The sequence below is a fragment of the Stegodyphus dumicola genome, chromosome 3, assembly GCF_044657685.1.
Source record: "Stegodyphus dumicola isolate Sdum_Otavi_A_Nest chromosome 3, ASM4465768v1".
Taxonomy (NCBI): Eukaryota; Metazoa; Arthropoda; class Arachnida; order Araneae; family Eresidae; genus Stegodyphus; species Stegodyphus dumicola.
The window spans coordinates 109239534-109483326 of record NC_140770.1 but is presented as its reverse complement, the minus strand read 5'-3'; the positions used below and the strand labels follow the sequence as shown (position 1 = coordinate 109483326).

Sequence of the window (243793 nt, the reverse complement as noted above, 5' to 3'; positions counted from 1 at the left end):
GTGGGTTCCGTATTTCATCAGACTAAAAAATGTATGACTATGAATCGTATTTTTTGCAACGTTATTAGAGAAGAATTACAGCGGTATCGTTCTCTCTGCTGTTAGATGCATTACTCTCACTCTACCTTGACTGGCATCGGGTACTTCCGCTAGTAGAGAATAAATAACAATTTTTAAACAAGGTACAAAGATCGTCAAATATGCCTACAGTTTCGAATGGGAGATGACTGGCATGGTCTATAAGGACTATATCTAAAAGGAGAAATAACTGCCATAGTAGAACACAAATTTGAAACTATGGAAGGCAGAATAGGTTAATTGCTAAGCGTGTAGATTTTGAAATTATCCCCGATACTTTACTTACTCATATTAGAAATTAAAGTACAGGAATTCCATATTCAAGCATGTGATCTAACATCATCCACCTAAACTATCTTTCAAAATTTATTTATTAGCTTACTAAATATAATTATTATATTCCAATATAGGTATATAATTTTTAACACTGATAATGAAATTGCTCAATGTAGCTACAATTAATTTTAAATCTATTTTGTACTCTTATTTAGAAACGGGCGTTAATTTTTTACATTAATCTGAAATCAGCATACGTAAACTTTTAAATGAAAGTATTGTCTGTATCCCCATTTCCTTTGTAATGGCATGTTTAAACATTTCGGCAGATCTGATGGGGCTACCTTCATTTGTTAGGTCAGTTTAAATTGTGCAAAAAACGCACCTGCTATTAATTGTGATTAACGTTTCATTATTTCTGCAACATTAACTATTAGACAACTGTAACTAACCTAGTAAACTCACGCTATGGGAGGAGTTTCTGTTGGGAATACCCAATTGTTATGCAACTATTTTTCTCAACATAGCGCATGCTATGCTTCTGTTACATTTAAATCAACGTTTGCGAGGCACACTTATGGCAACTTACCTGTATTTGAGAATAATACTTTAAAAACAGGTATTATGCAGCTCACATGTAAATATAGGCCACAATTCAATCAGCTTCTGATTTGTATTTTCGTTTTAGTTTCCCTTTCCATATATAAATGTGCGAGGATATAAATAATGTATGCTATAAAAAAGAACTAGATTCAGTTGGGTCGACAAATCGATGTTTAAGCTCATAAATTCTTTCTTACATTTATTTTGGTAACAGAATCAGGCCATTTTTATTCTTGCATAAATCTACAAATAAAAACTGAATTATAATACAATCAATTTCAGGTTTATAAAAATATTATACTTTTAAATAATTTACTATATTAATTCACAAAACGGCATTCGCTTCCTAAGCAGATGAAGAATAATGTTGCTTCGAAAAGGAAAACTTTTTAAATAATTCACTTAATTAAAATCCACTGAGTAAGACTCACATGATCAGTCACATGATCAAATTCAGTCTCACAAGAATTCCCTCCTATTTTATTTCTCATTTACAGGTTGCAGCCCGTATTAAAAAGTTGAGGTAAAAGGTTGAGAATTGTACAGTTTTCAGTGTATTCCTTTTCATTTATATTCTTCGTTTCATTTCAATGATTAAAATTTTATAAAGCTATCTTTTTTAAACTTAAGCACCTTTCGTTTTGTAATTTCTTAGATGAATAAACTGATTTCTTAGCGATAAGCACAAATGGGTTCGAAACATGAAAAAGAATTTGACATTTCAACGCTAAATTTCTTGACTTATGAGTCTTAAATTCCTTATATTCTTAATAAAATCCCTTTTTAACATTTCCTTCAGAATATAAGTATGAAAAAGCAGAAAATGTTTAGTTAAAAGTCTTATTCTGAAGAAAATTACAATTCATGTTCTTGAAACATTAATAAAATTACAATTAATTTTATAAATTTTTAGCTATATGAAAGCTTGTAACTTTCCATTTTGAAAATATGTGAAATTATTACACAAAGTCTTATCTGAACTGATATATCTAAACATTTCACTTAAATATCTTTCGGAAACATTTTTTTTCAAAGAAGCAATGAATACAAGCGAAGCAGATAAATCAATGGTAGCAAAAGTACTAGTTTGTTATTGATTAGATTACTTTAACTTGACAAAGCATAATAGAAAATGGGTCAAATTATTTCAGGAAATTAAAAACTTTCTATGATACAAATATTTTGTATGGAATCCGGGTGTTTAAAATATTTTGTAGTTCTAGGAGAAAGAATCTTTTTTTCGTTCTTCCATAGAAGAATAGAATTTTGTCCTCTGTAGAAAAAACAATGTTTTAGAAACATTTCACTCATCTGATTAAAATTCTTCTGTTCTAATTTTTTACCATCCGTTCCATAATAGATGACACATTTATTTCTCTTGAAGTTTTAGTATGCGGTACGTTGTTGCAAAGAATATAATAGCATTCAGTAGAACAAAAATAAATATATAATATACATTGAGAGTTAAATGATACGTATCCAATTAAGCTGATGATATGTAATAGTATTTCAATTTATCTGCATAATATGGGAGACTGACCATAAATATGAAAACCAGGTACTAAAAAAACTGAGGTCTAGTTAGCTTTTACAATTTAGAAACGTTACTGTTTCGGAATACGATCCTACAATTCTCAGTTCTCTTTCTCTCTTATATGTATATTAAGCTTATATATTAATATTCAGCTTAATACTGTTGAGTGCAGAGCCTTATAAATATCTCCTTGATATCTTTGCAAGATGAACAGAAAGATGCTTAAATTTTAATGAAATAAATAATAGTTCATACAACATAAACAGCTATAAAGCCAAATTAAAAAAAGAGATAACACAAAGTCTCCTTTACGCGTAAGGAATATAGCAGGTCATCAAAATAATTCATGTAACAAAGTCTAAAAGCAGTGACTAGTGAGCAAACGGGTTAATGTAGGGAAAGAATCTGAGCTGAATATATCATGGTTTCAAAGTAGCCAAGCTTGTAGGGCTCCATAGCACTTTTGGAAACTTCGAGAAAAACAGAGACTAAAGAATGTCGCTAAATCGACGAAACATTGACAAGCAAAATGTTGTTTATTTAGTGACTAAATTCCTCCTTAAGACGTGATAGAAGGGTTTCTGCCTACATCTTTAGTAATAACTGAACTTTAAATTCTATTGTACATAGATTCTGAATGAAGAGACATATAATAATGATATACGAAATTAATATTTAAACCAAAACAAGTAGCCAAAAATTTAATAAACAAAATACACTTCTTTCTTCCTTTTCGCCTTCGACGGAACAGCTGGCCCACAGGGTTAGGCGCTTCTCAGCCTGTTGGATCCCTTCGATGGAATTAAAAATAAATACATGAATAAATATAAATAAAGAGCTTAGTACTGTGTCCTCCGAGGATTGGCCACGAAACGAGGAACATTGAAATAAGGAACAGAACATGGAAAGAAGGTGCATGTTGGGGACTGCTGAGACTAAGCGGAACACTTTTCACTATTATGGTACATGTTAGGCATACAGTTATATTAAGGATGTGCTATAATAATCAGGTACAGATATGAAGATGATCAAATACATTACAAATTGTGGAATACATTAAATGAGTTCTGCATTAATCATAATATTAAATATAATTGAAAACAGCAAAAACAAAAAACAACAAAAGAAAAACACAAGACATTAAGTAAATTAATATATATATATACGGAGCGGGCTGCTGACGGCACGGTGTCCAAGGAAGAAGTCACTCCAGGCTGTCAGCAATGCTTTTAGCAATGGTAGTGCAATCTCTAATGCTGCTGAGCGCATATTTATTCTTAATTGCGTTCTTGAACCATGCCGGCATATTAATTGCAGTTGCTCTTTTTAAACGTGAATTCTTTGTGTGCGAGCAGTCAAACAGATAGTGATCTGGGTCACCAGTACTGCCACAAATACATTGGTTACCGTTTCTTTGGCGAAATCTGTGAAGATAGGGCATATATGGGTCATGCCCTGTCAGATACTGTGTGAGGTGCGAAGAGTTGCTATTTAAATTGTGGTTAACGTTTGGTTGGAAATCATACCTGTGATGCTTGTCTCCCAGTAGTTTTGCCACCGCTTCATTAGTCCACATTTGACAGTAGTTTTCAGATATGAGTGTGGAAAGGGCACACCAATGCTACTCACGTGTGGTTCATTGGCTGTGGCTTTCGCAATCATATCCGCTGCTTCATTTCCTTTAATCCCCGTATGGGCTGGAACCCATTGTAGCTGGGGCCTCAGACTTGCAGGAATCGAAATTAATAGTTTTTGTATGTCTCTGACAATGGGATGTCTACTGCGGCTCCCCTGGATGGCCTGCAAGCTTGACATTGGGTCTGTGTAAATTACTTTATACCTGCCATTGTTAGCAGTAAAATCCAGAGCTGCCTTTAGAGCTGTAAGTTCTGCCTGAAACACTGAGTTACTGGGATGAACCTTCTTAGCCCAGAAATGGATTATGTAGTCACCCTTCATTGCACACTAGGTACTGCCAGTCCCGAGTTTTCCTTTGGAGCCATCAGTATACAGATCTCCTTTGGAGCCATCAGTACACAAATCTCCTTTGGAGCCATCAGTACACAAATCTCCTTTGGAGCCATCAGTATACAAATACATCAGCAAACAAAATACACTTATAAAGTTTTGTATAACAAGAATTATCTTAGCAAAGAAAATAAAGCATGACAATGACGTTACAAAAATATGTAAAAATTAAAAAGCGATCAAATCCACATTAATCTTAACTCTCATTTTTAGAACTGAGTTGAATATTTTCGCTTTAATAACTTGAAGTCAGTTTATTAGACGCATTAGAAAGAACGTTGAACTGAATTTTATTTATAGTTAATTTTACTTTAGTATTTTAAAACTATTTGTTAATTTATTATGCCATTAAAGCCCAGGAGGTCACTTCTGAAAGAAAGGAGCCAGACTCTAAATTGATGAACTGAAATAGCTCATTAATATAAATGACTCCCAGCTCTATCGCAGCTGTTATCTATACTTTATTGCAAGAGAGGTAAGTATTTCGGGAGGATCTGAAAAATTCTATCCTGAAGTTTCAAAAATACTTTCTCCGAAAATTTCGGCCCAACAGCGACCAAGCGGTAAAATCACTGAGCACTGGTAGTTCGGTCCGAGGTTCGAATCACGCGAACGGGCTGGCTGTATGGGCGTTTTCGTGGTTTTCTCCATGTATAACGTGTATACGAGTCAGTTTCCCTTAGAAAATCCTCCACGATGGCATCCCTCCCCTTAGGCACATAGCCCTGTGTGCTTTGCCATAATTAAATACACCACACCACCCTTAGAAAGTCCTCCACGAAGGCATCCCTCCCCTTAGGCAGATAGGCCTAGTGTGCTTTGCCCTAATTAAATGCACCACACCACCGAAACTTTCGCGAAAATCGCCAAATGTCGTCAATTTTGCGACAAAAATTTTAAGGCAGAATATCTTATCAGGTTCAATGTTCCTCTAACCTTCTTCGGGAACATGCAAGGACCTGACTCGGAACAGAGAGCTTACTAAAGCTATGTTCAACAATTGTGGGAAGTAGACAGGATACACAAGAAGGGTATACAAAACCCTTTATTTTTCTCTATTTACAATGACTTCCGTACTTCGGAATACACCGACCCGCTACTTGGGGTCAAAACGTAAAAGTATAAAAATAAAACTAAACTCTAATTTAACTTTAGAATAATAAACGTGGAAGATTGGCCTTATATTAACAGGAAGCGTATGTAGTACAGAGAACTGTGAACACTACAATACGTTTAACATTTATCAAGAGGATTAAAACCTCTGGCCTGGAAGGCAACAAGCAACTGCGTAAAACTTCTAAGGTAAGCGGCCTGCTTCGACTCACTGCTTCCTCTCTCTCGCTTGGCAAAAAGCCACAACTTAAATACTTGGCGTTCGCCAGACAAACTTTGCATAAATACCTTCACGCTTATAATTCTGGCCGGAAGTAGAAAATAAGAAGTGATAGTAAAGATTTAAAATAAAATAAACGTTAGTAAAACTTAAGATCCTTACAATCTTTGCTCATATTCCTGATTTTAATTGAGCTATTTTTACACTTCAAACGTCCGTCGACTCCCAATTAAAATATTTGCTTTATAATACATGAAATAAAGGCTCACAAGCACATTATATGGCTACATATTCAGTTAAGCAATAACACACAATAAACATAAAATTAATCGACAAAATGCATTAAATAAATAAATATTATAAAATACATAGCAATAAAAATACCTAAAAATAAAATACAGTCAAATGAACACAAATATTTTCGTAAATATGCAATAATATGTATCTGATAATAATAGGTAACCCCTTTTTTTAAAAAAAATTTTTTACTCCTTTAAAGGACCCAACAGATATTTACATGATTATTTTAAAAGTAGATTAGGATTTAGTACTGCACGAATAAGCAATATTTTTGCAACGTTTTTACTCTTCCTTTGAAAAATGTAATACAGCTACCTAAAGTTTGAAGACAAACGTTTTGAATAAGAGAAAGTACAGAAACGAAGTAATTAAACAACTTACCTGGAACGCAGTTGGAATTAAAATTGGAAATCCTTGTCTACTAAACAGCTGCGTAATTCACACTGTGCCAGGAAGAAAATTAAAATACATCAATCATCGCAGGAGGTGTTGCGGAAATTTTTACTTTTCGAATAAATAAAATTTGCTCTACGATGTTCTCAAGTAAAGCAGCAAGTTGAAGAAAAGACTTATGCCGTGACATGAAATAAGAGAAAGTTCGCCCGAGAAAGTGTCATCAGGGTAAGCTGTCCACAGTGTCACGACAAAAAAGATTTAATCAGATGGTTACCAGTTTTTAAACGTGACTTGTTTTATGGTTAGCTATAAATATGTTGCCTAAGTATTTTAGTGCAGTTAATAACATAGTTAAAGGCAGCAATATAATTTACCAGTAATGTCAGATCGAATTTCACATGATTTTTAAATTTCGTGTCATAATAAAACGTCACGTTCCTACACATAGTTTAGACGTTTTCGTACAAAACACGTCAGACATTAGCAACCTTTTCTCAGTTAACTACTGGCGTTGCTTTTATGACTAGTTTAAGGACGTGTTATTTGAATTCTTTATTATTAGTTTAATCTTTTCATTACTAAAAGGAGATTTTTAAATCGTTTTAACTCTATGATTGCAGACGATAGCTATCCGAGCGATCAAATTTTCCGTGGCAGTCCGTCATAGTATTTGCTAGTTGACAACAGGTTATACCTTATTTTAAAAAGCAATAAACAGATGCTTTTTAAAATAAGGTATGAAGTTATATGAAGTTAACGATTTGTTACAGAAGTGAATCATTCAGATTATCGCAATGTTTTGCCGAATTTGTTTCTCCTTTTCTCTGTGTTTATGCGCAATATTATGTATTAAATATTTTATCAACAGATAAATGAACAATATAATATTGGTCAATAGCAGTGCGAATAACTGCTCAGTATTTCAGGTTTAGTTGCTTTTATTGTTCGAAATAAGTTTAATGTATGTAATTTAGGTAAATGTGTGGGAAGAGAACCGCTTTTAAGCCCTGAAACACGCTAAAATATAGCGTTTAAATTCATTCAACGTTTTATGTGAATAATACAATTCAGCTACCGAAATGGATTATTTTTTTTTCTTATTACGTGCTCCACCCTTAGGCACTATACCGAAAGGGAGGGAGGTCTTTTTAAGAGAAACTGGCTTGTATCCACGTTACACATGGGGGAAACCGCGAAAACCCCCATGCAGCCAGACAGTTCGCCGGGACTCGAACCCCGTACGAACTACCAGTGTTCAGCGGCTTTTACCGCTCGGCAGCTGGTGGGCCACCGAAATGGAATTGAACAATCTAACATAAATTGAAATATAGGAACTTAAGAGCCGGATTGGAAGTAACTTGCCTTCGTACATTGTTCAGAATCTATGTTGAATTGTCAAGAATAATGTTTAGTAATATGTTCCAAAAGATATATAGTGTATTAAGTGTAGCATTGAGTTGTAAATGTGCCTTAAGTACAGTGCATTGATCAACGCAATGCATATTATGAAATGTATAGTGTAGTGAGTATGTGTATGAATGTATTAACATGCGATTTAGCCAGGAAGATGCTTCCGCATGCAGAAAAATCTATATTTTGCCCTTGAATGACCATGTACTTTGCCCTTGTATTGCTTTTGGAGTGTAGCTTCAGATAGTTGCGGGATACGGACGACACCCGATTAGTCTATGTAAGCCGTCCGGGTGACCGGACCTGCTCTCATCTGTCACCTGCGAATATGGCCATGCACAATTACGTAAAATTTTTCAATAAACACCCGAGGTGGCCTCTTGAGGATTCAGGGAGTTGTTGCCACAAGATAAGGGAGGGCGCGGGACATATGCAAGTTTACCTCTGTTAATCACCAGACGTCCCCGTCCTCCGTCACCTGCCACCTGTACAATAATGGAGTAGCGCAGTCAATAAATTTAATTAGATCTATCGCATCTAATTCTACATGTAATGGTTCAGTGGTAATTCTGTTTAATCCTTAGCCTGCCGAGTTTTTCTATAAATACTTTTAAACCTATAACTAATTTTTGACCGAATTTCCCGTGAAATGTCACGAAATTTATCTTAGACCTTTGAAAATGGCCAGCTATTCCTTTTGTTATATATTTTCCTTCTCAGAATTTTATTTTAATGATTCCGACTTAATGAAATGGATTCCTACCATAAACATTAAGAGATGCGAGTTGTCAAGAAAACTGTAAATGAATAGCTATTATTTGATGGACCGTGAGAATGCCAGAGGTTTCAGAAGGTGCAAGTCATTCAACGTCTCATGAACAAAAGGTTTTAGAACTATCTAGCTTAAACGTTTTCCTATCAAAGTCTTATTTTCAAATAAATCGGTTTCAAAATTTACCCGGTTATGTTTTTAATTATTTCGCATATTTCATAAAAGTTACCTTAAGTCTCGAAGTCATTGATTAAGACTTGAATTTCAATGCAGATCGATTAAAATGACATTAATAAAATCTATGTTAAAAATAACTGGCGCAACTTTTATTCCTTCTGTCATACTACTGAAATATTTAAACAGCAATATTTATAGTTCAGTTGCATTTCATATTATTTTCCTATGCTGCTGTTTTAGCACAAATTAAAAATCTCTAAAACTTTCAACCTTTTTCTATAGTCTTCCTTTGCATGTAAGTAATAATTATTTTAAATAGTTTTATAATTTCTTTTTAACTTAATTATTACTAATAATTTTAAGATCTTTAGCATAATAATTGAATAATTATTATAAAAACATTTGTTTCATGATTTCTACCAACTCTAATCAACTTAACTTAACTTGGTATGGCTTTTAAACTTCTTAAAAAAATTTCTTTGTTAAATATTAAGGACAAGAATCTGGTATTTTAGATAGTTTTCGCTCTGTCGCTTTTATATTTATAATTAAATATTTAAATGTAACTAAATTCTAATATATCTACAAAAATTTAGAACTTTTATAATGAGTCAATAATGTTATTTTTAATATTATGGCAATAATCATATTTTAGGACAGGTAATGTTCCACAAAGAGACTCTTCTTTCGTTGAATCAACTCAAAATAGCATAATTCTAATAAGCACTTAAAATTAATAAAACTCTTAACAAAACCTGTAATAAATATATAATCAAGGTGACATGTTTTGTTTCTATTTCTATCGAATTTTAAAACGTAATCAAAAATTCTCTGTAGAGAAACATAGCAGTTGCCACACAAAAAAACCTTTAACATGAAAAATAATTATTGAGAATTAAAGATACAAGTGCATTAATATTTATCAGTTAACGTAAGTCATTAATTTTATTATTAATATCATTTTAATGATCAATATCATTATTTTTATCAATTAAAATTCTTATAATGTCAACTATTTTTACGTTTCATATGTAACGATGCTCTAATAAATTGATTGAATCTCATAATACTTATTTATACGTAAAGAGAATTGATAAATGTAATACTGATTTTTAAGCTGTTTTGGCAACGCATATATTTTTTCAAAACATTGAAAAAAATGGGTTCAAAACTACATTTTAAAACATTATTTTTTGAACTGTCTGGAAGATATATTTGTATGAAATTTGATAATATTTTGTGGAAGAAACGTAAGTAAAATTAGGTTTTAAGATCTTTTTATTTATTTGAAATAACACCAAGGTATTTGTTAAATATTTCAACAGAAAGTTGCTTAGATCTGAGACAATCTATGAGCAGGCTTTTAAGTCCAGTTTTAAGACCTAACTCTTTATCAAAGGCGACGAAATGTGTCCCATTGACTGTTTATTGCAGTTAACTAAAATAACAAAGAATTTTAAAAGAATGCTTTTAAAATATGGGTAAAAGACAGTTTTGATTTATATAGAAGAATTTTTAACGAAGATATCCAGCTTTATTTACTGATACCATAAAGCATTTAAGTTAATCTACAGTCAAGAATTTGAAATTAGCGACATTTGAGGGATATATTTTATATATTTGGAGAGATTTTTAAAGGTTATAACGCATTCATTCCTCCCGCATTGATAACATGCCTTCGTGGTGTAGTGGTCAGCACACTCAGGGTGTATTCGAGAGGTTCGTGGTTTGAGTCCCGGTGAGAGCATTGTTCATTTTTCATGTTGCCTGCTTTGGAAAAAAAAAATACTAGTGTCTACCTTTCATCCAAAATTAAAATATAAAGCTTGTTGTAAATCATCGCCAGATTGCCAGAGCTAATCTTGTATTCCAAGTGATGATTTACACACATTTAAATACTTTGATATACATAAAGGATGCTCAAATGAAAAGGTACGAAAGGACACTATGAGTACAATTGAAATCTTTATTCACAAGTGATCACCACAGGCATGTGCGAAACTCGGACGTCGAAACAGACGGTGAGCACCGAAAACACTACCAATAAGACCACCGACCCTAGGACGTAACGAGTCTCTCGATGTAATTATCAAGTTGGTAGATGCCATCTAATATCTGCTATCCGTGGTTACAGCTAGCAGGCAGGATGGCATTTTTAACAATTCTCCAAAAGATTACAGTGCCACATATACATACAGTTTTACATAGACATTTTTACATATAATACTATACATTTTCGATGCTAGGATGTTAAATACAGCTATTTGTTATTACATAATTAGCAGTTACATTTCCTGTTTCTTGGAAATTGCTAAAGATTCGTTTTACTGAACAGTTTCTAGAGGGTACTTTTCAAAAGCATTAACATTATTAATTAAATGCGAAATTTATAGTTTCACAGGGTTAATAGATCCCGTTATCCTGCAAAAGGGTTAACAGAGCACATTATTAATTAAATACGAAGTTTACAGTTGCACATGGTTAATAGATCCCGTTATGAAAGAAATACCAGATTCACACTTTTATATAAACTAATAGCTACAACAGAATCGATTAAAATCAGCATATTCAAATGATCAAAGTTTAATGCACTTATTATGAAACTATAGCTACATAACATTAGAAGTTACATAATTGTTGAACAAAGAATAATAAATTTACCTATAGGACTTGTAGAGGATAACATCTACTTTCTACTTTCTTTAAAACAAAACAAACAAAAAACGAAAAAATAAAATAAAAAATAAGTAAAATATATTACTATATATTCCTTAAAATACAACAGATATGCTACTGATTACATAGACACAATATGCACAAGGAAGCTATGAACCCAATAATTAAATATAGAACAAAATAATTGCTAGTTATAAATTAGACATAATATTATGATATATATATATATATATATATATATATATACAAGTATATTGGAAGCTAAGGAATCAGACAAAATATAAAATGATTGTATTGATCAATTAAATGTATTAGATTAATAACATTAGATGTGTTTTTAGGGGTACAAAAATTAGGGAGTCAAAAATACAGTGATACTATTCAGTTGAAACAATCACAGTATTATAAACATTTTTAAGAATATATTATACAGATACACTAAAATAATACTCCTTCAGGATTCTACGATAAAATTTCTGATAAAAAATATAGGTAACAGGTTTGACCAAAAGAAAGTTTGTTAAATGCGATTTTATTTTCTAATAAATTTTCAAACCACAAGTGCCGGTTATGTTCACTTGTTTTTTTTTTTTTTTTTTTTTTTAATGTGTTTTAAAAGTATTACTGCAGTGAAAAAGGAAATGATCTAGATCCCCCACTTCACCGTAGCTGCAGTTATCCGAGGTACGGAGATTAAATCTTTTAAGATTACTCGGGAAAAGGCCGTGCCCCATTAGAAATTGAGTTATGTAGCTATTGCAAGTTTTAAGCTTGAAGTTTACTTTCGGATAAAATTTAAATGTTCTGCGTCCTGTTGTGGCCTCAGCCCATCTGTTTTGCCACATTATTTTGAGTTTTGCTGATGCGATATTTTACAGATATGATACTGGTAGTTTTATCGGGTATTCCTCTTGTGACATATTGTTCGCACTTTGTTTCGCTAGTTCGTCTGCTTGCTCATTACCCTGAATGCCAACGTGTGCTGGCATCCAAAAGAGATAGATCTTTAGGGCGGTGGACAATTTGTTAGCAGGCGTTTATGCTGTTCACTAGATCTCTTTCATTATTTTGGCCTTGTGTTGCCGCAAGACTAGAGGCTGAAGCTCTAAATATCACTGCACTGTCGTTTCTCAGATTGGGAGCTAGTTTGATAGCTGCTTTCAGTGCTGTCAGTTTCAGCTTGAAAGAACGTGTTATTAATATTCACTCGTCTAGTCTAAGTATTTAGTACCTGATTGTTTTTTACGGCCCAGTAAGCACTTCCAGTCCCTAATTCCGTGCGTAAGCCGTCCGTATACATTACGGTTTTTTGTGTGAGACAGGTTTATAGGTCATAGAAATATTCTTTGTCAGATCTATGTGTGCGGGATGTCCCAGTGTGACATGGTTATGCGGCTCAAAATCCGCGCTGAAAAACATATCATCCCAAAGCTTTGCGTTATATTTTAGCCTAGTGATTCTTATGATTGTTGCTTCCCTTTCCACTGTAAGATCCAATGGAGGAATTCCCGCTAATACTTGAAGAGCTGAAATTGGTGAAGTTCGATATGTTCTACATATTAAAAGTAGTCGGGTTCTTGGCATCCCTATCAGCTGTTTCCTCATATGTGTTGTAAAATGTTGCCCCCAAACTGAAACTGCGTAAAGTATAACTCTTTCCGTTATGACTTTATTCTACAATTTCAAGTAGTGTGGGGGAATGCCCCACGTGAGAAAAGTTGTTCTTTTCATGGAATTGGTATGTAGATCAACCTTGTGTTTAATAGCACGAAGATGTAGCAACCATGAAAGTTTCTTGTCGAATGTAACTCCAAGGTAGGTTAATTCTGGAACACACTTGGCAGAACATCCCAGAAGTTTCACAACTGGGTTACGCTTTAGGACGCCCTTTCGCCCTATTTGCATAAGCTGAGTTTTACTGTGTAGAGATTTTGAGCTTATGCGCTCTGGCCCAGTTGGCAAATATATCAAGACTTTGCTGTCTGTTTTGCTCAATATCTTTTCTCCCCGTCATAATGACGACAAAGTCATCAGCGAAGGCTACCCTTTTGGTATGTTCTATACCTTATAGTGAGATAAGACGTGTTGGCAGCCATGTTCCACAGGGTCGGTCCTAAGTACGAGCCCTGAGTACATCCTTTTTTCAGTTTCTTGGTAAGTATGCCTTCATCCGAAGTGTATTGAATGTGTCTGTCTTCTAAATAGCTTCAAATTAAGCATATAATATCTCGTGGGTAGTTTGCTTCCTTTAGACAGTTTATAACATCTGTCCACCATAAAGCATAAAAAAGTCCTTGAGACTATGACTGTAAGTTTATCCTGATTCCTATTGTTTATGACCGTTTTTATAAGATAATTAATTGCTTGGTTCGTTGACTTTCCTTTAGAGATCTAGAAATCTTAATCTAGAAAGACTTAACTTCTCTAGTACCTTATTTATGGTGGGGAGTAGGCTCACAGGTCTGCATGAGGAAGGTTCTCTTTGATCTTTGTTTGGCTTCAAGAAAAGTGCTATTTCCGCCTTCGTCATGCTCCTGGGAAAGTGTCATATCCTCCTGCACACTTTAAAGACTAAATACAGTAGTCCAGGAAAAGAATTATTAATTTGTTTGACAATTTCATTGTCCAGTCCATCAGGACTGGTGCCTGTTTTCTGATCAATGCTTCCACAACATTGTTCACTTCAGTTTTGGTTAGGGGGAATCTCTTGTATTAGTTAGAATTCGGCAGTCAGATTCAAATTCAGACGGTGAGCACCGCATGCTGAGTACACAGCTTTGAATTCTATAGGGAAAGTGACGACGCATGCTTCCATTGCGTGATGGCACCATCTCTCTGCACCGGCGACGATCCGCTCCAGGAAAGCGGGGCATGATATCGAAACAAGTGTTGCAGTCCTAGCCCCCTAACGCATTTCCTTTTGCGATTCGCTGCGCTTCTTCGGAACCGACTGCGTGCACACCTTCCGGTAACCAGAACTGTCGTGCACAATTGTTCACACTGTTCCAACCCCGGCCCCCACCACCACTGCTGACATTCGCCTTGTGGCACAACGATCATTTCTCACCAGGTGGTTTCACCTTGTCGATGAGTTCAGCCGTGATTACTGAGTTTACCTGACCTGATCTCTGGTCATCATTCAAACACTTCTGTCCTTTACGAAAACAGCACTCCAATTTCTCACTGAGTTGTTGGACATAAAGTCTCCTATTTATACGGCCACCATCCGGCGATTAATATCAGCTGATTTAACCCCTTTCATAGTCAGAAATCTGATAACATTTCTCGTTGCTTCTCAATCGTCGAATTTTGCAATTTAAAAGCAATTATCTCCTCACACGCACTCCCGCATCAATTTGATGAAACACATAATTGTCTGCTCTCCTGCGTCATGTGCGAGCGCCCCGCTAATGCGCACCACCAATCCGAACACTATATTCGCGTCACTAGATGTTCCACTACGTTATCCCAAAGCGAAATTTCAACTGGTTTGGTTGTTACGAAGTTTTGTATTTTTTCATTTGAACACCCCTTAAATATTGGTTCAACCGTAATTGTCGGCCATTATGTTTGCTCTGTTTGTTGCGCTTGTGTAGAAGGGCTTATATATTTGTGCATACTGATTTTTGGTGTCTAAAAGTGCTGTATTTGGAATCTACAGGTCTTCCGGTTTGTGAAGATGTCTTGCTTTTGAAGACTCGAGGATTTTTGACTGAGTTACAAGCATTTTAGGATTCATGCGTGTTTAGCATATGACTTTGAAGTTTTGGCCTGTATTCTTTTACATTGACTTGGTAAAGTACTTTTGTTTTGATATTTAGTTTCTATACATCTTTTGCTATCTGTATGGCGAATTTGATTCAATTTCATGGCTTATTTTTGAAGTTATTTGTATTTGAAAATTTGATACTACGTTTTGTTTACTTTTGAATCTTTGTGATTTTGCACCGCGGGCATATCAACTTTTAGCCAACTGGAAAATATTGAAAATTTGGATTTTTAAATGTTATGGCAGGAGAGACTTATATATAAGTCATTGATTTTATATGTTTTCAGCCCGTTGGACAATTTTTGGATTTTTCGCATGCAAGATTGATTTTATATTTTACTATGAATGCTTTTGAGAGAGGTGTTTTTAAGTATTTTTGATTATTTTAATTTGTAAATCTCAATATTTTCAGCTTTTAAGGCGTTTTTAGTTTTATTTACTCCTGATATTTATAAAATTGGATTGTTCGGATGCTAAAGCTGGATGGATTTAATTGTGCTGTAAAAACATCTTTGATGCGTTTTGCAATCATCTTAATTTTGTAGAATGTATATGTTTCTGTTTATGTGATACAAACCACGCTGTATTTTACTGAATTTTATTGTACATATGAGAGTTCTTATCATTTTATCAAACTTTAAATTGTAATTATTGTAAATCTTACATTTGTATATATGTTTTTATTCTGAAAATTTTAATACGGCCCCGTCGCAGTTATATTAGTGAATAATAGTGTGAACTTTTCGTGATTTCTGTGATGAGTCAACTGAAGAGTAATAAGGAGAGTAAACTTGTGGAAGCTGAGGGAGAGACTTTGGAGAGTTCGGGTGAAATAAAAGAAATTATGGACTGTGGTAATGATAGACCTAACGTTGAAGGAAAAATTGAGAGTGTACTCGTTGCTGTTAGATCATTATATGATTTTGTAGACAAGTTAAAAGCTAGACGAGTCTCACGGGAAATTACCGATGGTCTAGCTAGAGGTATAGATAGAGTTTTGGATTTGCTTGCCTCACAGAATTTAAAGACTATTGAAAAGGACATGGTGCAATCAAGAACCAATATTTTATTTGATATTAAACAGGATATAGATGAAATTAAGGTTATTTTGCAGAAAGACCGAGACACATATGAAATGAGGGATAGAAAGAATAAAGTATTGGATGTAAATGATTGGAGAGAAAATGAATTAATAGTTAAACCAGCTGCGAATGGCGTTGATGTATTCGAGGAGTTAATTGCTTACGATAGACCAGAGGATGTTGATATAAAAACAATGAGCTCCCATACGAGAAAGAATGATGATTTGGTGATGAGGTTTAAAGATAGCAGAGAAGTAGACACGGTACAGAATGTTATTGAATCCAGGGAAAATTTAAGGGGTAAACTTTATACAAGGAAGAAAAGGTTTATACAACCGAAGATTATTGTATATGGCGTATGCAATTTAATAGATGATAAGGAGATTATGGATAAAATGAAGGAGGAGTGCGTTTGTGATGGAAGTTGTGTTCGTCCTCTTTATAGACAAAAATGTAAAGAGTCCGACAAGATTTCTCATCGCGTTTTCCGATGTCAGGCTGTTGTCCTGGAAGACTGCAGAGTTCGTATAGGTTGGAGGGCATATTCGGCTAAGCTCTATCTTAATCCGAAGAGGTGTCTGCGTTGCTTTCGATTCGGACATACTACCAAAAATTGTAAAAATGAAATTGTATGTTTTAGATGTTCTGAACCACATGAAGTTAAAAAATGTAAATTGGATGTAGAGATTTGTGTAAACTGTAAGAACTCTAACTCGAAATATGGTACTCATTTGGATGTTCATCAGCATGTTTATCACGAGATTTTGAACTATACAAACGTTAGTTAGATTTATTTCAGAACATATACGTTTAGTGGAATGATTTATTTTAGGTTTTAAGGGTTAGAACTGCGATTGGGCTGTTTTATTATATTTTATACTGATCATTATCTTATGGTTTATAATTTTTTTGTTTTTTATTATTGGCTATTGTACTGTTCCCTTGATTATGAAAGTGTTAAATATAAACTTGAATCACTGTGCGGTGGCAGCTTGCCAGTTGGCTGCTGTTGAGGAACAGAAGTTTGACTTGATAACTGTCCAGGAGCCCTATTATGTAAATACAGAAATCCCATATTTAAAAAAGGGTTGGAGAGTGTTGCATGATGTAAGGGGAAGATCTGCCATAATTGTTACCAAAGAAGAGATTGAATTTATTATAGATTATAAAACAAATGAGATAGTAGCCATCTCCTTGAGAATGGAGAACTTTACAATGGGTGTTGTGTCGGTATACTTCTCCCCTGCGGAAAACTTGAATTTACATTTGACAAGACTTGAAGACGTTTTAAACAAGTATACATTTTATTTTATTGCTGGAGATTTTAATTCGAAGCATTTTAATTGGGGTTCTAGGATTGTGGATGATAGGGGTGTTTTAACCATGGATTTTTTAATGCAGAATAATATTATTTTATATAATCAATCAGACTCATTACCAACTTTTGTTTCCGCAGTAGGGGAAGGTTGGACAGACTTGATTCTCAGTTCTGTCTCTCTCTCCCCGTTTCGTATTGAACTCAAGATACATGAAGAGGAGATTCTTAGCGACCATAGATATGTTGCTGTTGATATTGAAGATGTTCAATCTGTGAGAAATGAGAGTACTGTTTTTACAAAAAATCTTGTTGGAATAAATAAATTTTGTAAAAAACTTAAACTGGATATGGAATTAATGACGGATAGACTGAGATCAATAGATGATGAAAATAATTTGGAGAATTTTGTGGATGACTTTGAAAGGTTGATTGTCCAGAGGGCTAAGAGGTACCTGACTATACGTGGAAATAAGGTCAAGAAAAACTATTGCAAAAAATGAAGCAAAAAATGAAGCGACGGACGAGAGCATTGAGAAAGAGTTTTCAGTTCAGAGGTATTGATGAAGAAACAAGAAATAAGAGAAAAGTTTTATATAAATAAGAGATGGCACTTTATAGAAAGCAGATTAAGAAGAGTAAATATGAGAGTAAAATCAAACATTTTTTGGAAAATAAGGTATATCATGACTGTTACTTTCGTTTTGCACAGGGAAAGCGTCGGTTACCACAGATAATAAGCAGAGTCCAGGAGGGTGAACATAAGGAATACACTGAGGTGATTGAGGAATATTTTAATAAGAATTTTGACTGTGGTGAGTTTGAGGATGGGATTATTGATCATGAATTGTTAAAATTTTCAAATTGTTGTGTTGATGATCTGCCTTTTACTTCTAATGAGATCGGATATGTAATTAATAAACTAAGAAATAAAAGTGCTCCTGGACTGGACAATATTTCTGCAGTGGTTGTGAAGTGCCTTTATAAGTATTACGAAAAGTTTTTTGTTTTATTATATAATACATGTTTCCGCTTGTTGGTTTTCCAGAGGGCGTGGAAAATATCAAGAATTATATTTATACCGAAAAATGAACATGTGGTTAGACCAATTTGCTTGTTAAATGTTTTTAGTAAGGTCCTGGATAGACTTCTCACCAATAGATTGTATCATTTTTTCTACAGAGAAAATTTATTTCGGATAGACAGTTTGGCTTTGTCGCAGGCAGATCAACCAATGATGATTTGTATAAATTGATCAATATTATTTCTGAGAAAAAAAGAGATTATCATGTAACTGTTGTTTCATTTGATATTTCAAAGGCCTTTGATTCCATTATATGGTCATCGCTGCTCTCCACCCTCGTGAATTCAAAGATTTCTTGCAATGTATTAAAAATTTTTGTAGCTACTTTCACAATAGGAAGGTTGTTTATTCATATGGTAGGGATTCTGAAGTGGTTAAATCAGTTTATAAAGGTTGCCCACAGGGATCCTCGAGTGCTCCGCTGCTCTGGCGTGCAGTAATTTACAACTTGCTGAATACGAGTCTTCCCGAGGGTGTTGAAATCATCTGTTATGCAGATGACATACTTTGTGTGGTATACGATGTGTCTCTTGAAAAATTAGAAAAAAGATTTACATTGGTGTGTGATGTCCTTGAGAGATGGGCTATAACAGAAAGACTCATCTTCAACTTAAAAAATACATCTTTTTTGTTTTTCCTAAATGGGGGAAAAAAGACTAGACCTCCCAGATTACGATTCCAGGGAACATTATTAAAAAGAGTCGAACAACTCAAATACTTGGGAGTCATAATAGATGATAAACTGAATTTCGAGTCACACTTCAAGGAAATTCAAAGGTGAACAGAGTCAATACTCCTATTTTATAAGAGAAATTTTCTAGCGGGTGTCATCGACTTTAAGAGAGATATTATTAGAACTATTTATAGAGTAGTTGTTGTTACTATTGTGTTATATGGAATTGGTTGTTGGGACTCCAGAGCGGCGGAGTTGTTGAGAATCAGGAATAAGTTATTGACGATTCAGCGGCCCTGGCTGCTGTCACTGGCTAGGTGTTTTAGGACAACTCCAACTGAAACTGCCTGTGCATTGGCTGGCACGCCGCCCCTCTCGATTTTTTATAAGTTCTTTTATGATAAATTTTTGTTATCTACAATGTAAGAGAGATTTTATGTATTATGGTGATTATTTAGCTTATTGTACTGCATTTTATAATGTTAATCCTTACTGCATACACCCAGCCAAGAGAATGAGCATTAATTATGAAATGAATTTTGATTGTTTTGTTGAACTTGATATTTTCACTGATGGTTCTAGGTTTGGGGAAAGTGTTGGCCTATCTTTTGTTGTTTACTATTATGGTATAGAAATTGATTATTCAAAGATAAAATTAGAAAAATTTAATTCTGTGTTTCAGGCTTAACTTGCTGCTATTTATTTTGCTATGAAATGAATTAAGAAAAACCTATCTAAGAGTTATAGTATTGTAGTTTATAGTGATTGTTTACCTGGATTACAGGCTTTGAAAAGCTACGATTGTAATAACTCTTTAGTTATGGATATTAAGTGTTTATATAAAGAAATTGAAGGTTTGCATGATATTAAATTTAGATGGGTTAAGTCCCATGTGAGTATTGAAGGTAACGAGAGGGCCGACGTGTTGGCCAAAGAGGCGACTTTGGATGTTTCTGGAGAGTGTTCCGTTGTCCAGCCTTCAAGAAAAATGGTTATTACTAGAATCAAACAGTATTATATTGATTTGTGGTATGATAATTGGAATAATTCGAATAGAAGAAAAGAATATGCCTATTATTTAAAACCTATGTTTAATAAAAGTATTTCTTGTCATTTGGATTTTAATCAAATTGTTACTGGACATGGGCGCTTCCCGGTGTATCTTAAAAGATTGCATACAAGAGAATGGATATTGTCATAATTGTGGAGTTGTCGAATCGGTAAGACACTATGTAGAAGAATGTACACTTACTTATGACATACGAAAAAAATATAATTTTATTAAGATTTTTACAGGTGCTGAAAAAGAATTTAAATTTTCAAGGGAACTTATGTGTTTTCTAAATAATAATCGCTCTGATGTTGGTATTTTTATTTGACAAAAGTTTGTTTTTAAATTTTGTGTAACAATAATTTTAGATTGAGATATTGGTGTTTATATGGAACTTTAACATAATTTTATTCAGTGCATTATGTGGTGTATTTTATGCTTTTATATAATTATGTATTTTATATGTATTTTATATGTATTTCATTGTTTTTGATATATTTAATATATCTTTTAATATATCTTGTGTAATCAATGTTTTTAATGTATAGTTTATAAGCTTAAGGATTTTCAAAGTGTTGCAGCTCTGATTTTGTAGAAAAAAATGATTTGTCTTCTGGTGTTTCTTATTGTATAATTACACTTCCAACCACACATTTATTTTGAGGATATAACATGTTCAGTTTAAATATATTATAGTTTTGTATGGTTATCACATGGAGTAATTACCAATGTTAATTATTGTTTTGTATAGTATTTGTTACTGAAAGAGAAAACTCTTAGATAACACTTACCTTAATGTACACATTGAAACATTACATACTGCCATTAAGTTTTATGTAATTATTATATATTAATTTATTATGCCGCTGAGAACTAGTGTCTCAGCGGCTTGTTGGTATGATCCTTCCGCTGGTCATATTTAGGCGGATTATTGGCAGTGGTGGTTTCTGGAGTTCTGTGATTTTATTTTTCCGGTTTTGCTGATGGTTTTGTTGGTTGGAGGTTTTTACACTCTACATCGATCGATTTGAAGTGTTCTGATTGGTCTTTTGCTTGTCCTGAGAATGAGTGGTTTGTAATTGTTTTGTCCTTTCCTTATATTTTGTTTTTACTAACCACCATTTTCATTAGTTTTTATTTTTCTTTCTTCTTGCTTTCCTATTGTGATGTTTTCAAGTTTATTTTCTTGGTTTTCTTTACATGATTTTTGTTACCCGGAGCCCCTTAACACCGTTTGGTTTCCAGATTATAGTGTTTTTAAAATTAAAAAGTTTTTAGGTTTGTTTTTAATTTTACTGCGTGTTGCCGGGACATGGCCGGGTTGCTGGATGCCCTCGTTTGCGGTTTTTGCTTGGCGCAGCCCTTGTTTGTCATAAAATCTTGTCGATTAGGTGGATGGGGCTGCGCCCTATTTGTACCCCTTAAATATTAATAAAATGGAAAGATTGAAAGGTTAGTTTCATAATTTTATTTTAGGACAATACGATCATTATTAAAATCTAATTTAAAAGAAAATGCAATTTATTTTAAGTCATAAAAAATCATCTGAAATATCAGAATTTAACATAAACTTTAAACTGAAGTCAGAAACGTTTTTCTACAGAATTAACTATAATTGAATGACTAATAATTGTCTAAATAAATGGAATTATAAATATTTAATAACTATCTTCAAATTTGATAAAATATCTTCAAAATATGAGGCTGGCGCTCAAACTGTAGTGATTAATTTAATAAGGAAGTAATAATAACTAAAAGGAATCTTTATTTGAGCATTATTTTCTAATTGTTTATATAAGCTTTAATATTGTGCTCTTTCATTAATACATATTAAATTTCCTATGAAACGAAAAGCCTATATTTATAAAAAGGAATTTTTAAAACCATCATTCAGATTTTAACACTTCTTTACCATATTTTGCTGTTCACAGTGGCCGAATGGTGAAATAGTTGAAGAGTGGTTGTTCGACCATGTATAAAATCTTGGCGAACGGGTTAGCTGCTCAGGAATTTCCGTAGTTTTTGCATGAGTAACCTGAATATGAGCCCGTTTTCCATATATATTCGTTTCGAAAGTTCACCCTGCTTTTAAACAGATAGCCCACGCGTGATTCCTGTAATCCAAGAAATTCAGTTCTTTTAAATTCTTTATTTTGTTGTAAAACTAAAAATGCACTCATTACTTTCTGTTTAACTATGAAAAGACGGCAGGAAACTCTTCGGTATCTTCGTAAAATAGCAAAATGCTTTCTTTGATATCTCAAGACTATTTCTAAATAATTCTATTTATCAATAATAAAAAGAATCATCTAAAGAAACAAGAAAGGTTTTGAGGGAAAAAAAAACCTGAATTTCCGATATTTCCATTTTTACAGCTGATAAATACTTCAAGATATGGCTTTCAAAATTGTACACAAATACGTACATTGTACGCGAATACGTGGGTAGTCTATTGCTGCGCGCATGATCGAAGCATGTTAAAACGGCACTATTATCGAATGTTAAAGCCAACAGTGATAAAAAATGAGAGAATACTGTATAGTCTTAATAACTATTTTGAGGAAGAAAATTACAAACTTAATCTTTTTCCTCCTCTCTGATTAGAAGGACCTCACCTACCATGAGCATGATGTTTCAAACCTTTGGAGCAATTACAGTTTTTGTTTTGTTGTTACATCCTTCACAAAGACATCTTTGTACAGCCATTCGAATTCAAGAATTTGTAACTTCTAATTTATGGATGCGTCAGATACCTCCGGATGACAAAGATGAAGAAAGTGAGGATGATTACGTTGATGACGACATGACGTTGGACAGACCAATAACAGGAGAGTCTGTAAATAAATTTGGTGCTATGAAAATGTCTGGTTCCACTACTCAAATGAATAAGATATCTGTATCTGAAAGGACTGAATCCACTATCCAAAACATGACTGCGCTTGTCACATCAAAAGCTTCTGTACCCACTGAACGGAAAAATCCAAAATTTTTCCCGCGAATTATGACAGATCTAACAGAGCAGACGAATGCAGCAGCTGCACAAATTTCTTCTCAGAAAGTAGACAACGAACAGACCACAGAGAACCTAGCTGAAGGAACTACGCAAATTATAACTGAAAATATTTCGCAAACTACAATTGAAAGCTCTACGAGGACTGAGACTGAAGAAATCACTCAGACTGCGTCTGAAGGAATTACGTCAACTACAGTTAATAATGTCTCTGCACGCTCTGTTGTATTAACTCCAAGAAACTTGCCAGTTATTATTCGTGATGGATGGAAGGAAATAAATGCTACTGTAGGTAAGTACAAAGTAATAACATTTCCAGTTAATCTTTAGTTGAGAATACGAGATCGGATTTACCGAACTGACGCGACATCTACCCTCAAGAGCTAAAACATTATGACCAGCCCTACATTTTTCTGTGTTGCGCGCCTGACAGGTGGTCATAATGTTTTGGCTCTTGAGTGTAGATATTATTGACGACAGCTCTGTTGTTTTAACATTAACAAAAATTACCATATTTCATAGATTTTCGCCTTTATAATTGATACTAAATAAATATTTTGTCAAATGTATTTGAATATTTTGCCTTAAACGGAAAATTTATAAAGTTTCACGAATAGTAAGAAACTTTATTAATTTTGTTGTAACTGCAGTTACCGTCTGTGCTTAATAAATTTACCAGGAATATATGCTACAATAGCTATTGCTTGAATCTCATTTATAATCTTAAATATTTATTATATTACACATTATTGCAAATAAATTGCATAATTGTGTAATATATTGCAATATATTACACAATTATGCAAATGAATGAATCTAAATTCAATGTACTTTTCAGGACACTAAACTCTTAAAACATAAAATGATAAATTATGAATATTGCTTTGTTTAAAGGAAGTACATTTCTTATAGATATCATAAAACCTAATATTGACATATAGTATTTTAATTGATAAAATTATAAAAGTAAATCCTAACGAATTTTTAAAATATATATTAATTGACGTCTTTTCTTTGCAAAGAAGAGCCCTACCAGATGCCTAGTAATAAGGAGACTAAATGCAGATAGTTCGACCTCGGTCCAAATCACTACTGACTGCATGGCATTTGTCATAGTTTTTCCCATGTGTAACTTGAATACAAGAGACACTTCTTAAATCTTTTCGACGAAAGCAGCTGAATCCCTTTAGACGTATCACCCAGGTGCGCTTAGAAATGATAAAAATAAACTAAAACTTTTCGGGAGAAGGGGGGAAACGAATTGTATACAAATATACACTAATCTGTGCAAAACGTAAGAAACGGATTCATTTTTTAATATGCAGCCATCAAATCATTGCAAAGGGACTTTTGTGGTCTGTGCAATGAAAATCCAACTCAGTAGAAAGGTGATGCACATGCATCACCCTTCTACTGAGGTGAATGTAGGTATCAGCACCATGACGTGAGAGGGCACACAAAACGCAAAGAATCAGCGAGCGTAGTGCAAGGCAACTTAAAAAGAAGAAAGGAAAGTGCATTTCTAGGCATTCATTCTCAAATGAAAATGGGATTGTATGTGTAGTATGGCTACAAGAAAATATCAGCACCCCTTCACACGTGGTAGTTTGAGTGACAACCTTGTGGAGAGGCGTGGTTTGACGTCCGTTTGAAACTTTATTGTTAATATACTTATTAATTCACTTATTGTTTGATGGTAGGATTTTTTATGGTAGGATTTTTGAGAAGTTTGAAACTGTTAAAAGTACCTTTTCTTTAGCTCAAAAGTATTCTAAATGACAGGTGCAGTTGTACGAAAGATCGGGTCAGGTTGTTGGGGGTAGAGCAAGGAAAACAGCGTTGACGGACGACCGCTATATCGCCATGCAGATCGAAAACCAGATGGCGGGCAGTATTGCTCAGCAGTTGCATACGCCACCCGACAAAAGATGTCCCTGTGTCCCTGTGCGCGCTTATCGATAGTCAAGATATCCATAGAATGGATTGGCTAGTATGCTTCTCTGATATGAATCTCAGTGAACATATGTGGGACGTTTCACGCAGACGCCTGGCGGCACGATGGTACTCTCCGAAGAACAGGTACTTCTTGAAGAACAGGAACTCCTACCCCAAGAGCTGTTTGGTAATCTGGTGTTTAGTATCAACAGATGGCGCAACCCAACCATTGCAGTAAGGAGAGATCATGTTCCTTACTAATGTTCATTAGTTTGTTATTCTGCCTCTTGGCCAGACAATTTTTGAACCAAAGCCATTCTGTAAATAAAGCCTTTTTTATTCGTTCCGTACTGTATGCATCCTAATTATTTTTGTTACTATACATTCCGCTTTCTTTAAATGTTACAATATGAACTTAGCGCCAGTTATGGATATGCGTGATGTAACAACACACTCATAATATCTGAGCTTTCGCTTGATGAACTCTTACTGATTCTCAATAATCCACGTTTTGTTTTTATAAACGAAGATATCCATTTATTGTTATCGCAGTATTTTGTCTTGTATTTTAAAAACCATTATTAACCTGCAAGCGCGCGTTCTGGATCCAAGGGACCCGCGCGATCAAACAAATTTTTTCCAAAGCACGCCTATTTATTTAAGTGATACTTAATCAACCTATACCTTTCAAACTATTCCTTAGGATTTTAGAGTTCAAAATATATGTTAAATTGTTTCTAAAACGAGAAGGGAGGTTAATAATTCTGCCACTTCTTGTTATGTTACGTTTTCTTAGATTTGGAAGTGAAAATTCAATATTTTTATTCTTATCTGCTTCATTCTTGAATATACTGTGTACTTCAAGAGAATATATATCTTGGACAGGATGAATTAATTCACATGAAGACGTTTTAAGTTAGATACGTCTCTATAGCTTTAGCCATAGGCCAGAAAATCTTTTGTCTTCACACTCCACGAGAACTACACCTCCGAATTCAATATTTTGAAATACTGTTTTCCCTTTATGTACAACTAATTAATTCAAGTATTCAGATCTGAATTGTTTCATCAATAGCTCGTTTTAAGTCCGTATATATATATATATATACCTTTAATTTATTAGGCCTTTTATTTAGGCCATTCTTATCGAGGTAGTCTAAATCTGATACACTCACCGTCAAATTGTTCTGTATAAACATGTATGGCGTAAGGGAGATCAAGTCATTAGGATGTTCTGAAATATATGTTAAGGGTCTTGAGTTCACTAATTCATTTCTTACATTCAGAATGTTCTTACATTCCATATGTTTTTTTACATTCCTTCGCTAACTGCTGTGCCGCCCGAAACCTCCTCTGGCTTGCATGAAACTTCAGCCGTTGGCCTGGGTCGTGATCAATCGGTCGTTTGCAGTGTAATTCTGGTTTGGTTGACATGACCTATTTTTGTCGTTGTAAACATCGATCATAGTTAGGCTTTACGTACGTTTATTTCCCAACAGTTTTGGAGTCATTATGGTTTTTTCATGCTGGGGACGTGAAAAATGAGCAGTGCCCTAGCCAGGTTTCGAACCCTAGACCTCTCGAAAACGCGTCAAGTGTGCTAGCCGTTACACCACGAAGGCATGCTGAAAGGAGGGAGAAAATACTTTATACACCTCCCCTTTTAAAGGTCGACTGGGGATTAGGGGACCCATTCGCCAAATCCTGGTGGCAAAAAATTGTCGTCCACCAATTTTAATTCGGGCGCCACTGTGGAGTCATTAGGGTTTTCTTATGCTGGAGACGTGAAAAATGAAAAATGAGCAGTGCTTTCGCGGTGACTCAAAACCTGGACCTCTCGAAAACGCACCAAGTGTGCTAGGCCACGAAGGCATGCCGAAAGGAGAGAGAAAATACCTTATGCATTCATTGCTCGGCACTAGCTTGTACACCGTATTTGAGGGATCTTTGTATTTTAAGGAACTTTGACTTTTGAGGGAACTTTGAGGGACCGTATTTGAGGAACTTTTGGATAAATTTCTATCTTTCTCTTTCGCTTCCTCCTATGTAGCTTTACTTTCTGAAGATTCGTCGAACTACTGTTTTTTTTTTCTTCTCTTTCTCACCCTTTACGGCCTCCTTGTGTTTTTCTTTGCAGATCTTGTACTCTTGATGGTGATGCTGCATCCATTGCCTTCTTAGATGGCCCTTTGTTGCTCACACTAGGTGGTTTCCACAAAACATCACTTAGGAGTGGCATATTGGTGGGCTCATAATAGCCGTCGATCTGGTCTACATTAGTTTTAGTACTTCACCATTTTGACCTTTTAGATATACCACTGTTTCCATTATTCGCTCAAATGAAAATGGACCTTTGAACTTGTTACAAAACTTCCCAACACTTCTTTGTAGTGCACAAGAAAGGGAATGTTTAACTTTCAAGATTTTATCTCCTACATTGAAATCAACCTCCTGCCTTTCATATTCATAATAAAACTTTAGTTTCCCCTTGGTCATATCTGAAATTCTAATTACCTCATCCACTAATTTCTATGTATATACCATCTTACATTTCGCGAACTTCTTTTGAAGAAAAAGCATTTATCGAGGTGTACAATTACTTTACTTTTCTCCAAGAAATAATTCAGCCGGTGTCTTCTCTGTAGACTCATATTTAACCTCCTCGTGGAAAATGCGAGTTCCAATCATTCCAAAAATTGTGATAATTTCTACATATCTGAGGATAATTATAACTGTATTTCTATTAGTTCGGTCTGCAGTATTCGACTGTGGTTGATAAGGAGCCATCTTAAAATGTTTCATGCCAAGACCTGTACACAAATCCTCAAAAAGTTGATTAATGAAATGCTCTCCTTTGTCTGATATTAGTTTAAGTTCATAATTTTATATAAATTTATTTAAAAATGAGTCTGCAGAAATTTTAGTGGATTTTCTTTTAAGGGCAATTTTTCTATGTGGGTAAGGACCTAGCAGGTCACTTAATTCTAATTAATTCATCAGGTAAAGTAGCTTCTATGCTATTTAAGTATTCGGTCGGTGTAATTTTTGTCAGTTAGTTAATATCATTAACTAACTGACAAAAATTACAAGACTTGACATACTGAGTCACAATCTTTTGTAGTTGTCGAAAATAAACAGTTTCCCTTACTCTATGGACTGTTTTTCTTATTCCCAGATGTCCTGAAATTGAGGCATCGTGAAATTCCTGTGCAGGGTTTAATCTTAAACTCTCTGAAATAAGCGGCCTGAATTCATTACTACGATTTGTTACTTTGCAGTAGGACAAGAGATTGTCAATGATTTCACAATTTGCAGCTGTGGTTCTAATACCCGTGATACCATAGTGCTCAATGTGACAAGGATCTTTCAGATGAGCATAAATATTTTTAAATTCCATTCTGGTTATTGTTCTGAGTTAATTCTTTCTCTAAAATCTAAAATTTTTGAAGTTAACTTTTCGCATTTCTCTTTTTTCCCCTCATCACATTGTTTAATTTCTAATAGACCATCCGCTATAACATTTTCTTTTCTGGGAGTATGTTTAAATATTAAATAGTATTTTTCCAAGTAGACCATCTTATGTGTCTGGGTGATAAATTCTTCACGGAATGCAAACGAATGATTGTTGCATGTTTTATATTTTATATACACGGTAATCGGAGCATTTCCAAAATGAACTCTAAATTTCTGCATTGCCAAAACGACTGCGAAAGTTTCCCTCTCAGTAGCAGTATAGTGCCTCTGAGTTCGGTTACTTGCCTTGCTAAAATATGCTACCGACTATTCGTCTTGCATAAGCACGACCCCTACGTCAAACTGCGATGCATCTGAGGAACTTTCTAATTTGCCATCCACTTCAGAAAATTTCAAGAGGGGAACTTAGATTAATGCCTCTTTAAGTCTTTCAAACGCAATGTTTCTTTCTGCCGACCAGATGGACTTGCCTTTTTTTCTTTTCAGTTTAATAATGGCTCTGCTGTATGAGCAAATCTTTAAAAAAAACTCTCGTAATAGGTGTATGAGCTTCAAACCAACTTCTTTGCCGTATTAGGCGGTGGTTAATTTTTTATCGCTAGGATTTTAAAATTTTCCTTTTTAGTCCCCCGTTTACATACCTTACAGTCCAGGTAAAGAAGGGTTTTGTACGCGAATTTACATTTGGCCGCACTCACCTATAAACTTGCTTCTTTTAGAAACAAAACCGCATCATGTAAGTCCTGAATATATTCAGCAGTTCTCTCTAGTAATTATTATATAGTGTAAATAAAGACACACAGATGTTTCAATTATTCGTAGCTATTTGAAACGTGGCTCGTGCTCCGCATAAGCCAAACTTCATTCTAAAAACTCTGATGTGTACAACACATGACTTCCTTGTACAGAATATTAAGTTATACGCATTTTTCTTGCATTTCATTTAAACGTACTGGATTGAATTAAATCAACTTCGTCGATAGCGCATAAACCACAATAGAATAAACGCATTCCTTAAAATTCACTATACTTGTTTACCAAAGTGACACTCTGGTGCTAGGTTCACTTAACAGCGTTACATTTCATTCATTTTATAACTCAGAATTCACAAAATTTATATCATCTGAAGAATTATCTAATCGTTGCCACATGTTCTATTCAAATACTATAATATATCTAAAACGATGTATAAAATAAATTAAACAAACAAACAAACAAAAAAAAAAAAAAAAAGAAACAGTTTTTCAGAGACCATTCAATATTTCTCCTTCAATTAATTCAGTTCTCACTTCGTGACAACGCAAATATACATAAAAACTCAAAATATCTATAATTAAAATTACGACGTAAATCTTAAACACTTATTTCCTCGAATAAATTCAAGAATTAGTTAAGCATGATTAATTTCGCAATAATAAATGAAGGCGTTACCTTTGTTGTTGTAAAGCTTAGTTACTCTAGATTGGCAACAAATTCACTATTCTGATAAATTTCAAATGTAAACAAACATGGTCGCCAAGATAAAAATACTTAGGCCTAACCACACTTAAACAGCTTTCAAATTGTTGATATATCTACAAATATTACATGAAGATTTACTAAAGGCATAAAAATCTTAATCCGAAGATAAGAACAACATAACTCAATCATTTTTAAAGCAAACAATGCACAATTTACAGACATATAAAGAAACTGAGCTCACTGAGCCGAGTAACAGAGTTGATATATATATATATATATATATATATATATATATATTTATATACTTTTGGTGCAGGCGATTGCAACAAAAATACGAGATGCACATCTACATGTTATGGCAGACCTACATACAAGATTTCAATGTTCGGAGCGACTCGTTTTTGAGTTATGCAGGATATATACGTACGTATGCACAGACGCTACGAAAACGAAAAATTCTCTTCAGAATTCATTTGAAATGAGTTTTATAATTTTAGGGGAAGAAATAAGTCTTTTATTTTGTCCTTGCGTGCAGATGTCAGGCAAAAACATCGTTAAATTGCATTCGATAGCCTTCAAAATGGATATTTTTCTTGAAATAATGATACTCGAAATTTTTCGCAATTACAATACTTTCTTTTTACTCCGTACAAGGAAGTAAAAAAGCATAAAATCCTGATTTGGTAAGAAATGCGGTTTTGAGCACATTCTTTGGTTTCAACGAGTGTGAAAGTATCCAAAAGTGAGGCTTACGTCGTCATGTATTTTTGTGGATTTCATTTCTCAAATTAACTTTTCAGTAACTGACAGGGGGTAAGCCGGATATTTTCTTGTGCTACTATATTTTCTCTAGTCAATAGCTAAACACCATGCATTAGAATGAGTAGTTGGGAAATTATTTTTCTTTCGGCGCAATACTAGCGTAAGAGTTACTTATGGGGATTACAATTTCATTCTTTAGCATTTCTGCAGCATGTTGTTCGCTTATTAATTGCTTAACCTCATTATGCTCGACGAGGAGGTTGGTTTCCAATTTCTATTATTCCGCCGCCTTTAAGAAATCAAGCTCCAAAACTACATTAGCTTTCAGATTTCTCGCTACTAAAAAAACGTTTGGTGTTCAATTTTACCTGCACATTTAAGGTTACTTTTTATACGCATTCACACTGTTTACTCTGGGCGGTTAATACTCTTGTTCTGGAGACACTAAACACTCTATTTCTGCCAAAAACGAACTTTGCGCCCACGCATCATATAATGCCTCTGGTGATACGCTATTTAATTGAATCACTGGGAGGGGTAAATTTTTATCACCACTGTACTTAATTGAACATAAAAGGGATTTTCTTTTCTCCGGGGTGACTGTACCCTCTGTATTTCAGTACCCCTAACTAGTTTAATATCTTGATATCCTACCCCAGTTTCCTGTTTTGCTATTTATTTTGGCAATCCCTGTTTTACCGTGTTAAAAATTGTTTCCAGTTATCAAAACGTCTACTACCGTCAGAGTTTGAGCTTCTTTCTCCTAGAGATCTGTAAACCTACTTTCAAACATCCCCGCTAACTAAAATATCTGTTCTAACTTATCCGGGTTTCACAATTCAACAAAATCCTGAGCTTGGGGCAACAACTTGCACAATAGTACTTGTATAACCTAAGTATCAGAATTTTTCCGTACAATAAATTCACAATTTGTACTCAATATAAACTCGATTAACTTTTCCCCCTTAGATTTGTATCTACTAAAACGCTTCGCTTCTAATTTCTTCTTTGTACCAGCTCAATATCTTTCCTAAGCGCAACGGTTGTTTTGTGACCCTCTGTAATTCTGTGACAGTGTAAAGTAGAAAGTGTGTCTTTAGTGGTTCCGAAAAGGTCACTACCGAACTTCTAGCATAAAAATACTGACTGGTCTCATTGACGTTTGCATAGCGTCTAATATGAACCTAAAGTCTTCCACTGTACTACCTGCTGCCAGTGGAGCCTGAAATCTAACGTCGCTTATCCTTTCGACATATTCGTATATTGTTCGGGTGTCACTTAAAAGGTTACACTTGATTTAGTAATTCTATTTAACACTAACAAACGTCAAACGAGTTATCGCTATGTCTGAAACTTTGAACAGTACTCAAAGACTACGTAATTAAATAATCAACTAGAAGTTGGTTTAATTGGCAGCGAGATACCGCAGTTGCAATTATTAGAGCTGGCAGGAACTAACCACAATGCGCGCACGAGATGCTAGAAACATTCTCCATTTCAAAAACCAAAAACTTCAATTAAATACTCACAAATTTGTATTTTGTTGAGGAATGCGGAAAGGACATGTTATGGTGAAGACTTAAATTTTCATGACTGGTTAATTAAAATAAGTTACTTTGGCACTCATTATTTCATGAAGTGTAATACTTTAGGGAACAAGACACACATATCGTCCAATGCCAATGATTTGAAAATTACGGAGTTCCTATGGTTCAAAACCATTTACCTCCTCATCAGAATTACTAAAAGCGAGCAGAAATGAGAAACAATTTTGCATAAGTGAATTACTTGATGCACACTAGAGGGAGCCACTGGCTCAAGAAAGTTTAGGGATAGAGATGAGATAAAAAAAAAACTTAAGAATCAAAATATTTTTTTTTATAAGCTTTTAGGTTTTATAAATTTTTTTGTATTTTAAATTTTATACTTTTTTTTGGTTTTTATAAATTTTTATACACAATACAACATTAAAGCAGAAAGCGGAGAGGAAAGATTTTAAGATTAATAGGCTCATTGGCATGTGGCTTGTGTAGGATAGTGCAAATAATAAATATGAACGCGTTGAAAATATTCATAGGCAGATTTTAAAAATCTGCGGGAGATGTGATTCTATGCGAACAGATTGATAACTTTGCTTGAAGATCTTGGTTGCAGGTAGAGATGGTAATAAGCAATTATATGGCAGCTCGCTGAAGAGACTTCCTTCCTTCATGGCGCGGGAGCTGGAACTGATGTTGAGAGGGCGTGTCTTGCCCTTTTAGATGGAGGGTAGATGCCGAACTCTCGGCCAATCACGGCTCTTGGTCTCTTCTGTGAGCTGCGAATAGTAGGATCGTAGGCTGGCATCTGCTGAAGTGCTCGGTTATCAATCTGTTCAATTTTGAGGAATAAATTTTGACTATGTTTTTTGATAAGGTAATCAACAGGTTTAATGTTAAGGTCCGAATGAATCACATCTGTACGGACGTACCAAGCTGCGTTTAGGGCCATACGTAAGGTTTTACTTTGAAAAGATTGAAGTTTTTTCACATGAGTTTTTGCAGCAGTACCCCAGATTGTACATGCATACATAAAGACAGGTCTTATTATGGAAGTATAGAGAAGGATTTTGTTTTTAATTGACAGATTGCTCTTTCGAGCTAAAAATGGGTAAAGTTGGGCTCTGGCACCTTTTGCTTTGTTGAGAACATTTTCAATGTGAAGGCGCCAGGTTAATTTTGAATCAAGTACAACTCCTAGGTACTTGTAAGAGTTTGACCAGGGAACATAGTCGTCAAAGAATTTAATATTAATGGAAGGGTACGGGAGGGGGCTACGTTTGAATATCATAGCAGCACATTTAGCAACATTAATTTTTATTTTCCAAGTGATGAGCCAGTGCTCAAGGCTAGAGAGATAACTCTGAATGTTTTGGACTAAGTTTTCCAGGCGTTTGTGTTGAGCTAGGATGGCCGTATCATCTGCATAAAGTGCAAGAGTGATACTTGGTGATTTTGGTATGTCATTTATGAAAATGTTGAACAAAATTGGGCCTAAAAGTGACCCTTGGGGGACGCCGCTTAGTATAGGACGGGGTGTCGAAATGATAGAATTAACTCGTACAGAAAAAGATCTATTAGTGAGGTACGAATTAATTATATGAATTAAATGGGCCGAAACGTCAAGTCGTATGAGCTTGATAATAATTCCTATATGCCAAGTCCTATCAAATGCTTTGGCTATGTCAAGAAATAAAGCGCCAGTAAGCATTTTGTTATGAAACCCTTCGTGAATGAACTCCACTGTCCTCAGCAGCTGGTGCGTGGTGCAGTGTTTTGCTCGAAATCCAAATTGTTCATCAATCAGAACGTTGTGATTTCGGAGAAAATCATTCAGGCGTTTAGTAACACAAACTCGTATATCTTAGATAACGAGGATAGGAGGCTGATAGGTCTATAATTTTGAGGGTTAGAAAGGCTTTGGCCTGGTTTTGGAATAGGCACAATAAGTGCTTGTTTCCAGCTTTGAGGAAAATAGCAATGCTGTATCATAAAATTTATAAGCATTACTAAGAAAAATAGATAATGGGTGGGTAAATTTTTAATCATACGATTAGAAATAGAGTCCATACCAGGGGCTTTTTTGGGTTTGAGCTTGGTAATGTATTCACTTACCTCGCTCATGGATGTATATTGTATTTCTCTCGCAAAAGGCGAGGAGAGGAAACGTTCAACATCCTGTGGGAAAGAACTTGCGCTGTTCGCAAAAATTCCTTCATTATGTGGTGTAAATTGAGTTTGAAGAGAATCCGCAATTAATTCGGATTTCTCAGCGTCTGTGTGAGCCACCACTGCGTCCGTAGCTAAGGACGGAATGTTAGATTTGTGTTTGCGTAGGCGGGCTGATGCGCGCCAAAGACTGTTATCATTGGTCGTTAGGGACTGAATGTAATTCGTGTATTGTGATTGGAAGAAATGGTCACATGATGCCTTGATCTCATTTTGGAGAGCACGGAGTTGAATTTTTAAACCAGGATTTCTATTTCTTTGCCAAAGTCTCCGTACTTTATTCTTTTCTTTAATTTTGAGTTTAATTTCTTGAGGTAATTTACGAAAATTGGGTCTGAGGGTGGGTTTTGATACTTCCTTATAAGTATCTGTTAAAATGGTCGTTAAGTGATCAACTGCCGAGTCTATATCATGGCTGGATTTAATTTCAAGGGAGGGCAAACTTTTACTTTTAAGTTTGAAACTAAAATTGTCCCAGTTTGTAGAGACGAGTGCCGGAGAATTTTGATTAAAGATAGTACAATTAAGGTCTATGATTACGGGGTTGTGATCTGAGGATAAACAGTTTTCCACAGTCACGTGATATCCAAAAGGGATGTTTCGAAAGAGTGCCAAATCGATGAATGAAGGGGCACCCCGTGAACCATATCTAGTAGGGGAATCCGGTGCAATAACTTTAATTTGGGCGCACTGAGCCCATTTTAGAAGGCCACGACCAGCAGGGTTTGATCTATGGCAACGCCAATGCTGGTGGTGACAATTTAAATCACCAGCTATGATTAGATTGTTGGAAAAGGTGAGCAATTTGTTAAAATCAACCACAGGTAAATTTCCACCTGGTGGAAGATAGGCAGAGATCATTACAAGGGAGGGCGAATTTTGAATGAAAATTTCGATGATTGTTGCCTCGAGTTTACTCATACTCGGAGTGTCAATTCTTTTGTGTGGTATTGAATTTTTAATATAGACACATGTGCCACCATGATAAACATCACGAGTATTAGAAGCTTGTCTGTCATTTTTATATAATGCATAATTTGCAAGCTTAGGAGCTCTCCCTGGCTGGAGTTTGGTCTCTTGGACAAAAATAATGTCAAAATCTTTCTCTTCCACATAGTCTCGAAACTCATGGAATTTGGATAGAATGCCATTTGCATTCCAGGTGCATAGTTTTAAGTCTTTCAATCCTTTCAAAGTATTGAATTTTACTGACTGGGGATATCAGAGAATTGGAGAGTAATATAACTCTCAAAGATATAGTAAGCCGCGTCAGCACCAGATGGAGCCACTCTGAGCTGCGGTAAGGCGTTTTTGAATGCCAAAAGAAGTCTGCTCTGGTCAATACCAGGTTGGTTTGAAATTTGAATAATTGCCAATAGGATTTCGGTGCAATTTAGCGTCGAATTAGCTCCTAAGGGGACCGATAAATTTGGAAGAATTTGGGGTGCAGCTTGTTGTATACCCGTAAGGGCAGCAGAGTATGATACTCCAGGGCGAGTATTATTTGCACTGGGAGTGTGTGCAGCCGGCAGAACTGGAAATGTATTATGTTGTAAGTTAAATTTGTTTGTGTTGTCAACGGTCTGACTGGGTTTGGTGCTTGGCCTTGGAGGTTGTCTGTTTTTGGAGCCTGGGAACTTCGGGCAGGAACGCCAGTTAGCAGCATGGTTTCCCGAACAATTTGAACATTTGTTCGGCTCTTCAAATGGTTTAGTACATTCTTTGGCTTGATGCGGCCCAGCGCATCTGACGCATCGTCTTGGTAAGGTGCAGACTTCAGATGAATGAAAGAATCCCTGACAACGCCAGCATTGGGAGGGACCTTTCTGACCTTTGAAGTGTTCCATGGATACCTCAGTTCCAAGGAGCTCGGTTATGGAATAGATTTCTTCGGCTTTGAGGCTGTTGAAGATTTGTAGATAAAAGAGAGGCATTGGCATTTCTGTCTTCCATTTCTTAAGTTGAGAGATCTTGTGGATTCGGAGTGTCCGTTCGCTGTAGTCGCTGGATGTCGAAAATGAGGTCTGTGTGCCGATTCTTTAGTGAGTAAATCTCGATCGCGCACTTGGATAGCTCTAGCGCTGAAGGAGAGGCAGGTGGAGTAGTTGCAGATATTTCCATTTCAGTTTGTATCATCAAAGGTGGTGGAGAAGAAGGTTGATTGCCCGCTGGCGGCGCCGTATTCAGGATACTATTCGCTTTGACATTACGGAGCTCAGAGCTCGTACGTCCGTCGCTGTTAGCAGCCATCGCTCATCAATCAATGGAATGATGTTGAACCATCCAAAAAACCACATATCGTCAGCCTAAAAGAGTTACTTTGTCCATTGCCCTTGCTATCCGTTTGAGTTTGACATCGCATTTCTTATCGCATTTCTCCCGCGCATTAAGCAACGGTCTTTTATACGAACGGCTCTAAAGGAGCAGCAAAACATCAAGTGTTTGGTATGCATTGATGACTATCTTATAGCTGACATCTGAGCCAAGAAGCTTAATACTTGTAACTAAGTGTTTCAGACTGAACTTGTAATCTTAAAAGCAGCCCTTTATTTCACTTTCATTAATGGTAGGTACAAAGTGACTTTCACAGATTTCGATTGGAAGTTCCCACTCCTTTCAGAGCGGGAGAAGAAGGCACCCATTAGTAAGGGCAATTGAAAAGCAGCTGTTATTGTTTCCGAGCAGTCTGACGTCAAATGTTCAGTGGGTACCGGCTGACGCTGGGATCTTAGGTAATGAAACAGTTAACGAGATTGCGAAGAGCGTAACTAAAGAGTCATTCATAAATTCACTGAATGTATCCCTTCCTGCCTCATATCTTAAAGTTGCACTGAACATTGAACTCTCTAAACAATGGCAGAACTACTGGAATATGGCCATTACAGGCACAACACTGCAAGCATGTTTCCTAATGGGGATCAGAACTTAATCAGCAGATCTCCATAATTTACTCAATACCTAAGCGGTCAGTGTTCTCATATTTCCTGCTTGCATCATTTAGGCCTCAGAAGTAATGTTATCTGCGTTTGTAGCGACGGTGAGACTGATTAAAATTTTTCCGACTGCATGACTTGAAACTGTCATTTTGAAAAGACTATTCATGACACACCGATAAGCGCTGGTCAGGAGCAGCAGCAAAAATAAATATGAGCTCAGTGCGCAGGACATTGTACTGCTATTCTTAAGAGTATAGCTGATAACCTGGAATAATTCGCTGCTACTTCCCTACCTTCCCCCCTCAAAAAAATATAGCAGCTATGTACATTTGCATTTTATTACGTATTTTATTCCCTCTTCGTATGGAGTACCTTGTTTTTTATATCCTTGTATTACTTACTGAACATAATTTTAAGATTTCTATAGTTGTTCAATTATACATATATATTTGTTGCATTGTTGTAAGATTTATTTCTCTAAATGTATTTCTCATATTAATGTTGTACAAATACACTGTTCTGTTTCACAAACATATTAATTTGTAGGTAATTTTATGCCTTGCTTTTGACTGCATTTATATATTAGGAAATGTTTATGTAAATATTATGCTCATATTTCATCATGTAACGATGCTCAGTTCTGCACGATGTATTCCGCTGCGATTTCTCAGTTTGTTCTTTCTAATAGCGCATGCCTTGACTTAACTTTTTACCTTGTTTTTAACTGTATTCATAGTAAAATGTTTAGATAAATATTATCATACCCACATTTCTTCACTGCGTGTTTTGCTACAACTTGTGTATTTTTATTCTATTTGAGTCTTTATATTATTTGTGTCTTAATATTCTATCTTTGTATATGTATAACTATTTTATATCTTTTCGTACATATGCAAATTATGTAATGCACAGAATTGAGTTGTCAGAATATATTGCCTCTTTTTATTTCCTGCTAGACCTATTTACCATTTACCATTAATTGGCCGAGAGTTTCCTTCTTTAGATGCACGTATTTGTTTTGAATCCACAAAACAGACCTGGCGGATACGGAAAAAGCGTAAAATTATTAAACAGTTCTGATAATGGACCTTTTTGTCGAATAGGTAACTAAATAGATGGCTGCCCAATTATCTGTGGAAAAGAAAAAGCCTCTTTGTCCATCTCACAAAACAAGTGGTAGTAAATCCATCCATTTCCTTATAACTGCTTGTATGTTCTAAACATTTTCGGTTTCTAGAAAATGAATGCCTAAAGCAAGTTCAATTTTATTTTCTTTGCTTTAGGTGACGATTAGACGCGAGGGTTTCTTATACATTCAAACGAATTGATGAAATTCTGATAACACACGCACATTTCTAAGTGCAGAGAATAAAGATTGACGGGCAGTTCTTTGATCAAGTGTGGCTTAAGATCCTTGACCCATAACCAGTGCATTTTATTCATATCAGTCATGCTAGAGAAATGATGTTTAGAAGAGTCAATACTATGATCAAAAGACTAATTCACATTTAATAACTTCACTTTCTTCCATCCAGAACGAGATACTTGATCTTCTTATAGACAATTCATATCACTGAAGGAAGCCATCCATCCAGAGCTGCAATGCTATGATTTTTTCTGGAGATATGTTTATACTTAGATTCTTAATTTGCGTTTCCCTCATCCACCTATTGGCTGAGATTATACGACTCTGATAGTCATTTTTGGACCATTGGGACTCAAATTCTCTTGTTTGCAGAACGCTGTAAGATTTTTGCCAATGGAATCATCTATGATGCCTTTCTTGTATTCAACGGAATAGATGCTTTTTTTCCACTCATCTTCTTTGGGGATCAAATTATTTTTACCTTTAAATTTGTTATTAATTCAGTGTTGATTGAGAGCTTACAAGACAGGAACGGCAAAAGGTTATTCAATGCTTCTATTCAAAAGGCATTTTAATACTAAACATTGTAGAAATCTAAAAATAACCTTTTATTTGATTTTAGCTATTTGATGTTAAATATTGTTTTGATAAGCTAAAGAATTTAGCAATTTTTAAATTCATTAAGCTTATTTTTATTGATGCTTCCCAATACTATTTTAGTAGTTTTTTTAAGAATTATATGCTATAAATATGTTTTATATTATATTCAAGTTCAGTGCTTTGTTCATAAATTCATTTGCACTCTAAGGTATGGAAATTTAATTTACTTATTGACATTTAGCTGGTCAGCTCAAACTAATTAAATAGGGACGCTTAGAGTTATCTACAGATCTATGAAAAATGAGTCTATATCAAGAATGACTGTATCTCAAGAACAAAATGACTCTATCTCAAGAATTCCTTTTTTTTTTTTAATTTAGTGCAGCGTAAGTTAAGGAAGATCAAGCGGGACTTTGTTATTAATCTTTTATATCGCAAGCTGTATGATTGCGAGTCGATTATGATATTATATTGTTTTGTATTCCATTCAAATATACATAGCACGGTATCTGTTCCATTTAACCTGTGCAATGATTAATTACTCTCCATTATTTAAATAACATTTACTTACATTTGCTGTCGTACTGAATATAAAAACTGTAAAATATTGTATAAGCGAATGGAGAATGTCGGGATTAAGGTACCGCTCAAGCATTGCTAGGTACCCGCTCCCACTAATTTCTCTAAATTAACAATCTAAAGTACGAAAATAAGTTAGTAGTATCAAATATTTTCTTTCTTTTCCAACATAATTTCCAGTTCACGCGATAAAGTTCCACTTAACGAGAGAAATACTGAATAAGTACCTCATAACTTAACGTGACACGCTATCACGGGACCAAAACTCTCACATCCGTTTCCAAGTAAAAACGAAAAAAAGGAGCATTTTACGTTAGGTAACCTCTACTTCCGCGTTCTCGCTGATTGATGTAGAACCGCACACGCTTCTAAACGAAAAAAAAAAGTATCTCCCTTCTCACTCCAATCTTGCTGCCGCTCCCATGTTTTTCGATTATTAATAATAAAGCTAACGCTAGAATCACGTGACTGCATAGAGCAACTGGGCCGAATTACGAGTAGAACTGAAAACGGGAATTAACCATTTACTAGTAGATGTATCGAATCTGTTGTACTAATAAGTAAAATTACGCTTATTCAACATGTCCCTCTACACGAAATTCCACGATTTAATAGCTTTAGAGCATGGTTGCTATTACTGAGGGAATAATCCTCTGAATCCCATAACTTCCTTCATGATTTTATCCGATATCAGAACAATATATATTTAAGGAAGCGATGATTAGAGGTTACCATCTTTTTTTTTAAATTTTACTGTGAGAGGCGTTAGTATGATTGCCGTAGAATTATTTTCATATCATTTAATTTTGTTATTTTAATGATTAAAAAAAAGGACTATTGAAAGAACGTAGCAACTTTAACAAACCTAAAATTAACTTTCACGACTTCATTTTAAAATTTACGTCAAGAATAATACAATTTTTAAGAATATTGAACAACAAAATTTAAAACAAATGGAAAAGAAAACATTTTACTGCAATTAAAAAACTTCAGAATATAACCATCAACTGTTAACAAATAAAAAACAATTAAAAGTATTGAAAAAAATTATTCGATCTTTTTAATCTTACAGATTCCAACTGATAAAACTAAATCTCGACTGCCGAATAAAATTAATCTTCTTCTCAAAGAAAATTTCAAATTTGAAAATTTGGGAACTTCTAACTCAAGAGAAAATAACAGTTTAGCCTGTAAACGGAATCTCATGGAAATTTAGCCTGTAAAAGTTTACAAAAATTTAGTTTTCTAAAAGAACAGATTTATTTTCTTTGACTAGTCAAAATAAAATGAATGTTTCACTAAACGGAACTATTTTATCTGTGGAGTCGATAAACAATTAGATTTTATATTTATAAAACATTTTTGCTGAAATTGCAAAATTTTCTATTAAATTTTGAGAACATTTTTTTTGGAAATTACATATGCGACACGAGTAAACAATACGTGTTATTGAATACACAGTGTAAAGAAAGAACGAAATTTCAAATTTTTTCCTTTCCTTGAAATATGCTTGTAAGCTCGTCAATATTTTGTTCTTTTATAAGGTATTTCTCCCGCCTCCCTAGTGTGCCTTCGTGGTTTAGTGGTTCTGGTCGCTGGGCCGGTATTCCAGAGGTCCGTGGTTCGATTCCCGGCGAAGGCGGTTGCTAATATTTCGTCTCTCCGCCCTTCAAAATTTCTAATGTCTCTACAGTGGTGCCCGAACTAAAACGGTTGTGGATGATGACTCTCCACACCCAGGATTTGGCGATTGGGTCCCCTAAAAGAAAACTCCAGTCACCCTTTAAAAGGGGAGTATGTAAAGTATTTTTCCCGCCTTCCTAGCGTGCCTTCGTGGTGTAGTGGTCCTGCACGCTGGGCCGGTATTACAGAGGTCCGTGGTTCGATTTCCGGCGAAGACGGTTGCTAATTTTTCATCTCCCCGGCCTCCAAAAAATCCTAATGCCTCTATACTTTAAGAATTTCTCACTGACGCTCTTGAATGTAATTCTGCAGCATACTAAAAAGAATGCATTTAAATTAGAAATAAATTAAGCGTGTCATGCTAAAAACTAATTTCCTAAAATTCGTTTTTAGGGCTTGAAATAACTGTTCTTTCACTTGACGAATATTTCATGGTATTAGTAAATCGATTCATTCAATGAATATTTCACGATATCAGCAAAATTTAAAAACCCACAAAATGCAGCTACATGGGTGTTTACACATTTTTAGCACGCTTTTTATAAATAATTTGAAAACGTAAATGTTTTGGAACAAAACGTTCTGGCAACAGCTACGAATAAGAAATATCGTCTGCTGCTTCTATATGTATTCGTATTCAAACTATCATATATAAACAAGCCGTGGTTTGATGGACATTATTTTTGCATTTTCCGAGGAGAACTATTCCTATTCCATGGCTCAAAAACATTGTGCAATGTATGGTATTAAAAATGTCTTTAGAAGTTTGAACATATTAAGTGCACGATTTGTGCTCCCAAATATATTTTTCCAGTTTGAAGGCTTTCAGATAATATTAAAGATGTTAAAATTTAAAATAATTTAACTCTAGCAATTCACAATCAAGCGTTCAACTCAATTTAATTTGAGCGAGTAATTCGGCTGGCAAATAGCTAACGCTGGATAAATTCTCAGAGTCATCGCAACGGTCATAACCGCTGCCAAAGCTCTTTTGCTAACTTTTAAGGCTCTGCTCTTGTATATACCTATCTCATTTATATTGTGGTCATAGTTGATGAAACGTAAAAGTGAAATAAGACAATAATTTCAATAACCCGATTGTCAAGTAATAAGACAATCGGGTAATTAACTTAAACCTTAAGACTGCCCTCACCAAAATTTTAAGTATTTGAAAACAAATGCTTCAATAACATTGAAAGAACTAGAGATCTTGACATTCTAAATATAAACTTGAGCTAATGATTTAACATAAATTCAAACATTAATTTATCAGGGATCTTATTTTGCTTCCTCTACACCAAGGATGTCAAACTCGCGGCCCACAACAAATATTTTTTGCAGCCCGGCCAATATATCGGCAAATAATAATATATAATAATAAAATAACATATCGACGAAGAAAAAATGAAATGTTTACTGCTAAGTAATTAACGATAATTTATTCAGTGTTCTTAGATTACTCACAGCGAGCTGACACACACACTACTTAAATTAAAAATGCGTGTGAGTAGCTTGCGTTCAGCTACCTTCGGCTTTTGGGGGACACGTGCACTCAGAACTTGTACGCATCCCCCGATAGCCGAATGTGGCCGAACTCATGGTCTCAGTTTTCCAATCATAGTTTTGTACGATATATTGGTGCATGCATGTGCATGCACTTTGCTTTATTATTAATTATTACTTAATTCATATTGTTACGGATTTCATAGTTATTTATTTATTTAGTTTTTTATTTAGAATTGTAATTAGATTTGCTTCATGTTGCCTTAGAAACGCAGACGATTTTTGAAAAGACAGCTGCGTTGGAAGGTTAAAAATAGAACAGCGCATGCATTTAATACCTAATAAATAAATATCTCGTAATTGCTGTTGCCATTTACAAAAATCCAGATATTTATAGATGTTTCCAGTATATTCGAGAAATTAATTATAAAGTTTACAAAAGCCGAGAACAAACTACTCATCTCAGTAGTAGGCTGTAGTTCTAGCGAACTGTTTGTTTACTTAATGCTGTGATTGATTTGTAGCGATTTCGCTGTGAGATAGAATTAGTTTCTCTGTTTTGAATTGATTTTTGCTAAACGTTTGACATTTTGTGATATTGTTAGAATAGTTTTGAAGAAATATTTCAGCATTTTGATTTATCTCTTGTGAAAAGAATAAATTTTTGTTAACTTTTGAAAGTTAACCGTGTTTATTCCAGCCCTTTGTATTCAGTATGTCTATATCAAAACCAAGTGGTAGTAAAATTAAACGAAAAATCGCTGACGAACATAGAATATTCCAAGTAAAATGGGAATTAGAATATTTTTGCTGTGAAATAAAAGTTAAAATAATCTCTTGATATGTAATAATACTATTAATGTATCAAAGTTATATAATATTAAACGTCATTACGAACAACACAAATCGAAATGTAACAATTACGAAGGATTAATGAGAGAAGAAAAGTTGAAAGAGCTCAAGTTAGGAGTGAAAAAGCAACAGTCCATGTTTAGTAAAGTATTGCAAGAAAGTGAAGCGGCGGTACATGCAAGCTACGTCTTGTCCGAGTTGATAGCTAAACATTCGAAGCCTTTTACTGCCGGTGATTTCATCAAGGAATGCCTAATGAAAGCTGGAGAAATTGTTTGTCCTGGAAATGTGAAGGCTTTTCAATCAATTTCATTGTCTCGAAATACAGTTGCGGAAAGAGTTACTGATTTAGCCGCGAATTTAAGTGATCAGATCAAAGCAAAATCATCTAGTTTCGAAAGTTTCTCCATTGCCTGTGACGAGAGTACGGACATTAGTGGCAAAGCTCAATTAGCAGTGTTTCTTCGTTCTTGTGACAAGAATTTTAACATTTTTGAGGAATTACTGGAACTAATACCAATGCCTGGTACTACCACAGGAGAAGATATATTTACTTGTGTTTTTGGACTTCTGCAGAAATACAATCTACCTTTGGCAAAATTAAATTCTGTAGCTACAGATGGCACTCCATCAATGACCGGGAAAAACCAGGGCTTCGTAGCATTACTAAGAAAAAATTCATTCATCATATGCATTGTATTATACATCAAGAAGTTCTATGCACGAAAGTAATAAATATGGAGAATGTTTTGTCATATATAAAAAAAGTCATAAATTTTATAAGATCTCGAGGTTTAAATCAGCGTCAATTTACTGCTTTCTTAAGTGAGTTAGATAGTGAATATTCGGGTTTGTCCTACTATACCGAGGTACGTTGGTTATCTTGCTCCAAGATTCTCAAACAATTCTGGGATTTGAAAGAAGAAATATGTCAGTTTTTAAAAACGAAAAATCAAGACGTAAGTTTGTTTTACGATCCAATATGGATACAAGATTTATCTTTCTTGGTTGATATAACCAAACACTTAACCGATTTAAATTTATCGTTACAAGGAAAAGATTATATCATTACGAACATGTTTGACATAATTAAAGCATTCAAATGTCAACTAGTTCTTTGGGAAAAACAACTTAAAAATGAAGATTTGACGCACTTCCCGACGTGCAAGCATGAACAAATCAAGTTTAGATGATACTTGTTCGTATCAAAAATACGCAGAAAAAATTGCAAATTTAACAACTGAATTTGAAACGAGGTTTAATGATTTAGTTCCCTCGAAGACAATTTTTTTTGTTTTCTTCGATTTTCTCAATAAGTATTGACTCAGTACCCAGCCATATGCAAATGGAGGTGATCGAGATTCAATGCAACTCAAATTTGACAGCAAAATTCATTGAAGTGGGCGTGCCTGAATTTTACAAATATTTACCAGCCAGGTTTGAAAATACTCGAAAATTCGCATATGAAATTATTTCCATGTTTGGTAGCACTTATCGGCGCGAGCAGTTATTTTCAGTCATGAAAGGTAATAAGTCTCCTATTAGAAAACGTATTAATGATGCTCACCTTGGGTCAGCGTTGAAAGTTACCACTGCAAACAAAATTTCTCCCGAAATAGGAAAGATAATAGCAGAGAAGAGATGTCAAGCATCAGGACGTAAACATTAAATTTTTCTTGTTCTTTTCTATATAAATATATATATATATATATATATGTTTATTATTTATTGTATTATTCGAAATAAATCTATGTTTCTATGAATATTGATTTTTTTTTTTTTTTTTTTTTTTTTGCGGCCCGCCTTAAACCTTGTTTGTTTGACCCAAGTGTACCTATGAGTTTGACATCCCTGCTCTACACTGTAAGCACGTACTGACTACGGCGAGGACAACTAATTTAATAGCCCAGCAAGCAAGGCGTCGTCTACCTACTACAACAGCCAGTTCACTTAATAACAAGCGCAACTCTCTAGGAAGCAAGTCAAGTATTTTCACAGTTAGTAGTTTTACCTTAAAAGTCAATTAATTTACAAAAGTAATGGAAGTGAATTCAAGAACAGAGGAAAGCAATGTGCTCAAGTTTGTCCAAATCAACCTCCAAAGAGCGCGCGCGGCTACTGCACAGCTAGTGCAATATGCTATGGAGGAAGAGGCGGACTTCCTTTTAATTCAAGAACCTTTTCTTTATGCAGGGCAAGCAGCAGAATTTCCCCTCCAATGGACCGTCATCCAGGATTCAGGAAGTGAGGGAACAAGAGCGGCAGTAGTTTGTTGCCACAGCAGATGGTTGCCAGTTGTGCTAGCAAAGTCAAGAGACATGGTCACAATTGCAGTCGAGGCTATGGGACTGAGTGTCCTGGTCACGAATGTTTACATTCCACCTACAGTAGACGTTTCTCCCACATTAGATGCCTTGCAGAATATCCTTACGTCCGACCCGCATGCACACCATGTATTGGCAGGAGATTTTAACTCTCATGCGGAGGACTTCGGATATCCGACCACAGACCCAAGAGGTAGAGAAGTTGTGGACTTCATTGCATGCAACGGACTCATTCTTCATAACGTGCCGGACAGTCTGCCGACCTTCGAGACCCAAATGGGAAAAGGATGGCCCGACATCACTCTGTCAACAGCGCGTCTGGCTCAGAAAATACAGCACTGGACCGTAAGTGACACTCCCTCAAACTCGGACCATCGCTATATAACGTTCCAGATAGGTCAGCCACATGCGCAGTTTATGAACAAGCGTTATAGAACCAATGGCAGAAAATTAAAACAACTTGTAAGCAGGCTAGGACCAGTACTAGAGCAGGTGGACGAGGCACTTATGAAATGTCAGAACATAAAGGATGCTGACGACTTAACCACCAGTATGATACGAGATATTCAATCTATCTGTGATGCCACCCTAGGCCTGAAATCACCAAAAGTTTTAAGAGTGGCAAACTGGTGGACGAAAGAGCTCCGTGCACAGCGCAGTCGCACCAGGGCACTTAGGCGTAAGATGAAGAGCGAAAGAGACCCAGACAGGAGGCAAGCCCTGAGTGTTCTTTATAATAAAGAGCAAGCTCAGTACAAAAGGGCAATTGCAGCCGCAAAACTTGCCAGCTGGAGGGAGTTCTGTACTAAGAATGTAGAAGTCTATGGTGCTCTCCACAAGATAGCTTCGAACAAAGTTTACAGACCACCGGAGCTAAGAGCCTTTGCAGGGCAGCAGGCTGGACACATAACAGAAATCACGCTCAGGACAATTCTTGACGCCGTACTTCCGGAAGAGGATATTACAGATCCGTCCGACCACCAGGCTTATACGCTGCACACATCTGTCCCAGATGATATGCCATTTACGGAGAAGGAAGTCTCCGCAACGATCAAAATTCTCCCGAAAAGTAAAGCCCCTGGTCCGGACTCAATAGACTATCCAATCTTGAGAGCAATACATAAAGCAAGATCCGGCTTTCTCACGCGTTATTTTAACAAACTGCTAGCACTGCAAAGCTTTCCGGAACCTTACAAAACGGGCCAGGTTGTGCTCTGTAAGAAAGAAGGGAAGGATCCAAACAGCCCATCCTCGTTTAGGCCGATTTGTCTTCTCCCGGTAATAGGGAAACTCTATGAGAAGCTCCTAGTCCAGCGGCTTAAATTTCATATGACGCAGAGTGGAGCAATCTCTGACGCACAATATGGATTCAGAGAGCTACGCTCAACGATTGCTGCCCTATCCAAGATAAGAGACTATATCAGCCACTTGCATGAAAGGAAACAGCATGCAGCGGTCCTAAGTCTGGACCTGCAAAGCGCATTTGACTCTCTGTGGTGGCCCTCAATTTTAGAGGCACTGCACCAGGCAAGGATCCCTGATAACCTCTTGCAGGTTTTCAAGCAATACCTGTCCAATAGAAAGTTCATAGTAACACACACTGGCGGTGTCATAACCAGAAGCCAGACAAAAGGCTGTCCACAGGGATCGTGCGCGGGTCCAGACTTGTGGAATGCAACTTTCGATTCCATCCTACGATACGAATGGCCGTCCCATACCCAGATAGTAGCCTTTGCGGATGACGCGACCTTTGTGGTGGGCGGCAAGAGTAGAGATGAACTGCAGCAAAACTGCAATGATGTAATTGATACCTTCTCTCGGCTATGTCAGGAGAAAAAGCTAATACTTTCTGAGGCAAAATCGAAATATATAATTTATCATAAGCCAGGCCAAACTTTAATAAGAAACCCAACCATCCAGCTTAATGGGAAGACCATCAAAAGGGTCAGAGAACTAAAACTCCTGGGTATTATATTGGATGAAAAGTTCACCTGGCTGCCTCACCTTAAAGCCCAAAGAGAAAAGGCTCGCCGAATCGCAAACAATCTGCAAAAAATGCAAGGCCCGCACTGGGGCCTTCGGCCCAATATCTACAAGATACTTTACTCCACTGTCGCGGAGAGCGTCCTATCCTATGGAGCAGCCATCTGGGCAGCCCCGATGACAGTCAGAAAGGCAAAATTGCTAAGTAGTGCACAGCGACCATTTGTCCTGGCCATAACGAAGACCTACAGGACAACGTCGACTGCGGCCGCTTCGGTATTAGCAGGGCTTATGCCGCTCCCAATGAAAGCGCAGCAAGAAGCCTCAATTGCAAAGGTGACGCAACTCCAACAGCCATGCACATATGGGGATACATGCTATCTGCCAGAAGTCTACGAAACACGCAGGTCCAAACTAAGCACACATCCGTCGGAATATGGACTGGGCATAAGGACTTTCCACTCACCAGCGTTAACCCCGCGCTTAGACGGACCAGGGGCCGTGCTTTATACAGACGGGTCAAAAATTGATAACGCTGTAGGCAGTGCCTATATAGCCTATATAAATGGAAACATAGCAAAGGAATGGAAGGGCCGTCTGGGAGCACAGAACTCAGTGTTCCAAGCGGAAGTAGTTGCCCTCACAAAGGCAGTGAAATGGGCAATTGACACACGGCAGAGTCGAGCTACGATATTTACTGACAGCCTGTCAAGCATTTATGCTATCAACAACCCTCTCCAGCGCTCCGCACTTATCTCGCACCTGCAAGAAGTCCTCCGTCTACAAGAAAAGTCAATGAGAATCCAAATTTCCTGGGTGAAGGCGCACGCCGGAATCCAGGGAAATGAAGCAGCAGACGCTCTTGCCAAGAAGGCTGCCCAAAATGAGGAAACGGAGCAGATTCAGGTGCCCCTGCCCCGGTCATGCCTAAAGAGGCAAATAGAGGAGTCCGCCATTGGAAACTGGCAGAATGAATGGGACCAAATCCCGCAAGGCCGCAGAGCATATGAGTTCCTGCCCAAGGTAGAGGTGGACCGGCTCATCTCATCGCCCTACCTCACGCGATATATAACAGGCCACGGCCCCTTTCCGACGTACTTTGCAGAAAGGGGTCTAGCAACAACTGATATGTGTGTTTGTGGCAACGTGGGCTCACCAGACCATTATGTCACGGAGTGCCCCTTAACAGCAGAATGGCACATAAAATTCCCAACTACCAATGTTCTGCCTTTCAAACGCCTTCTCATAAAACATCGAGGCACGCGGCAAAATCTTAAATGCATAATGGCCAAACTAGAAAAAATGGGCATAGACCTCTGCAGGCCGGAATAGGGCACCTGCAATAAACATAAAAGCATCTTACAACTGTGAAGACTCAAGATGGTTGCAGGGCCAGGGTAATACCCGAGTAGTCATAGAAAGCCGTCCGGGTGCCCTGTCCTGCTGTCACCTGTCACCTGTCTTGTCCTTTTTAGGGCTTTAAAAATCAATAGCCCTTGTTAGGCTATTGACTTCTTCTGGTCTCGTTGAACGTTTTTTAATTATCGTATTTTCGTTCGAAATTTCTTAGTTTTCTGACGGCTTCCTTCCTTTCCAGGCTGATTTGGCCTTTTCCTCAATTGGTCACAGTATCTGTTAGAAGCGTGCTGCTTCGCTCGCTTTTGACTGCGTCTCCCATTCATCTATAATCTTCTTCTTATGGTTCTTCAGTCCTGGATTTTTTGTCTTTCTTTTCCACCGCCTCCTTCCTTTTTCAAACTCTCGCCTCAGACCTAGTCACACCTTCTGTTTCCACTAACTTTTCCCTGATCTAACATATACGCAAAGGGACTGCACTACTCATTTCAAAGGATTCTTAAAACTTCTCTTATTAGTCCGCCTTTCGTTACTTGCTTATCGTCATTTCATCTTAAATATAATATCGTTGTTCTGACACACTCAAAAAAACGCTTCTGTACTTATTATAAAACTTCCCAAAGCTACCGAGCTTCTTTAACTTGTATGGACAGAAGATAGGGAGAGCTTAATTTTGAATATTTTATCTTCCGCTTCAAAGTTTTCTGTACACATTTTCTTACCACAGTAGAGTTTTTGCCTGGCTTGGGCTTTATTGAAGTTGCTACTTGTTTTATCCACTAACTTCTGCATACCTTTTCATTTTAAACTCTTCGGTCGTTTTTAAATTAAAAAACAGTTTATGGAGGGACGAAAGTAACTTTCTTTCTAGAAATAATTCAACGGCTGGTTTTTCATTGGTATCGTGTTTGACCTAGCTTAGCGCATAAGGTGAGCTCACTGTAGCTATCAATTTCTCTTAAAATCTACGAATCTGTAGATCTGTAGCAATTATATTTTTATTTACCTGCTCTGCATCACTTGACAGTGAATGATAAGGAATTATCTTAAAATGTTTTATGTCAAGGTGCAAGTTTTCTAAACATTTTGACTTGAATTGCGGATCATTGCAGTAGCAAAGAAAATCCTGCAGATCTATTGTCTCGAGGGGAACGAGCTGAGACCATAATATTAACATTTTGATAACATTTTGACTTGAATAATAAATAAATAAATATAAATTATAATAACATTTTGACTTGAATTGCGGATCATTGCAGTAGCAGTGGTACCATTGCAGTAGCAAAGAAAATCCTGCAGATCTATTGTCTCGAGGGGAACGAGCTGAGACCATAATCTCCAGTCCATTGTGGCAAAACGGATCAAGTTGGCTTGAAGAAAATGAGGAAGAGATATCCGTAGAAAAGAGAAATACTCATAATATCCTACAAGCTGTTATTAACAACAAGGACTCTGAGCAAAGTTATAATTCATTGCTCGATTTAAATCAGTTTAGTAAATTAAACAAGGTATATCGAATAACAGCGTGGATATATAGGTTCATCAATAATTCTAACCCTAGATCCGAAAGATTTGTGGACCATTAACCGCTTCTGAAATAATGAATGCAGAAAAATACTGGATTAAAAACACGCAATTTCAATATTTCGAAAGGAAATCCTCGGTTTATCTCAAGGAAAGTCAGTTGACGAAGGTTCCAATATATTTACTCGTTGAATCCTGAGCTCGAGGAAGACGGACTTCTACGGTTAAAAGGCAGAATACAATTTGCAGACTGTCTGGAATCTGCCAAGCATCCATGGATACTTCCATCAAAATGTCGATACGTCGATCTGTTAATTTTCAACGCACATGAGATGGTATTTCATTCCGGAGTAGACTCAACTCTGACGCACGTGCGCGAAACATTTTGGGTTGTCAAAGGCAGACAGCGAATTAAATCCGTGTTAAGCAGATGCGTGATTTGCAAAAGATACAGTGATCGCCCTGGAGTTCAAGACGTAGCTCCACTTCCTTCAGATCGAATTCTTCAGTCGCCACCGTTCGCTGTAACTGGATTGGATTATGCTGGACCATTTTTCACTAAAGAGAGCAACAATAAGCATTACCTTTTAGTATTCACTTGTGCAGTAACGCGTGCTATTCATTTAGAACTGGTACCTTCGATGAGTATGGAAGCATTCTTATTAGCCTTTAGAAGATTTATAGCGCGACGAGGATTGTGCTCAATTATATACAGTGACAATGCAAAATCATTCAAACGCGCAGACACCGAACTAAAAAAACTGTGGACTTTCATTTCTGATCCTTCTGTAAAGAATTTCTTCTCTTCTCACAATATTCATTGGAAATATATAATTGAAAGAGGAGCATGGTGGGGAGGATTTTGGGAAAGAATGATCAGAACGACCAAAACAAGTCTTAGAAAAATTGTTGGCCGTTCATCGCTCTCTCTCAATGAACTGGAAACAGTATTCGTTGAGATTGAAGCCATGATCAATTCCAGGCCCATTACTTACTTATATAGTGAACCCACAGAACCCTGCACTCCTGCACATTTTTTGCACTCACTCCTGCACATTTTTTGATAGGTAGACGTTTGCTATCCCTTCCTCCAACTAGAATAACTAAGGATGATTTATCAGGATCGAGAAAATCTATTGTGAAAAAATTCAAGCATCAGCAGAATATATTAAATAATTTTTGGAAATGCTGGCGAAAGGGTTACTTATTAAATTTAAGATCTGCTAATATGTGCCAGCAAAATTCAAAGGTAACTGAATTCAAACCAAATGACATAGTGTTAATCTCTGAAGAACGCTACCCAAGAAATATGTGGTCTCTAGGTAGAATTATAGAGACTTTTCCTGGAAAGGACGGCAAAGTTCGCTCATGTTCGATCAAAACTGGCAATGGACTAATAAGAAGGCCAGTTCAACTGATTTACAATTTAGAGCTCAATGACTGAGTCTAAAATTTAAAAATTTACAGTATGATATTCATAAGAATGAAACTATTTTTGTTTTTCATTATTGTGTTCTTGTAATTGTTATGTCATAATAGTATATTTATTCCTCTATTCTTTGTATTAATGGTTTATTCAAGAAAGCTTTGTATGGAAAACTTGTTTAGAAGATCACATGTAAAAATATGGTAATTACTTTATTGCAATGTGATTGATGTAAATCCAAATTATGGAAATTGGTAAGTATTGTTATAAACTCTATGTTTAGAGTTTAGGTGGGGAGTATTGAGAAACGCCGATAGAGGGCGCTGTACCCCGCCTGGCTCTTCAGTGTAGAATTGCTTTACTAATGAGTAAGAATGCTTGTAAGGGAGTCGCCGGCCCTAATAATTAACGGCACAATTAATACTACACTTTATTTCAGTAATCATGTAAATAAATTCTTTGTTGTTGTGTTCAAAACTGAGCCTTCCATCCCTTATTACGTACAAACTGAACCACCAAGATAGTTAGTTACAAGTTTGGATTAGTAAAAGTTCTATAAGCCGATTCAGGTAGTTTTTATGCTAGTTAGGTTCTCGATCAGGCTATAATTAATATCATTAAACAATTGAAAGTACTCCAGGACTTGACATATTCTGCTACAAATTTTGCAATTGGTTAAAATTAATTAATTCTTTGAATTTATGCACTATTTTTCTCATTCCAAACGGCCTTACAATGACGCATGATGTAACTCCTTTAAAATGCTTAATGCTCTCTCGGATAACTAATCGTAATTCAGTGCTTTTATTTGCATCATTCGAATGAAATAGAATGTTATCCACATTATCCATGACTTCATAGTTCGCGTTTCTTGTTACGCCGTTGATATCGCAATGTCCTAAATTATCATGATTGTTTAAATATGCGTAAACGTTTTATTAACTGTAGTCCGCTTGTAATTCTGTTACTCTTGCTTCTCACACGTCCAAAACTTGATACGCTTACATGCCACACCTAAATTCTTTTCATTCGTCATCTAACTTAATTCTTGATTCCCTCAACATTTTCGTTACCCGAGGTGTACTAAATTTTTCAAATTATATTCTTGTAATTTGACAGCACATTTTCTCAGTCTTCGCGACAAATTCTTCTCAGAAAACATTGCCTCACGGTCTGTGTATACCGTTGCCGCCTGTTTGCCAAAATAGACTCTAAATTGCTAAACAGCTAACAGGATCTTTATTTTTTTATTTCTCCATAGAGGTGTAATTTCTTTATGTTTGATTAAGGGATTTGTTAAAATATGCTCTTGCATGATCACTGCCCTAACGTAAAAATAGACACAACTGCCACTATCTGTAATTTGCCTTCTGGATCTCAAAATTTCAGTACCGGAACTTGAATCAACGCCGGTTTGAGCATTTCAAATGTTATATTCGCATAAGCTGACTAACTAAATCGTGTCTTTTTCAAGTTTAAGCTCTGCATGTGAGCAAAATCCTTTATGAGTGCTCTATAATATTAGCATAAAAAAGGTGCTAATTTCTTTGTATTTTTCGGCGATGGCTAATTTTAAATACGGATCTTTTCGATTCGTCCGTCTCAGTTCCTCGCTATTATATTTTGTACCTCAAGTAGGCGAATTTGGATTTTGATGCATGCTCTTTCAAACCTGCTTCTTTCAGAAGTGTAAAACCTTCCCTCAGATCCTAAGTAGGCTTATCCATGGTGTTACTGATGATTATTTATTTCCTCTAAATACAGTACGACTCGCTGAGAACAAGCCCTAATTTAACGAGAACTCTGATTTAACAGGAAAATCTTAAATACTTGGTTGGTGCAATGTGAAGCTTATGAGAGCATTACTTGCTTTTAACGAGCAAACCCCAGGTATTGTGAGGAATATTTTTGTGATTCATAAAATTTCTATTGACTTCCACCTCTCCAACTCAACTAATCCTTTCTTGTAAAACGTTTTTCAACATTCCGAAGTCAACCGAAAGTTAATTATGAGTCATAAATTCTGCGAACATATTATGGCGGCCTTTTCCATCTTGTGGAGTGCACGGGCGAGGATACGACTTATCCCCCCCAAGCAAGTCCAAAACCGCTAGGTGTTTTAAGCAAATATAAAAGCTTTCTGTTGATTATGACCACAACAAGAAAGCGTGGATGATTTCGGATGTTTTCACGGAATTAATTTCAAAATGGGAGAGGATACTGAACAAAGAAGAGCGTAATATTCCCCTTTTAATTGATAAAGTGCCTCCCAAAATCGCTTGTCTTACAAACATCAGGCTTGAATTTTTGCCACCGAATTCTACAAGCATTATCCAGTCTACGTACCAAGGGATCATCAGAAGTTTTAAATCAAACTTTCGCAAGCACTTTATTTTGATGTCTCTCGATAGAAGAGTAAAAATAAGAACAAATGCTAATGTAAACGTAGTCGAAGCAGTACGTTTAATGAAAGATGCATGGGAAAAAGTTATATTATCATACCTTACCAATTACTTTCGTAAGGCTGGATTAGACATTTCTCAAGAGAGGTAAATCACTGAGGAAGCAGAAGAAGTTGACGACTTGGAAAATTTTGAAATGAAAACAGAAGAATTCGAAAATTATGTATCTGTTGACGCCAGTTTTATCACTATGATAATGACGAATGTGAAGAATTTCCAGCTGAACCACCACGAAGATACTCAATAGCTTTTGAGTGCGCTAAAAAACTTCAAATTTTCTCGAAGCCAAAGGGGCAAATAACGATGTTTTTCGGAACATTAAATCTTCTCCCAAGAATAATAACACAAAAAAGGGACAATAACACAGTTCCAAGCATATTAACCAACTTCTTTTGTATCGAACAGAAATACAAAGTAAATTAAATATGTAGCTATAATATATTAAATGTGTATTAATCCTTATGATTTTTTTACGAGCACTCGATTATTATGAGCAAATATCGCAATTCCTTCGCTTTCGTTATAATCGAGTTCGATTGTATACAAAACTTGATCAGCCTTGTACGACCTTTACCATTATGCTCATGGCCCTCTGAAATGTAGCGGAAGCACTGTATAAGAAAATTGACAGGCTCAACCGCATACACCTCAATTTAATGATAAATTCAGTTTTCGGCACGGCCTCAGGTTAAATGATTATCTGGAAGGACGCAGATTTTGAGTGCAAAGTTTTCGTATATTTGCTCGAATGTTGTCCTACATAATTTGCTCAGTTACTGGTAAAGTAAGTATTTTGTAATTCTATTTAGTTTTTATTATAATACATAGCAAAATTCCATAACTTAAAGTCTGTGGGAGGAAATGTTTTTTTCCTAACCCAAAAATTTAAGTTACTGCTTATCTACTGAATGTGCCTCTAATAAATTCTTCCTTCATTTTAAGGGCTGTCCATCGAGAATCATCTTTCGTATCTATCTCATGGTAACTACGTGTGTTAACCTCGGTCACATCGAATAAGGCTGAAAGACTGCTTACGAAATTTAATAACTTTTCTCCGGGGGGGGGCAAATCTTTCAGGTCCAGAGGGGGATGGCTCTGCTTTCTTCTTAACAGCCCGCATTTGCAATTGCACTGTCTTCTGCTGAGTGTCAATACGCAAATCGGAAGATCTAAAAAATATACCTGCATTATCACATTTGCCTGGAAATTGCCAAAAAGCTATTCTGCTACCTTGTAGCTAACAACGCTACTGATATTACTGCGTTTACCAAGCCTTGCATGCAAAGCATATCCACATTTTTCAATAACACAGCATTGAATTGAATTTTGAGAAGGACGTTTTTCATATTCTGGGTGGGTTGTTCAGAAAATAACTCAAACTATGTTCTAAGCTTTCATTAACTGACTCAGTGCGAGGGCTTCCTTGTACGAAGTAAAGGAAGTATTGTAGGAAGTAAATTATGGGTATCATATTTCAACGAAAAAAAAAACCACTAACAACCACTAACGAATGAAATTAACGTTAGTGTTTCATTCGTTAGTGTTTGACCACTAACGAATGAAATTTAACGATGTTTTTGCGTGAAATCTGTACATAAGGGCAGAAAGGACTCTTTTTCCCCAAAACGAATTATAAAACTGATTTAAAATGGATTCAAAACAGATTTTTTTTCGTGGCGTACGTACAATTTTGTATATGGAACTGCTATAGCATGTAGTTGAGCACCTCCTATTTTGGTTCCAATCAGCTGGTCCAAAAGTATATAAATATATACATAACCACCGTGTTCGGCTGAGTGAGGAAAGTTTTTTTCATTCTTTTATGTTGGTAAATTGTTTATTTTTTGCTCTAAAAAGGATTGATTTATGTTATGTTTATTTCCCTGTTAAGGTTTTCACATCTTTAATTAATCTGCATGCAATAGTTGTAGAAATATCGACAATTTAAAAATTATTTAACTGCGGCTAAGTTTATTTTTTAAGCATTTACATTTGAAACTTAGCAGAATATTGAATTAAGTCTTTCGGCACCTTCAGTATCTTTTTGCAGAGTGGGACCAAAACGAAACTTTTAGTTTTGTGCACCGAAATATCTGCCATTTTGCCCGCTGGCATAATTGCTTGATTTCGTTGTGATTTTAATTGGAAAAATTGTTTTTTTAAATGTTTTAACTGTATTTTGTGCTTTATGTTTTTCTATATCTTTCAATTTTTACTGAAGATATTTTGAGTTTTTATGCATTTTTGCCTTGCCGCAAAGTGAGAACTGAATTAATTGAAAGAGAAATATATCTCTAATGAAATTAGAGGAAATAAGTTTAAATTAAATGCAGTCTTCAGTCAAACTGTGCTAATTACTAGTGTTCAGTCAAACTTTTGCCGACTTAAAGAACCTCGAATTTGTTTTTGTGGAAGTATACGTTTTATTACTAAAAGTATGTTTTTTATGCAACCCGTAACATGTTTAGATAAATGAACGCTATAAAATATTGAAAATATATCAATGTTGCAGAGAATTTGTGTGAAAAGGAAGATAAAATTATTATTGTATTTACATTTTTAAAAAGGGGGTTGCCTCGTATTTGTTTAGGTAACACTAATAATATGAAACATATTACATAATTAATTATTTTAGATAGCTAATTCTAGATAAGAAGTATACTGAATTAATTATTTTATATGGAGAGTGCGTCCCTCATAGCTTTTAAAAAATGTTTCCAGTTTTGATTTGGCTTGTGGTATTCCTAAAACAGTTGGTCGGAATCCCACCCGTTTCCACGGATTACGGTGCGGTAGAACATTCTATACAAGAAAAAACTATTCTAGATAGGTATAGGTGGAAGTATAGGGAATAACAGTTATTTACTGAACGATGAAGGAGATATTGTTCGCTTACACTATATATCTAGAAACACCATCACCCTACAGAATTCTGTATGAGTCCCCAAAGGATAATTCGCTTGATCCATTCCACACCGCTATTCAGAATAGCCTATATTACAAACAATGCACTTTCGCCATCGCTGATCTAAGTCTTGAATCTTCTTTATAAAATTTCAAAAGTGGAACATTGCATTATTTTCGATATGCTCGATTTTATTTCGTTGTCGGATATTTAGGTAATTTTCTCATTGACTTAAGGAAATTTTGGTCAAAATCGGAAACAGTCAAGTTAAACTATTCCAATTAAGAGTGAATTTTACTATCATAATGATGTCATTTACAAAATGGTATCTCTCTCGAATTCTCTTTCCTTAAATTATCATACCCGTTTTGAGACACACAAATTACATTCATACTGGCAAATTAACATCAACTTGATAGGAGTGGAAGTTACAGGAAAGATACAAGGATAGGCATTGTTATTTTCTTTAGTAATACGGTACCTAATATCAGTAAAGCTAAACTCTTTTGCTGATTGCTGATCAGAATAATTGCTGAGAAGTGGGCATAATACAGTTAATATTTACTGATGTTAAGTAAACGGTGCAATGAATTTTTGGTACTTATTATTAAATATCTTCTTTTGCGTTTTTCCAGATTGTTCGGAAGGAAACTTAAGCTGTGAAAAGTGTAAAGCGCTATCTGCTTATGTAAGTTTTGATTATTATATATTGTAGCTTAAAAATTAATATAAAATTAAAAATGAACATTTATAAGATAGTTTTAATCAAGATTTGAATTGCACAGACACGTTACAAAATTGAAGAAATTTCAATTCCACTGTATTTAAAGAGATTTGAATTACTGCTTTTGGTTTTCGATTTTAGTTGATTATAGTAAAACATACTAGAGCTATCTGACTAATCGAAGGCATGCCTTAGTGGAGAATTTTCTGAGGGAAATTTGTATAGACGTTATACATAGGAAAAACCACGAACATGCTTATGCCGGCTGGAATCGAACCGAGACCGGAACTACCAATGTTCAGAGATTTTAGCGTCGCTGATTGGTTCTCTAATTGCTAAATTAAAACATTAAGGGCGAATATAATAATGTATTACAACTGAATCATTAAGGAAATATTTTATGTATTTCAGTATGATCATTAGCAGTATATTCGAATTGTAAAAAATAATAACAGAAGAATAGTCTAGTAATAATTCTCAAAGATCGTTTTTCAAAGTCTGAAGTTCAATCGTGCTCTTAACAATCTATAATCAATTCGTCTTATAATTTAAGTGTTTGTTCCCAAATCTGTTTTGTTTCATATTTATTTTAGGATATAGTTTTAGACTGAAATGTGATAGTGAAGTTTAATGCTATGTGTTTATGAAATTTAATGTAATGAAATATTCCTCAGTTTCATTAGCATAAACATTTCTTGAAATCGTAAGAATTCATTTTAACTGCACTCCGACGCGAGTCAAAATAAAAATTAGTGACGTCTCATGTTTATAATAACACAAAAAGTGTATGATTTAATCATTTAGCTTGAACTGAATTCTAGTGTTTTTCCAAGCAAGTGAACCAGATTAATATTGCTTCTACCTAAACGGTCTAATTTATGATAAAAGGGCAAATGAAACATATCTGAATTCGTTCTAAGAAATTCGTACAAAAATAGTTTCACAATGTATCAAACTTAAAATGCTATTCTCTGTGAGGATCATAACTTAGTTTTATTATCTTCAGGATCTTCTTTATTGGCTGTCTCGGAATGTGTCTTGGAAATTTTTTCCATAATAATTTTACTCGTTTTTCGCTTTTAATCTATGAGTGAAAAGGAATGTTTCTATTCTTCAGACTTTGCGCCGCTAGTGATCGACAGACTGATTTTTTGGGTAGATGAAAAATATTTTCTTAGCCTCTGCTTTAACTTGATCGGTACAAATCACATATAATTCATTGTTTAGCTTGCCCCAATTTTTGCCACTTTCTTTGTGTATTTCCAGTTTGTGTTTTCTTTACCTTCAACCTCCGTTTCTTGCTTCTATTCACTCTGAGTTTCCGAGTCAATAATATTATCTTCCATAATTTCCATAATCTTAGCTCAGCTTGCATAGAATGCATTTTTGCTATCTTCCGGATTTTCACATCTCTAAGTCTTATACAAGCTACGTATGTAGCGTTATCCTTAATAGTGTCTTATAAATATTCTGATGTAAGCTTAAATGCTAGATCTTTGAGTGTTACTTCAAAAGCTTTCTTATAGTCTTCCACCGTGTTTTTAAAATCTGTTACTGTTCTAGGAGTTAGTGAATCATCGCTTTGACCTTGTTCTGTTGTCCAATTTACTCTGCAGAACTAGTTCGCTTTCCCTTCTTCTTTGCTTTTGTAGTGGTTTCTGTCTTCGGCTGTTTGACAAAATTTTCAGTTTTTCAATTTTTTGATATAACAGAATGCATACAGATCACAGATTCGATACAACACAATTGTCTTCAGAATCTTCGGATATTTTTTCATTATCACTTGGTTATCTAAATGGAGTAATCCTTCAAAAGGGTTAGGAGTTTAACCAGTTAAAACGAAGTCATTTTAATAAGTCTTCGGAGCTTTATATTTTTAAATTGAGAAAACAATTAATTCTTCTGTGGTAAATGTTTTAGTGAATTATTATAAGAACATGAAATCTTTGTTTCTGCAGTATTATAGAATTCAACAAATAAAATGTGTTTAATTAATTTTTAGTACACAATTAACTCTGTATGTTTCAAGATAAGAGTGGGAGGACACCCTGGTTAAGTCAAAATAATGTTTCATCTAAGGACAATTAGAACAAGAAAAAGAAAAACACAGATTATTAATAGAAACAAATTCTTAATGGTTTACCTGTATGCTCAAACAATTTAATCTGGAGATTCTAGTTCGTTTATTTACGTAAATGAAATCAGTAGTCAGAGCGAAAAAAACATACTGAAAATACCGAAAGAATAAACATCGTTACAATTAAAGGAACTGATCTGTAAATGGAATTAAAGAACTGCTTTTACAAAAGAACTCAAAGTTCCAAAAATTCCTTGAATTGAAACGCACGTAAAATGTCAATAGAACTTGTTCTTGAACTGTATCCGGATAATGCTGCTAACACCACTGTTATCTGGTTCATTTTTTCGCTTCCGTTTTGTACCTTCCGCAGACAACTGCATTCACCATTTGTGGTAGTAATCTTTCCATTTTCCTGAGTAAACACACCTAACTTTTTTAATAGAACCCGAATTACAGTCCGAGAATCCAGCGGCAACTAATTGGGAAATGATTGTAAATTTCAATATCAAAATTCCAGATTTATTAAAGATTATTTTTTAAACTATTCATTTGCCTGATAAAATAAGTAACAAAAGAACACTGCTACATCTATATCTTTCTCTTATATGAAAAGTTTTCTTAATTATGTGAGAAAACAATTACTAATATATCTTTACATAAAGCTGTTTTTTTGGGCTGGACGGGATTCAGCCAACGCATGAGATTATCTGCCAAATGTTTCTTTATGCGAAAAATTGATTTTTGTTCCAGTCGGAATTAGTTTGTTTCAGGAATAAAAATAATTCTGTTTGATGTTTCTTAAGTTTCTGTAAATGTTTTCAAGCCTAGATGAAACAAATACAGATAAAATAAATAAGTAATTTTGTTTATTGTTCTCTAAAATATTACCTAAAAAAGTTTAAAGTTTCATTTCAAAGATGTAACAAGAATCACATGATCGGCATAGTAACGGAACAAATGAATTTTTGCAAACTCTTCGTTATTTAAAAAGAATTTGTCTTCAAGAAATATTATGAGTTTGGATGAAGTACGAATTTTAAGACATTTGCAACAAAACGTCTACTGTTACTACAGAATAATAGAAACATAGCATGCCGAACGGCATAATCTAATTTACGTGCTATGGAAACAGATGGAATATTCTTTCATAAAAAACGTTTCAGCAATGTATTTATTCTAAAGAAAATGTATTTTATCAGTTGCAACCGCGCCCCATGCTGTGGAAGTGACGCGTAAGTTCTTCCTACTTTACGATTACCTGTCACCCAGAAAATAGGCTGCGTCAGAATACCCTTTCTTAGTAGCAAATTCAGAATGAATATGGCTCAGACATAAATCAAAAACAATCAAGGTGTCAGACAATGCACATTTTTGGTATCCTCGAAACAATAAATTATAAAAACAACAAAGCTTGTAATATGTCTCTTTTGTCACATCTACGCACGTATATCATGTACTAAAAATGAATTTATGGACGCAAAAAACACGAAATTATTCCGCAGTTTCTATTTTAGTTTTATTGTGACAGACAGTAATATGAAGTTAGATTGATATTTTACATGTTAATGAATTTTCTGTTATTTACTTTCCATGTAATGAACTCCGTTTCCTTAAATTTTTAATTTAGCAAATGGGATATGTAGAGTACATGTTTTTCAAATTAATTCTCGACATTATAACTGCTTTATTTATCCTCCAAGAAAGTTATAAAAAAAACTTCTGATTTAGGAAATTTTTTCTGTGATTATAAATCCTTCATTTTTTACGATAAGTAAGTTTGGAAAATCTTATGAGTTTAAATTAATGATAAGTGTCCATGCCATTAGAATCTCCTGTGCTATCCAAGGATAATATTAGATTGATATTAGTACTTTTCTAAAAATGTGACTTATGAATAAAGGATTAAATTATAAGGTATAACATATTTGAGTACTCACGCACCTGACCTTAACTAAATTTAAAATTGACTTGCTAAATAATATGTAATTTATTTGCTTTGTAAGTAAAATGGATTCAAAGCCAAGTGCAAGATACTAAAAATATTTTCCCTTCATAAAATAAAAAGGCAGACCTGTAACATGATATTAGAAACCTTTTCCATGAATTCATATATCGCTTAAAATAGTCATAAGTATGCCATAAATTACATGTACTTAAAATTATAGATAAATTATAAAAATTAAGTTAAACATAAACGAGCGATCAGAGTCGTTGGTCAGCATTACCTGAAGCACCTTAGTCAAACCATAAATCACTGGAGTGGTGCAGTGTGGTAAATTTAAACAGCCTTAAAATCATACTGAAAGATATCGACGCTCGTTAAAGGCTCGATCATCGGTTAATAGTCAATAGGGCTGATGGTGGCTGGTGATCAACCAGTAGGTCACTCGTGTGGAGCGATGCAGTATTTACTAGATTGATAAAAGATTGAAAAGGCCTCCGTGGCCAATAATCATCAGAACAGTAATCGCTTAGGAGCTTCAAGTTAATGGCCAGTGCCACGAATATCACCTGTGTGCTGCGGTGAAATAAATTTAAATAGGTTTATGAATTAAATCAAATCAAAAAACACCTGTGCTCATTGATGATGTTGGTCATCAATTAGCAGAGTTGTTTTTTTCTTTTGAATTTTCGATAGTGACTTTGGCTCAACGCCTTTGTTACCAGTGTGCAAAGGGTAGTAAACTTTCGAAGAATTTTGAAATAAAATCAAATCGAAAGACATATGTATTCGTCAAGGCTGTTGGTCACCATTGACTTACAGTTATTGATTCTTTGGGCCACCGGTGATGGAAAGTGCAGTAAAGTGAAATACATGTTTCAATTGAAATCAATATGAGTTACCCTGGAGACTATTAGAACTCGTGTTCACAAGTAATCTGCAGTGTGTCGATTACTGGCGGTCAACTTGTAACGTTCTGTTATGTTAACCTAATCAGTTATTTTATATTTTAGATCTTTACTGTCACTTCTTCTTCATTCTGTTTCTTCTCCAGGATGCAAATTAGCTAACGTGTTGCTGAGGTTTTCAGATTGTAAGACAAAGCTTATTCTGCCTCTCGAAGCCACGTTACTAAGCTGCTCATATTAGATTTGTAGTCTTCAGCCTTGCATTTTAAGTGCTGTATCTAAACCGGTTACATTTGTGAGCCAACTTCGCGTTAATTGATCTGTGTAGCCTTTGGCTACTAGCTTATTTAAATTTTACATTTGTTTGTTATTTTAAGTTATTTAATTTGAATTGTAAGCACGAGTCGTGCATCTATATTCCAGTTCTGATTTAATAAAAAGGTTTCTTTTAAAACCTTTTTAAATTTTTGTTGCTAAATTTCAAATTTAGCGATAATTTGCTGTCAGTCTACCTATAGTTTGGTTCCAGTTCATGAGAGATAGGAAGGTAACCAAACTTTATAAACTAATAAATCACCGATAGGAAGTGGTGCAGTAAATTTAGAACTATAGAACTAACTATAGAAAAACTAACAATACAAATGTTTCCTAAATTGCATAAATTTTTTTAGTTATTTCGTTTTTAAGGCAGAAATGCATTCTTTTGTTTTTCATTTAAAGAATTATCTCATTTCCCGAGTATTTTACTAGCAAATGGCCAGTACAGATGGCGCATTGCACTCGCAAATGGCAAATCTATGGCCTGAGACCAGCCGAAGGTACAGTTGACTTTTTATGTTTCCTGCTCCTAAACGCTTTTGCAGTACATAAAGTAGTGTTCAAAATAAAATGTGGAAGATGGTAATTTATCATCAGTTTGGTCATCACTATTTGGTCAATTGGGTATCATTTCTCTGTCTAGTTCCCCTTTAAGTGATGGAGAACGTATCGCTGTGCGTTATTTTTTTGTGGAATATGCTGTTAGTACGTCTAATGTGTTTGACAATAATGTGCATTGATCTTAAAAAATGTTATGCTAAGCACAGTAAGTATGCTAACTGATTAAGATGAAGAAAACAAGCTCTGTCTGCCTAAGGTTAGAGATGTCTTCATAAAACCTTTACGAATTGTATTGTTTACTCATGCCACACATGAGAAAAACCATAACAAAATCCCACGTTACCAGCTCGTTCGCCGGGACTTGAATCTGGATCAAGAAGCCAGTGTTCAATGGTCTCATATACTGAGACACTGTGTGTTGTCAATAAATAGAACTCCAAAATTATGACACGGAGAATGTAGTTTGAAGTCTTACCTATTGCAGAAAAAGGTATATTAAGAAATGACAGCGTAATTTTCTTCTATCAACTAGTTTTGAAAATTTTTAATTGTTTTTTTTTTCTCCATCGTCTAAAATGTATGGAACCAAGCAGCAAGTTAGACGAGCTACCTGATTCTTCTGTTGCTATAAGGTTTTAAATTGCGGCACTTTAATTTGAAATACCCGGGCATGTCTCCTTTCTACTTAATAGTGCACTAGTAAGTTTCCAATATACATTTATTAAACAAAGGCCCTACCAGTAGCCGAGTGGTTAAGACCATTGAGTAAAGCAGTCTGGCTTCGAGCCCAGGTGAATGGGCTGGCTGCCTCCTTTCTGCATGCCTTCGTGGTGTAACGTTTAGCACACTCGGCGAGTATTCGAGTCCCGGCGAGGGCATTGCTGATTTTTCCTGTCTCATTCTTCGAAATAATAATCTAATGACTCTAAGTGGCGCACGAAGAGGGGCAGTGGTGGATGCTTATTCTTCACCACCAGGATTTGACACTTGAGTCCCCTAATCCCAACGCTCTTTAAAAAGGTGAGTATATAAGGTATTTTTTCCCTCATTTCTGCATGCCTTCGTGGTGTAACGGTTAGCACACTCTGCATGTATTCGAGAGGTCCAGGTTCGGGTCAGGCGGCGGGCATTGCTCATTTTTCATGTCTCCTGCTTCGAAATAATAACCTAATGACTCTGCAACACGAAAAAAATCTGAAAGGTTTCATATTTTATATTGCGTCCAAAGGCGAGTTTTTTTAACGTCTTGTCTGTTCCCCTTTCCTTAAATATCATGTTCTATGTACACAAAACCTTAAAATTCAGTTCAACAGCAATATCGCAAAATAATTTTAAAATGAGTGTATTTTTAGAATTTCCGATATAGAGCCTCGCGCGCTGGAGATAAAAATGTGTTGTTACTTCCTTGTACGAAGTAAAAAGGAAGTATTGTAATCGCGAAAAGTTTCAGGCAGCATATTTCAACGAAAATATCCATTTTGACCACTATCGAATGCAATTTAACGATGTTTTTGCGTGCTATCTGTACGTAAGGACAGACTAAAATACTCTTTTCCTTCAAAAAAATTATAAAACTGCTTTAAAATTAATTCTGAAGAGAATTTTTCGTGGCGTCTGTACGAACGTATGTACGTACGTGCGTTCGTACGTACGTATCTCGCATAACTCAAAAACGAGTAGCCTTAGGACGTTGAAATTTTGTATATAGGAATGCTATAACATGTAAATGTTCACCTCGTATTTTGGTTGCAATCGGCCGCACCAAACGTATATAAATATATTTATATATATATCCACTCTATTACCCGGCTCAGTGATCTCAGTTTCTTAACTCTTATATGTTTGTAAATTGTACATTTTTTGCTTTAAAAATGATTTAATTATGTTGTTTTTATCTTCCGGTTAAGGATTTTATGCCTTTTGTAAATCTGTGTGCAATATTTTTAGAATTATCAGCAATTTTAAAGTTGTCTAAATGCCGCCAAGCCTTTTTTTATGCCGGCCATTGACGTTTGCATTTGAAACAGGAGACTAGTGGATTTGTTGCCAATCTAGAGAAACTTAGCTTCACAACAACAAAGATAAAGCATTCATTTATTATTGCCAATTAAATCCTGCTTAATTCTTTCTGGAATTTTTTCTAGGAAATAAGCGTTTGAAATTTACTTCGTAATTTTTAATATAGATATTTTGAGTTTTTATGTATTTTTGCATTCTCGTGAAGTGAGAACTGAATTAATTAAATGAGAAATACTCAATCGTCTGTGAAAAACTGTTTCTTTCTTGTTTTGTTTTCTTAATTTCTTTTATACATAGTTCTAGCTTTATTATAGTGTTTGAATAGAACATGTGGCAACGATTAGATAATTCTTTAAATGATATACATTTTGTGCATTCTGAGTTATAATATGAATGAAATATAATACTGTTAAGTAAACCTGGCGCCAGAGTTTTGCTATGGTAAACAAAGTGAATTTTTAAGAATGCATTTATTCTATTGTGGTTTATGCGCTGTCGGCGAAGTAGGTTTAATTCAATCTAATAAGTTTATATAAAATGGAAGAAAAAATGCGTATAATTTAATATTCCGTACAAGGAAGTCATGTGGTGTACACATCAGATTTTTTGTTCGTGCAGTGTTGCCATTGCTCTCTTTGAAATCGTTTAGTTTTTTAATAAAAAATTTGTTGAAGTTCTACAAAATATCAACTCAAAAATAAAACACGTTAAATTTAAATTAGTGCTTTCACATGTTCATATTCTATGGAAGATTACGTTATTCAAATTTTGAAGGCTCAAAGTACCGTTGTTTTATCTCAATGCAAGAAACATATATACATTCATGCAGATTCTTCGTTATTTAATTTCTTTAAATATATATTACGGGGCGATAATATTTGATGGTAACAATTTGAAAAGTGATTCGGCGTTTATAGTTTTCAACGCAAAATGCCAAAACGAAATTAATAGTCCTTCAGGGCAAATTGCAGCTTTGGATTAATAAAAATATTGCTTTGTGAACTATTAATTTTTCATCACACTTTACAATCCTAATTTAAATAATTTTGAATAATTTGCACGTAAGTCGATCCCGAACTCTACTAAACCACTCCTTGAAATTTCTGGGCAATATATATGAAAATGTATGCAAAATGCAATTATGTAACTTATGATTATTTGAGCTTAGAGTTATATATTATTCAATATTTAATATTGTAATATCCAATGCCTTTGAAGTAAACTATGTACCTTTTAGAAAATGAAAATTTAATAAAATAATAGTCTGAAAAAATAATTAAAAAAACTGAAATGATTCATATTTTAAATAACTTCCAAAGTGGCGTTTTTTAACGTTTTGTGTGTTACCTTTATTTATTAAATATCATGATATTTAATAAACTCTCTTTACACTTTTGATGTTTTTGCACTTAAACCATAAATTTCAGTTCAATAGAAATTTTGCAAAATAACTTTAAAATGAGCCTATCTTTAAAAGTTCCAATACACAGTTCCGCGCGCTAGAGATAAAATAGTTCCCCCCCCCCGTAGATTGTTGCCATTGCTCGCTTTCAAATCGTTGAGTTTGTTACTCAAAAATTCGTTAAAGTTTTACAAAATATGAAATCGATAATAAACAAATTCCAAATTTCAAATTTGGGCTTCCACATGCCCATATTCGCAGTAGGATTACGTCATTCAAAATTCGATGGCTCTAGGTACTGTTGTTTTATCACAATGCGAGAAATATACATACATTTATGCAGATTTTTCATTAATTAATTTCTTCAAATATAATGCAGGACTCTAACATTTGGTAGCAACAGTTTGAAAAGTGAAACGGACATTTATAGTGATTCAACGCAAAATCGCAAAACGAAAACAATAGTCCTTCAGGGACAAAGCCCCTTTTGAACTAAAAATTGCTAATAATATTTAGATTTCTTAGAATACTGCGAATTTATTTTTCTCAAATACCAGTGGAATTTACAATTTGTATTAAATTTAATTATACTCTTATCAGGTTCAATGTTCCGTCTTACCTTCTTCGGGAACATGCAAGGACCTGACTCGGAACAGAGAGCTTACTAAAGCTATGTTCAATAGTTGTGGGAAGTAGACAGGATACACAAGAAGGGTATACAAAACCCTTTATTTTTCTCTATTTACAATAATTTCCGTACTTCGGAATACAATGACCCACTACTCGTGGTCTAAACGTAAGGATATAAAAAATAAAACTAAACTCTAATTTAACTTTAAAATAATAAACGTGGAAGATTGGCCTTATATTAACAGGAAGCCGTATGTAGTACAGAGAACTGTGAACACTACAATACGTTTAAAAAATTATCAAGAGGATTAAAACCTCTGGCCTGGAAGGCAACCAGCGACTGCGTAAAACTTCTAAGGTAAGCGGCCTGCTTCGACTCACTGCTTCCTCTCTCTCTCGCTTGGCAAAAAGCCACAACTTAAATACTTGGCGTTCGCCAGACAAACTTTGCTTAAATACATTAACGCTTATAATTCTGGCCGGAAGTAGAAAATAAGAAGTGATAGTAAAGATTTAAAATAAAATAAACGTTAGTAAAACTTAAGATCCTTACATACTTCCTGCCAGAGTTAATAAGTTTGAAACTGAAGTCTAAAACGACCTTGTTGAAAACTTTTAGCTCTAGAATCTAACGCGAGGCCAATCTTTTACAAACATCTTTCGCTAGAAACTAGAAATTTAAAAGAAAGAAATTTGTTTTTACAATAGCAGCTCCCAGGACACACAATTTTTTTTATCTGTACTGCATCTAAACAGGAGCTTTTATTCAAATCTGGTTCCTTCCAGAGATCTGGAAGGAAAACTAGTTTAATGAAATGTTACACAATGAAATGGCAAGTAACATGTATAATTATATTTCTCTTAACATTCTTATTTCATTCATAACTATTTTAGTTATCTCTCCCCGTGCTCTCTGACATGTGTTGTAAAAGAACACCAAACACGAATGTGTTTATGTCTATGTGTTCAACACTTCCTCCTACAATCAAAACACTAACGTGTTAAAATTCAACATACCAAGACCTCGTAACACACCCTAATTTCAACTCTAAACCCTGAGGTACTATTCTGAAAGTGGCTAACTCTGAAGTGTAGCGTCAGAGAGCCTAACTACATCAACCAAACTTTAACACATATTCACCATGATTTAGTCTTTTTACAGTCACACGAATAAAAAAAAATTTTAACATTACTTTCACTTTTACCATATCACGGTATTTCTTAACATTTAAAATAACAGTTCACATTGTATATAAGAACATATTAACATGCCGTTAATTTTACACATTTGAAAACATACATTAGTAATACATTGTTAACTTCTATTCTTTTCAAAGCAAGTGCCAATTCTTTCTACATTGAAATAATACATTTCAAAAAGTCTTTCAGACTAAAACTTCTTTCTTGCCAGAATGTTTTAAATAATATTTATACAATAACTTTTTACAATATTTAAGTCTTTACACAACGCTATTATACATCAACTTTACTTTTACGCGCGAGTAATTGAAAAACATAATACCAAAATCGGTAACAACTCATTTCTCGCCCTTTTGGCGATAAAGGTACACCTCGCATGAGGTAAAACTTCTTGAAATCTGCCACTTGCAGTAAGAATGAAAGATTAACTTAAGTTTGCAAAGTAACATAAAATTTTACTTATCTTTGTGATATTCGGACATTCTTTTCTCGGCCCAGTCGTGGAAGGTAGTGCAGATTGTTGTTTGATTTATCCTCCTTCTTGTACGGGCTCGCCCTTCAGTGCCTTCCTCTAGATGCTTTCTTTTTCTCTAGTTCGGTCACCCTTGAATACCTTCTTTTTCGCTTCTGCCTGTGGTTTTGTCGCTTGATGGCAGCTGGTCTTGGCGGAACCGGGAAACTTCTTTCTTTCGTGTCCCTGCTTGGACCTCGTTGCTGGCCGTTCAAATTTTCTTTGTAACTTTTCCTCCGTCGCTAGTGGCCCTTCCGCAGTTCGGCGACATTTGCTGCGGAGAGTCCTGTCGGATGAGTAGATCTTCCGTTTTAGAGCCGGGTTATAGTTGCCGTCATTTCTCCTGGTTCTTTTTGCATACGTCGTCCTTCTCCCTTCTTCATTCTGGGGGTCATCGTGAGCTCTCTTTTCTGGACGGTGGAACGGCTTCTTTTTCTTGCTACCTTCAATTTTTCCGCGGGGAAACTTTCTTTTCACTTGCTTCTGTCTCTCATTGGCTTGCCCTTGTACTTGTCGTTTTTCCATCTCTGGAGATTGTGCCTGCGGTGTCTGCCGTGCCGGATCCTGCAAAAGATCTTAGAAAATTTTCATTTTATTACGATCATAGTAGGGTTTGATTTGATCAATGTTTGCGGAGCAGGTTTCACCATTTCTAGCTTATTTTTTCTATGACATATGGTCCTTCAAATCGTGGAAAAAATTTGGCAGTTTTATCTTCTGGTGCTGAAGAAAGTGAATGCTTAATTTTTAAAACTTCATCCCCTACTTTATAAGTTACTCCCCGTCGTTTCAAGTCATAATAGAGTTTCTGTTTTCTCTGTGCTACTTCAGTATTCTTCTTTGCTTCCTTAATTAGTTTTTCTATATCACACATTTTAAATTCTGGGGCTCTTTGTTGCACATACTCGTAAAATAATTTATCTAACGGCGTTATAATCTTTCTGCCTAAAAATAACTCAGCAGGAGTTTTGCCCGTTGTATCATGTTTTGCGGTCCTAAGGGCGAAAGCAAATTCATTGACATAGTTATCCCAGCTTTTATGAAAATTTTCAACATAACTACGGATAATTTTCACTATATTTCTATTGACCCGTTCCGCTATATTTGATTGCGGCCGATACGGGACCATTTTTAAATGACGTATGCCCAGTTTTTGGCACATGTCTTCAAATATATTACTTACAAATTGAGGACCATTATCCGATATAACTTTTAGGGGCGCCCCGTATTTTAAAATATATTTATTTAAAATAGAATCAGTAACTAATTTCGCGGAGGTTCATTTTAAGGGAACAATATCGGTCCACTTACTAAAATGATCAACCATAACAAGGAGATAGCGACTTTTATTTAACTGACTTTTTGGGAAAGGGCCCAATAAATCGATGCCAATTATTTCATTTGGAAATTCGGATTTAATACTATTTAGAAACCCGGCCGTGCGGAAATTAATATAATTAACGGCTTGACATGTTGGGCAGGACTGGACATACGCCCTTGTTAACTTTTGCAGTTCAGGAAAGTAGACTGCCTCGCGTACGCGTTGGATAGTTTTTCGAATACCAGCATGAGAAGCTAAAGGGCTGTCATGGAGCTCTTGCAGGATATTTAATCTCAGACTAGCTGGGATAACAGGTCCAAATTCGTTGTTGGAATTCGTAGTTTTTGTATAAAATAATAGACCATCTATTAGTTCGTAATGGGCCGCCCTATTTCTTATCGCCACAATATCTTGGAGGCTAAAATTTTCAGGATCCTTCAAATACTCATAAATACTTCCAAACTGAGGATCCTTACCCAGTTCGGTTATTACAGTTTCTCGGGAATTTATTGTACAGGCTGTGAGCATTGCCACCTTTATGGTATTACCTTCTTCATCTATTTTAATTCTGGATAGGGCATCTGCTACGATATTTTCCTTTCCGGGGGTATGCTTGATTACCAGATTATATTCTTGTAGCTTGAGTGATCTTATTAACCTTGGGGATAAGTTTTTCCCTGAGTACAATCTAGTTACCGTCGCATGATCAGAGTACACTGTTATTGGCGCCTTTCCAAAATAGACTCGGAACTTTTGCACTGCTAACAGAACTGCAAGTGCCTCTCTCTCGGTCGCGGAATAGTTTCTTTGTGTTTGATTTAAAGTTCGGCTAAAAAATGCCTCGGGCTGTTGATTTTGCGAAAGTACCGCTCCTACCGCATAATCCGAAGCATCCGCTGAAATTTCTAAATTCTCATCCTTTTCAGGAAATTTCAACACAGGGGCTTGCGTTAATGCTTGTTTTAATTTTTCGAAAGCACTATTGGCTTCGGCCGTCCCCGAGAATCTTGCCTTTTCCCTTTTTAATTTTAACAATGGTTCAGCAATAGCTGCAAAATTTTTTATAAAGGCCCTATAATATGAACAAAGTCCTAGAAAAGAAGAGAGCTTCTTCGCCGTGTTTGGAGTCGGATACTTTTGTACAGCAATTATTTTTGATTCGTCTGTCTCTATTCCTTTCTGACATATTTTGTAACCTAAATATTTTAATTCAGGGGCTGCAAATTTGCACTTTTCGACATTAACTTTTAGACCGGCCTCATTTAATAAAGAAAACACCTGTCTTAAATCCTGTACATGTTGGTCGAGATTATCACTAGTAATAATGATATCGTCTAAATAGATAAATGTGGACTTTCCCAGAACAGGTCTTAACACAATGTCCATACATCGCTGAAATGTTGCCTGGGCCCCTGAAAGGCCAAACGGCATACGCAAAAATGCATAAGTGTCAGACTCAGACTTGGTTATAAAAGCAGTCTTAGGCACGTCCTCAGGCCTAATCCCTATTTGAAAATAACCAGTCGTTAAGTCTAAAGTCGTCATATATTTGGTGGTTGTTATGTTCCTTAGATTCTCTTCAATAATAGGTAATGGATATACCGGATATTTAGTTATGGAGTTTAATTTACGGTAATCAATTGCGAATCTCCACCTTTTTGGATGTGTCAAAGGATAGTCATTATTTTTGTTACATAAAACCACCGGGCTAGCATAACTTCTTGAGATGGGCGTTATGATCTTCTTACGTAGCATATCGGTGATATGCCATTCTATAATTTTTTCCTTATTCTTATCATACCGGTATGTTTGTGGCGAACTGGCATTGAATCTCCGGTGTCAATACTATGGTTAGTAACCTGAGTAAATCCTGGAATATCACTAAATAACGAAGCAAATTCACTTACCACTTGTCGGATTCTTCCTTGCTCGTCATTAGGCAGGTGGTCAAGATTTAACATCGGCGGTTCAGCCTTTTCTGCACGAACTGGTTTCATTGTCAGCTTAAGGGACGCTTCATTAAAATCCAGCGTTGCTTGTGCCTCTGAAAGAAAATCCATTCCTAAGATTATATGTGCTTGCAGATTCTTTACTATAAAAAACATCACCTTTACTTGTTCGTCCTTGATACGGACATACAGCGGTACTTTACCTATACACTTACATTTTTCTCCTTGCGCCGCTAACACTGTCGTATTATCCGAATTATATATGCGGTATTTCCGAAAATACTTCCTAAAAAAATCTTCTGCCACACAGGAACACTGCGCGCCTGTATCCAGGAGTGCGGTGGCTGGGATATTATTCACCAACACTTCAATCTTCGGAAGAGTCAAATTTTTCACCATTACTGTATTTAACTTAAAGGAAGAGGGCTTTTCGTGGCCTTCGGATTTCCGCACCCTCCCGTCAGCAGAAATCCGTTTTAGTTTAAATTATTTTTCATTTCCGTGCTTTCCTTCTTTTTCCACTGGCCTTGAGACTTTTTTCCTGGATTGCTATTGAACTGTCGACGTTCGCCGGCTGTTTTTGAATGCTCGGGTTTCCTTGCCCACTGATTCGCTTTGCTTCCGTAGCCGTGTGCTTTAGTTTGCTGTAGTCTTGGCGCACCAAATTTGTTTCGCTGTTGATATTGGCGTCTTCTTTCAACGTTCGCCGTTCTTCTACTTTCAAACTGGATTGCTAGCTCAAATAACTTTTCCAGTGTAGTCGGATTTCTTAATTCAATAAAGTCTTGCACTTGGGGCAGTAACCTCGGCAAAATCACTTGAATTATCTCAGGATCCGGACGGTTTCCATACAAGAGTTTGAAGACGTGAATTTTTCTTAAAATAAAACTTGAGAGGTTTTCGATTCTTTGTTGATATATACTAAAATGTTCCGTTTCTAATTTCTCACGATCCCTTACGACAGAGAAGGCTTTTAGTAGGGCAGTCTTGAAATTCTCGCAAGTATAGGTGGGACTTCCTGCTTGACCCAAGAGACTTCTGCCTATACATTTGAACCAGTTAAGCGCTTGGCCCCTCAAAGCGCTGGTAGCTAAGGTAACTTTTTGAAATTCGTGCACGAAGTAGAGCATGAAGTGGTCATCCAATTTTTCCAAAAAACTGGTTACCGGTGAGTTTCCATTAAATGTTGCTTCTAGTTTCATCGAAGCGCGCATGGTCTGGACGATGTAACCAAATCCTTCCAGGGCGGCAGCTGGCATTTCTGGATTCTGAGCCGCTTCTGCAGGCAGCACAGGTTCTTCTTGAAACTCGGCCATGGTTATTCTTCTTCGTTGGGCGCCACTATCAGGTTCAATGTTCCGTCTTACCTTCTTCGGGAACATGCAAGGACCTGACTCGGAACAGAGAGCTTACGAAAGCTACGTTCAGTAGTTGTGGGAAGTAGACAGGATACACAAGAAAGTATACAAAACCCTTTATTTTTCTCTATTTACAATAATTTCCGTACTTCGGAATACAATGACCCACTACTCGTGGTCTAAACGTAAGGATATAAAAAATAAAACTAAACTCAAATTTAACTTTAAAATAATAAACGTGGAAGATTGGCCTTATTAACAGGAAGGCGTATGTAGTACAGAGAACTGTGAACACTACAATACGTTTAAAAAATTATCAAGAGGATTAAAACCTCTGGCCTGGAAGGCAACCAGCGGCTGCGTAAAACTTCTAAGGTAAGCGGCCTGCTTCGACTCACTGCTTCCTCTCTCTCTCGCTTGGCAAAAAGCCACAACTTAAATACTTGGCGTTCGCCAGACAAACTTTGCATAAAAACCTTAACGCTTATAATTCTGGCCGGAAGTAGAAAATAAGAAGTGATAGTAAAGATTTAAAATAAAATAAACGTTAGTAAATCTTAAGATCCTTACACTCTTATGAAAAGAAACTACTCAGAAGTCTTACTAATGATCAGAGATCTCTATTTAACATTTTAATTTAAAGAACATAAATCTGTTCATCAATATAAGTGAACTCAATGGTTTACTGTGCAAATCGGATAATTATATTAAGAAATGAACGAAACGAAACTCGTCCTCTGAAACATGAAAACAAACATTCCAAATATTGGTCCATTTTTCAAAATAAGTGCTATTAGTAAAATGAATATCGAGAGTACTTATTAAATATCGCGTGAGAAAGCAATTCCTTTTTTGGAATTATAATGGATCTGAGCAATTCCTTATTCCAGATTTCCGTTTAGTGGCATATTCTTGGTCAAATGGAGCAGAAGCATGCTATGTGGAACCTAAAATAACTTAACAACATCATTAAAGAAACCGTTATTCTTCTTAATAACGACAAAATTTGTAAAGACTGTGTTACCTTACTTGTTTGTACGAATGCACCTCCAGTTACCTTTAACTTATCCAAGCACTTTATTTTGCTGCAGATAAAAAAATTTAGTGAATTAAAAAAATTCTAATAACTTGGCTTAGGTTACAGAAATACAAGACAACTATAATTTGCAGACGAATAGTTACTGTTATGTTTTGCTAAGTTAATACGTTTGATGTCACATTAAACAAATACGGTTATTGGGTGCTATACATTTACTAAACATAGTGTTATAAATAGTTCGCAATTATGATTTTAGGATATTTTAATAGTAATAGTACACAAAAATATGTTCCCAGACGGTATAGTGATTAGAGGAGCTTTCTGCGGTACCGAAGGGCCCGTGTTCGAATCCCGGAGAAGGCATGGATTTTTGTAAATGTATAGTGTCTTTGCGGCAGAGTGGTACTATAAATATATGGCGAGCCGAAAGTCATCTGGAGAGGTTGGTGGTAGGGAAAGAGGGGTAGAAGATCTTCGCAGCCGTTCCCTCGGGGTGCTCTCTATCAAAATTGGGGACGGAGCTGAGCGAAGTCGTACCGTCGCCTGTATGGCGCGCTAGGCTCTAGCCAAGGACAGGCGCAGTATTGCTCTCGTTGCCACGAAAAATTTTGTGAGCTTGGTCTGATGTTACTGTCAGACAAGTGAGATAAGTTACAACACAACACACAAAAATATGCGCAAGTTCGTATGAATAATTTATCCCTAAAATATTATATGAAATTGTAGTCGAGGTTTTATGGTATTCTTAGATGCAATTTAAACGAAGTGTAAATTTACAGGACAAATTAATGAAATAATTTTTTATTATTAGCCGAATTGGACTATTAATCTTTAAACGCGATTTCGGGTTGTCGACTGTAAATACCTTGTTTCACTTTTCATTCAGATCTGTGACCGTTCGGATTTTAAGTCTGTGGCCATTCGAATAAACTTAAGATATTATTCTTTCATATTTAATCTGTCCGGTACCAGTAAACAAACTAAAGTGTTTAAAAGCAATCGGCGCAGTTTCTAAAAGTATTATTATTTTTTACTTTTTAACTTAATTGACTTAATACATTTAATCCATGATGTATTTAATTAAAAACATGAAGATTTTATAAGATTAAATATTTTTCACTTTATAAATATACAGAAGATATATAGAGTTCCCATATTAGTCTAAATGTATATTCTTCTAGTATATTATAAAATAATTCACTATTCCACTTTAGTCACCTATATCGATAATCTCTGCTGATAAATCATATGAAAGTAAGAAATCTTTTGGGCGAATGTTTCTTCTTATTCTTATTATTTCTTTCATCTTTCTACTGTCCAGGATAAGATTAACTATTTCATTACACAAAACGTGTTACCATATTCGTCTAATTATTTTTCATTCCGATGTGTGCGATGTCCAACAGATTGCGTTTTTCTCGGAAGCGTATTATCAGCATTACAATACTGAGAAAACAAAGAATCACTACAAGTCCTCTTAATGTTCTATTTTTTTATTTTTTATTTTTTATTAATTTTAAATAGTAATAATTTTTATATTTAAATATCAATAATTTTAAATTTATTAATAATCATATGGGCTTTGCAGCAAAAGTAACAATAGTTGAATGGACGATAACTTACTAACTTGTGTAATGGAGACGGCTTCACAACGGTCCTGTCATAAAGGTACGGCATCTTTGTCCAAGTCAACCAACGTTCTCCAAGACAGAAATATTTATAAGAATGCTCTAGAATAAGGATAAAAGCACTTTTGCGAAGGTTACTTTCTTCAGATTAAAAACTGCTCTTCATACAGCTGGAAAACACGACAGGAATAAACAAACTTGACTTTCCTAATGATGATGAAGAGAATTTCTTAAAGGAGCAAGAGGAAACGAGAAAAACCTACAGTATGAAATTTCGCCAAGTTACCAGAAGAGACGAACCTCCTCCTACGCAAATGGAAGTGGATAACATCATACGTGCTCTGGCCCCCAAAAAACGCTCCAGGTCCGGATGGAATTAATAATATCATCATTAGAGTGATACACCTGGAATTCCCAAAATTATTCCTTAAGGTCATTTCAGCTTGCTGGAAACATCAGTACTTTCCTAAAAATATGAAGTTGGCAAAACTGGCGTTATTCCTAAAATCAGGCAAATCTCCGACAGAACCTTCATCTTACAGGCCAGTCTGTCTATTGCCAGTGCTCGGTAAGGTATTGGAAAGAGTAATTCTTTACAGACTGGACTTCTTCCTGCAAAGGAACAACGCCCTGCATTCCGAATGGGCAGCTCAACTGAGCATGCCCTAAAAGACTTAATGGCCACTATCAAACAGAACAAGGATAACAATTTGCACTCACTGGCAATATCCATTGACATCAAGTGAGCCTTTGACTCCCTTTGGTAGCCAGACGTAATAAATTTGCTGCACAACATGGCCTGCCCAACAGCCATTCTTACCAAGCTTTACTCATAGGACGCAGCAGGCAGCTAAGACGCAACCCAAGCATTAAACTCCATGGGATACCGGTAAAATGTTTCCCCCAATTGAAATATCTTGGGCTATTACTCGACAACAGACTTTCTTGGATGCCACATGTCAGAAATATTAAGACTCGAATTAGCATCCTGAGCAACAACATAGGACGCATGACTTCACATAAATGGGGTATCTCATCTAAGCTACTAAAAATTTGGTATAGAACCATTACAGAAAGAGCAGCAATCTGGGGTGGCGAACTTACCTCTCATATGAAAAGATCCCTGCTCTCTATTCAGAGACAGCAGCTACTTCAAGTATGCAGGGCCTACCGTACCCCGTCAACACTAACTAACTAGCCCTACAACAACTGACAGGAATTCCTCCCCTAGATTTGATAGTAGAAAAGGAGGCAGCTATCGTAAAGGTTACCAGGCTGAGTCAAACTTCAACACTCTGAGGTCAAAGTTATCACCACTCGGACTACGAGGAGAAAAACAACTGCAATAACTTTCATCCAGCAGCTTTTAATCTCTCCGACGGTATCAGCATAAACGACCAACCAATTCAGAGGAACAGTAACAACCTTCTCACAGAATGGCTACAAAACTGAGAACGGCACGGGCAGCGCCTTCTGTAGACCGAAAAATGGAGTTGTAACATTCGAGTGGAAAAGGAAACTAGGCTTGAACAACTCGGTATACCAAGCAGAGCTTCTAGTTATCAGTGCTGCAATTAGATATGCGAACACATGTCAACAGGCGAAATTCTCCATACTCAGTGATTCGGCATCAAGTCTGGCGGCTATCGCAAGTCAAAACAGCCGGAGTCCTTTGGTATACCGAATTGAGAAACAAATTCTGACAATGCCTATTTCGCAAAGACCCACTTTAAAATGGGTTCCCGCTCACACAGGGATTCAAGGCAATGAAGCCGCTGATCTACTGGCCAAGCAGGCAGCCAACTGCACGGATATATTAGAATAACCAACTAAACTTCCTTGATCTCATATTAAGCGAACAACTTTGACAAGTCTGCTACAAAATTAGCAAAGTAGATGGACAGTGGCAGAGGTAGGACAAAAGACATTTCGCTTACTGCCAAAAGTTAACATGGAACTAAAGACCCACTGTGCTAGCGCCTAACACAGTTCTTGACAGGTCATGGACCATTCCCAGTATACGTGAACAGATTCAGACTTAGGGATACTCCTTTCTGCGAATGCGGAGAGGAAGGCGACACGGACCATTATTACTTTCATTGTGTACATACAAGAACCTGGCACTTGAAGAACCAGCGTACTGTGCCTGGGCAATGTGGACGTCTAACATACTCAAAAACAGAATAGCCCTTGATAAAAAAGAGAAAATCTCAAGACACTGCCTAAGCAGAAACAACCGTGAATAATATTATGTTTCAAGTTTCAGAACTATTTTCAGAAATTATATTACTAATTTCAGAAGCAGATAACTAGAATAACGCTTAGTGCCTGCAGTTATCAATATGTAGAAACTGTTATTAGTATGTAATATTCAACCTTGTTACTTTGGAGTCTTCCCCGCCGTGATGGTATATAATTCCGTTTGGTTCATGTCCGTGGTCGGAAGCCATCATAGCGGTGCACTCACTCACTCACTCACCATGTCATGATACAACCACTGTCCTGCGATGTTGATTGCTACTACCAATCCAGTGAAGCATACTGCAGGAGCTCCGTGCTACCTTTCCAAAACATGTTCATGCAGTAATTATTTTGAAGGAAACGTACTAGGGTGGGTCGAAGAAACACTTTTTTTATTTTATTGTCTCTGGGAAAAGGGGCCTATCGGAGAAAAATGAAAAACCAAATTGAATTTAAATTATATCTTGCGTTTATACATCGCACTTAAAGTTCTTAAAAATGGTGAAATTTTGATATTTTTCGTTTAGGATGTTAGTTCAGAAAAAACTTTACTGGGGCTTAGGAAAACATACTAATGAAATTAGGCTGTTGATAATGTTTTGGCGCGCTTCTCTAGTTCAAAATCTAAACCAATACACATTTCACGGAAGGACAAAAGGGTGTTTCTAAATCCATTTGAATATCACGATATCTAACTCAAAATTTACTGCAAGTCACCCATTAATTTAATGGAGCGTTTTCTTTGCTTATCCTGAAAAACTTACCCTTGCAGCAACTGCGAATGAAAGAAGACGTATCAGAGAACTAGAACTACATCGATTGTTGAAAGCTCGATCACTTTCCAACGGAAAGACTATTCAATATTTCATCACTCCAGAACTCAAATTTCAAGAAGTAGACTACGTCATCATTATTTGGTGGTATAGCTGCAATATACCCCTTCTCCACTAATGAGATACCCAAAGCTTCCTTTGTCACACCCAGGCTGTAGAACGTTTTGTCAAATTTGTGACTTATATACGACCCAGTTTCCCTGAGAGAGTCCTCCACGAAGGCATTCCTCTCCTTACGACGACAGCCCTAGCGTTTTTCGCCATAATAAACTAAACCAAATCAAACTTGTGTCCGAAGCATCAAAAAAAGGTCTGTGGGGCTGACGCAGGAAATTTCTTCATTAAGATGACCCTTCAATCAAAATATATATGTATATACAGGACGTTTCCCTAAAAATTAGCTTTAGGGGGCATTCTTTTGAATAAAAAATTTTAAATGATAAATATATTCCCCGTTTGTTTACTAAAAGCAAAATTGTCATTGTGGAGGAGATAATAGCTCCCGAAGCGGTTTCAGCGATTTGTGTGCTTGTACTCCTTCACGACATTCGTCGTTTCTCGCAAAGGTTGGAACAATATTATACGATATCTGATAAAATGGGTAGCCACGAATATATCGATGCTGGAATGAGATTTCGGTAGATCAGAGACAGGCGAATCACAAGCGTGAGTAGCTACAGAGCTCAATGTAACGCCCAGTATCATCTGCAATTTCTGGAAACGGTTTCAGCTCACTAAATTCATATCAAAAAGACCTATACAAGGTCAACCAAGATTCACAACGATGGAATGAGGATCTTTATTTGGCATTTTCAGCGGGATGACATAGGACTGCTACATATTCACAGCTCTCACGTGACCTCTACGCTGCCACCAGAGCGAGAGTTTTATGGTCTACAGTTGCCAGAAGGCTTCTGCTTCTTAAGATTGGGCTGTATGCCAGATGACATCTGTTTGCGTCCCGCTTACTGAAGCACACAAGAGAGCTAGAACATTTAGCTTGTTGCAGCACCATGCGTCTTGGCCCCGACTTCAGTGAAACACCGTGCTTTTTACAAATGAGTCAAGATTCAGCCTGGACACTGATTCTTGGCGTACCTGATATGAAGAGAGCCTGAAACACGATAGTATTCCTCCTTTACCAAGGAAAGTGATCATTACTGTGATGGACTTGTACTGGTCTGGAGGCATTATATCGAACAACACTTCAGGGCAGCAAGCCCCTGCATGGGCTTCACAAAGGCTGTTTGGATGATACAGGTATAGAGAGGTGCTCTTATATTCGACTTCATAGTGTCGCAGTTGGTCCTGGTTCCTGTTAATAGACAACAGCGCTCGTCCACACAGAGCTCACCTAGTCGACGAGATTAGCTAGAAAGTGAGGATACCGGCGCATGGATTGGTCAGCCACGTGTCCTAACCTATATATAAAGCATGTCTAGGATACTCTTGCAGGGCAATTTCATCTCTCCATCCTCTTGCGAGAACCACCGCCGAATTGAAAATATCCCATATTAGGCTTAGTTTCAGTTCGATATTATAATGTGGATTTGGGGCATCCTTGCATTTTGGGCTTTTCTGATAACCATGCCTACATAAAATGAATTTGGAATGGTACACCTTTTCCTTTGCTATAAATGTATATTCATACCAAATTACATTAAAACCTGTGCATTAGTTTTTAAGAAATTCGATATAATGGGCAAAATTTCTTAATTTTGAACATGAGTCTAGTTAGAGTTTAGAAATATTTTGATCTTGTTCCGAAGTTGACAATATTATTGATCTTATGATGAAGTTTAGAAGTATTTATATAATATTTTCGAAATACTAGCTCGTTCGTAGTTGATATAATACTGTGATAAGCATATTGACGTACATGAGAAAAGGCAATGGAAAATGGAAAATAGTTATCTGAGAAACATATATTTCTCTTTAAGTGAGGAGCGGAGTGTGTGCATATATAAATTGATTTAAACGGGGGTTAATGACTGATATTTTCTCGTTTATTACATTAATTAATTCGTGTGTTCTTTCGCGCTGAGCTGGAAATTTCAAATTAGCTGTTCCAAAATTATTTTATATACTTAAATGTTTCTTTCTTTAGATAGGATAGTGACCATTTTGCTTTCCGAACTTGGGAATCAAATGTAATAACCGGCTCTTTAGCAAGACAGTCGATGTCTTCGTTTCTGACATTCCCTACATATACTTTCATATTTCCAATCGAAATTTTAATTTGATTTTTTTCTTGGAAGAGATAAACAGTTTCTTGCACTATAGGAGAAGGTTGTTTCATAAAGGTTCAGGCACGTTTATGCAGAGCATCCTCATGAACAATCTTGGAGAACTGTGACCAACTTGCATAAAGCTTCCGTGGACTTCATGATGGCACACCGTCGTAAATGGCTCCATCTGCTAAAGAAAATGGAAAGATGTGACCCTATGGATGTTTGGTGCTACACAAGATCAATGGCACATTTTTTACACTAGTATAAGGGTCATATTGTGGTATCGCAATGTTTATTAAATCAACAATCCATTTTTTCTTTCAATTAAAAATTTTACATTTAAGAAAGGCAGTTTTGTGCGGCTCTTTCATTATCGATCGTCTTTAAGAAAGAAGTGAAGATAGTAAATCTTCTAGAAGATGTTATGATTCTTACAGTTTCCTTGATCTCTTTAAATTCTCCCGGTGGCATATTTCACAAGTGCACATCTGTGTAGCCACCGAGGGAGTGGCTTCTAGGATGGACCAATGAGCATCTAGTAATATTTCTGTCACGTCACATGACCTTTCGCGTGCTTTAAGACTTAAGCAAGATAGTTGAAAATATTTTGCCACGCAATTTTCTGTACAAAATAATTAAAGCATCGTCGATTGCTTCTGAAACTTTTCATTGCGAAGTTAAATCAATTATAGGAAATAATAAAGATTTCACTACCTGGTTGAAATAAATACAAACACATGTTAGATACTTCGCAAAAATATCGATGTGAAATATTACTTAATATGTGGTAAATAAGATGATGAAAGAAATATGTGATAAACATCTGAGCCCAAATGCATTCTTTATATAAAACTATGCGTATGAAAAAAATATTTACACCAATTATATATGTAAATAGATTGCACTTTTCGTTGCAGTCCATATGAAAAAGATGTTCTATAGTAATAACCAATGCAGAATTTTATTCAAAGTGAACTTTACTAATTTGCATTCGTATACATTTAGTATGTTAAATTTCACATTTAATAACTGCTCACTCTTAAATGTACTGTCTACACAAGAAATACTCATCAAACAGAGTGAATTTATCGTATTCACAACAAGTATATTTAATTTATTTACATTTTTAATGTTAACAATGGATATGATCATATGTATTCTGAATATTACACTTTAAAATCAAAAGAATTCAAGCACTGAAATAAGAAAACACTAGATTCTTTGTAACATTTTCAGTCATTCTCAGCTCAATTAAAAAAATATTATACACTTGAATTACCTTAATCCGCATAATATGCCGTGAACATCAGTCCTAATATTAATGCGTGATAAAAATCGCGAAAGTGAAATGTCAGCGATTAATGAAACTCAGAAAACGAAAGCTCTACGAGATTTTCTATTATTACGCCATATATTTATAACTGCGAAACAAATGCAAATTAAAACGCAAACAACATACGCTCACATGCACGAAGATTTAGCATCACAAGAGCAATAGCAACTCATTGGCCCATTTTCGAAACCCCTCCCTCAGTGGCTACGCTGATGTGCAGTTGCGAAATATACCTCCCGGAGTCGTCAGATAATTTAATTTATTTATTTATTTATTTATTTTTTCTTTTTTTTTGACTGAAAGCTCCTTTTTTACATTTACATCATTCTTCTGCTCCAGATGATAGATAATTTTTCAAAATAAGTGAAAAAGGGTTAGGTTTCTTTAATTAGTTTCTTAGGAAGTTATTGATACAACCTTCTGCCACAAAACTGTTAAACAACTACTAGTTAAATTAATTCTCATCTGAGTATTTCCAAGATGTTTAAGCTGCATGTGAATTCCCCTCTTTCAGCGGAATTAATGAATGAAAAGTATTTATTGAAATATCGAGCAGTTTATTAACATTTGACAATGTACAAACCGAAAATATCCATGTGTGCTGGCAGGAAATATTTAGTTTTAAATTTCAGTGTTCGTTAGAAACAGAAAAATGTTCATGTGCCTTGGTTACATGATCAGTTTTGATGTTTTATTATTACTATCAATTTTTCCAACTCTTAATTAATTTCCGAAAATAAACTGCATGTGAAATAAAGTAGTACTGATCTAGATACATTCAATAAAATATAATGACAAGCAATATTTTCAAATGTATTCAAAATTATAAGTTTAGTCTAATTTATTAATGTTTTAATTAAAGTTAATGCATGGTAAGTATAAATTTACGATTTCTTAACTTTCATTAATTACTAATAACAATTTGTGTTATAGATAGCATTAGCTAGTCAAGTAATATGGGTATTTTTTGGGAAAGTTAGAACGAGGAAAATATTTTCGTTCAAAGATTATGTACCGGTAAATCATTCCAATAATTTGTTTCAAAAATTTCCTGCTTTCTTGCGAATATAACCCCAATATATATGCAAAAAAGTTTGATTAATACATGTTCATAATGAACATGAATGAGAACTCAAATGAATGTAAATTTCACTTCAGTAATCTATATATAGAGAGAAGATTGTCTGTTTTAGCGTTTGTTTGTTCGGTATTAACTCAGTCACTACTATAGCTGTCATCACCGAAGTTTCTGCAATTCTTTTCTGGGTCCTGGGAAAGATCGATGTCCATTCCCTTCTAACCCCCCCCCCAAAAAAAGTAGCTAAAATCATAGATCTTAATTTAAAACTCTGAAATCGCTAATTGTTGCTCTCATTTTTCCGAGTGGCAACAGTCTCGCACGCTTGAGATAAAGATCTGCTTTATTTTGAGAATTCGTATCACTGCTGGCTTTCAAATCGTAGAGTTTGTTAATAAAAAATTTCTGCGTTTTACGATGAAATAAAAATAGCATTGCCAAACATTAAATAAATTAATCCTGATTCAAAAAATTTGTGGGAATTCGTGGTTTCATTTCGAGTACTCTCATCTTCGTACGACTTCAATCAGCCGAAATATGAATTAAGACCTTTGAAAACACTAATTTTCGCTCTCATTTTTCCGAGTGGCAACAGTCTCGCGCGTTGGGGATAAAAATGCTTTATTTCGAAAATTGTTGCTGCTGCTCGCTTTCAAATCATAGAGTTTGTTAATCGTAGAGTTGTCTGTTGTTAGATGCGTTACTCCCGATCTAACTTAACTGGTATCGGGTACTTCCGCTAGTTTAGTAAATTTTACAGAACACAGTTAAACTTCTTTTGAACAAAAGGAGCTATATTTAGTTTAATTTATCATTTTTACTAATACCAACGCAAACTTAGCATATTTAATTCCTATTTATTAATTTTATACTCTTTTTAAATCTCCAGATAGTGTAATTCTGTAAACTTATACACAACTATGCTATTTAACTAATTTCTTTGTGTAATCTTCTAATTGTTGAAGTAGTGAATTTCTCAAATAATAAACTGCTCTATTTGTTTGCATATGCGTGCAATTTTAATAGTTCTGACCATGATGTTAATAAAAATATTTCATATTTTATTCATTTAATATCTAATTAAGTTAGTGAGTTGTTTCTTTATTTAATCATCTAACTGTTAATTTTTCGATTGATTTAATAATTCATGATGCATTTTGTAATTAATAGTTTAATTATTGGACACAAATGTATATAATAACAAGTAAGTAATAACAAAGAAAATAATTTTTTTTTTAGAAGTCTTAGCATTTTCTAGAGTGGTAACCGTCTTGAACCTTAGGCTTTAGAGAAAACGTGATTTATCCTGCACTTGCCCACAATTCTGTGTTTCCTTGCTTAAATACTAAACGCTCATTGGTTAGTTAATTTATAATGTATTTCATATAGCATCCATTCTGAAAGTAACTGTTTAGTTTTAGACATCTTATTTTAAATTTTTACCTTTTACAGTGCCATTACAATTTTAAGAAGAAACAGTGTATATATTCTAATACTACACATGCATCACCTCATTACGAATGCAGTGAGAGATGGTTTCCTGAAAGTAAGACTGCCTTTTTCATCGCTTGCCAATTTCCGATTGCTTTCTTAACAACATCTCGTAAAAATAATTACATACTAAAACTTTATGCATGTGTATATATAGAGATCTAGATATAGATCTATATATATATGCATAATTCGGGTTCTGGAAGTTTTCAAATAGGCAAAGGTTTCTAAATTTTGGTTTTCTAAAAAAGTTTGATTTTCTACTCTTATTACATTGGCAATTTACATTTAATTAATATTTTGATTCTTAGTCAATTTGTTTACTAAATATCTCAAAATTTTAGTTTAAATTTCTTTTTTAAGTAATTCACTACATTTGGTTTTAATATTACTATAATATTAGTATACTCATGCCTATATGGATGACGAAACACGGATTGAGTAATTGAAGAGTTAGGTTTGGAGGCAACTTCCCCTTGATAAGATCTGTGTCCTGCCTGCTCAACAATTATTCACTTATGCAAATTAGTTTAGTCTTAAAAATTCTTAAAAAAATTGTTTGGGGACTAATTTTTTGCAATATTACATATTTTTTATGCTTTTATATACTTGCACTTAATTTACATATGCTCTCAGAATTTAAATGGTATTGTAAATTAGTTCGCAGCAATAATTAATCTTTTATTTGTATGCAATTAAAATTTCAGAATTTATAATTTAAATTAACTTTAAATTAGCTTTATACGAATAGATAATATTTGTTAAATTATATATATATATATATATGAACTTAAAGCATCTAAACTGATTATTAAATTAGAATAAAAGCAAGGCAATTCATTTATAATAATTGCAAGTGTGTACAACAGGCTTAACATAAGATCATATATATATATATATATATATATATATAAAACTCAAGCAGCCAAAAGTGATTTTGCAGCAGTATTAACTATCCAATCAAAATGTGTTGAGAACGAAAACTAACTCAGTTTGAATTACGATTTCACTCTGATCACAAAGCGCTTGCTTTCTACGCTTTGACCTAGCTGGACTACTGTCTGTTTGCTCCTTCTATCTTACTGCAAATTTATCTAAAATGTAAACTTTTCGAAATAGACACATTTAATGTGCCAACTTGCTTGTGGCCGCAACATGTTTGCTGAAATAAAAAATCTGATGTGTACACCACATGACTTCCTTGTACGGAATATTAAATTATACGCATTTTTTCTTGCATTTCATTTAAACTTATTGGATTGAATTAAATCTACTTCGCCGACAGCGCTTGAATCACAATAGAATAAATGCATTCTTTAAAATTCACTCTAGTATTTGTTTACCATAGCGACACTCTGGCGCTTGATTCACTTAACAGTATTCATAATTATATAACAGTTAACTTATATAATAATTATATAACGGAAACTAAGTTAACTGTTATTATAATCCAATAGTTATATAACAGTTATATATTTCGTTCATATTATAACTCATAATGCACAACATTATGTCATTTAAAGAATAGAATTATCTAATCGTTGCCACATGTTTTATTCAAATATTGTAATAAAGCTAGAATGATGTATAAAAAAAATTAAGCAAACAAAAAAAAAAAAAAAACAGTTTTTCACAGACGATTGAGTATTTCTCATTCAATTACTAATTCAGTTCTCACTTCGCGAGAAGGCAAAAATACATAAAAACTCAAAATATCTATATTAAAAATTACGAAGTAAATCTTAAACACTTATTTCCTCGAAAAAATTCCAGAAAGAATTAAGCATGATTTAATTGGCAAGAATAAATGAATGCGTTATCTTTGTTGTTGCGAAGCTAAGTTTCTCTAGATTGGCAACAAATCCACTAGTCTCCTGTTTCAAATGTAAACATCAATGGCCGCCATAAAAAAAGGCTTGGCAGCATTTAGACAACTTTAAAATTGTTGATAATTCTAAAAGTATTGCACACAGATTTACTAAAGGCATAAAAACCTTAACCGGAAGATAAAAACAACATAATACAATCATTTTTAAAGCAAAAAATGTACAATTTACAAACATATAAGAGTAAAGAAACTGAGATCACTGATCCGGGTAACAGAGTGGATATATATATAAATATATTTATATACGTTTGGTGCGGCCGATTGCAACCAAAATACGAGGTGCACATATACATGTTTTAGCAGTCCTCTACACAAAATTTCAACGTTCTGAGGCTACTCGTTTTTGAGTTATGCGAGATACGTACGTACGCACGTACCTACATACGTCCGTACAGACGCCACGAAAAATTCTCTTCAGAATTAATTTTAAAGCAGCTTTATAATTTTTTTGAAGGAAAAGAGTATTTTATTCTGTCCTTACGTACAGATATCACGCAAAAACATCGTTAAATTGTATTCGATAGCGGTCAAAATGGATATTTTCGTTGACATATGCTGCCTGAAACTTTTCGCGATTACAATACTTCCTTTTTACTTAGTACAAGGAAGTAAAAATGAAGATTTAATCTGCCTTCGCCTCCAATTTCCTATTCATTATGGATCAACACATCTACGCCATCAAAATTCCTGCTGGTCATTACTTCTGAGTTTTTTTTGTCACACACATATATATGTCATAATAAAAGCACAAGGAAAAGACGGAACACTGTAGATGCGTGATTAGACCCATACTGAAGAAGAATTTGATTGCGTAGTATGCTAGTAATGCTAACTTGGTAATATCTAAAGAACTTTTAAAAATATTAAAAATATTCTCGCAATTTTGCCGATCCTTAGTGCTTTCAGAGAACTACTTGCCCTAAATTTTAAAATTCATTCGTCCATGCAGTGATAGTTTTCGTCTTACAAAAACAATAAACCACCCTAAACTGCCTGCGAAGATCACGCCAAACTTTTCTTTTCTACCTGTTGAACTTCAAGCCCCCCCCCAGTACATGAACCGGCCCTCCACAGTGAAGCAAACGTGAATTTATATTCAGCCTACGATTTCGCTGAGTCAGTTATACATTCATCGTCTCTAATTATTTATGGATGGTTTCGGGCCTAAGGAGTATCAGAGGTGACACTAAGAACGGACGGCATTTAAGCTACAGGCAAGTATAAATGAAGATATCTTATTAAATATTGTAATGTTAATATTCTATATAGCTTCTAATTGGAATGTAAGTTTCATTTAAAACAAAAATATTGTGATAATTACCTGTAAATTATTTATAACTAATTTTCATTTGTTACGTGCTTACTGTAACCGCGTCTTTCGTAAATTGAATTATTCTCATAAATTTCCCTTCTCCACTTTTGGACGATAAAATTAGCAAACAAAGGTTAGAAAATACTCGAGGAAATGTGGTGTGTGTATGTGAATATATATATACACACGAGAGAGAGGCAATAAAAATTCTTTTGATCTTATATAGAAAACAGCATGATTCAAAAAATCTCTCTTTATACATATATAGCTATGAATGATTCAAAAAATCTATCTTTATACATATATAGCTATGAATGATTCAAAGTTCTTTTGATAAATTTTAAGGATAGTTGGAAAATTTATATTTTAAAGATGACATACAAAAAAGTGGTTTTAAATAGGATGCAGGGTACCAAATGCTAAGAGGAACTGCTAGAAGGAGCTCTTTGTAATTGAGTGCGTTGGCACTTTGTATTGCAGTATCATTCGAGTCGTCGATATAGTCAGTGTAGTATGGAGTGTTTTTAGTCATACAGATATCGCAAAGATGCATTAGTGATTTATGGGGAATCGGAAGGAAATAGGCCTGCAACACGCCATTTACATCAACAACGTTTTCAAATCGGGGAATCCCCCATTATCTGATGTCTAGTCATCTGGGCTAAAACTTATATACAAACGGGACATTCGAAGTAAACGCACGTGCTGGTGGAGACAGAAAAACGTGTTCATCTATCACAGAAGAAGGGATCAACGGTTTTCATAAATGCTTGGGCGGCAATTGTAAATATTGTTTACTAACCTCATACCTTCTCCCAACATATTTCGATGACAGAAGGTGTCGGATATTTTTAGATCTGTTACTAGACTTACTCCATGACATTCTGGCATACATTCGTTATAACATGATTTCAGAACGATGAGGCAGCTATATATTTCAGAAACTAAAAAGAATGTTATTTTCGTCCTTTTGTCATATCTATGTTGTTGTGTTACTGTAAACTTATATTTTCTTAAACCTGCATTGTATAATTTATCTGGTATGCTTCTCTTTTCTTTAATTCACTGACAAAGAATCTCCTTTAGTGGTCGTTCATTGCTTTTGGGACTTCAAAAATGAGTTGTCTCTGTATGCTTGACTTACCATTCAAGTTCGTCTAAAAGCTTTGGTTAGTCACCCTGTATATACACATGCTACTTAAGTTAATTATTAGTTTTTGCATAATAATTTCTAAATGGTTGGTTGTGAGATTAAATATAATGTTTCAGTATATTTAAAATTAAATATTATATAATTGTTATTAATATTTTTCAGGAAGAGAGCCTTTAATCTTTTTATTATGTTAAACTGCATAAAGCCGAATGCACAATGAATACTTTCTTTGAAATGCTTATTTCTTATTTATGAAAGATCTGTGGTTTACATCTTTGTTTTGGAGAAAAATTAGAACTATAGATATATCACATATGCTCACATATTTCTCTCTCTTAGAGTATTTTTTCCTTTTCTGATTTTAGTATATGCTTCAGAACGTACTGATTCACATATGGGCATGTAAGAGGTAGCGATAGATTGTAACATCTTGTCTTCTTAGCGAGCATAAACTAACTAGACATTAACAGACTGTGTCAGGAACTATCCATAAATCGGACGTACAACAAAGTTTAAGAGAAAGATGTAAATTAATTCAATATTATATAATGTAAATTAATTCAATATTCCTTTATTAATTCAATATATTCACAGATGGCACCGACTCGTGCTCACAAAAGGCAGCACTTTTAGCTCAACTCAAAAGGTAACAAGGAACTTAAAATAGAGTTAAGTTAGTCTAACGATTATTTACAGGTTACTTAACGAGCAGGCAGGCTTGTAAAACCGGCATAAACAAACTTAATGGCTAGAAGCGCTCAACGCGACAGAAATCTGATCCATATAAATCAAAGGTAACAACATGGCCTACAAGCAGGCAGAACACGCTCTCTAAATTCACCTTCCAAAATCTTCCCTTTAAATACGAACTTCTTTCTATCTCCTTACAGGAGCGCTACCTCATTTGCGTTCTGGCAAGAAAGCGTGGTTTGAAAGCGAGAGTAATAGGAAATTTGCTTCAAAATAAAATTAAATGTTAAGTAACTTAAATAAATCCCCACAAGATAACAAAACATTTTGTGCAAGTGAAAAGAATAATTTTGAAAGTGGTAACTGTGACTGACTCTACAAAGTATAATCATACTCATTCTTTTATTTGCAGAACTATTTTAACCGGTTATATATCGAGTCCTTCATCAAACCCATCATACAGTGAATAGTTTTCGTAAAAGAAGAAGAAAAATTAGTCAAAAAGGGAAGAAAACGAGCACTGTATAAATATCTTACAAAAAAATCATTCTTGTTTTGGTTGTAATAGGTTCATGTACCCGTACTTCTCGTTATTCTTTGTTGTGTGTTATTTGCAAGAACACAAGTTTGCAAATAGCAGAATGTTGGTGCTTTATACACACTGAATTATTTTCGGAATCAGGAATGGGAAGAATATTTTTCAAAACTAATTCCCAAATTAACTTAGTTTTTAGAATTTGTTCATAACTTCATTAAGACTAGTAAATTACTCACACGAGAATGTAATACATATTAACTATGATATGCATCACTGGCTATATACAGCAAACACTTAGTTTGCGCTCAGTAATTCCTAAGTCCTAAATTAATTTAGATGCTTAAAGTTTAAAATATTTTTGAGTATGGCATCACAAAGTAATTATTTCTTCAAAGGAGAACTATCCAAGAAATAAAATCTAGTAAAGCAAATAATAATTAATCCCAGAAGAAATTATATACTTTGTTATTATATAACTTTCTAAGCATACCTGATCATCGGCGTCTTGCTTAGTTAGTATTTTTAAAGACATACGTTATCTGTTCCGCGTGCCATCATGCAGTGATGTTATATCCAGCTAGCAATAGGAGGAATCTCGATTTGATTCTAGAAGGTGCTGCATATGATTTTGAACGTCTTAAATCTTTTAGTATCTGATAAGCGCATAAATTTGAGATTTGTCTTAACAAGCGCCAGAATATTACTAAAAATTCTTGGTCTTAATACATGCGAGAATACTTCTAAAATCTCTCTATCACATCATGCTTTATAGTGTATTCTTTTCTAATTAACTTGTTTAAGAAACACATTTCCGTAATATTTAGAATCGTAAGCGGGAAAGATAAAGATTTTCTATATTCTTATTAAATTATTACAATAATAAAATATTATATTACCTGTACATCCATAAATCGAAAAATGACAGGGAATCTTGAAGCTGTTAGAAAATCATTTTCTGTGTGCGGGAATATGGGCTTGCGTCAAAAGAGAAACTTAAAGAGTCTCATCATAAATCAAAAACCTTACACTAAAATAAAATAATAAATCCAAACTGGTAATTTTACCTTTTAAACATTTACGAATCAGGCACTTTTTGCACGCGATTAAAATTTCGCGAACATTTTAGAATTTAATATTTAAATATATTATGAAATATTCACATGAAACTAATGATGCAGTAAATAAAATTCCTTTCATAATGAGATAAGAAATTTCAGTGTAGATTGTTTACTTTAATTTCTTGAGTTAGCAAGCAGATTCTGTTTAGTTTAAAATGAAGTAAAGGTATAACTTATTTTCTTGCTTGTTGCATGTTTTATTTATGTATTTATTTTTAAAGGATGAAATGTATAACATTAAATAAGTAGGTAACAGAAGGAAAGACTGAATTATTGGATGCTGTAAAATTCTTAGGCCTCTTATAAAAAAAAATCAACTCTGTTTTCCGAATTAATCATCTTACATGCTTTAATATGGCACATTTCCTTGAGTTATGTATTATTGTAACTATTTCTGATGTTAATCCGAAGAGCTTCATTAAGTGTTCATGATTTTTTAACAATCCACTAGGTGAAAACAGACCGTTCTACGCTACCCTGTCCATTTTGCTATTTTTGTCCATAGCAGTGGTTGTGGTTATAGCTGCAATTATTGGATATCGTAAATTTACTTCTGGTGCTCTACCGAAGGAAGAAGTAAATAGGATAAGAAGAAGATCACTTGGTTTAATCAGAGCAAAACAGCAGATGTAGGTCAGTGCCTTAGTCCTAGTTAAATGTATTTCTCAGTTCTAAAATCAAATTTTGTTTTAGCAGTGAAACGCTTTGTTAATAATTTAAGTTATTAGAAAGTTGCAGTTTCTTTGAACGTAAATTTGAAATATATTACAATAAAAGGGAAAAGCTCAGTCTTATGGTTCTTAATTTCAGATAAGTTTCTGCATTTATACACATATTTTCAAGTTATACAAAAATTTATTTAATCTAAGTTATTAGTTTATTAGATTATTTAATGTTTTACGTTATGGAATCACTGCTTGCGTAAGAATACTTATTTTTACCAAAATCTTGAATATCTGTTTCCTTTCTTTTTTATTGCAGTGCTTATTTGATTTTGATTTTAGAGGGACAAGAAACACCTTGTTCGTAATTATTAACAAAACGCATATACGCCTTTCCTCATAATATGTATTAATTAGTTTTAATTTTGAGCAATTCCTTTTAAGTGTCAGTTCCAAATCACTGTTTTCAATCAGGGAAAAAAACTGTGTCCACTTTCAATTTTTAAAAATGTATCTTGGAAGAAAAATATATAATGAGTACCATTCTGTAACAGAGAAAGTTTCCAAAGTATTCTCACAATTGTAATTAGATTTGAAATTGCTATTTAGAGCGTGTATTGATGAAACCTTTTCGCGTGGAAATATATCAAACAGATAACATTTTAAATCATTTCAGAATATGTTTTTCTAGTTCATTTTCGTAAGATATTGAGAAATTCTGAAAGATATCATATGAAATGGCAATAGACAGATGATAGAAAAGATTAGTTAAGCTCGTTTTTTTTTAAAATATTATGAAAGATTTCACAAGAGAAATGCTTCCAGTTTTAAGCTCTTCAGATTGTTTCCCTCTTGATTAACTCTGTCTCGTACAATGAAAGAAATTACAATCTTCAAATCCACTATCAACAACGAATTTATTTAATCTCTACCACGTCAGTGATGACGCAATTCGAATTTCAAAATTAATAATAACAATGTTTGTAACTAAAATAAGCAAATGCTTTCAAAAAGGATTACAAGATTTCTGTCCATACATCTCTTTTCAAACTTATAATTTTACAAATTTCTTTTGTATCATTTAAAAGAAAGTTTAAACGCTTGTATCTTTAACTGAATAAGGATGAGCGTCTGAAATTAAAGAAGGAATGCACTTAAAAGGAATTCATTGAAGAATTCATTCCGTGAAGGAATTCATTTAGATGCTTTCGAATATATGATAAAGGTCTTTCTTCGAAAATTTTCAGATAGAGTTTAACGATGGAATTTTAAATGCATCAAATATAACTGAGTATAAAAGCATTTTGTTACTTAGAATAGATATTCCTTAATTTGCATATAGTTGTATATATTATTCACATGATAACGAATTTAAAGACTTTTTAAATAGACTCGTGATTGAAAGTAGGAAAATAAATATGCCATTCAAATATTTTTAGGGAAAAGAATAGATTTTAAAGATTTGGGCAACAGCATAACTAACTTTCTTACACATCGAACAATAAGTCATCTGGACAAACTGTAAAATCAATTTGTTTGAAAAAGCATTTGTTTTTGTAAAATAGTACCAGATTGTGTCTCACTAAAAACTGCGTATAAATATGTAGTAATTATAATAGACTTGTTATTCGCAATTTAAATTTTAGAAATATATTTTCATAATGAAATTTGATTGGACATAAAGAATCGAATGATCGTAGATAACGCATTTCCATATAACCAGTTATTTGGATTTTCGTACATTAAACAAACAATAAAATACGATTCTTAGAGATCACTTGATCAGAATATAGTTTAGTAAGAGTAATTAATTCTTTTCAAATAATGAGAAAAAAAAATTTAATAAAGAAATGTACTGCTTAAAGTTTAAGCCGATGGAAACTAAATTTCTAATTTTCTTTAAGGAAGAAACTTCATTTAAAGTTTTCAGGAAAATCGCAAAGTTTTGATAACATATTTATAAGTACACAGTATACTCAAAATAGATAAAAGTATGGAAAGATATGAAGTAAAAACAGCTGGAAATTGAATCGAATAGAGTTAAATAGAACTATTAAATAATGAATTAAATATATGATGAATAATAAACAAATTAAAATGATAAAAACAATTAAGGAAATTAAATTTTAAATGGAACAAACGATAACATAGTTGGCAAGGTTAAACTTAATTAGCTGTTGAGTTACATCTGCTTAATTTTCTTGCACTTTAGATGATTTTTCGCTTTCGTGCTTACTAGAAATTTTCCAAAAATACAGACAAGACGTAAAACTTAGCTAACAAATTTCTTAAATGTTTTGTCTTATGTTTAGTAAAACTAAGATTTAATAGCAGCTAGCTGCCACTACTTTCTACGTGTCAAAAATTCAAAACTGTCAATACCTCACCGACCCATCTGAAACTATGTGGGTTGTAGCTTATGCACTAGCAATTACAAAATGACTCACCAACACCCTGAATTGTACAGCAGATTAATATCTCAAGGATAAACAAATTCTGGCGAGTCACCACATTCGATCTTTTCTAAACTAGAAATTTACTTATTATTTAAACTTAACCTAACATGTGTTCTGGTAATCGTCGAAAGAGTAACTAAAAATATCAGAAAAGAAATAGCGTAAAAATTACGTTAGCTAAGATAAATTTTACAGCTAGATCATTTATTGATAATCATGGTTTAAATTCAGAAATGGTGTTTCAGCGGAAAAGAACTCACACTTCCCCTGCATTGGCCGTTGAAATCAAATTTATTCAAACTGATAACAATGCTACTTTTACTGTTTGTCTAAAAGCTATTTGTTTTCAAATTTCAGGAAGCAAAATCTATTACAAAACATAATGAATATTCGTGTGCATGAAGGTAAGTTATTTTTTCTTATTTTTAAATTCTTATTTCTTGTCATTTAACATAACTTATTTCAACATAATTTAATTCATACTACTTATCATATAACATAATTTAATTCGTATTTCTATAACATAATTTATTTGATTAAGACCCTTTACTTTCTTCTTATATGATTTGATTAAGAGCATATCTTATTCGAAAACAAGTAGTAAAATATACGATATAAATAAAAATCAACATAAGTGACTACATGCAAGGAATCTAAAAAACTTATAAGTATTACTTAATGACATACCTCTAAATAAAAGTTTAAATGCTACCTTAAGATGCCTTTAGCTATAAATTACATCACATCTCTCCACTTTTATAGACCATTTAGATCATCGAGGTCCACTTTTAGACCATTAGGCAGGCACAGTATTTCGGATTAGAAATGCCAAAAATGTACATTGCCGGAACTCGAACGCCGGACCATTCCGAACTCACTGAGACTCGAACTGCGTACCTTCCGATTGGTAGTCGGACGCGCTTTCCAGTTACACTACCAAAACACGCGGTAAGATAGGAGAAAATCTTACAGATTAAATCCAGAAGTCTTGCGTGATCGTAGAATCAAGACTGACGCTATAACTTTCAAATATTAAACTAATGTTCCGAAACCTGGGTGTAAAAGGCAGCAGCATAACCATAATTAATCAAGAAATTTAATTTAGTAGTGTAGCACTTTTTTATTTAAAATTAATGTTTTGTAACATTTTTTATGCTGGAGCTAGTAAATTTATGTCTTATTAGACATTTATTGTTTTCTTTGTGAAAACGAATGTGCATATTGTTAAAAATTCTCTATTTAGGTTATGTATCTCTCCTCTCCATTCAAAATTTTGAGGAATATTAATAATTTCAATTTTGAAGCTTGGGAGCCTTTTAAGAATCGCTGATAATTACCATTTATTAATAATTGTCATTTTGAAAGGCTTATTCATTAAGAACCACTAATAAAAAAGAAATTTTAGTAGTTATACTTGATTATTGATAATTCTCTTACTCTAATTGCTGGATTAGAAATCGGTAATTAGAGTAAATATTTCAGGTATGTCTAAAAGAGATTAAAAATTAATCATTAGAATAGAATATGTAATAGTATTCCGAATCCACTGTTATTATTGAAGAGATATTGGATGCGTTTAGCATATAATAACAGAGCAAATGGAAGATTACATTTATTTAAAATGCTTGGCAATCATACTTGTTAAATGCAGCAGTACTAATGTGGCATTACTATGTTCTATTTTCAGAGGCATCTGAGACGGAATGCTTAATCCAAAACGGATAAAGAAGAATAAATCCGAAGAAATTAAAATAGTTTTTTTCCTTAAACGTTTAGCAAAGAACCAAAATAACTTTTGTCAAGAAGTGAATTTTAGATCTTAGAATGTTTTAATCCACCATTCTTTTATCACTGCATTCTCTGAATTTCGTTTAAATACTTTCTGCATCTTATGTTGATGAAATAAGAAAAGGCACATATAGAACAATAAAAATATGCACTTTATGTGACATGATCTTATGAAATGCATTACAAAATAGACTTATTAAACAGGGAAATAAAACTTCTATTTAATGTAGCATGTGTTTACTTAATAAACAATTGTTTAACTACTAGAACCATTTTGTTCTGTATTATTTTAATGTATTAACTTCATTAAATACAAGTGAAAATGTTCTAAAACAGAGTATTTGAATGACTTTTAATTTAGTTTTAATACTTTTTATTCTATAAGTATTGATGATTTCGCGGGGTTTACAACAACGAATTTTTTAAATGCTATCCAGATGTGATAATTACTTACATCATGAAAGCATTTACTGGGAAGAATGAGATGATTCCTTACAAATTAATAGAGAACCTTTCGAGCAAAACCTTCCCTCGAGAATTTGGTAAGCCAAGACGAGTAGAGAAATTTTCAGTCACTGGTCCTAGATGTTCTGCATTAAAAGTGGGACAAACCTAGGCAGACTCGCAAAGTCAACTAAAAAGATTTGACCAAGATTTCATCAACAGGGTGCAAAAGGATTTGACCAATGACAGGCGTAACCCACTCTTTCCTAAAAACATGAAATCATGTTCCTGAGCTGATTATATTCAGATGAGAACGATTAATAACAACAAAGCAGCAACATAGGTCAAAATTCTTTGGTACATAATTTCCACTTAATAGAAACTTTTACATCATTTGCTAAATATTAGTTTAGCCTTAAAAATATTATTCATGCTATTTTGATGCTTATAGTAAAATAATTATATTTAAACTGCTGATGCTTTTAACTGTAGGCTATCTAAGCAAAGGAATTAAATGGCATTAAAGTCACCAGAATCATTATTTCATTAAATAAAGTAATTTTCAATACCTAAACCATGCTTTTTTATACCTTACTTTTTTTTCCTTAAAAGAGTCATTGTGAATAGACATGAAAGAATTGATTGCTAGAGAAACATAATGCATTTAGATAATTCAAGGATACAGTTTTAATATTAAAATCTAAATTAAAATGAGTTTGTAAATAGAAATCTTAAATAATAATTATAACTGAGAGTACAAAAAAATTTGCTTGTCTAATTTTTTTCGAATGACATATAAATTCACACATGTAATCAAAGGAAAATATTGCATAATTCCTATCATTCTTTCTCTATCCTTATTAAAAATCAGCATTAAGATACTATTTGTATTGTTAAAACATCACGCCTTATGATAAATACAAATTTATAACAAAAAGTAGATATTTGTATTATTCAGCTTGTGATTCAGCTTGTGTAAACTTTAACTACTTCCTAATAATAAAGCCTGTTCCTGTTACAGTAATTTATTTATAATAAGAATATATGAAACCAACATATGGCTGACAAGATACTGAGTTTAGACAGTTGGATAATGATGAATAAGTACTTATTTCTATCTAAAATCTTCTGAAAAAATTTTTCTCCCTCTATATTTGTGTTTTCTATCGCTTATCGCTAGATGGCAGCACTAAATACTATGTTTCGCTTTCTGAGGATTTAAGCATCGATAACTGCGAAAAGGACGGAAAAAAACACATTTTAAATTCTTACTCTAAAACAGGTTTTTGAGTATTTGCCTAACAGTTCAAACTTGGAAAATACTGGAATTTCGTCCAGAAGTCTATTCTAGCTGTAATATGGGTTTCTCACGGACAGGTAGCTTTTATGTGCTTTGACATAGGTCAAAACTCCCACCTATTAGGTGCCTCCATAATAAAGAGACCACCACATCTGGCCTTGTAAAAAAATAGCTTAATGGACTGAGCTACACTGTAACTGTTCACAATCTATCATTGGAAAAACAAAATATATAGTCGAAACTCGCTGTCTTGTTATTATAGTTGTGGTGCTTTCATGCAGATAATCCAAATGCTTCAACTGTGTTCACTTATTTCGTAGCTATAATTTTTTGCAATATTATTAATAGAAGGTGACTTTGAATATATTACTGCTAAGATATGGTTTTATGTTTTACTGCATTTCGCAAGGGACAGCATGCTAATATAGTACTTTTGGCTTATTCTGTTATATTTTGACATCATCTATTCGATTTTTCATTATTTAGTTTTTTGGTTTTGGAAGATTGGATATAAAAAGCTTTTATTTTTTGATGATCGCAAACCATCATATGCAGTGGCATGCAATAAAATTGAATCACATACTGCAGTAAATATTTGGCGTTGAAAACAGTAATTACGCTGCGTATATCCATAATGGACTGCCGCAAATAACAGAAAAAAAGAATTTCTGCATATTTGGAACTACAAACAAAACACATATATTGCATTTCATAAAGTGAAATCCCCAAAACTGCTTTTAAAATAATCTGTGAAATATCGGTACAAATGCACTTCAGTATTTAGAGTTAATGAAACTAGCTGTGACCAGAATAATGCGATTCAACTACCACAAGTGAAAACAGGAACTATAAAAATAACATTTGTTTATAACATTAAAGTGGGGTCACTCCGGACCTCAATGATAGCTTCAAAAGGACTGGGCTTTGACGAAATTCGTTTTCGGTTATGTTCAATTGGTATATCATAGTACCAGACTTAAGTGCTTCCCTTAGCTGCTTGAGTGATTCAGGTTTTTTCAGTGGTTCAAGGAACGAAGAAGGGTGCAATACGGGTAAGGAGAACAATTGCAGTTTCCACATGTTCTGAGCTAAAAATGCATAGATACGAACTTCTTGGAAACGAACACATAGTGATCCGGACATTCTGTCGCCGGTAATGAGCACTGGTCATTTTCACGTTGCCTAAAGTGATGCAAATAAGTGATGAAGGACTTATGCTGTCTTAGAATCTGAGTAAGTTGAAGAGAGTCAGTTCTTAGAAGCTGACTTACTTTTGGAAAATGTCTATAGATTCTTCTACAGTATTCTCTGTTTCTCACGGATATTGCTATTGCTTCAATAAGTCTCTTTCGAGCTCGGTTTTTAAGAACAAGCCAGTGAGAGGCACATCAAACTGGCTCAGTCGCTACTCTCTTGGATGTTGCATGCTGTACGTGGGGCTCATTTTCTACTCTCTTGATTGTTGCATCAGTAATTTCGTTACTCAATATTCCTCTGCGGGCAGATACCCATTGAAGTTTGACGATTGTCTGGTGTATTTAGCAGTTTTTGTATGGCCCTCGCTAGTGGATTTTTCTGGTACGTGCCTTGGATTCCCTATCAGATAGAGTCCGTATAAATATTGGAATAGCTATTAGCCGACATATAGGCAAGTGAAGCTTTTAATGCAACACATTCACCTAAAAAACTGAGTTGTATTCCCTGAGCTTTCATTCCCAGATCATTATCTGGCTTCCATGCTGTAAAAAATATTTATTGCCTGAGCCGCATTCTCCTTTTGTCCCATCAGTGGAGATTGCGGTGGCTTTGAGACATGCCGGCCACTTCCAGTTAATTGAAATATTAAATTCAGCCGGATGAAAAAGTGGCGAGGGAATAGTTTGCTCATAGTCAGTATATCCGTAAGTCCTATCCCACAAACTTCGTTTCTTTGAGTCGGAGCATATGCGCAATTGCACTCTTGCCCTGAGCAAAGATATGCAGAGGTGGCAAGCCTAAAATCACGTTTAGTGCATCCGTAGGCGAGGTTTTGTACCCTCAGCAAAGGAAGAAAAGTCTTTGTGCTGAGCGCAGCATATTCTCCATTTTAATAGTAATAGTTACGCCCCCACATGGAGACCTTATAAAATGTAATTCGTTCTGCCAGCTACTGTGTACCACATCCTGAGTATTCTCTCAGAAATTCCCTACATTTAAAGAAAGTCAAGGGACATCAATTATAACCCCAATGTATCTCACATTTTTAATTATTTTAATATTTTTGCCATAAAGGCTGATACACGACGCTCGTCGATTGCGTTTATCTAGGCAGATAAACATACCTTGTGTTTCTGAGCAGGCAATAATTAGTAATTATGATCGTTGGGCAGAGTCCATTGCTTCTTGCGCCCATATATTATGGCTGTGCCCTTCATCATATTTTTGAGCATGAAATTTCAGCCACTTTCATTTCCAAATTTTGTAACTGGCTATTTTATATAAAAAATACGATTTGCAAGTACTACTTAATAAGCCAGTGAATATTTCTGAAAAGTTAATTTTTATTTTACCTATTTTTGCTTAAAAATAATTTTAAATAATTTAAAATCATACAGGTTACTTATTGAAATCTCATTCTATCACTCAGGTATCTTAAGTAATGAAATCGAATATTAAAAACTATGAGCTACAAAATTCAGTAATAATTCATCAATAATTTTTAAAAATTTAATTATTAACATTTCGAAGTTTTCTTCCTAGCATTCGTAATTGAATGCATAGTTTCATTTCTTTCTCATATGGCTCCCATCACAGGGCGAGTAGCTAAAACCACTGAATGCCGGTAGATTGCCCGGTTTCGAATTCAGGAGACCAGGCTAGCTGCATGGTTGGTTTTTGTGGTTTTTCCTATGTATAACGAACCAGTTTCTTTTAGAAAGTTTTCCATGAAGGAATCCCTTCTCTTAAGTAAATAGCCGTCGTGTTTGTCATATTCCCAACCAAATTTTATATATTTTTTCTTTTCTTATTCTTGCCTTCTGAAAGTGTGTTAAGTTATTTATTATTTGAATAAATTGAAACAGGTAATTACTTAATCCGCTTCGTAACTTAATTCACATAGAATAATCCAGAAGGACTTAAAGACAGGTAAAATTTTCTGCTGAATTAAATTTAATACTATCATATTTTACTCAATTAAAATCCATAGCTGTGGTTATTTGCCGCGTATATTAAGTACGTTTATTCATTCTCCTTCTAGAAAGTTATATCTATAAAACAATTTTATTCATATGGTTATTAGCATTACCATTATTATCAATTTTTTCATACAATATTCCTTTCAAGATTCTGCTGACCTGTTTTGCAGTTTAAGAAACAAAATAAATATGTTATGCCAAGAAACATTTTACTTAGCATGCCATTAACAATATGCGGTAAGCATGACACGCTAAAAGAAATCCAAAAAAATTTGTCTTTGCTTTTTTTGTTAATTTTATTACAAATAGGATTTACTGTCTTCATGCACAGCACAGAATTTATGAGTACATTTTGCAAGGTGTTTTGAAAAGTTGAATATATAAACTTTATTTGTTTTTAATTTTGATTCTAGGACTGTATTAAAGGTTAAAACATTTCTCGAGAGAGGTAGATAATTTTGGGAAAATTTTTTCAAAATAGTGCAAGAAAAAGTTATGTAATTATGAAACGCAAATTTAAATATAGTATATATGCAGAAAAATTCCAAACAGTAAAATATTAATTACGTTTTACGAAGTACAATGCAAAATATTCCATGCATTTGCACACTAAATTGCTGAAATTTGTAAAATTAATATTTTCATTATAGGTTCCATACTGAGGACTGTTTTATGCAATGAGAAACCATTAATTAATAGAATAATATAACATTTATTTTTTCTTTAGCTGAGCGTTTTCCCTTAAACAAAACGTTATAATTTTTAATCATTATAAATCATGAAACGTATAAATCCACGTAAATTTACATTACAAATCTATGTAAGTAAATCTATTCTCAATTATATCCGAGAATTTTGTTTGTAAAGGAAATATTACTTATAAATATGTCTTAATTTCCATTAATACATTTGAAATTAAGGTCATTGTATTAATGGAAATAAATGTTTTATTAATTAAATTATTAATTATTAATATAAATAAATGTGTCTTAAGTTCCTTAATTTTCATAAATTTCCTTAGTGGAAATAAATATGTTTGTACGACTCCCATTGGATCCGTGGAAAGGTATATAAAACTTTATGCAAACTTTTATTAAAAGTATAACTAATATTTTGTAATCAGAATTGTTGGTCATGCAGCTTATACAAAGCTTATATTTTGTTAACCGTATTTTTGGAATTGTTTCTGTTAAATCTTGTGTATTATTTTGGAAGATTTGTAATTGGAAATATATGATTAGGATCAATACATGCAGAAATAAAATCTCTAAAATTCTTCTCGAAAATCTTGCAAAACTTTTCCTTTTTAAAGTTTAAGAGTTTAAGCAACCAAAATCGTTTCTGAAACCGTAATAAAATTCCGTAGAAAGAAACTAGTATTTTGCTTGTCATCGTTTTGAATAATACTCTTTACAATTCATTTCAAACTGTAACAAAGACACACAAACGACGTAGGAAGATTTTATTGAAAGATTGGACATGGAATTGCTTTACATTGCATGAATAGACGGTGCTAAACATTTTGACGTTCTTAAAGAAGACATGTCTAATTGGCTACAGAATTATTAAAAAATGAGCAGCATATGAAAAGGAAAAATATGCAGCAGTCGTTTCTCCTTTATCAGTGGAAATAAATATGTTTGTACGACTGCCATTGCATCCGTGGAATGGTTTTTGAAGTTGGAACATTTTCATCTTTGCTTTTTCACCAGTTGACCGAAAAAGAGTAAAATACTTGAACGTGAAAAACTCTTCATTAAGGTTAAATAAACACTGTTGCTAGGTGACATTTTGATTAAACTAGAACATTTCCTTTCTAAACTTTTTAAAAGACATCGTTAGCGTTGTTCTTTCCTCTTCTGCTGATATTAGTTCCAAAGTGAAATTGAGTTGGCGATATAAAACTATATTTACATTATTGCTATCTCATGTATTATACATCAGTTACAAAGGTATATATAAGTCAATTTAGGTATAGAATTTTATACAAAATTCTCATTCTAAACTCTGGCATAGTTATATCCAAAAGTAAGGTATACTCTTTCCTAGCAAACACGCGTATTCTTCAAAATTTTAAATATCTGGAGAAATTTCAAATCATCCAAAAGTTTCAAATATCATAATAGTCATGATAATAAAAATTTGGAGCCTAGAGTTTAGGAATTTATCTTACAGTTAGGAAGACATAATTGATATATTTACATTTTTATTTATCAAACGCTTAAATTAGATAAAAATTTAAGTTCTAAAATTACTAAAGAATAAAACTATAAAGCTTAAAATTGAATAATTAAATTACTAAATATCATCACACCCAGTAGCATTCTAAATTAATATTGAAATCCTTTTTAATTTCCGCGGAATGTATTCAATAACTTTAAATTATAGAAAATGGCGACATACTGTCTGTTCAACATCGTATTTTGGTAAGATTTCATAAATTGAAGTACACGTCCAAATAATTTGATTTAAATTTGTCTTAACTAATTTTTTTGCGAATATAACATTTAAAGAAGCAAAATCCTATGCATTTTTCTTAAAAATGGTACTTGCCTCTTAAAATGTATAATGATCGCATTTGGGTGTTAAAGGAAATCATTTCTCTCTTCAAATATTCTTTCACATATTAAATGACAGAGCATTTCTACATTATTATTAACCTTTTTCTACAGAACAAGACACAAAATACAAGTAGAATGACAAAAATAATCTGTCGAGCAGGACATACAATAGAAATTAAATCTTTGCAGGGATTTTACCCCTCAAAGATTTAGAACACAATTAAGTTATTCTTAAATCTTTTTATTTATTTGTTTGATAAAACTAATAACAAAACCATATTTAAAGATTAGGCATGCAACTACAAAATTACATTTCATCTATCCAACTAATCAAAATTTGTAATATTAAACAATAAAATATAAAAGATAGTAGTTGAAAATGGGATAATTTATCGAAGACCGCTTTTCTCTTGCGATTTCTCGTATTATTCTTTGCATATTTTAAGAACATCATTGCAGTCATTTCTTCATCAAGCACAATGAAAAAACATATATTTCATTAAATTTCTCACAAGTGATATATCAATGGCATCATCATTGTAATATTTATTGAGTTTTATTTGCCAAATGACAAATTTAGTTGACATTATATCAATAATGATTTATTTCAAAAATAAATGTTTAAAGGAATATTACTTAACTAAGACGTTCTTTTAAATAAATAATTTACAATAAAACATATTGCAAGGTCAACAGGAATTAACAACGAACTGAATATAACATGTAACAACATTCCTAATGCATTAAAACATACAAAAAGGAACAACGTACTTATATAGATCGATAAAAAGAACGAAACGTTACATTTACAATACAATACTGTGCACAACTATGCGTTACGAATGTGAAATTCTAGTAAATTTGATGCCTTTTATTGATGTAGACATATCAGGTACATAAATTGCAAAATAAAAAAGCGTAAAATATTTCTTTAGATTCCAAAAGAGAGTTGTTAAATTAAAGTATGGAATTTAATTAATTTGTAAAGTCTAATAAACAACGCTGAAACTCTGATTCTATTGTCAGAATGATGATACTAATTTGTCTTGTCGAAATTTCTCATAAACTTCCTCAACAAACAGTTTCAACGTTGATCATTTTTATTTTACTTAATGTGTCATTGCTATTATTTTGACATCAGTTTGCTAATGAATAGGAAGTACGTATTAAATCTGATTCTCCTCTCAATAGATAATTAAAGTATAAAAAACAGAGATTTACTTAAGCTCTAAAACGAACACTATAGAGCTTAAGTAAATATTGTAGTCCACTGCTCTAAAATATAAAGTAAAAAACTTCGGTACATTCAGTAAGGCTTTTATCACTTTAAAGACAACAACTAATCCAGAGGATTAGTTCCCTTCACCTTAAAATATTAAATATAAGCTTTAATATTATGGTAATATATGTACATATCGCAAAAGTATGGTTATTTTGCTAAATAATTGGTACAGCTAGTCCTTTTCTCACAAAGATCGAATTATCATTCTAGCATTAATTATAGTTAAGAATTACGGGAAGCAAACAGAATCGAAGAATGAAAAAAGACAAATTTTTGCCTTTGTTTGCAAAAATCCAATTTTGTGAATTATTAAAGCTCCAACTGGAGAAAATCTCTTGCGTCTACTATGAATTAAGCAAACTCTTCATCTCAAAGTTTGGTACAAATACAAACATTGGTACAAATGTAAAACAGGTATTACAAAAGTAAATGTAAGCTGCCATAAATCGCTATGTGTTCAAGGTGATTTCATATGCTGGTATCCGATAAGAATTACTCTATTTTCATCCGTTTACAGGTAATAATGTAATTATATTATTGATAATTACACAGTAATTACACTATTATCAATAATTACACATTTAAATTTAAAGTGTGATTAAAAACAGGCATGGAAATACAATAGGTAATGAAAGTAGTTTGTGAAAGACTCATGTTTTGCTTTTCAGAATTGTTAACATTTAAAAAAGGTCGACGTGTTTGAAATTATGAAAAATTCAAAGTTATTCTTAAGCTGACTTTAATAAGTACTCGATGTAGTTTTAGAGATTAGATAATTTGAATTATGCACAGAATTTTTAAAATTAATTACAATCGTAGGCTGAATGTTACTTTAACAGCTAAAATTAAAATGATCCTCATAAACCTATCATAATTTTTTTAATCAACATAGAAAATGCTTTATACTTTATAAAGAGAACAAACCAAAAAGAATTCAAAACTTTTTGGAAAGCTATTAATTAATTAAGTCAAACTAAAAAGTCAGTTACTGTTTATTAATTAAAGAAACGAGATACTGTAATCACTTTCACAGCTTAGATAAAAGCACTACAATGAGAATGTCATTACTATTTATGGCAGCTTTTTCTCATTTTTGGTCAACTGGAGAACGTATAAAATATTTTATGGAAAAAGGAAGTGTCCGTCAGAGGAGATCACACCAAGTTGCTAATTTGTTGTTTCGTTTATCACATTCGAGGTTCACGTGCAAAGTACTCGGCTGGACGTCTGACCGGCAAGATGTAAGCGGTCTGGTTCAGAACAGCTGTGCCGTCTATGATGAGACACCTGAAAATAGTAATACTAGGCAGATGAGTGCTGTTACAATTTTCATAATTATTAATTTGTTAAAAGAAAAAGTTTTATCCTTTTCTTACCACATAATTAGTTCTTTTTATAATATGAATGAGTGTAACTATTAGTTAAGATGTTATATTTTACAATCCTGGAATAACCAAAGGAATTATCTGAGAGCATCGGAAAATAACTTTCAATACTCAGAAGACAACTCAGAATTTTCAATCGATAATCATATCTTAAAAGAGGTTATATGTGCCATAGACCGCTCTTTTTTTTATGGAACAGTGTACAACACTTTCATAATTTAACTTTAATATCGTGAATACTAACGCAGAACTTTGGGAATCGCTGGAATCGAAGCATCTGTATGTTATGTACTAAATGTTGTTGTTGCTGTGACTAATCCTACTTGTTTCACCTAATCAAAACAAGCCCACGAATTTTATTGTGGCAAAGAGTACAAGCTTGCGTTTGTCGTTGGCAAGAGTCTTGAACGTCATACAGGTGACAGTCCTACATTGCTCAGTTCCGCCCCTAGTTTTGAAGGAGATCACCCCGGAGAACGGGCCCGAGGGTCTTCCTCACCTCTTCCCTTACCACCAGCCTTTCGATAATTCTGTGGCCTGCCGCATATTTTTGTGCCCCCATGCCGAGGGTCTTCCTCACCTCTTCCCTTACCACCAGCCTTTCGATAATTCTGTGGCCTGCCGCATATTTTTGTGCCCCCATGCCGCACAGACACTACATTTATAAACATCCATGCCTTTTCCTGAATTCGAACCCGGGCTCTTCAGTACGGCTGTTAGCGTCACTAGCTACTTACTTGTTTGAGTGGCCATGTGTTAAATAAACTTTCTTACTTAATGCATTTAAAATGCAAAGTATGTAGCAAGAAGATGTTAGATGTAATAACTTAGGTGTCAAAATTGGAGTTCCCTGATTTTAGGAACATTCTGCATTTTTTTATTTAATAATTACTACAAACGGTGAAGAAAATGTTTGCACGTTGCATGAGTGAAAAGGTGAAAGATTTAGACAAAACTTTTATATAATTTTATGTAAAACTCTACATAGAATTTAATGACAAATGTTGTATTTGTAGCTTAACGTTTCCTTTCTAACCAAAATCTGAATCATGTTCGCCCACATTCTAGTGAAATTGAAACACAAGTTGTGATAGTATATTTATATTTGAAGTGTGTACAGATACAGGATATTGATAAAGATCTGTATTATATGTTAACAGATCGTGCCCAAGCTTATTCCATAGTTGCCAAATCGGTTACAGAATTTTTTGTAAAGGTGATACATATTTTGGTCGACTGCCCATGTCATTCAAGGAGGAAATTACTTCCAAAGTGGAAAACCTTTTGATTTTATGTACACGACAAGTGACTATTACACATGTAGCACATACTATTTGTTTCATTTCTTAAAGTAGTATCTGTCTTAAGAAAATATCTCATGTTGAAAAATGACTTATTTCAATAGGTGACTAGAATTTTAACGGAATCCACCGCTTTTAGTGAAATAATTTTTAAATAACTTGCTTCACAAAAAGAAATTATGTATAACCAGTTATTGTAAATGTACATTTTGTCGCAGTTCCAATTTCTTTAAATTTCTTGACTTGGGAGCGAAAGAAAATAAAATTTATTTGTTGGAAAATTCCAAACAATTATTTGGTACTCTGTAGAAGACGTATTAGAAAACAGATTGTTAAAATTTCAGGACAAGGAAAAGGAATATTCTATTTAGTGTGCGTGCTTCTAAATCGGAACATTCCAAAAAACTATACATAATTTTGCTTAACTGTGCTTGCTCCACCACATCGAACGCAGCGGCTGAGTTTTTTATCTTTCTTTATAAAGAACATGTTTTGAAAGAAAGCATTTTTTTCCAAACTTAATGTAAGTCAACATTAAATTTCTTTTTAATTTAAAAGACTGTATTTTGAAGGAGTTCTGATTAAATCATTAAAGGAACATCATTAAAGAAATTAATTATTTGCTCACGTTTTATGTGCTCTTTGCCCAAGATTTTTCAAGAAGCTGTTCTTCTCTTATAGGTTATGAACTTTTGTCTGATTATAAATATTTAGAAACTTTTCAGAAATATATACGCTCTTCTAAAGCTACAGTAATATATACAAAGATAAATACAAATAAACATATAACAGAAGGCTTCAAAATTCTGTAACAATTTTATTATACTTCGTCTGTTTCATTTCCCCCTTCCTTAATTCAAATATTTTGTCTATTATTATGATAAGGTTTTCATTTATTCCTTATAAATACCAGCCTGTTTTGTGATACAGGAAATTCCGTTATTTTAATTAATTATCATCTTCAGTTTTCTTATAGATAAGTAGTAAGGTAAAAGCACTTACGTTTTCTTGTAAAATGTGAACTATTTCTGAGAAAGGTGGGCGTTGCTCGGGTTTACGAGACCAGCATCGTTTAATCAGTGTCTGTAAATCACAACAGGAATCATGAATTATCAAAATAATTAAAAATATATTACGCACACGAATATATAACTAGTATGCACACATATAGTTATTTAGAGAATGCCCATTTGTACATTCGCGACTTAGATTACTGTAAAATAAAAACACATACAAATGATCGAAATTCATTGCATTTGAGAATATATATATATATATACATGAAAGCATCCGGAGCCTCTATAGACACATAGGAGCAAAACTGTTATGTAAATTTGTAGCATTTGTGTATATAGTATTGTTTCAGTACATATAGGTGCTGTTATTGTTTATCTTATAAACATGAGTTTCACCATACATAAATGCCATTTAAATACTTTCTTTTAAAATTTTCACTTGCTTGAAATAATTAAATTATATTTTTCCATTCCCTAATTCACTAAAGTAACCCTCAGTTTAACAAAATTAATGTTTTTTCCTTTTCTTATTTTCTAAACGCTTTTCATTTAAAAATTCTAAAATTGGTTCAGGGACTCAAAATAAGTTAAGCACTTCTGATTATGTGTAACAGTATTTTCTAATAATGAGCCAGCAGTAAATATCAGTATTTGAACCAAGATGTTCATTTGTGCTCCCATCGTATTTTCCTATGATGCTCTAAATTCGTGCACCATCATTAATAAATAAAAAGTTTCTAAGGTATATTTTAATTCTATAACAGTAATTTCAATTTAATTAATCTTTTCTATCGTTCCTCGTCTCAACTTACAACTCCCAATCAGAATGAGTGTTTTTAGAATCGCGGTGAATGCAAATGAGTAAGAAATAATATTAAAGGAAAGTTCAGCTTGCTTCGAGAGAGCTAGGAATCCTGAATAGCGCGTTTGCCTTTGGGCTAAGTCTCTAAGCTGCTGTTACGCACTGTCGTATATTACGTGCCTTTTGATAGTTCGCCGCCTAGTTCAAAATTAAGGGCCAACTACGTTAGAACTGCATTAACTTCATCTAAATCTCCTGGTTAGATATAGGTAGTTGTTATTTCTTAGTTTTGAGTTAAGCCCAAGTGAAGGCTTTGTTTTAAGCCTGAAGAAAGGGGCTGACTGTTCCTCTTACTTTGAGTGAATAAAGGGTAATTAACCCTTCTTGAGTTTACATTTCTGTTCTTTGAACTAAGCGATAATTCGCTTAACAGTTCACTAGGTTCCTCGACATTTAATTTAACAGAATAAAAGTCAGGAACTCTACAAGTTTAACAAATAGGTATGAAGTAGTATGTGTTTCAAAGATATGACTTGTAAATTAAAGTGTCGGACATTTTCAATATATTTCTTCACTTTTAAACATTTTTGTTAGATTAGATTTAAGGAAAAAAATAACGCAAAAATCTCTTCCTGATAAATTTAACATCAAATGGCAAGAAACATTTATTTTGAAAATAGAATTATCCAGTGCACGTTCTGCCAATACATAAATTTTATTTTTATGGTACTTCGTATTAGTAATATTTATATTGGTCAACTATAACTATAAACAATATTCCGTTGTTATAGTGATTATCGAATCGTCAATATAGTTTCTTTAAACCATTACCAAATTTCAGCCAGTTACGAAACCTAATATAAAATAAACAAGAATGTTAAAAGAAAATGTATAAGCAGATAAAAAAAAAAAAAACGAAAATGTATAAGCAGATAATAGAAAAAATAATAAAGCAGACAAAAAAATGAAATGTCTTATAGCTGACAGCAAATAACTGCGAGGTATCTGTTTCCAATTTATACACTCAAAAGGGCATTTCCATTAGTAGAACGGTAGATAATCAATTAATCCCAATAATCTCAATATTTTACTCTTGCTAAGACTCTTGCTAATTCTTTAAGAATCTTAATCTTGCTAAGACAAGAAGTCAATTTCAGGTAAGAAATTCGCTCCTTCCTCGAATTTATAATGTCACTCTAATTTTTAATGCCTTTTATTTAAGTTATTTAACAGTTAATTCCATTCTGAAGCAACTTTCCTATTACTCTCGCTTTCTAACCACGCAGTCTTGTACGGCCCACCAGCGGCCGAGCGGTAAAGTCGCTGAACACTGGTAGTTCGGTCCGAGGTTCGAATCCCGCGAACGGGCTGGCTGCATGGGTGTTTTCGTGGTTTTCCCCATGTGTAACGTGCATACGAGCCAGTTTTCCTTAGAAAATCCTCCACGAAGGCACCCCTTCTCCTTAGGCAGATAGCCCTAGTGAGCTTTCCCATAATTAAATACACACACACACGCAGTCTTGCGAGAATGCAAATGTGTTAGTGCGCTTGTCTTGAAATGAGGTAGGAAGAAGCTAGTATTTAAGGGACGGTTTTGGATGGAGAATTGAGAGAGAGAGAGCATTTTCTACCTGCTTAAAGCGTGTTCTATCTAAAGACCACATTGACATCTTTGATTTACTAGCGGTTAGATTTCTGTGTCATGCGCTTCTAGCCATTAGGCTTGTTTACACGCCGACTTTTAGGAGGCAGAACCTCCCTGCGTATTAAGTGACCTGGGAAATGCCGTTTAACTAACTTAATTCTATTCTACTTTAAGCTACGTATCACCATTGACTTAAGTCAAAAGTGTTGGCTTTTGTACGAATCGGTGTCATCTGTAAATATTTAGTCAACAAAGTGTTGTCTTTTACATCCTTTCTCTGTACTTTGTCATACTTAAGGATAATTCTTTACATAGTGCATTGACGTCTAGTTAGTTTATACTAGCTCATAATACAAGATGTTAAGCACTTAAAACTGCTTTCTTTCTTAGTTTTAAAAATTACACCTTTTTTAATGCATGAACAAGAAATAATCCTTCAAAAATTAGTATAAATCACTCATATCAGTGTGAAAGACTATTAAATTCGTAGGTAACCAGGGCCGGGTTATAGGATATGACATTTTTTTCTGAAGATTCTGAATAGATTGCCGTATATATCTTTAATCACGGAGAATATTAATATCCATATCATCCCAGTAAATTATCGAAAAGGGAAAATTTAAGAAAATCAATTTATTTTACTATTTGGATATACTCTTTATGCATAATGGGAGAAAGCTACTGAATATTCATTTGAATATAGAAATATTCCCAGCTAAAATTAATTCCTATTATTTAACATAACCCCAAAGATGACAAAATATAATGATTGTAATTTTTATTTATTTATTTAGTACCGAAATTGTTAACAACCAAGATTATTAACAACCAAGTAACAACCAAGATTATTGATAGTATTTATTGCATTAAAAAACTACTTCGTATTTGTAGTACGGTTTCCAAAGTTTTCTCTTCCTCTCAGTATGAAAAATTAGTCATGAAGTTCATGATTACTCAACATCTACTGGACGTTATCTTAATATAATTCATTTTCAAAGAAGCGGTGCTATACCATACAGCTCAGTCATGTGCAGACTCAGATGTATGGTATAGCATCGTTTCTTTGAAAATCAAGAAAGATTCTGATATTTGTGTAATTGCTGATAAATATCTGCAAAATCTGTCTGTATTAAAATTTCTGTCTGTAATATTATATATAAAACTTATGTAATTTCTGTCTGTAATATTATATATAAAACTTATGTAATTTCTGTCTGTAATATTATATATAAAAATTTATTTCTCTAAAGCTTGTCTTTTCTTTCAACATTTCCCAGTTTTAAATCTCTAACACATCTGTCTAAAAACTGTTTCATGTGGAATAGGTCCATATGCATATTACTGAAATTGGATATGTAAATTTATTTTATTCTCTTAATACTATTTGAAAAGAAAAATATCTTTACTTTGAGTCCATTAATGAACCGAAAATTGTGCAAGGGAGCTGTTTTCCCAGAGGAAACTTGCCATACGAGAGCATGAGGTGGCTGGTCATGAAAGGCAAAACGTTCTGCCAATAATTCAAACAGCAACGACCTAAAAATATCCGAAATGAAATACTGTTAAATTTAAAGTAATTTTAATGCCAATTAAATCACATTTGTTCTTATATATGTTTTATATGAAGTTTTGGTGCTATAATAACATTTATAATAAAATTTTAGGCATTACTTGAAGTACAATTATTGTTGGAAATATATGACACGTTAATCTTTAACTGGTACTTATAGAATTTACTCTTCAGTTACAGATCCACGCGTTTACTTAGTGTTAATTGTTGTATTTCTTCTGTAGGTGGTACTGAAATTTAGAGTGATTTAAGTACCATCATCAGAAGAGAAAAAAAACTGACTCTAGGAAAATCAAATAAATAAAATAAATCTCTAAAATATATATAACAATTTTTTTTTTTGTTACAGAATTCAATTTACTGACAAAGTGGTACCCATTTAAAGACGTTGTATTTCATCACTTTTGAATCAACACCAGAATCTGATTCTTCCTCGCTGTCAAGTCTATATTTGTTACCTAATCAGTATCAAAGTAGGCTTCATTCAGTACATGCATGTGATTGTTCTATGTGTCGTATGATTGTTCTATGTCTTTAGACTTACTTAACGAAAGACAAAAATTTTTAAAGACAAAGTCGATATTATGAAGTTTCCTTTTCTTTAACTATCATTTCATTTTTCTTTAATTTTATTCCTTATTTATGAATTTCTAAACTACATTATCATATTATACTTGGATTATATTAACAAAATTATTGCAAACGATATTATATGCACCACTGTAAATGGTACCAATTATAAATTTTGTACAAAATTAAAAAATGCCGAATGAACGGATGAAGGGCAGGTCCCCATCGAAGGGGACGGTCCTGGAGACTTGGGTGGCGATCATTCGTTGCTTGTTTGTGCCACTCGAGCCTTTTCGGCCATGAGAAGTTTTTTTTTTCGGGGGGGGGGGCTTTGTACAGTAGTGCGACGGAGCAATACCTGTGTGAGCATATGCAAAGTTCTGGTGCCCCGTCCATTTTTTCCCTGTCCCTATTTTATGTGCATGATTATCATTAGCATATGATTGGTCTATGTATCGTACATATTTCCATAATCTTTTCCTTTACCCAAACCATCAAGAAACTGGATAACGCAATATTTTTACATGAGTTTTGTACCATTCTTCGTGGTATTGGTTTCTAATTTTTTCACAGTAAATCTACCGGTTTTTAAAATAAACAATTACTTTTTACGACCTCTGTGATTTTTTAGAACTAATCATCTATTTTTGAAGTATCCAATTTTAATGGTGTTAAGGCAACATAATACGTGTTAGAATAGAAGATAGGATGTAGATAATAAGATCTTGATTACAAATAACTTTAAAAAGCATGTTTTCAGAAAGATTATTATTTTTAGAACCCTTTAATTTCTCAAGATACAAAGGCACTTATATGTCACTTTACTTGCGCTGAGGGAAATATTAAACATAGCGATGACAGAAATTTTTATGTCTATAATGTCCAAAACATTCTATGATGTTCACTTACATGCTTACTTTGTGCTGTAGTTGAAATTGAAAGCGCCAATTTCAATCTATTCGTAAAAATTCATCGTGTTACAAGTAATCCACATTCATTTCTTTCAGCTTAATTAATTTTCAAATGTGGTTTACTTCGTAATATATAAATAACCAAAATTTACTGTTACCTTTAGAAGAAACGACATAAAATTCTTACAACCGTATATAATTCCCACAGCTAAATTTGCATTTAGCCTTATTGCAAATTTATGCTGCATAATTAATTGTTATGTAACTAAATTTATGTTGTATAATAGCTCAAATTAACTGATTTACATAGCCCATGCAAACAAACAATTTTTTAAATAAATTACTTAAGGCATTCCTTTTGAAGATTGAACATGCTATGAAATAACTGAATTCTTTCACAAAAGAAACTAGCTGCATCTTCCTAGACTACATTGTTTCATAGTCACGCTCTTAATAAATATCTCCAAATTTGGACAAATTGCTCGACTTTGGGACAAATTGCTCTGTCCGAAAGTATTAAATGCTAAAAATTATCCATTAACTGCTACGAAATCAACATAATTATTGTATACTAACTGATTCCATATTTCATTTGTAATTATAAGAATTGAAAAATTCAACTACTACTAAGTCTTTTTTTTTTTCATTTTACCGTAAATTTTAATGTCAAATAGATTAAAGAAAGTTTCCGTATGTTGAAGAAACTAGAAAGCAATTTTCAGTATATTGCTCTCGAAAAGATGTATACAATAATCTTTTCCTTTAAAGCTCCCTTAAAGTTTGATTACACCGGGTTATATAATCTGTTAAAGCACTACAGGGAAACCTACCTTAAGAAGATACTTTGGACACTTCCTGAAGGAAACTGTTACCTATTCAAGTTTAATATTGAAAAAAATCAGAAAATCCGCACGCAGCCTACCCTTCTGAGTAGCTAAGAACTGAGTCTTGGGAGAATTAACTGCATTAAGGTGTTCTAGTCATGCAGCCACTAGTAATTTTCTTTTTGTTTCTGCTTACATAAAAACATGCATAATTTTAAAATAATACATTTGCTAGAAGTTTTGGAAACTGAACATTGCTAAAAGAATATATATGATACCAGCTGGGAAACAATTAGAGCAATTTAAAGAGTAAAATTTCTCTGCTTAGTAATTATTTGATATATTATACTATTATTTAATTTTAATATAAAAAATCAGAAAAAATGGGCTTTACACGAAACAAAAGGGCTTACTGAAAGCACATTTTCCAACAAATGCTCTGTCGTAAACACTGTTTCTGACATGAGTTACATAATCGGAAAAGAAACCAGCAATATTTAATCGTACTGCTAATCAATGTGCAAGAAATAACATGACCTTAAAAGGACAATATGCAAACAGTTATACCCAGAAACATCTATAAATCCTTATTTAACTAGAAAACACAGTAATGACCTTACCCGAAGGCAAATATGTCGGATTCTTGAGTGCATGGTTTCGAGGTATATATGAGGGGAGGATCGATTTGTAAGGAAGACATCAATTCTGGACTAATATAACTCAAATGACCCCTCGGTATGCAGCCGTAATCACTCCTAAAATGAAAAAATGTTTTAGATATTCGATTTTTAAAGCTGATTTTTTAAATATACTCTTCGTATTTATGAAAAACACATAACTCAATATAGCTCAATATACTTATCATTTGGAATATATTTATCATTATCATCATAGTGCGATATTATACTCAATATCATGCACCATAGTGATAGCTCGATATAGTTATCATTTATCATCATAGTGGAAATTATTTAAATATAAAACACCGTGACTTCTTGGACATCCACAGAAAATTAGATACATTCTTTATTACTTCTAAATTATCCTTCTAATTCCATATACTATGCATGATTACAGTTCTTCTTAATTAAATACATACTTCAATTTTTCTTTCTTACTTCATCATAATTGATATAATTTTATTTATTTAGTTGATATAATTTTTTAATTTATCATAATTGATATAATTTTTTAAACTGATCAGAGTACTAAAACTATTTTTGAAATCCATGAAAACTGCTATTTATTTAAAAAAATGATATGTCAGATTTCCTTAGGACTTTAGTCTTCTATTCAATTGCAGCAATAGTTTTCGAACTTTCAAATCTACCGATTCATATGCATTAATCACGATTCATCACGAATCGCATATATAAAGTTGCTCTGAAAAAAAGGCAGAAAACACAGCAAAGTAACTGTAAATAACCATACAGAATTTTTAGCCATTTATTCATAATTATAAATAAATTCGTCAATATAACAGTGTTTTGATCTGCGTGAAATGCATTCCAAAATATACCGTGGTTACGTAAAAACTACTGATAGTGACGAAGTGAATTATCCTGTTTTACCCGTAAAACAGGATAATTTGTTTAATACATTCTCTGCATAATTATAGTTAATTGGTAAATTATGTAAGTAAGACATTATCAGTATTAAATAACGTATTAAATCAAAGTATTATGTACTTATCAGTACATTAAATACTGCCCCCATAACACAAGACATCCTCAGGATATCCTATTTAAGTCGCAATCTCCCGGGAAGCAGTTAGGATATCCTGAGGATGTTGATTCTTAGATATCCTGAGGACCTCTTAAGTCAACATCCTGAGGATATCCTATTCAAGTCTCAATGTCCCGGGATATATGAAGATCTCCTCAGGATGTTGATTTTAAGATATCCTGAGGACTTCGTAAATCATCATTTTAAGGATGTCCTGTTCAAGTCGTAATGTCCTGGGATATATGAAGATCTCCTGAGGATGTTGTTTCTCAGATATCTTCAGTACTTACTTTTTATGGAAGCTCATATCTGAAAATATTAAAGTAACCTTGTACCACACGCAAGTCATGTTATAAGAATCGAAATCTTACTCTATGGATTACCTATTCTGCATATGAAAATTTAATTGTTATGCTTACACTGGATTTCGTCTGGTATATGTTGGCTGTAAATATTAAGTAATAATATTTTCAAATTTTTGTTGTTGTTTCACAGTGCCTATTGATCAGAGAACTTTCTTACAAGTTATAGGCGCGTGTTTTCATCCGTTTTTGAGTTTCATATTGAAAGTGTGTTTACGATTAAATTCTAATTGCTACATAATATATTTTGTAAACATTATTTTAGATACTTTTCTAATATCTTTGAACACAAATATTATGTACGTTACAGGTTAACTCAGAAAATCTTTTACGAAGACATTTATCCTATGAACAGATGGGCATGATGTGCATCCATGCCTTATATGGCATTCGAACTTGAGCCCTTCTGTACGGCAATCGGTCAATATAATCTTTTACCCGTCTCTGAGGCACTAATCAGAAATATCAAGTTATAAAAGTATTCTATTAAATTCATCGATAGTTCTTAGCATAGAAATAACTATACTTTGAAACTGCAAAAGAAAAAAAAAATACTTTTTGATCTGTTACACTATTATATTAGTAATGAATGATGTTTAGTGCTGTGCAGTAATAAGTAACAATATTTTTTTTAAACAAACGAAATTTTAGTTTACAGACGCAGTTAAAAACTAGTCTGTAACTTACAGACGCAGTTACAGACTTACAGACGCAGTTAAAAACTAGTCTGTACGAGGTTTAACTTGCTTTAATTTGAATTTATAAACAGAAGAATAATTTTATTGGGCTAAAAAATTCATTGCAGTTTCTTCGTTCATTTTCTGGTAAGTTCTTTAATAATGAGAATTAGTTTTTCAAAGCGACTGAGGTAAGAAGTAACTTATTTTTTACCTCTCTGTAATAGGAAAATAAGGTTTGAGAATGGGAAGAACTAACATTAAGTTCTTACTCTCCTCAAACCTCACTTTGCTACCTCTTTAACCATACAAATATTCGGTCTTGGCTAAACAAAGCGCGAAAAAAAAATATCCAGCGTTCTGCAGTCTTATACGTTATGCCGACAATGCTACATGACTCCTCATAATTTAACAATAATTGCTGCTTTATTAATTTATTTGTAACATCCAGAAAATGCAGTAAACACGTTTCTTCAAGGTATATAACACAAAGTTAAATGTTGTTTTGAAAACTCAAAATTAGATAACGGATTAAATAGATGTTCAAACTTTAAATTAAAATGATTTAATTTTTAAATTAAACGCGTTCTTTAAACTTAGCAGTTTTATTACTTTATTTTATACTATAAATAACAATTGAAGTTGAAAATCTTAAGGTTTTGATCATCATTATCATTGGTCGTAAAACTGCTTCTCAAATTTTCTTTGCTTTTTGAGAAACCGAGCTCCGCTCAGAATGTAACACCTCTGAGCACTTTTTCTGTAGCCGATGCCCCAAGAAGATTTCTCTTTTGTTAACTTGGCAGATTTATGTGTCAGACCTTCCCTTCTTTTGTATCCCCCTACAAGGGAAACATCCCTTCACAACAAAGTCGCAAAACGCCCCCAACGGTTTTAATTGCTCCGTAATAGTGATATCCTTGAAGAACCCCACAAAGTGGAAAGTACACGTACTTACTTTCTGATTTTCAGAATTCAGCTATTCTGCTAAACGTTAATAGCCGTCGTTCCAAATTCTCTTTCAGTTACGAACTGACTTGCTGACGCTTGCAAGCGTTACATTGACAGAGTGTGAAAAGTAAGTTTCTAAATGTTTCCTTTATTCTACAAAAATGATCAGAACTAAAAAAAAAATTATCTCAGATATCTAAAAGACGGGTTTACAGCAGAATAAATCAACGTATATTATCGGATTCGTCAGAAGATGAAGTAGTATTTAATTATGAAAAAGGACTGTGTCGAATTTTCGCGCTAGCAAATATTCTTTAAGTTCCATTTCAAACTGTGATTCGGAATATGAACTTTTATGTCTCAAGAAGAACTGACTGATGACGATTACCAAAACGATTATCCCATTTTAAGGAATATTCCAAATATAGGACTAATAAATATTCCGTTAGACTTTATGTCCCTTGTGTGCTTAGGAGTAGTACAAAAAGGCGGAGGCACCTTACAAGGCGGAGTCACAAGCACGATTACCACATAAAAATGTTGAACTAATTTTTTTTTTTTTTTTTTTGAATGACCAGTTTTTAAAGCCTTATGTACCAATTGAATTTGCAAGAAAACCAAGGAACCAACTCTAAAAGGATTGAAACACTGGAAAGCTACAGAATACCGTCAATTTTTACTGTACACTAGCCCACTTATTATTATTATTATTATTATTTTATTTATTTTTTTTTTCAATTTAACAAAAAGCTACATGATCATTTTTTACTACTTCATATTTCGATTAGACTCTTATGCAAAATACAGAATCAGACGGCAATTGATGAATACGCACAGTCTCTATTAAAACTCTTCGTAGTAAATTTTGGGCTTTATTATGAAAAACAGTATATTGCTCATAATGTTCACGGCCTACTGCATATTTGCGAAGATGTAAAAATGTTTGGGCCGTTAGATAATTACAGTGCATTTAAATTTGAAAGCTATATATCTTCTATAAAAAAATTTGATTAGAAAATCTTCCGCTCCATTACAGCAAATAGCAAGACGAACTCATGAACTGTTTAATCATATTGTAGCCATGAATAATGATTCAATTAACATAACCGACTTAAGTTCAGAATTTCAAAATTTACACACATCTGGTCCACTACTTAAAGGTTATTAAATGCTTAATTTTATTATTGAATTTTGAATACAAATTAACTGAAGTCAGAACTGAATTTGTAGAATAATTTAATTATGAATATATCGAAGAATTCAGTTTTGGGCTATTGAATGGTTAAAAATGATCGAAAGATTTTTAATACTTTAAAGCAAAATTTTCTCTTATAATATTTTGTATTTATAATTCATTTCAAGTCTCTTGCTCAGTTTCAGATATATTTACAAATTATTAAATAAATTGAAATTCAAATTAGAAAATAAATTGTATAAATATTCTTAACATTTCTTTTTTTTCCATAGTAACCACAGATGAAAGACCTGAGAATGTCTGTGGAAAATAAGCAAGTTTCAGGTTATCACAACACCTTCACACACTTTCACTGGAATATAAAGAAGATTTCTGGGGATATACTGGGATGTAACATTAAGCAGTTGAGAGTATGTATTTAAGAGGTTAAAGGGATATTGTAACTAGTATTTCAAATCCTGATAACATCCCATACGCTGTCGGTGGGACCTAGATAGGATATCCTAAGGATATACTGTGATGTGACATTAAGCACTAGGGAGGATGAGTTTAGGAGGAAACTGGGTTATTACGGGATGTCCTGAGGATGTAGTAAGTAGGACTTTAAATCCTAATAACATCCCATACGCTGTCGATGGGACATAGATAGGATGTTTTTAGGATATAATGGGATGTGTTTAGGAGGTTAGTGGGATATCCTTGGATGTCCTGAGGATGTAGTAAGTAGGAGTTCATATCCTAATAACATCCCGTACGCTGTCAATGGGACTTAGTTAGGATGTCCTGAGGATATCCCGGGATGTGACATTAAGCACTCGGGAGGAGGTGTTTAGGAGGTTCGCGGGATATTCCGGGATGTCCTGAGGATGTGCGCATATCCCGCGAGCAACATCCTCGGGATATCCCAAGGATGTTTTTGTGCTATGTGGGTGTACTACTAAGCAAAATAATGTAAACTATATTGTACATTAGAAATTCTCTTTAGAATTACGAAGGTAAGCAATTCTGATATTGTAATTTAATCTGCAAAAGACAATCAAGATATGAAGAAAAGCAATTACGGCACAGAAGAATGTTATTGTTTAGAAGAATAGGCGAAATAAGAATTATTTAAGTTTTATGTGTGTCTTGGAGCCTTTATTCGTTAACTAGAACTTTAAAGTAACAATAATACGTTACTAATGAACAATTAAACATTATTTTAAAGTCGCGACAACACAATCTATTGAGAATAACGTGAATGCTAGAATTGAGATTGCAATTTTAAGAAAATGTATTGGTATGAAAACTAAGATTACTAAGATTACTGAAACCTAAGATTCCCTGCCAACATAGTTACGACCATTGAGTTGGGAGGGGAGCGTATTCACAGTTGAAATCTCATATAACTGGCAAATGCACAATGGGATTTCCCAGTGATCATTTCCCTTTTCCATATTTAGCTACATCGGCATCAAACAACCGCGCCAATGTAAGGAAGCACAGCACTAAGAGTATTTGAATTGTTAATATTTGGTTTTGAGTATTGATTTGAATATATTGTTTGGAATATTGAGCTTGTTTGAACTAAGATACAATAATACGTCAAGCACTTATTAATTTAGAAGTCAAACAACAAAAATCAGTATTTGCAAATTTTCACAGGAGTTTCCACGGTTTTACCGAACTAGTTTCGATGGTTTTACCGAACCATCATCCTCAGCTGCAAAAGCAGAAATGAACGATATAAGATACAGTGATCAGGTAAAATAAGAAAGACTGGACAGGAGTTAAGCTAAACAGATGGCGCCAGTAGCTTAATTTCTGTCCAGTCTTTCTTATCTAATCACTCTATCTTATCTCATTCGCTTGCGCTTTTGCAGCTGAGGATGATGGTTCAGTAAAACCAGCAAATCTAGTCCTGTGAAATTTTGAAAATATAACGCTGATTTTCGTTGTTTGACTTCTAAATTAATACTTTTTTGAACTGTCATACATTTTACTATGCTAGGAAATGTTACCGTTTTGTTTGCATCTTAAATTTTACAACTTAATAAAACGCAAAGCATAATTTATTTTTACACTGACGACATGAACCTCCGCATGCGGAGGTACGACTGGGTACTTTTATTTCTTAATCAATTGCCAATAATTGTGTTACAGGTAAACTACAAAAGAAGCGATAGGGTACTCTAAAACGTATATGAGAGTTTTCCAAAAGCTGTAGCGAGACTCACACTTTGAAGACCACACTTCGATGTGATTTATAGTATGAACTAATTAAATGTTATATGTACGACGCGTTTTCGTTCTTGACTTTCAACGTAAACGTTCATTTCAACGTAATGAAGGTATAAATGGTGCCTTCTGTTAAATTTTAAGAGTTAATAGAAAGGTTACTTTAACATTCTGAAGACTCTGTCTTTTTAATTCAGAATGGAACAATAACTGGCCTGTCTGCCTAGTAAAGTCTAAGAGGCACTGATTTAAACTTCTAAATAACTTAAAACCTTACAAATAGCCATTCTAAAATAATATTGGAAGGAAATTCTATACTACAAAAATCAATATACTACTCAATATTCATAAAGCTTCTCAAATTCCTCTGCTTATGCACAGATTATTTATCTATGTTATTTTTTAATTTGTATTCGTATATTTCAAAATCACTAGTCAGACTTATAATATGACTTATAGAATGGAAAGTATTAAATAATTAACATATTTATACTGGCTTGGGTATGATACAGTTCAAGAGAAAAGATATGTGCTTTTTCACTATATTATTGAGGTAAACAAAATAATATGCATGTTTATAAATAAAGTTTATAGACTATTAACTCCATTAGAAGAAAAGATTGCATTTGAAACTCATATTTTCAAATAGTTTTGCTTAAACTTAAGGTGCAAGATAAGGAAATATAAGGCGTTATATTTTCGTAATGACTATTCTTAAAATAATTTTGGAGTGTTTGAACTGCTGTACTTTTTACTATGCTAACAATTGTTACCGCTTCAGGCATAAGTACATTATTCAGTATACGCGAGGATTACCAGATTTCTCTGTTTTTATGCACATATTATTTATCTATTCGTTATTTTTAAATATGAGTTCATATATTTGGAAATCACTATTGAGAATATTCTGCATAACATTTCCTTCTTAGATTTGCTAGCTATATATCTGTTCAGTAAAATATATTTTTTCCTCATTTGTTCCAGAAGCAGATGATTCAATTGAAATCATCAGTTTTCAAAAATATTATTTAATTTTTTAAACATCAAAATATGTCAAACTGGATATTCGCAGTTTATATAATCAATTTAATTTTAAACTGCTTAGAAGATAAAGTATTAAATTATAATAGTAATAAATACAGTGCATATAAATTACTAGAAATTTAACACTTAATATCTCGGAGATTTAAATTACCATCCGTAACTTTTTAATTTCATATATTTTATGACTTATGCGTGATTCAAATACATCATTATTTGAAATTTTTGCGCTGTTCATAAACCTACTAATATCTTCTTTTATGCAAAAGTTTTAAATCAGACTCTGGTTTGCAACTCAGAGTAAATATTTGGTGCACGTAGAGTAAATCTTTGGGCAGCATTAAAATTTTACATTCACTTTTGTAGGTGATATAAAAGTTAAATCATTTCTAACTTCTTCCATTTTTTTCTGTTAAAAACAATAAAATTATACTTTACCGGTCCAGCTGTTTATCTGCCATTCCATGATCCATAATACACAACTTTACTCGACATTCGAGAATGATGTTCTTTGAATTTAATTTTCTATGAACTATGTCTTTGGCATGAAGATAGCCCATACCCTAGGGAAAGCAAGAATTCTTCATGTAAATTTGATAGATCTTAAGCTATGTTATTTTTGAAGAAAAAGTATAATGCAGAAAATTATAACACACGTTGCTCTTGTAATACACATGATGTATGCTAATGAAAATAATAGAAACATATTAAAATCTTACGTTTTTAACTCTGCACGAAAGAAATTTTACTTATATTCCTGATGAATAAAGCGATACATGTAAGAACTCAAACGGTACTTTATGTGTATATTACGAAGCAAAATAAATGTTTAAATGAAGCAGTATCTAAAGCGGATTAAACTTTTACAGCAAACTTAGTTTACAGAAAGTTTAGCTTCCTTTTACAGTGACTGTGTCTTATTTTATGTTACACCTGTTTTGTGAAATATCTCCTTATTTTCTGCGCCCAAAATTAATTTTTGACACAATATTTAGCGTAGCGTTCTTAAACTCGTTTAATACTCTTACTTTAACTAACAACGTTTATATGATAAAGAGAAAAATTATTGTCTTGAAAGCTGCAGAAAAATGTTTCGATTTCATCTTTCTTGATAATAAATTTTCAGAAATAATTTGCGATACGTAATCAGGAAGAATAGAAATTATTATCCTAAGCGATAAAACAATGATAATATTTGCTTATGTCGGTCAATTAATGAGAACTTAGATGAATATTTTTTAAATATTTTGCGCATTGCACATACAAAATTTGTAAGTCGATATATATAGTATACGTGCAAATTCTTTTGAGTATTTTTGATAACTAGCTTTTTACATAAAAAATATTGAAATGCTTGAAATATTATAACACTCGATATAAATTCAGAATTAGTATTTTTTTGTCATTAACTTGTAAACAGCAGTGGCAAAATATAGTTAAATATTGAATAGGAAAAAATATTCTTCAGATCAGTCTTGGGATGGAGGGAAGGGAAAAAAAAAAAGTCTCAAAAAAACTCATCGAATGAATCAATAATTTATCATCTCTAAAAGCCTGAAACGTTATCTTATATAAATGAAATTGTAATTGACTTATAAATTCGTGAAAATTGTTTCAAATTATAGTGTAGCCTTTTGAGTGCAACTAGCTGGTGAGGTTAACTAGCAAATATTAGTTTGTTATTCAGGTAAAACCGAAATTGAAAGAGAGAGCACTTTTCAGCAGATAATTTAAATCAAATTTACTGAATGAATTAAGATGAAAAAATGAATTAAAGCAAATTAATTTAATTAATCTTTTTTCACCTTAATTTACTTTTAAATGTGATTTAAGCTATCTTAAAATAAGTCTTGAAATTTCTTCGATAAAATGAAGCAAAATTATTCAGTTCCCTAAAATTTTCAGTAATTTAATATGCTTTAAAAATATTTCATTTTACCCTTGAGAATTGAAATTTGTTCAATACTTAAGGTTGTTTTAAAAAACGAATGTATATTGTTTCAAAGCGTATAAAATAAGTCTGTCCTGTCCTTCTGTCCTGATAATAATTTCTCATAAATCATCTTTAAATAGTTATCGTAAAAATATTAGAAGTTGCTTATCATGTTCTAGTAATTACTAGTATACGAAAACAATCTTCTACTAGTGGTAAAATCATTAGAATTATCATCTCCAGCTCCATTCATCAAACAGATATTTTCCTTTTTGCTTGACAAATGATGATGTCAGAGGAAGATGATGATTGTCACATCATTAGTCAAGAAGAACAAACGCTTTTCTACATTTCTGCCATTCTATTCCTTTATTTATAAAAGAGACATAGTAAAAGCTCTGATATTGAGTCAAACGAATGCTTGTGGCCTCCTCACATTTCATTTCTAAGGTTACAACTTATAAATGCCCCTCATCTTGTAAGGTATATTTTAATTTTATATCAGTTATTTTAATTTTAATGTACTTTCCTATCGATTCTTGTTTCAACTTACAACTCCCTACCAGAATGAGTTTTTACAATCACATCGAACGCAAATGAGTTAGAATTAGCATTTAAAGGAGATTCAACTTACTTCCAGAGAGAGAGAGCTAGGAATCCTGAGTAACGCATGTTTGCCTTTGAGCGAAGTCTCTCTAGAAGCTGTTACGCTCGGCCGTATATTACGTGCCTTGTCTTATTCACTGGCTAGTTTAAATTCAGGGCTAACTATAGGATTTGTGTTAGCTTCGGCTAAGTCTCTTCTACTTAGTTCTAATTTAGTTCTTATTTCTTATTTTGAATTCAAGGCCGAGTGAAGGCTTTATTGTAAGCCCCAAAAAAGGGCCAACTGTTCATCTTTAATCCTTCGTGAGTCTACATTTGTTATTTGAACTCAGCGATAAGTCTCTTAACAGTTCACTAGGTTCCTCGACATCTACTTTAGTGGTATAAGAGTGAAGAACTCTACAATCTGACCGCGTTTAATTTTCCTGCACTTGCCGAGAGTCTGTCTGTTTCTGTTTTCGTCTCATTTGCCAACCCTATTTGCCAATAACATACATTTTGAGGGCACATTAGCAGGTATTTAAAATTTTTAATGATAGGAGAAGTGCAAGCTTTAGCACTAATGAACGGGTACCTGTTATAAAAATTTGTAAAGATTCTTGAGTTCTCCGCAGTATGAAATGTAAAAAACCAACTGAGTCCTCTCTGGAATTCAATCAAAATTTTTCAGCTCACTAGCTAAACATGCTTATCACTTATGTCCCAATAGCACGCACGAAGGCAATTCGTTATAGACTAAAACCAACTTGGACGACGAAGAAGGACATTTTGCAAAAGAACTGCGAAATAAGAATGTTCGCCAAAATATATCCAGATTAAACATTTCGAAGCCCTCTTTGTCTAAATGTTAATCTATGTTGTCTAGAACAAAAAATGTTAAACTCATAGAATATGTTTACCTAGAGTCTGAATATTTACTCTAGATATAGATTTTTAAGATTTACGTAAGTGAAATAGCATCAAATTGAAACGGAGTCATGTATATTCTGTCGACTTTGAATGAGTGTCAATTTTCTGTTATAAGTAAGTATTATAAATTTCTTGTTTTAGTATAGTTTACGAAACGCATTTTTTAACAGTTGTATATTTTTCACTTAGATAAGTAAAAATAATATTTCCATAGAAGTAATGTTCATTTTTCTACCGTTTAACGGTTTTAATTTATCCTGTAGTAAATCTAATAACAGCATTAGTAGCCAATGAGAAAAAAATGCATTAAATAACGCAGGTATAACGCAGGTAGGATAACTATGTATTTTTTCGGTCAGCCTTCATTAAAATTAAAATTAGTTTAAATACGAATAGCTAGTAGATTTGCAGCTTAGAGGGGATATTGTGATAACCATCCATTATAGCATATTAGTTTTGATAAATAAATTTAGTTTTGATAAAATAAAGGTGACGAATCAAGAAAAGGCTATTGATAAATTTTACTATGAGTTACATTTTTGAAACGAACTTACCTGAGCAATCTGACGAGCTATGTTATGCTTGGAGTGAAAGGGTAATTTATGTCGTTTAAGATGCAGATATTCAAACAACGTTGGACCTTTCCTCATACTGAAATAGAAACAGAAATCCGTCATTTGAAGCAAAACAACAAATTTAAACTCTGTCCATAAGTCTTACACTGAAATCGTATGCATCATACTATTTCAAATATAACATGCTAAGATATAAAGTCTCTAAAACATGAAAAAACATTTTAATGTCCTTTCAAAGTACAGTTTTCTTACCATAATCCGTTTCCTTGATTAATATTTGAACAACCTTCCAGTAATTTTTAATCACATTTGATATTTCAACTAAAAGGACTGGAAATTTCAGACAGAATAGTTGACAGACATAATAGGTAATAATCACTCGCACCCACAGAAAAGTTTTGAGGAAAATGCGTAAATTTGAATCTGTCTATAAAACTCACTATAAATCGTTCGTGACGATGTGCTGTTTAATGCAGGCTGAATGCTCACCCGAAAGCCAAAGTTATTTGTTACCCACTTGAAGGAATGTTTGTAGTTGTGTTATCTTCCTTTCCCTCTCTTTGTGCATGTAATATTTGTCCCCTTGTAGTGCATTCTGGGTAACATTCGCAGCGATAAGGTAATTAAATGAGCGATGGCTTTGGCTATAACCGTAACTACTTAATGAGCAAGTGCCAAGACATTTGAAAAGAAGTAGTTAAAGTAAATCACATTTAATTAATTTTACGGATAATTTCTTTCACTCCATTAGATGATATGAATACATTCTAACTTATCTACTACTAAAAAGCTGGAATCTAAGCAGAAATCATTAATATAACTTCCCTTTCTTTTCAAATTATCTTTCATTTGGTTTTCAGTTTATATAGCTCTGGACAAGAAGCCTGAATATCTGTCTCAGATTCTCTAAAATTCTAAAGAACATTTCTTTAAAATTAATTGTCTTAACTAATTTTAAAATAATAACTTTAAGTTTAATTGATTTTTTACTTGAAATTACTTGAAATATTTTCATGTTAACACTTAATTTAGTAGTTACCGGTGAAACTTTCTTGTGTTGATTCAAAGAAGGACAGCTGTTAATTTACAGTACATTGAAATTTCTATTACTTAGCAATATATAAAGTCTCTTTATATATTGCTAAGTAATAAGGTTTATTTTAGCTGATATTTTATTTCTATTAATTCTTTTCTGCACTACGTATTTCTTCCGTCAGCTTTCATTAAAATTTAAATTAGTTTAAATAATAGTAGATTTATTTAATAATATAGAGTGATAAATAGTGAGTAGATTTGCAGTTTAGAGAGGATATTGTGGTAACCATCCATTATAGCATATTAGCCTAAAACAATAATCTTCTTACCCAGCCGACCTATGAATTTGATGAGAGAAATTTAAATTTCTTAATGTACATAGTTAAAGTTCCTGTTAGTTGGAGCCGAGTTATTAATTTATTTAAAGTTACCTTGCGTGTTGTACTTATTTAAATAAATGAGTTTAAATATATGACTTATTTAAATATATGAAATCTGCATGTAAAGATAGCTAGTATTAGTTAAATGTTAATTGATTATATAGGTTTAATAAACAGTTTAGTTTCATTTTAACTCTTATCTGTATAATTGAAACTTAGTTGTACTTCTGTTTCTCTGCAAAGACAATAACAGAGCAAGGAAAGATTAAATAGTTGCGATTACATAGATAACTGGACCTAATTTTATAAAGTGATATAAAGATAAAATAGTATGTGACGGAGTTTGTCTTAAGAATCATGAAGATTAAGTGAAATGAAGGAAACAACCAATTAATAATTTACGATATTCTAATTAATCTAAAAGACTTTGTTTAAATATTATATTTATCTCCGTATAATATATATTCCAAAGTTAAATAATTTTAAATTCTTTTCCAAGCTTTTAATGCAGTATTAGATTACAAAAAGGTGTTTCTAAGTTACTTACCTAGTGATAACGGCCAGCCTTTGGGGTTCGATACATGCTCCCATAAAAAGAACAATATTTTCGTGTCTTATCATTCCCATCTGAGCCACTTCATCCAGGAACTGATTAAGCTCTCTATCACATGACTCTCGAATCGTATAAATTAGCACTTCACCATACCATCGACCTCTGAAAAATGAGAGGTAAAATTTAAGAAAAGTGATTCCCTTAATAAATGAAGTGCACTTATTTTCTCCCTAATATTACATTACGCAACATGTAATAACAAATCACGTCCCTTTACCTTCAGCTTTATCCCCATTCAGTACTAAATTGTCCTAGATAATGAAAAACGTCCAGCTCGGCATTTATGAAAAGCAAAGGGCTTCAAGAAAATCCAATTCATCATTCTTTGAAGCCTAGCACATTCACAAAAATTTACCTTCTTTGACTAATAATATTAATTTCAACCCAGTTCGTTTCAACTCTGTGGAAATTCTCATAGGTTAGCCTTTTCAGGTTTACTGTTCTTCTCAACATATGGCAGCTAAGTTTGTTTATTCCCTTTACCTACAAATATGGTTACTCTCCCTCCCAAATTTTTCCTACGCTCGCAAAATATTAATTGTTATTGAACAAAAGAGAATTATATCAGATCACACTTTCGAAAGAGTTTTATTCAAAATCTGCATTCATCTAAAACAGTTTTTTTTTTTCATAGTTTTAAATTTTTTCCTAGTATTAAGTTTTAAGTTGAAGTGTTTTTGTTACGTACAGAATAAGTAAAACTAGTCTCTCTTTTAATCCTTTTTTTATTCTTATACATATGGTTCGAAAGATTGGAAGCGGAATTCGAGATTTAGGATTCGTCCCGTCTTTAGTGAACATAAAATAAAACGCTTGTAGTTGCTAAGACGATTCCACTATAAAGATACCAAAAAAAATCATAAATTTATTGCAAACCATCTCAGCAAAATTTAATAATAAGCGTTTCAATATTAATTTCATGGTTTTATAATTTACCGCTGAAGAATAATGTAGATGAATAAAAATAAATTACGCATTTTATTTTACTTAGAAGAAAATACTTGTTTTTATTTAATCTTCTAAATAAAAATAAAAACACGACTCTATGCTTCAGTTTAACCTCTACATGAATGAAAATTGAATAATTTATAGACCACTATATTTATGAGTGTTTAGCGCCTATCAACTCAAATAATTTATTCCTAGAAAACCTGTGGTTTCATGGAACAAAATTAAGAATTTCTCAAAAATTTTTATTAAATTTAAGAATTGCTATCTGAATGAAAAATACAGATTTTATATTAAAACTTTGAAGACAACACTTAATTATCATTAAACTCTCCGGGGCTTGCAAAAAAATACTTTTCTAAATTGGCAGTGTTTTTTAAATTTTATCATGACATGAAATCCATGAATTCAAAACAATAAATAGCTCGAAGAGGTTTTCTTCAAGATATTTTAAAACAGTTTCAATGTTTTATTTTGTCAAAAATCTTTTTTTTTCCTTCTGGAATAAAATTGATTTATTATGTTAAGCGATAATTCTTACTAAAATAACACATGATATAGGAAACAATAAAATTCCTTCAGTTGTGTTACAATAAATACGTATTTTGAGTACAGAAAAGGGAAATTAATTATCCGATACAATGTAAATAAAAAACGAAAAGAAATCAGTTATCCAGATGAACTATGGTTTTAGATAATCAAGATATTACGTATTCTGCCGCAGTAAAAGCTGAAGGCAGGTCATTAAACTCATATCTTTGGCTTGACCTCACTAAATAGAATGTTCAGCGTGAACATTTTCTCTTCATATTATAATAATTTCCATGTTCTGTTTATAATGCTGACAAATTTCTGCGCATAAAATTTGCCAGAATATTATGTTCATCTTAACTGTAATTTCTAATTCATATTTGATTTCCTACTTAGCAAAACTGATGGAGTGAAAACTTGACATTGATATTTGAATACACTGTAGTAGAACAGAGTACTTAAGAAAAGAGTATGTCAGAATACTGAGTGTCACTTTCCTGTCTTGCAAAGAGGTATGTAAGGAAGAGGAAAATGTACTTAGTACAGAAGCAAAAGGTACCATGAAAAATAAATTAAAGCATTTTCATTATTATCATCGTGCTTAATTGAAATGAATTCAGACTTACTTGTAAATATCACCTTGCCGACCATGTCGTATCCTTTCTTTGAATTCTATATCACCGAAAGGAATATACCATTCTCGAAGAGATTCCTCGCCGCTTTGAGAGTCACTCCGGAAGTCACTGCCAAAAACAAATTGAAACAAAAATTTTGAGGCATCTGTTATATTTTCTGAAAATTCATTTAAATCTAGTTATAAGACGTTAAGCAAGTATAATCAAATATAGAATAATAAAGAGCAAATAAGCTTGTTCAAGCATTTAAATTATAGTTTTACAAATGTTTATATTGTATTAAATCTTTGGAATAAGTAATTGGTCATAACTTCGATAAGCACTAAATCTATTATTTTTGATAGACTATGCATGGTAATGACTTTTAATTGGAGTAAAGAGTAATACCGTGAAAGCAGATTACTTTTTTTGATAAACCTTGTGTATAATTATGTAGAATTGCTGAATATTTTTAATTTTACAGCTTCTACTTGATACTACTTGATTTCTATTTTTTCTAATAATTATCCAAAAGTCAGCAAGCATTTAAAAATCTTTCTTTGGATTTGCGTTGTACAGTGATGTAATCAATTTAGAGACGCACAAATTCATGTTTTTCTTGGAGAAAGTAGAACAGTTTATTACAATCATTGTTTAATTAAAATTATGTCCATTAGTAGGGGGTTGAACTGAAACATGAGTAGAACAAAATGGAGAACAGAAATGGACAACAAATAAATAAAACAGAGAGCAGATATTTGCTCTCTAGTCTATTTGTTTAGAATATGAACATATTCTATTCTATTTGTTTAGAATATAAACATATTTTATTCTATTTGTTTAAAACAATGAGCGCCATTATCTATTGCTAGATAATAGTGCTCATTATTTGATGATGACCACAATGAGCACCATTATCTAGCAATTGCATAATGAAATAATCAGTTTCATGAAAGATTTTTCCAAAGAATCAGTTTTATCCAATTACTTTCTTCATTCTTGCAGCAGTCATTGGTCGTTTGACTGAAATATGGCAAAGCTGCCATATTTCAGTTGGTCTTTTCTCGTTAAAGTACTGAATGTATTATCAGAACCTACCAAAAAAATAATTATCAGATAAAAACAGTATGTCGAATCTTTAGTTTCTTTTTTTTTCTTCTTAGTATAGTTTATTACAACTCTTTTAATGAAATTTTAAAAAGTAAATTTATTAGTGTTACTTATTTCTACATTGATTGAATTACCCCAATTTGTATACTGACAAAAACATAAGTTTTTTTAAATCTTTACCAACTTCTGGATCATCTTGTACTTTAGTAATTGAAATAAATTTGATGAAATTTGTCAAAATGATTTTTACAATTCTTTACACAATTACTGCAAGTGAAAAATTTGAATTTGTGGCTTTTGAAGCCTTCATATTGATTTGTTAATGACAATAAGGATAATTACATACCTGAGTGTAAAACTTTCATCTGCTTCTTCGATGCAATCGGTTTCAGTTTCATCAACAAGTTCCTCTGCAGAAACAGTTATTCTTATCAGTACGCATTGAAATATTAATGTGAATATGTGAATATTAATGAATTCTTAGTTAACTCTTTAGTGAACTTTTAGCTATCACATCTATTTCTTTATTTTATTCTTACAGATGTAAATTAAATTTTTGGTGCTATGAAAGCATTATTATTTTCTTAAATATTTTTTCATAAATAAGTTTATTATTGACTTGAGAAAGTATGGAGGTATACTGTTACTCTGTTTGACTCTGTTTTCATTTAAATGCATTTAATTGGAATTACATTTTAAGAGAAATAAATTACACTAATATTCGGAATTGACTTTTGCTCTAGCAAAGGCTGAAAACAACAGTTAAGGCTAATTTTTCGTTTGTAGTTGCTTTCAATAACTGACGTAACACTAGAAAAAATGCTATTTGCCCATTTATAACCTTTTAATTGCGCAGTTCAAATAAAAGACTGTGCAGAACATAATTACTTTCAATATTAATCTCTGGCTCTGTGATCTTATCGTCTAAATTTAATTTCTCAGTAACATAGTTCCAGTACAAAAAAAAATGTTTAAAATAAATCTTTTTATTACTTTTTCACTTTACCATTATGTTACTATGTAATAATAGGAATTAGATTCAGCAGTTTATGTAATTGAAACAAAACTTAAAATAAAATTTTCAGAATTAAAATGTGAAATTTATAATACATAACAAACCGACAAGTTTTGACTCAAACCCTGTGTTAAAGCAAGCATTTATAACTAGCAAACCTAAAGCCAGTTCCAAATTATTCAGATACTGTGTGAAATACATTCGCAGAAAAATTAAAGGAATTTTCAAAATTACTTGTGTGAATTCTATAAAGTGAAACCTTCTGAAAGGCAGTGGGTTGGTAGTTCATGATCAAAGTTGTTACATAGTCCAGTGTAAATCGCAAGAGAATGCTTCAAATTATAATTTAAAGAATTGTACGACGAGCAAGGCAAATGTTTCAGATGTCGAAAATGAATTATGAGAAATGGCGTGGAACTGGGAGAACGGAAGCCGGACAGACACTGACAAAGGTCTGTAGAAGCTTAAAAATAGTCAAGTGCAGCATGCAAAAAATACGGAAACGGTTTGAAAACAATGTTGATGTATGCAGATAAGTTAAGGTGAAGGGGGAAAACGTACCGTAATATACTCCAAAGACTGTTATTTGGCAGCAACTTTGATAAACGATACACAACTGATGTCAGCCCTGATTCCGATGGATTTCATTCCAACTATAGTAACTCGAATTTCCAGATATACCGTAAATGACAGGCTGTAGGGAAGAGGGTTGTATGCAATCAATCTCATTTGTATCCCACTAACTCTGGCTGCAAAATGTGCCCGGTTTCTGCAGTACAGAGATCATCGGGATTGCAATACCATAAGCACCACCGAATTTTTGAAGTGTTAATTCAGACGTGACTTCTGCAGGGAGTAAAACACACGCAAAAAGACAGAAATTGTCCTTGGCTGTCATCGAAGCGAAGATGGTTGAAGCAAGATGTGAGCGGGCATTATTTTGAATGTTCTCTTTGATCTACATATTTGTAGCAGTGCTACTATGAATGTTGAAATATGCAGAGATGAGGCTTTCTGAACCTTATGTCAAGTTTTTTAAGTTTCAGTTGATAATAAATTTCAATTAATGGACAATAATGCTCGTCCCCAACGTGCTGATTATTTTCAGGGAGGAAAGAATCCAGTGGACAGAGTGCCCACATATTCTCTGGATTTAAATCTTACAGAAGTTGTGTTGAGCGTACCAGGACGCCGACTTGTATCACTGCAGTTCCTACTCAGCATTATTCATCGTCGTGCTGAGCTTTGAGCCTAAGCAGTTATTCATCGTGAATATGTTTTGGTAATGTAGGAATTCCTAACTGGTAAAATAAACAATGTTGGCAAATCATTGCAAAGCTTGCATTTTGGGCAAGAGAGACCCCATGCCTTAATAAATTTTTCTGTGTACTTCTAAAACATTGTAACAACATCTCTAACCACGTATACGTATTTGTTAATTTAAATTTAGTTTTTATAAAAAAAAGCAATTCTGTATTTTGAAAGTATGTCAGGCATGACAATATAAAGATTTTGTGCAAGTTTCCTTGCTCTTATTTGCAAACTCGTTCAAGTTACATGAGTTTTTATAGCCGTTTCTTTAATTTCTCTCTCCTATGTAGTAGAAAAACTGTCAGTAATAGCTGCCTAGCAATAGAGTCTTTTTCTTAAACACAAAAACTTTGTCCTTAAATTCATTAGTTAATTTGCATCTTAGCGTGAGTCGACGAAAATAAGTGACATTAAAGGGAAAAATAATGCAATAATTTTTAATATGCATAAAATCTTACAAGGTTGCGCCATAATTTTGATTTACAGCCCAGAAAAAGTTGACAGTATATATGTATGTACACACTGAGGGAATTAGAAAGCGTTTAAAAATTAATTCGAATTCTATAATAAAATTTAGGATAAGAAGTGGTTGTAGTCAATACTGAAACACAGAATCTGGCTTTTTGTTATTAATGAAATTGTTTTTATTCTTAAATGGCGTATATGTAGTCTTACACTCTCAATTTAGCTATAATCACATCATAGTAATTTAGACGATATTTTAGTATTAAAAAAATTGTGTTATATTCTAAAGCAATGTTTCTAGAACTTTTTAAACTTGTAATCTATTTACGAATGGCTGCAATTTATCGCTGTCCACAGACATTTATTATATATAAATATAAGAAAAAGAATACTTCAGAATGTTTCGCGACCCAATCACAACTTACACTTTGGGAAGCTTTGCTTTTAAGTCAACAATTTTAGAAAGATATGAGATTTTTTATTTAAATAGTTAAGATACACTAAATTATAATTTAAACGGAAGCGAAATTTTCTTAACAGGTTAAATTTTAAGTTAAATGTGCAGATGGATAAAATTAAGACATTTAGAATATAAGCCTGTCATCTGCGAAAAAATAAATATATTATTATGCATTAAGAATGCAAATCAAAGCGTCACAAAGCGCAGTGGTCGGTTTGGCTATTGGGCTTTATGATAAGATTCTAAAATTTCTTTCACCGTTAATGGTTTAAAGACTTTTTCAATTTAGCAAAAATCGCAGTAATGTTTGCACTTAAGTCTCTTAAAAGTTTTTCAGTGTGTGTTTTAAGAAAAAATAATTTTGGTCGGGATTTATGAATTAACGATAACATGCTTAAAAATAATTTAACTCCTGTTTCCTGATCTTCAAAAGTGTATAATAAATTGTAATATGGTAAGATACGAATAGTTTTATGAATACGTTTATTTGAACGGCAGCTACTTATCTGTAATCGAAATATTTACTTAAGAGTTTATAAGGTATTTTCCCCCTCTTTTCCGCATTCCTTCTTGATGTAACTGGAAGTAAGCTCGACGCGTATTAGGGAAGCACGAATTTCGAATCCCGGCGAGGGTACTGCGGATTTCTTCAATTTCCTAACATCGAAATATTCTAAAAAGACAAGTTTACTAGACCCGACTCTATCAAAAAAGTTAGTGTACAGAAAGTACTTTCGTATTACCTAGGCTATTTTAAACAGTTAGTTCACAGAAAGTATTTTCGTGTTACCTAGATTATTTTTCTAACGTGTAACATGAAATCGTAAAACCTCATACTACACTCATGTCCATAAATTAAGGATAATGCAAAATCAGGCAAAGGAAGAGTTAGAAGCAAAACAAATTTGAATTATTTGTAAAGCTTATTTATTAAACAAAAGGTAAAGAGCAAGAAAAGATGCTATATGTTTGATATTATTAAAAAAATTAGCGATTTTTTCTTCCTGGAGCAAACTGCAAAAAAAAATCTATTTACAAAAAAACAATATTACATGGTTGGTATGATTGTTAATACATTGTATGTCTCCCAGACGATGCAATACAGTCCGTACAACGCTTAGGCACGCTGAGTATCAAATTATTGATCTGATCTTGGGGGATATTATACCACTCAAAAAGCTATGCTCTCCGAAGTTCCGGTAGACATGTAGGAGGAGGTTGACGGGCTGCACCTCGTCGGCCAAGCATATCCCACACGTGCTCTACTGGAATCAAGTCCGGTGAGAATGATGGCCAGTCCATATCGGTGATATCCTCCGATTGAAGGCATTCGCTTACGATGTTTGCACGGTGAGGACGGGCGTTTTCATCCATAAACACAAATTGTGCGCCCATGGCACCCCGAAACAAACGTACATGTTATTCCAGAATGACGTCCCGATAGATTTGGCTTGCCATGGCTCCAATTTGAACATGCTGGTAAGTTCTGGAACCCAGAATAATTCCACCCCAAACGAGCACTCCTGCGCCACCGTAGCTGTGTCGTTCAATGATGATTTCTTGGTGGTAACGGGTACCTGGAGCTCTCCATATGAAAGTCTGGCGAGAATCAGACTGCAGGCTAAACCTGGACTCGTCGGAAAACATCACACAAGCCCACTGTTGCGGTGTCCACATTGCATGCTCTCTACTCCAGGCGAACCGCAGGCGACAGTGAGTTGCAGTAAGTGGAACGCATCTGACAGGTCTACGAGCGTATAGACCAATCTGCCCTAAGCGTCTGTACACGGTCTGCCTTGAAATTGTCGTACCAGTGGCCGAAGAGAGCTGACGAGACAGGTCTGAAGCTGTGCTCCGCCTGTTTCTTTTGGCGGTAACTGCCAAATACCGGTCCTCATTCGGCGTTGTAACTCTGGGGCGACCTGTGCTGTAACGTCTGCTCACATTACCATCATCTTGGAATCGTTACCAAAGCTTGGAGATGACACTCTGGGCAATTCCAAGTTCGTCTGATACTTCCAGTTGGATACGCCCACATTCCAGACGGCCGATAATTCTACCACGTGAAAAATCATCCAAATGGGTGCTTTGTGTCATAACTATTCGGTTATTGCACTGAAATGCTTATAAAGCGCCTGCGAACAATTTTACTTCTTTGCCTGTATTCCTTATATATCACTCTCTTACACTCTCGTCATTGTGACGTACCATCGGTATCATCTGGTTATTTCTTAAAATTCGCTTATGATTTTTGAAGATGTGTGTAGTGATTTTACAGGTGATATATTTATTTTAGAGTTTGATTTCCGCGTGACTCCGAATTATCCTTAATTTATGGACATGAGGGTAGTAAGTAATACTAATAAGTACTCTCATTCTAGTAAGTAATACTAGTACATAACATACTAGTAAGTACTAGTACACTGTTACATACTAGTAAGTAATACTAGTAAGTAGTCTCATACTAGTAATACTAGTAAGTAATCTCATACTAGTAATACTAGTAAGTAATCTCATACTAGTAAGTAATAGTCCAAACTATTACTCAGTTTTTCACGAAGATTAATCTTCGATTAAATTTAATTATATAGTTACAGATAAGTCAGTTCCGAAAGGAAACTCATGTGTTATGAAGTGAGATACTATAGGTGGCGTTGACCCGTCAAAAGAGTTAGTTAGGCCTTTTAACTCATCGTGAGTAGACGCATATCTTGAAGCGTCGAGAAGGCTAAAATCCTGTAGCCCCACTCTTGAATGTATATAGTATTATAGTGTATTGTGTATTATCATCGTAATAAATGTTGTGTGTGAACTTCACTTAATGCTTGAAAAGTCACCGACCACAAACAGCATCTTACAACTACACCTCTGGATACTTGGAGCTTTCATGATCGCTCATCATGACTATTTGGTATATTTTGAAACGTCTCTGATTTTTCAAAAATGAAACTGACCTTTAGTGGGTTTTCCTTTAAATATCATATTACTAACATATTAAGAAAATTTACCTTAAAATATAACATATTACTAGCATTTACTTTACTTACCCAGAATAGTACCAGCTTTACCCGCAGGCGGCCATGTTGCGCACAAACTTTCGTTTTTAGTGTCTCTACTTTCGATGCTCAAAGTTTTAGCTTTTGAAAGGCATGGTGGCCTTGCGAATGTCATCGTTGTAGTCTTTCCATCTAGAACGTTCCTCTGATGGTTAAAGATAGAGCTCCTGTTACCAGATATCCAGCTAGTATCATTTGGTCTCAGTGAAGGCTTAGGGGATACAGCGCATAATCTTGATCTTTCGTTAGATTGTTGTTCTGATTGGTTGCTAGCAGTTGTGGAGTTGTTATTTCCAAAGATGGAATATTTACTGACATCCTTCTCCCTGAAGTAGTTAAAATAAATTATAAATTAAACAAACATGATTACTGAAGCAACTGACTGAAAATACTATTTAGAAACATAAATGATTTATTTTATTCTAAACTTTTATGAAAGCTACACATAAATGCAATTTACATGGCTTTATTTTATCATTTTAATACATTTGATCTTAAATAATGTTTCTGTGTGCTACTTTTATGGAAGTAGGAACACTGCCTTAGAGCTTCGTTTTCTGTTATTAGAAAGTAACTATATAATAGGTTAATATTGTAACTATATAATAGGTACTTTGATTTTACTGCAAAACCTAAAGGCAATTTTACGTTAGTTACTTCAGTAGAAGTGACTTAACACTCTTTTTAAAAGTCTGCCTGACTGACAGTACTTCATGCAAAGCTATTCTTTTGATGCTGGCCAGCTATGGTCCAAACTATTACTCAGTTTTTCACTAAGAAATAGATTAAAACTAAGTAATACATTTTTATCTACTCCTGATATATTAAAACTAACAGTAAAATATAACACAGAAGGTATTCGATAATATCTCGACGATACGTTATTAAATTTAAAGCAATCTGCCCTTATAACAAATTTCCATAAACAAGTGCCTTGCAAATAAGGTACGTGGTTGTTTCATGCCACGTAAACACTTGGTGTCACACCATCTGTCACGAGAACACTTGGTTGAACCAAACAGAAAATATGACAATTTAAACTTAACTGCTTATAAAACTTCAAAATAATTGTCCCCAACATCAGTAAAAAAAGGTCTCACCATTTAATGGAGGCTTGCTTGGCCAATTTATCCCTCCGTAACCGAGTCGTTTTTATTTCTGGGGTACTGTTTGGGGATATGAAGGAACAATCACTGGGAGATGAAAGGCTGCTTCGAGGAGAAGTGAGGTCTGTCCTGGTATGATTTGCAATTGGAGAGCGTTTCGCTGCCAGACGTTGCCGAACCAGCTGGTTGTAGGAATCTCGCTGTGTTTGAGAGTTGAGCATGTATTTTTGTTGAACTTGTTGCTGCTGATATTGCCCACAGTAGTTTGTTGCATACATTTGCCTTGAAGGAAAATTTTTAAGAATATTTTAAGAAAATAACATTGTTTGTATTAAATGCCACCTTAATAAGAAAATACGTCTACAATTTGGAAAATCACCCAAATACTAAATGCAAGAACACAAACGTCTCATGCGATTCGTTACATATCATTATTTCATAAAAACGATATTTCATAAAACCTTAAGTAACTTTTGTTTCACACATATTCGAAGTTTAATATGTAATTTTAAAAAATGTTTTAACTACCTTTGGTAAGTTTTTATGAGGGTTTTTAACTTCTTCTTTGTCTGCTTATCTTCCATATTAAGATTGAGACCGAATTTTCCCTTGATGTGTTTCTCTGAGGTTTTCCCAATGGATTCTCTCGTTCGTTTCCTATGCGACAGCCACTGAACAATTTTTAAAAGTCCAGCCATGGCTGCCCCAGGGCTCGGGTGCTCTGAGCTGTAGGCTTCATCTGCATCGTAAGAAGCAGGTGAATCTGTTTCGTGGCGATGCTGGTTCATCCACCACTCGCGAGGACTCGATGTTGACCTCCATTCATCAGATTCAGCTAAACGATCCAAAATATAACATTTAGGCATTTATATGTTTTACTATGACGCATTTACCTTTTAGGTATCTAAAATGCTTTAAAATTAATACATTTATTAACATTTCTTAGGTACTGAAATTTTTAAAACTAATATATTTGATAGCATCATTTTTGCCTAATGCTTTAGTGCTTAAAATATTTTTAAATGAATATATATTGTAACATTTCCTAGGAACCTAAAATAATAAATTTAAGATTATTAAGTTTGATATTCCCTCTTAGGTAAAAGAAAAAAATTAAAATAAATAATAACATCTCTCGGGTACTTAAAATATTTTAAAATGAATATATTTGGCAATACGTTCTTTCACTTCCTGTCATTTGGCGAGAACTTATAAGCGCCAAACTTCCCTTTCTACGTTTTTTTTTTTTTTTTGGGGGGGGGAGACATCTTGATGTTTTGTTAGCTAAATAATATTTTTAATTACTAACTAATAAATATCATATTATCTGTTTTTTTTCTTTCTTTAAGGCAGCTAAAGAAATTATTATTTCAATTTATATAATTCAACTTCAGACTGATATAAACTTCACATAAAATTCTAAATATTCTGAAGAGCTAAGGTATATGTATCTTCTGTTCTTCAAGAAGCAAAAATATGCTGAAGAAAATATTTTGCCTAATAGAATATTTATTTTTCAACTTTCAAACTAATTGGGAAGTTTTCGTAAAAGTTTTCTCTGGCTTAGAGGATCTAAAACATATGTCAGGCCATTCAATTTCTTAAAAATAAAGATTTTTAATTATTTCAGCATACCATACAAAAATATCGCAATATTCCTTCTTTTCTTCAATAGAATTAAATAATAATCCTTTTGATTATCAATCTAGAATTTTTGGCTAACAATATTCTACGAGTTCTTTACATTAAATAAGGTTCAAGAAATTTTGATCTAATACGCAAACTAAAAAATACCGCTTAGAACTCGGTATGAAGTGGCTGACATTGTTGCTTGATTTTACTCATCCCATCTGGAGGAATATTTAGCCAAATGGTCCCCACGAATAAAAAAATATCTCTAGCATATTAAAAAAGTTCAGATTTAATTTCAGTTTAATATCTGCGAAAACGTAGTGCTCTACGATATGCTACATAGTGTATCCAAATCAATTTTCTTCTTTACGTTTTTAAAAAAATCAGGTTAATGTATTGCATTGTGCTCAAAACAAGTAAAGCTTTATTTTTCATTAAGTTTTCAGCATTACATAATAAAATGCACTGAATGAGAAAATTTTATTCTGAAAGTTTTTCTCATTCTGAACTAAAAGAAGGTACGTAATCAAGCGACATGCAAATGAATATTTTCATATCTTTAAAAGTAATACTTTGTATCTAACTCTTTACACAGAGGTTCATTTATAATGTATTAACTATTTTCGCCAGAACGTTTTCATTAAATTTTCATGACAACCAAACTTCCATCACGTTTCTAAAAATATTGACTTTAGAACAGCGGCGTGGTTAGAGAATTTGGGCCGTAAGGCAAAATTTAAAGTAAGTTGCATCTTCCATGGCTGGCATTTAGTGACTATATTCTATAGACCCCGCTGTCTTATGCCATCGGTAGCACTTAAATAAACCGCAGACTCACAAATTACACACACACATACATATATATACATTAAATGTCATATTAGTATAGATAATTATGAATCGAAAACTCATTTTAATAAAATCAAAGACTTGCATTTAATGTTTTTAAAATATTCAAGACTATTTTAAAAATAAACAAAATTTATTAATACAGAAAGGATCTCAGAAAACATAACTAACTGAAAAGAACAAGAAATACTAATCAAGTTACATTCGCAATAATAAATGCATTTATGAAACACATAATAAGTGATCGTTTGCGCGCTTTTGTTCACGCCAAAGAATCTATTATATTTACAAACACTTACAGAATTATTAATGACGAGGTTTAAGTAATGAGATCGGAGCAGTGTACAAACCCTGCATTTGGCTGAATAGTTTTTATCTTTTGCTGGAGGACATTATAGACATCACTCATAACAGAAGCTCAGTCATATCCTTTCCCATAACACTTTTTAATTGAAATTTCTTTTACTTTCAAGAAATTGAGAATGAATTCTTTCAGTTCTCCACAAAAATGATCCTTTACAACATAAAATCAGATAAATGTTTCTTTAATTATAAAATTTACGACTTCTGAGTAATTTATTATAAAATGTACAGTTTCCCTAATTATAAAATTTACGGTTTTGCATGGTATGGCTCAAATATCTTGTGCTTCCTACTGGCATTTCAAAAACTTGGTTCCTAACATTGTCATATTTACTTAATAATTTAATCTGCAATAAAAATTTCCATTATACGTAGTACATTTTATCTTCACTATGGCAACGAAAATCAAACGCATTCTTTGTCAGCATAAGCGTAATGTTAAATAACCGTTCTAAAACCATTTTTCAAAAATTTGCCTCATGTCGAATTGGTTTTTCTAGTTGTTTATCAAAAGTCAATTTTTTTAAACGCTTGATATACAGCCCTTGCTTCCACATGTGAGTTGGAAAAACCACGGATTTTAATTATTAACGTTAATGTTTTCCAATCTCGATTACCTGAATGCTAACTATGAGTTAGAAAAGAACCAACAATGTTTTCAGTAAGTAGCATTAAATAATACAGTAATAAAGATTTTAGATATAATTCATTTGTAAGTAAATGATTCACTTCCAAATATTTACGTAAAAGTTACATATGTACATATATAAGAGCATATATAAGATTATATACGCCCATATCTAACTTTTCTATAAACATAACATAAATGTACACGTGTAATTTTCCTAAGATTGCCTGCTTTCCTTGTAAATCTCCACGTTTTACGGAGGTATGACTTAAAGACATGCGTAATTTCATCATCTTTTTGCAATGTAACTAGTCAAAAGATGACTCAAATTAGGATTAAATATTAAAATATTACATTTCTAACTATGATAAAATATTACATTAATTTCTAATATTACAATGAATGATCTAATAACATCTAAAAAATCTAAGTATTTAATTTAAGTTTAATAATATCTATTAAAATATTATATTAATCTCTAATTATGTTGAAATATTACACTTCTTACGCTTATTTATTAATAAACTTATTTTGAAATATACTATTAATAAAGACTATTTTACATTGGTATTGAATTGTTTCAAGTTAAAAATTTAGTTAATTTTTTTTAAAAAAATGAAGGAAGTTTAATGCTTTGCAATTTGTTCACGGTTTTTTTTTTCCAACAAAAGAAGAAATTTGTCAAAGCTTTCTGAACTTAAATATTGCTATAAATTTACTAATCTCCATTTCCCTGTTTTGCTTCATTCCTTTTCTTTATTACATGTAAACCAATGCAGCTAATTATATCAACTGCCATACCTAATAACAAGTGTTCAAGTAGGTTTAGATCCAAACGTCATGTGGTAGCAATTTTAAAGCATTTTTTCCCTCGGCTTGCCTATTTTACTTTAAAAATAACTTTGTATACTGAAAATCTCAAATTTTCAACTTTAATTATTAAAATATAAGATAGTAAGTAACCATTTTTCTAGCTGTAAATTTAGCAATATCCAAGCACTGATGTCTGTATATGGTAAAATGTAGAAATGCGTTTGTGAAAGCAAATATACAAATATGGGTTAAAGCAAGCTCATTTTGTAAACAGGTTCATATGAGTTGACATGATACACTTACTTGAGTTTATAACTGGATACACGTTTCCTTCAGTAGCCTCTTGATTGTAAGGCTTGCAGTTCTGATTAGCATGATACGAGCAGTGCTTGTGAGTTAGTTCTCTGAAAAAAACAATAGTAAATTGTTATGCGTTAAACGATTTGAACGCGACTTTTTTCTTCATTGTCTTGATACTAAAGTATTACAATTTCTTTATCAGCCGACAGCTATAAACAGATAATATTAGATCAGTAAAATAAATTATTAGTTTGGGTTTTTGTTTTAGACAAATTTTTGAATGTCAAGGCTAGATATAAAATATTATTTAATCTGTAACTAGAAAGAGATTTTTAAATAAATGATGAATAAAAGTAAACGATATTAACTGAGATATTTATTTAGACCACTTTTATACACGAAGCGTAAATATCGGGTATTATTCAGCAGGTAGCTAGAAATAGAACGGAGCAAAAATAAGTGAATAAATAAATAAAAAAAAAATTTTTAATTCTTAAGTTTTCAGATTTTATATTACACATGAAAGGGCTTTTCTTAACGTTTTGGGTGCTACTTTTATTTATTAAGTAGCATGTTCTTCACACTTAAACCATAAAATTCAATTCAACAGCAATATCACAAAATAATTTTAAAAGAGTATGTCTTTAGAATTCCCGATACACAGTCTCGCGCTCGAGAAAAATATTTTTTTTCAGTACAGTGTTGCCGTGGCAAGCTTTGAAATCGTTGAGTTTCTTAATCAAACACTCATAAAAGTTTACAAAATATTAAATAGATAATAAAACAAATTCCAAATTTGGGCTTTCCATATTCAGGCGGAGACGTACGTTATTCAAAATCGGATTGCTCTAGGTACCATTGTTTTATAAGAATGCGAGAAACATACATATATTTATGCAGATCTTCATTATTTAATTTCTTTAAATATAAAACAGGGCTCTAATATTTGGTGGCAACAATTTAAAAAGGGATCCGCCGTTTATAGTGAATCAACGCAAAATGCCAAAACGAAATTAATAACCCTTCTGGACCCTTTGGGCTAAAAAGGAGAAGAAGAAGAAAAAGAAACTATCAGTAATAACCAGGCCCGGATCGAATAGGTGCGGGGCCGGATTGGATTTTTTTTTGCGGGGCCCTCTCTATATATTAAATATTTAAATAAAATTCAAATTCAGTATATATATATATATAGTATATATCAAATGTCATGGATCATCAGATAGGTAAACTTCTACAGAAATTAAAAAATAAAAATATTCAAAATACAAAAACATTTACTGAATATAAATTTACATCACCGAATATGAATACATGAATTTACATATTTCTAAGTTTTTGTTCTGTAAATTCTTCTAAAATTATTTGAAAATCTAATTTCCTTGCGTCTTCACTTTCAATCGACATAATTGCTGAATTATTTAATCTATCCCGATTCATTGTCGATCTCGAACAGTTTTTTAGTAGTTTTAGCCTGGATAATGATCTCTCTCCAGAAGCAACGCTTACTGGAAATGTTAAGAATATTCGGAGAGCAATAAATAAACAAGTTTGAAAATGCCGTTGCTCTATCATTGTGCGATAAAAATTTGAACATTTTAAACGTACGTAAACTAATATGAATTCAAAAATTTCTGAAGGAAAAATAGATTTCAAAGCTTTCATTTCTTCAACTAACATTTTTCCGTCTATATCAGCTTCTTTCACCTTTGGTACATTATTTTCTGTTAACTTAGAATCTGTTAGAGAAATTTCTAATTCAGCTGCATGTTTTTGAAGTACTTCTTTTTCCATATTTTGAAATTTTCCCAGAAACCCAAATAATTCATTGCGATTTTTTAATTGTTCAAAACGATCTTTTAGTGATTCTGTAGCTTTATATAAAACAACATTAAAAAAATATCTTGTATGTATTTATAGAGTCTTCAATAGGTTCATCATCGCTTTCATAATTGAAATGTTTCTTTTATTTCTGAAGCCTTTTATTCCGAAAGTTTATTGCCTATTAAGTTTATTATTTCATTTTGTATTGTTTTTCTTAAATAACTTTGGTGTATTTGTTTCGGGGCAATTCTTTGTATATGATCCTGCATTACTGGATCAGATTTTCCAAGTAATTCAAGTATACCTAGAAAATTTCCATTTCGTTTTGTTTGTTAATAATTTGTTAATAAACATTATGTAATATAATTAGCACTTATCTTATTCAACAATTAGTAATTGTAGTCACAAAATACGACTCTAATAATTATAACGATTAGAAGAATAGCGAACTACAAATGCAAGAAACAATTGACATTTGATACCAGCTATACATCCGCCATGGACTGGTACGGTTGCCCAACTAGTTGCGCGTGCATATACCTGCATATTAGTTTACGTACGTAAAGTAGTTCACGTAAGTAGTGCAAAATCTCTCTAATATAGGACTATCCCAATTAAATTCAATACATTTGACATGAACTTTTACGGGTATCAGTTTTCTATATTATAAAGTATATATTATATAATAATAAACACATTAATAAATCTCATCCACCAATTCGAACTTAAAATAAATATATTTTTAATTATTTGAATAATTCATAATTTATCCATTATCGTCAAAAGGAATTTGCTTTACATTTCGATTTTTTTTTTTTTTTTTTTTTTTTTTTTTTTTTTTTTTTTGTTCATTTTGATGGTAACGCGTGCCTTTCAAATGCAGGGCCCGATTGGGCCCAATACCTCCAATCGCCCTTTATCCGGCCCTGGAAACAAAATCGTAAGTTTTATGAAATAACATGCCAATTTTTTTTCATATTTCGATTCTACGACCCAAATTACGTCAAGCTACCATGATTTGTAAAAATCGCACGAGTAGTTTTCAAAAAATTAGCTCTCAAAACTTTAGCTCCTCAATGTTAATTGAGTTTGGTATATATTTATTAATTTCTCTTTTTTTTTTTTTTTATTAAACTTACTTGATTCTTCCTTTCACAGTTCCTTCACATTTCGAAATTCAGGTTCATTCCAAATAAAATTCACCCATTTTTTATGATTTATTTTTAAAATTTGTATTTTTAAATAATATTTATAAATTTTTCAAAAAGCTTGTGGAATTGTAATCTATAAAAATTTTACTATCATCTTAAAGTAGACGTATTTCTAAGCATACCTGCAAAAGATTACAGTTTTTTATTCAAAATTTCCGAAGATATACGTGAATTTATATATTGGCGCGTTTTGAAATTTGCCATTGTAAAAACCTTGAACGTTATGATCACGATTCTCTTTTATTCGCGAGTTGGGAGGGCATCAATTTAATCGAGAATATATGAGTATATCAAGAGTCAATATACCATTTTCACGTAAAGAACTCACGAATGACAAGTTCCAATTGAAATACAGTAAGATTTAGTGAAGATATTATTTACAATATATACATTTTTTAAACATGAAATTTACATGTAGTATAAATTTTCTCATCATAGGGCCAAGATTGAATATATCAAGAACAATACTGTAATTGCTTATTACCGCTATGCGGCCAAGAAAGTTCATTTCAAGTATCACTCACAAGCTAAACTAAAAGAGTTATTATACTCTTTTACTGCCGCCGGTCACGTGACCTGTTCGGCGACAGACGATAAAAAATAAAGGAAAAATTGACTTCATCAGAGGGGAAAAAGAAATAACTTCAACAACCCCCCCTCCGCCGATGAACAATAGGTTCATCACAAATTTAACTGAATATTGAGAGTGAAAATGATACTTTTTTATGTCTATCATCAGTTTATCAGTCATTCAGTCTATTTTTGATAAGTCACTGATTATTGCAATTATTGATATCATCAATTTCTAAATTGTACAATAGCTGCACTGAATGTTTGATTACCGAATTACCAGTTTTCACTTAACACGATCTGATCATTCCATCTCTACCAATAAAAGTTTTGGTTATTCTTCCAATTTTCAAAAGCGTTTCTAATTCATTTTGAGTCAAAGATGATTTCCCAATGTTCTTTCTTAAACTAGTTTTTACACTGCGAACTAAATGTTCATAAAACCCGCCCCACCAGGCAGCACGTTTCACAATATATTTCCATGCGATTCTATGCGAAGTATAATTTTTTTTAACTTCAGGGTAAATAATCACTTTCTACATTTGCTTTAATTCACGTTCGGCTGTTTTAAATGCACTGGCATTGTCCGAGTATACAGTGGAACACAAACATCTTCGAGATACGAACCTGTGAAATGCAAGTAAAAATTCTTGAGTGTTCATGCCTTTTACGAGCTCCAAGTGAATAGCTCTTGTAGTGGCGCAAGTAAACAATAAAATGTAGTATTTGTTGTCATTTTCTTTTACATACAACGGACCTGCAAAATCGAGTCCACAAATTGCGAAAGGCGGAGATTCATTAACTCTATCCGCTGGAAAGAGGTGCAGTAACTTGTTGTCCAGGACATACGTTATATTTTTTGCATATTATGCTTTTATTCAGGATTGATTTGACATATTGTTTTCCTCTTAAGAGCCCGAATCTTTCAGGTACATCCACTAGAGTATCAGTTACTTCTGCATGACAAATCTCTTCATGAGCATCTCGTACTACTAATTCACTTAATTTATGTTTTGAAAGAGTTACTATTGGATATTTGTTGTTAAATAGTAGGTTTGACTTTTGTAACCGACCTCGTACCAAAAGTAGACCTTCATCTGATAATATGGGATTTAATTCGAACAATTTTGAATCTTTTGGAATGTGTTTGTTTTCTCTTGGGGACTCTATAACTTCAGGGAAACTATGTTCTTGAGCTTGCTTTAACCAAAAGGTTTCAGATTTACTAATTTCTTCGGCTGAAATTTCCACAAAATTTCTATTTTTCCTTTTTGCTTTTAAATTTGACATAAATCTGAAAATCCAAGTGGTCAAACGATAAAGTTTTTTCAAGGAACTAAATTTTGTCAAATTCATGAGTGGAACTTTTTCAGTTTTGTCGGTTCTAATTACACACGCTAGGATAACTTCTGAATTTCGGGATTCTTCTGATACATCATATAATTTTGGTGTTGATAGTTTAATTTTCGGCCATTGACGTTCAGGTAACGAAAGAAATGCAGGGCCATGCCACCATTTCGGATAATTTATCAGTTCTTTTGCAGAACAACCTTTTGTTATTAGATCTGCGGGGTTGAGTTATCTTCGCAATGCAATGTCTCAATGAACAAGGATCTGAAATTTCATATATTTATGAAATTCTATTAGCAATGAAAGGCTTCCATCTTTTAGCTGTACTTTTAATCCAAAGTAGAACTATTTCCGAATCTGGCCACAAAATGACATTTGAAATATGTAGAATATTTTTCAGGTAGTTGGAACTCCTAGCACCTATCAGTGCTCCCATCAATTCAAGGCTGGGAAGCGTTAACTTCTTTAATGGAGCAATACGTGATTTTGCCAAAACAAATTTAGTTTCAAATTTATCTTCATCAGTCTATATCTCAAGTATGTGACTGAGCCATATGCATTCGGATTAGCGTCACTAAAAATGTGTAACTGAACAGTATCCCTGTCCAAATTTGGTACATAAAAATAACATCTGGAAATTTTCAACATTTTTAAATTCTTTTATTTAGGAGAGCCATATTTTCCAGTCATTTTCAAGGTCTCCAGAAAAGACCTCATCCCAAGCTACCCCTTGAAGCGAAAGCTGTTACAATAAGCATTTAATTCGAATTACAAAGGGTGCGATAAATCCAGACGGGTCAAAAATTGTGGCTGCTATTTTTAATACATTATGTTTGCTACAGTTAGTGTTTATAGAGAACAGTAAGGGCGTTAACTCTAGTGCTAAGACATCTTAATCATTGTTCCATGTTAAACCTAGTACCTTTAAGGATGTACATGAAGTGTCACTACTGAGAGACTGTTCTAATTAACGACCCTAATTCCAATCCATCTTTACCTTCAGTCCTTAAAAAATTATGTTTTAGTACTTTTTTCATCAACAGATGGCGCCAGTAGCTTATCTCCTTACAGGCTTTCTTATATTATCTTTTCTAATCATTATATCTTATCTCGTTCATTTGCGCTTTTGCAGCTGAGGATGATGGTTCGGTAAAACCATCGAAACTAGTCCTGTGAAAATTTGAAAATATAACGCTTATTTATGCTGTTTGACTTCTAAATTAATATTTGTTCGGCGTGTTATTGTATCTTAATTGTAAAAATATATGAGGAAATTTAAGCATTTTGTTTTATTTTTTGTTTATTCACGCAACAATATTCATCCATGACTGCAGTATTAAGACTAATAAGAAAATAAAGAAGTCAAATAATCCATGTATCTGGAAGTACAATGCAAACAGAGAAATAAGATATAATAATAGTGAGGTACGTATTTTCGCGCAGGCCGGCAGAGGTAATGAACTTAAAATGAAATTTCGTGATACCCAATTTTAAAATTATAAGATGTTAGATATTAGGTAATTGAAGATGACGGAAATAAGAAAAGAAAAAAAAGATGCATTAAACTCGCTTTGGATTTTCATTTGGTTTTGAAAAAAAAGTTTATTCTTTAAAAAATATGATCGATCTAAATCCATCTAATGAGAGTAAAAATTTTGAAATTCGATGTACTGTATAATCGTTTTCACTGATATCAACGGGACCTCACATTGTTTCCAGATAATTGAATATATTACTTCTGAAGCTTACTTATTCCTATTTTTTGATGATGAACTTATAGCAGTCCATTTTTTTATCTATCAGCCACGATGAAACAAATAATATCCAAAACATTACAGATTATTTAATCTTAAAACATATATATATATAATTTTGTATTTCAAAAACCCAAGTTGGAGAACATTTTTAAATTATAATAGATATTATTACATATAGCTTACGGATTTGTTAGAGTGATGATATGTATAACTTCAAATGACTGCTTGCATATAGGATTATCGTCAGCGTATTAAAAATTCGCTGTGTATACAATCACATCATACGTTGGTAGAGATGAACATCATTATCTGCATGACCATAGCATACGTGAACATGATCATAGGCGACAATTTATGCCAAAACAAAACTCAGTGGCATAACAGCCCTAATGGGCCAAGGCCTGCAGTGCCCAAAATCTGCTTTCTTGACCGTGGGCCCCAAGGTGCATAAGCATATGCCCTGTACAAGTGGTCAGCCTGGTCGCAGGACCCCCAGTGTTTAGTCCCCAAGCGAACTTGGCACTCATTTTACCGGCCAAGTGATGGAAATCAAGGGATGATAGAGTGAGTCGACCTTGCCCAACCCGGGAATCGAACCCCGGAACTGTGGTGCTGCTGCGCGATGCGCTAGCCACTGGTTTATGTCAATAGTTATGTCAAATAATTTTTCTTACATGTTTACAAGTAAGGAGTAAATCTTTTAATGTCAATTGTTCTGAAAGTGATGCGTACTACTTTCAAAGTTCACGCATCAAAGCATAATAAAGAAATGGAAGTTAATCTTTATATACCAGATAATTACTTGGTCCATTAGTTGGATTGTTGGCTTGTTAATTCGGGTGGCGAAAACGTAACATAAATGTTTATCGCATTTAAACTTGATTATTAGTTCATTATATACTTTTTATCTCATAGGCCTAAATTTCAGACTACATTTAAACTTCCAAAAGTGCAGTTATTTTGATGTTGCCTGTTAATTGGGTGTCGATTATAGATTTTGTTGTATTTTTTTTTTTTTTTCGGAAAATCAGTAAAGAGAAAAAAATTGGAAAATCAAAGGTATAAATACAGGCACTGCAAAATAAATGCATTTATTAGTGTTAAAAACTGAAATTAAATCCAACATAGGATTTTATTCACTCCCCTCCCAAAAAAGAAGATTAAATAGCAAAAATTATGTAGAAAATAGTAATGAAATATTGTACAATGTAAAGAAGATTAAATTTTTTTAAATTTAAAAATTTTAAATTTAAACAAAGTTTTATTAATTTATAACTATGAGGAAAGTAAAAACTTAAATCTCATGGAACTTCTTTTAGAGCGAATAAAATGTAATTGATGTGATGAAGCATACATGTCTAATCAATAAGCTGAAATTAAGACTTTTAGATTTTTTTCGTTCAGTAAATCAGAAAATAAAAAATACCTCAAACTAAATACAAGAATAAATAGTAAAGAAGAACAAAAGATAGAGCTAAGACACACTTTAAGTTACACAACAGAAAATATTTTAAAAAGTTTTAGTTGCACAGTTTTAGTTAAATACGCTATAACGCTGCGCGCCTCTAACTAGCACGCAACCAAGAGGTGACTGTGAAAGCTTGTATAAACCACAGAGTCTTATAAAGGGTTTAAGTCCCTTTTTATTCAACGTACTAATTTACAATTGCGTCCTCTTGACGCTTACAAACTTTGCCAACTAGGCAGTCAAAATAAAATAATAACCTGAAAAGAAAATAAAGACAAGATTCTAACTACGAGGCTCTCTAAAATAACTAACTCACCGCGTTTTACAAATACCGCAGCTAATTCAGCAGACTTGAAGCTCACTGGAACAATTGCAACTACTTCCCGCCAAGCACATAGGCCGCAACGCGGGGTTCTTTAATTCTCGATTTCTACCTCCGCGCTCGCGAAGTAAGAATAACTCTCTCTGAACTTGTTTCCTTCTATTTAAATCATACTACTTCCGCTGATAATTTGAATGCTTGCGCGTTCTACTCAAATTTACATATTCTGGCATTGGCAGTTCCAGGGGAAAGTAAGGATTGACAGGAAAGATAGTTTAAACTTAAAATAAATGTAAGTTAAAGTAAATATAAACCCTACATTTGCCGCTGCCAGAATTTGGAAAACTTGGAAGCAGGTCCTACAAACGACCTGTTGTAAGTTTATCTAATTCTGAACTAACTGGCGAAAGCCTCGTTTACACAAAAAAAAATCTTATGTAACAATTAAAATTCTGTTAGTCGTTACAAAGCTTTCTTCTTACAGCAACTTTTCCTGGACTTCATCAATCAATCTTGGTCTTTCCTTCCAGCATCTGGAAAGAATAAGTATCAGTATCTTTCTACATACATTATAATTTACACTTTCTTGACACAATAAATTTTTGTTTTTAACGTTTCGTTTTTCTTAGTTATTGCTTACTTCACATTCATTCAATTTTTCAAGCATTAATTTAACTTTACCCTGGCTCTCCACCGTGTGCGGTGTCAAACGGGAATATTCGTGTTTTAGTCTTACAACACTTCCCCTAACCACCATGATTTGTTAGAATTCAACAACCAAATAGACACACCTTACTCGACATTCTACAACTCAATGAGCTACTTTAACAGTCTTAAAAATTCAAATGTAGGTGGAGAACACATTCATTCTAACTTCCCCCTCATTCATCTTTAAACATGCAGGCTTTCGCTCTAACGCATGACTTTACAGTTTAATACTTAAATTTTGACTTCATTGCTTTTAAGCATTCACTTTTAGCATCTACAATTTTATGCTTCTAGACTAAATTCTACTTTTACATAACATGCAAGTATTTACATACATTTACAAAAGTTTAATTCATATGCTTTTTACAATTTACCATAAAATGTATAAGAGAAAATAAATTTTTACTTTACTCATTCTTCGCCAAGCTGGCGGCACTGGAACTAAAATTCTTATTAGTACAAGAATACGAAGTTATTTTTATCTCCGGCCAAATTTTGGCTTTAACATAACAGAATTAGTCTTTCGACCAACAGAAAATGCTTGTTTTTAGCTTTTACACTTAAAGAAAATAATACTTTTGCCTTAGCTAAATAAAGTAAAACAAAACTAAGTCTCAACCGAGACATATTGACTTTCGTCAAAACATAGAACTTCGTACTTATGCATAACGTTTCGGAACAAAAGAGAAAAAAAAATTTATAGAAGGTTTTAACTTATCTTTGAGTTTTTGATGCTTGAAACTCCGTCATCCGTTTTTGACAAAATTGATCCCAAGTTAGAGGTGTCATGGATGTCAATCTTCTCCTTGTTGATCTCCGCGTGTCGTCCCCGTTGATCTTTCTTTTGCGTCCTCTACATGCTGGCCTCTTGACGGAGTAATCGTCTGGTTGTTGTCCTTTGCGTTTCTGCCTGGGACGGCTGGTCTTGACGTCCTCCGGTCTGGAGTCCTTGAATTTCTTCTGTTCCTCGTACTTCTGTGCCTCCTGTTGGCGTTTCAGTTTCCGGAACGGCGGCCTTGCTGGCACCTGACTCTGTGGCCGTGTGCGCGTTCTCCTTGATGTGTAATTTCTCCTGCCATCTTTTGTAGGTGGTGTTTTCGTCTTTACCACGGTTTCTTTACCCGGTTCATCTGTATTTTTGTTTTTCTTAAACGCCGGAGTTTGAAACTCATTTTTTCTTTTTGATACCGACGTCCAGGTTGTAGAAGTGCTAGGTCTCTCTTCAGTTCTCCGTTTCTTGGGTGGTGGAATAGTTGTTGCAGTCTCTGGCCCTTCTATTTCGTTTAGACTTGAGTCCTGCAAGAAACTTTTAAGGATTTCAAAATCATTGGGATTATAGTATTTTTTCACCTGGTCGGGACTTGCTTTACAGATTTCCCCTCTCTCGTTTTTAAGATATAAGACTACTCCTTTGATTTCCTGAATTACATAGGGTCCTTCAAATTTTGGAGCTAGCTTTGCCATAAAATTGTCTGGGGCACTTGATAAAGAAAATTTCCGTTTCAATACTTTATCCCCAACTTTAAAATCTGCTTCACGGCGTTTTCTATCGTAATATAACTTTTGTCTATTTCTTGCCGTATCCGAAGTTTTAAGCGCCTGATCAATTAGTTTTTGCACGTCCTTTTGTCTAAATTCCTGCTCTCTTTGTTGCACAAAGAATAATTTATCTAAAGGCGTAATTAACTTTCTGCCTAAAAATAATTCTGCTGGAGTTTTTCCCGTAGTATCATGATGTGCCGTTCTTAAAGCATAAGCTAATTCATTTATGTAGCCATCCCAGCGCTTGTGATGTGTGCTAACGTAACTGCGAATTATTTTTACAATGTTTTTATTAACTCTTTCTGCTATGTTAGCTTGTGGTCTATACGGAACCATTTTGATATGGCGTATATCAAGTCCATTGCATATGTTTTCAAATATTTGACTAATGAATTGTTTTCCGTTATCGCTAATGACTTTTATCGGTGCACCGTATTTTAAAATGTATCTGTGTACGAATGCATCTGCGACTGTTTTGGCTGACGCGCGTTTAAGTGGAACAATTTCTATCCATTTTGAAAAATGATCTACTATTACTAAAAGAAAACGATTTTTATTTAACTCGCTCTGGGGGAAGGGACCAAGGAGATCTATGCCTAAAATTTCATTCGGAAATGTAGCGCGAATGCTATTTAAGTACCCGGCCGGGCTGTAATTAATATCATTTATTAACTGACATTGATTGCAGGATCTGACATACGCCGTTACTATTTTGTATAATTGCGGGAAATATACCGCCTCGCGTACCCTTTTTAAAGTCTTTCTGACCCCGAGGTGGCCCGCTGTTTTTTTTTTTTTTTTCGTGCAACTCCTTCAAAATGCTTAATCGAAGCGAGGCTGGGATGACTGGCTTATACTCAAGATTTTCGTTCGTTGTTTTCGTATAGAATAATAAATTATCTATTATTTCATAGTTTTTTGCTCTATTTCTTATCGCATCGATATCTGTATGCTCAAAGCCTTCGGGGTCTTTCAAATAAGCATAGATATTTCCAAATTCAGGATCAGCTTTCAGTTCAGTAATAACCGTATCTCTAGAATCTAAAATTTTTGAAGTCAACACAGCGCATTTAAGTTCATTACCTTCATCGTCCAGTTTTATACGAGAAAGTGCGTCAGCTACATTGTTTTCCTTACCCGGTTTATATTTTATTGTGATATTATATTCTTGGAGTTTTAAAGCCCATCTTATTAACCTGGGCGTTAGGTTTTTTCCCGAGTAAAGTCTACCAACCGCCGCATGATCCGAAAAGACTGTTACTGGCGATTTGCCGAAATAAACTCGAAATTTGTGTACAGCCATTAATACGGCTAATGTTTCTCTTTCTGTAGCTGTATAATTCCTTTGTGTTTGATTCAATGTTTTACTAAAAAATGCCAGCGGATGGTTATTTTGCATAAGAACCGCACCCACCGCATAGTCTGATGCATCTGCCGCAATTTCCAGGTTTTCGTCCCCCTCTGGGAATTTTAAAACAGGAGCATTAATAAGCGCTTCTTTTAATCTTTCAAAAGCCGTGTTAGCTTCCGCTGTCCACGTAAATTTACTCTTTTTTCTTTTGATTACTAAGAGTGGTTCAACAATATTAGCGAAATCTTTTATGAAAGATCGATAGTAAGAACATAGTCCAAGGAAAGACGAAAGTTTCTTGGCGGTGTTGGGCGGTGGGAAATTCTTAATAGCTTTTATTTTTGAATCTTGCGTTTCTATACCCTTTTGCGAAATTTTATAACCGAGATATTTAAGTTCTTTAGTTGCGAACTTGCATTTTGAGGCGTTAATTGTAAGACCGGCCTCTTTTAATAATTTAAAAACTTGTTCGAGGTCATTAACGTGTTGTTTCAACGTATTACTCGTTATAATTATATCATCTAGATAAATTAAAGTTGATTTTCCTAGGACAGGCTTTAGAACAATGTCCATAGCTCTCTGGAATGTTGATGGGGCCCCACACAACCCAAAAGGCATGCGTAAAAATGCATAAGTGCCCGATTTTGTTATAAACGCGGTTTTATGTATATCTTCGGGTCTCATAGCTATTTGATAGTAGCCAGACGTTAAGTCCAAAGTAGACATATATCTCGTCGATTTGATCTGTCTAATGATCTCGTCTATAACCGGCAAAGGGTAAACTGGGAATTTAGTTATGCTATTTAGTTTTCTATAATCGATAGCAAACCTCCAAGCCCTTTTATCCGAAGAAGGAAACTCGTTCTTTTTCCTACATAGTACGACTGGACTCGCGTATTCACTATTTATGGGCGTTATTATTTTATTCTTTAACATCTCCTGAATATGTTCTTCGATGATTACGTCTTTTTGTTTGTCATAGCGGTAAGGTTTAGTCCTACAAGGTTTTTCGGCATTTAATTGAATCTTGTGAGTCACGATCTGACAGTTTCCCGGTTTTTCTGAAAACAAATGAGAAAAATTACTCACCACTTGCTGTATTGCTTTACTTTCCTGGTCATTCAAATGGCTAAGGTCCAATTCAGGTGTCTCCACCGGTTCCACCACCCTCTGGTCCATCTCCAGCACCACGGAACTATCTTGAAAATTTAATTTGGTCCTCGCGGCCCTTAAAAAGTCCATACCTAAAATAAGAGAGTGTTGGAGGTGTTTCACCACAAAAATTAATACTTTGAGATTTTCCTCTTTTACCTGTATGTTTAATGATACTTTCCCGATGCAGTGACATGTTTTTCCTTGCGCCGCTATAATTTCCGTATTTCTGGTTTTAAAGAGTCGTATCCTATAAAAATTCTTTTTGAAGAACTTTTCACTCATGAAATTTCCTTCTGCTCCTGTATCGATGAGGGCTTCTAGTGGTACATCGCCAACCAGGACTTGTATAATTGGTAGCTGTGAGTTTTTTACGATGACTGTATTTAGATGTCTATTTGAGGGTTTTTCTAAAACTTCCGGGGTCTGGACCCTCCCTTTCACAGGCCCCTCTAGTCGTTTAAAGCTTTCCTTTCAATCTGTGTCTTCTGGGTACGCGGATGCTTATTTTCAAATTTTCTTTTTGGGCCTTGCCCTTCAAGTTTCGATGCGTTAGCTTGATAGTTCTTTCCCCCATATGAGCGATTTCCATTTCTTGTTTCCTCCTTCCTTCTGGTACTTTGAGAATATGTTTCCCCTCTCGCTCTTTCCGCGATTCTGCGATTTTGAAACTTCACCGCCAATTCGAAAAGTTCCTGCAATGTGGTTGGGTTTCTAATTTCAAAGTAGTCTTGGACAGCGGGTAACAATCTTGGTAATATTATTTCAATTATCTCCGCATCGGGTTTTTTCCCATACAACATATCCGTTAGCTTGATTTTTCGTAAAATAAAGTCCGTCAATTGTGCTGTATCCCGTTGATAGAAACTATATAGCTCGGCTTCCAGCCGTGCGCCATCTTTCACTATGGGGAAGGCCTTTACTAACGATTTTTTGAAATTTTCAAATGTATACTTCGGGCTTCCAAATTCACCTAGTAGAAATTTTCCTATATTTTTCCACCATAGCGCGGCCTGTCCTCTTAGTGCTGATGTGGCGATGGCGACTTTTTGTCTTTCAGGCACAGGATAGAGCTGAAAGTGATTTTCTATACCTTCTAAAAATACGGACACCGAATTTTTTCCGTCGAAATAGACGTTTGGCTTGATTGATGCTCTCAAAGTCTGGACCAGGTATCCAAATCCTTCTAACTGCGTTGTCATTTCTTGGTGTTGTCCAGCGGCTTCCATCCAGTTTTCGGCCATTTCAGTTCGATAAGTGTTCGGGCGCCAATATAACGTTGCGCGCCTCTAACTAGCACGCAACCAAGAGGTGACTGTGAAAGCTTGTATAAACCACAGAGTCTTATAAAGGGTTTAAGTCCCTTTTTATTCAACGTACTAATTTACAATTGCGTCCTCTTGACGCTTACAAACTTTGCCAACTAGGCAGTCAAAATAAAATAATAACCTGAAAAGAAAATAAAGACAATATTCTAACTACGAGGCTCTCTAAAATAACTAACTCACCGCGTTTTACAAAAGCCGCAGCTAATTCAGCAGACTTGAAGCTCACTGGAACAATTGCAACTACTTCCCGCCAAGCACATAGGCCGCAACGCGGGGTTCTTTAATTCTCGATTTCTACCTCCGCGCTCGCGAAGTAAGAATAACTCTCTCTGAACTTGTTTCCTTCTATTTAAATCATACTACTTCCGCTGATAATTTGAATGCTTGCGCGTTCTACTCAAATTTACATATTCTGGCATTGGCAGTTCCAGGGAAAGTAAGGATTGACAGGAAAGATAGTTTAAACTTAAAATAAATGTTAATTAAAGTAAATATAAACCCTACAACGCTAAAAAGTAAAAAAATAACTTCAATCACCGTAAAATCTTAGTCACGTTTGACTTAAAAGAAAAAAAATAATTCTGTCATAAATCGCGAATTGTTAATTAAAACTATAAAGAAGAGAAATTTAAACAATTAATTATAGCCATTCTTGTATCTTTAAAAGCGTGAAGCTTTTAGTTTCACATTTGTTCATAACTGAAAAACTGGAATGATAAGTAATATTAAATTATTAAAAAATACTCCGTGTATTTAATAAGTTGGTCTTTTCAATGCTTTCTCAGTTTTAAAATTCATTATCAAAAATCCATAATTTTTATAGTACATTATGTGTATTTATCTCTTTCCATTTCTATAATGTACTCCAAAATATAACCTTTACTATTCAGCTTCAAAATCTATATTTATATGTTTTCATTAATTGTGAAGGTTATAGTTTCACATTTGTCCATAGCTGAAAGCACTTTCATTTGAACACAGTGCATAAACATTTGTATTATGTGGCTTTGTTTAAATTCCTTTTCATAACCTGTACGAATTTTTAACATTTAAATAGTTCATCAGTATATTTATATTAATTAATTCACTTCTTAATTTAAAATAAAAATATTTAGAAGAATATTTAGTAGAGTAGTTCTAGTTTGATAATACATATAAATTTTCGCATGACGTGAATGTGTATGAATAACTTTTAAAATATTATCTTAAGGTAATAAAAGCATCATAACTGAGATATAAAAACCATAGACCAGTTATCTGCTTACCCACACTGCTTACACCGAGACTGCGAGAAGTACACCATTTTTCTGCATCTAACACATCTTCTTGGGCCAGACAGGGTTCGACTCAATCTGAAAAAGAAATTAAAGATTTAAAGCATAATACAAAATAATCTCAAAAACCTATACAGTAAGACCCCGCTTAACGCGGGGGATACGTTCCATCAAAGTAGAGCGTAATGCGAAACAGCGCTAAACGAGGCTATGTTTACATGTAAATATTGGGGTTAGGGTAAGATGGCTAGGAAATTGGTTAGGTATTAAATTTAAAAAGTATGTTTTTTTAATAAAAATAAAACCAAACATTTATTTCTTAAAGCCCAAATTAATACCACATTATTATTTCTTGCAAAAATAAAAACAAAATATAAATAACAAAACGAATATTCTTAAAAAAAAACAAATAAAATTCTCAGTCAGTCATATTTAGTTAGCCTTCCGCGTTTTCAGTGTTCTGCCTTTTTGTGACAAAAGCATTTAATGTTGTTTGCCTTTTTCTTTTGCGTTGTTCTCTTAAAAGTTCTTCATAAACGGATAGAGCATCTCTAACACCACGCCTTACTTTTGAGCTCTTGTCAAAATTCGGATCATTTTCAATGAATTGATCCATTATTTCAGTTATGGTAGACAAACTCCTTTTTACAAACGCCATCGAAAGTTCTTTTTGCTCTTCTTCTGAATCACTGCTTTCAACATTTTTGTTTTCTTCTTGTTCAGTTAATTCCTTGAGCTCATCATTAGAAAGACTAGCCGCTGCTTCTTGAATTATTTCTTCGACATCTTCCACATTTACCCCTTCAAAATATGTCTGTACAATACCGCACCAAACAAGAAATACAAGTACACTCTTTCGGATATGTATTTGAAACCTATCGCTGCATAATATTTCGGGGAATCCCCGTATGCTGCGAGCGATTTCGTGGAATCCCCGGGTTGAAATAAAAGAGCGCTAAACCGAAACAGCGCTAAACGAAACAGCGTTAAGCGGGGTCTTACTGTAATTAACTTATATTAGTTACAACATATAATACATAAACGGTAGTTTATTTCTCTAGTCAGTACAGTTTCTATTAATCACTCTTGTTTTTACTGTCTGTTTTATATGACAATTCTGTTTTGTAAATCAGATTTCAGTTGGTTACTTTTAAGAAAATTTTTAGTGTACTGTGCTTGGTAACAGCGTATTATTTAATCCACCATCCTTAGATATGTCAGAAGTCTCACCATAGCAAGGAGATGCTACTAGGAAGAGAGGGTGAAGTACGCCGGAAGCGTACCCGCCTGAGAATGTCACTCAAGACGCTATTATTCTCAACAGGCAGAAGAAATCAAGAGAATCCTCAGCTTTTAACTAAAGCGAAGTTGCTTCTTACCATTAGTTGTGAACTATTTGCATCTTATTATTTTTACACTGCATTGTCTGCTTATCCTGCACGTCCTTCATGCAAAATGAGTTCTGTTTAGTTTATTCTGTGGATGCGCATAATAAGCAGAAACGCGTTCAACGTTTTAGCTAGATCTCATTCGGCTAGAAAGCTACAGTCTCTTTCTAGAAATGGTAAACTCAGTCTTCATATTCTGCAATGCAACGCAAGAGACGTAAATTTTTTAGACAGCCATGGAAAGACTTAACATATTAAAAAGTTAGTTTTCACAGATGGTGAGAGGTTCTATTCAGCTTGTCCTTGTTAATCTTTTGCATTTCCTGAATATCTTATTGATAACACTAGCGCCTCTAAGTGGCCGCTGCTGGATGAGCGGAAATCATCACTGCGTATCTTTTGCTGAGTGGTCTCTTAGTGTAAACTTGCTTATGCCAAAGGAAGGAACAACACATTGTTGAAAAAATAAAGTAAAATAAAAACGCTGTTAATCATAGTTTTAAAAAAATCTTTCATGACTATGTTTCAGTTACTGGCAGTTATCTCAATCTTTTGCCCATAGTCATGAGGCACTTACATGTTTTGACATTAAAAAGTCTTTAGAGCATACTATATCATAACACTTAACCTTATCATAACACATACGCATAACTTGCCAAGCATTTCCACAGTGCAAGCCATTAATTTACTTTCTACATGACCTGGCATGCATCCATCATGGCTTCTTTACCTTATTTTACATTCTTATATTGACGTAAGGAAATCTTGGTATTCAATTTCCCGAGTGTTACTATTCAGCGTGACAAAAATGTTTAACTTTTCTTTCATACTCTACGGCTCTAAAAAGTCAAATGGGGCAAAAGCAATAACAATGCGTCAAAATCTGCAATATGGCTCAATTTATCAAACTGCAGCTATTGAATTTTACAGAAATATCGAAGACCATGAAAATCCACTGCCAGAATACAAAGACACTATGTACAAGCATCCATATGCTGCCAATATTTTATTAGTGTAAAACTCTCTAATTCAGTATTCTCAAATATATATTTAAGGCTCAGTAAACTGCATTTTGATCTTAAATTATAGATCTCCACCTACAAATGTGACACTCCAAATTTGCTTGTTTCCAGTATGTCCCATATATAATAGTCATTACCACAACATTTTACGGAAGAATTTCATATGTTGTTGCATTAAATAGAAGGGGAACTTGAGTCTCTCAGTGTTCCAGAATGCATAGGTTTTGTGGAAACCAATAAATGCCTTCTCAGTAATTTCAATTTTTATATCCCAATAAAAATATTGAATTAATGTTATGCGACTTCATTTCGAAAACTTAAGTACACTGAAGACTAATTTATCTATTAGTGTCTTATGTTTACGAACACAAAAAAGCCAATTGTCATGCTGAACAATGACTTGGAATGATTGGCCTGATATTTGGATATAATTTCGTGTTTATTAGTCATGTGTATGTACTCATGTATTAATTCAATGTACTCCAAAAGAAAAGGAAATCTCATTGTTTTAGAGCGTCGTCAAATGTTGATTATTTCCTTAATGAAGTGGTATACAAATACGCTTGTAACTTTCCAGAAATTGGGAACTTTCCCTCTGTCGATCATAGCCTAGTCCGATGCTTCTACAATGTTATGTTGGATAAAACTTCAAGGTTTTGCTGTTTTATTTGTCAAATGATGAGATTTGAGAGCGTACCTTACCAAAAGATTTAATAACCATTAACATGCGGCAAAAATGTTCTTTTGGCAAAACAATTTTAATGTAAGTAAGTTACATAAACACGAAATTTAGTACATATATCTCTCTTCAAGAATGGCCAAACATTTGCTCCTTAAGTAATCATTGGAAATGGCTAAATTCTTAGTCATTTGTCATTTAGCAGTTTCATTTCCGAAAATATTATTGAGGATGCAACACAGGGGCGACTTTCTCTCTTTATCACAAACTCGTAGGCATCTGATCTACTGGAATGTTAGCATATTGGCTTAAGCCAAATTTAGCTAAATCTAAACACTTGTTGACTGTTCCTAGACAGCAGACGAATTATAGTTCGGTCTTTCTCTTAAAATCTAGTAATATAAAATAAGTACAGCGAAAGCATTATCAACTAAATGTTTATTCAAACTACAGGCTGATTGTTTACAAACCAGAATTTAACAATTGCTTTTGTAACCTGAGAATAGAACACTTTAAATATTTACAAATGAAATAGTAGATTAAAGACAGATAAGCTGTTTTTTCAAAAGCAACCGCGAATACCAACATAATACTAGCAAAGCTAGAACTCAACGAATCTATTTCAGATATTGAATCATCAGTAAAGTATGGCCGCTGCAGAGCTACTCGCAAAAATTACCAACATTCTTCCTCTATTATTCCTCATTGTCGCTCAATATTTAAAATCACTTAATCTGCATTTCTGATAAGTTGCTGGTTAATGTATAAAGGCTGAAAGGCTTTATCGTAAGAAATTATATGTTAATAAAAATAAGCTAATAGAGTTACATAAATACGAACTTTATATGCAGCAAAGATTAAATTACCTTACATTTTAAATAAAGTTCTTTCCGTATTAGAATTCCCGAAAGGAATATTTTGAAGACATCTGTCGCATCTCATTTCGACCCAGTGGTGTCCCTGCATCGTTAGTGACAATGCCGTCCCAAAAATACTCACACCGTTCCGCCAAAATTACCCCTCCTCAAAGGATCGAAGATCTATTTGCGGGCAAAAGTCTATATTAGGCAGATGAAACCTAGTAAAAATATCCCAGGTCGCTTTCATAAGCTGCAATGACGTTCAACTCAAGTCTCCAGCTATTGGAGGAGACTATAATGGACGACGGTCAAGATCAACAAGCTGAATCAAGTGAGCTCTGTCGCGACATGGATGTATTTCTGCAGCAGACTTTCTATAAATAGCCCCAGCTTCGCGTCAATCTTTCTTTCTCTAACACACTCCCCGCTGCCGAAGGATTAGGAACTGCGTGCTTGGTAGCAGAGGAAAAAAGTGAGCACAACGATTAAGTTGCATACTTGTTATTGTTTACTATCTATAGGCATGTGGGTTCAAGTCTCAGTTGATTGAGGGTTGTTGACGAATTTGTGAGCTCTAATTATCCAAAAGAAAAGGTCACATTGCACAAAGCGATATTGTTTGACATGCTTACGGAAAATCGAGAAACATTTCGCAATATTTTACTGCTGTTATGGCGTAGTCATTAAATGTACCGAGCCGAATTTTCCATTATTCTATGCCGGACTCCGGGCGAGAACTTAGTTCATTTTCATTTGCTAAATATGCATGTCTTCAGGAAAAACACATTATATATCCTCATATTTATATACCTGCAAATAAAAAAATAGGAAAGCTTTCAGATTTTATATTACCCCAAAAGGGGCATTTTTTTCATTTACAGATACATACACGTTTCAAGAACATTTGAACTAACGCGACATTAGGCTACAAATATTTAAAAACAGCAGAGCTTTAGAATTTCCGATAGAGAGTCTCGCGTGCCGGAGATAAAAATGTTTTTTCCTTACAGTGTTGCCACAGCTCGCCTTACAGTGCTGACATCGCTGAGTGTTTTAATTAAAAATCGTTAAAGTTTTATAAAATATGAAATAGACGCTAAAACATATTCCAAATTCGGTCTCGCAGGTGCCCATGTTGGGATAAAGGACTATGTTATTTAAAATTTGATGACTCTACCGTTTTTTCACAGTGCGAGAAGTATACATACATCTATGTAGCTTCTTTATTATTTAGTTTCTTTAAATGTAATACCGGGCTGTAATATTTGGTGGCAACAATCTAAAAAGTGATTTAAAGCGATTCGACGTTAAATGTCATTTCAAGATTAATAGTCCTTCTGGGATTACCCCCATTCGGGCCTTAAAAAAGTAGGTTTAGAAAAGTGACTAAAAAACATTCAAGATATTTCTAACAGCTCGCTTTGAAGGGCAATGGCAGACTAAAGTGAATGGATATTTTAATTAGTAAGTGCTTTTGAAATATCGGTGCTGAAGAATTATTCCGTCCACCTTGAAACTGTTACCATGCAGTGTGATTTAGCGTCAACTAGATTAAGCGTAACATCACAACAAACACATAACGTCTGAGCTTACATTTGATGTATCCCTGAACCATTTTTTATGAAGAAGGATGTAAATTTAAGCAACTGATTATCGCTTATTTTTATTGCATTTTGAAATAAATGGTAAAACTTTCAAACCTGACTTCCACAGAACAGGAAACGTGGATTATTTTCAAAGTTATTTAATACTACCATAAAAAAATGTCTGCATTACTTCATATGATCTTATCAGCTCAATACGGCGGATAAACAATAATATATTAGAGGAATCACCTCCTGGAAGTTTACACTCTGTTAGCCTAATAAAATAGTCATCGAAAGCCCTTTTATGAAGCGGGTCTAATACTGTTTGTTTATTAAATAAAGAGACGACAGTTCTTTCAGGATTCTACAAGAACAATTGGCGTAACTTTGGCAGGATCTCGCCAGTTTTTATGGTTCTGTGGTAGCCAACTTCCACGGTCGACGAGATTATAAGAAAGTATTGAAATTTCTAAACAAAATTTAGGATTTTAGATTTAAAAAAAAAATTTTTTACATACCCAAAAGACATTTTTCTCGTATTTTGAAATGTTATTTACTTAAAATATTTTAGAAAGCTGGGCATGAAGTAGTTTGCTATTTACTAATTCATTTATTTACTTTTACTTACTCACTATCTACTTATCTTTCTAAGTAACTCGGAATTTTATTAACGTAATGGTGTTAATAAACCGACATATCATACTTCTATTTCGGAATATTTCTCTCCCCAAAAGTTTTGAGTAGGGTAAATTAATTATGCAAACTGATATCTGTGATCACTGGCTTCGCTAAGATGAACAGAAAACAAAGTTTTAAAGTTTTCCAGAACCACAGGAAGTCATCTTAAAGAGCATTCTCTGGAGTTAAAAAGAGAAAATTATTAATGTAATTGCGTATATTGAACAATACATAACTTAAGGAATTAAAAATATATGATACAAGGCTTTTTTAAATTTATTAGTCCAAAGGGGCAATTTGCCCAGAAAGGACTATTAATTTCGTTTTGGCATTTTGCGTTGAAAACTTTAAAAGGCTGTATCACTTTTCAAATCATTGCTACCGTTATTATCCCTCTGTCTTATATTTAAAGAAATTAAATAATGAAGAATCTGCATAAATGTACGTATGTTTCCCGCATTGGGATAAAACAACGGTACCTAGAGGCCATCAAAATTTAAATAACGTAATCTTCCATAGAATATGGGCCCTAATTTGAATTTGAAATTTGTTTCCTTATCGATTTCAGATTTCGTAACACTTCAACGAATTTTTTATTAAAAAGTAAACGATTTCAAAGTGAGCTGTGACAACACTGTGTAGGAACATTAGGTATGTTTTGGAAGCAGGAGAAGTGGAAAATGAGCAACGCCTTCGCCGGGAATCGAACCACTGACCTCTGGAATACGCGCCAGCGTGCAGACCACCACACCACGAAGGCATGCTAGGAAGGCGGTAGAAATACCTTATAGCGGTATAAAAAATATTTTTATCTTCAGTGCGCGAGACTCTGTATCGGAAATTCTAAAGATATGCTCATTTTAAAATTAATTTGTGATATTGCAGTTGAACTGAATTTTATAGTTTGAGTTCGTAGAGCATGATATTTAATAAATTAGGGTAATACACAAAACGTTAGAAAAACACCCATTCGGACGTAATTTAAAATCTCAAATCTTTCAGATATTTTGTCTTTTTTAAAATGTTTTATTATTTCCTCCTGTTATAATTATGCCATATTTCTCGACTTTTCCAAAATTCACTGAATTTCTTTTCCTTTTGCTTTTCACTTATAATGGCCCCAAATTAGAAGTTTTCATAAATTCAATCCTGAACATTTATAGAAGCAAGCATTTTGTGCGTTAATTGAATGATTATATTAAACGCGTCATCTGCGTTAGAAGTTTACTTAGAGAAAAACTTAGTTACTATATGCAAGTAGGAAATCATATCACCAGAATAAGGGCTAATAAAAGCTCACTTTGTTCAATATCACAATATTGACATTTAACTTATTCATATTCTTCCCGGAAAACAACACTTTCGCGTAGCAATCTACGTCATCAACATGCATAAAGTAAGAAATGAAAACGGTAGCTTAAATATAAAATTAAATCTGCAACAACTTCTTTCACCCCCTCAGCGGGTGGCGAATTAAAAATTCTAAAAATCGAATTCATAATGTGGTAGTGGGTGTATTTGAGATATTTTATCTGCAAAAACATTTTAGGGGTATATTTAGAATAACGATACATTTGTTAAAGCTAATTGTAAACAGAGAGCTACAACTTAGCATACCGATGGGATTATTATGGGAAAAATGTTTATTTGAATACCATATTTCTCAACCCAACATATGAAATTTGTTATCCTTTGTATCAATACTGTTTATTCAAAGTTTAAGAATCTAAATTAAGCAACATTTATCCTTAAACTGTAGGCGGTTATAATGAAAAACTACGAATTTTGAAACTAATGAAAGTTGGGTACAAAATCTGTTTACTTCCAAAAAGCAAAATTATCATCCACGGAAAACTGGCTATTGTTAATTTGCGTTTCACATTTGATTATGAATTTTTGAAAGTAGTAATATTTTTGAAAAACCATTCAAAACTCTATTAAAACACTTATTGCATGATATTTACCTGAGAACGTGTGTTATACGAGTATAATTTAGAACATTAACAGGAACTTAAATTTCAGTTTAAAGTTTACTACAAATAAAACTTAAACTAAACGAGAAATGTTTCCCATAAAACACGATTATTAAACCTTAGTTTATTTGGAAATTTACTATTTAAAATACATTTTCCCACAAAGTTGTTTATAGCTATTTTAGAGGCGAAATCTCAGTTTGCACAAATGCCGTTTACGATTAAATGCTTACGATTTAATATTTTCTTGGATTCAATATCAAAAGCTCAATAAGATCACAACTTGTCAAACTCATGGTAAATAAGTTCTGCAGATTTGTTATTAACATTTGTGTACCGAGTGGTCACCTAAATAAATTCTTCCAAAATATTCTTCCCAGAATTCTCCATTAAAACATGCGACGCACCAGTTTAAAATAAATCACCGCCATAGGTTAAATAATATAGCATACAATTTATGTAAGTTGAAAAACATAACTAATAGATGATGATCAGTTAATTCTTCTTATACTTACTGCAAAACTCGTCCTTTATTTTATAAAACACTTGAAATACTTTCAAAATTAATCGCATACAAAACACGTAAAATTACCCGTAATTTCAAGAAAGCTTGAAATTGGTTTTATGGAGATATTCTATGTGTTTCAGGAATACGATACAGCACCCTCCTCTTCAAGCTGCATATACTTCTGTTCAATTTTAACGGAAATATATTACTTTGATGAATGAAATACAAATAAATATATAGAAATAATGTGATGAAACTTATAATCATCAGTAAAAGCTGATATAATTTTTTAAACGTAGAAGCTTTCAGAAAAATTTAATTTATCAAACAAAGGAATAGTTTATAAAGTATTTTTCCCTCCTTTCTGCATGCCTCCGTGGTGTAACGGTAGCACACTCGGCGCGTATTCGAGAGGTCCAGGTTCGAGTCTCGAGGAGAATATTGCTCCTTTTTCACTTTTCCTGCTTCACAAAATAACCTTATGGCTCTACAGTGAAGCCCGAACTAAAGGGGATGGATGATGATTTTTCATGCCTCATTTTTCACGTCTCCTGATTTAAAAAATAACTTAATGACTCTACAAGTTTTGAATGATCATGTGACGAGATAAGTGATCAAGTGATGAGAGAAACCAAGGTATAGCAAGCATTATAATAGAATATTTATCAATCTTTCATTTCAAACAAAAGCAGGTCATTCATATTCTGTTGTGCGAAATTTAAATTTCCACTTGTTGTACTAATGTGCATTAAACTGAGATGATAGGTAATTAATATTTGGACCCTCTGTTATTTCATCAATTTATATATTAAACAAAATTAATTAAATTATAAATCTTAGATTTTTTGTCATTTACTAATATCTGTTAAATACCAGCGTTAAGAAATTGTAATTTAATGTTTCTTATTGCTCTGACCTTAGAGTACTTTCTTGTGTAAATCTAACTTAAAGTTTCTAACACCCTACTTAGGATAACAAATGAGTTATCGCTCCATCTGTGAAAGTACTACAAAGTCTTAAAAAGGTTTTAAAATAAATCTCTTATTTCTTATATAAAGTACAAGAAGTCTGTAATTGTGGAAAATTTCGTTTATCATATTTCAAAGGAAACATTCATTTTGATCGCTCCCAAATCCATTTCAGCGACTTTTTTTATATTTTTTTTATATCTATATATACAGACAGAATAAAGGATTCTTTTTTTTAACAAAAAGTATTTTTTTTCAATGGCGGGCTTGCCTATGCCGGCATCGGCCACTCCTAAGGCCAGATGTGGTGGTCTCTTTATTAGGGAACACCCAATAGGTGGGCCACCTTTGCCTCCTATGAAGGGACAGACAACTTTTACATCTATGCCTTCTCTGGGATTTTCTTCGCGCCCGGGCACTTCGGTATCGCAGCCAGGCTTCCCTAACCACTATACCGTCCGAGCGGCCCCAAAGTATTGTAAAACTGGTTTAAAATCGATTTTTTTAGTACGTATGTATATATGTTTGTATCTCTCATAACTCAAAAACAATTAGACGTAGAACTTTGAACTTTTATACACGGTACTGTTATAACATCTACTTCTGCACTACCCTTTTTCATTGCAATTCGGGGTACAAAACGTATATATATATACATGTATGTCCCCCAACTCCTTACTCGATTAAAAATCCTTACACAGCTTTTTATTTTTGCAAGCGTTGACAGTAGTCACATACATCTAATTACCGAAGGGTTTTTAATGGAGAAAGTATTCATGTTTTGGCAATGTCAAATCTTTAAAAAAATAATTTGGACAAATAAAGAAATCTAACTAATGCCGTCTCCCGTTTATAGTTACGTTTCAAAAAGTTTATACTCGTTGTGAAAAAATAAAATTAGAAGTTTGATTCCTGTCCGAAAATATTGACCGGGATATTTAATTTCAAATTTCGCAATTTTTGATGCCATTTTTAACTTGACTTCATAAATTCGTTAATTAAGTTCAGGTTATTCGAGGAAATAAATTTTAAATGAAGTGCAGCAAAATATATGTATAGTTTAATAGGCCGTGCAAGGAAGTCATATAGTGTCCACATCAGATTTATTTATTTGAAAGTTAACAATCTCTCATTTGTACTTACTGCTGCTCATCGCTGCTTATGAGTATCTGATAATAGAAAATTGAATTCTCGAATTTAAATGGATTCGGAGCCTGAGACTACGTGTATAACTAGCCTAACTAAACGTTGGCTCACTTTTGACTGCGCGACATAAGTTTGGCTAGCAAATTGGCTAATGCCAGAAGAGTAACTATTACTACCGAAAGCCTCTCTGTAAAGCTTTCAAGAACTCAGACTTAAATTTCCTTACCTTGTTTATACACTGTTGAGAGTTAACGAAAAGAAGAAGTGAAAATATAGATCAAACTCATAATAAAAAGTATTTTATTAATATATACTGTACACAATATCTGTTAAATTTCACAAGGAAGAATTTTACTCTGCTATGGTATACCAGCGTTTGTTAAGCCACAATGACAAAGAATAAAATAACTTTAACCAGAAATAAAATTTTGAGACTGTGGTCTCTAAGTCATAGTTACGAGGAATGAAAATATTTTCATTTGGTGTACTCCGGTACGGATAAACAATTTAAATTTTAAAATAAATATTTCAAGTTCTACAAGTTAGACTGAAATTCAGTTTTAATGATAATGTTCCTTTTAGAGTAACGATGGAAGAAGAAATTATAATTTTTGGGTTCTATTCTAATAAATACGGTAACTAGCTTAGAAGAGAAAGACAAATCCCGATTAACCAGGGTAATATAACGACATCAAATGTTAATTTCATATCACAATACGTCGGAGCGCTGTTTAACGTAGGAAACAATCAAAGGAAAGAGAAATAAACCACAGTTTACTAACAAGAAATACTGTTAATTATTAATGCAGATATTTTTAAGTAGTTTATATAGAAAATAGTTATATTCCGTTACATAAATTAAATTAATATTCGAACCAAAAAAAGAAGATATTGCAAAAAAGATAAAAAGTTGCCATTAAAAATAAAGAAATTAAGTTAAAGAACGGTAGAAGCATTAAAGAGCTATATTTACAAGAGAACTTGAACAATGTTATTGGTTTCAAACTCACGGAAGAAAGGTAAGTTCAATCTATTTGTTTTTTACCCACAGTCTATTTGACAGATATCATCTGTTATCGTAGTTATCCTAAAAATTCTTTTTTGTGTTTCCCTTTGTGTATTTATTGCTAACAGTTTTGTTTTACGCTGATGGTTTTAGCAGTAATGTTTCCATCTTTAAAAAATAAACAAATAGGGTTAATAGGGATTTGCCTGAAGTTCGAATCCGTAATAAAGCTGCTGCACAAAAAAAAAAAAAAAAAAAAAAAACCACGTTTTCCATAGATTAAATGCAATAGCAACCTAATTCGATAAAGAAGAAAGTTTTATATTATAATACAACGCAAGTGATGGCTTGGTCTACGATAAAAATTTGGGGCCCATGTTATACATAGGCTTCTCTCGTTTTTTCAACAATCCGAAAGCACAAGCGGTTCATTATTTTTCGCTTTAAGATGAAATTTGGGCTGCTTAATTTAAGTTTAATAAAGTTTAGTTTCTAATACTCTGTCAATGACTTGCTAACTTGTATTGTTTCTTCTCGAGTTCTTACGCTTAACTATATGTTATCGGAGCTCTCACGATCTGTATCAAGCAATTACCTATAAATCTCTAAACAGTTATCCCTGGTGCAGAATAATTCCCTTCTAGATCAACACAGAAATGGAATAAATTTGGTAATGTAATGCCAGCGGAAAAAATAGCAAAACTTTAATTTGATCAACTAAAGCAATAACTGCATGTCTCCTCCAGAGAAGTGGAAAAGAAAAATTAATAAAGGAGAAAACTATAGATATAAACTCGTTAGAAAATTAAGGATATTGCACATATTTTAAAGAATTATGAGACTGACGCCCCGCTTACAGCATTACCGAGGCTACATTTTTAAAGATTACGTACTCTTAAGCTGAACATTAGATAACCTTCCTAGACCTAAGGCCAATTGTTTTCCCGTCTTTAATTTAGAATCCAAAAACAAGAAGTAATTATAACATTTACAAAAATTTATTTGTACTTCGACTTTTAATTTACAACTGAAATGTTATCAGTCTTCTAATGTAAATGCAAGCGAAAGCTAAACTCACTTGAAAGTGAACATAACTCTATGGCAGTAGAATATGAGAGTCACATCGCTCCTGTTTGAGTTGCCAACACTCTCTGTTTTACTTAATTTGCATTTTTGATGAAGTTTTCTAAGAGTAGAAGCCCGAGATATATTTTACATTAAATAAATTGTTAATTTTAAAAAACTGTGTACATAAAGATCATACAGATATATATTACAGAGATAAAAATACTACAGACAAGCACAAACGATAAGAATTTCCTTTCCTGGCACTAAAGACCAGTCAAACGATAATGTCACATGCATCGTATGACAGAAAATGAAGGGAAGTAAATAAAAGCATTTGAAGACGTATGTATGTAGTATAAATATAGAAACTATAGCAAAAATAGTATTTAAATGGATGACTTTGAATTTAATAAAATTCAATTAACTAAAGATAAAGAATATCATCCGTATTAATATTATGAATAGATTTAATATTCAGAAAGATCTGTGAATCTTTCATTCTATCATTATACTAAGTGCTTTATGAGTCAATCAGAGTACATAAAAAATTCTTTTGATTTATTCGTTCACCCTTCTTGTTATATTATATATAGTGAGTTCAAAAACAGGGCTGAAAGCTTTACAAATAGTGCTCCAAGACATATATTTCCAGTTACATCATTAAAATAAGATTTAGAATTTAAAGGCAATGGTTCTAAGGGAGGTTCTGCAAATACAAAATCATACTTTCATTTTGCCCCTTCAGAGTATAAATTCCAGCTTCAGTTAGCTTTAGTAAAGTTAAATACTAAACGTTCTTTACACTTAAATGCCAAACTCGTGTCAATATTTGAGAATGAATACTTGATTTAGAACAATTTTCGATGTCTAATACTAAGTGATTTCGAAAGAATACTGACGATATTAAATATGAATGTACAAAACGAAAATTTCTCGTTTTCGTGTCCAGCAATTCCATTGTAAGTAACAGTACTCGCTTTTAAATTTGTCGTTGGTCTCATTAAAATATTAATATCTTGTAAATTCTGCATGTAAAGGTAAGAATACTTTTGTATTTGACTCTTTTAAGTTTGATGAGCAATTTTATGTTAAAATATTTTGCTTTCGATATACAAATAAAACTATCTCCAATACTGGGATAGTTTTTGTGTAAAAGTTTTCATCTTAATTTGAGAAATGTTGCGAACAAAAATGCATATCTAGGATCAATATTTAAGGTCTTAAAGGCCTGCATCGCCTTTTTCAAACACTACCTAAAAGTGAAAAGGGACTATTTAGTTTTGAAATGGGATTTTCCATCGGTTCAGTATAAGCCAAGGAGATTAGAATAAGTAGAATAAACATTCTCCGTATGTCCAGTACAATGAAAATGGAGGCATGGCACGTCACGATATGACGTTATGACTTATCATGGCCGTTGCCATATGCGAACTTTTATTTACATTCTAATTTGTGTTTATATGTTAGCTACTATATATCATTGAACATTTATAAATCTCCTGTTCTGATTCTAAAACTTAACATAATTGATTTTCTACTTCGTATATAAAAAAATGAAAGGATTGTAAATAACTATTTCAAATTTATTAAAATGTGTAAATGGTAATTTAAGACAAATATATACATGGTAAAGCCTGAAAGACCAATGAAAGTTTCAATGGTATTTCATGCAAATTATGCCTAAAGACACTTTTCCGAGCCTGCGGACGTTGATATTTTCTCTCGAAGTCAGGGAATTTTTTTTAACAATATGTTTGAAACTTTTATTCGTACACTGCACGACGGCCATGATAAGTCATGACGTCACCTTGCTGACATTTTCCTGGCATCATTTCTGTGACGTCATTCTTATTCCATCTTTTCGAACTTATTTGGTATAAACTACGGATTACTTTTCAAATTGTTGCCACCAAATATTACGTCCCTGTATTATTTTTAAATAAATTAAATAATGAAGAATCTGCGTACATGTATGTATGTTCCTCGCGCTTTGACAAAAACGACTGTACCTAGAATCATCAAACTTTGAATAGCATAATCCTCCACCCAAACATGGGCACCTGGAAGTCCGAATTTGGAATTTGTTTTATTATTTCTTTCATATTTTGTATAACTTTAAAGAATTTTTGATAAACAAACTTAATCTGAAAGCAAGCAGTGGCAACACTGTTTGAAGTAAAATATTTTTATCTCCAGCTCACGAGATTGTTGCCATTCGGAAAAAGGTGAGATATTTATCTTTTAATTTTAATTTAGAAAACTCGACTTTAAGAAATCAATGTGTTGCCACGGCGGGAAATAAAGCACTTCTACCTGCCCCGTGCTTCCCGTAAAACCTAAAATACTTTTACTAAAATACTTACCTAAAATACTTACCTTTAAAATACTTTCCAAATTTAATCTGGAAGATTACTGAGTAATAAATTAAGCGATTTAAAAGCAATAAACACAGTTCTTAAGAATAATTTTTTGTACTTTTTAATATTATTGATTTAAATAAACATGTAATAAACTTAAGAGATATCTAACCGTAAATATTAAGCAATTTTATGAAATTACACTAGATGAACTCATTAAAATCAATACACACTTTTCTTTTTTATGATAATTATTTCAATCGGCTGAACGCACAAGAAGCTAGTTTTTAAAGAAATAAGCTCGACTATAAAACTAAATATGTCAAACTCTAACAGTCTACCGTGAATTCTAACGATACGGTTTTTTTAAACATTTCGTGATTTGGCTGTTGAATGGAATTTTATGTGTAAGAAGAGCTATCAGGTTCAATGTTTCTTCTAACCTTCTTCGGAAACATACAAGGACCTGACTAAGAACAGAGAGCTTACTAAAGCTATGTTCATTAATTGTAGTAAGTAGACAGGATACAGACGAAGGGTATACAAAACCCTTTATTTTTCTTTATATACAATGACTTCCGTACTTCGGAATACAATGACCCTCCACTCGGGGTCTAACGTAAAAGATATCAAAATAAAACTAAACTCTAATTTAACTTTAGAATAATACACGTGTAAGATTGGCCTTATAATAACAGGAAGCGTATGTAGCACAGAGACTGTGAACACTACAATACGTTTAATTTATCAAGAGGATTAAAACCTCTGGCTTGGAAGGCAAATAGCAACTGCGTAACTTCTAAGGTAAGCGGCCTGCTTCGAACTCACTGCTTCCTCTCTTTCGCTTGGCAAAAAGGCCACACTTAAATACTTGGCGTTCGCCAGACAAACTTTGCATAAAATCCTTAACGCTTATAATTCTGGCCGGAAGTAGAAAATAAGAAGTGATAGTAAAGATTTAAAATAAAATAAACGTTAGTAAAACTTAAGATCCTTACATACTTCCCGCCAGAGTTAATTAGTTTGAAACTGAGGTCTAAAACGACCTTGTTGAAAACTTTTAGCTCTAGAATCTAACGCGAGGCCAACCTTTTACAATCATAACTTCGTCAGAAACTAGAAAATTTAAAAAAAAAGAAATTTGTTACAATAGCAGCTCCCAGGATCTACAACAATCTTTTTTTTTCATCTGTACTGCATCTAAACAGGAGCTTTATTCAATTCTGGTTCCTTCCAGAGATCTGGAAGGAAAACTAGTTTAATGAAATGTTACAGAATGACAATGCAAATAACACATAGAATATACTTCTCTTAACCTTCTTATTTCATTCATGACTATTTTAATTATCTCTCCCCGTGCTCTCTGACATGTGTTGTAAAAGAACACCAAACACGAATGTGTTTCTGTCTACGTGTGCCACACTTCCTCCTACAATCAAAACACTAACGTGTTAAAATTCAACATAACGAGACCTCTTAACACACCCTACTTTCAACTCTAAACCCTGAGGTACTATTCTAAAAGTGGTTAACTCTAAAGTGTAGCGTCAGAGAGCCTAACTACATCATTCAACCTTTACCACATATTCGCTCTGATTTAATCTTTACAGTCACACGAATAACAAATTTTTAACATTACTTTCACTTTTACCATATCACGGTATTTCTTAACATTTAAAATAACAGTTCACATGTATATAAGAACATATCAACATGCCGTTAATTTTACACATTTGAAAACATACATTAGTAGTACATTGTTAACTTCTATTCTTTTCAAAGCAAGTGCCAATTCTTTCTAAATTGAAATAATACTACATTTCAAAACGTCTTTCAGACTAAAACTTCTTTCTTGCTAGAATGTTTTAAATAAAATTTATACAATAACTTTTTACAATATTTAAGTCTTTACACAACGCTATTATATATCAACTTTAGTTTTACGCACGAGTAATTTAAAAACATAATACGAAAATCGGTAACAACTCATTTCTCGCCCTTTTGGCGATAAAGGTAGACCTCGCATGAGGTAAAACTTCTTGAAATCTGCCACTTGCAGTAAGAATGAAAGATTAACTTAAGTTTGCAAAGTAACATAAAATTTTACTTATATTTGTAATATTCGGACATCCTTTTCTGGGCCCAGTCTTTAAAGGTACTGCAGATATTAGCCTGGTTTATCCTCCTTCTTGTACGGGCTCGCCCTTCAGTGCTTTCCTCTGGAAGCTTCCGTTCTTCACCAGTACGGCCACCCTTGAACACCTTCCTTTTCTCCTCTGCTTGTGGTCTTGGCCGTTTAAAGGCAGCTGGTCTTGGCGGAACCGGGAAACTTCTGTCGTGATCCTGCTTGGACCTCGTTGTTGGCCGTTCAAATTTTTCTTGTACTTTTTCCTCCGCCGCTGATGGCCCTTCCGCAGTTCGGCGACTTTTGCTGCGGAGAGTTCTGTCGGATGAGTCGATCTTCCGTTTTAAAGCCGGGTTATAGTTGCCGTCCTTTCTCCTGGTCCTCTTCACATACGTCGTCCTTCTCCCTTCTTCATTCTGCGGGTGTTCATGAACTCTGTTTTCTGGACGGTGGAACGACTTCTTTTTCTTTTTACCATCAATTTTTCCGCGGGGCAATTTTCTTTTCACTTGCTTCTGTCTCTCATTGGCTTGCCCTTGTACTTGTCGTTTTCCCACCTCTGGAACTTGTACCTGCGGTGTCTGCAAAAGATCTGAAAAGATTTGCATTTTATTACGATCGAAGTAGGGCTTAATTTGATCAATATTTGCGGAACAGGTTTCACCATTTCTGGCCTTTAACACTACAACAGCGTGAGTTATTTTTTCTATAACATATGGCCCTTCAAATCGTGGAAAAAGTTTGGCAGTTTTATCTTCTGGTGCTGAAGAAAGTGAATGCTTAATTTTTAAAACTTCATCCCCTACTTTATAAGTTACTCCCCGTCGTTTCAAGTCATAATATAATTTCTGTTTTCTTTGTGCTACTTCCGTATTCTTTTTTGCTTCATTTATTAGTTTTTCTGTATCACCCATTTTAAATTCTGGGGCTCTTTGTTGCACATAAAATAGTTTATCTAACGGTGTTATAATCTTTCTGCCTAGAAATAACTCAGCAGGAGTTTTTCCCGTTGTATCATGTTTTGCGGTCCTAAGGGCGAAAGCAAATTCATTGACATAGTTATCCCAGCTTTTATGAAAATTTTTAACATAACTACGGATAATTTTCACTATATTTCTGTTGACCCGTTCCGCTATATTTGATTGCGGCCGATACGGGGCCATTTTTAAATGACGTATGCCCAGTTTTTGGCACATGTCTTCAAATATATTACATACAAATTGAGGACCATTATCCGATATAACTTTTAGGGGCACCCCGTATTTTAAAATATATTTATTTAAAATAGAATCAGTAACTAATTTCGCGGAGGCTCGTTTTAAGGGAACAATTTCGGTCCATTTACTAAAATGATCAACCATAACAAGGAGATAGCGACTTTTATTTAACTGACTTTTTGGGAAAGGGACCAATAAATCGATGCCAATTATTTCATTTGGAAATTCGGATTTAATACTATTTAGAAACCCGGCCGTGCGGAAATTAATATAATTAACGGCTTGACATGTTGGGCAGGACTGGACATACGCCCTTGTTAACTTTTGCAGTTCAGGAAAGTAGACTGCCTCGCGTACGCGTTGGATAGTTTTTCGAATACCAGCATGAGAAGCTAAAGGGCTGTCATGAAGCTCTTGCAGGATATTTAATCTCAGACTAGCTGGGATAACAGGTCCAAATTCGTTGTTGGAATTCGTAGTTTTTGTATAAAATAATAGACCATCTATTAGTTCGTAATGGGCCGCCCTATTTCTTATCGCCACAATATCTTGGAGGCTAAAATTTTCAGGATCCTTCAAATACTCATAAATACTTCCAAACTGAGGATCCTTACCCAGTTCGGTTATTACAGTTTCTCGGGAATTTATTGTACACGCTGTAAGCATTGCAAATTTTACGGTATTACCTTGTTCGTCTAATTTAATTCGTGATAGGGCATCTGCTACGATATTTTCCTTTCCGGGAGTATGCTTGATTACCAGATTATATTCTTGCAGCTTGAGTGCCCATCTTATTAACCTTGGGGATAAATTTTTCCCTGAGTACAATCTAGTTACCGCCGCATGATCAGAATATACTGTTATCGGCGCCTTTCCAAAATAGACTCGGAACTTTTGCACTGCTAACAGAACTGCAAGTGCCTCTCTCTCGGTCGCGGAATAGTTTCTTTGTGTTTGATTTAAAGTTCGGCTAAAAAATGCCACGGGCTGCTGATTTTACGAAAGTACCGCTCCTACCGCATAATCCGAAGCATCCGCTGAAATTTCTAAATTTTCATCCTTTTCAGGAAATTTCAACACAGGGGCTTGCGTTAATGCTTGTTTTAATTTTTCGAAAGCACTATTGGCTTCGGCCGTCCACGAGAATCTTGCCTTTTTCCTTTTTAATTTTAACCATGGCTCAGCGATAGCCGCAAAATCTTTTATAAAGGACCTATAATATGAACAAAGTCCTAGAAAAGAAGAGAGCTTCTTTGCCGTATTTGGAGTCGGATACTTTTGTACAGCGATTATTTTTGATTCATCTGTCTCGATCCCTTTTTGCGATATTTTGTAACCTAAATATTTTAATTCAGGGGCTGCAAATTTGCACTTTTCGACATTAACTTTTAGACCGGCCTCATTTAATAAAGAAAACACCTGTCTTAAATCCTGTATATGTTGGTCGAGATTATCACTAGTAATAATGATATCATCTAAATAGATAAATGTGGACTTTCCAAGAACAGGTCTTAACACAATGTCCATGCATCGCTGAAATGTTGCTGGGACCCCAGAAAGGCCAAACGGCATACGCAAAAATGCATAAGTGCCAGACTTGGTTATAAAAGCAGTCTTAGGCACGTCCTCAGGCCTGACCCCTATTTGAAAATAACCATTCGTTAAGTCTAAAGTCGTCATAAATTTGGTTGATTTTATGTTCCTTAAAATTTCTTCTATGATCGGTAACGGATATACCGGATATTTCGTTATGGAATTTAATTTACGGTAATCAATAGCGAATCTCCACCTTTTTGGATGCTCCAAAGGATAATCATTATTTTTCTTACATAAAACCACCGGGCTAGCATAACTACTTGAGATGGGCGTTATGATCTTTTTACGTAGCATATCGGTAATATGCCATTCTATAATTTTTTTCTTATTCTTATCATATCGGTATGGTTTTTGACGAACCGGCAATGCATCTCCGGTGTCAATACTATGGTTAGTAACCTGAGTAAATTCTGGAATATCACTTAATAACGAAGCAAATTCACTTACCACTTGTCGGATTCTTCCTTGCTCGTCATTAGGGAGGTGGTCAAGTTTTAACCTTGGCGGTTCCACCTTTTCTACACGCACTGGTTTCATTGTCAGCCTAAGGGACGCTTCATTAAAATCCAGTGTAGCTTGTGCGTCTGAAAGAAAGTCTATTCCTAGGATTAAATGTGCTTGCAAATTCTTTACTATAAAAAACATCACCTTTACTTGTTCGTCCTTGATACGGATATATAAAGGTACTTTACCTACGCACTTACATTCTTTTCCTTGCGCCGGCCGCTAATAGTGTCGTATTATCCGCATTATATATGCGGTATTTGCGAAAATACTTTCTAAAAAAGACTTCTGCCACACAGGAACACTGCGCGCCGGTATCCAGGAGTGCGGTGGCCGGGATATTATTCACCAAGACTTCAATCTTCGGAAGAGTCAAATTTTTCACCATTACTGTATTTAACTTGTAGGAAGAGGAGTTTTCGTGGCCTTCGGATTTCCGCACCCTCTCGTCAGCAGAAATCCGTTTTAGTTTAAATTATTTTTCCTTTCCGTGCTTTCCTTCTTTTTCCACTGGCCTTGAGACTTTTTTCCTGGGTTGCTATTGAACTGTCGACGTTCGCCGGCTGTTTTTGAATGCTCGGGTTTCCTTGCCCACTGATTCGCTTTTTCTCCGTAGCCATGTGCTTGAGTTTGCTGTAGTCTTGGCGTACCAAATTGGTTTCGCTGTTGATATTGGCGTCTTCTTTCGACGTCCGCCGTTCTTCTACTTTCAAACTGGATTGCTAGCTCAAATAACTTTTCCAGTGTAGTCGGATTTCTTAATTCAATAAACTCTTGCGCTTGGGGTAGTAACCTCGGCAAAATCACTTGAATTATTTCAGGATCCGGACGGTTTCCATACAAGAGCTTGAAAACGTGAATTTTTCTTAAAATAAAGCTCGAGAGGTTTTCGATTCTTTGTTGATATATACTAAAAAGTTCCGTTTCTAATTTCGCACGATCCCTTACAACAGGGAAGGCTTTTAGTAGGGCAGTCTTGAAATTTTCGTAAGTATAGGTGGGACTTCCTGCTTGACCCAAGAGACTTCTGCCGATACATTTGAACCAGTTAAGCGCTTGGCCCCTCAAAGCGCTGGTAGCTAAGGTAACTTTTTGAAACTCGTGCACGGGGTAGAGCATGAAGTGGTCATCCAATTTTTCCAAAAAACTGGTTACCGGTGAGTTTCCATTAAATGTTGCTTCTGGTTTCATCGAAGCGCGCATGGTCTGGACGATGTACCCAAATCCTTCCAGGGCGGCAGCTGGCATTTCTGGATTCTGAGCCGTTTCTGCAGGCAGCACAGGTTCTTCTTGAAACTCGGCCATGGTTATTCTTCTACGTTGGGCGCCACTATCAGGTTCAATGTTTCTTCTAACCTTCTTCGGAAACATACAAGGACCTGACTAAGAACAGAGAGCTTACTAAAGCTATGTTCATTAATTGTAGTAAGTAGACAGGATACAGACGAAGGGTATACAAAACCCTTTATTTTTCTTTATATACAATGACTTCCGTACTTCGGAATACACAGACCCGCTACTCGGGGTCTAACGTAAAAATATAAAAAAATAGAACTAAACTCTAATTTAACTTTAAAATAATACACGTGGAAGATTGGCCTTATATTAACAGGAAGCGTATGTAGTACAGAGAACTGTGAACACTACAATACGTTTAAAATTTATCAAGAGGATTAAAACCTCTGGCCTGGAAGGCAACAAGCAACTGCGTAACTTCTAAGGTAAGCGGCCTGCTTCGAACTCACTGCTTCCTCTCTTTCGCTTGGCAAAAAGGCCACACTTAAATACTTGGCGTTCGCCAGACAAACTTTGCATAAAATCCTTAACGCTTATAATTCTGGCCGGAAGTAGAAAATAAGAAGTGATAGTAAAGATTTAAAATAAAATAAACGTTAGTAAAACTTAAGATCCTTACAGAGCAAAGAGCGTGATATTTAATAAACAAAGTTAGCACATAAAAAGTTAATGATAAAAAAAATTGTTAGCATCTTACTAAGAAAGTTGAATATTGAATGTGATGAATTGAGAAAAAACTGTAAAAATATAAAAATTTCTATCAACACCTAACACTACATCGGGAATTCTAAACATATGCTGCCATGCAGCTTTTAAAAATTTTTGATTTTGTTGTTGAACTGTATGTGGCATAAAGGCAAAGAAAACGATACCTAATAATAAAACTAAAAAGATTTAAAAAAAAGAGTTAGCAAAAGTGAGTGTAAAAGCAGACTAGTAGACTGCGAGCTCAGCAAGGGCGTAAAAAACTTTAGCAAATCCTTTTAAGCGACAGTTAAAAATCTGAAACTTCTCAGTTTTTTTTTTTTTTTTTTTTTCCCCGCCTCTGTCACTTTTACATTCGAATGACTTTTCGAACTGTTTCCACCAAATGTTATTGCGATGTGATACTTTCAAATAAATAATTATGAAGAATCTGTATGTATGTGTATGCATGCTGCTTGCGTGGTGAAAAACCGACGGCACCTACTATAACCATTGAATTTTTAATACACGTAGTTCTCCACCCAAAAACACGAGCACCTCGAACCTCAATTTCGAATTTGTTTTTGATTTGTTTCATAATTTGTATAAATTTAATTAGTTTTTATAACTCAGCGATTTGAAAACAAGAAGTGAGAACAGTGCTCAAAATAAAATATTTTTATCTACAGCACGATAGCCTGTTGCCATTCGGCAAAATATAAGGTATTTTTATTTTAATTTAAATAAAAAAAATTTTATTTAACTTGTAAGGTATTTCTCCCGTATTTCTAGCGTGCCTTTGTGGTGTAGTGGTTCTGCACGCTGGACCGGTATTCCAGATGTCCGTGGTTCGATTCTCGGCGAAGGCGTTTGCTAATTTTTCACCTTGTCTGCTTCCAAAAAAATACCTAATGTCTCTACAAACTGAATCGTTCCTAATTTTTTAAAACTTCTAATTTTTTTTACTTAACTTACCATGATGGACTTTCATTGTTCTGACATGATTCTTAAAAAAGCAAATTGTTCAGCAAGATACTGGTGTGCACAGGCACCACAATAACTGCTCCATTGCAATTATAATTCGATAATCTTGATATTTGAAAGCAATGTGTTGCCACACTCGAAAATAAAATACTTTTATTTTTCAACATCCTATTGCCTTTCAGTAACGCTTAAGTTTAACTTTTAGGTTTAATCTGGAATGTTACTGAGTAACAATCTAAGCGATTTAAAAGCATAGTTAAACACAGTTCTTAAGAATATTTTTTCTGCTCTTTAATGTAATTGATTTAAATAAATATGCTTTAAAATCATGGAGATATCTAATCAGAAATACTAAACATTCTTATAAAATTACTCATTAAAATCACTGTACACTTTTTTTATGACAGCTATTTTATTCGGCTAGCTTTTAAAGTAATAATAAGAAAAGAATTCATACCAACCCCTAAAACTATATGGGAAATTCTAAAGATATGTTGTTTTTAATATTTTGTGATTTTTCTGTTAAATTTTGAATGGCGTATGTATGAAAAAAATCGCATTTAATAAACCAAATTTAGCCCACAAAAAGTTATTAATAAAAAGACCTAAAAAGTTTTGTAAATCATTTAAGTAAGAAAACTGAACATTAATATGAACTGAGAAAGAACTGAAAAAAAGCAAAAAAGCGCATACCAATACTTTACCGAGAATTCTTAACATATGTTGCTATGCTGTTGTTAAAAATGTTGTGATTTTTCTGCTGAATCGTGAAGAAAACGCTAAGTGCGAAAAAAACGATGCTTAATAATAAAGCTAAACAATCAAATAATTACATTAGCAGGAGTGAGTCCAAGAGCACTTTGGTAACTTGCGATGCTCAATGAGAGTATAAAATGCCTTAACAAACCTTCTGGTGTGACGAAAACTAGAATTATCTTTTTTCTTTCATTGTTTTTAAGTATATTGAATAGGATAATATTACGCATGTGAACAGCTTCATTAACATCCAGCAAGATGTTTTGGACAAACTTTTTTTTCTATTTATTGATATCAATCTTAAAATTTCAACTATAGTAGTTCAAATTTTGAGTGATCATTTTTCATAAACAGAAACGTTGAAAATTTTTCGGTTTCTAACTTAAAAATTAACTTTAATAAACGACTAAAAATTATGATAGCATAATCGATACAATAATTTTCAATTTATATTATATACATTAAAAGTTTTTTTTAATCTCCGGCACCAGTAAATTTCATAAAGGCATTTTTAGATTTATTTTTACCATAATACATTATCATAAAAACCGTAAATATCTTATTAGCATTACTTCAATCTATCCTGTCATAAATATCAAAAATGCCCAAGCCTTCAGCATTTTTCAAAACCGAATCCCCCTTCTTGAAAACGTAAAATAGAGCTGAAACTGGAACATTCTAAAAGTGCATTTTATGTTCTGTTGTTATATTTTTGGTATTTTAATGGCTTTGTAAGTAATTACCAGACCAATGTTGCCTTTTGTATGCATGTTAAGGTACATTAAGTTTTCTTTGCTAAATTTATTTGCATATATCTTTTGAAAATGGGCCAAAGCTACATAATTTAGTAATCAATCAGATAAATAAATAATGCAAATGAGGCGATAAATAATAAATTCTAAAAAATGACAGAAGATGTTAAATTGAAAATTTTCTTTCCTAAACAAAAATTTCTGAACAGTACTTTGCTATTTTTCACTTTAAATAACTATGCTTTAATAATTAATAATTTAATTTTATATCTACATCAAAGCAGAATCGAGCACGAAATATCAACATGCTAATGCCCAATCTATGTAGTTGATAATTAAAAGACATTTCTGGGATTGAAAATTTCCAATATTTTCAATTTGTACCATTTATGTGTGTTTTAATCAAAAGTAAGTATTTTGTACTATACAAATAATTAAAATATTTCTAAATATGAATTTGAAGCCGTATTTAGAAATATTAAGTCGAAATAAAATTCTAATTACTTTGAAGAAAACAATTCTTCAACCATATTGAAGAGGTAGTATATAATGCTATCACTAATTTTTGCAATAAATATACTCTTCAAAGGAATAATTTCAGCGAAGTTCTGAAACATCAAATTACTTCAAAAAAATAGTTTGATGTTTCCTAGTCTAAAAGTTAAGCATATTCCATGTTTTAAAACTTTTAAGTTCCTGTTTTCAAAAGTTAAAAATTGTTAGCATATCTATCTCTAATAACGTTCTCACCGATATTTTTGTTTTATTTTTAATCTGAAACATTTACTCCTATATTTAATCATATATTTAATCATATATTTGGACTCTTAACAATTATTACTCTGATATTTCTTATTTCTTTGACAAATAACTCATACCAAATCATATTAAGTGCTTTTTTACAGTCGAAATGAAGTAAGAGTTTCATTGAATTATAATATTCGATAGAAGAAAAGTATTTATGCAAAAAATGTATAGCTTAGTATATTAACATTGTAAGCTACTACAGGTATACTATATCTATTATAAGCTTTACAATAAAGTCATATAATTATTATAATTTTATATTATATTTCTCATTATTTTAACTTTTTCTAAAAATTATGATAATATACCTTTTATTAAAAAACATTACAATGTAAAAGTTACACTTTTCAGAAAATATTTGTCCGATAATTTAATTTTAATACAAAAACTTCTATTGTACACTTATTTTATACTTTTGAAAGTTTTATTTTATTTAAAATAATTGGCTTTGAGAGCAATGATAAGTATGCCAAGAATACTTTGAAATATTTATTACATAAACTCATTCATATGATGCAATATTTGTATAAAGCTAAATGTACCATCTCTTAAAACTGTGTTATTTTATTAATTGAATTTATCTTCGCATACTAAAATGTATACTAAGCAGTTCATATATTAAGCTCTCTCTCTGCTTTGTTAAATACATCTAAATATGCAATATATTCAAAAATTATAATCTAATGTTTCCTATCTATATTATAGATCATGCACTAAATTATTAATACTAAATATAAATTTAGAATTCATTACTACTTTTTATGATTAATCATTCGACAGTTATCTACCACAGGAGAGATATTTTCTAGGAAAAAAAAAATCTAACGAAAATTATTTCCTCTTTATAATTCAGCAAGGAGAAATTTTTGGTGCTCTTCTGTTATCAGGACCAGCTTCAGAAACATGTGCATATATGCATGTATATATGGATGGGTATGTTATGTATGCATGTGCATATTTTACGTACGTATTTATGCATGTGTATACGCATACATACACATATACGCACATACATACATATACACCTACAGAGATACATATATTTCTGAATCTGGTCCCGATAACAGAAGAATACCAGATTTCTTAATTTAAATAAAATGCCGAGATTAAATGGTTTATTACGGGCAGAATGCTTAAACGTGTCAACGAATCAACAGATTGTATTTGTTTGTAAAGGCAACGAATAACTAGTAGTATCAGAATAAATAACTTCTACAGCATACTAGGCAAACTAAAGTATTGTTAAGTAAGATTAATTAGGTATATTTTTGTTTATCTCAGTTTTACTTAAAATTTATCATGAAAGATCTCTGAAACCTCTATCTCTTTAGCACATACCGACTGTAAGATTTGCAACAAGTTGTATTTAGAATATAAATATTTTCAAATGATGAAAACCAATTAAAATATTTCAAAGTGAAAACCATCTGTCATCTGTGTAACTTGCCCTGTAAATTGATATAAAATCACCTAACCCGCAAACATTTAAAACAATTCAACCTAGAATAAAAATGTCTTTAAAATTTTAAAACTTTAATTGATAAAGTATATTTTAAATCCTCAGAAAGAAATACATAAATAGCTAAAAGATAACTGATAAAGAAATACCATTTATAATTCCAGAAAAAAATTATTAGAAGAAGCAATAATCGTACTTCAGAAGATCATTAAATGATATGTCATTTTACTTGCACATAAAATTTTGATGAATAATTCTTCTTCAAAAATAAAAAAATTAGTGATTTTGTTTGATGACAATTTTAGAATAAGAAAATTTAGAAATTAGAAAGAATTTAATAACAATAGCAGCGCTATGCAAAGATAATACTGTATCTGCTAAGGCATCTTACCTTTTCTTGATATCGTTCATATTTCGAGATGGACAGCTTCGTTCCTTGTGCTGGCACATGGACTGTGGTATAGTGAACGAATTCTCTCCCCTCTGCTAGACGCATACCGGTTTGTGACACCTCTTCTGCCTTTTGCTCTCAGAATACTTCAACAGACAACATCGCTTCACCTCCTTTTTCCTCCAGACTACACCTGCCACTACTGCTTGCAGATTTAATGCTCCATGATGTCAACGTTCAGGTTTGTAATATTAAAATGCTTTTCAAATTATGCCAATAAAAGCTGAATGAAGAAAGCTCCAGGTATGTAGCTTATATTTACTTAGGTGTCACGAGGATTACTGAAACTTTATAGTTGTAATTTTACAAGCCTAGTCACCCGAGCAGGTTAAGGACCGTATATAACCTTGTTTCGAGTTGCAACTGGAGAAAAACAGGGTTGTTCCGTTTGGCGAGAAATAAAACGGTGCCAACATCAAATCAGAAGCCAAAATATTCCTCCCGACTCGTTGTACTGATTTTAAAGAATACAGGCTCCAGAAATTTGTTCGTAGCTAAAATATTACCAAAGGAAAATGAAGACGCTAAAGCACTTTGAATTATAAACGAACAAAGCAATGTTTTTGTACTAAATGCTTACTTTTTTTAAGAATAATATTTCTAAAAAATACATTTCTGGATTTTGTCTTTTATTTATCATTACCATGGCAATTTATGGATGGAATTCTTTTACAATTGGATTTCGTCACGATTAGGAACGAGGATATTTAATTGATTCCTGAGCAAAATTCGAGCCCTGAGTTAGAGAAAGACAAAACATATAAATAATATTATAAACGGCGTAAAGGTACCTTCTAACCTAAGAAAGGAAAAATATAATACCCAAGAACTTAACAGATTCAACAGAAAAATTAAAAGTTAAATTAGTGTCGTCATCATAAAAAGCATAAATTGTACCGTTAAAAACTGATATAATAATTTCTGAATGTGACAGTTAAATACAAATTTTATATTCGAATTTTATTTATTTATGCAGATTTGAAAATAAAGGTGAAATGTACTTTGAAAATCAAAGCATTCGCTTTAAATTTTAAGTGAATTCTTAATATGTTTACTGAGGTTAGTAAGCAAGATCTTTACAAAATCATTACATTGTGGCACATACACATCAATCTGTCATATAAAACTCCTTTTTCTTTCGCATTTTTATGTGCATCTGCCAAAAAGGGAATGTATGTATTTTCTCATAAACCTGTAAATAGGAATTACAAAAAATCATTGCTATTAAACTTCATAGCAATAACAACTTAGCAAACTTTATTATAACTCTTTAAAACTGATTTAAAAAAGACACAGTTGTTACATTTATTACGTAGATTAATAAATATTAAAAATATATTTTTTAAGATAAGAAAAATATTAGCTGAGCGTCTTTTACGTGTATGAAATCTTATATCACTTCTAATCCTTTATTTTAGTTATATCACCTTTTTTTTTCCATTTTTCTTTCTTATTAACCCTCTTTTCTTCATATGCATTTGAAAAGGTAAGTGCTATATAGCATTCAATTTACTTTTAATGTTTATTGTTGGCCCAAAGAGGCGTTAGCCGAGAAGGGCTATTAGTCTCGAAATGGTATTTTGCGTAGAATCACTAAAAACGTTGAATTACTTTTCAGATTGTTGCCACCAAATATTATCGCCCTGTATTATATTTAAAGAAATTAAATAATGAAGAATCTGCATGAATGTATATATATTCCTTGCATTGTGAAAAACCAACAGTACCTACAGTCATCATATTTTGAATAACGTAGTCCTCAACCCCGAATATGACCAACTGGAAGCCGGAATTTTGAATCTCGAGTTTGTTTCATTACCTTTCTCGTATTCTGTAAAACTTTGACGAATTTTTTATTACAAAATTTAACGATTTCAAAGCGAGCAGTAACAGCATTGTACAGAATAAAATATTTTTATATCCAGCGTGCGAGACTATCTATCAGAAATTCTAAAGATATGCATTTTTTAAATATTTTTGCCCAAAGAAGGGTTAGTCCAAATGCTCTTGAAACGGCTTTCGAAACGAGTATGTGTGTGAAAACCACCCCTTTGGCGTAATATAAAATCTGAAAGCTTTGAAATTTTTGTTGAGAACAAAATTTAACATTCTTCTTTTAAAATAAAAATTTGATTTGCGGTTGAGAAATCGCACAGACGACTATCTTTACTTGAGTAAGTAAATAAAGCATAATATTTGAAATACCTGTCACTTTAAAAAATAGGTGTTTTCTTTTTTTCGATGCATAGTCTTGAGCGTATTAATTTGTAAAGTGAGGAAAATTTAAGTCTTTAGTTTAAAAAAATATCCACTCGAAAACAAATTCCTCCAAAAACTGTTTGCATAAACTTTTTGTTTCACATTCAGTTACTTTTTGAAAAACTTTCTAAACTAGATGCATATTTGAATAAACATTCCGTAATATGTTTCAGTTAAAAAAAAAACAGCATATTATTCCGTCTCTTTCAATTAGAAATTTTGAATATCTGACTTTGGTAGCAGAATGATAATTCCACTCAATGACTTGCTCCCTAAAAGCAATTATGATTAAATTTAATCAATATATATCAGGGAAGTGTTTAATATTTTAGATAGTCTAGGAAATTGTTTTAAGACAAAAATACAAGAAAGAACAACAACAACAAAAAAAAAAGTAAAAAGGTCAAATTGATATGATTACTTAAAGATCTGTTTTTCAGAAATGTTTCACTATTCATATAAAAATTTACATAATTGCTCCTTTCTATGAGTTGTTCAAAACTAATTCTAATAGTTACAATTTTGGAATTGCATCAAATATTTTTCACAGAAAATATTAAAAAGAAAAATAATTGTCCAAAAATTTCCTATTTATAAGAGTAAGAAACACTTTAATTATCAAATTGCAGTGTGTTTTAATCTGTTTTGGTCTTTTCAAATATTGATCCATTTTTGGAACTTAAAATGGAACAAAGAAAGAGGCATATCCCACAGTCAGTTTTTTTAAATTGTATTCTTCGTTTCATAAAATCTTACATTCAACAGTAAAATTTCGAAACTCCTAAAATTCCCAAAGGTCATATTTTTAAGTAACAAACATCGTTGTAGTACCGTAACATCGTTGTAACGTAAGAAATGATTTGGTTAGTAATATGATTAAGAAATGGGGTAAATATGTGAAATCGGATTTATAGCGGTAACCTTTCGTAATTTAGAGTTCAACTTTAATTTTTCTTTGTTTAACTACAAATTATTTCTTAATTGCAAGAAAATCATTTTTATTAGTTTCCATATATGTGTTTGGGTCCGACTTTTAATTCCTTTTCAAGCAGTTTTAGAAAAATATCACTAGTCAGTATCAGAGCCTGATATTCCAGATTCTTGGCAAAGTATTCTTTCCGTTCATTTTCCTTAGTTTTATCATGAAAAAACATGATTATCTGTAATTTCAGAAGAATTTTCTAAGGCCTTATATCTGGGGTTCTAGAACATAAATAAAAGTCCTATACCAAACGGGGTCCTGAACAGCAAAGGTAATGATGAAAACATGCTTTTGGAAAACGCCAGCATTTCAAAGTATGTTCCCTGTAAAACTTTCTTATCAACATTGTTACTTATTCGGCAGTGAAAAATGCAGTCTACAGCGATCTCGTTTTCTAACAACCGCATCTCACTAAAGTAAAACTTAAAGCCGTTAATAAAATACAATCCTGCTCGAAAAATAAGCAACAAAGGCAAAACACGGAATAAACCAAACTATTTAATAGATATGAGGGAAAATGTTCCAAGAGTTTGGTGTGGCATTAATAGACCACATAGCAAACAATAGAGCAAAGATCTTTTAATTCTCCTATTTACATTCGTACTTTTTCTTTTAGGTTTTCATGTTTATTGTTTTAGCACGAGTGTACAAATGAAAATTGTTTACTTTTTTAAATTGTTCAACGTTTCAAATCCTCTAGCAGAAGATAAAATATTCTATGTCTTACTAACATGTTTAGTTCGTCTCACTCATGATAATAGTTTATACAGTGTTCTTTTTCTAATTTTAATGCCTGGTTTATAAAATTTCTTTTTCATGTAATAAAACTTTTTTCTCTGAAGGTAATGTGCAAATAACTTATGTTACCTTGATTCCTTGCTGCTATTTCTTTTGTAGTGCTTTTTTAAGTACAAATAGTTAGCTTTATTGCATTAATTGCGAAGATAGTAAGGTTACCTAGTGTTAAGAATGCGTATAACTGGAGTCTAAGCTTACAACTTAAAAATATGTTAATACTTTACTAATTATACTTTTATATAGCGAGAGAAAGCTAACGCCTTTTAAGTAGAAATACATTTTGAATTGAATTTTGCATTTATTTATACTTTTTGTCAGATAATGTTAGTAACTAGTCTTTTGTTCAACAGAAAGAGAGAAATATTTGCACGAATTAGCTGTACTGCAGCGAAGTGTTCAATTTATGTAATCTGAATATTTACAATTTCTGTTTAGCATATATTTACATAAAACTTACATGGATGGCATTTCTGACAGAAAGAAAATCCATCTCTATTTTTTTTTTAATTTGGCAAAGTAATAAGGTATTTTCTCCCCCTTCCCCTATGCATTCGTGCTGTAAAGGTAGCACACTCGGCGCGTATTCGAGAGGTCCAGGTTCGAGTCTCGGGAATGGCGTTGCACAATTTTTACATCTCTTGCTTAAGAAAATCTAATGGCTCTACAAAGTATAAGTAATTTTTGGCAAGTATAAGTATATATTTGTTTTATTAAAACGTCATTATAGCTGAATCAGACCACCAGCGACCGAGCGGTAAAAGTCGCTAAATACTGGTAGTTCGGTCTGAAGCCAGCGATCGGGCTGGTTGCATGGGCATTTCTTGCTGTTCCCCATGTGTAAAGTGTATACGACCCAGTTTTCCTTAGAAAGTCCTCTACGAAGGCATCTCTTTCCTTAGGCAGATAGCCCTGGAAGCTTTGCCATAATCACATAAACCAAACCAATACATCTGAATCACGCGTTTTAACGTGTAATTCAAAAAGATAGATCTATATTGACTGACTGCAAAGAAAGGTAAGTTTTTTTTAAGTATTAATTTGAGAATTGAAGGATTAAGCTAAAAACTTTTGCTTTTACTTACTTTTTTATCAAGTTCATGAAATTTTAAATTACATAATAGAAGTTAATTACTGTAAATTATCAGTGCAAAGTTATGCCCTTTAAATTTTGTGAATAAGAACCTATAAAGCTAAATTCGTTTTTGAGGAACCCCAAGAAGAGAAAGCTAAAAAAAAGAATTGAAAATACAGTCAACTTCTGATTAACTGGGAGCGGATTAACCTGGCCTTGTCTAAAAAATATTAAGTTCATTTATTGATAAATTATCATTCAGTATTAAGGATTATATTGAGTTATTTAGGCTATAGCAAATCACAAAGTACACTGGTTCATATTCATGTTGCACGTGATAAAAGCATAAAAACAACATGCAGTTAACTTATTCGCCGGGATTGAGATCCAGGTCAAACTACCAGTATTCAGCGAGTTTTACTCGGCGACTGATGTGTCCTAGTATTCCTGTTTTCATCTACAACAGTGAGTAATCTTATTTATATAATCTGGAATATATTAACTTTGTTAAATTATTCCTTTAAAATAAATTAAATGCACAACGGCATTAATCTTCTATTCCGAAATACAACAGTAACATAAACAGAACTATTGCTTTTTCTGTTTTAAAGAAAAATCTCCTTATTCCGAATTTCTATTTAATTTACAAATGAATTTATTCTCGAAATTGAGCTGTTTAAAAATGAGAGTAAATTAATTGTTGATAGTTTATTTGTTGTTGTTTACTTTTGTTGTTGTTGTTAATTGTGGTCTGGATTATTCTTATCTCCTGTGGTTTTGTAACTGCTGTGCGGAACAACCGTGATTTTAGGTTAACAGAACCATGGATATCATTCCTTTTATTACCTCCATCCATTAGGAGTCTATTATATATCAGTATGGATTATATTTTATGTGTAAAAAGCGTAAGATTTTATTTCGTTATACCTTGTTCGTTACCCAACGGTTTGAATATAATGTAACTATCACTACGTTATGTATGTTTTATAGCTGGGATGTGCGAACTGTTTTACGTAAGATATCTGTTTTACGTACGTCTCACTCTATTTTCACATTATATGTAAGCGCATTTCATATTTGGTATTCAGACTCTTTTTGTATTCTGTTTTTGTTGCTATGTAGATTCAAAGCGAATTTTACCTGAATAAAATCTTTATATTTTTTTAGAAATTCGGAGGTATTTTATACGAATTTGTAACCAACCTCGAAGAATTCTTCTTACTATCAATTGATTATTATCATTTTCTTATTATCATTTGATTTTTAATATCCAGTATCCTGAGATAACAATTATAACTCGAGCTTAGAATTATAAATTAAGCTGTTTAGAGTGTGCAACAATTTTCATTTAGAATTAGACAAGAAGTAAAGTAACAAACCTCCAAAATTTAAAACTTTTTGTATCATATAGTTAGTGCACATCAGAAACGCAGAACCTTCTATGCTAATTAATCAATGAATTATTCTTGCACGCTAATCTATTTAAGTCTGACTGAGCGGGATCGCACTTTACAAAGTAAACGTACTTTATATTATTTCTTAGATAACAATAACAGTATTTTTTGGCTGTTGTTGCCTTAAAGTATTATTTAAGTTGTTGACGTTTTAGTTAATAAGGTATTATTTAATTAATTTAGATAATTAGATGTGCGATCCTCATATTATACGAAAAGTTTTTCGAAGTCTGATTTTGTCTTGCGCAATCCCGAAATGAGTTGATGAAATCCCAGGTCTTCGAAAAGCAGAGTTTAAAGAAAATTGATGTACGATGTTATAAATATCATATACAGATAGATGTAGGAAATCAAAGCTTGTTTCTTCGCTTGAGAGAAATATTTTACATAAGTATTTATTTAAATAAAAGTTTCTGAGAATTACGTAACATCACCGATCTATTCCTCTGCTTTCACAATACTAAGAAAGCAGTAATGGCATATTTCAGTTACTTTTTTGTTTATTTGATTTGATTTTCACTTGTGGTTGCCTAGCAGCGCATTACATTTTTATTTCTAGATTTCTCTAGAACTTTCCCAAGATTACAAGAAGGAACTCTAAATATCTTTAAGTAATTTTTCCTTTTGTCATTATTTACATTTATGTCAACTTGACGTTGCTTTTGCTTTTTATTTGAAACTGCATCCTATATTCTTTTCCTTTCAAAGAGTTTGAAATGCTTTTAGATAGTTTTCTGGTTCGAGTACACACGAGCACACTAAAAGATTTCTTAGTACGCTAGAATAGAAAACCCAGTTTTTTTTAGTCCAAAGAGGCTTTGTTCCTGAAGAACTATTGTTTTCGTTTTGCGATTTTGGGTTGAATCACTATAAATGTTCGTTTCACTTTTCAAACTGTTGCCCCCAAATGTTAGAGTCCTGAATTATAGTTGTAGAAATTAAATAATGAAAAATCTGCATAAATGTTTGTATATTTCTCGCATTGTGATAAAACAACGGTATCTAGAGCCATCGAATTTTGAATGAGGTAATCCTACTGCGAATATGGCCATGTGAAAGCCCAAATTTGAAATTTGGAATTTGTCTTATTATCGATTTCATATTTTGTAAAACCTTAACGAATTTTTGAGTACCAAACTCAACGATTTGAAAGCGAGCAATGGCAACAATCTACGGGGGGGGGGACTTTTTTATCTCTAGCGCGCAGAACTGCGTATCAGAAACTCTAAAGGTAGGCTTGTTTTAAAATTATTTTGCGGCATTTCTATTGAACTGAAATTTATGGTTTAAGTGCGAAGAACATGATATTTAATAAATAAAGGTAACACACAAAACGTTTAAAAAAGCCCTTTTGGACGTAATTTAAAATCTGAAACCTTTCAAATTTTTTGTTGTTATTGTTGTTGTTTTTAATATTAAAAATATTAATTAGTTTACACTTTTTTCCAATGAAATCTATATTACCTTTTCGCAAAATTAATATGATTTTTTAAGAAATGGAATTAGATAATGCCTTAAAGGTTAAGCGATACATTTTTCAATTATTTCAATGTTTTTATTAATATTGCATTGCACTCTATAGAACAGATTTAGTGGTCTTTTAAGTAGCCTTTTATTTTTAACACCGTAGTGTCATGAGCAATGCTTCAGTACATCAAAAACTCTTAAAAGCTTTAAATTGGGACATTTTAGAAATTTTTCTAATAATTTTTATTGGAGTAACCAAAAGCTATTTCATGAAAAATACATTTTACCATTTTAAAAGTAGCAAAACCCTTGCGCCATAGAAATGTATCTGTGTTAGAGTTCATGCATCTTAAAAAGAAAAAATTAAAATTTCAAAAACTAATAACACATACTACAATTCTCCGTTCAGAAAACTCCCAATTCGTTTATCAGTCAGATATTGTAATTTAAATTCATTTCAATCTGTAATGTCTAACTATCGCTTAAACAAAATCATGTCATTACAAAATTGTCCTAAAATTTTGTGACAGTTTTTTTTTTCATAATGAAACAATAATACACGTATACGTATTGTGTTTTATAAAGTAATATTTTGGAGAGCTTTAAAGCTTTTAAAACTGTGTTATCTATTTTGTTCAAATATATATAGTACTACAGAATTTCTTTACAGCAAAAATATCCCAAATAATTTCCGAGCAAAATGCCGGTGAAATATTAATTAAAGACAATAAAGTAATAAATTTGAGCTAAAACAACAAAGACATGAAAGAAAATTAATACAAACTAGTACGATCCCTAAATATTTTGAGAGATTGTGCTGATTTTATACTTACGTTCTTTTATGTCTTTTGTTGTTTGCTTCTAAATTTATTACATTTTTGTCTGCACTATATATAGATATATATATTGTTCATCACTTTAGAGATAAAATATTATTTTTCTGAACACTTAAACACACGGCATAACGCTTAATTAAATTTTTAAACCTGGATTTATGGTTAACTGGTAGCTTTCCTTAACGAAATAAAATCTAAGAGCATGATATGAAATGTTTTTGTGAGTGATCTTCTTGAATATGCATACACATAATTACCAGTTCCAATATTGCGTCAAAAAGTGCAAAAGAACACAAGATTTGGTATCTGAAATTTTATGTGAATAGACTCACATATGAGTATACGAATATAGTAGCTCCCCAGGCTACCATATATACAACTTTTATAAGACTTTAAAAAAAATCTAGAAATTCAAAGGTATGAGAATTTGAAATTTTGCAGATAATTCGGGATCTACAAGAGTTACCTCATGCTTTACTGTAAAAATAACGTCTGTAGAATTTCTATTATCAAACTGTTCCATTTTCAATTCTGAAATTCTGAAATTAAGCTTTGTTTAGAGTATATAATGATAATTATTATGTATTCGAAGAAAAGACGTCTTATTTAGTCTTGTGGTTAGCAAAATCGGCTACCGTATTATTAAGCCTGGGTTCGAATGCCAGAGTGGATACAGATGGTCTAAACATAAAGTGTCTTTGTACATAGAGGCACTTAAAATCTGCCCCGTCAAAAGCCTCCTTGAGTGATTAATGGTATAGTTACGCAAAACTCGTATTGTTGCCTATAAGTTCAGCGACATATTCTAGTCTCTTTCTTCGCAGCCACGATGAATTTCGTTGGATTTAATCTGAATCATATAAAGAAGGCAAGCAACAACTATAAAAAATTATTGTAGTTGAAATTAATTTTTAATGGTTACTAATTTCTAATTTATAATCTAAATTCTGATGTTAAATGTATTTTTGTTAACTGAGTAGTAACCAATTGCCAACAAATTTTATTAATATTAATTTCATATTTTATATTATTCTAATTGCCATTTCCCTAGCATAAGGTTTTAATAAATAAACGAAATTATAAATGCATAAGACTTTCATTTTTAAATTAATCTTTTATACGTTAATTATTGTTAGCGTGTTTAATTTTGCCAAAAATTCATCCTGGCATACAATTATTATTTTTCTTTTTATTGCATTGTTCATTCATTTTATTTCATTCATTCATTTAGTCAAAAAGAGCTCAAATAGCTCTTTTTATTAATAAAGCTAAAAATTTGCTGTTTTTTTCTACGGCATATATATATATACATACTTCTATCCTGCATAATATCTGAATTTAAAAAAAAATTCAAAATTATTCAAATTATTAATTTTAAACAATTAAACAACAAACATAGACAAAAATGGGCTATGTAGAACAAAACTGAGATATTGGAGTAAAGTATGTGACTTTTCCAGCACTGTTTTATTTCTTTTTTTAATTTTGAAGATAAATGCCACCGAGTATTAATGTTTTAGTTTTAGTTTTAATAATAACACTATTTATTTTTCCTTCAATCCATAACATGTGAAAACTTTACACAGTATTCTATGGCTTTTTCTACACACTTATTGGCATTTCTTAACACTTTTATCTATAAAACAGTTGATTGATATATACAAATCGGAAAATGAAAATGCCTGTCTAAATTCATTTCTTAGTCGACATTTTTTTAAGAATTTTCTGTGGATTATAAGCAAAAATGGAAATGTAAATTAATTTTTTTCGCTTTATGTGAATTTATGTGGAGTGTTCTCATAAATATTCAATCATGCTCAATTTAGGGTAAAACAAGCACCAAGGAATTATTAAACTTTCTAATGATTGCTGTAGCTCTTTAGAATAAAAGGAGAAAATATAACCTATATTTTCTATCAGAAAGTAATTCTCTGCTCTTTTACTGTCCTCATTTTGCTAATTTTGCATGCAATGTGCATGCTTGAATTCAGATAACTTGTAAGTTATCACACCTAGTTCAACACCACTCGAAACGTTGACTTTTCTTTTCTAGAGAGAATTGTGGGGCAGTAATTACACGCTAAAGAATTCAGAATAAATTTTTCGAAATTTTCATAAAAAGCGTGATACGGTCGTAAATGCATGCTAATCTATATGATGTTATGTTTAATTAAAGCTACTATTATTTTGGAGTTTTTTTCCCTTTCAACAGATTTGTATAATTACAGTTTTATCCTTGTAACTGTTTTCGTTTTGCTTAATAAATACAGAATCTAAAATTGTATTTTGTTGAACTTCATATTATAGTGTCGAGTGTAATCAAATATTTTTTCTTTATCTGTTGTTATTCTATCAACGATATTATTATCATAGATTTATTATCCTATCATAGATTTATTATCATATCTAGTATCTCAACAATGATTCTGTGTTTATAGCCCAATCAGGAAGGAGAAATAAAGGATATTTCAAGAAGGAAATTATGAAACCTTATTATTCTGAAGTCACACTAAATTAAATTTGGTCATTTCTTTCACTAAATGAAATTTGAATTTGGTCATTTCATTTGCATTTATTACCAGCAACGGATATAAACGGTAAACTATTTCTTGTTATTACTATCAAAAATACTGTAATTAACCTTTAACTTGAAGAACTAAAGCATATTAGGATCGAAAGTTTTAGAGTTTCATTTCTGATTAACTCTTAATATATGTTATCAACAGAGCCTAATATAAATTTTTCTTTAAATGAAGAACTTCATTTCCTTTGGATGGGAGGAACGTCATACAACTTAGAATGCATTAACATATTTATCAACCAATTTCCTGACCTGACCAAATGTCTATTTTGTTAATGCAAAGTAAATATTTTTTTCAATTTGAGTTCATGTGAATTCTCTTCTGTTCGGGTAACCATTACTACTTGTCCGGTGCTTTGAAAGATCTTTCGCATCTTCGAACAAATTTAGCATCTTATTATATAATAATTATTTTTCGTAACACCCAAATTGGTCTGAGATTTGATTACGCTGGAATTTTTAAATAAAGTTTTGCATTCTAGTATTTCTACTAATGATGTATTTGCTGTGTTGACAAGTGTGTAATTTGCCAACATCGACACTTGAGTAATTGGTACATGGGCCCAACTGTGCACAGGCTGTATTGCGACTATGATAATTGCTTCATGATTATTATTGAGGCAATCAAAATCAAAGTTTCAGAAATAAAAGTAAAAAATATCGTTGTTAAGATTCTTCTCGGTTTACCTTTAGTCTTTATTTTGCATGAAGTATCATTGAATAGTTCTGTTTATGATAGACTAGTGACTAGCTCTAGTAAGTTCTATTTAACATTTGCCACCTGATGTTGAAAAACATTTTCTCCGTATCTCTGCGTTTATCATATTGTGATACCAAAAGTAACCAAATATCATTTCTATACCTGCTGTTGTTCTATCAACGATATTATTATCACAGATGTATATTTTCCTTACTGTTATTCAAGAATGAGTGCATTTTTTATGGCTATAAAATTCTGGATAAATTTCGAGTTTATATGAATTTGCTGTAATAAATCCCGAGTCAAAAATTAAAGAAATAAAATTTAAATATTGGCCCTTTTTTCAACTGTAATCAAACTAAATGAAACACTAAATATTTTCATATAATACCAAGGAATTATTTAAGTAACTGAGTAACAAAATAAAAGAAAAAGAACTTTATTCGTTATAAATCTCTAATCGTGTTGATATGAAATGTGCTATTTAATAAATAAGATGAAAAAAACCATTTAATAACTATATTTGATGAATAACTGTTGTCATCGGTGGGTGATTTTATATTATCATATTACTAAAATTTACTTCCCATATGTATTTGATTTTTAGAAAGCAAATCCTATTCCTTACTCCCTTCTTTAAGACATTTTAACTAGGCATTTTGGCAGAGACACATTTTCAAACTTGTTTTAATTACGTAGACTTTTAAGATATACATTTATTCATAAAGGTAAAAGATATCCAACATAATTCCTTTAAAATAAAATTAGCAGATTTTCTTCTTGTAGAAATATTGTTGACAATATTTTCCAAATTTATCAAGAGATTATTCTAGAAAACTATTTCCTCAGAGCACTATCCTTAACACACTAAAATCTAAGACATATTAGAATATCTAGGTCTTGTTACCCAAAACATATCAAAACACTTGCATTAATTTGAAGATTTTATTAATCAAGCGACTAATGAAATTGTTTCTTTTAAAACTACATTAATTACCAGATGAAATATCAAAAGTTACATCTTTATAAACTATAGTTGTTACCAAAAGTAACATTTAATGCTCCAGATTAAATTCTTTCACACACAATAAGCGCAAAACCTCAGTGGAGGCGTCATCAATGTAGTCTGAACAACCTGTTACCCTTTCAGTCAGTCACCCTTCCCACCACCTCCACACCACGCTCAGAGAAGAAAACGACGATCTTTCTTCTGTCACCCTTCCCCACCTTTCTACAATCCACCTTCTACAGAAGTATCACAGACGGCCTAAAGCTGAAAGTATGGATGCTCTGCTTATCATAGGCCTTTCACTTCATGGTGTAATGTCACGACCCCTTGCCAATGATAAAGAGAAAGATTCCTCGCCAAATATGGAACAGCCCTCTCAAATCTTGCGATTCGGAGGTTTTCTACTGACGCGCAGGTTTCCGGCCGGAGCTTGGGGTCCGGGTTCCCTCAGCCCCCGGAACCGATTGATCCATGACGTCACAGGGCACCACGTGTCTGCAAAGAGCTTTTGCAAAGGAACGCTGAATCCCCAGACTTCCTCTAGTGAAGGAATTTTACCAAGTACTAAATGTCAAATTTCGTAGATCACTGTGCTAAATGGCGATCTAGGAAATTGCCATTTGCAGCTTTTGATTTCTTGCAGCTGGCAATAATCTTGCACCATTTATGTTTCAAATAAAAATACAAAAATACTTTTGCATTCAAAATTTTTCAGTACTAAAAGAACTAGGCATTGTTTTATTCTTTGTGTTTATATTTTTTCAGTATTTTCTTGGTACACCCAGTTTTAGGATGATTTTCCTTGCATGATAGTGATTTTTTATAAATTTTCAATTCAAAGCATTCTTTTTTAAAACAAAGTGCTTCAGTTTTCTCTAAACTATGCAGCAGTTCATTTCCCCTAAACACAGGTAATATTATAAAGCACATTAATATCATCTAAAAACTAGAATCAATAAATTAATGAATGCATTTCTGCAATTACTTTCATTGTCTTGCTAATTTTTCCCCTAGTTCTGTATTCGTCTAGTTTACCAATTTTTAATTTCTGTCAAATTAAGTAAATTTATAAATTCTCATTTGCAATTAGTTAAATCGTTGTAGGATTCTAAATTGTGTAGAATTTTAAATCAGTGTCTTTCAGAACTAGACTGGCAAGCGAGTTATCACTCCAGTCTGAATTAAAATGACAAAGACCTATAAAGGCTGAAATAACATTTTTATTAACTCTTGAAATTTAACAGAAGGCACCGTTTAACCGCTAACAGAAGGCACAAACTGTGTCTTCTGTTACAAACTCCACTATTTGCGGGTATTTACAACAGCGTAAGTTGAAATTCAAATTCAAGCAACGCAGTGGGAGACTACACAAAATAATCTACTTAAATATTAATGGCACTTTTTAATGTCAGTTAGTGTCATGGGCTAAAGCCGAAATAATCTTTTGCAAATCTGGCAATAAAACTTCAACTGTAAGCGAAGCTGCCAAAAGCTCTAAAACACTCAAACTCTGGACTTAAATACTATAAGCAACTAATTTGATTCTGGTGAGTACTACAGAAAAAAGTTAAGGCTTAAAATTATAGTAATTGGTTAATTAAGATAAAATCCTTATAGCGTTTTGTCACTCTTTTTTTCTTATGAATATAAATAATTTTGAGCTGTTGTAACTTTTACAGCACTATTATTTACATTTCAGTGTACTAATACTTTATATTATTTTCATTAGTAAAAATAAAAAAGAGCGAATATTTCTTATGAAAATTTTTAAACCATTACCTTTCTGTAAATTCATATGAAGTGAGACTTAAAAATATTTAAATTTCAAAACGCTAACCGAGTTTGAAAAGAAAAAAAATCGTAGCCTTCTTATGCCAAGAAAATGCATAAAATTTAATTATGATGTAAACAGGAAATTATTCCTCACTTTGCGTCTGTTGCATTATATGAATTCCGAGCTAATGTATATGCGCAGAATTTTGCATCCAAGGAAAATAAATGTAAATTACTGTTTAGTGAAATACGTTAACCGTTATAATGTAATTAACTTCAAATTTAGATTTAATCTTGCTGTAAAACGCATTATACTATATTTATACGAAATTAACATTTAAATTACATGACAGTATGTTCAGAGTTATCTAAATTCCTAAACCTAGTGCAATCTAATCTTAATTTCCATCGTAATCCTCATCTTATTTTTAAAGAAAATTTCTGCAGATGCATCGGATTTTGCGGTAGGAGACGTGCTTACGATAAACGGACAGCCAGATGCATATTTTAGCAAGGAGCATAACCGAGCTCAAAGATATTATGCCACTATCGATAGAAAAACATTAGGAATTTTTAGGGATGTAGAACTATCGAGTGTATTTTTCGGAAAGGCACAGATTAATGTTTATACAGACCATGCGGCCGCGGTTCGTTTGTATTCCAGAAAGTATTTATCGCCTAGGATAATACAATGGTCTCTTAAATAAAAAGAATACAATTTAACATTCAAATATACATATTCCCGGGAAATAAAATGTTGTAGCGGATGCTTTGTCAAGAATTAAATTAGATAATGAGGGAAACTATGGGAAATCTGCAGTGTTAAATTCGAAAATTTTAGCTTTCGGGAAGCAGTTAAAGCACAACTAAAAATAGATATTGAAATTTAGAATATTTATGCGTATTTGAAAAATCCATACCACTTTGAATACAATGATACGACGGGTATTAGAAAATGGGCTGCAAATTATGAAATTATTGACAATATTTTGTGCTGCTCTAAAGTAACAAATAATAAAAATGAATTAACGCCGGTTATTTCAGAAAGTTTAAAACTAAGAACTTTAGATAAACTGCACGATGCAGGCCGTCTAGAAATAAGGAAAACAGTCCAGATAGAATGGGAAACTGTTCATTTTAAATAGCTAAAAATTTTTTACAGTATCAAATTTTGTAACTGTTGCCAGTTAATTAATGAGATTAATTATAACCCATCCAAGTACCGAAATAGCATAAAAAATTTTTTACCTAATGAATTAATAGGAATACGTAATATACGAGAAACAATGTCTTGAAAAATTATACTCAACCACAATGAAAGCATAATTTTTAATTAAAGTACAACATATGAGTGTTCATTTTCGGATATTTTTCATTTATAATAGTATAAAATAATATTTGGTGATCTCAGTTATATGATTTCTAACTTAAATGCCGAATTATATAAATTTTTGTGATCGCATCGCTTAAAATCGGGGTATAGTCAGCATTTTAGAAGATTTTAAATTTTCATCATTGTGGGGAAAGGGTAAAAATGACTTATAATAATAGTATAATGATAATAAAAGAGGTTAATTCTTGTAGTTGTTATAATTTGCTAACTAAGAGTATATATAGATGTTTGTGACAATGAAAATTCTTTATAATGAATTTCTACTTTAAGGAAAATGCATTAGTTTATGTACATTGAATTAGAAGTAAGGAAGTAAGAGACGATGTAATAGCAATTTGTACTAGTAATGTAAATGTGTATTAATAGTGATTAATGTATCAGGTGACTTATGGAATTAAAATTTGAATAAGATGCTAAGAGATAAAATTGTTGTGGAATCGTTTGTGAAAGTAAAAAAGATCAAACTTCTGCCTCCAGTTCAGAAAAATAATCAAATACTTGTATTTTATTCAAGAAAATCATATAAATTTCGGTGGGAAATACGGACAGAAATAAAATTAGATTCCGAGGGAAAGGAAATAATAACTAAAAAAATACTATATAGAATATAAATACCGAAACATAATATAAACTAGAAACCATAGCTTAATATAAAAAATATGGAATAGCATAAGTATCAAAAGAGGACTAGCAAATTTAGGAAGCGATGGGAAATAAATAATGAAAAATATACGGCTTTTGAATAATGAAAGATGAATAAAACTCATGTTCACAAAATAAATCATTTAAAACAAAGGGTAAAATTTTAATGGGAAAAAATATTACTAAAATTCAAAAGTAAGAAATCAATTATGAAAATAATATTATGACTTTAACTCGTGAATTACACATAATGTCCAAAAATAATTATTTTAGATTCTTAAAGATATATATATATACTCTGAAATATACTCTGAAAGGGTTATTATAAAAAATATTATTTAAACAAGTTTTAATTTCTGAATCTATATGAAAGAAATCATTGGTTCAAATTCCTCTTTAACTCACAGTTAAAAATTTTGCTTTAAGAAAATAGTTTCCTGAATTCGTTTTATATCATAAAGATTGCAGAGGTAACAAGCATATTCTAAAGAAAATAATTAAAAACAGTTCTCTCCTTTCTGATGTATCAACAATTTTCCCCATATCCACTGATAGATAAGGCTCCCTACCACCATTTTCTGATAAACCTCCCACGGCTGACCATTCCTTCTCGGGAACTCCCTCTTAGCCCCGCTCCTTAACTCTCATTTTCCTCTACTCAGATAAACCCCAGTCCCTTAACTGTTAACTTCCATATAAAATTTTCTGACGTCGTTGTAGAGACCTACAGGCGCTATTTAATAAAAACTAAAACACTTTTTCAACGACTCTCTATGGTGATGAATACGCTTCTCTTCGCGGACAAGACTTCCCTTCTTCTGATAGCCTAAGAAGAGAAGTCCTGTCCAGTACGTAGCTGACTACGACTATGATACAACTGATATATTATGATCGTTATCTTACATACTTCCATTAACCCCCGGCATGTAATCTTCTTCCCAGTAAAATAGTTTATTACTACTGACTTTTTTCCTGTCTTCAGTACTAGTACATGTAATGTACGACTATCTTTTATGAGTCTGTAATATCTCACATAAGGCACATTATGGTTTTATTTTATTGCATGTATGCATATGGAATTAGCATATAGGTATTTATATGATTTATAATGCTTGTATTATGGGTAGTGTGTACATTATATAGAGTGTATTAGATTCATATATACCGGGTGGCCATAATTAAACTGACAGTGCTCACAGTGTTCTGTAGCGCGATCTATTTGCGAGAATGACGCCACATTTTGTAAGAAGATTAAACAAGACGGGGGACCAAGGATTCCAGGAAAAAACAAATTAGTTCCAAAAGTTAACAAATGCAAATTAATACGAAAAAAATTACCTTTTATTATGCACATTTTCTGATTTAGTTCAAGTGCAAGATGGCAACACTTTTAAAAAAGCGTAAAATCTACATAAACACCGATAAAGTCTCGTGATCTGCAAAATCACGTACGCTGAGCAGAAGAAGAAGTTCTTCATTCAAATTTAACGTTACATCCATTCGCACAGTGCCAGCTGCTTGGGTTTTAAAAGGCAATGTGTTATATTTCGAATCAATCGGATTGAAAGTTTATGTGCAATGTCTCTTTAGTCGAGCGTGCGTTACTGGTCAGATTCTTTTACCTCAACCAGTGCAACGCGTCAGCCGCTCTTCGTGCTTTTAGAACGCGCAAAAAAATGCGCAAAGGTAACGGTCCTGTGTCAGTCAATGGGCTAAAAGCAATGGTTGCGACGTTTGAGAACACAGGTTCTCTGAAGGTTCAGTCAAGCAGAGGACGAAACCCTGTACCACAAGTTACAATCGAAGCAGTTGCCACGGCGATTGTCGACAGAGGACCAGACAATATTGCTGCCACCTCTAGCGCACGTGGAGTAGCTCTAAATATGGATATGCCTTACAGTATGATATGAAAAATCTTACGGAAGATTATCAACTTCTATCTGTACAACATCAGCCGTGTACAGGAGTTACTGTACCCCGACCATAATAAGCGATTGACTTTTGCTCTCACCTTTCCTGCCAGAATGGAGATGTATGATGCTTGGCCGTGAAAAATGGGAAGATGAAACCCACTTTTACCTGAATGGAACTGTGAATACCCAGAACTGCCGAATTTGGGATGACAAATCACCACATACAGTCACAGCAATTCCCTTACATTCATCAAAGGTAACTATTTGATGTGGGTTCACAGCGGAATTTATCGTAGGTCCATTCTTCTATGAGAACATAACTCCGACAGGACCGGAAACTTGTTCTGTTACATGAGAAAAATATCGCCACATGTTGAACAGCTTTGTCATTCCGGCACTTCAGCAAAGACAATGCCTGGGGGGAAATCATTTTCATGCAAGATGGAGCCCCTCTACACGTTGCTGTATGGGTGCAACAGATGCTACGACAGAAATTCACAACAGAAAGAGTCATTAGCCGCTACTTTCCAACTGCATGGCCACCTCGGTCGCCTGATCTTACCCCATGCGACTTCTGGCTATGGGGTTACCTTAAGTCCAAGGTCTATCAAGGAGTGGTCCAGGACCTGGCCACGTTGAAGGATAACATATCACGGACTGTACGGGAGATTCCTGCAGACATGTTACTTTCTGCTGTTGTGCATACTGCGCACTGAATGCAATATGTGGTCCACAACAACGGCAGCCACAATGAACCTCATTTGAATGCAAAATAAAAGGTAATTTCCGTATTGATTTGCATTTGTTAACACTCTATTTTCTATTACACAGCTCCAAATATTCCCCTAGCGGTGACTTTTGGAACTAATTTGTTTTTTCGCGGAATCCTTCGTTCCCCGTCTTGTTTAATCTTCCTACAAAATGTGGCATCATTCTCGCAAATAGATCGCGCTACAGAACACTGTGAGCACTGTCAGTTTAATTACGGCCACCCGGTACATTATAATTCAATATAGCATTTATGCAATATGTTATTTAACGTAAACTTTTAGGTGTTTTTAGCACATTCTATTAAGGTGCTTGTGTGCATTATGCAGTATGCCAATTATTATGCAGTATTATGCTTGTGTGCATTATTGTATATATTATGCAGTATGCGAATTGTGAAATATGGATATAGATCTTAGGCGCATCAAAGAATCAGTATTGTATACATGCATTGTGAACTTAATTTAGATTACTGTTTCATTTAGCATTTTTTTTACTTTGCAATCTATGTGCTTTATAGCTGTATGTTGTACTTATACGCTGTGGATTATTTTTACTTAAATGTCTATTTTAACATATTTCATATAGAGATTTGCTGAATAAATGTATGTATTTTTCAAGCATTTGTATTGTGTGATTGTATGTAGATTTTTGCGTGCATTATAATCACAGTGTATTAATGCAATGTTTATTATACTTAGTAGTGACTTTTTAGCTTAATTTATATAGGTATCTTTTTGCTATATAACAGTATGCATTATGTAGTGTGTGCATTCCGTGGCATTCTGTGGTAGTGTGGCATTCAGTTTTTGTATTTTCGTTGTAATTCAACATTGCATCTATGCACTCAATTAAATATCATTTCTAGTATATTTTATATAGTTAATTTAAACGTTTAAATAATTGTATCTTGTGCAGTGCGTGGAATGCAATTCTTATGCACGTCAGAACTTTACTTCAATACACATTTATGCCTAGTGTATTGAATTCTGTTTAGTTCAGTGTTTCAGTTAGCGTACTTCATGATGGTAAAATAAGTATTTTATATGTGTATTCAACATGTAGTGGGTTAATTGAATAGTTTGAATATAGGTTCTTGTGTGTATTATAATTTAATACTGTACCTATGCAACGCGTTTTTTACCTAATTTTGTAACTCTGTATTGTACCTAATAAGCTACTTTCTCGTTCCTTTCCGCATGCCTTCGTGGTGTAATTGGAAGCATATTCGACGAGTATTCGGGAAGTCTGGATTTCGAATCCTGACAAGGGCTTTGGGGATTTCTTCAGTTTTCTTTCTTCAAAAAAATTCTAAATGACTCCCCTAATGGCACCCGAATTAAAAGGCGGTGGGCAATAAATCGTCACCACCAGGATTTGTCGACTGGGTTCTCCAATCCCCGGTCCCTCTTTAAAAAGGGGAGTATACAAGGTATTTCCCCCCCCCTTCTAGCATGCCAGCACACTAGGCGCGTATTCGAGACGCGCTCAGGGTTCGAGTCTCAGCTAGAGCAATGCATATTTTTGGGGTCTCCTGCTTCAAAATAACTTAATGACTTTACATCTTATATTTATAAACTCTTTTTGCTCATATGCGAATCATCAAAAGCAAAAAAAAAAAAAAAAAGAAAAAAAGAAAAAAGAAAAGAAAAAGACCTGGAATGGGATGTTTTATCTTTCGAAAATGAGCTGGAAATCTTGGATGTTGAGGAAATTATGAAGAACATCGCTTTAGAAAATAGGTTGTGTGAAGCCGAGACAAATCATCTAAAGCGTTTTACTAAAATGTTATGTAGGAGTATTACCTATTAGCCCTTGAGTTACCCACCTAGTAGAATATGATCTCAAGTTTACTTCGACGAAACCAGTCAGACCTAGATCGTATAGGACACTTCGAGGACGTATTATGATTTGAGACATTGAAAGCAGAACTTTGTAATTTGGATGGAATTTTTGTCTTCGCATATGTTGAGAAAAGAGTAAAATAGGTAGCCACCGACAAGTACGTACCGCATCTAGTGAAAAGATACTGGAAAATCTTATTGAGCCGAAAGGTCTCAAAGTGCAGCCGTTTTATGACATCCTTTCTGAGTTGTCGACCGCTTCGATTCCTTTCGGGTTGAAAAGAGCACTTTTGTCTATAGTAAATTAATGGCAGATTAATTCCTGTTTCTTATTTCGACGATGACGCGATTTTTCTATCGAAATGCTTTCGAAATCGAAAACATGCGACCGTTTTTTTGAGAGATTTCGTCAGTTTTTTGAGAGATTTCGTCAGGCTTAACTACCGAGCTCAACAACCGAGCTATCTAAGTGTAAGTTCGTGCAAGACGGTATCTCTGGCATAACGTTAAAGGTGAAATTAGATTCCCTTTCTATGCTAAATAGAGCTGCATCCAGATTTTCCTTAAAACCAGGACAAATAAACAAGGGAGCACGTTCCTAGGCCTCACCGGTTACTACAGCCTCTGTGTGAAAGATTTCTGCGAGATAACTGATTCCTTAACAAACATTACGCAGGGAAAAGCTAAGAATAGAGAGATTTCCTGGAAAGGAAACTGTGAGAGAGCATACACATATTTAAAAGAGACACTAAATGAGTCAACCAGTTCTCTATGAACCTAATTTTGAAAACAAAAACTGTTTAGTGTGACGCATCGAACATTGCTTCAGGAGTTGTTCTACACAACGAAGCAATAGCCGTGCGTTATCTTAGTAAGAAATTCGCTCGCGCGGAGAGAAAATACAGAACGACTGAACAAGAGTTGTAAGGATCTTAAGTTTTACTAACGTTTATTTTATTTTAAATCTTTACTATCACTTCTTATTTTCTACTTCCGGCCAGAATTATAAGCGTTAAGGTTTTTATGCAAAGTTTGTCTGGCGAACGTCAAGTATTTAAGTTGTGGCTTTTTGCCAAGCGAGAGAGAGGAAGCAGTGAGTCGAAGCGGGCCGCTTACCTTAGAAGTTACGCAGTTGCTTGTTGCCTTCCAGGCCAGAGGTTTTAATCCTCTTGATAAATTTTAAACGTATTGTAGTGTTCACACTTCTCTGTACTACATACGCTTTCTGTTAATATAAAGCCAATCTTCCACGTGTATTATATTAAAGTTAAATTAGAGTTTAGTTCTATTTTTTTATATTTTTACGTTAGACCCCGAGTAGCGGGTCTGTGTATTCCGAAGTTCGGAAGTCATTGTAAATAGAGAAAAATAAAGGGTTTAGTATACCCTTTTTGTGTATCCTGTTTACTTCCCACAGTTTTGAACATAGCTTTAGTAAGCTCTCTGTTCCGAGTCAGGTCCTTGCATGTTCCCGAAGAAGGTTAGAAGGAACATTGGCCCTGATAGTGGCACCCAACGAAGAAGAATACCCATGGCCGAGTTTCAAGAAGAACCTGTGCTGCCTGCAGAAGCGGCTCAGAATCCAGAAATGCCAGCTGCCGCCCTGGAAGGATTTGGTTACATCGTCCAGACCATGCGCGCTTCGATGAAACCAGAAGCAACATTTAATGGAAACTCACCGGTAACCAGTTTTTTGGAAAAATTGGATGACCACTTCATGCTCTACCCCGTGCACGAGTTTCAAAAAGTTACCTTAGCTACCAGCGCTTTGAGGGGCCAAGCGCTTAACTGGTTCAAATGTATAGGCAGAAGTCTCTTGGGTCAAGCAAGAAGCCCCACCTATACTTACGAAAATTTCAAGACTGCCCTACTAAAAGCCTTCCCTGTTAGTGCAAGACTTTATTGAATTAAGAACTCCGACTACACTGGAAAAGTTATTTGAGCTAGCAATCCAGTTTGAAAGTAGAAGAACGGCGGACGTCGAAAGAAGACGCCAATATCAACAGCGAAACCAATTTGGTACGCCAAGACTACAGCAAACTCAAGCACACGGCTACGGAGGCAAAGCGAACCAGTGGGCAAGGAAACCCGAGCATTCAAAAACAGCCGGCGAACGTCGACAGTTCAATAGCAACCCAGGAAAAAAGTCTCAAGGACAGGGGAAAAAGAAGGAAAGCACGGAAATGAAAAATAATTTAAACTAAAACGGATTTCTGCTGACGGGAGGGTGCGGAAATCCGAAGGCCACGAAAACCCCTCTTCCTACAAGTTAAATACAGTAATGGTGAAAAATTTGACTCTTCCGAAGATTGAAGTGTTGGTGAATAATATCCCAGCCGCCGCACTCCTGGATACCGGCGCGCAGTGTTCCTGTGTGGCAGAAGATTATTTTAGGAAGGATTTTCGCAGATACCGCATATATAATTCGGATAATACGACAGTGTTAGCGACGCAAGGAGAAAAATGTAAGTGCATAGGTAAAGTACCGTTGTATATCCGTATCAAGGACGAACAAGTAAAGGTGATGTTTTTATAGTAAAGAATCTGCAAGCACATTTAATCTTAGGAATAGATTTTCTTTCAGACGCACAAGCAACACTGGATTTTAATGAAGCGTCCCTTAAGCTGACAATGAAACCAGTTCTTGCAGAAAAGGCTGAACCGCCGATGTTAAAACTTGACCACCTCCCTAATGACGAGCAAGGAAGAATCCGACAAGTGGTAAGTGAATTTGCTTCGTTATTAAGTGATATTCCAGAATTTACTCAGGTTACTAACCATAGTATTGACACTGGAGATGCAATGCCAGTTCGCCAAAAACCATACCGGTATGATAAGAATAAGGAAAAAATTATAGAATGGCATATTACCGATATGCTACGTAAAAAGATCATAACGCCCATCTCAAGTAGTTATGCTAGCCCGGTGGTTTTATGTAAGAAAAATAATGACTATCCATTGACACATCCAAAAAGGTGGCGATTCGCTATTGACTACCGTAAATTAAACTCCATAACTAAATATCCGGTATATCCGTTACCTATTATTGAAGAAATTCTAAGGAACATAACATCGACCAGATATATGACGACTTTAGACTTAACGATTGGTTATTTTCAAATAGGGGTTAGGCCTGAGGACGTGCCTAAGACTGCTTTTATAACCAAGTCTGGCACTTATGCATTTTTGCGTATGCCGTTTGGCCTTTCAGGGGCCCCGGCAACATTTCAGCGATGCATGGACATTGTGTTAAGACCTGTTCTTGGAAAGTCCACATTTATCTATTTAGACGATATCATTATTACTAGTGATAATCTCGACCAACATGTACACGATTTAAGACAGGTGTTTTCTTTATTAAATGAGGCTGGTCTAAAAGTTAATTTTGAAAAGTGCAAATTTGCAGCCCCTGAAATAAAATATTTAGCTTACAAAATATCTCAAAAAGGAACCGAGACAGACGAATCAAAAATAATAGCTGTACAAAAGTATCCGACTCCAAACACGGCAAAGAAGCTCTCTTCTTTTCTAGGACTTTGTTCATATTATAGGTCCTATATAAAATATTTTGCGGCTATCGCTGAGCCATGGTTAAAATTAAAAAGGAAAAAGGCAAGATTCTCGTGGACGGCCGAAGCCAATAGTGCTTTCGAAAAATTAAAACAAGCATTAACGCAAGCCCCTGTGTTGAAATTTCCTGAAAAGGATGAGAATTTAGAAATTTCAGCGGATGCTTCGGATTATGCGGTAGGAGCGGTACTTTCGCAAAATCAGCAGCCCGTGGCATTTTTTAGCCGAACTTTAAATCAAACACAAAGAAACTATTCCGCTACCGAGAGAGAGGCACTTGCAGTTCTGTTAGCAGTTCAAAAGTTCCGAGTCTATTTTGGAAAGGCGCCGATAACAGTGTACTCTGATCATGCGGCGGTAACTAGATTGTACTCAGGGAAAAATTTATCCCCAAGGTTAATAACACGGGCACTCAAGCTGCAAGAATATAATCTGGTAATCAAGCATACTCCCGGAAAGGAAAATATCGTAGCAGATGCCCTATTAAGAATTAAAATAGATGAACAATGTAATACCGTAAAGGTAGCAATGCTCACAGCATGTACAATAAATTCCCGAGAAACGGTAATAACCGAACTCGGTAAGGATCCTGAGTTTGGAAGCATTTATGAGTATTTGAAGGATCCTGAAAATTTTAGCCACCAAGATATTGTGGCGATAAGAAATAGGGCGGTCCATTACGAACTAATAGATGGTCTATTATTCTATACAAAAACTACGAATTCCAACAACGAATTTCGACCTGTTATCCCAGCTAGTCTTAGATTAAATATCCTGCAGGAGCTCCATGACAGCCCTTTAGCTTCTCATGCTGGTATTCGAAAAACTATCCAACGCGTACGCGAGGCAGTCTACTTTCCTGAACTGCAAAAGTTAACAAGGGCGTATGTCCAGTCCTGCCCAACATGTCAAGCAGTTAATTATATTAATTTCCGCACGGCCGGGTTTCTAAATAGTATTAAATCCGAATTTCCAAATGAAATAATTGGCATCGATTTATTGGGCCCTTTCCCAAAAAGTCAGTTAAATAAAAGTCGCTATCTCCTTGTTATGGTTGATCATTTTAGTAAATGGACCGAAATTGTTCCCTTAAAACGAGCCTCCGCGAAATTAGTTACTGATTCTATTTTAAATAAATATATTTTAAAATACGGGGCGCCCCTAAAAGTTATATCGGATAATGGTCCTCAATTTGTAAGTAATATATTTGAAGACATGTGCCAAAAACTGGGCATACATCATTTAAAAATGGTCCCGTATCGGCCGTAATCAAATATAGCGGAACGGGTCAATAGAAATATAGTGAAAATTATCCGTAGTTATGTTAAAAATTTTCATAAAAGCTGGGATAACTATGTCAATGAATTTGCTTTCGCCCTTAGGACCGCAAAACATGATACAACGGGCAAAACTCCTGCTGAATTATTTTTAGGCAGAAAGATTATAACGCCGTTAGATAAATTATTTTATGTGCAAAAAGAGCCCCAGAATTTAAAATGGGTGATATAGAAAAACTAATTAAGGAAGCAAAGAAGAATACGGAAGTAGCACAAAGAAAACAGAAGCTCTATTATGATTTGAAACGACGGGGAGTAACTTATAAATTAGGGGATGAAGTTTTAAAAATTAATCATTCACTTTCTTCAGCACCAGAAGATAAGACTGCCAAATTTTTTCCACGATTTGAAGGACCATATGTTATAGAAAAAGTAACTCACGCTGTAGTTGTGTTAAAAGCCAGAAATGGTGAAACCTGCTCCGCAAACATTGATCAAATCAAACCCTACTTCGATCGTAATAAAATGCAAATATTTTCAGATCTTTTGCAGGATCCGGCACGGCAGACACCGCAGGCACAAGCTCCAGAGGTGGAAAAACGACAAGTACAAGGGCAAGCCATTAAGAGGCAGGAGCAAGTGAAAAGAAAATTTCCCCGCGGGAAAATTGAAGGTAGCAAGAAAGAGAGGCCGTTCCACCGTCCAGAAAAGAGAGTTCACGAACACCCCCAGAATGAAGAAGGGAGAAGGACGACGACGTATGTGAAGAGAACCAGGAGAAATGATGCCAACTATAAAACGGCTCTAAAACGGATGATCTACTCATCCGACAGGACTCTCCGCAGCAAATGTCGCCGAACTGCGGAAGGGCCATCAGCGGCGGAGGAAACGTTACAAGGAAAATTTGAACGGCCAGCAACGAGGTCCAAGCAGGCACACGAAAGAAGTTTCCCGGTTCCGCCAAGACCAGCTGCCATCAAACGGCGAAGACCACAAGCAGAGGAGAAAAAGAAGGTATTCAAGGGTGACCGAACTGGTGAAAAAAGGAAGCTTCCAGAGGAAGGCACTGAAGGGCGAGCCCGTACAAGAAGAGGATAAATCACACAACTATCTGCAATACCTTTAAGGACTGGGCCCAGAAAAGGATGTCCGAATATCACAAAGATAAGTAAAATTTTATGTTACTTTGCAAACTTAAGTTAATCTTTCGTTCTTACTGCAAGTGGCAGATTTCAAGAAGTTTTACCTCATGCGAGGTCTACCTTTATCGCCAAAAGGGCGAGAAATGAGTTGTTACCGATTTTCGTATTATGTTTTTCAATTACTCGCGCGTAAAACTAAAGTTGATGTATAATAGCGTTGTGTAAAGACTTAAATATTGTAAAAAGTTATTGTATAAATATTATTTAAAACATTCTGGCAAGAAAGAAGTTTTAGTCTGAAAGACTTTTTGAAATGTATTATTTCAATGTAGAAAGAATTGGCACTTGCTTTGAAAAGAATAGAAGTTAACAATGTATTACTAATGTATGTTTTCAAATGTGTAAAATTAACAGCATGTTGATATGTTCTTGTATACAATGTGAACTGTTATTTTAAATGTTAAGAAATACCGTGATATGGTAAAAGTGAAAGTAATGTTAAAAATTTTTTATTCGTGTGACTGTAAAGACTAAATCATGGCGAATATGTGTTAAAGGTTGAATGATGTAGTTAGGCTCTCTGACGCTACACTTTAGAGTTAGCCACTTTTAGAATAGTACCTCAGGGTTTAGAGTTGAAATTAGGGTGTGTTAAGAGGTCTCGTTATGTTGAATTTTAACACGTTAGTGTTTTGATTGTAAGAGGAAGTGTGGAACACGTAGACAGAAACACATTCGTGTTTGGTGTTCTTTTACAACACATGTCAGAGAGCACGGGGAGAGATAATTAAAATAGTCATGAATGAAATAAGAATGTTAAGAGAAGTATAATTATATATGTTACTTGCCATTTCATTGTGTAACATTTCATTAAACTAGTTTTCCTTCCAGATCTCTGGAAGGAACCAGATTTGAATAAGAGCTCCTGTTTGGATGCAGTACAGATGAAAAAAAATTGTGTATCCTGGGAGCTGCTATTGTAAAAACAAATTTCTTTCTTTTAAATTTCTAGTTTCTAGCGAAAAAATGTTTGTAAAAGGTTGGCCTCGCGTTAGATTCTAGAGCTAAAAGTTTTCAACAAAGTCGTTTTAGACCTCAGTTTCAAACTAATTAATTCTGGCGAGAAGTACGTAAGGATCTTAAGTTTTACTAACGTTTATTTTATTTTAAATCTTTACTATCACTTCTTATTTTCTACTTCCGGCCAGAATTATAAGCGTTAAGGTTTTTATGCAAAGTTTGTCTGGCGAACGCCAAGTATTTAAGTTGTGGCTTTTTGCCAAGCGAGAGAGAGGAAGCAGTGAGTCGAAGCGGGCCGCTTACCTTAGAAGTTACGCAGTTGCTTGTTGCCTTCCAGGCCAGAGGTTTTAATCCTCTTGATAATTTTTTAAACGTATTGTAGTGTTCACAGTTCTCTGTACTACATACGGCTTCCTGTTAATATAAGGCCAATCTTCCACGTTTATTATTTTAAAGTTAAATTAGAGTTTAGTTTTATTTTTTATATCCTTACGTTTAGACCACGAGTAGTGGGTCATTGTATTCCGAAGTACGGAAATTATTGTAAATAGAGAAAAATAAAGGGTTTTGTATACCCTTCTTGTGTATCCTGTCTACTTCCCACAACTATTGAACATAGCTTTAGTAAGCTCTCTGTTCCGAGTCAGGTCTATGCATGTTCCCGAAGAAGGTTAGAAGGAACATTGAACCTGATAGAGTATGTGACCATACTATATATGTTCTACGAAAACTGAGATTTTTACCTCGATGGCGGAACTTTTATAATTCAAACGGATAATTGACTTTTTCCGTGGCAGAATTCTCATTCTGATGCTATTGCGGACACAGTTATATAGAGTTAACAGCAATTTACTATTAGAGTCATTACTACAGACTCTATAGGCTTAACTGTTTTAACGAATTTCAAAAACTGCTACTGCTTGGTGTTTTTGTTATTACCAATCTCACCTGTCTGATAAAAGTCAGCACAAGCCCACGACATTCGTCGTGGCAAGGAGTCAAATGCACTTGTCCTTGACAAGAACCTCGAGCACCATATAGGCTACAGCCCGACTTGAGCTTATTTATGTCCCCAATTTTGAGACATGGCTCCGTGGGAGGCTCGGTCTGAAGGTTTCCTACCCCCTGTTCCCCTACCACTAACCTATCGAGAGGACTTTCGGCTCACCGCATATTTAGAGTGTCCCCACGCCACACAGACATTATACATTTACAAACATCCATGTGCTTTCTTCGGGATTCCAACCTAGGCCCTCAGTACGGCAGTCAGCGTCGCTAACCACTATCCCGGTTGGGCAGCCTGCATGGTGTAAAATGTTTAATGTAATAAGTATTGTCTCACTACAGTGTTCAATTCTTAAAGGTAATTATAATATTGTGAATTTAGTACCTATTGTGAAAGGTGTATTGTTTAAAATTCGGAAGTATCTTAGACAATAAGCTGAATTTAGAAATGTGTAAATATTACTTGATTGAGAGACGAAATAAATTTTGTAAAATCTTAATTTCTATATTAGGGTTAGATAACATTCTTAGCTAGCTAGATTAAGAACTGTTTTTTTTTTTATTATTATTATTCATGCCTCAAGGTTGTTAAAGAGAAAATCTCGAGACATTCTATTATTGTGTACGTGTGATCGCTTGACTAAATCGAATTGTTTGGAAGGACCCTTTTTCCTTGAAAAAATACCTTTCTTGGTAGATGCTGTAAAGATAGCAAATTTTAATGTGTTCCACACGTATGTAGAACACGCATACGGGCAGTTAAGCTTAGACTTTCCATGTGTTTCCAGCAAAAACCACTTGGCGACGTTAAAGAATGCGTGGAGAGTCATGAGCTCAGCATGTATGCATCCCATTGTCCTACGAGTATATAAGGGTTAGCTTTTCCGGCAATGGAGATTTTTTTTGCTTTTTGTGAAAGCTCTCGTCTTATCAGGTTCTGTTTTCCTCCTTACTTGCTTAAGGAACATTTAACTGTCCTGACTCGGAACAGGGAGCTTACTAAAGCTATGTTCAATAAATTTGGGAAGTAGACAATGCACACAGGAAGGGTATACGAAACCCTTTATTTTTCTCTCTTTACAATGATTTCCGGACTTCGGAATACAGAGACCAACCACTTGTGGTCTGAACGTAAGAATATAAAAATATTAACTAAACTCTAACTAAACTAACTTTAATCAACCAAGTGCCTAACTCCAAGATTGGCCATATATTAACAAAAAAGCCGTATGTAGTACAGAGAACTGCTAACACTACGATACGTTTAAAATTATCAAGAGGATTAAACCTCTGGCTTTGAAGGCAACCAGCAACCGAGTAAAACTACTATGGCAAGCGGCCTGCTTCTAGTAACTCCTTCCTCTCTCTTGCTTGGCAAAAAGCCACAACTTAAGTACATGGCGTTAGCAAGACAAATTTGCATAAATAAGTTAAAGCTTTTAATTCTGGCCGGAAGTAGAAAATAAGAAGTGATAGTAAAGATTTAAAACAAAATAAACGTTAGTAAAACTTAGGATCCTTACAGTCTTGTGAAAGCTAGTTCTTAGAAGCAGCGTGCGAAAATGAAAGACTAACGGTATTATAATGATGCATCTTTGATGATTATTGCAAATTGCTTTTTGTGCGTATTTCAGGCCTCCAAAAAAAATGCTTCCGTGCCTTTGAATTTGCAGTCCAAATGATAATTAATTGTCTTATTACACCGACTTGCTTGAAATTTACCGCAATCCATCCAATTTTTCATTCTTTGCTAATTACACTCATGTCCATAAATTAAGGATAATGCAAATTCAGGCAAAGGAAGAGTTAGAAGTAAAACAAATTTGACTTATTTGTAAAGCTTATTTATTAAAAAAAAGGTAAAGAGCAAAAACAGATGCTATATGTTTGATATTATTAAAAAATTAGCGATTTTTCCTTCCTGGAGCAAATTACAAAAAAACTCTATTTTCAAAAAACCAATATTACATGGTTGGTATGATTGTTAATACATTCTATGTCTTTCAGACGATGCAATACAGTCCGTACAACGCCACCTAGGCATGCTGAGTATCAAATTATCGATCTGATCTTTGGGGATATTACACCACTCAAAAAGCAATGCTCTCCGAAGTTCCGGTAGACATGTAGGAGGAGGTTGACGGGCAGCAACTTGTCGGCCAACCATGTCCCACACGTGCTCTACTGGATTCAAGTCCGGTGAGAATGCTGGCCAGTCCATACGGGTGATATCCTCCGATTGAAGGCATTCGCTTACGATGTTTGCACGGTGAGGACGCGCGTTGTCATCCATAAACACAAATTGTGCGCCCATGGCGCCCCGAAACAAACGTACATGTTGTTTAAGAATGACGTTCCGATAGATTTGGCTTGCCATGGTTCCAATTTGAACATGCAGATCAGTTCTGGAACCCAAATAATTCCACCCCAAACGAGCACTCCTGCACCACCGTAACGGTGTGGTTCAATGATGTTTTCTTGGTGGTAACGGGTACCTGAAGCTCTCCATATGAAAGTCCGGCGAGAAAAACCTGGACTCGTCGGAAAACATCACACAAGCCCACTGTTGCGGTGTCCACAAGGCATGCTCTCTATTCCAGGCTAACGGTAGGCGACAGTGAGTTGCAGTAAGTGGAACGCATCTGACAGGTCTACGAGCATATAGACCAATCTGCCCTAAGCGTCTGTACACGGTCTGCCTTGAAATTGTCGTACCAGTGGCTGAAGAGAGCTGACGAGACAGGTCTGAGGCTGGGCTCCGCCTGTTTCTTTTGGCAGTAACTGTCAAATACCGGTCCTCATTCGGCGTAGTAACTCTGGGGCGACCTGTGTTGTAACGTCTACTCACATTACCATCATCTTGGAAGCGTTGCCAAAGCCTGGAGATGTCACTCTGGGCAATTTGAAGTTCGTCTGATACTTCCAGTTGTGTACGCCCACATTCCAGACGGCCGATAATTCTACCACATAAAAAATCATCCAAATGCGTCCTTTGTGTCATAACTATTCGGTTATTGCACTGAAATGCTTATAAAGCGCCTGCGAACAATTTTACTTCTTTGCTTGTGTTCCTTATATATCACTCTCTTACATTCTCGTCATTGTGACGTACCATCGGTGTCATCTGGTTATTTCCTGAAATTTGCATATGATTCTTGAAGATGTGTGTAGTGATTTTATAGGTGATATATTTATTTTAGAGTTAGATTTCCGCGTGACTCCGAATTATCCTCAATTTATAGACATGAGTGTATAAGAATCTCAGTCGTTCAATTATAACTTCTAAATGAATATCTCGGAAAGGGTAAACGAAACAAAATTTTTGTATTTTTCAACTTGGTGTTCAATTTTGCGTGATATCTGTAAGTAAGGACAAAATAAAAGACTCTTTTCCTCCAAAAAAAAATTATAAAACTGCTTTAAAATGAATTCTGAAGAGAATTTTTTGTGGCGTCTGTACGAACATATGTACGTAACATACGTACGTATCTCGCAAAACTCAAAAACGAGTAGCCTCAGAACGTTGAAATTTTGTATATAGGACTGCTATAACATGTAGATGTGCACCTCGTATTTTGGTTACAATCGGCCGCACCAAACGTATATAAATATATTTATATATATATCCACTCTGTTACCCGGCTCAGTGATCTCAGTTTCTTTACTCTTATATGTTTGTAAATTGTACATCTTTTGCTTTAAAAATGATTGAATTATGTTGTTTTTATCTTATGTTAAGGTTTTTATGCCTTTAGTAAATCTGTGTGCAATATTTTTAGAATTATCAACAGTTTAAAGTTGTTTAAGTGCCGCTAACCTTTTCTTTTGACGGCGGCCATTGATTGTTTACATCTGAAACAACAGACTAGTGGATTTGTTGTGAATCTAGAGTAACTTAGCTTCTCAACAACAAAGATACGCCTTCATTTATTATTGCCAATGAAATCATGCTTAATCCTTTCTGGAATATCGATATTAAAATTTATAAATATCTATATTAAAATTTACTTCGTAATTTTTAATATAGATATTTTGAGTTTTTATGTATTTTTGCCTACTCGCGAAGTGAGAACTGAATTAACTGAATGAGAAATACTCAACTCGTCTGTGAAAAACTGTTTCTTTTTTGTTTTGTTTGCTTAATTTCTTTTATAGATCATTCTAGCTTTATTATAGTATTTGAATAGAACATGTGGCAACGATTAGATAATTCTATTCTTTAAATGATATAAATTTTGTGCATTATGATATGAACATTATGTTATAATATTTTGTGCATTATGTTATAATATGAACGAAATATAATACTGTTAAGTGAATCTAGCTCCAGATTGTCTCTATGGTAAACAAATACTGAGTGAATTTTAAAGAATGCATTTATTCTATTGTGGTTTATGCGCTGTCGGCGAAGTAGATTTAATTCAATCCAATAAGTTTAAATGAAAAGCAAGAAAAATGCGTATAATTTAATATTCCGTACAAGGAAGTCATGTGGTGTACACATCAGATTTTTTATACTTTTAACTTCGTGAGAGGACTCGCAACTAAACAAATTTTAAATACCTCTTTCGTTACAAAACACTGTAGTAGTAAATGTTACTATGTGTAAACTCATCGCTGTAATGAATATGGTACTTTAAAAAATGTATAATTGTAGTGTTCAGATATTTAGTCACAAAGCATCTTACTTTGGACCAGAATCAATTCCGACCGCATACCAGACAGTCTCCTCCGATCACCATATCGTTCGAAATGGCTGCTCAAAAAGTAACAGCAGTAAGGATTTCACTTGCTCTGCACCTGTGAGCAAACATAAACATCACAGCTTCAAATATAATTTATTCCAAAGCTTGCTTCAGACTTAGTTCAGCAACCAGACGTGGAAATCTGACAGTCAGTTCTTGGTTAAAACTTATGTATGTAAAGTGGTATCCCATTAAACAAAACCCTTACTGGTAGATTGAGCCCTCGACGAAGTTGCACTTGTTTGGGGCATGTTTTGGCTCAAAACCATAGATAGGTATTGTGAAAGCCAATCGAATTGTATAAAATCAAATTCAAGACAACTGCATTTGAAAGCTTCGAATTTTATAATAAATTTAATAAGTAAGGAAAAAAGTAAATTAATAGTAAGTAAGGAATTTTTTAAAAAATTCTTCCTCAGTAAGTTTTAATTTATCAAAGTAACATTCGATTAAAATAGATAAACCTTATTTTTCCAGAAATATTTTTCTGTCTAAATTGAGTAAGTAATTTGTAAGAACTTATTCTATTTTTGGAGCGAGTTCTTTGAATGGTGCCCTGAATAAGAAAGAAGGAAATCTGGAACTTTCAAATACCTCTTCTTCCTAGAGAGATGAAAAAAAGATAAGGAAATACAAAGCCTTTCCAAGAATTGTTCCAAATCACACCTTTTCTTCCTTCACATTCCATTTACGGCAATCGAAGGTAAAGAAGAAACGTCAGCGAGGTAATATTAAATTCTCGTTGTTATCTGTCAGCTGCGGGAAAATGCTTCCATGAAACAGCCAAAAGTTATTGCGGTGAAAATCAATGTCAGGAAATTATGATTCGCTTGGCATCCAGTTTCGAGAAAATATCCACTTGCGGCATGATGTGGTACTTTGCTTGTTCTTAAGCAATAAAAGAAAACTTTTGTTATCGCTTCAGTCGCATATTAATCTATAAAAAAACTCAAGAATTCTAAAACTGTATGAGAAGAGTATTTTCCTCATCATAAAAAATGGTAAGTTCCATATTAAGTGTTATATCGTAGAGCAGAAACGAAGAACTTACCTGGGTATGAAGCAAGGTGCTGAGTAAGTCATAAAATTCTGTTTATAAGCACTTCATAATACCTTATCAACATTCCAGTAGAATAATGTGAGATTGACGAAAATCTTATGAAACTTCCGCAGAATTGCTGTAAATTGATCATTAAAAATAGTTTTAAATAAATCTAAGCAAAGATAAATGGCGTTAAAAAGGCTTCAAGAAATATCCTACTTAAATACTTTAATTTTGAATTTTTTTATAGAAAAATCCTTCCCCTTTATTAAAATATTTATTCGAATTTTATATTTAAATATTAGCCAGTAAAAATAAATTCTTTGCTATTTTTATATAACAAGTTATTTAGTATTTTATTATAATTACAAAAACAAAAATAAATCAAAGATAAGTATTTTAATATCGGTAATATTTTTATCGACGTACTATATCAGAGTTGGCCAAACTTCATGTCAGTAAGAGCCGCACGTTTGAATTCAGGAATGTTCGAGAGCCGCATCTAAATTTTCTAAAAGCCACAAGTTCATATTTACATCATTATAGAAGTAGTGGAGGAGGTTTTTAAATAGAACGAAATCCCTGATAACTTTGTAAAAAGAGTCTAAACTAATTCATTACTTCCTTTTGTACATTGAATAGTTTTAGTTTACCATATTTCATACATATATTAATTATATGCATGAGCCGCACAAATTGTCTGCGAGAGCCGTATCAGGCTCGCGAGCCGCACTTTGGCCACCTCTGTACTATATCATAATTTGGACATTATTTTGAAAACATTTCATCAGACTTGTTGCAAACTGTCAAATTTTTTCCAGTCAAGTATGAAACATAATCGATGCTATGGAAATTTTAGTTCATTGCTCATTGTCGCAGTTAATTAAAGTAAACGACGTGACATTTCTTTAAATGGTAGAATGAATGCCATGATTTCAACAAACATAATTTTTGCTTATATTTGTTTAATGGCAAATATTCTAACGTTATTGAAGAAAAGAGTTACGAATAACTTCACAAAGAATGAACCATTTTGAAGAATGTAGAGGCACTTGTAAAATACTGAAAATTCGTTATTTTTCGAAATAAAATTTTAAATAATAAATGTAAAATTATTCAATTATTTATAACGTTAGTTAAGCTTGTATTGTACCATTCTTATTTGTCAGAAGCAATACACAAAAATCTTTACAGTATGGCAATAAATTAGAATAGCTCAGGAAATCAACTACCAGTATCTTGATGAATGATATTCTTCTGACAAAAGTTGATATACTAATCTCTTTCAGATTTTACTATTTCTAAGCTGTTCATATAATACATTTTGCTAACTAATTTCAATTCTAACATTTGGCATGTAATAATAAATTTTCAAGAATACTGTTTACAAACATTGTGCTGTTCCTATTTACAGGAAAAGTAAAGTACCAGTATTTCAATGTTTTTCTTATATGTAAGAATAATTGCATGTATGTTAAGCTGAAAATTTAATGTTACATTATTTTACCAATTAAATAAAATAACATGGTAAATAATAGAATAGAAATTAACATAAACGAGACTCTTGTTATAATAATTGACAATGACAGTTCTTGTTTTCGGGGATGTTTACAATAAGATGAAACTTGACTTTTTCTTTTCACATTTACTTGCTCGGTGTGTAACTGTAACGATTTTAAAGATTTTATTTACAACTTAATATCATAAAAGGCGTTAAACAGAGTAAAATGAAAGCAAGCGAAAAAAGATCTGCAAGGATTCAGATTTTATATGACGTCTAAAGGGGCGTTTTTTCGTTTACACATACATACACGTTTCAAGAGCATTTGGACTAAAAATATTTAAAAACAGCATAGCTTTAGAATTTCCAACAGACAGTCTCGAGTGCTGGAAGTAAAAGTATTTTATTCCGCATAGTGTATTGCCACTGCTCGCTTTGAAATCGTTGAGTTTCTTAATAAAAAATTCGGTAAAGTTTAAAAAAATATGAAATAGATTATGAAACAAGTTCGAAATTCAAGATTCGCGCTCCTAGGTGCCCATGTTTGGGTGGAGCTATACGTTATTTAAAATTCGATGGCACTAGGTATCGTTATTTTTCCACAGTGCGAGAAACATGTGCGTTCATACACATTCTTCATTATTTGATTTCTTTAAATATAATACAGGGCGATAATATTTGGTGGCAATAATTTTAAAAGTGATTCAGCCGATTTCAGTTGATTCGACATAAAATGCCGTTTCGAGAATAATAAGCCTTATTACTATTATACTCACTCCCCTTTGGACTAAGAAATTTTTTATTCCAGATTTAGTACTTTTTTTTTCCCCCTTTTAACTGCTAGTGCTTCTATTGAGTAATCACCCTGTTTTATAAGCCCACCTTTCTTACTGATCTTTTTCATATTTTCAACTCCTATATGGAATTTCATTGGATCAATTGTGCTAATAATTTTGCTCTTTTTCCTCTTGTGAGCATTACCTCTCACTCTTTTCATATAACGTGTATCACATTTATATCGCATTCTCTTCCTTTCTGAATTTAATCTTGTGTTGCTTTTAGTTTTCTTAGAATTTTGTTCTAAGGTTGATGTGAAACTCATCCCTTTCTTAGGGATAGACTGCTTTGCATCGCAACATTGCAGTGTTATCTACTTCGCATGCATAAGGTTTTGATGTCATTTGACAGAAGAAATTTCAGCGTGTACTTAAATAAAAAAATTACGTTATTTGGTTACGTTTTTAAAATTTTTAAGCATTACAAATGGCATAAAATAAGGAGCATTTTCAATATATTATACTTTTTGATTTCCGGAGAGGCAAGAATGCTTCACAAACACGAAAGAATATACATATAGGTCTTGTATGATCAGGCAGTGCTGATAAAAATGAAATATTATCACCGGCAAATAACAACCCAAGAGATTGGAAGAATTTTTGGAATTAATGGAATGGTTGGCAAGAGCAATGTATGAATGTCTCGTGAGATAAAGCAGAAAAATTCGCTAAATCAAATTTTTGGTGGCGATTCTGTATTGAAGAGCAACAAAATAGATCTATTTTAAAGTGGATGTTTAAAGATGATGAAAAATGTATGATGTATAATAATTAAGAGATTATGGTGTAAACGCAAAAATATCCTTTAACCACAGAAAAACCACTTTACATCCGAAGAAGGTCATGCTATGCATTTCGTGGGACTGGAATAGAATCATTTATCATGAATTGTCGCCTGAAGTCTAACCGTCAATTCGGAGAAATACAGATAATGAAATAAAGCTACCAATCAGTCAGAAACGGCATGAATTAGCCAAGAGAAAGAGCATTGCATTCCGTCAAGACGATTCTCCTGGATCAGCTTTTTAGTTGAAAACCCCAGAATTTCTACAGAAGAGATGCAGAAATATCAGCAAATATAACGTATTTATCGTATTGGTTGAATACAAGTTTTTAGTAAGTAGAATTTTTCTTCAGTTTTTGTCCAAAAAATGTGACGAAGTTTTGCATCAATCCCATGATGCATCCAAAACATTTGCAGAATGTTGGGTTTCCGAAGTTCTATGTACAATTTCTCTGTTATTGTTCTTCCTTATGCTCACTTGTCTGACGTAGTCAGACCAAACCCACGAAATTCCTTGTTTCCTTGTTTTGAATTATTGTAGTCAAAGCTAGAAAAAATGCAGTCCCTATGTCGTGTGAGTTGTGGCAAGGAGCGCTAGAATACACCTGCCCTTGGCAATAGCCTTGAGCGCCATTCAGGTGACAGTGCGATTAAGTTCCGCCCCCCAATTTCGATGGAGAAGATCCCGGACAGAAGGGTCTGAGGGTTGGCAAGAGCCTTGGCCATCATACAGCTGACAGAAACATTTCGTCCAGTTTCACCTTAATTTGAGAGCACCCCAAGGGGTCGGTCCGACAGTCTCCAACCCCTCTCCTCTTCCACCAAACTACATGAGAGGACTTTCGTCTCGCCGCATATTTAAAGTAACCCCATGCCGCACCAACACTATACCTTTACAAACATCCATGCCTTCTCCGAGATTCGAACCCACGCTCTTCGGCACGGCAGTCAGCGACGCTCACCACTATACCGGTTGGGCGGCTCCACAACTTCTCTTGTTTCATCAAGCATACCTTTCAGCAAAACATACTGTGTAGATTGATTTGCAATAATACGATAAGGTTGCTGATAATGGGCTAAACATTTGCACCTATAAACAATCTCAGTTGTTCACTTTTCAAATTAACTTTACACATAATGCTGCGGAATTTTCGATGGCTTTCGAAATAATTGGCCCTATTTACTCATCCAGTTCATTATATCAGATATATATTCAAGTTTTTACGACTTGTAATTCAATCATTGGTATTTTGAGTTTGGCGTTCAGCTTCCTACTGCCCCTAGGAAAAGGAGCTACCGATCCACAACGGGGATCTAATCTCCCAGAAAACTAACGCTGAGCTTACAAAAATCAATCAGAATATTCTCAAAACAAAACAAAACAAAAAAAAAAACAGTCGCAAACTGCGACTAATTAATTAATTTTCTCTCTATGGATTCTTAAAAATAAATTCATCATCATTAATTAATTACCTTTATTTTGTAAACTTTTTTAAAAGAATATTGCAAGCAAAATTTTACCTTGCTTGATTAAAATTCCAGTATCACAAAGGAAGCAGCTGATCGATATGAAATTTACATAATACATACAGCTCAGTAAGACATGTGTTCATTTGAATATTGCGAGCAGTATATAAAATCTAAGATCGCTTAGTTTGTTTATTTCATAGCTGAATAGTCAGTCCATCTCCGCCGGAAGTTAACATAACTGATCTATGATTTATCTTGCAGACGCAGTATAAGTTGTTCTGTTCCTACTTTCTGCATGTGGCAAAAAGACTAGTGGTTGATACAAATTTTACAAATTTGTTTTTGAGACAGCCATGTAGAATGGCTGGTATATATTAATGAAGTGTTATATTAATATAACACTTCATTCACAACGCTTATTTCGAATTTTGAATTATTGTAGTCAAAGCTAGAGGAAATGCAGTCCCTATGTCGTGTGAGTTGTTTAGTGAACTAGTGTTTAAAATGACGAATCAACACGAAAAAAGATTAGCAATGCTGCGCAAATGCAATTAATGAATACCTGCAACGCCGTTTATAGTCAATGCAAAATGATAGGGCAAGTTTTCCATTCTGGAATCATGTTTTGTGAAGTTTGTTTGACTAGAAGTATTGAATATGCCTTTAAAAGAAAAAAAGAGAGAGAGAATACAGCAGCATGGTACCTGAATTTGATAGTAAAATAGTATCACTTTTCTATTAGTCCCTGAAATTATGTTAAGGTTCTAATAGAATTCGTATGTGGTAATCCCATGATTACATAAAACTGCGAGGCTGCTAGTAATGGGAAATTTTAAATGAAAACTGACAGACAGAAATTTATTTAAGTTGACTGTAATTATGTTTATATACTATGTCATTTCAATACTATAATTCAAATTGTTCCCTGAGACACAGCAATGTAGTAATATAATCTGTAATTAGGAGTCTTACTATTTTAAATTTAGCCACATACGAGCAAAAATGTTTTGAAATTTCAAAACTTATTTTACAGTTCATTTAACTGAAACTGTAGGTATCAAAAGAGAGTTTCGTATGCTCTGTTTTATACATTTAATCTGTAAAATTCGGAAAAGTGAAAAAATCCTGTCTTTAAACGCAGAGAAATGACTCTTTCTAGTCTGGGATAAGACTGCATCAAAATCATTTAAATTTCCGTTTGAATTAGAAATATGATTTCTCAAATCAGCGAAGGAATAAATTTTTAATTTAAAATTTTATATTGCTAGCAATTGCACAACATCTAAACATACCAATATAGTTTTAGAAATCCGTCAGAATTCTAGAAATTGCCAGAAAATCCCGAAAACTTTTCTTAGGAGGATTATTCTTTGTCAAGTCCATGATGAAAAGATCAAGAATTTTCGAGGATGAGTTCGATTGCTAACGAACAACTTTTGGAAAACATTCAACTCTAAATATAAATATGTATACCAAATCTTCCAAAACTTCCTTAGGAATATTGTACTCTTATTGCAAATATATATATGGACTTATGATATCAAGAAAACTGGAGCAATAAAAAAGGGATTAAAATTAAACAAAGAGAGAAATATAACTAAATAAAATAGTGTAAAAAATTTTATATAGTAAAATATAATGATCTTCCTTAAAATATTACTCACTAAAGTACGTCGAATAATCGAAAATTTACAAGAAGCGTGGAAATTAAAATGCATCAAAAAGATTTCGGAAAAGTTCGGAAGTCAAATATTAATGAAACAAGACCACACGTATCAAGGAAAGAGATAAAGGAGATAAAACTAATGCAACAAATAATTCTTGCATTTCATTAGCAGAGAGGTCATTTTACAGCTTATTCATCACACTAGGGGAACCGAGCATACTGCCCTAGGCAATGGCCCATCATAGGGCGATTTCGGAAAAGGAAAGAGTTTTTTTGGAGGGAATTCTTTGCTAATAACACAGCCATTTTCAAAGCATTTTGTTCGGAAATACGAGGCCTTGTTGGATTAAGCATTTGCATATCACTAAGATCATAGTAGAGCTTGATGTGGTCTATGATTGCCACCATCATTTCCCTATTCTTATTATTTAAATAAATCGCCGCCTCCCCAATCTTTTAGGTTATATATGGTCCTTGAAACCTTGGACAAACTTACATGCTAATGAAGGCTTCAATTTAAGGTACTTTATCTCCCATCTTGTAATTAACTTCCCGCCTTTTCCTTTAATAATATACTTTCTACTTTCCCCTTCTAATATCAGAATTTTTTAAAGCTTCTTCTATTAATTTCTGTATATCACACATTTTAAATTCTGGTGCTCTCTTTTGAACATAAAAATAATTTATCCAGCAAGGTAACAGCAGAATTATTCTCCAAAATAATTCTGGAGTCTTTCCTATCGTATCATGTTTAGCCAACATTAAGGCAAATGCTAACTCGTTGACACAGCTATCCCAGCACTTGTGATAGGTTTTTATACAGCAACATATAATCTCAATTACATTGTTATTTACCCACTCCGCTATGTTTGACTACGGCCTATAAGGTACTGTTTTTAAATGCCGTATGTCAAGCCCTGCACATAATCCCTCAATTACTTGACTAAAAAACTGTTTTCCTTCATCCAAAATTACTTTTAATGGAGTTCCGTGTTTTAAAATACATTTATTTAGAAAATATTAAACGATTTTAGCGAAGGCTCTTTTTAGTGGGGCTATTTCTACCCACTTATCCACGAAAAACCCACTTATCCTAGAAAAATAATCCACGATAATTAACACTATAATTATAATAACACTATAACCGATCTACTATAATTAATATCGTTATCTAGCTAACAAATATAGTACGACTTGACATACGCGCTTAGAAACTTTTGCAACTGCGGAAAATATACCGCCACGAAAACTAGCTGTACTGTTAATCCATATTCCAAGGTGTTTGAAATTGGCAAAAAATTCAACTCTTGTAAAATGCTTAAAATAGGAAGGATAAAAGCTATGAAACTGTAATTCTTAATAGTAGTTTTTGCATAAAATAAGAGATTGTGGATAACTTCATAATTCGCTGCTCTGCTCCTGATTGCCCTAATTCTTATGCCCCAAAACGGTCGGGATTTTTTGGATAAGCATAAATGTCTTTAATTTCGGAATCCCTTTGTAATTCACTAACAATTTCACCCGAATAGTATATTTTATAGTATTCCCCTCTTCATCCAGTTTTATTCTTGATAAAACATCGGTCACCACATTTTCCTTCTATTAATCTTTCCTTTCTATTTAATGATTAGGTTGAATACTTTAAATTCAAGAGCCTATCTAATCAATCTATCACTCTTTGAGATAAATTCTTTCCTGAATACAAACGACCCACATAAGCATGATCGGCATAAATTGTAACGGGAGCTTTACCAAAATATAGTCCAAATTTTTTCATTGTTAACAAAGCTGACACTGTTTCTTTTTCTGTATCTATACAATTTCTGTGTGTAGAATTGAGAGTTTTTCTGAAGTATGCAGCTGGTTGACCTTTCTGAGTATTCTAACTCACCCACTGCGTAATCGAGGGCATCCGCAGTGATTTCCAAATTTTCATCACCTTCAGGAAACTTTAATACCGGTGCTGAAATTAATGCTTTTTTTTTTTAAGTTGTTCGAAAACAGTATTTCCCTCGGCTGACCAGATAAATCTGGCTTTCTTTATTTTGTTTTAACAAGGGCTCAGCTATTTTAGTGAAATCCTTAATGAAAGTCCAGTAATATGAATGCATGACTAAATGAAGATAACTCCTTTGCAGTGTTATTTGGATGGTTATTTTTCGTAGCTAATATTTTTCAATTTTCTCTTTCGATTCCGTTTTTCGATATTTTATATACTCAATATCGAAGTTTTGTTACCGCGAGCTTGCACTTTTAGGTATTTACTTTCAGTCCTACTTTGTTCAGAAGCGAAAATCCTTCATGTAGATCAGTGGTTTCAGCTTTCATGGTGAGCGGAAACGAAGCAAACAAACGGCGCTGCGATTACATACTAATCGGCTAACTCTTGACTAGTAACGATCAGGACAGTGATCATACTCTGTTACAGGGCATTTGTACTGGGAACGCTCCCGACCTCTTTCGCGACCACCTGTTCCGCATCCGCCTGACCAACACCGGGAGACGGGAAGGAGGTCTCGCATATGAAATCCCCTCATATGTGGTCAGGTCGTAAATTTAGAACCCCTTTTTTCACGGGGGGCTGAAAAGGAGGGGATAATCTTGCTCGTGGTCTTGAGAAAATGTGGGGGTCGTTTAAACATCTAACTTCTCTACATTCAGTTTTATACAGAGGAAAATACAAATTGAATTCTTCGAATGAATGCAATTTTGTACAATGAAAATGTATTACTTAACGATAAACTGTAAGATAAATAACATCTTTTTTAAAGCCATAGGTGTAGAAAGACAGATATTTGTTACACGAATGAATTTGTAGTAAATATTGAGTTTTTCATTCCGAATGCTATGTTCCATATATGAAGTAGCTGAGTATGTGAGATAATAGTCATAACCGAATGGCTTTCAACCTTTTCACGGCTAAGGACTGTTTCTCAATTACATTGTGGTCGCTACTTTTTGGTTAATTTTCTAATGACATATAAACAATAATTGTTTTTATTTGAGACTTATGAATAAAATAACGCAAACTAGACAGCAGAAAATTCTTAAGAATGAAGTTAAATAATACTAAAAAATACATTATTGATGCACTTTTGTGTTCTATATGTAGTAGTATTAACTACTACTATAATCCTTAAATTATATATATCTATGTATAGGTATATATAAATGGAACCAAATATAGAACAAGGTATAAAATATCTTTATTATACAATATTCATTACCATACGTATATTTACGTAATATCAATATAAATAGTTAGTTAGGTTCCGTACATATATAATTTATTTTTATATTTTGTATTTTTTGTATTAGATTCAGTATTATATACGTATCTGAAGCTTAATTTGTTCTCTTTTTAGGTTACGACTTTAAGTGAGAAAGAATTGTTAGGGCCTTCATAGGGATTACATTATGTACAATCAGTTAGGATCCGACTTTTCCTTTCTTTTAATCATTATATATATTGAAATACTACTTGATAAGTATACATAAAATATAGCAGTTTTTTAAGCTACTTATTTATATATCTATTGTTTGGTCTGGTTTGTTTGATTATAGCAAAGCATTCGACGGTTATTTGCCTAAGGGTAAAGGTGCCTCGTGGAGAATTTTCTAAGCAAAATTGACTCTTATGCACGTTACACGTGGGGAAAACCTCGAAAACGCCAATACAGCCATCCCCGTCGATCCGGATTCGAACCCCGGATCGACCTGCCAGAGTTCAACGACATTACAGCTCAGCCGCTAGTGAGCCACACACACACACACACACACACACACACACACATCTACATCCACACATATACATTAAATAGTATTTACATGTCGTTTATAAAGTATAATTGAGTGCAATTTAATCATAAAGAGTTAGAAAATATTCTACGGAATTAGTTCACTTCGTAGACTTTTTGTTAAGCTTCACCATATTTCTTAAAGAGAATCTCAATGCCAGTTCCATTTCCAAGCTGTTTATGTACCTTATTTTTCATGCTTTGAATTATATTTAGAAAATTATTTCATTTGGTTATAGCTGAAAATGCAGTTTTTTTATTGAAGAATTTAAGGGTAAGAAGAGAATTATGCCCTTTTCTAATTATTCTTGAAGCATTTAATTTTTTTTTTTAAAAAAGCGCACATTAATACGGATCACTGAACTAAAGTGCTCGATACAAGACAGATTAATTAGCTACTAAATTTTGATTTTCGTTGAGTAAAAATGAATTCATCTGCATTCTATAAGAAAGTAAATATTCAAAAAATGTTTTTTTCCTATTCTCGCAGTCATAATATTTTTCTTAAATATTCAGTTAATTCATATTCAAATATTCCAATCCATTACAATAAGTAATAAATGGATACAGTAAATAAATAATTAAAATCAATTAAATGGAATTTTAATTGCCATTTTCTCTCTGATAAACCCCTCTTTAGAGTTCAATAGCAGTCGATCAGCTTTTGTTGGCGGTTCATTTTTCTTTATGGTATGCTTACGTTATATATGTATGTATTATGCATTGCTCATACTCGTCAATTGCAGCTTTTAATATCTTTTGGAAAAAAATCAATATGAGAATTCAGAAAATGATTCTTAGCGACGCTAAAACTATTATTACTAGGCACTCTCATGCCACAGTGTTAAAAAAAAAAATCCCATTATTTAAAGGTAGATTCTATGCTCATATTTTAGTCTAAAATTAAAAGCTGCGAGTCAAAATTAAGGGGGTTGCTCTTAGAAACCCTCAATTAGAAGTAGTTATAGGAAATGTTAATCAATACTTATAATCTTACGGATTAAACACTTATTCCCTATTTGATCACGTGTATGGCAAACAGATATTCGTTATTCATAAAGAAAAGAAAGGTGAATCAAAATGAGTTATATTCTTGTTTTTCCAACTGCAAAAACATCTTAAGATACTATCGGATTTAATCTTTAAATTATTCCAGTAATAATCAGAACAATGGGGGCCATTATTCTTAACTATAATTTACTAATGCAAATCCTATTTTGGTTTCAAATAGCTTTCATTAATTACGTTAATGATATACTGATATACTGATACTGAATGAAACCTAAAAACATTTTTTTTAAAAATATATCTCCCCTTATGATTCCTGACACAGCCGTTTACTTTTCCCTTCCGTAATTAACGTCAGTCTCCTGCTCTTGACCGCATTTGCCAAGCCACCCTCGCATATCATATCGGAAAAGCCCGTAGCGTTACAAAAGTCGAGACCACGCAACAGACTTCAAGAGCATAAGTTTCGTTCATGTAACGTTAGTGAAGATAAATCATTACCTAATCGAAATTAAAGTCACAGTACGTAGTTTGATTTCTGAGAGAAAGCACGTACTTACAGCTTCTAACAAAATATTGCCATAAATCGTGACGTCATGTCTCAAAAAAAGGAAATACGCGCGACTATAATATCTGAAGATGGGTTTCATAGAATCTGTTGCAAATTAACAACATCCAGTGTGTTTCTTGTGCCCTTAAATATTATGCAATGAGGCAATGAAGCCACGTCCATTGCGAGAACATCTTTCTACAAAGCATCCAAATGACAAGAACAAACCCATTGAACATTTTCAGGAAATACATAAAAAAATTCGAAATCGTTTAACTATCGTTGCATCATTCAAAGTTGCAAAGCATACATATCGTTGCAACGCATGCAAAGAACGATGATGGATTAATTGTCACTTATCGCATTTCACAATAAATTGCAAAAAGTGGTAAAACTTACATTATTGGAGAAACTGTAATAGTACCTTTATAAAAAAAATTTCTCTCTACAATAATGCATCAGGATATCTCTCAAATTTTAAAAACGTTGCCCCTAAGCACTAGCACAGTTACGCGACGAATTGATGAAATGGCAGTTAAAAGTGTTGAAAACAAACTTTTCAGTAATCTCCAGAACTCCTCATTTTTCGTGCAACTGGACGAATCAATCACTGCAAATAATGACGCTTTATTGATGGCATATTAAAGCTATTTTGATTAAAACAATATCTTACGAGAACAAATGCTATTCGTAATAAATCTCATCACAGATACAAAAGGATTACCTATATTTAATATTATGAGAATGTACTTTACAAAAAATAATATTCTTTTGAATAATACTGTTGCATGTGCTTCTGATGGCGCTACTACCATCAATGATAGGTCGCTATTGTGGATTTGTTACTTATCTGAAGCAGGAAGTGCCAAATATTTCATGAATTCATTGTGTGGGACACAAACAAATTCTTGTAGAAAAACATTTTAAGTACGAATCTTCATTCATCATTAATTATAATACAGGGTTCGTACACATTTCTGCACACGGAAATTAAGTACTTTTAAGAACTTTTAAGGGCCATTAATGAAAAAAATTAAGGACCTATGAGCAAATGGGAACTGAATAAATTCAATTAAAAATATTATTCTATGCCTGAATTTCACTTTTGTAATACCATCCTAAAAATAAAATAGATCCCTAAGTAGTATGCATTATTACTAAACATGAATTAACTAACATAATTATTAATAAGTTTGAGAATAAAATAAACTTCATGCAGTTTATCAAGTAGCATTAAATATTTTACAGTTATAATAGTTGGACATATTTAAAAGAAGATAAGTGACATTTACGTTTTACAAATAGTATTATACTAATAATACTATATAATAGTACTTTATGCTGTTTTTTTAATATATATAATATATTAAAATATATATATATATATAATATATTAAAAAAAACAGCATAAAGTATTATTATTTAGTATTATTAGTATAATACTATTTGTAAAACGTAAATGTCACTTATCTTCTTTTAAATATAAATATATATATATATATATATATATATATAATGTTTCATTTTGTCACATACTTGGTCAGTCTAGAGGGTTTAGCAAATAGTAGGGAGATTTTATGTCAAACGGCATAGGTTAAAATGAGAAGTTAGATCATAATCAGCATGATTCATAACAAAAGACTGAATGTTGTACCTCTGCTGCTTGTCTATCGAGAAACCTGCTAACTGGAACAAACCTGAAAGCCTGATACAGTTACGGTTGGCAAGTGTTGAAAGTTAGTCAAGCTCTGCTTAATGCAGTTAATGTCATAGCTTTGTGTAGAGTTCCAGGGGTTGTAACCCAGTTAATATACTTTAAAGTTCCAATAAGCCATTTAAGCACCAGGATTTGGCGATTGGATCTCCTAAAAACCCCAGTCGTCCTTTAAAAGGGGAAGTATATAAGGTATTTCTCCCACTTTCTTGGCGACCGTTCGTGGTGTAGTGGTTTGCACACTGTAGCGGTATTCCAGAGGTCCGCGGTTCAATTCCCGGCGAAGCGTTATTAATTTTTTATCTTTCCTGCTTTCAAAAATACCTAATGTCTCTACAAGCCTTCTCAAACATTTTGGCTAGTTTATATCGATTTCCTTCTCTTTAATTATCGATGTTTTCTGAAAATAATTAGAAATTTGTCTCAATATGCAAACAAATGTTCTCGCTAGTTTCTGTGTGCTTTATCTCCTAACTTGTCAACCTCTCCACAATGTACCTATGAGGGTTTACTTGATCTGGTAAAAGTTAAATAGTCCCATCCCCCCCCCGATAGACGTGAAACAAATTATCACTGTATCTGAAAGTAACTACAATATCAGACAAAGAACTTTGAACATAAAGGTATGTTTTGATGCTAACAAAGTCAATTACAGCTCACGGTGACGTAATTAAACAAGGATAGTCAAATTCAATCTAAAAATGTGGACTAGTGGTCAAATATAATACAATTAAATTTTAATTTAATCTGGCTCAGTAACTCTATCATATGAGGAAACAGAAATGGGAAGTTATAGTAAAGGCTTAAATGATAAGCAATCGGATAACTGCACATATCTTTGAAGAATAATTTTCTTTATGTATTCGGTTTCTTTCTTCAGCGTGTTTCCTTTTAAATTTAGAATTTTTGGATTTAATTAAGGATTTCTTTTATTCTAAAAAACACTAAATGCATTTAGAATGTTGCAACTCTCAGGGCTACAACGTGCAGGTTACAAATTAAATAATCACAGCAGGGATTATCAGGGGCGTAGCTAGAGGGGGGGCATCTGTCCCCGGGCGCAGAATCCAAGGGGCGCCAAACTGATGTTACGACATTTTAGAATTAAATGTTTTCCATCCTTGGCAAGCAGTAGGGGGCGCAAACTCTTCAGTTGTTCCTGGGCGCTGAAAACCCTAGCTACGACTCTGGGGATTATTAATATAAAGATTTAATATGGATATCTCACACAAGCTGAAAACGTTACATTACTCTATAAAGTGCATACATATAACTGAATGAAAAGGGAATTTCCCCGCTTAGTTCGCAGTTAAAGGGGAAAAAAATAATAATAATAAATAGTCCAATCAAATGCGGCGCTCTTTCTGTGGACTTCGCAGAGCCGTTACGTAATAGTCTGTCTGCAGCAGCCGTCTCCAACATTCTCCCCCTCTTTGAGTCGACTTCAGGTTGGCTCAAAGACATACAGTACCTGGTCGAAGAGATCTAATCTCTGAGGCACCTTGATCACACGTCCAAATCTTGACACTTTATCACCTTGTAGGATGTTACTAGAGTCATTTGAAGAGTCATTAGAATCTGAATGTTCATCACAATAAATAGAAGAAATAGCATTAGTAAAAGCGTTATCGTGTCAGTGGATGTGTCCGTTAACTGCGCTTCCAATGGAAAGACTCGCTGAATGGGACGAAGCAGAATACCAGCTTGAGTCTTCAGTTCTACAGTTCTCACCTTGCCATCTTTCCCAGGAATTAGTCGAATGACCTTAGCTAAACGCCAATACATCCGTTTTCTTACGTCATCTCCTATTAGAAAAATTTCACCCAACCGTAGCTCTGATGATGGACCTTTCTCATTTTGAACCAGAAGGCCTAAATGATTAAATCATCCGGATTTTCGGACAGATAGGTAAGAGGTCTAGAGTTAATTATTGACTCGCAGTCGCACAATACTGTGTACAACTCCTCGGTTGTAAGAATCGCGTTACCGAGTGTCCTTCTCAACAGTTCCTTTACTACAGGAACTAACCTCTCCCACCAGCCTCCCCACCAAGCGGCTGTAGCAGGATTAAACTTCCCTATTATACGTTGTATAGCCGTTTGCCTCAAAATTTTTTCCCAATCGATGTTACTAACTTCTCTTTGCGCTCCTCTGAAATTAGTTCCGTTGTCGGAATAAATTATTCTTGGCCTTCCCCTTCTGGCTACGAATCGTCTCAATGACAACAAGAATGCGTCGGTAGACAATGAGTAAGTCAATTCCAAATGAACGACTCTATATTGCACATGTGAACAAAACAATCCAAACTTTTTCACCTCCCTTCACATACAAGGATCCTGCCAAATCATCTCCTACCACCTCGAACATCGCTGCGTCATTGACACGATCGCCTGGTAGCGACACCGGCTCGCAATCGGGAGACTTGGCCTTGTATCGATTGCATCTTAAACACTTTTTTACGACTTTCCTGACCGCTCTTCTGCCCCTCACTATTCAAAATCGCTCTCTTAATATTCCGAGTAATATTTGGGTTCCAGGGTGACAATTTTGTAAATGATAATATTTTATCAAACGCTGGGTGAAAATGCACCGGTCTGGTAAAATAATTGGACAAATAAATTCAGGGTTGTCTGATCGCTCTGTAATGCACATTTTCACCCTTTTTATACCCTCTCCGTCTGAGATGACACTCATGTTGGGAATAGAGTCGGCGGAGGGAAAATAGGAAAATACTTATTTTGTACAATTTTTATAAGTTTTTTCGGCATATTCCATCTCATGAACGGTTAAATTTCCAGTCTCTCGGAATGCACGTTTAATTTTTGAGTTTTCACAAACCGCAATATCCTTGCGACTAATCGAATGATGGAATGATGGATTGCGACTAATCGAATGATTGAAGATTCGAAAACCTAGTTGCATACCAAGGTATTTCCTCTTCAACTGAATTAAGGTTACACAATCTGACCTTCCTTTTTTCTCGTTCTACCTCAAAGGTCTCGTAAGCCAAACGGTCTGGTGGCCAGTTGTTATTAGATTCCAGGAGCCAGGATGGACCCTCCCACCAAAGAAATTCTGAAAATGAACGAGGGGAACTGCCTCTTAAAAGCATACCTGCTGGGTTTAAATCATCTGGTACATGGCGCTTTTGCACCAAAAGCTTTCGTTTATCTTCAAAAACATTCGGCAGAATTGTAGGATTTCTCACAAAAAAATAGAACATAAATTTCGCCTACCTGTATTGTTTTGAACATTTACCAAGGCAGCAGCTGTAGAGCAACCCGGATCATCACAATGGGGACGCGAATATGCAGAACGTGAAGCTCCCAACCCGGTACGAGCGAGCTTAATCATTTCCTCACTTTGCACTTCGTTTCGAAGAAAACACGAAAGTTTATCCAAAGAACGCACACTATCTTGCTGTGACGTAATATCTTCTATCGAGCGGCTTCTTTGACTCAACGAGTGGTTCAAAAAATTCTGCAAAATTTTCCTTAGTTCTACCGAGGCTTTCGAGTGCCATAAGCTTGCCCTCAAGTAAATCATAAAGTTCAGCTAAATCTGCTTTAATCCAACCAGCAGCATTTTTCATTACTATGGAAAGTAGATCCCGTACATAAATCCGAACCAAAAGTTCATCTCTCCCGAAGCGTTCTTTAAGTTGTGCAATCACCTTTGAATAGTTTTCTTTAGTTGGCGGAAAACTTGTTACCACAAAACTTGGACGCTTTAGAATCTGCTACCACACATTGTAACAGATATTAAAATTTGTCTTCATCCACAACAGTCATATTTGTGAATTTTTTCAAACTGGGACCAAAAGGCAAGAAAGTCTTTTGGTTCTCCACTAAATTTCCTCAATTCAAGTTTCGGAAACTTGAATTTCCTTTTTTGCTCGGTTGTTTTTCCTTCCGTAACCGAATTTGCCTTCTTTGCATTTTCTAACAGCGAACCAATCAAGCAGAACTTGTCTTGGTATTCTTCTGCTTTCAAAAAATCTTCGGAATATTCGTCTTGAAGGGTATCATCACTTAGCAACAAATTTGAAACTTCTTGAATTGTTTCCAAACGTGTGAATTTGTCCTGAATCTTTTTAAACAACGTACTGACTTCGTCACTTTTTAAACTTTTGTTTTCGATATTCTTAGATATATCGTTGCACCATATCGTAAATGCTGTTCTCAGGGACTTTCGTTTTGCTTTCAAGACTTTTATATCCATTTTTCATCCAAAATATAAAGTAACGGACACCAGATTTACTATGTTGCAACTCTCAGGGCTACAACATGCAGGTTACAAATTAAATAATCACAGCAGGGATTATTAATATAAAGATTTAATATGGATATCTCACACAAGCTGAAAACGTTACGTTAC

The 243793-nt window shown here is 33.6% G+C and overlaps 2 protein-coding genes across 2 annotated transcripts; one reads left to right on the top strand and one right to left on the bottom strand.

Moving 5' to 3' along the window:
* The first annotated feature begins 10061 nt into the window (after positions 1 to 10061).
* Positions 10062 to 99102, top strand: LOC118190466 (uncharacterized). Its single transcript, XM_035361174.2, has 7 exons — positions 10062 to 10157; positions 23162 to 23859; positions 59101 to 59153; positions 87224 to 87317; positions 94413 to 94594; positions 97437 to 97483; positions 98767 to 99102. The coding sequence occupies exons 2-5, from the start codon at positions 23178 to 23180 to the stop codon at positions 94592 to 94594; spliced, it is 1011 nt and encodes a 336-aa protein (XP_035217065.2). The 5' UTR covers positions 10062 to 10157; positions 23162 to 23177; the 3' UTR covers positions 97437 to 97483; positions 98767 to 99102.
* A 6133-nt stretch (positions 99103 to 105235) lies between these two features.
* Positions 105236 to 191173, bottom strand: LOC118190467 (uncharacterized). Its single transcript, XM_035361175.2, has 15 exons — positions 190739 to 191173; positions 162920 to 163006; positions 147078 to 147178; positions 143018 to 143324; positions 142484 to 142771; positions 141375 to 141709; positions 135423 to 135486; positions 133979 to 134095; positions 131808 to 131975; positions 129825 to 129921; positions 126261 to 126385; positions 118275 to 118409; positions 115186 to 115315; positions 111319 to 111399; positions 105236 to 108917 (listed from the first exon to the last, which is right to left on the bottom strand). The coding sequence occupies exons 1-15, from the start codon at positions 190795 to 190797 to the stop codon at positions 108831 to 108833; spliced, it is 2181 nt and encodes a 726-aa protein (XP_035217066.1). The 5' UTR covers positions 190798 to 191173; the 3' UTR covers positions 105236 to 108830.
* Between the last annotated feature and the right edge of the window lie 52620 nt (positions 191174 to 243793).

What these genes read in the sequence shown, in the direction of transcription:
- LOC118190466 (XM_035361174.2), top strand. Translation starts at nt 23,178, where the DNA reads ATGAGCATGATGTTTCAAACCTTTGGAGCAATTACAGTTTTTGTTTTG. An exon ending in GGAAATAAATGCTACTGTAG is followed by an intron (nt 23,860 to 59,100) that starts GTAAGTACAAAG and finishes GCGTTTTTCCAG; the next exon opens with ATTGTTCGGAAGGAAACTTA. An exon ending in TGAGAGATGGTTTCCTGAAA is followed by an intron (nt 87,318 to 94,412) that starts GTAAGACTGCCT and finishes ACAATCCACTAG; the next exon opens with GTGAAAACAGACCGTTCTAC.
- LOC118190467 (XM_035361175.2), bottom strand. Translation starts at nt 190,797, where the DNA reads ATGTGCCAGCACAAGGAACGAAGCTGTCCATCTCGAAATATGAACGAT. An exon ending in TCTCGGTGTAAGCAGTGTGG is followed by an intron (nt 147,179 to 162,919) that starts GTAAGCAGATAA and finishes TGTTTTTTTCAG; the next exon opens with AGAACTAACTCACAAGCACT. An exon ending in GATGAAAGTTTTACACTCAG is followed by an intron (nt 134,096 to 135,422) that starts GTATGTAATTAT and finishes TGTTTTTGGCAG; the next exon opens with TGACTTCCGGAGTGACTCTC.